The sequence below is a fragment of the Anabrus simplex genome, chromosome 3, assembly GCF_040414725.1.
Source record: "Anabrus simplex isolate iqAnaSimp1 chromosome 3, ASM4041472v1, whole genome shotgun sequence".
Taxonomy (NCBI): domain Eukaryota; kingdom Metazoa; phylum Arthropoda; class Insecta; order Orthoptera; family Tettigoniidae; genus Anabrus; species Anabrus simplex.
In genome coordinates this window covers 231,233,577-231,521,934 of record NC_090267.1, presented here as the reverse complement: position 1 = coordinate 231,521,934, position 288,358 = coordinate 231,233,577, and the positions used below count along the sequence as shown (strand labels likewise).

The 288,358-nt window shown below is 41.9% G+C and overlaps 1 protein-coding gene and 1 non-coding gene across 2 annotated transcripts; one reads left to right on the top strand and one right to left on the bottom strand.

Annotated features, from left to right (window-relative positions):
- Positions 1-66,954: 66,954 nt before the first annotated feature.
- Positions 66,955-224,171, top strand: LOC136866755 (homeobox protein rough). Its single transcript, XM_067143865.2, has 3 exons — positions 66,955-67,036; positions 69,870-70,104; positions 221,297-224,171. The coding sequence occupies exons 1-3, from the start codon at positions 66,955-66,957 to the stop codon at positions 221,478-221,480; spliced, it is 501 nt and encodes a 166-aa protein (XP_066999966.2). The 3' UTR covers positions 221,481-224,171.
- A 19,226-nt stretch (positions 224,172-243,397) lies between these two features.
- TRNAI-UAU (transfer RNA isoleucine (anticodon UAU)) lies at positions 243,398-243,487 on the bottom strand. Its single transcript is given in 2 exon segments — positions 243,398-243,433; positions 243,450-243,487. It is a non-coding gene; the product is annotated as a tRNA-Ile (tRNA).
- Positions 243,488-288,358: the final 44,871 nt, after the last annotated feature.

Genomic DNA, 288,358 nt, shown 5'->3' with positions numbered 1-288,358 from the left:
TTTCCTCCTCGGCACGGAAATATCGAATAGGGCTTAGAAGACAAGCGAGCGAGTTATAACATGTATCTAAGAGCTTACGTTCTTACAGCCACGTACAGGTGACGCTATAGACCTAGTAACCGCTATCACACGTTCGTTCTCCAAGCAATAAAATCTATTCCTCAGTATAAAATGCACGTTAATCTTTTTATTTATCTGGCAATTATCATTTTATGTATTTTATTTCTTGTCATTACACAACAAGAAATACAGCGAAATATTAGTCTTACGCGGCGACGATGGTAACGAGTACAAGGCTGGGAAGGAAGCAATCGTAGCCTCAACATTTGCCTGGTGTGAAAATGGTAAATCATGGGAAGCCACGTTCAGGGCTGCCGAGAGCTAGTTCGAACTCACCATCTCCCGAATGCAAGGTTACAGTTACGTGACGCAAACCACGTAGCCAACTCTCTCATTGGAAATTATAAAAGTGCATCATTTTCAAAATAAAATATCGTCTATGTCAGGGATGGCAAATCTTTACCGACTAGCGTGTCAGTTACGGTCTTGTTTACTACGTTATACGGTCCAGTGTGCCATCGGTTATTTTCCTTTAAAATAATCATGAAACCCCTCATTTGACTTCGTTTAGGTGTTAGATTGCATTACATATAAATCCATTCCATTGAATGTTTCATGATTTTAATTGGCAAACATTATTGAGCCGCCTCTGTGGTGTAGTGGTTAGTGTGATTAAGTGCCATCCCCGGAGGCCCGAGTTCGATTTAAAGCGCTCCCACGAAATTTTCAAAGAGGTACGAGGGCTGGAATAGGGTCCATTCAGCCTTGGGAGGTCAGCTGAGTAGAAGGGTTCCATTTCCCCCTCAGCCACCCTCGAGGTGGTTTTCCGTATTTTCCCACTTCTCCTCCAGGCAAATGCCGGTATAGTACCTAACTTAAGGCCACGGCCGCTTCTTTCCATTTTCCTCGTCTATCCCATCCAATCTTCCTACAAGGCCCCTGTTCAGGATGGCAGGTGAGGCCGCCTGAGCGACGCACTGTTCATCCTCCCCAGTTGTATCTCCCAGAATAAAAGTCTCACGCTCCAGAAAAAGAAAATAACATCACTGAAAATTACATTTTAAAAACAGGTTAATTTTAAGAATAAGGTATATTTTTTGCCTTAACCTAGTAATATTTGTGATAGAATTAATTGAGATATACATTTTTATTAAAGCGTAATGTTGAAATATGCTACGTTGCTAGGTTTTTTACTTATTTTTTTAAATATATTACATGTTAAAAACATTAAATGAAATGGCGTATGGGCTTTTAGTGCCGACAGTGTCCGAGGACAAGTTCGGCTCGCCAGATGGAGGTTTTTTATTTGACTCCCGTCGTGATGAGGATGAAATGACGATGAAGACGACACATACACTCAGCCATCGTGCCAGCGAAATTAACCAATTATGGTTAAAATTCCCGACCCTGCCGGGAATCGAACCCGGGACCCCTGTGACCAAAGGCCAGCACGCTAACCATTTAGCCATGGAGCCGGACGTTAAAAACATATATATATATTAGTATGTTGTCTGACGTGCCACATATTTTTTTTAAAATTTGCTTTACTTCGCACCGACACAGTTAAGTCTTATGGCGACGATGGGATAGGAAAGGGCTAGGAGTGGGAAGGAAGCGGCCGTCGCTTTGATTAAAGTACAGCTCTAGCATTTGCCTGGTGTGAAAATGGGAAACCACGGAAAACCATCTTCAGGGCTGCCGACAGTAGTGTTCGAACCCACTATCTCACGGATGCAAGCTCTCAGCTGCGCGCCCCTAACTGCTCGGCCAACTCTCCCGGTGCCACAGAAATCGTCTTCAAGTGTAACCTAATGGCACGCGTGTCACAGATTCGTCATCCCTGGTCTATGTAGTTTATATCTGCCAGAGTTAGCCTACATTTGCGCGAGGCGGGGAAATTGAAATATTACTGTTACGTGATTATGCGTGCTTAAGCCAGGACTGTGTTCAAGAAAATGGGAAAAAATTGTGGAAGTCATGAGTTAACATTAACGAGACTTTCGCTGCTATGTGTTTTCTGATCTCCAGTCGCTCAATAAAAAGTTAGAAGCCTTTGAGACATAGCTCTGCCGAAGGATACTAAGAATGTCATGGACAGATCATGTCAAAAATGCAGAGATCTTGGCACAGGCCAGAGCAAAGTGCAGCTTCCATCGAAGTCCCAGTCTGATCCATGGCTGTGACAATATGGAAGCTGCTGGGGTATGAGTGGTGCTGAGTAATGACATTTGGAGAACAAATAGTGTCTGAGTGTTATGAAAGGTGTTGCTCATAGGATCAGTCGTGCTGCGGTGGCACCTTCTGGTCCAGTGAGGAAAGCAATGGCAAACTACCTCACTCCTCATCTTGCCTAGTACGCCTCATTTGGGCTCTCTGCCATTGGTTTTTGTGGTTTAACTATAACTTCATAGCCTTTGGTGGTGCTATTTGAGGATCCAACCAGCCTCTGGGCTGATGACCTAACAGAGAGAATTCGAAGGATGAGAAGGGATAAGGAAGTACTGACCAGTGAGAAACCGAAGCAGATTCCATCTACAGCAACAAACTCTGCAAAGAAAGATAACCGTAGAGAGAGCTGTTGGTAAGAGACGAATCCACGAATCTCCTGGCTAAAATCGTCACAGACTGGACTCTTAAGATATCGGCAGAGTTATTCCAAGCAGCTCATAACAGAGAAAGCTCAGCCAAGATGATTGCCGACATATGGAACGGATAGGGACTAGAAGAGGAAGAAGAAGTAGAAGCTTAAGAGATTTTTTTGAATTTGCTTTACGTTGCACCGACACAGATAGGTATTATGTCGACGATGGGATAGGAAAGTGCTAGAAGTGGGAAGGAAGCGACCGTGATCTTAATTAAGGCACAGCCCCACTTACGCGAATGTCAGCCCTGCTGCAGCACTCTTCGATGTTTCGTGGAAGAGACGAGTGAGTCAGACCGGAGACCTCCCAGCCGGTATATGCACATGTGACGGCCTCTCCCATTGTGCTTATCGTCTGGCACCTCAGTAGATTTTCTGTAAGTAGAAACTAGAACTTTTTTTATTCTGGGTGTACCCCGACGATGCCAGAACTTCACCAGCAGGTATATAAAAGCAGGCTCGCCGCAAACAGAGTGTTGATAGTTGATAGTATGCCGTCGTGGTGGTCGTTGAGCAGCATTGGAGTGATGAGTGGTAGTAGTAGTTGAGTTGGAGCTGTGTTATTGTTTTGTCGAGTGATATGTTTTTTGTAGTTCAGTGTGTAGAGTGGCTACGTGAATTGACTCTTGTCTTGAGTCAAGCCAAGTGTACAGCACCTGTGCGTCGTGATAGTCAACGTTCGTGTGTTCGAACCTGTCTACACTGGAGCTGATGCGTGAAGAGACGAGTCCGTGCTAAGCGAAGTGAAAGGTGAGACCTGCCAGTCAAGATTACGGAAGGGTCGCCCGTTCCAGGTAAATACCAGCTAGCCGTGACCTGCTGTGAGGAGAAGGGACCATTAATTAGTGAAGTGCTGTCATTTTGTCAATTATTAATTGTATGTGTATTTTTATGCACTAACTGATCCATTCTACATTAAATTACATCAAAAAAATAGACAGTGTTTTATTCATAACATTACCGAGTTGGTCCCGCGATTAGGGTCGCATAGTTATGAGCTTGCATTTGGGAGATGGAGAGTTCGAATCCCACCGTCGGAAGTTCTGAAGATGTGTTTCCGTGGTTTCCAATTTTCACACCCGGCATACCTTGATTAAGGTCACGGTCACTACCTTTCCAACCCTAACACATTCCCTTCCTTGCGGCGCCGAAAACCTTCGATGTGTTAGTGAGGCGTTGAAACACTAGGGGAAAAAAACGTCACCACATTATCTTTGCCCTCCATGGTACACTACCTCAGTACTGTTCTATACCATGGTCTCCACTTCCAAGTGAAATAACTGGCGGTTGCTCTCCATGGTTAGCTTGGCTTACAGACAGGTGCTGGAATTAGTGTTACCAACTCATTCGCTACTACGTTCCTCCAGACCACTCAAATGTTCCTATATTCACCCCGGTGCATATAAATTATAAAATGAACACTCCTCTAAACGAATGTGGAACACGTAAAGCCTGGCGTTAAAGAAATTTAAGTCAAAAAGAAGTGCATCATTATTTCCTTTCTCTAAAAGTTTCCATATGGCACTTAAACTAACACTGCCGGGCTGAGTGGCTCAGACGGTTGAGGCGCTGGACCCCAACATGCAGTTTCGATCCTGGCTCAGTCCGGTGGTATTTGAAGGTGCTCAAATACCTCAGCCTCGTGTCGGTAGATTTATTGGCACGTTAAAGCACTCATTCGGGATTAAATTCCGGCACCTCGGCGTCTCTGAAAACCGTAAAAGTAGTTAGTGGGACGTAAAGCAAATAACATTATTATTATTATTATTATTATTATTATTATTATTATTATTATTATTATTATTATTATTGAACTAACACTCTACGCCTTACAAGGAGCATGACAGTTATTTTTAGAATCTGATTGTCAAATTACTTTACGTCGCACCGATACAGATAGTATTATGGCGACGATGGGATAGGAAAGTGGGTTCGAGTTCCACTGTCGGCAGCCTTGAAGATGGTTTTCCGAGGTTTCCCATTTTCACACCAGGCAAATGCTGGGGCTGTACCATAATTAAGGCCACGGCCGCTTCCTTCCAACTCCTAGGTCTTTCCTATCCCATCGTCGCCATAAGACCTATCTGTGTCAGTGCGACGTAAAGCAAATAGCAAGAAAATAGATAGGAAAGTGCTAGGAGTGGGAAAGAAGCGGACGTGGCCTCAGCATTTGCCTGGTGTGAAAATGGGAATACCATCTTCAGGGCTACCGACAGTGAGTTTGAACCCTCCCCGAATGCAAGCTCACAGCTGCGCGCCCCTAACCGCATGGCCAACTCGCTCGGTTCTGATATTTTTCACGATTCTTCTTCTTACCACGTTTCCATAAATTTATGCTTTCGTCTTTGCTTCGTAGTTTTCTCGGTTCCTTGCATAATTCTATATCGGCAGTGCGTTCTTCTTAAAAATATTTTTAAAATAAGTTGCTTTACGTCGCACCGACACAGATAGGTCATATGGCGACGATGGAACCCGAAAGGGAGTGGGAAGGAAGCGGCCGTGTCCATAACTAAGGCCGATTCCCAGCATTTCCCTGGTGTGAAAATGGGAAACTACAGAAAATCATCTTCAGGGCTGCCGGCAGTAGGGTTCAAGCCCACTATCTCCAAAATACTGGATACTGGCTTCAATTTCTTTAAACGTATATATAGACTGAAGTCCATCTCTGTGGTGTAGTGGTTAGTGTGATTAGCTTCCACCCCAAGAGGTCCGAGTTCGATTCCCGGCTCTGCCACGAAATTTTAAAATTTGTACAAGCACTGGAACGGGGTCCACTCAACCTCGGAGGTCAAATGAGTAGAGGGGGGGAAGGTTCGATTCCCACCTCAGACATCCTGGATGTGGTTTTCCGTGATTTCCCACTTCTCCTCCAGGCAAATGTCGGAATGGTACCTAACTTAAGACCACGGCCACTTCCTTCTCTCTTCCTTGTCTATCCCTTCCACCCCCCCCCCCCACAAAGCCCACGTTCATCACAGCAGTTGAGGCTGCCTGAGCGAGGTACTGGTCCTCCTGCCCAGTTATATACCCCGACCCAAAGTCTCACATTCCAGGACATTGCCCTCGAAACAGAAGAGGTCGGATCCCTCCCTGAGACCGAGGGGAAAGCCAACCCTAGAGTGTAAACGGATTAAGAAAGAATGAAAAATATAGAATAAAAACTACGCCTCATAACCTGTTTTTCACGATACGTATTAACATGGGTAGCTGAATGTGCCACTTGACTTCATGTCACGAGCGATTGCAGTCCAGAAAACAAGGGTATTCACCAAGCACACATTCCGTATATGTTGAGATTTTCCCCACCAAGTTACCCACACAAGCACAGAAGGCGTACAGTGAAATGCGTTAGTTTTTATTTCATATTTTTTGGTCTCATTTGTCAAAAAAATCCCTGCGCTATGAGATGTATTCGGAAATCCGTCCCTACGTTATCAGAAAAAGAGCCATATATCTCTACTGTTGAAAAGAGAAGAGGATAGCGTTACGCAATAAGCTTGAACACACAGTACAGCTTTCTGCAGGCAAGGTTATGGGGTCGGCTACTTTCGTCCAACTACCGCGCGACCTCCACTTGGAGAACTAAAAGGAACTTGTAAGTGAAGGTTAACCGGATGTTTATTGAGACTTGGCCGTTAAACGTAGCTGGCTCATCTGCAAGAAATACAGCGTCGTTTGCTCTTTCCAATCCCTACACACTGGATCTCTGCAGTAATGAAAAATACTTTGCAGAAGGGTATTTATAGCCATACATCCGTATCATTTCTCCCTCATTGGATCCTCTACCTACACAGACGATTGAGTAATAATGGTTTCTGAGTTCAGGTTGCTGGGTTCGATTGCGGCACAGTCAGGCAGTGTTTGTAGGTGCTCAAAATAACATGTTAACCTCGTATCAGTAGATTTGTACGTACAAGAACTTCTTCTTCTTCTTTATCTGTTTACCAACCAGGGTTGGTTTTTCCCTCGGACTCAGCGAGGGATCCCACCTCTACCGCCTCAAGGACAGTGTCCTGGAGTGTGAGACATTGGGTCGGGGGATACAACTGGGGATGATGACCAGTAACTCGCCCAGGCGACCTCACCTGCTATGCTGAACAAGGTCCTTGGTGGGGGATGGGAAGATTGGAAGGGATAGACAAGCAAGAGGGAAGGAAGCGGCCGTGGCCTTAAGTTAGGTACCATCCCAGCATTTGGCTGGAGGAGAAGTGGGAAACCATGGAAATCCACTTCCAGGATGGGAATCGAATCCACCTCTACTCAGTTAACCTCCCGAGGCTGAGTGGACCCCGTTCCAACCCTCGTACCACTTTTCAAATTTCGCGGCAGGGCCGGGAATCGAATCCGGGCCTCCGGGGGTGGCAGCTAAACAGATTAAGAAGAACTAATAATACCAAAATTAAACCACTTCTCTAAAGGTTATGAAGCCCTTTAGCGGAGCGGCAGGTACCTGCCACCAAGAGCTGTGGCCTTAAAAGGATGGTGCTATAACTTCTTTCTCAGCTATCACTCGCCACGGGTATTTCTTGTACTACTAATACGATGTTTTAAATCATAATATGACAAAGGGATGATATAATAGGGATTTTGATACATAAAAATGAAGAAACGCTATCAAAATTAGTTTCATAGAAATAATATATGGACTCAAGGTATATTGCACATTATTTTTAAAAAAAGCTGAATCTAATTGCACGATGATCACTGGGCTAATTGGGTACTGTTATCGTTCTGCAATGCGATTTTATTTGACGGAAATAAATATCACACGAGAACACGTTCATTTCCTTATATAAATTACTTCATTATCACTGTAAGACACAACACACAATTACATACAGTAACAAATGACACTACCACACTTAATAGCGGAGTACCCTGAAGTCGATTCTGACAAGAACAGATATCAACAACACTGACTCGCGCACTATAACATACACTCTCTTGAACTCACCGACTCCACCTCGGAGCCCAACAGTCACTCGCAGTCCATCACTTGCCTTCGAGTCCAACACTGACTTCGAGTCCAACACTGACTCCCAGTCCAATATTCCCTCCGAGTCCTATACAGACTCGCAGTCCAATATTCACTTCCAGTCCAACACTCACTCCCAGTCCAACATTCACTCGAGTCCGACACTGACTTTCTCACTGACTGACAGCTCGATATATTATACTGTTCGATCAACCATCTAGAATTATCGATTTCTGGAAGGGTTCTTACAACACTCTAATGGAACACACTCGAAAAATCGATCGACCAGCTAGTCGAATGTAGACTTCCAGTAATGGATCCAGCTCGAACTTTCGTTTACTGTTTACCAAAACACATAGAAATTTCTCCAACATTCTTAATGTCTCTGCATGTATCTGGATAATAAACCTTACAGTAAGTTTCCAGAACCCTTCATATATACCAAATTATAGTAGAATAAATCTAATATACGAACATTATAGAGTTTTCTACCACTTTCGACTGTATAGAGTTTGAGGTTAAACTTATACACAATGCGTATTTGAGGTTATACGCTGTATTTAACTCCAGTGCAATGGTTACCTGTCCTTTGCAACATCTCTCCCCCTCATATAAGGAGACAACAAGCACTTAATAGCTTATGGTGCAGAATAGTGAAGAATGAGGCCCTTCCTATACATCAGGATATAAAGCAGCACACTACAACTAGGCTGAAATCAAGAAAACCAGGGTGGAAGACAGCTTTGGACCTCTCATGTCTTCGGTTCAATCCCAGGAATGCCTGGAGAGTGGAGGATGTCATCACCCAGTGGCTTATGTGATCTCTCCGACCCCAGCATGAAACTGGCTGGCTTTAGTCCGCCGTGCTGTTTGGTCAACCCTGAACAGGATCCGATGTTGTGTCGGTATGACTGGCGCAGCCTTACATCTGTGGGGATGGGTAAATTCTCCCTGCTGTGACTGTGGTGCTCAAGTGCACTCTATCAAGCACATAGTTCAAGAGTGCCCCCTACGTGCATTTCCTGGCTCTGTGGAGGAATTTTTTGAAGTAACACCAGAAGTGATTACATGGATAAAAAATTTGGACATTAAAATATAAAAGTGAAGTCCTGATGCTGTCACCAACTTGTATATTTGTATATTTTGTATTATGTTTGTATATTTTGATTGTCATGTACACATCATACGCTAATAATAATAATAACAGGGGAACCATATATCTATATATATAAAATAAGAGTTTTGTCTGTACATTGCTCAGAATTTGAAAATAATGGTATTTCTGTATCGGTCATGTCCATAGTAACAAGAAAATGCACTTTTTACTTTTCCGTAATTTCTGTCTGTCTGTCTGTCTGTCTGTCTGTATGTATGTACACGCATCACGAGAAAACGGTTGAAGAGAATTTAATGAAAATCGGTATGTGAAGTCAGGGGATGAGCCTCTACAATCTAGGCTATAAATCATTTTACTCACGCTGAGTGAAATGGTAGTTTAGGGGAAGACCTAAAATTGAATTCTCAACTATTTATGTTATTAGTGGTTTAATGAAAATCGGTATGTGAAGTCGGAGGATGAGCCTCTACAATCTAGGCTATAAATCATTTTACTCACGCTGAGTGAAATGGTAGTTTAGGGGAAGGCCTAAAATTGAATTCTCAACTATTTATGTTATTAGTGGTCGTATTTTAAAGAAAATGGGTATGCAAAGTTACGGAATAAGTTGCTACAATCTAGGCTATCAATAATTGTATTCACGCTGAGAAAAATGGTAGTTTAGGGGAAGGTCTAAAATATAATTCTCAAATATTGTTGTTATTAGTAGTCCTATCTTGATGAAAATCTGTATGCAAAGTCAGGAAATAAGTCGCTATAGTCTAGGCTGTAAATTATTTTATTCACGCTGAGTGAAATGGTAGTTTAGGGAAGGCCTAAAATGTAATTCTCAAATATTTCTTATTAGAGGTGTAATCGATGAATGCTACATAACTAGGGTTATATAGTATTGAATTTCCTATTATTAATGTCTTGTACATTGTTACCGTACTGGCTATGATCACAAAGATATTCATGATTTTGGATTTTTGTTACTAAGTCTATATCAGCGCCGAGTAACCAGAAATGGGTAAAGAGTATTTAATGAAAATCGGTATGTAAAGTCGGAGAATAAGAAACTATGGTATAAAATATTTTACTAAACACAGAGTCGAAAGAAAACTAAATGTGAAACTAAATTGGAATGATAACAATATAGAAAGCTCATAACATTGATCAACAATAACATTACATTGACCATTGTTTGTCGTGATGTGCTTTGTGTCATCTGTTGCCCTTCATCTACGGTAGATAGGATTACTGCTGCGTACAGAGTATTTTTTATTTGATTTACGTCGCACCGACATAGATAGGTTTTATGGCGACGATGGGATAGGAAAGGGCTAGGAGTGCCTTAGGCCTTAATTAAGGTACAGGCCCAGCATTTGACTGATGTGAAAGTGGGAAACCACGGAATACCATCATCAGCGCTGCCGACAATGGGGTTCGAATCTACTATCTCTCGGATGCAAGCTCACAGCTGCGCACCGCTAACCACACGGTCAACTCGCCCAGTCGTACAGAGTGTAACAGCCTGCCTGAATATTGATGGGAAGTAGCTGGGGAGTTAGATAACTTTCTTCTTTAGCATGGCATTCCCCTGGTTTATAAATTTTCTGATACTACTGGTACGTAACACACTGGATCATCATAGCATTCGGGCTATTCAATCCCTACTCTGAGGCACTGATTGGAATGAACAGTGTGCATATTTAGCGGAATAATGGCAGATGAGTGTTCATGGCAATCTGCGGCCTGGTCATCCCAGCTCTGGAACTTTGGACTACTAGATTGGCACCGCAATCTAACCGCAGCACTGTTCGTTAAAAGTGATAAAACGTGCGGCTTTCCATTTGATCGAGTATTTTATATGATAGCATTGCTTTTAATCGCTACATTCATACGTTTTTGTAATGACCTATGTTGATTTCAGGTTAAGAAAACCACAAAGTCAGTCTTTCTGAGAATCCCGTAGCGAAGCACGGGTACATCAGCTAGTTAGTCATAATTTACATTTAATAAAAGATAGTTTAGCATTTAATAAAATATAATTACATTATATTAAACATAATAATTTAAGTTTTTACACCAGTTACGATGTCGTACCTACGACACTGTATATTAATAGTACATTATGTAACAAGTCTATAACGGCAATAATTAAGATAAGAGTATGTTTCCATACGAATGTCTTAATTACCATTATAGGCGAGTTGAATACGACTGTTCATGTTCGACGGTAATTATAACTCTATTTTTAAAATTATTCATAAATTTCTGTCGAGATGTCATTGACAGTTGAGTTTACTGAACAGAGCACACAGCGCATGCGCTGAGTTATTGATTTTCCGTGAGTGGATCGGAGACCTTGACAATGTCATATGTTTTCAAAGCTTTGATAGAAGGTTATCATAACCTAGCTTTATTTCAGATACAAATTGTTCATTGTACAGTTGGTGAAGTGAATTTGCGAGAATCTGTCGTGTGGTTGTGCATTATTGGAAGTAGAAGGTGCATTCATGTAAATATGTGTGTCCGACATGTGTGATTTTGGAAACAAATGCGATGATATCCATACCTAATTGGCCAAACAGGTGTATCATAATGAAAATCTGAACTCTGATTGGTGAAGAAGCTATATCATAATGGAAATCTGAACTCTGATTGGTGGAGAATCTGTAACAAAATGACACTTGAACTATAATGAGCCTTCTTAAGATTCAGTTTCTTGGCATATAATATTATATTTCGGCATCGTTGAGCATAAAAGTTATTATTTTATACTTGTTTGATTACGCGGAGTAGTTCATTATTTCTGAATATTACCAAAAATATTTCAAAAGATATGACAGTTCTTAGAGACAACAATCAGTGACGTACCTACTATCATGTAAACAAGACTCGTGCCTTCGTGTGGACGCACCAAAGCTGTGACGTCATCCCTGTAGAACTGTTAACAGTAGAAGGTCGGAACTAACCCATCGAGTTGGCCTTGACCGAGCATTCTCAAGATGTTTTTAACCAAGGCTTGTGCCTACGGAAGTGACTGGGTCCTACTTCCATTTGACAGATCAGGAATTCATTGAAAAATAAACCTTTTGAACGAAATGGAATTCGATGGAGTACAGTGTTTGTTACAAAAAGAGGACTGTACAGGTACATACTTTACTAACAGAGACTTGCAGACTCAACGCTTAGCAACATAACAATCTATAATTAATATTTATGTATGGATGTTACATTTTATGTATATATTTTTACAATATTGGCTTTACGTCGCACATGCACAGATAGGTCTTATAGCGACGATGGGAGAGGGAAGGCCTAGGAGTTGGAAAAAAGCGGCCGTGGCCTTAATTAAGGTACAGATCCAGCATTTGACTGGTGTGAAAACAGGAAACCACGTAAAATCATCTTCAGGGCTGTCTACTGTGGGGTTCGAACCCATTATCTCCCGGATGCAAGCTCACAGCTGCGCGCCCCTAAGCGCACGACCAATTCGCCCGGTATATATGTACTGGTCCGCCTCTGTGGTGTAGTGGTTAGCGTGATTAGCTGCCACCCCCGGAGGCCCGGGTTCGATTCCCGGCTCTGCCACGAAATTTGAAAAGTGGTATGAGGGCTGGAACGGGGTCCACTCAGCCTCGGGAGGTCAACTGAGTAGAGGTGGGTTCGATTCCCACCTCAGCCATCCTGGAAGTGGTTTTCCGTGGTTTCCCACTTCTCCTCCAGGCGAATGCCGGGATGGTACCTAACTTAAGGCCACGGCCGCTTCCTTCCCTCTTCCTTGCCTATCCCTTCCAATCTTCCCCATCCCTCCACAAGGCCCCTGTTCAGCATAGCAGGTGAGGCCGCCTGGGCGAGGTACTGGTCATTCTCCCCAGTTGTATCCCCGACCAAGAGTCTGAAGCTCCAGGACACTGCCCTTGAGGCGGTAGAGGTGGGATCCCTCGCTGTGTCCGAGGGAAAAGCCGACCCTGGAGGTTAAACAGATGATGATGATGATATATGTACTGTATGTATATATGACAGAAGACTACCCTTTTGCAAGCGAATCTGTGGGTTTCATATCTACATTAAGAGAAAGTGGGCTAGCGATTCTCATTTTACCATAAAGCATATCTAAAATGTACGACTGCAATGATGATGCTGACATACTTATCTAATGGCGGATGAACGGGGACAATGCTTAATTCTAGGGCTGACCTGATTTCTCTCTCTGCACACGCAAAGCATGTGGCAAACCCTCCCAGTTTCATAAATCATGACTTCTTTACTTTATTGATCCACCTAGTATCGTTCGGAAAAAAGAATGCATTGTGTTGTTGTGTTGGGTATTCAGCCCGAAGGCTGGTCTGATCCTCCACAATTCCACCAAAGGCTATCATAGACAGCCTAGGCGTCACTGAAGAGGCATACTAGGGAAATGAGGAGTGAGGTAGTTTCCCGTTGCTTTCCTCACCGAGCCAGAAGTTGCTATTGCATACCAGTCTGCCAAGCCCACTGAAATGCATGCACCAACCGACCCTATGGGCGATATTTTCACACCAATCATAACAGGGACTGGCTGCAATAATAATAATAATAATAATAATAATAATAATAATAATAATAATAATAATAATAATAATAATAATAATAGTCCGCCTCTGTGGTGTAGTGGTTAGCGTGATTAGCTGCCACCCCCGGAGGCCCGGGTTCGATTCCCGGCTCTGCCACGAAATTTGAAAAGTGGTACGAGGGCTGGAACGGGGTCCACTCAGCCTCGGGAGGTCAACTGAGTAGAGGTGGGTTCGATTCCCACCTCAGCCATCCTGGAAGTGGTTTTCCGTGGTTTCCCACTTCTCCTCCAGGCGAATGCCGGGATGGTACCTAAGTTAAGGCCACGGCCGCTTCCTTCCCTCTTCCTTGCCTATCCCTTCCAATCTTCCCATCCCTCCACAAGGCCCCTGCTCAGCATAGCAGGTGAGGCCGCCTGGGCGAAGTACTGGTCATACTCCCCAGTTGTATCCCCCGACCAAGAGTCTGAATCTCCAGGACACTGCCCTTGAGGCGGTAGAGGTGGGATCCCTCGCTAAGTCCGAGGGAAAAACCGAACCTGGAGGGTAAACAGATGATGATGATGATAATAATAATAATAATCTAGTTTAACGTCCGTTCAGTTCTCATTAATGTCTGGCTTTATAGCTGATTGGCCACAGTTTTAACCCTCGGGTCTCGGGATCCTGATTTCATACTCAGCCGTGTCATATTTCTTCATATTTCAATCAATATTGTTCATTTCCTTGGTTCAGAGACTGGGTGTTTGTGTGTTGTTCCCAACATTCCTGTTCATCACACACATCATCACACTAACTCGTAGTTTCGTATACATGGCATACGCCACCCAGACTCGTCGGAAGATTTACTTTACAAGGGCTACACTAGACTAGTAATAATCAAAGGAATTATTATTATTATTATTATTATTATTATTATTATTATTATTATTATTATTATTATTATTATTATTATTATTACCGAGTGAGTTAGCCGTACGGTCAGGGGCGCGCAGCTGTGAGCTTACATTCGGTAGATAGTGGGTTCGAACCCCACTGTCGGCAGCCCTGAAGATGGTTTGCCGTGGTTTCCCGTTTACATACAAGGCAAATGCTGGGACTGTACCTTATTCAAGGCCACGGCCGCTTCCTTCACACTCCTAGCACTTTCCTATCCTTTCGTCGCCATTAGACGTATCTGTACCGAGCTCGATAGCAGCAGTCGCTTAAGTGCGGCCAGTATCCAGTATTCGGGAGATAGTAGGTTCGAACCCCACTGTCGGCAGCCCTGAAAATGGTATTCCATGGCTTCCCATTTTCACACCAGGAAAATGCTGGGGCTGTACCTTAATTAAGACCACAGCCGCTTCCTTCCCACTCCTAGCCCTTCCCTGTCCCATCGTCGCCATAAGACCTATCTGTGCATGTGCGACGTAAAGCAACTTGTAAAAATATATTATTATTATTATTATTATTATTATTATTATTATTATTATTATTATTATTATTATTATTATTATTATTATCATCATCATCATTGATTCGTTATGCCCAACTAAGGAGTCCGTCTGAACTTATTTAGTACATGACTTATTTTCTTCCCAATATCTCTTCATTCATTCAATGAGTGCTTTTCTGAGATTTTCTGTCCAATTTAGGTTTCTGTGCAAATATATGTTTGCTTCAGGCGCGCCGACTTCGGGTAATTATTGGAAGTGGGGAGGGACATGATTAATAAGATCAATGGCATGTGGAATGATGAACAACTCTTAATGCAAACATTCCTATAGTATATTAACAACAAGGGAATTCACTTTTTAATTTTCCGTCATTTCTGTCTGTCTCTATGTACGCGCATCACGAGAAAATGTCTGAACAGAATTGAATGAAAATCGGAATGTAAAAACGGGAAATGAGCCTCTATAATTTAGGTTATAAATAATTTTATGCACACTGAGTGAAATGGTAGTTTAGGGGAAGGCCTAAAATTTTAATCTCAAATATCTATGTTATTAGTGGTCCTATGCCTTTGCTGGCGGGACCTAGTGTTTACAGTGCACTATGTGTTCTGGTATAGGCTAGAGCAATCTTGTTACTTTCATTGATCTGTCTCAGCTTTATCCTTGGCTTTCACAAAATGAAAGTGACTGAGGTATGAGTGATGCTAGTAATGCCATTCCTTCTGCAGCCAGTCCCTGCTAAGAATTGCTCATACAGTCGGTTGGTGCATGCATTTCAGTGGGCTTGGCAGACTGATATGTAATAGCAACTTCTGGCTCGGTGAGGAAAGCAACAGGATACTAACTCACTCCTCATTTCCCTAGTACGCCTCTTCAGTGATGCCTAGGCCATCTATGACAGCTGATGGCGGAGCTGTTGAGGATCCAACCAGCATTCGGGCTGAGGACTAAACAACATTAGTGCTCCTGTCGATAAATACACCTTATACATTTTACCGCACCGGCTATGATACGTAACTGAGAAATTCATGAATTTCGATTTTTGTTGCTATGTCCATATCAGCGCCGAGCCAGAGGAAAATGGGTGAACAGAATTTAATAAAAATCGGTATATTAGGTCGGGGAATAAGGCGCTACAGTCTAGGTTATAAATAATTTTATACAAGCTGCATGAAATGGTAGTTTAGGGGAAGAGGCCTACAATTTAATTTTTAAATACCTATGTTACTGGTCCTATCGAACAGTACCACACAAGAAAAGTTATAGAGAATACAATTTCCGATAATTTATGTCTTAATACAGTTATACCATACCGACTATGATAACAGAATTCATGACTTTAGACTTTTGTTGTTGAGTCCATATCAACGCCGGGCATTGCTGACATGGAAGTAATGTTCAGTCATGTTAACTGGCGATGGCTTTTGTTATGATTATCTTAAGGTGTAAACACGCGTGGTCATCGGTCCGTATCGACAAGGAAAATTGTGAAGATGGTTATAAAAATGAGAATAATATCGTAGTGAATGTTTGGTGTGGAATCTTGGGGGATCGCCTTATTGGACTTTATTTCTTTGAGGGCCATTGGACGGGCCCTCGCTACCTGCACTTCCTGCGTCAGGAACTCCCACTGCTGCTGCAGAATGTGCCCTTGCATGATCGTTTGACGATGTGGTTGCAACAGGATTAACCTCAACCACATTCGACTTTGTCCGTTCGTAACCATCTGAAAGAGGAACTGCCAGGGAAATGGATAGGACGAGGAGGCCCTGTTCCTTGGCCTGCCAGATCACCGGATTTAACGCCGTTAGACTTCTTCTTGTGGGGGAATTTGAAGAACGTCGTTTACACTCATGCGCCGAAAAACCCCGACCAGCTCCGGCAACTCATCACGGACGCCTGCCGAGCAATTACACCTCGAATTAGTGATGGGCTAGCGACGGAATCGAGTAGAATCGAGTAATGTGCTCTTAGAATCGGTATTACTCGACTCCAGACTCGAGTCCAAGCATACTGGTGTCGCTATCTGTGGACATGCCTTAGAACTAAAATCTACTGTACTGGAGTGCACGGCATTCAGGGTCACCCACAGAATATTTTTGTGGTGTGGAGTGCAATATGTTTGCTGCTGATGAGTGATGTTGTTCAGTCATCGGTCGTCAATAATTCGATTGTTATGATTATTATTATCATCATCATAGGCACTTAAGGTTGTGACTTACTAACAAACTGTCAGCTGTTTAGCTAGAACAGAATGACGTTCTGTCCGCTGATTTGCTGCGTGAACGTACGTCACATTCTGGACGCCTCATCTTAACACCCGACATTATATCTGCCGAAAGTAAGATGTACATATAAACTGCTGTAATTCACCTGTTCCCCCGGACGATTGTAGGCTTTGGCACGGTTAGCAATAGGCTATGGTTACAATAAATCTGCCGTACTACCGATCATATTAGCACATCTACGCCCGTGTATATGCATAATGGCTACATGAGATATAATTTACCAGTAGCGAAGCAATACAATGTGTGCAGAAATACCGTCTATAGTCTACAAATAGCACATGTTACCGGGCGAGTTGGCCGTGCGCGTAGAGGCGCGCGGCTGTGAGCTTGCATCCGGGAGATAGTAGGTTCGAATCCCACTATCGGCAGCCCTGAAGATGGTTTTCCGTGGTTTCCCATTTTTACACCAGGCAAATGCTGGGGCTGTACCTTAATTAAGGCCACGGCCGCTTCCTTCCAACTCCTAGGCCTTTCCTATCCCATCGTCGCCATAAGACCTATCTGCGACGTAAACCCCTAGAAAAAAAAAATAGCACATGTTTAAAATACACTAATTACAACATACATACCGTGACAGGGATTTGAAATAATAATAATAATAATAATAATGTTATAACTTTTACGTCCAAGTACGTACATTTGTATGGTTTTCGGGGATGCCGAGGTACCACATTTAGTCCCCCGGGAGATTTTTTACGTCCCAATAATTCTACCGACACTAGGTTGACGTATTTGAGCACCTTCAAATACTACCGGAATAAACCAGTATCGAACCGGCCAAGTTGGGCTATGAAGGCCAGATAAGCTATATTATCAATATTAGAATAGATGGCATATTCAGTGAAGTGTGTGCGAGACGCCGTAAACGGATATTTTCATATCTTATTATGCGTATTAAGTGGCATTATTATCGTTCTCAAGTAATTATCAAATTTAGGTTATTCCTTTTCCGCATTCATTCAGTTTTTTCATATCGTACCGCGCTGTCGCAATCCCATAAACCCTCAGCGACCCATTTGTACGCATGCTTCATCCATCTACGAGCCGGCGAGTGAGCGAACGTGTGACGTCATGCTATCATCGAGCCTTCGCAAGCGAAGCGAGTCCGAGCCTGGACTCGAAAGAATCGAGTACCGCGATTCCAGGCATCACTCGCGCACATCACTACCTCGAATGCTTCAGCGCGTAAGACGATCTGTTGGACACCGGATCTGAATGTGCATTATCCAAAACGGTCATCACATCGAGCTTTTGCTGCGATAAAACATTGTCAGGACAGTTGTGTTCCTATTATTTCCGGTCTGTATGTGTAAGGCCTGCTAACACAAACACATTCATTCACACACAATTTGCATGAAATAGGGTATTGAACGTACATTGCGTGCGGTACGTATTAAACAAGTATTTCAATACTTTGTAATCTTCACCCCGGACTCGAACCTCTCACCTGACATGCAAGCCCGCTCCCCCACGCCTTAACCAAATACACTACGGTTCCGCACGCCACACTGTGCAGCTTATAGCAAGTATTAGGTTTACTGCAGTCACAATATCAATTTATTGTTTCGCCGGCGTGTCAGGTTCATATGATTTAGAAGGCACACGCATGTCTTCCAGTGTTTAATACGAATATAACATTACGCCGTCCTGTCATGGTGAGGCGGTAAATACCAAGATATCCGGTTGTGTTGTCTGAGCATACCGACAGTGCAGATGTTTCCAGGACGGAATCAATATTGTGGGTTGCATAAAATTGTGGAACGGACGGCTGAATTACGCTGTATATACAGTAGATATTCACAATCAAACAAGTAAAATGGAACAATAATAGAAGTTGTTTCTCAAATACATTTCCTGAATGAATTTTATGAACAGAGTATTCAATAATATTCACAAATAAACAAAAAAAAAAGATTAATAAATACGTATTTTGATGGAATGTCTTTTGTACCGAGTTACCAAAACTAACCACAAGTAAACAGAAAAAGTATAACTTGCTTCACAAATACATTTTCTGAATAAATATCCTATTACTGTGTATTGTTCAATTCATGATACGAAATGTGTAAAGCTGCCCACGAGATGTACCGCCTGAACAGTCTCTTTTACAAGGAAATAATGTCCCCTTTCTAGTCTCATTTCTTGATATAAAACCATCTGCCACCTTGTACAGATCTAACGCCTTAGCAGCCTTCTTATGTACAGTATATGCAGAACTCCACGTTCCAATGAAAAGGGACTTAATATCAAGGAGATTTGGTGGTGGTGATGATGGTGGTGGTGGTGGTGGGGGATGACTCTCTGCTCCCCCACTAGATCATTTTCGGGAGTCAGGAAACACCTCACTGAAATTCGGCGGCACTGATTTGCTTACTTTCAAAATTTTGCACTATTTTGAATGGTTTCCTCGGCAACAAAGATTTATTGTAGATCTTGGTTTATTTCCTCTAATCAATTGTTGTGGTTTTACTGCGGTAGTGCTAGGTTTAGAAGTTTCTTTGTCAGCCCTTTGTAATCCCTTATTAGTCTTTTTAAAATTGTGTCTGCGATTTTTTTCTGTGACTTGATAAATTTTCATATTGTAGTCCTGGAATTTTTCTCAGAATGTCCCTCTCTTATTTTTCGGTGTTTTTTCCTTTCTTTTTTCCTTGCTAGTGGTTTAACGTCGGATTACGGCGACGCAATGAAGGAAAAAAGGCTAGAAGAGGGAAGGGAGCGGCCGTGGCCTTAATTTCAGGTACAGCCCTAGCATTTTCCTGGTGTGAAAATGGGAAACCACGTAAAACCATCTTCAGGGCTGCCGACAGTGAGGCTCGAACCCACTATCTTCCGAATACTGGATACTGGTCACACTTAAGCGACTGCAGCTATCGAGCTTGGTAAGGCCAGTTTAAAGCGAAATGGACTTATTTTGCGATAAGTGCGAAGCTGGAGCGAAATTCATGGAAAATAACGACCCTGAAATTGTATCCAATATCACGTGTGTGAAAGGAAACAGAAGATTTCACAGTTCGACAGAAGAATATCTTCGTATTGATATTCTGTAAAATCCCTTAATGCTATGGCCATATAGGGTGAAAGGGTAATTTATTATATAATTACGTAAGGAATAATGATTATCACAAGGCCCCTGTTCAGCATAGCAGGTGAGGCCGCCTGGGCGAGGTACTGGTCATACTCCCCAGTTGTATCCCCCGACCAAGAGTCTGAAGCTCCAGGACACTGCCCTTGAGGCGGTAGAGGTGGGACCCCTCGCTAAGTCCGAGGGAAAAGCGGAACCTGGAGGGTAAACAGATGATGATGATAATGATTATCAATATTGTTTCTCTTTATTTATCTATCTTTCTCATAAATACATTCATAAATCTCACGAATTAAAAGTTTTATGAATAATTTTAGGAAATTATTAGGCTCCTAAAGCAAAATAAAGCGACGGGGTCATCCCTATTTCGCGAAATAACGCGAACACTTGTTTCCTTTTCGCGAAATCGACCATAAATTAATGCGAAAGAATCATGCCTCTAGTCCTGCGCCTCTTTTAGACTGACTGTCGGGGTTCGGTACAGCTCGTCGTTGGTATTACACTATCAAATAAATTTGCCAAATATCTTTTGTAAAATACTTTTTGCAAGTTAAATTTTACAAAAGATTATAACATACAGCCATTGCACCACTACACGAAATATTTTATCATAGTTCAGCAAAAATGAATGAAGGACAGTTGTGTGCATGTTTGGCTAATATTAGTTTTTACTTATAAAGTAATGGCAAAAATTCTCATAATATGCATCGGTATTTTTTAAATTAAACCATCACAAGAAAGTGCACCACAAGTTCTACTACTGTCTGCTTGTTCATACCACAAATTTAAAATCCGCATGCATCCGGGAGATAGTGGGTTCGAAACCCACTGTCGGCAGCCCTGAAGATAGTTTTCCATGGTTTCCCATTTTCACACCTGGAAAATGCTAGGGATGTACCTTAATTAAGGCCACGGCCGCTTCCTTCCAACTCCTAGACCTTTCCTATCCCATCGTCGCCAAAACGCCTATCTGTGATTGTGCGACGTAAAGCCAATTATTAAATAAACGCATAGCTTTAGGTTATCTCACGTGGCTTATTAGAAATATAAAAGAAGTTACTTTCAGTAGTCAAAATTAAATGGATTGGAAGAAATATAATGTAATGATTATATTAAATTTTAGTTTTTCAGCCAAATACTAGCTACGTAATCTATTCAATTTCCCTTTCACATCCAAAATAGTGCATCCCTCCTGTATGAATTTATCGTCTCCACTATGCTTTCACACACTTGCTGTCTTAAATTTCTATGTTTATATTCCTTGTGTCGTGTGATGTACATTTCATACCCGAAAATAAGAAATTTTGTTGTAGCAACATTCGAACTGATCATACGATTCGCCATTTTGGATGTCACTAGTCAAATCTCTTGAAAAAGATAGAACATTGCTCATACCTTTTATCAAATACATTTTATAAAATGACATTTTATACAATATTCCTCCGTTAAATATATTTTATTAAAGATATTTGACAATGCATTTGATAGTGTTTTCTTTTTTTGCTAGGGGCTTTACGTCGCACCGACACAGATAGGTCTTATGGCGACGATGGGATAGGAAAGACCTAGGAGTTGGAAGGAAGCGGCCGTGGCCTTAATTAAGGTACAGCCCCAGCATTTGCCTGGTGTGAAAATGGGAAACCACGGAAAACCATTTTCAGGGCTGCCGATAGTGGGATTCGAACCTACTATCTCCCGGATGCAAGCTCACAGCCGCACGCCTCTACGCGCACGGCCAACTCGCCCGGTCATTTGATAGTGTAATGCCAGCCGTAGAATATTTCAGAACATCGAATTTCAAAATCACTATCAAGAAAACAAATGTAAAGGTTTGTAAAAAAAAAATTAAGGAAAACGAAGGGCGCTAGTGGTTAGAAGGTGTAGAATTAGAAGTTCTCAATAAATTAGAATATTTAGGAATTGTAATAACATCGAATGGGATGTGTAAGGATTAAATACAGTAAGACATGCTAAAATGAGAGGATTGGCCTCTTTATCAAGCAGAAGGTCTTTAGAGAGGAAGATGCCAAATATTGAATACAAGCTACACAAAAATATCTTAAATGCGCTTGTGATATCAAGAGCACTGTATGGAACGGACATATGGGGTATCGAAGTAGACAATAAAAAATTAGATGTAAGGTAAAGGTGTAGGGGCAAAAGATCTCTCTAGGTCAACGCCCCGACCAAAAAGCATTAAAAAAAAGTAAGTTAAGGGTGTATTATGCCCGAAGGCAGGTTCGAACTTCCTCAGAGTTGTGCCTGAGCCGGAGTTTACGTACGGTAGGGTGGCCAGTTCCTTTCTGCTCCTCCATTCCCTTACCCCCACCCCAAGCAACAGCTCGTGGCAACCCATCCAAATCTTGACCACGCCCAATATTGCTTAACTTCGGAGATCTCACGGGATCCGGTGTTTAATTAGATATAATAAGTAAGAAATTCTGTAAAATAATAATGGGTCTACCAGGATGTACAGCAAATAGTGGAGCTATAAGACTATGCGAAGATATCAGCATCCAAGCAGTCATAGCTAGAAAAGCAGTAAAATACTGGTTAAGATTAAGAAGGGGAGATGGGAGGGAATTATTGAACCTGGCATACCAACACCAGATGATGATTATTGGTTGACAAAAGCGGAAAGCATACTACACAGAATAGGAATGGGAGAATACTGGGATAAACAGATGCACAGTAAAGAGAAGAGATTCAACAAGAAAGTAACGATCAGAGTGAAGGAAATTGAGAAGCAGATGATTATGGCAGAATGTGAGACTAAAAAGAACATTATCAGAATTTTGTGAAATTATCCTAAGTATGTGAATAAGGAAAGAAAAGTTCCCAGATAGGGAACTAAGAGGTGCAGTGTGGTGTGGTGGCTAAGGGGGCTATATAAAAATACGGGTTTGAGAGAGAAACATAATGAAAATCATTGTTTATTCTGTGGAAAAATAATGGACGTGGTTCATCTGTTGACAGTATGTAGAGCAACTGATGCACTTAGAATTCAATATTTGGGTGGTGAACATAAATCAAAAATAGAAAGAGAGAAAGACTTCTATACAATTGTTAAACAAAGAACGGATCACAGCAGGACGAATAGCAAAGGTTCCTTTTTCGTATTTTTGTTTTAGTTTTTAAGAAGTATGTGGCAAAAGGAAATGAAAAACAACAGTACTAACTAAAAGTATGATACATGTTGTCCTAGACATTAACACACTGTTAAAATAGATACATTTTAAAAAACTACAATTTAGAGATTAGCTGGAGAAAGTAATTAGGTGTAAGTGTAATTTTTAAGGTAGGAGTAGAAAAATTTTAATGTAATAAGAAAAGCATACATGTATCAGAATAATATGAACTGCAATAACTGATTACTCTCTCCTCAGTTCCCGGCGATCCGGAACTAGGGGATGGGAGTATTCTATTCTATTCTAATACCAGCCTTAACCCAGGGCTGCCATAGGGCAACCCACTTGGAATGGCCTATTCTAATACGCGATCCCGTACAGCCAATTCTAAATTTCTAAATGTAATCAGCATTCCAGATGCAGCTGCTCAAGTGGTGCTTCCTCACTGTTTTAAGGGGAAGTAGGAATTACAATTTATTGCATGATTATGATGATACTAATGTTTCTGGTTTTGTGTCCCATTAATTACTTTATAATTTTTGGCGATGACAAAGTGTCAAACGTTCGCCGCACAAGAGTTCTTTTATGTGCCAGTAAATCTAATGCCATGCGGATGTCTTATCTGAGCACCTACACATACCACTCGACTGAGCCGGGATCGAACCGGTGAACTTGGGCTCAGAACGCCAGTGCTCTACCGCCTGAGCTACTCAGGCTGGCGCAACCAGACAATCATTCCCCCTTAACCCTAATCTCCGTGGATAACTGGTTAGCACGTTGGTCGTAGGTCCTAACTGTCCTGTGTTCGATTTCTGGCCGGGTCTCACGGTGAGATTCTAACTTTAGTTTGTTATTTCCTCTGGCTTGAAGATGGGTGTTTGTGTCGTCTTCAACATTATATTTATCCTATGTATAGCCCCATACTAACAGAAGCGCAGGCTGCCCATGGGAGTCAACTCGAATGACCTGCATTATTATTATTATTATTATTATTATTATTATTATTATTATTATTATTATTATTATTATTATTATTATTAGAAGAAGAAGAAGAAGAAGAAGATGTTGTGGTGGTGATTGTTTTGAAAGGAAGTACAACTGCGTAATCATTCACTCTCAAAAAAGGAAAAAGTCTGAACCTTCGAAGAATGAAGATATCAGCAAAAGAAGGAGAGTCAAGGATATGCAAATAAAGGATTCCCTGGGTCTCGTAAATCCACTGAGTTCGGATGAGGACAAGAATTCACCACGAAAATTCAGACAGAATATATAAAAGCGAGGAGCCAGCACAAATAACTGAAAACAATGCGTACTTAGCTACGGGTTCCCTGTTCAGCGACCAACGTTCCCAAACTGGGAGCCTCTGGGAAATGACCCCTGTTAGTAACCTCTTACGATAGGCAGGGAATACTGCGGATGTTTTCTATGTTCCCACCCAGAGACTTAGCTGGCCACATGCTGGAGAAACAGATTACACCATCCGTGAAATTGAAGAGCATCTTGAACGCGATATATTTAACTTGTGACGTGGAGATGGTGATGGCTTCAGCTCGTCTAATATTCTGGCATTAACCTTGTATAGGACAGGAGCTATTCTGGACAGAAAGGGCCACACGGCGAACTGAAAGAGAGATGAATGAGAAGAATACTTGCTGGAAAGAGCGAGGAAAAGATCGAGTTTGAACTGTAGTATTATCGGATTTACGTCCCAATTTTCTTCTTCTTCTTCTTCCGTTCCGGTTGTCGGCAACCATCGTGGCTGTGCTTTCTCGGTTGTGAGATGCTTGGAATAACTCTGCCGATGTTTCGAGAGTCCAGTCTCTTGAGGTTTTTTTTTTTTAAATATTTTTTGCCAGGAGATTCGTCTCCTACCAACAACTCTCAAATATTAAAACACCGAGCTCGATAGCTGCAGTCGCTTAAGTGCGGCCAGTATCCAGTATTCGGGAGATAGTAGGTTCGAACCCCACTGTCGGCAGCCCTGAAAATGGTTTTCCGTGGTTTCCCATTTTCACACCAGGCAAATGCTGGGGCTGTATCTTAACTAAGGCCACGGCCGCTTCCTTCCCACTCCTATCCCTTTCCTGTCCCATCGTCGCCATAAGACCTATCTGTGTCGGTGCGACGTAAAGCAAGTAGCAAATATTAAAACATTTCTTGCTCAGGGCCGCGCGCCTCTAACCGCATGGCCAACTCGCCCAGTGGGAAAAGACGTAAACGCATCACCATGTTTCGTGTTGTAAAACGAGTTTCCCCCAGAAGTGTTATGTAAAGTAGTGACAGTAGCTGCCTATAGGACTTATTGAAATGGCATTGCACTTCGTTTAGCTTACCTTATCTTGGGTGATGACACAACTTATCAAATGACAATTTGCTTGTCAACGCCGGTCGCATCCGGCACGGTTACAGATTATGCGGTCGCTAGTGGCACGGGTCGCATGCGGCACGGTCGCATCTGGCACGCCACCGAGGAAATAATCGTGGTGATGATGATGATGATGATGCTTGTTGTTTAAAGGGGCCTAACATCGAGGTCATCGGCCCCTAATGGTACGAAATGAAACGACAAAGTAAAAGTTCAAAATTATCCACTGACCAAAATAAAAAATGCCATAAAGAATGAATGAACGAACGAATGAATGAATGAATGAATGAATGAACATGAATTTAAAACAATCAGTGGATCCGACTCAAAAAACTATCATAGTTAATAGTATTACTGACCAAGGGACCACTTCCAAGGCAAATCGAGGATGCTTGGTGTCTAAACGGGTCCAAAATACAAGTCAAAGGCCCCTCAGAATGGTACTTATCGCTAGTAATGTAGAACCATGGTATCTGTACTGTTGCGGTACTAATCAATGGTAGCAGAGACTTGCTGTATTCCACATATTATTGTACTACTTAAAGCTTATGAAATTCGACATTAATACAGACCTATGTTTTTCTCACTCTGCGGCGCCATTCACAGGCAACGCAAACCTATGATGTTCATCACATAAGAGTACTAACCACAGGGACCTCTCCCTATCCCGTGGTGTTCCTCGTATAGTGGGTACTAATCACAGGTAAGGCAGGTCCATGGTAGCTATCATCCCATGGTCCCGCTCATATGGTGGTACTAATCACAGGTACTGCAAAAGCCGACCGCGCGGTGCTCCTGTGTGCTACTAATCACAAACCTATTTCGTACCTAATATAGTGGTACTACGCACAAGTAAAAGCGACCCTTGGTGTTCTCCGCGTGATGGTACTAATCACATGTAGTTGCATGGTTCGAATACAACCATCCCTTGGTCGCCCCTTTTAGTCGGCTCTCACGACAGGCAGGGGATACCGTGGGTGTATTATTCGTCTGCCTCCCCCACCCACAGGGGGTGTGTGTTTGGTCCGCGAGAGGTATTTTATTTCCCTCAAGTCCGCCGGCAAGCCGGTTAGGACCCCCCTATCCGCCACCTGGGACGCGCCACGTGGGAGTATCACCTCTCCCCCTGCTGCGCCTGCGTAGCAGGTTCGTGGGAGGAAATAATCAATCAAGGGTTAAACTCCCCGGCTGGGTCGAACCAGGACCCCTTGAACCCAACGGTAACCGGTCGATACTGACACGCATGCCTTCTAAACAATCAGGGTGGTGGAAAGAAACCAGTATGTCTATCTTTTAAAGATGTCTGTGTTTACGCTAAAGGAAGAAGAAGCCGCATCTCAGCACATTCCTGGCGAGTTCCATGCGTGACGTGTGAGCACGGATAATGCACTTCTGTTCTTGAGACTTTCTCTCTCGAGGTCGCGAGAGCTCAGCTGACTCATGGTTACGTTCTGACTACAACCCACGTGAACTGTGTGTCACTCAATTGATCCTTGAAACATGTACAATTTGTGTAACAATGCTACAAAATAAATGTTTATTCTTTTTTCGAATAGGAATGAAATTGCTTCAATCATCATTCATCATAGGTCTGCATTTAGGACAGTCACCCAGGTAGCAGATTGCTATCAGTTGTTTACCTAGTCTTTTCTTAAATATTTTCAAAGAAGCTGGAAATTTATCGAAAATCTCCTTTGGTAAATTATTCCAATCCCTCCCGCCGAGATGGCCATGCGGTTAGGGGCGCGCGACTGTGAGCTTGCATCCGGGAGATAGTGGGTTCGAATCCCACTATCGGAAGCCCTGAAGATGGTTTTCCGTGGTTTCCCATTTTCAGACCAGGTAAATGTACCTTAATTAAGACCACGGTCGCTTCCTTCCAACTCCTAGGCCTTTCCTATCCCATCGTCGCCATAAGACCTATCTGTGTCGGTGCGACGTAAAGCCATTAACTCATCTTCTTATAAACGAATATTTGCCCCATTTTGTCCTCTTGAATTCCAACTCTCATCTATATAACATTTGAAGAACCATATTGCAAAATTATTCCTGAGCCTTGTGGTGATTTTTCTACCTGGCACACTAGCAAAATCAACAGTAACTTAGAAGACAAAATACTGTGTAGTCGACACACTTTGTCCTTGTGGCAGCCTCCGCATGGGGGAAGTTGTAATAATAATATCTCCATATTGTGATTTTTCCTCCTTATAAAAACACCACTCAAACTTATTCGTCTACTAATGTCATTCCACGCCATCTCTCCACTGACAGCTCGGACAAAACGCTTAGTCGAGCAGCTCGCCTTCTTTCTCCAAAGTCTTTCCAGCCCAAAGTTTGCAGCATTTTCGGAACGCTACTCTTTTGTCGGAAATCACCCAAAAGAAAACAAGCTGTCTCCTTTGGAATTTTTTTCTCGAATCAAATAATCCTGGTGAGGGTCCCATAGACTGGAACCATGGGGGCGATGACATAGGTCAGGGATGGCCAAACATTTTTATAAAGGGCCAATATTAAATAGTTTACACTCTGTGGACCAAGAGGCGAATTCGAGGATTTATTTCGGTCGGTCAACTTAAAATAACAAGGAAAACAAGTTTTCACGCTGATAAAAATGTAAAGTAATACAAATACTAAGTAGACTGCATCATTGTTTGAAACACTGCTTTACCAACGCGTTGACTGAAACTGCTTTATTTATTTTTTTTTCCTTAATAACTTTTCAATGAAGCCTTCGTGGCTCAGGTGGCAACGCGCCGGCGTCTCACCGCTGCGTTCCGTGGCTCAAATCCCTATCACTCCATGTGAGATTTGTGCTGGAAAAAGTGGAGGCGGGACAGGTTTTTCTCCGGGTACTCCGGTTTTCCCTGTCAACTTTTATTCCAGCAACACTCTCCAATATCATTTCATTTCATCTGTCAGTCATTAATCATTGCCCCAGAGGATTGCGACAGGCTTCGGCAGCCAACACAATTCCTACCCTCGCCTCTAGATGGGGGCTTTAACATTCCATTCTTGACCTAGTCAAATGACTGGAAACAGGCTGTGGATTTTCAATAACATTTCACCAAATTGGGGATCAAAGTTACTATTCCCTATCATTGGTTGCTAATATTCATTTTCAAATGCTGAACTGTATTGATATTTTACATATTTCATCATTGGAAATGTCTTTTCACAAGTAGGTACTCTCAAATACAGAGATAAGCCATAAGCCGTAGTGTCAAGCACTGGAAATACTTAAGTTGTGTGTGAATTTGTATATAATAATGCTGGATTTAGAATGTTAAACTACTAGTATTTTTTGTAATACAGTATTTTTTTTGCACGTGATTGCTTGTTGTACTTGTTGTTGTTGTTGTTGAGTAATTGTGTTTTAACTTTACTTTGTTATTACAGCCCACGGCCGTAGCCGTGTTGAAACACCGGATCCCGTGAGATCTCCGAAGTTAAGCAACATTTGGATGGGTTGCCACGCGCTGTTGGTGGGGGGGTAAGGGAATGGAGGAGCGGAAAGGAACTGGCCACCCTACCGTACGTAAACTCCGGCTCAGGCACACCTTTGCGGAGGTTCAGACCTGCCTTCGGGTAGAATACACCCTTACCTTACCTTATTATTACACTACTGTAAGTGACCATTGCCACCGGGATATTTCCCAATTGCGATGTATTTGTTAATAATAATAATAATAATAATAATAATAATAATGATAATAATAATAAACTCCTGAGTAAATGATCTTAGTTTACCATATTCAACACGTGGCACTAGTAACGCTGCCAATTATAACTATGTGTCATCAGACCAGAGAACAGAGGATGGTTGCCCATTTGTACTTTCTCTTAAAACAATAATCATCACCACCACTACCACGCACAACAGAGGTTACGAAGAAACGTGCGAATGCAAAGACATAGGAGCGCCACACACGGTCTTTCTCTCAACTCTTCAACTCGAAGTCGGCCGTTGTAGAGTACAGAACCAACCTTATACAACGCATGGCGGAAAACATACGAATGTTCTATAGCACCATACGCGTAGGAATGTTCCAATACAGCTTCATATACGTTGAAATCTTAATTTCACATAATTTTCGAGTTTCATGGAATATTATCACACTTTTATATTTTTAAGTATTTGTAAGTGTAAAATCCTTTCTTAGCTCGCGGGCCGTATGAGAAGAATTGGCGGGGCAAATCTCGCCCGCGAGCCATAGTTTGCTGATCCCTGACCTAGATGTCATCATCAGAAAGAGGAAGATACTTTGCTGAATGACTGACTCAATGTTAACTATATGATCATTTAATTGTCAGTAACATGATACAAATTGATATCTGTCTAAACATCTTCCGAAAGTTTGGCCAATTCTTCCGAAATTTTCGAGCTCTATCTTCCGCAATTGTATTTTTAGACCTAGCAGCACTGCATATAACTGAACTATTTGTTTTTGTGAGCCTATCAGATTTCATTCTTTTCGCGTGTCCGTAAATGTTTAAACTGCGTTATTTTTATATTAATCTCGTTGAGCGCTGCATCCAAGTTGATGGGTTGGATCTCGGCACAGTTCTGTAGTATTTGAAGGTGTTCGCATACAGTACGTCAGCCTGAACTGACATAACCACGCTTCCGTGGTTCGGATTCACGGAAAATAACTCGTATGGGAGAAAATTCCAGCACATTGGCGTCTCCAAAATCGTAAAAGTAGTTAGTGTGACGTAAAAGCAATAAAATACTGGGGAGTTGGCCGTGCGGTTAGAGTCGCGTAGCTGTGACCTTGCATCCGGGAGATAGTGGGCTCGAATCCCACTGTCGGCAGCCCTGAAGATGGTTTTCCGTGGTTGCCCATTTTCACACCAGGCAAATGCCGGGGCTGTACCATAATTAAGGTCACGGCCACTTCCTTCCCACTCCTAGGCCTTCCCTATCCCATCGTCGCCATAAGACCTATCTGTGTCGGTGAGACGTAAAGCAAATAGCAAAAAATAAATAAATAAATAAAAAATAAACCGGATGGTTAGTAGGCTACACATGAACTTTAATCACCAGGAAATTATTATTATTGTAAATAAACAATAAATAAGAAAATTATCAAATAATGAGAAGAAAATCCATAGCCTATTTTCAGCATTCGACCGGGCCAGGAATGGAATGAATGAAGCCCCATCTAGCGGCGAGAACGGGAATTGTGCCGGCTGCCGAAGCTTGTCGCACTCCTCTGGGGCAAAGATTAATGAATGACAGATGAAATTAAATGATATTGAAGAGTCTTGCTGGAATGAAATATGACAGGAAAAACCGGAGTACCCGGAGAACAACATGTCCCGCCTCCGCTTTGCCCAGCACAAATTTCACATGGAATGACCGGGATTTGAACCACGGAACCCAGCGGCGAGACTCCGGCGCGCTGCCGCCTGAGCCACGGAGGCTCACTATAAAATTATTATTATTATTATTATTATTATTATTATTATTATTATATATTAGAATAATATAATATTTATTATTATTATTATTATTATTATTATTATTATTATTATTATTATTATTATTGACCTATGTCATGACTTTCGAATATTCACAACATGTGCGTCTGATCCAATATAATCTGCAGTGGTCCTGGTTCGAATACCGATGAATTTGAGTGAGTTTTTCAATAGGGACCTCGACCAAGGTAGAAAACAATTACAAGTACCACGATAGGGAACGAAGGTATTAATTCAAGTAGAAACATGTTATTTATTGTGGAACTTGATGCGGAATATAATCGTTTTGTGTGATGATGACATTCTTTCTAACGGATAACAACATACAATTTCCGCTAGAGCCTGGTAGTTGATCATATTTGTTACCCAGTCAGAATATGGTTTCAATGGGAAGTACCAATATATAACCATCCCCTCTTAACTCTAGTCAGAAGAGAAAAACGAAGAGGCCTGATCATTAAAGAAGGAATGAATGAATGAATGAATGAATGAATGAATGAATGAATGAATGAATGAATGAATGAATGTGCAAGAGGAGGGACGCAAGAAAAATATCCCACTTTGAAAGCAATTAAGAATAGACTTGGTAAACAATTGATAAAGAATCTGCCACCTGAGCGACAGCCCTAAATGCAGTTCGTGGTTTCCCATTTTCACACCAGGCAAATGCTGGGGCCTTAATTAAGGCCACGGCCGCTTCCTTCCAACTCTTAGGCCTTTCCTATCCCATCGTCGCCATAAGACCTATCTGAGTCGGTGCGACGTAAAGCCCCTAGCAAAAAAAAAAAAATGCAGTTCAACATTGCTTGCTTGCCTGCTTGATTGATTGATCGTTTGAAGCAAGCTTGTAGTTTTACGTAACCGTTGATACTGAAATCATGGCAAAGGACCACTAATTTTACATTAATCGGAACCAAAGAAACGTGAATTTTTACTTCAAACATCCCACATGCATTGGCCGGGATACGAACAGAGGCCGAAAGTGAAATGCACTTACCATTTGCAAAACTAATATCGCTGAAGTAGGAAGAGAACACGTGTTAATCAAGGGAAGATGCATGGACAATATGAAAGTAATGTTGCTTGTAACAGGCAAGTGAAAGCAATACAGAATCAGCTAAGAACGCGTTGGACGGCACTGATTTTGTCTGAATTAGTTAATAACAAATTTTAAAGTTGAGCTTACAGGGACGTATTATATCTTATTATTATTATTATTATTTTAGCTTATAAACAACTGACACACTTTAATTTGCTGCAGGCTATATCTTATCCACGATTACTACAGAACTAGTTACTTAATATATAAAAATAGGTCTTCGCCATCTGCTGCACCATCGATATTTCATTGTATGACTGCAGAAAGCACATGACCTAGGTGTTTCCCTAGCGACCGTGTACTAGATTACGTCTGGCGCGCTCACGGCATGTGTGTCAAGTGCACGTGGCCGTGATCCCAATAGCTATTCCTGTACAGGTGGCTTTGTACGACTCAGGATGAGCTGCAACTTGTTGAACGATCTCCCACTGAGAGAGCCACTGTCCATCCCATGTAAGTTACAGACGGCAGTAGCCGGAATTAATGCTGCGGGCATTTAGTAGCGGTGGCCATGATGTGATTGGTAGCCGCATGTGACTTTCGAACAGTCGGGCTGTAAATACATTTTTAAAAACTAAACGGTTTTCATGAAAACGTCATGTTCTTTATTATTTATTCAAATAGTTATTTCATTCCTGCCCGGTAAGAGGCAGGCGGGCCACCAGCTACACATGTAGCTCTTTGGCCGGTGAGAAAGTATATAAAAGTTGAATTTTGGAACCTATAAATAGAAGTATGTCTCGTACATACTGAAAACAAAACAAAGTCAAATACAGAGTGCGACAGAGAAAATGAAAAACATACACAAGTATATAACAAGGAAATATTATGTGATTTCTTCCATGTCAGTCTATTTTTCATTGATTTCGGTTGGCATACAAAATATAAACACACTACACATCGTATTGAGAGAGAAATGCCTTCGGTTCATCTTGACGTACGATACTAAAAACACTATGGTGGAATCAGAAGGAAATGATCGAACGCTAGTGAAACAATGAGGACGCGGAAAAAAACAGAATGTTGGAAAATGAACACGGATAGAGATGACACTGGTGGTGTCGTAAAGCACTTAGACAGATATTTGAGGCCGGTACCACTGCCGCGAGGAGCATCATAATATCCAGTAAAAGAAAAATTTAGAATAAAAAGGCAGTGGGACAGAGGGGGAAGTTACGTGATAGGGGTGGGGAAAAGGTAAGAGATAGTAGGAGAGCGGTCATTATTAAGGACAGCGGTGACAAGAGGAGAAAGGTTGAGGGCTTCTTTAATCGCAGAATGATTGATGGCAAGGGCAGACTGTAAGTATTTGAGACGATGATCACGGACATGAGTAAGGATGGTGGGGGAAGAATAAAGAGGTAGGAAGTCAGCAGAAGGGGTGTCAAAGGGGAGATGGTATGCAATACGCATAGCATGTCTGTCAAGTTTAAGCAGGATCACGTATTGTTGTCTGTCAGCTGTGAGCCAGGTCAATGAACTGTATGTTACGACAGGTCGGATAAAAGATTTTTAAACTGTGAGGATTTGGGAAGGACGGAGGCCCTAGTAGGAATACGTAGGGCTCGGAATCGTTGAAGGGCACGTTTATAGACTTGTGTTAAATGATGTTTCCAATGAAGGTTGTTTTGGAATTGAATACCAAGGTAGATTAGGGTATTCGTTTCTGTTAGTGGAGTATTATACAACGTTAAAAGAACTCGGTGATGGGGTCTAGAGAGGCGGGATTTTTTCCGAAACACAATAAATTGGGTCTTGGTGGGATTAACAGCAATATGCCAGGCGTCGAACCAGGATTCAAGGAGGGAGAGGTAGGTCTGTAAATAACGGGGTAAGAGTAACAGTAGTAGGTGTAAGTGCAAGGATAGACAGAACATCGGCATATTGATAGAGTCTTAAACGGGGATCGGGATGTGGGATATGATAAGGATATAAAATATATAAAAGTGGGGAAATGGGGGAACCTTGGGCTACGCCCGCAGTTATACGAAAGGAATAGGAGCGGGTACCACGGATGAGGATCTGTGCTGATGAATGTTGAAGAGAGTTGGGAAATAAAGCGAATGATAGTGATAGGAATGGGAAGATGGCGTAACTTAAAAAGCAATCCAGCATGCCAGACTGAATCAAAAGCCTTATTCACATCGAGGCAAACTAAGGCGGCAGTTTTACGGGGGCGAAGATAGGCATCGAGAGAAGAGGAGATGTGAAAGAGGTGATCTTGAGTGGAATGATGGGAACGAAAACCATCTTGAGAAGATGGAATAAGACCTAGAGAGTTGAGATAGGAGGAAAGTCTCCTACTCAGAATCCCTTCTAGAATCTTGCTGAGGACTGGGAGTAAGGAGATTGGGCGATAAGACCGAATGTCAGATGGGAGTTTATGGGGTTTTAGGAATAAGAGAAGGTTGACGTTACCCCAATGAGCGGGGTACGCGCCAGTATAGAGAATGTAGGTGTAAATAATGCTAAGAACATGAAAAAGAATACGAGGGGCTTCTTGAATATGACGATATGAGATGGTATCTGAGCCAGGGAAGGTGGAAAACGTCATGCGTGGAATAATACTTTTTTAACTCAGACTTTCGTTCCTCGACAACGAGTACATGAAAAGAAAAATTTTAAAACGCTTTTAATGTTTGTGTAGAACGCATATATCCCGAGAATATTTAACTTGCGATAATACTTAATGTCTCAATTGACTGATAAAAAGGAGGCTACCTATTGCAAGAAAAGAAATGAAAATCTCAAACGCAGTTTTCATGAAATAGCGCTTCAAAGAAACGAGAAATGTGTCCTAAATTTGTGACGTCACACGCATACTCAGTTATAAGACGGCGCTGTGTTGACTCGCGCTAGAGGTGAGACAAACGGTTATTTTTGTGTAACTGCTACATCTGTCACTGCTACAATAAAGTAAGGGTGAAAAGCAACAGTTAAAAATAACATCCAACGTAACTCACCTTTTATTGGTCGCAGCCTGGTCACGGCTTCAAGCGTGTCTCCTTACAGCTGTGTTGTGAAGTCCTATTCATTCACTCGCACATGCGCGCACGCATCACTACACTGTTGAAAGTCGGTGCAGCAAAAGACGCATTCCTGTTTGCTATGAAGTAAAGAAGAGGCAGACAACGGATGAAATGAGAAGACAACATAGCGTCTTTTCTGAAATCTAGAAGAGTGAGTTTGACAATGCCCCGATCGAGGATAGAACACAAGAAAACATGATGATCTGTCTGGCAAACCTCGACACAAACCGGTACAAGAGGATCGATTGAGTAAAATGAAGTAATGTTATGTTATCTATAATATCAATACGGAAAATTAGCATACTAATTTATTTATAATACAAGAAAAATTATACGGGTAAACTTATAATATTATAATGTAGGTATCACTGCGCAAAGTCTGAGTCAGCGATTACCCCTGAGCAGTTGAGTATGGCATAACAGTTTACACTTTAGTTACCAGATTACAGCATCAAGTTAAACAAATACACTATAGAGTATATTATACACTATAGTGTATTTGACTTAAAGCAATCTCCTACGAAAGCGCTCTCACTTGGAAAACATGCGTACTATCTGAACTCTGAAGGTCACATTCTGTGTCTGTAACCTGCTACTAGTGACAGTTCCCGCTTCCCAGTTACTGTTTTCACTAGTACGTTATTCTGTTGTAATTACTCGGTAACCTGTTATTTTTTGTCCTAGTTACATTTGTAACAGTGACAGACATGTAACTGTGACAAAGTAACTACTACGTTATTTTTCAGCCATCTCTAACTCGCGCGCTCAGTTGGAGGTTAACTGTTGTTGTGAATACATCGTGGTCAGTTGTACAGAATAACATATTTAATAATGGAAAAGAAAGATTTGATTAGGATTCGGCAAAATGCGAAAAAAAGACCTGAAACGATAAAAGAGAATGATGAAGGAATAAAAGAAATGAGACGAAAAGAGCATAATAGGGGTTACTATGAGAAAATGAAACAGCGAAAACAATTTACTAAGTAACCACAATACTACAATAAGTAACAAGAAAAGAGAACCAGTGGATTTGAAAATTCCACAAATAGATGTGATTGAAGAAACTGCTCGCAAGAATGACTTCAAATTTAATCATGGACGAGACACTGGCGCTTCAGCCATTAAAGAAATTAACGATGAATACTGTAGAAGGGCTCGATCGACATGGCTTGAAAACTTTAGTTCACAAAGCTAGGCAATTTATATCTGCTGAACACGACAAAACATTGATTATTACAAATATGAACGCTCAGAGTTTGGCAGCATATCGACACGACATTGCTACCGACGAAATTATGAAGCAATCCGATTTCCTTGAATTATCTGAAACTTGGATGTATGAAGATGACATTCTAGAAATGGAAGGATTTGAACTCAAAGCTTAGATGAATAGTACATTGAAATCCACACAAAATGTTAAAAGAAAAGCGGCTGGTGTAGCACTATACAGAAATCTCAATAGTGCTGCAAATTGTGAACCATTTAATTTCACTGTTAGTACGAAACTACACTTGGAAGAAACTGGTGCTGGTGACATTTGTATGGTAGACGTAACTTTTAACAGACGTTCTGGATTTATTTTAGTCGGCGTATATGTTCATCCTTCTATAAATTTTGACGATTTGAAAATGCTTCTTTTTAGTGTACTCATGAGTTATTCTGAATCAAGTTTAATGATTGATGACGAGTTTGATATTGATGTTGATGCGCCAATCATCATGATGGCCGTTTGTAATATAGACATCCAAAGAAATGAATAGGCATTTGATTTTCTCAAACATCACTTTAATTTTAACTATTTTAGAACACTGGGCAATTCACTTATTGATCTTATTTTTACTCGTAATATTACTGCCGAAATCTTAAATTACGTTTCTTATTTCTCATATCACAGACCCATACTACGCCTAGTTATTACCCACATTCCAAGTGTACCACGTTCTATGCATAAAGCTGTTTATCCACAAAATACTGTATTTGTCTTTTATTTCTAATAAGTCTACAAAACCCTCAAAACCCGGGGGTACGAGATGGACGTGCGGTTAGGGGCGCGCGGCTGTGAGCTTGCATCCGGGAGATACTGGGTTCGAGCCCCACTGTCGACAGCCCTGAAGATGGTGGTTTCTCATTTTCAACCAGGCAAATGCTGGGGATGTACCTTAATTAAGGCCACGGCCGATTCCTTCCAACTTCTAGGCCTTTCCTATCCCACCGTCGCCATAAGACCTATCTGTGTCGGTGCGATGTAAAGGAACTTGCAAGTTGTAAAAAAAAAAGAACCCCTGCGGCCGTTACATTAGTGACAGCCTACCGCCATTTCGTTTTCTGCTAGTGGTTTAACTAACATATCGAAGGTATTTTCGGTGACTCAAGAATGGGAAAGGGCTAGGATTGGGAGGGTAGCGGCCGTAGCCTTGATTAAGGCTAAGTAGTCTCGTAAGAAGGTACCATGAAAGACTTTTGTTTTGAGGCGCCGGAATCTGAGAAAGCGTTTCTGAACTACTTCTTCTTTTTCTGCATATGCGAGGGCTTGCAGAAGGCAGAAGTATTCAGTCAGCAGGATGTAAAGGTAGTTCAACATAATGTGCTGATAGAGGAGGTGACTAACAGTGGCGAAATACAGAAATATACCAATGATAATAAAGACATTTATAAAAAGATACGAAACGCACCTCGGATTGATAAGATTTCTGGAGATGTATTAAAGACTATGGTTTGGGATATAGTTAGAGCACTGCGCGGATATATCTCAACATACACAAAAGCACTACTCTTTCTCCTAAAAAGCCCTCGTATCCCAACTCTGAATAACACTAAAATGAAACTAGAGTATAGCATGAATTTAACCCCAAACAATAACAAAAATGAAAACAAACCAATGCCACTCTGGCTTACATTACAATTATTATTTACAATTAACGAAAGGGCCACATATGAATCAGATCATCACATATCATGCTTTAAAAAACAGTTCAACTCATCTTTATTTCCTTCTCTGCCATCCGCGGTGTCCTTGGGACCGCTCGATTTGTCTGAGTTAGCACATGGCAGCGGTTCTGTCTACAGGTCTAGAAGTCTGCAGGTTCGATCCTCTTCAGTCCATAGTTTGATGTCTTCGTTCTCGTACTGCTGTTGGGTGCTTGCAACCTGGCAACTGTGGTCACTCCCAATCCTCTTCACCGTTTTGTTTGTGCTTTAATACACTGGCGTAACCTTGGTAAGGATACAATTTACAATATCCTCTATCGGACATTAGTCCAGTCAACGATAGTAACCAAATTAATGGATATTTTCCCGGTTGCGATCTAGTCTCTAACAGCGGTAAGTCGTCATTAGCCGTACTCAAATATTTACACCGCGCGAACTCGTACTTAACATTTATAAAGTAAGAAAATGTTGCTCTGGTGAGCTTAAACAAATAGTTATTAAGTCTGCCCTATCACTGGTACAATGCTGTATGCTTTTTTTGATCACGTCTCGAATATCACTTAGCTACCGGAATGAGTCTAAGAAAGTAAGCGAATGAGTTAGTCAGGGAATGAATGAGTGAGTAACTGAGAGCTTAACCTGACGCCATCGGCCTTTTATAGTCGGAGGGTAGGGCCGCTCCTTCTAGTACTTCTCCGAGATACACTAACCTTCCTTTTGTGATCGGTCAGCTACTTCATAACGGATCTTTCAAAGAAGTCACAAATAATCAAAACAGGCAGAGTAACATAACTTTAATGGCTCACGGTTCTTCGAAAATATAACAAAGAATTGTCCTTATCTTGGATCTATGGGATATGACTCTATGGCTAAGACACGGGATTGAATTCAAATGATTCCGGACCTGGATATTTCGTGTTAGATGGCAACCTGATGTTGTTCAGTAGCTCCCCACTTTCAAATGTACTTGCTCTGTTTGTAGCATACTGTGTGCTGACTCTCTCTTCTTTTCGCGTACCCACGCCATCGACGGGGTTCACACCAGTAAAATCACGGCATCCTGCCTGAGGTCTTCTGAGGGAAAAGCGCCGCAACTTGCTTGCTACGGGTTCGACACGTATAACCACACGGTCACCCAGCGTTCCTAAGCTCGTTCCTCAGCGGTAATTACAAAATGTTCCACAGTGTTAAATTATTATTATTTCTTTTTTTTTTTTTTTTTGCTAGTTGCTTTACGTCGCACCGACACAGATAGGTCTTATGGCGACGATGGGACAGGGAAGGGCTGGGAGTGGAAACGAAACGACAGTGGCCTTAATTAAAGTATAGCCCCAGCATTTGTCTGGTGTGAAAATGGGAAACCACGGAAAACCATCTTCAGGGCTGCCGATAGTGGGGTTCGAACCTACTATCTCCCGAATACTGGATACTGGCCGCACTTAGTTAAATTAACTGAATTGGACCGTGATCTGATACGGTTCAATATAATGAATCATATTAACGAGGTTATTAGGAAAGGTTACAGATCTCTTCACAAGGTTGTGAGGGTATTTATGGGTTGTAGTAAGGATGCAAAGCTGAGGGCGCGTATAAGTCTCTGGTAAGGCCGCAGTTAGAGTATGTCTCCAGTGTATGGGACCCTCATCAGGAGTGCTTCCTACTAGAACTGGAAAACAAATTCAAAGGAAAGCAGCACGATTTGTTCTGGGCGATATTTCGACACAGGGGTAGTGTTACGAAAATGTTGCAATATTTGGACTGGGAAGACTTGGAAGTAAGGAGACGAGAGGCTCGACTATGGGGTATGTTTCGAGCTGTCAATGGTGAGTTGGCGTGGAATGACATAAGTAGAACAAGCTTGAGTGGAGCTTTCAAAAGTAGGATAGATCGTAATATGAAGTTAAAGTTGGAATTCAAGAGAGCATATTAGGGTAAATATTCATCTATAGGACGAGGAGTAAGGGACTGAAATAAATTATCAAGGGAAACGTTCGATAAATTTCCAAGTTCGTTGAAATGATTTAAGTAAAAGCTAGGTAGATAATTGATAGGTAATATGCAACAGCCCTAAATGCAGATCATTGATTGATTGATTGATTGATTGATTGATTATTTGATTGATTGATTGATTGATTGATTGATTGATTGATTGATTGATTGATTGATTGATTGATTGATTGATTGATTGATTGATTGATTGATTGAACACCTTTACCACATCATGGTAGATTCGCGGGTGCGAACTGGGTCGTACATGTGGGCTTGGCCCTGTTTACGACCGGATGCCCTTCCTGACGCCAACCGTATGTGGAGGTTTGTATTCGCCGTAGCGTGTTTCTGTGATGTAGTATGTTGTGTGTATCTGAAGAGGAGTTTATTGAGTCAAACACGATACCCACTCCCCGGGTATGAGAAAATTAACCGGACACGGTTAAAATCTTCTACCCGGCTGGGAAACGAACCTGAAACCTACAAGACTGGGGCCACGACAGTGACTACTGTACTCAGCCAAGGAGCCTGGCGACGTGTTAACTCGGCGAAGAGCCCAATATATTATTTTAACTCTAACCAGGTAACCATGAAAAAATATTTTTTAAATAAGAAGAATTTGTGAGTCGGTTAGTTCTAAAACGCAACATGTCCAAAAAACATTTTAAAATGAGATATTGTATTTTTCATCGTCTTTGGGACTCTGTTTAATGCGTGACAATATTTTGTTCCATACCTCTTCTTATTGCTTAGAAATTAAACTTTAAAGTCTCAGTTCTGTTCCAAGAGTGAGTATGTCCAAAGTGACCAGGTAACAGAAGGAAGCTTCGTGTTGTAAGAAATGTTTGCTGTTAATAATGCGTAGTTCAGTGTATCTACAGTGACTTCTTTCATTCTAGAGAAGGCAGTGTGCACAGTCATGTAGCTTTTATCTTCTTCTTAATCTGCTTACCCTCCAGGATCGGTTTCTCCCTCGGACTCAGCGAGCGATCCCACCTCTACCGCCTCAAGGGCAGTGTCTTGAAGCTTTCAGACTTTGAGTCGGGGGATACAACTGGGGAGGAGGACCAGTAATTCGCCCAGGCGGCCTCACCTGCTATACTGAACAGGGGTCTTGGTGGGGGATGGGGAGATTGGAATGGATAGGCAAGGAAGAGGGAAGGAAGCAGCCGTGGCCTTAAGTTAGGTACCATCCCGGCATTTGCCTGGAGGAAAAGTGGGAAACCACGGAAAACCACTTCCAGAATGGCTGAGGTGGGAATCTAGCCCACCTCTAATCATTTGACCTCCCGAGGCTGAGTGGACCCCGTTCCAGCCCTCGTACCACTTTTAAAATTTCGTGACAGAGCCGGGAATCGAACCCGGGCCTCCGCGGGTGGCAGCTAATCACACTAACCACTACACCACAGAGGCGGACTTGTAGCTTTTATAACTAGTGAAATGGATGAACAAGCGATTAGAATATGTGAAAACAGTATTATAGCTGCTGAGCCACGATGTAATAGGGAAAGATCAAGAGATGTGGGTACATGAAAAAAGTAGAGAAATCAGTCAGTCAAGTTTTAAAACCACCTGATAACTGGCATTTCAAATTTGCTCTCGCGAAATGATTTATCAAAGGAAAAATTCACAGTAACCACTCAAGGCGAATCTACTCAAAAATAATTATGGTAGTGAATGGGAATCAAATCTAGATCTCAGCTTCTACAAGGAACTGGCAAATTCTAGACAATTGAACTTCCAAGAGCAGCAATAACAATGGGAAGAGGAAGATGAGCCAATGATTCATAGCGATGTTATTTGAAAGTGTTCTCCAGAAAGACAATATTAATTTACTCTTAATGTTTAAGTTACTGAAAATGAAAAAAATTCTCATTTTTCTCATTGCAAAGTATATAGCATTGTCATTAAATAAGAGCTATCTTGAAATTAACCTGAAAATAAGAACGCCTACAATTTCCCTCAGAATTCATTTCAAACCACAATCGTGTCCATTGTTGTTTGTTTCAAAACTCAACATGTCCAAGAAACTTTCATTATTATTTAACTATAGTGAAATCCTACATTATTGTCATTGTCGTTATTTAAATCATAACAATTGCCTTGATCATAATAAATATTCTCATCGGTTTAATTCTGATCTTAACACCGATAAAAGTTTTTTCACATTTTCTGGAATTAACTGACTCATGTCTTCAACACAAAACTTAAATTCAATATAGGTTCGAAGGTATTTTCTTCCACGGCGTGATAGCCAAGTTACATCAATAATTACTTTTCAATTACACGGTCGCGGTCTAAACCCTGTAGTTCGGATTCCAAGTAAAACTAGAGGCCCTGTGACTATGATCACACCGACAGTCGCATGAAACTGCCAACTTGATTTTTTTAAAATCTCAGGCAAATCGCACCGTGCCTGAACTACCTATATTATTACACACACTTTCCACCAAGAATATCTTCTCGTTTGTTTAATTTGTTTAAATAATTAATGTGGTGCTAACGAAAGTTCGGATGAAAAATTATCACAATTACCTGTCTGCCACGGATTCACAGTAAGGCTGATTTTAGTTTTATTGATAATTTAATTTTCCTCCAAAGGCGTTAAATTTATCAAAACTGTAGCTAAAATTTTGCAGACCTCATCAACAGCCGCTTCCCACAATCTTAATTCGAAAATAGTGTCCGCTCCGTAGCATAACGGTTAGCACGATTAGCTGCCGTCCTCGGAGGCTCGGGTTCCATTCCCTGTTACTGCCAGAGATTTAAGAATGACAGAAAATGGTACATGCAGCTCACCTCCATTGGAGAGGGGGGAGGGGCGAAGGTGGATTGGTGCCTAAAAAGAGCAGCACCATCACCTTGGGATGAGGACTCGAATTTACTGTATAATGGCAAGTTCTACATTGCTTAAAGGGTTGCTTCACCATCCCCCGGCAGGAGCACCGATGTTGCTTATCAGGCTAATCTAGGGTGCTGTCCTAGTCCTTGGCTGAATTGTCAACATAGTGTTCTTCCGTTCAGAGGGACGCAAGTTCGATTCCCGGGCAGGTGGGAGAGTTTAACCTTAAATGGTTAATTCTCATGATTCGGGGACTGGGTATTTGTACTGTCCCCCAAATCCCTGCAACTCACACATCGCACACAACACTCTATCCTCCACCCCAATAACACGCAGTTTCCTATACACGGCAGATGCCGCCCGCCTTCATCGGAGGGTCTGCCTTTCAAGGCTGCATCCGGCTAGAAATAGCTACACGAAATGATATAGGCCCTACTGTATTACATCGACAAAGGTAAGGTACATTAGGTATTTTAAAAAAGACTGCATTAATCATCTTGAAATTATCAGATTAGATGTATAGGTTGTCGTGCATTTATCCGATGAATAATAATAATAATAATAATAATAATAATAATAATAATAATAATAATAATAATAATGGTTTTACGTCTCACTAACTACGTTTACGGTTTTCGGAGACGCCGAGGTACCGCAATTTAGTCCCGCAGGAGTTCTTTTACGTGCCAGTAGATCTACCGACACGAGGCTGACGTATGACGTATTTGAGCACCTTCAAATACCACCGGACTAAGCCAGGATCGAACCTGCTAAGTTGGGGTCAGAAGGCGAACGCCTCAACCACCTTTGCCACTCAATCCGGCCTTACATGAGAACAATTGAGGAGATATATGACAGTAAAATAGCGGCCCCAGTCTACAAAGCCTGCTGAGAGACAATTCGTAGCGTTAACCAGGCGTCCCCGAGTAATCTGCAGGCCTTCGAGCCGAGTAGCGGTCTCTCGGTAGACCAAGGCCCATCAGTGTTGTAGCGCCATTGGTGGGGGAAGTTTGTGCCATCTTAAAGGAAACCTGCCTTCAAAACTAATGTACCTTGTAAACTGAGAAGTGCTTTGTAATATGTTCCGGAAATGAGACCTGTGTTCGACCCCATTAGAGCCACATGAACACAATGTTATTTCCCTATATAACAATATTCGTGCATACGAATGGCCTCGTTTTCCAGCCATCGACCAATTGCTGAATCCATACTTGGTGGTGAGGTCACACGCCAAAGTCTATAGCTTACTCGGTAGGACTGATTTCACGTGCGAGATGACGAACATGCAAGGTTACATCCATCCCACTGACCTTCCTCATATTGATGTGATGATGACTATATAGAAAGCACAGCGCAAGGTCACTTGACCTAGGTGCAGTGTCTAACAGTAAGTTCATAATTATAATCTGTTGTGGTTTCGATCATCAGTCCATTGATTGGATTGATGCAGCTCTCAGCCCTGTGCTGACCTCTTATCTAGGCTAACTCTTGCATTCTACGTCTACCCCCGTCCTCTTTATCACTTTCATGTCTTGACCTACCACTTTCGGTTCTCACCTCCTACACTTCACTCCACTCCAAGAATCACTCTATCTCTTCTTCTATTCATATTTCACCTAATCGTTATACTAATTACTTTTATTTTCTCTGTGAGCTAATCTACTTACCTCACCTTTAACATTCTTCTGAAACACCCCATTTCCAAGGTTTCTACTCTTTTTCTGCATCAGTTTTTGTCCAAGTCTCAAAATCAAATCCGTGGCGATGGCTTGTCAAGACGACTGATGGTCTACGGATACTAGGTGATGGTCAGTGTGACGGCATCTTCAGACGTATTGCTTCGCTTTGTTACCCTGTAACACACAACTCCTCAACCTGCGCGGGGGGGGGGGGGGGCGGGCGGGGAGAGACCTAACTTAACAAAGGAAAGAGGGCCAATATTAATTCATTCTTCTTCTTCTTCATCCGTTACCCTCCAGGGTTGGCTTTTCCCTCGGAATCAGCGAGGGATCCCACTGCTACCACCTCATGGGCAGTGTCCTGGAGTGTGAGGCTCTGGACCGGGGGATACAACTGGGGAGGAGGATCAGTACCTCGTCCAGGCGTCCTCACCTGCTATGCTGAACTGAAACCTTATGGGGAGGATGGGAAGATTGGAAGGGATAGACAAGGAAGAGGCCATGGCCTTAAGTTAGGTACCATCCGGGCATTTGCCTGGAGGAGAAGTGGGGAAACCATGGAAAACCACTTCGAGGATGGCTGAGGAGGGAATCGAACTCCCTCTACTCAGTTGACCTCACGAGATTGAGTAGACCCCGTTCCAGCCCTCGAACCACTTTTCAAATTTCGTGGCAGAGCCGAAAATCGAACCCGGACCTCTGGGGGTGGCAGCTAATCACACTAACCGCTACACCACAGAGGCGGACCAATATTCATTCGATTGTTAAATGTGCTACAAATGTTGTTGACAAATGCTACACATATCCCGGTATTGGCAACCAGAAGCAACTCCAATAATGTCAACATTCTAACTATAACATTTTAAAATAAATCGTTCAAAATTTCCCACCTTTTAAACAATAAATCACTGTTTCCCTTATAAATTCCAAGTTTATAAGAATTTTCGTAGTTATTCCATCCACCTATAAAATGAACCTCAATCACTAACGAACACTGTGATTTAGATATTTTTATCGAGTTTTTATTCTGAGCAGCTGAAAAAGTTAGTTTTTGTAAATAAATATATTATATGAAATCTAATATAAATCCTATTGACCTGAATGAGGTACAGATTGTAGTACAACACTATGGGAGGAAACCCTGAAAAAATCATCATCCGTGGAATAGTAAGAGACTTATGAAGGAAACAGTGATATATTGTTAAAAAGGCGAGAAATTTTGAACATTTTTTAAATGTTATAATTAGAATATTGTCTGCCTCTGTGGTGAAGTGGTTAGGGTGATTAGCTGCCACCCCTGGAGGCCCGGGTTCCATTCCCAGCTCTGCCACGAAATTTAGAGCTGGAACAAGGTCCACTCAGCCTCGGGAGGCTGGGTTCGATTCCCACCTCAGCCATCCTGGAAATGGTTTTCCGTGGTTTACCACTTCTCCTCCAGGCAAATGCCGGGATGGTACCTAACTGAAGGCCACGGCCGTTTCCTTCCCTCTTCCTTGTCTATCCCTTGTCTATCCCTTCCAATCTTCCCATCCCCCAGCAAGGCCCTGTACAGCATAGCAGGTGAGGCCGCCTGGGCGAGGTACTGGTCATCCTCCCCAGTTGTATCCCCCGACGCGGAGTCTGAAGCTTGAGGACGCTACCCTTGAGGCGGTAGAGGTGGGATCCCTCGCTGAGACCGAGGGGAAAACCGACCCTGGAAGGTAAACAGATAAGAATTTTGACATTATTGAAGTTGCATCTGGTTGCCAGTACTGGAATATGAGGAGCATTTGTCAAAAACATTTGTAGCATATTTAACAATCGAATGAATATTGGCCTCTTTTCCCTTTGTTAAGCTGGATCTCCCCCCTCAGCAGGTCTCATGGGGCTGAGTGAACCAAGTTATAGCCCTCAGTCTAGAATTAAAATCCCTGCACTGGCCGGAGTTGGAACGTGGGGTCTCCAGTTAAACGGCTAACCATTGTCCAAGTTTCACTTTCACTGGTAAGGTTAGGGGGAAGCACAACTGGGCAATCATTCCCTCTTAACATCAGAGGAAGAAATGGGACTTTTACGACCATTTCAAGAATTAAGGTCTCGGCAAAAGGAAAGGAAGGACCACGAACGGTGTGAAAGTGAAAGATTCACAGAATTGAAATCATCGGGGTCGTAAGTGAATTGGAGTTGACCAGGGAGGGTGGGGTAGGGAAGATGAAAGTCATAAGTCATAAGTGGAAGCAAAGCAATTGGTGGCCTACGGTCGCCAACCTTATACTGCACACAGTATATTATTTTGTTGAAGACACATTTTATTTATTCGAAATTACACCAATTTCTTTCACTTTTAGCGGCAAAGAACATGGTCAACGGTTTCCAACACAGTTCAGTGTTAGCTGAGTGAATTTTCTTTTTCACCGCGACAAAATCACTGATAAAAGTCACACATATATTTGTACATCACAGTCACAGCATATACATACAATTATCAAACTGTGGAATAAATTGGAAAGATGTATATATTTAATTTATGGTAGGTCATTTTAAATTATTATGCTTATATGCAGCAAGATTCAGCCACCCTTTCCAATGTACTTTTATGCAACCCACAATATTCATTCCGTCATAAAAACATCTGCCCTCCCGGTATGCTCATACAACACAACCGGATATCTTAGTATTTACCGCCTCACCATGATAGGACGCCGTAATGTTATATTCGTATTAAACACTGGAAGACATGCATGTGCCTCCTAGATCATACGAACCTGGCACGGCGCCGAAATATTAAATTGATATTGTGACGGCAGTAAACCTAATACTCGCTATAAGCTGCCCATTGTGGCGTACGGAACCGTAGTGTAGTTGATAAAGGCATGGTGGAACGGGCGTGCATATCAGGTGGGAGGTGGGAGTACGGAGCAAAAATTACACATTTTTGAAATATTTGTTTAATACGCACCGCACGCAATGCACGTTCAATACCCTCTTCCATGCACATTGTGTGTGAATGAATGTATTTGTGGCCCCAATAAGGGCCGATTAGTTAGCAGGCCGGACACATACAGACCGGAAATAATAGGAAAACAACTGCCCTGCCAAAGTTTTATCGCAGCAAATGTTCGATGTGATGACCGTTTTGGTTTATGCACATTCGGGCCCGGTGTCCAATAGATCGTCTTGCGTGCTGAAGCATTCGAGGTGTAATTGTTCGGCAAGCGTTCGTGATGAGTTGACGGAGCTGGTCGGGGTTTTCCGGCGCTTGAGTGTAAACGACGTTCTTCAAATTCCCCCACAAGAAAAAGTCTAACGGCGTTAAATCCGGTGATCTGGCGGGCCAATTTCCCTGGCAGTTCCTCGTTCAGATGGTTACGAACGGGCAAAGTCGAATGTGGCAGAGCTCCATCCTGTTGCAACCACATCGTCAAACGATCGTGCAAGGCACATCGTCCAGCAGCAGTGGAGTTCCTGACGCAGAAGGTGCAGTTAGCCTGGGCTCGTCCAATGTGCCTTAAAGAAATGAAGTCCAATCAGGCGATCCCCCAAGATTCCACACCTAACAGTCAATTCCCATCGTACTTGATGGGCCGCCTGTCGCACCCAGTCCAGACTCCAATAGGGCATGTTGTGGCGATTGACGTTCCCATTATTGTGCAAGCGCGATTCGTCCGAGAACAATATATGCGATACGAATGCTGCATCATTGTCCAGCCTGCCTTATGGCCACCGACAGAACTCCATTCGAGCTTCGAAATCCCGCCCATGGAGCTCTTAGTGTAGCTCAAGGTGGTATGTGTGAAATTTATGTTCACGCAGTATTCACCAGACGGACGGCTGGCTGGCATTCACCTGTCGTGCAATCGCCCTTGTACTGGTGTGTGGATTATTACGAACTGCCTCCAGAATGGCCTATTCTGTTTTACCTGATGTAACGGGCTTATGGCGTACTGGTGGCCGGTGGAAAATCACGCCTGTTGTCCTCAGGCGTCTTTCAACACGGCGGAATGTCGTAGCAGCCGGGTCTCGACTGTCACGATACCGTTCCTGGTACAGACGCAGTGCCTCGCACGCGTTTTGTATTGCTTCCCTGTAAATGAGGAGAATGTCAACGTATTCCTCTGTGGAAAACATGCAGAATAACAGCAGAAATTACAGTACATTCAGACCCTAACCAGCGGAGTATGCGCAGGGCACAAGATGAATAACAGCGTGAATGTGGCAAACGTGGGCCTGTGTTTACGTATTCAAACATCATACCGATGCAAACATATTTGAATGTTGCAGGATTCGAACCGCCTCTGGTACATTCCATCGATGGCTAGGCGAACGTCTAACCATATCCACTACGCTACACAGCTGGAAACGTGCTGGTACGTACGACGAGAGCAGAGTACATACGCCATCCGGTTCGGTATTTAAGACATTAATTACTGCACTGTTACCTAGTTTTATGCATTGATTCCCCTCTTCGTTACACCCGGTCATGAGGCACGACACATTAGCATAGTTACATGTTAAAAGGACTTTGCTACATGATTTCAAGGCTTCAAACTTAGTGAATGGATTATATAACATTTTGGCAGGGTTCAGAATCGCGTGCAAAATGTGTTCTCTGAACATTAGTACCATACAGTACTCCTCAGGGGAATAGCACCCCTATAACCATGTGCACGTTATTTGGGCTGCAGCAAACGATATTGGAAGGGGTTGCTGAATCGCACAGTATAGGAGTTTTAGTCATATATTTCACATTATCATCCCATTTTTTGTATCACACCAATAACGAAATGTGAGCGAGTTAAGTCTTGAGTAAAGTATTTCAACATCACCCGTATGAATAGCTTGCAGTAAATTTCCAGTAGCCCGAAGTCAGTCGACCAGACACGCCATGCTAATTTTATCCCTTTACCACGAAAAGGAGTCATCAAGATTTCAGAATTACCCTGCCCCTCCACTTTTCGAGCGAGGCAGTTAGAATTGTTCAACTCCTACCTCTTGAAGCTGGCTACCTGACCCTTACGAAGACCGCGAACTTTCAACCTATGTGGATGAACGATACGAAACAATATGATGGATATACAGCGATGGAAATAAGAAGGGATAGAACATCAGATCTGATTGGATCATGTGATATGGGAGATGGAGGGATATTTTGAGCTGATATACTTCAATGACAAGAGCTCGGGAGGGTCTTAAGTACTTAATATGAGAACGCCTTAACATCTTAACATATGAGGTCTTAACATATTTGCGTCTGAGGGCCTTAGCATCTGAATGTCTTAGCGTCTGATGGTCATGATGATAGAGGAAGGTCTTTCTCGTCGATCTTATAATACGAGAGAACACAGGGCAAATAACAAGATGAGGTTCTCCGTATAGTTTACAAGTTCACTTCACATTTGAGAAGAGCACTACTCAAAGTTACTCTCATTGAGAACTGGCTATCTCAGTGACGAGAGATAAAGTTACCGAGAGACCGGTTTTGACTTGTCTAGAACAGGAGGTGTCTTTGTTATATCTTTAGTTACGCTACATTTCTGTAATACGGAATAATACAAGTGTATTCTCTCCATCAATGTAACCCAAGGTGGTTTTGATATTGAAATTATAGATCATTACCACATTATGTAATGAGTATTATTGGAAATGTTAAGGTCAGGAAAGTCGTTGTCCAATTAGTGGGCAATGCACGCGGCGGTAATAGGACTGGTACTTTCTACGAGTGATGACAACGGCAGTACGAGAGGACCAACAACAACAGTTCCTACAACGAACGTGTCCAGATACCAGAATCTACAAATGGTGAACCAATGGCGTAAATTACTGTAAGCCTCCGCATATTAGTTCATTTGGTTAAATTTTATTTCATACAATCTTTCTTTTGTTTCCGTTGAGTTCAGTTTTCGTAAATACGCCGTCAAGTTTATCATCCTAATAAATCGTTATTTTAATTGGTACTTTCATAAATTCTTATTAATGATCCTTAGTTTCCTAGTTTGAGTGTACTTAATGGTCAGTGTTGTGTCGCCCCACCTCTGGGAGTAGTATCTAGAGTCTCATTACTTATTAATGATCACTATTGTCTTCAAGCCATAAGTTTGAAGGCTGGCACCCAAGAGCTATTGTTCATGGAGAGGGAAATGAGCGAGTATTTATTTATATTAAAACAAAGGTGACCCGGCACGTCACAAGTTGTCACAGGAACTCGAAGATATCGTTTAACACCTCAATAGCCATTTGGCGATTCTTCTTTGCTCCATAAATTTGGAAGCAATCCTTGTGTTATATAAACGTTCAACCCCTCTCTTGTCTTTAGGCATGTTGAAAGTACCGATTTATTTCTATTGCTATCCAGAACTTATGCACTTCTGTGTATGAAGTTCTTATTGAAATGTGTCAAACATCTTGGTTGTGGTATTTTACATGTAGGAAGAACACAGGTTCTTCAAGATTTCATAACCTCCGTAATTTCACAAATGCTGTAAATTATCTATTATTATTATTCCCTAACTTTTGTCCCTACCTAATGTGGGGTGATATATTCATTATTTCGTGTTTCTGTGGTGGTTAGTAATGTCATATGTTGCATGTAGGTGTAAATGTGTATTAAGCTCACAAACACCCGGCGCCTGAGCTAGGGGAATTAACCAAACGTGGGCAAAATCACCAGTCCAGCCGGTAGTTGAGCCTCGACCCTCTGAACAGAAGGCCAATACACTGACCACTCATCCAAGGAGCCGGAATGTAAGAAATCTGGACTAAATGAATAAAATATCATTATTTCTGTAAAATTCAAACTTTATCCTCAAATTTCATTTTTTCTCGGATTAGGTACCGAATATAAAAGTCGAAAGACTGTTCAATTCAATGTCTGTCTGTCTGTCTGTCTGTCTGTCTGTCTGTCTGTCTGTCTGTCTGTCTGTCTGTCTGTCTGTCTGTCTGTCTGTCTGTCTGTCTGTCTGTCTGTGTTCCGGAAAGACCTCATGACTAAACCTGTGGACAGAATTCCATTAAAATTTGCACAAATATTTTGATAGGGTACTGTCACATGTTTTAGGTTCCATTCGTCGTCCGTCCATCTGTCTGTCTCTTACGATTTTACGGAAAGATGGTTCAACGTTCTAAAAGCTCGTTGTTTATGTTCAGGTATAGCTAGATTGTGTATTGGACTATGTATTACTTAATTCGTAGACAGTGGCGTCGCAATATTCAAATATTCAAGGAATAAAAACATATAACATCAAATTTCTCTTTTGATATGATCTGTATCGAAAAGTTGTACATAACAAATGTTTTGCGTTTCAAACGTTTTTGCCACGTGAGGAACAATTATGGAAATATTTGGGATTACTATATTCGATTACCTATGGAAATACTAACTTCTCTCTAAAAAGTGTACATTACACTGGGCTCTGCTGGTCAGTAACTACATTACCCCGACTACTGTTAGGGTGTGCTCTGTCTCTCCTTGTGTTACTCGTCACCGATAGATGACGGTAATGCTACACTTGTACAAAATCTAAGCCGTCAACTACACGTGCAACAACAGCTATTATTATTATTATTATTATTATTATTATTATTATTATTATTATTATTATTATTATTATTATTATTATTATTATTATTATTATTATTACTAGAAGACCCGTGCTGCTCCGTAACATGCGTTATAAGTACGTCAAATTACGTGTCTTGATATAAAATTGCTCCATACGCTGCCTGAATACTTTGTGAACGTTTACTTTTTGGATTTGTATTATTGTCTGTGAACTGTATTTTTGTAGATGTATTTATTGTGATGAATGATATTTTACGAACGTATTTTTGTTTTATGTCGTACCGACACAGATAGATCTATGGCGACGAGGGGATAGAAAACTTTAGAAGTTGGAAGGAAGCGACCGTGGACTTAATTAAGGTACAGCCCCCAGCATTGCCAGGTGTGAAAATAGGACGGAAAGCCACGTTCAGAGCTGCCGACAGTGGGGCTCGAAACCGCTTTCTCCCGAATGCAAAACGACAGCTACGTGACCCAAACCATGCAGCCACTCGCTCGGGGTTTACTAAATATTTTGTAGCTTTAGAGTTAGTGTTGTGGGTTTAATTTGAGATTATTTTGTGTCACGTGGAACTTTGTCCTTTTGGCAGTCCAGATGATCTGGAAAGTAGTTGATCCTTTCAAATAATAACAGTAACTGATAACTGTATGTATTTACAAGTCTCGCTATAGATATGATGTATACGATTCCAGCTACCGTTGGAACTGTTACCAATCAGCTAAGCGAACCCGAAAACTGTACGTGAAATACTCTCGACCAACCACGAGTCCACGACTGACCGCTCAGTTATGTAGACCACAGCAAAGACGGCTAATGAGTGTGCGCCCTTTAGAATGGCCAGCAGTGGAGCAGTAGGTGGTCTTGAAGTACCGGCGACCGCCTTGGCCAATCAGAATGTTACATTTTTCTTTAATAATTTAAAAGTATACGATAAAAAATGTTTGTTCTTTTAAAGACACTCTGTAAATCTACAGGCCAGGAACTATCGTCAGGATGTTTTACGATGTCAATCGGTTCAGCCATTCTCTCAAACTCGGGATAACAAAAATCAGCCTTGTGTTTTAAATATATAGATTATAATAATTATTATTAAATAGACAATAATCTGTAATTCCAGGTTATTATTTTCTTTCAGGTAGTCTAAGATTATATAACAGCATTTTGTTTTGAAAGCTGCTTCTATGGGGGATATATTAAGGTTGATCTCCATTTGGGGCTCATGATAGATTATAGTTATTAAGAGATTGCACTAGATGTTATTTTTTTCCTGTTACTAGATGCCATAAGGGATATAGGAAACAGTTTAAATTACAAGAAAACATTGCCACGCAAAATACACTAGGGAAAATGGAAATTGCAACACCTTTAAGAAATCGGTCATTTATGTTGATACTGAAGACACGTAGAAACGTAAGCGATACCGGTTTCCGAGCAATCGATTGTTTATCCTCACCCGGTTGGTCACGAACGAACCACTTCCTTAATGCGAACCACAGCAGAGCTTAGTTTACGTGCAGTCTGTGAGGTTCACTGACGTGAAGTATTCACTTGATAAACTTGGCTCGCGGACGACTGCGAGCAACAACTGTCACCGGGTGAGAAGGCTCGTATAATAACTGGTCTCCGTGACAGTGAGTTATCCGTGCGGGCTGTCGCTGCATGCGTTGGCAAAAATGCATCTACTGTACAACGTGTACGGCAGCAGTGGGCAAATGAAGGGGCACATTCTCAGAGATCTGTAACAAGACCAACTCAGCGGGCAACAGCACGCGAGTAACAGCAGAGGTAATTCGAGCTGCTGTGGCAACATACGTTACGCGACGAACAACTGGTAGTCGCTTGCGTGAAGCCTGCTTATGATCCCATGCTCCTGTAGGAAGTGTTCCTCTAATCCCACAGCATCGATGTGTGAGGCTGTCTTGTTGTAGGGAGCAGTCTCGCTGGGCCGACGAATGGCATAATGCCGTCGTGAGTGATGAATCGCACTGTTGTCGTGCCCGCAATGATAGTTACAATCTTGTCCAACGGCGTACCGGGGAGGGGGGCCGAGTAGATCTTACTGTCGGGAGACACGCCGGTTAAATCCCAAGCATTACTGTCTACTCGCGATTACAGTACGTTGACAGGGTTGTCAGTATAGTGGTTGTCACTCTGGTGGTGACCGTTGCAAATAGGATGTGTTTCAGCAGGACAATGCACGCACTCACACTGCAGGTATCTCCACGGAAGCTCTCCAAGATATTATGCTTTTACAGAGGACCCCCCAGGTCTCCGGACTTAAGAACTATTGAGCATGTGTGGGACTTGCTAGGTAGAAGCCTGCATAACTCCCCTCAGCCACAGCGAATTTTGCACGCACTGACCCTCGCAATTCCGCAGGATGTAATCCAGATATTTATTGACTCCATACGGCGCAGAATACAGCACGGAGTCTACACATCCTGTACTGATCTGTGTCCATATGTGCGACAGGCATATCTAAACGTGTTATCATCGCATCACTGCTTCACGCCCGTCCACCATGCAAACTTGGAACGCTATTGACACCCTTTCAAGGTGTTGCAATTTTCGTTTTGCATAGGGTGTATACGACCTACTTGAAGTTGTTTTCCCTGTTACTATATCGTTTAAGGAATCTAAGAAACGTTCACAGGTGAAGGAAAGAGGCACTTAATGCTTCAATGTACTCTCAACTTGCAAAACTAATTCATTTTTAGAGAGATAAACTGTCGATACTTGGCAGCTACTGCTATTTACACTTAGACCCACGAGTGACCCTACGCGGTATTTGACCATCCCACCATGTGCATTATTTGGATATGCATACTCCACCCATCTGGCTACGTCTCAAACTTCTCGTATTGATAGATCGGCTCATTGGTGCCAAGAAGCTGCAAGCTCCAAGGATAGTTCACCAAGATCATGATCAAATAATAGCAAATCGAAGTGCAAATCAACAACTTCCCGAATGTGAAATAATATCTTTTAGGATAACGATTTATTATAAATAAATAAATAAATAAATAAATAAATAAATAAATAAATAAATAAATAAATAAATAAATAAATAAATAAATAAATAAATCAATCAATAAATAAATCAATCAATCAATCAATCAACCTGAGTTACTTGATGGAATGGACTACAAGAATCATGCATGGCCTCGAATCGTTTAATAATAATAATAATAATAATAATAATAATAATAATAATAATAATAATAATAATAATCCCTTTGAAATCAGAACGGGAGTAAGATAAGGAGATGGACTGTCGCTCTTACTCTTCAACTGCGTCCTTGAGAAGTGATACAAGAATGGCGCAAACAGAAAATGGTCCTCAAAATTCACTAACCAATCACTTTAGACAGAGGAAAACGAGCGATAGATTGCTTAGCATTTGCGGGTGACCTCGCAATACTAACCCGAGACATTTAAACAGCCCAAAATCAGATTGAACTCCTGAAAGAAATTGCGGAAAAAGTCGGCCTTCAGATATCTTTTGAAAAAGACAGAATACATGACCTGCAACAAAGATGGACCAAAATTCATGAAAGCAAAGAAATGGCAAAATTAAACGAGTATCACAATTTAAGTACCTTGGTGAAACAATTAAGGAAAATGGACTTGATACAAAAGCAAATGAAATTAGATGCCAAACTGCACATCAACTAACCCAAGATATCTATAACAAAAAATGTATCTCTAAGCATACAAAAATGAGACATTTCAATACAGTCATTAAACCAGAATGCCTTTATGGATCAGAGGCGCTAATTTTGAACAGGAAAGCAGACATTGAAAACATTGAGGAAAAGGAGCGCCAAATCATAAGAAAAATTCTAGGCCCGAAACTCACTAACGGATAATACCAACTTAGAGGCTGACAAGAAATTAAACAATACACAAATATTCACAGTGATATTAGAAAACGCAGGCTAAGATTCTATGGACATATTAAAACAATATATCCAGACAGACTTACCAAACAAATAATAGAATTCTATGAAAACAGGAGTAAGGCTAAAACAGACACAATGAAATGGATTGGCGAAATTAAAACCGATTTGAAAGAGGCAGGAATTAAACCAGAAGATGTCCAAAACAGGGCAATCTTCAGATCCAAAATTCATAAATGGCAAGTTCACTAAGAGGAAAGACATTAGAAGAAGACTGGAACAACCTGGTCTGAAGACAGAAAGGAAGCCCACAGTAAAAGAATGAAAGAAATATGGCAAATGCACGCCTCTACCCTTTGCGTAGTCTTTTATTTTTTTATTTTACAATTTGTTTTACGTCCCACCAACACAGATAGGTCTTATGACGACGATGGGATAGGAAAAGCCTAGGAATGGGAAGGAAGCGGCCGTGGCCTAACTCAAGGTACAGCCCTAGCATTTGCCTGGTATGAAAATGGGAAACCGACAGTTCTAGAAGACGCCGTGATGCCGAAATTTGGCCCCACCACAAGAACATTTTACGTGCCGATAAATCTGCCGGTACGGGGCTGGTGCAGGGTATTCGAGCACTTCAAATACCACCAGACTGAGCCGAGATCGAATCCGCCAACTTGAGCAGACTATTATCACTTTATTCACTTCTGAGCCACTCATCGCGGTTGGAATCTTATAAGTGAGTAACTTATAGAAGAATTATTTAATAGGAAGACATTGAAAAAACTACTCTTGTGATTGAAACTGTGGTAGGAGTGGGTGTGGAGGTCGGTGTGATAGCCGAGTGGCATTTTGAAATGAAAGAGCACGCCCTTCTCATTAGGATTCCACTTAAAACTCGAGGATCTGCAGCTTCATTCATACAGCACAGGCTTCGCCTTGTTGCAGCCAATCTTCTGCTTCCCGGCGCTCATTTTACTCTTCATATCCTGTGAACCCCATTACGCTCTTCAACTTGTCCGTGTATTTCCTTCTCGGCCGTGCTCTAGGCAACTGTCTAAATACCGGTATTGAAAATGAAAACCTACAACCTGTTTTCCAGTCTTTGACCGGGTCAGGGATGTAATGAATAAACCACATATAGGCTGTTAGTACGATGGGGTCGCCACTCCCAAAGTGATATATATTAATGACTGATAGATGCTACGAAATGAGAATGGAGAGTGTTGCTGGAATGAAATGTGACAGGGAAAACCGGAGTACCCGGGGAAAAACCTGTCCCGCCTCCGCTTTGTCCAGCACAAATCTCACATGGAGTGACCGGGATTTGAACCACGGTATCCAGAGGTAAGAAAATACCGGTATTATTAAACTTAATTTTTTAAACCATTACAGTTTTAATTCATCATTGACAATTTAGGTCATTGTGATATCTACTTTATGCTGTTTGTTGTTAACATTTCCTCAGAAACTTTCTGTTAAATAGCTCAGATTGCTTGCGCTTCTAGTTAGCAAAGAATGAGTTCCAAAACTCATAAACTTAAATGACATACTTCAAGAACAAGTTCCTTAACAGGTTTACTAATTTAATCAAGAAATTCTAGACGTAACATTCCTGTTCGTTAATTCCAACAGCCTGGAGACTGACTGAATTATGAAATAGCACATCAAAGATTAGGCAGTTTATAAACGGTGTATCGAGATTCAACACTCAAACTTCCAGGGATGACAGAAGAGAGAAAAACAGACATTTTTATAACCATACATCGGAAATCAATAGGCACCTTCGCTGAATGGTCAACGTGCTGGTCTTCGGTTCAGAAGTCCCCGGGTTCGATTCCCGGCCGGGCCGGTGATTTTAACTGAGTCTTTCTAATTCTTCTGGTTTGGAGAGTGGACGTTTATGTTCGCATTAATACACATTACACCGCCACAGAAAGACGCAATAGGGAATAGATCCCTCCACATAGGGTTAGGGTCAGGAAGGGAATCCGGCCCTAATAAGTGCCGATCCCAAATACGTGGGAAAAGACTAAGAATTAGGTCGAACACTCTAATGTGGTTGAGAATAACACTTATTATATGTTCATTTAATTGTAATATTTTACAAAAACTGTTGAAAAGTGCGTCCTCCAGCTTCAATAGACGCTCTGCAAGGACGTTCCATTGCCTGTTGTACATGTTCAAAAACCCTAGGCATGTGCTGTAGAAAGTACGCATCTGCAAACATCTGAGCGGCGAGCTCTTCCTCGTATTCAGATGGAGTCTCGTACTCTCTCGCTCTGCTCTAAACGAACGAAAGCGTACTGTGAGTTGTCAAAAGCACAGACATTGCATTCTGACGTCATAGGATGTGTAATATAATAAATATCGATGGTTTTGAAGGATACGAGCCATACTTAATGTATACCCCCACACTAGAGTTTCTGAATTTGTCAGTCAATAATGTATAGAATGCTTTCGTTTGTTTAGAGCAGAGTGAGAGATTGTATGAGACTTCAGCTGAATCCGAGGAAGAACTCGTCGCTCCGATATTTGCGGGCATTCTAAGCTGGAATGGAGAGTAATGAGGATTAATTAAGATAAGTTCCAAAATTTAAGTTTTAAGCATTTAAATGTCCGCCTCTGTGGTGTAGTGGTTAGTGTGATTAGCTGCCACCCCTGGAGGCCCGGGTTCGATTCCCGGCTCTGCCACGAAATTTGAAAAGTGGTACGAGGGCTGGAACGGGGTCCACTCAGCCTCGGGAGGTCAAGTGAGTAGAGGTGGGTTCGACTCCCACTTCAGCCATCCCGGAAGTGGTTTTCCGTGGTTTCCCTATTCTCCTCCAGGCAAATGGCGGGATGGTGCCTAACTTAAGGCCACGGCCGCTTCCTTCCCTCTTCCTTGCCTATACCTTCCAAACTTCCCATCCTCCCACTAGGCTCCTGTTCAGCATAGCAGGTGAGGCTGCCTGGCCGAGGTACTGGTCATCCTCCCCAGTTGTATCCCCGACCCAGAGTCTGAAGCTCCAGGACACTGCCCTTGAGGCGGTAGAGGTGTGATCCCTCGCTGAGTCCGAGGGAAAAAGCAACGCTGGATTGTAAACAGATTAAGAAGAAGCATTTAAAAAGAAATAAACTTAAATGTTTATACATTTCTAAATATATTTGAGTGTTGTGATGTTCCTTCAAGAACGAAATATTTTCATTCTATTTTAATTGTTTCTTTTTCTGGTATAATTCTGTTACCATGTTTTTGTTCTTTTCCAGATAGTTCAGAAATGTCTTTCTTTCTTTCTTTCTTTCTTTCTTAATCCATTTACTCTCCAGGGTCGGTTTTTTCCCTCGGACTCAGCGAGGGATCCCACCTCTACCGCCTCAAGGGCAGTGTCCTGGAGCTTCAGACTCTGGGTCAGGGATACAACTGGGGAGGAGGACCAGAACCTCGCCCAGGCGGCCTCATCTGGTATGCTGAACAGGGGCCTTGTGAGGGGATGGGGAAGACTGGAAGGGATAGACAAGGAAGGGGGAAGAAAGCGGCCGTGGCCTTAAGTTAGGTACCGTCCCGGCATTTCCGGGAGAAGTGGGAAACCACGGAAAACCACTTCGAGGATGGCTGAGGTGGGAATCGAAACCCTCCTCTATTCAGTTGACCTCCCTAGGCTGAGTGGACCCCGTTCCAGCCCTCGTACCACTTTTCAAATTTCTTGGCAGAGCCGGGAATCGAACCCGGCCCCCGGGGGTGGCAGCAAATCATACTAACCACTACACCACAGAGGCGGACGTTCATAAATGAATTTATTCAAAGTTATTTTCAGCAGACTGAAGAACATAATAAAGTAGCTATAAATTAACTGAGTCGAAGTCCGACTTCATGGCTAAATGGTTAGTATGCTGGACTTTAGTCAGAGGGATCTCGTGTTCAATTCAATTCCCGCTGGCCCGGGGGTCGGGTATATGTGTCGTCTTCATAATCATTTCATCCTCATTACGACGCGCAGGTCGCCTACGGTAGTCAAATAAAAAGACCTGTACTTGGCGAGCCGAACATGTCCTCGGACACTCCCGGCACTAAAAGTCATGCGCCATTTCATTTTCAACTGAGTTGAATCTGGAAGGAGATGGCTTCAGATATCACCAAAAATGTCAATAATATTATTTCAGATCCGTGGTTATTGACCACAAAATGTTTGTTTCGATCTCTTTCATTATCCCTGAAAGCTGAAGTATTGAATTTTGATACAGCCTGTATAAAAGCCGAGAACAAAGTAATTTCGGCTCTATAATGAGGCGTAATGGGCAAAATAAGGAGTGATGTGCTTTGGCACTACTTTCGTCACCTCCTAGGTTCCAATAACTCCTAAATTATTTTGTGGCATATAATTCTACACAAATAGGTCTTATGGCGACGATGGGACAGGAAAGGGCTACGAGTGGGAAGGAAACCATCTTCAGGGATGCCGACAGTGGGGTTCGAACCCACTATCTTCCGAATACTGGATACTGGCCGCACTTAAGCGACTGCAGCTATCGAGCTCGGTTCTAATTTTTTAAATTAACGTCAACTGGCAGAAGTCACTTACACTTAAGCCGATCAACAGGATCACTACTGCATCCCTTAACCTCGAGTTCAGATGGTAAGCGCCTACCTAAATGGACTTCTCAAGCGGTCAACACATAAATCAAACGTCAGTGAATGAAATGATGTTTCGGACCCGGTTAGTAGTCAGATCGAGAGAGGCAAGTGATCTTGACATATTTATATATTTTTCGGTGATTGCATGGAACTTAACAGCTGAGGCAGTTTCCTGCCAGCTCTTGGACCTAATTAGGAGAGCGCAGGTAGAAGTACAGTGCATGCGCAAGTATTATTACGAAAGTAGTACAAATGTAAAGGGGCGCCCACCAGGTCCAAAATACTTCGTCTGGAAATAATTGCGTTGACGACATACTTCATCTGCGACGTTGCGCTGTTGCGTTCTATACGACATTTTGTCTTGTCAGCACCACTTCGCCTCATAGCTGCTGCTACTGCGCCGTTCACACTGAACAAAGTGAAGAATTAAGTTGAGCCACGCAGAGTGGTTCGAACGGTACAACATTGGCCTTTTGATACCACGTTAGCAGGATCGACCCCCATTTAAATCCAGTGATATTTAAAGGTGATCAAATACGTTGCCCTGCAGTTGGGGATTATTCACCGGCACGTAATAGAAATCCTGCAGGGCAAATTAGCGTTTCCGGAAAAGTAGTTAGTAAATAATATTATTAGTTTTCATTTTCCCAGTTAGTTTGGGATCGACACTATACGTGGTTTGGCCCAGTTTTTCGTCCGGATGGTCTTTCTGATGTTTATCACATATGAAGGAACCAGAAAATGCTCAGTAATTCTAAAATAATTCAGTTAACAAAAGCCCTACATCAAAACGGGCAAGGTAATGGCACTTTATGTTCTAAGATACCAGCGTATCTCCATCGGCCACTCGATGTTTCTAGGGTTACATGATTAGTGCAGGATTCAGATCAATCTGAGTACACTTCCCGTATTGAAAACGCCGGATTGAGTCCCAAGGTCGATACGGTAAAATCTTGGATCGTATCGTACTCGGTTCGAATTGAGTTCCATGTAAACACGGATCGTACTGAGATCGTATTGAAAACGACTGCGCACACACTAAATGTTTGTTCTGACGAAATCATCATCATCATCATCAAAGTTCTGTCGAAATAACAAATATAGTAAGCCAGTAAATATATTTACCTGTATAAATGATCAGCAACTGCAATCATATTATAAGACGACCAGCCTTTGCGGTTAACAAAATCACGATAACCTTTTGTTGGGGCTAAAATTGGAATGTGCATTCCACCTATTGCACCAGTTAGCCTACATTTGGAACACCACACATACTTTCAAAACTGAAAGTTATCTCCAGGGCTTCTACTACATTTGGCGTTTTTAAATTCTAAGAGGTGATATCGATTTTACTACAATTCTCCATCGGTCGTGTACGTCGATGTTGCCTGGCGGATTCAATACGATACTCGAATGGCCTACTACATGTAAACGGGGATGGTATTCAATACGGTAAGTGTGTTCAAATCGATTTCAATCCACATGTAAACGTACTAGATGTTTACGATGTGGTAGCCTACGTTATGGCCACCCCAGCGGCCAGTCTTAGGCTAGGTTTACATTAGCAAGTAACTTGTGCAAGTTATTGCTGCAAATTCTCGCAAGGCACTTGCTGCTGGGTTTACACTTCATGCAAGAAAACTAAGCAAGTTACTTGCACGAGTTTTTCACAAGTAACTTGCAGCAATAACTTGCAGAAACAGTTTATATGTGCTTGCAGTGCTAGTCAAACAAAATGGCGACATACAGGCAGATGAGATGTGTTGCAGCTCTCTTAATTCTTATGAATAAAGAACAAGAATCATATGAATAAATAATTGTGGTATTTGTGATGAAAACGTTGCCCGACTGCGCAAATTACGCCAGCAAAATTTACAGTCCACTGATGATAAATACGGAACATTTCTTTAAATATGTGATTGTGCTATGAATGAGGGCGTAAAGCTAACCACTCTATCCCATCACATGCCGCTGTTAACAATAGTGGAAGCCTTTACCTTCCACTCCTCCAAAGGCCTTCATGGCCTGTACGGAGGTGACTTTGTCTTTTGCTATGAATGTGGTGGTAGTATTAAACGTGCATATTTTCATTCGATTAAGAATTCCTGGAATGTTAAAATGTGAAAAATCATGAAATTTAGACTGGCGAATGGTGTATCTCTCTCCTTAATGATGTTTAACGCATAATAGATCAGAACGAAGTAGAAATGTGATACCTGACAAAGGTTCTCTACGATTTTCTTCCAGATCTCAAACTTACAAGAAAACGGTCCCGCCCAGTCCGTACCCGTGGTAAACGAGAAAGAGCTACAAATCTGTTTGATAATAATACACTGCTAGAAAATATTATTTCATATTCTAACTCAACTATTTAAATTTCTACGTTTTGGCAACTTTACATTCGTTGCATGTGGGCTAATACTAATTCTCTCTAGGCCATAACGTTCCAGCGGCCGGTACCCAGCAGTTTCCTCGTCCAAAAAGTTAGCTGTTGCTTCGGTCAAAGGGCTTATGAAAAGTCCCGTCGACATGCCGCCGCGTTACGCGATAGTTAAAACATTAACGTAATTAGGTACCTGTCCCAACAAAACTCACTTCATCTCCTAAATAAGACAGGCGTAAACTTTCATGAAATCACAACCCAGACTCCAATGAACAGTATTTAGACAACTCAGCAAGCAACTAATAAATATTCTGTAACAGGGAATAAAGGATCCACAACCTCGTTCTCAGATGCAAAAAAAGAAGAATAAGAAATGAAAAACAAATAGGCTTGCCTTTGTTAAGGAACATACTCTATCCGAAGTCACGTCTACACTACTCTCTACGAATTTCATCGCTGAGAAATACGGCTACCGAGACTCGGCCGGCATCTCTGGGGAGCCACTTTTTTAATTTTGCAAGTTTCTTCACTTCCTGGGAAAACTTGTGTTTTCAAGCTGTGCCATTTTCACGGTATTTCCTTCGGTGATGTGTTAAAGTCCTCCAGCCGAGTCTGCGTCGCCGTAGTTTTCAGCTATGAAATTCACAGATAATAACATAGCAACGATTTCGGACAAAGCACGTTCCTTAACAAAGATAACATAATAATAATAATAATAATAATAATAATAATAATAATAATAATAATAATAATAATATAGGTAGCTTGGTGAACAGAAATCCAACGATTAACTGACTGCACCGATCCGAGATCGCCAGCAGTCTAAATCGTGCGACCAATATCTCTTGGCCATCGTTGAAATCATCATTATTATCATCATCATCGCTCAAGGCCATTATCGCCTGCTGCTAGAGTGAACAGAGACAAACTTATAAATAAACAGGTCTGGACAGACTCATGAATACTTGGTCAAAGTGGGCGATATTTAAACAATAAGGTATATGTGTCACCCTAAACTCGGAACTCGATAATAGGCTCGGTATGCCAGTCCACTCAAGTAACTATCATATTTTTTGAATCCTTTCTTGCCACCCAGAATGGCTAAAATCTGTCTCTCTTGCAGTTTGTTTCCTTAACTCCATCCATCCACTTTTTATTCTTCCTAAAAGGGAGTTGATATGTTCTATTTAAAATGTCTTTCCGACTTAATTAGAATCCCCTCGAGGTCCTTCTTGATCTCCTTGAACCCCTCGTATAAAACTTTATGTCTATTTGTTTAACATTTTTAACATTTGTCTTTTTAATCGATCTTCATCCATTTCGAAAAGGTGTGCGTATAATTTAAGTTTTCTTTTCCACGTCGATTCTATCAGTTCTCTTCCTCGTAACATTAATTGTCCGTTCTCAATCTTTTGGACCATTATTGTGCGAAGAAATTATTATTATTATTATTATTATTATTATTATTATTATTATTATTATTATTATTATTATTATTATTATTATTATTATTATTGCGAGGGCGAATCAAAAAGTAAGTTACACTAGCTCACCGCGAGAGCACACTGTGTGTCGTGACCACTGATCTCTATACATGGATGGCTGGTAGCTTGGGTAGCAGTAAGCCGAATAGAAGATGACTGGCGTAGTAAGATGGCAGCGAGCGCACGGTGCAGTAGACCACGAGGAGCGCGCTTGCTTTGTTTATGCTTAGTTCAGGGACGCCAGGCCTCTTTATTGTAGCTCCACGGGTGTTCTGTGCTGTGTTATTGCAAAGGAAATAGTGTACTTTACGAATTTAGATTCGTTACCTTGGAGTATGCCTGTAAATTACAAGATTCAATTTCAATGTGTATGTCTTTATGTGAAATCTGAATGAAGAGTACGGGGTATTCAGCTTATGGATGTACAAACAGAACCGAACAGCAGAAGGTGCGTTTTATCTTTTTCTTCTTTATCTGTTTGCCCTCCAGGGTCGGTTTTTCCCTCGGACTCAGCGAGGGATCCCACCTCTACCGCCTCAAGGGCAGTGTCCTGGAGCTTCAGGCTCTGGGTCGAGGGATACAACTGGGGAGGATGACCAGTACCTCGCCCAGGCGACCTCACCTGCTATGCTGAACAGGGACCTTGCGGGGGTTGGGAACATTGGAAGGGATAGACAAGGAAGAGGGAAGGAAGCGGCCGTGGCCTTCAGTTAGGTACCATCCCGGTATTTGCCTGGAAAAGTGGCAAACCACGGAAAACCACTTCCAGGATGGCTGAGGTGGGAATCGAACCTACCTCTACTGAGTTGACCTCCCGAGGCTGAGTGGACCCCGTTACAGCCCTCGTACCACTCTTCAAATTTCATGGCAGAGCCGAACCCGGGCCTCCGGGCGTGGCAGCTAATCACACTAACCACTATACCACGGAGGCGGACGGTGACTTTTATACTGTATATAATAATCTCCCTAGGGTAGTGTTTTGAGTTTTAGGTTTAGCCTATTGTATCTCATTTCGCATATTCTGGGAGCAAAATGGCAATTAATTTTTGTGGGTTTCCTTTCTCGAGACCCGAACTTCTAAGATCATCTGTTCTAGACCTTATTTACATCAGTAATAATTATGGGTTTCAGACACTGGAGTGGTGGGAGAAGGGAAAGTGTGGCGGGTGTTTTAGGCTGTCCCATTATAATATTTGTGGTATTTAGGGCTCTTTGAAGGGGTATTACATATTTATGATGACGACCATCAATATTGCTTTGCTAGCTGAATTTAATTAAAGAGGTCTATGATAGTTATTTAGGGTAACAACTTATAAGCTGGAAGGAAGTCATAAAACCATAACCTTAATTTACTCTATTCAGTGTCATAGGCTTGCAAGTGGCGAGGGTGTTTTGATCACATTTCCCCACCCTTTCATTGTTACACCCCCAGTTTCACGTCATTTTCAGGCAATAGTAATTATTTTCGGCCGTTATTATACACTCATTTTAGTGCAATCCCGGAAATTTACTGACCTCGGAATGACGTGTCAGTGATCCCAATGTCCTTGTGCTTTGAGTGAACATATCTCTATATTTTTAATTATTCCAATGCACCATTAATTGCGATTTAAAATTGACTATATTATCATTGCTTCCCCATAAGGAGAGCTCCAGGATGGGTACGCCAACATGGTGGACCGCGCGCTCAACTTTGCGTACTTTCTCCTGCAGCGGAGAGCTGCCATCAGCGATCCATGTAATAGAGATCAGTGGTCGTGACCGTGGCCAATGCGGAGTAAGCTACAGTAACTGCTGACACGTCCGAAAGGAAGGTTGGTGTGGCATCCCGTCTTGTTGTGTGTGCAGAGTGGGCTAGGGCTCAATGGTGTCAACTGCATGTTCACTCCAAATTGTAGGTGCGCGCAACGATCAGATTTCTATGGGCTAAACGGTTCAGTTGCACGGACATCCATCGTGAAATCGCTGCTGCATATGGTGAGCGTGCAATTTCTCGCCCAGGTATTGTAAAGTGGTGTAAGCAATTTGAATGCGGACGCACGGATCTCACGGCTGAATATCGCGAAGACAGGCCAGCAACGTCCAGTACCGTTGCAAATGTTGACCGTGTGGATGGGGTCATTAGAGAGAATCGGCGCATAACCCTGCAGGAAATTGCCAGCATGCTGAACATTTCGTATGTCAGTGTGTTCTCCATTGTTCACCAGCACCTTGGAATTCCCAAACTGTGTTAAAGATGGGTCCCACGTCTGCTCATCGATGTTCACAAGAGACAACGTTTCCAATCGTCACTGGCAATTTTGCAACGGTATTCTGTGAAGGTCAATGAGTTTCTGCGGCGAAACTCACAGGGGATGAAACATGTGTCCACCACTTCACCTCCGAAACAAAGAGAACATCGATGGAATGGGTGCACACCACATCACCACCTTCAACAGTAAAGGTAATGGCGACAGTGTTCTTTGACATGGAGGGTGTGATGCACTTGGAATTTATACCAAAAGGCACGACAGTCAACTCGGCTTCGTATTGTCAAACGTTGAACCGGTTGCGTGATGCAATTAAAGAAAAGCGGCGGGGAAGATTGAGTGCCGATGTGATTTTGTTGCACGATAACGCAACACCTCACACGGCCCGCCAAACGTCCCAACTGCTCTGCGATTCAAGTGGGAGATATGTGAACATCCACCATACAGTCCGGATTTAGCGTCATGCGATTATCATTATTCGGCAAGCTTAAAAAGGATCTCGGTGGACGACGATTCCGAAACGATGAGAAGGTGGAAGCAGCTCTCTCCAGGTGGTTACATAGCGCTGGAGATAATTTCTTCGAATCCGGAATAGAAAAATTGGTTGACCGTTCCGAGAAATGTGCAGTCTCTTGGGGACTATGCGGAAAAGTGAACTTACTATGTATGTTGCCATGTGTACGTGGTTTCATGAATGGCCATAACTTGGAAGTGCAACGTACTTTTTGATTCGCCCTCGTTATTATTATTAATATCATTATCGTAGATCTAGAAAAGGCATTCGAAAATGTTAATTAGATCAAGCTATTTGAGATTCTGAAGGTGATACCGAGAAAGAAGGATTGTCTACAATCTGTACAAAGTGCAGTGTACAGTGATAAGAATCGAGGGCTAATGAAAAGAAGCAGTAATCCAGAAAGGAGTGAGACAAGGCTGAAGTTTGTTCCCTCTCCTTTTTGGTGAAAGAGATCTTGAGATAAATCTTAAGAATATTAGTTCCAATAAAATGTTGCCCACTTCTAGAAAAGAGAAAGGTCTGAAGAAGACTCAGCACGAGGGAGAACTTGGTAAGGTTGCACCTTACACCCATCAAGGACAGTTCAGTCAGTCCAGGAATCGAGTGAAGCATAAATTATTAAGCTGGTTTCTCGACACATATTGTGGAGACACAGTCTCTGACAGAGTATCTGTGAAAATGAAATGTCGCATGGCTTTTAGTGCCGGGATATCCCAGGACGGGTTCGACTCGCCAGATGCAGGTCTTTCTATTTGACTCCCGTAGGCGACCTGCGCGTCGTGACGAGGATGCAATGATGATGAAGACAACACATACACCCAGCCCCCGTCCCATTGGAATTAACCAATTAAGGTTAAAATCACCAACCCGGCCGGGAATCGAACCCGGGAGCCTCTGAACCGAAGGCCAGTACTCTGATCGCTCAGCCAACGAGTCGAACAGAGTATCTGTAAAACCTGCAAAATAATATGTTCATGAAGAATGGGTGGGAATAGCAGAAATGACAAAATTCCAAATTTCATGTATCTGTCGAGTGATAAGTGAATTATTGACTGGTGTTACAATACAATTTGGTTTTAGTCGCACCGATACAGATAGATCTTATGGCGACGATGGAGCAGGAAAGAGCTAGGAAAGAGAAGTAAGCGGCCGTGGCCTTAATTAAGGTACAGTATATAGGTATATAGAACAGGCGGTGACAGAAATTAATAATGCTAATTGCTTTTCGTCCCACTAACTACTTTTACGGTTTTCGGAGACGCCGAGGTGCCGGAATTTTGTCCCGCAGGAGTTCTTTTACGTGCCAGTAAATCTCATAGATGGCCTAGGCATCACTGAAGAGGCGTACTAGGGAAATGAGGAGTGAGGTAGTTTCCCGTTGCTTTCTTCACCGAGCTAGACGAGGCTGACATATTTGAGCACCTTCAAATATCTCCGGACTGAGCCAAGTTGGGGTCAGAAGGCCAGCGCCTCAACCGTCTGAGCTACTCAGCCCGGTGACAGAAATTAAAGAGGAATTTGGATTATAATCACAATTGAAGGAGACTAAATCAAAACTCTGTAATTTGCCGATGATATTGTTAATTTTATGCCTTTGCTGGCAGGACCTAGTGTTTACATTGCACTATGTCTGCTGGTATGGGCTAGAGCAATTTTGTTACTTTCATTGATTTTCTTACAATTGACCTTAAGTCGCACCGACACAGATAGGTCTTATGGCGACGATAGGATTGAAAAGGGCAAGGAAATGGAAGGAAGTGGCCGTGGCCTTAATTAAGGCACAGCCTCAGCATTTCCCTTGTGTGAAAACGGGAAACAATGGAAAACCATCTTCAGGGCTGCCGACAGTGGAGTTCAAATCCACTGTCTCCCGAATGCAAGCTCACTGCTGTTCGTCCCTAACCGCACGGTTCATAAAGAAAGTACTGTAGATGAATATTTTTACTTATGAAATAACTAAGATGGCAGAAGTAAGAAGGACATAAAATACTGACAAGCACAAGCAAGGAAGGCCATTCTTAAGAAAAGAAATTTGCTCACTTCAAACATTGATATAGGAATTAGATGTTCGTCTGGAATGTGGCATTCTATGGAAGTAAAACACAGACAATAACTAGTTTAGAAAGAAAGAGAATATACATTTTTGAAATGTGGTGTTACAGAAGAATGGTGAAGGAAAGATGGGCAGGCTGAATGGCGAATGAATAGACACTGAATCGAACTGGTGAGAGGAGCACGATTAGGCCAGAAGAGAATGATAGAGCACCAGGACTTGTTCAGTTGGTTTTTGAGGGAGGTGTACTGTAGGTGGTAAGAACGGGAGAAGAAGACCAAGCCATGAACATGGAGTAGATGTAAGATGTAGTACTTACGTAGAAATAAAAGGCTAGCATGGGGTAGGGTGTCAAGGAGAGATGCATCAAACCAGTCTATGGACTAATGACACAAACAACATTATTACGTTTGTATTAATGATATGATGATTATGAAGTTGATCTATCCTGTTACAGTGGCTCGCCGCCGTCGGAAAGAAGGCCGTCCACGTCGACAACGCACCACCTTCAGCAACGAGCAGACGTTCCGTCTAGAACTGGAGTACCAACGGAGTGAATACATCTCCCGCAGCCGGAGGTTCGAGCTGGCGGAGGCGCTGGTTTTGACCGAGACGCAGATCAAGATCTGGTTCCAGAACAGACGAGCCAAGGACAAGCGCATCGAAAAGGCGCACATGGATCAGCAGTACAGGTGACTACATTCAATAATTTGTATTTTATACGCCCAAAATCTGTGTATGTCTTGAGGGATGTGGTGTGCCCTGATTAAATTCCGTCACCAATCCTCCTGCTCAGTTAGTATGGTCAGAGGACGAGCCTGCTGCAAGAATGATCAGAGAGAGAGAGAGAGAGAGAGAGAGATTCATATATGAACGAGTCTGGACAGACTCGAACCAGACTCACTGCTGCTCGGTCAACTTGAGCGATATTTGAACAGTGAGCTGGGTGTCAGCTTAAACTCAAAACCCGATAACAGGCTCAGTCTACTCAGTAGTTCAGTCACTCAGTGGATGAACAAATTGCAGGTTGTTGCCTTGTTTCTGCTTCACGCATTTGCATTACTGGTGTTGTATGCAGCAAAGAAACATGCGGTACAATGAAGGTATGCCGATAACCAATTCATGTGGTAGCAGTGTACCATTCAGTACCAGAGAGAAAGAGTCTCTTGAACTTTTCAGTTTCCGAGCTGCTCTTTCTGCCCAGACTCGTTACTGTTTGCTGTGATCAGGCAGCGTGGACAGTTGGGCAGATTAATTTGTTCAGCGAAGCTGAGCGTCTTGTCTAGACTGGTCCTTTCAAACACTCATTGACCAGAGAGCTCGAGCAGGGAGTTTGAACGAGTCTAGACTTGAGTGAGACCGAGACCTATCTCTCATAAATGAGTTTAAACGAGTCTGCACGTAGTTTTGCACAACTCTAGACCTGATGTAAGACAATACCGTCAAGCTTCGCTCAAACCAAACCAAACCCCATGGCGCAACAGCCCCGAAGGGCCATGGCCTACCAAGCGACCGCTGCTCAGTCCAAAGACCTACAGATTATGAGGTGTCGTGTGGTCAGCACAACGAATCCGATTGTTGCTTGTTGTTTTAAGGGGCCTAACATCGAAGGTCATCGGCCCACGACGAATCCTCTGCGCCGTTATTCTTAGCTTTTAAGACCGGAACCGTCATCAGATAGCTCCTCATTGTGATCACGTGGGCTGAGTGGACCTCGAACCAGCCCTCAGATGCAGGTAACCTGGCCGGGAATCGAACCCAGGGACAAGCTTCGATCTCCATCTCGAATATTAACCCGTGCTGTCGTTGACGAAAGTGGGTGTTCACATTAAGCAGCGAGGAGGCTATGTGGTGGAGACAGTATAGGCTTGTCTCTCCCTCAGATTAGTGTAGAGCGGGGATAATATTAATAATAATAATAATAATAATAATAATAATAATAATAATAATAATAATAATAATAATAATAATAATCGTATGGCCTCAGCTACCGTGTGCAGACATTTCAATTTGACGCCATCTGGCTGTCTGCTCGTCAATTTCGACGTTCCGTTTTACTCTAGGCCCACTAGATGGTAGATCGAATAAACCGAAACTCTCTTGGGCGTCTATGGCTGAGATTTAATGAATTTTGTCGGGTAAACACCAAATGTGTTACCAGAGATCTTTTACATGCCGACATCGTACGAGGAGTGTCTAATGGACTTTTTTCCGCCCTTCAAAAATCCGACTACCTCTGCCGGGTAGTGTGATGCCAACAGTTCGAAAACGGTTGGTTTTAGGACCTTAAAATGTGGTTTTCGGAGTCCCACCGGGACTTTTCGAATTTTTTCCTCGCACCGTGAGGATTAAAATAAGATTTAACTCGTCCTTGTGCAACAAATTCGATATTTCGCCCGTACTAATTTATGCTAATGTGTCAAAGGTCCTACATCTTGGGAATGCAAAGGGCTGTACAAATCTCTTGTAGCCAGGGTTACCCGCTCGGTCCTATAAGATAAGTAGTCTACACAAAATTTGCTTCAGATTGGTGAACCGGTATAAGGACTGACAGACAAACATCTTGCTTTGTATATAGGCTACTGCAGATTGATTGATTGATTGATTGATTGATTGATTGATTGATTGATTGATTGATTGATTGATTGATTGATTGATTGATTGATTGATTGATTGACTCTCATGCATTAAAGATTCATCATATATACAAGATTCAAAATATCACTTACCGAGCCCGATAGCTGCAGTCGCTTAAGTGCGGCCAGTATCCAGTATTCGGGAGATAGTAGGTTCGAACCCCACTGTCGGCAGCCCTGAAAATGGTTTTCCGTGGTTTCCCATTTTCACACCAGGCAAATGCTGGGGCTGAACCTTAACTAAGGCCACGGCCGCTTCCTTCCAACTCCTAGCCCTCCCCTGGCCCATCGTCGCCATAAGACCTATCTGTGTCGGTGCGACGTAGAGCAACTAGCAAAAAAAAAAAAAAAAAGATTTTCTGTCATATGTGTTATGCACACCTTAACTAATATTTCAGAAGATAGATGAAAGTTTGCGAAATATTTAATTACAGTATTAACAATATCTTGGCAACATTGCAATTGAGAGTTCCAGGCTTCGATCTTGCACCCTTGTTCTTATCAAGAGAGCACCTAAGCAATTTACAATACACAGCTGACAAGGGTGTACTCTATTTTGTTGAACATATGTTGATATTTTTTCCATTTCCAGGTAAAGATCTCACTGTGAGATATACGGCTATTAATCTTTGTTATCTGCGACCAGGAGGACTGAATTGGTCATAAAACGGGCCGGCAGTTGTGGTGAGATGGCAGGACGAGGGGCTTATCGCATGCACCCGCTGAATAGTTTATAAGGGCAGTGAAACAGCACCGAGCCAGACGTGTATCTCCCTGTCAACAAGTCGGTGTAATCCCTTCCAGCTGGGATCAGGTTACCAATAGAGTATTGAAACGATGAAGTTGTAAGGCGGCCAGTAATCGCGGCGTAATTGGCCTTATCTGCGATCTCAGAGGGAGGGTTAGGGGACACCAAACACATAACAACTCTATCGGACAAGTGTTCCTGGGGCGACAGCCTTTCAGCGCATCGTTAGTACAAGGGGGTAAGAACGTTTTATTGCAGTGCCAAAATGATCGCACGCACGATGTTACAATTTGTTAACAACTGAATCATGTCTGTTTTTAGTGCTGCAGTTTTGGCCAGTGATAAGAAGGGAACGAAGCCTGGACAGCAAAACATTGCCGACGGCTGCTGCAGGATCGAGGAACGCTGGCTGAAAGATACGTCAGTTGTTTACTTTACTGATATTCTGTACCTTCAGGTTCACATGCAAAATGAAAGACGTCGCGTGGAGGTTAATATTCGGCAATTTGTGAATGTACATAGTTGTATAGTCGCTCAAAATAAAATGAGCACTTGGTATTGTATGTTCTTAGCGTTTAATATTTTATCAGACTTAATTATTATTATTATGAAAATATAATTCGCCTCCCATGTAGATACAAACCCTGCGGATATTTACGACGAATATTTTATGTATATGTCGTCGGTAGACGTAGAGTGGGTCTCTGCCCAGAAGTGGCCACGGCTAGTCCGTGGTCTAACAGTTCTGCACTCTGACCGGCCAACCCAGCAGAGGAGGGGTGGCCCTCTACCCTCTACCTCTGCATTCGGGAGACGGGACAGGGCTGGACATCACGGCTGGCCCCAACCGTCGGCTGTCCTGTGAATGGATTTCCGTGGTTTTCCATTCTCCTTCACTAAGGCGAATGCCGGGACAGTTCCTAGTATAGTTCACGGCCACCAACCCTCTTCACTTCTCCTTCACCGTAACAAATCTCCCGGCCTGAGAGACGGCGTTACCGTCTAAGAGGCCCGCCCCCCCCCCCCCCACCTTCAGGGGAGAAACGAAAACATTTTAGTAGTAGAATGTAGCCTATAGGTTCAATTGTTTCTGAGATAAGTGTACCTGTGAGGAACTTCAAAAAATAATTGCAATTTACTTTACGTCGCACCAGAGCGTCCATTTGTTTCACAATTTGATTTACGTCGCGTCGACAGAGGCAGGACTTACGGCGACGATGGGATAAGAAAGGACTAGGAGTGGGAAGGAAGCGACCGTGACCGCGTGACAATGTGAAACCACGGAAAACCATCTTCAGGACTGCGATGGTGGGGTTCGAACTCACTATCTCCCGAATGCAAGTTGATAGCTACGTGACCCAAACCGCGCGGCTACTTGCTTGGTTGTGAGGAACTTACACAATACCATGCGCTCATTTTATTAAAGCGAGTGTACATTGCAACAAAGTATATGGCACTTAACGCACCATACCAAACAGCCCCGAACGCCCATGGCCTATCAAGTGACCGATGCTCAGCCCGAAGACTTGCAGATTACAATGCGTCATGTGGTCGGTATGACGAATCCTCTTGGCTTTGTAGACGTGGGGCCACTATCTCACCGTCCTCAATTGTAATCACGTAGGCTGAGTGGACCTCGAACCAGCTCCCATATTCAGGTGTAAGTCCCTGACCTGGCCAGGAATCTAATCCGAGGCCTCCGGGTAAGAGGTAACCATACTACCCCTGCACCACGGGGCTGGCTCACACATGAAGTACACCATTCGTTTCTATTTATCACAAGCACAACGCACCTGTCATTGATGGGCCGATAGTTTGCTACGTCACTAGTTTTTGTTATCTCTGGAATTAACACATGAAAGCCTTATTTCGCAGAGAGCCATGATTACAAAGAAAATACTTAATTTTAAGTACTGTACACCTTCTTCTTCTTCTTCTTCTTCTTCTTCTTCTTCTTAATCTGCTTACCCTCCAGGGTTGGTTTTTCCCTCGGACTCAGCGAGGGATCCAACCTCTACCACCTCAAGGGCAGTGTCCTGGAGTGTGAGACATTGGGTCGGGGGATACAACTCCGGAGAATGACCAGTACCTCGCCCAGGCGGTCTCACCTGCTATGCTGAACAGGGGCCTTGCGAGGGGGATGGGAAGATTGGAAGGGATAGACAAGGAAGAGGGAAGGAAGCGGCCGTGGCCTTAAGTTAGGTACCATCGCGGCATTTTCCTGGAGGAGAAGTGGGAAACCACGAAAAACCACTTCTAGGATGGCTGAGGTGGGAATCGAACCCACCTCTACTCAGTTGACCTCCCGAGGCTTGAGTGGACCCCGTTCCAGCCCTCGTACCACTTTTCAAATTTCGTGGCAGAGCCGGGAATCGAACCCGGGCCTCCGGGGGTGGCAGTAATCACACTAACCACTACACCACAGAGGTGGACACTGTACACCTGCTGGGCTTTATTTAATTTTTTATTTTTGTGTGATAAGCCTAACCATTTTCCCATTTTTTGTGTTTAGTGGATAAAACATGTGGATGATCAATAAATACCTACATACATTAATGACCGCCATTTTGAATTACAATTTATTTTACGTCGCACCGACACAGACGAGGATTCTGGCGACGATAGGATATGAAAGGGCTGGCAATGGGAAGGAAGTGACCGTGGCCTTAATTAAGATACAGCCGCAGCATTTGCCTGGTGCAGAAATAGGAATCAACGGGAAAATATCTTCAAGGCTACTGACAGTGGGGTTCGAACTTAATATCTCCCGAATACAAGCTGACAGCAACGTGACGCAAACCTTGCTTGGGCCATTAAAAAAAAAATATATATATATATGCCTGTGTTTGAACGTAATTTCGGAGACATATTCATATCAAACTTCAGCTCAATTGGTCCTGCAGTTCTGGCGTGATTGAACAAGAAATAAACACACACATCTCATTTCAAGTTGTTACGCGGTTCTCTTTTTAAACAATGTCGCAAATATTGTATTTCCAGATCAATATTTTATCTTAAGAGAGTTTTCTTGCAATTGGCTTTACATCGCACCGACACAGATTGGTGTTATGGCGACGATGGGATAGAAAAAGGCTAGGAATGAGAACGAGGCGGCCATGGCCTTAATTAAGGTACACTCGCCTGGTGTGAAAATGGGAAACCACAGAAAACAATCTTCAGGGCTGCCGACAGTGGGGTTCGGACGTACTATCTCGCAAATACAAGCTTACAGCTGCGCCCCTAACCGCACGGCCAATTCGCTGGGTAAGTAAAAGTCATGCGACAGTTCGCTCTGAGAATGTTTGTGCAAAATGTTATGAAATTCCGCCCAGCAATTCAGTCGTTATGGTTTGGAAGAAAGACATACAGTCCGCCTCTGTGGTGTAGTGGTTAGCGTGATTAGCTGCCACCCCCAGAGGACCGGGTTCGATTCCCGGCTTTGCCACGAAAATTTGAAAAGTGGTACGAGGGCTGGAACGGGGTCCACTCAAGCCTCGGGAGGTCAACTGAGTAGAGGTGGGTTCGATTCCCACCTCAGTCATCCTCGAAGTGGTTTTCCGTGGTTTCCCACTTCTCCTCCAGGCGAATGCCGGGATGGTACCTAACTTAAGGCCACGGCCGCTTCCTTCCCTCTTCCTTGTCTATCCCTTCCAATCTTCCCATCCCTCCACAAGGCCCCTGTTCAGCATAGCAGGTGAAGCCGCCTGGGCGAGGTACTAGTCATTCTCCCCAGTTGTATCCCCCGACCAAGAGTCTGAAGCTCCAGGACACTGCCCTTGAGGTGGTAGAGGTGGGATCCCTCGCTGAGTCCGAGGGAAAAACCGAACCTGGAGGGTAAACAGATGATGATGATGATGATGATGATGAGAAAGACATACAGACACGCACACATAATTTCATTTTTGTACATAGATATTGTCATTAACCTCAGTAGCTGATACACCTATGCTTTGTCCCTTACCAACAATCACAGTCATTGTATTCGCTCAAATAACTGTTCTGGCTACTGCATTTTCAAATGAGACCCTGCATTGACTCGTTGAACCATAGATGTTATCACACTTCCTCTTCCGTAGTACTGCAAACTCCAGATAAAACCATTTCAGTAGTGTTTATTAATTTGGCTGCGTAATCTGAACATTGCAATCGGCCGCCGCGCCGAGACATTAACTCAGCAAGCCAGCAATGAATTTAAGCTTGTTTCTTACTTGTTTATTGCCCGAAGTGACAAAGCTAGTACTAGCTCTGCACGTCACTGATGAAATTTATGGCTGGAATACGAGACTGAAATTGATGATGTACTTTACTTTAGTGTGGGTATTTAATTGTTCCCATCTGACACCTTTCTTTCTTATCAATGTGTACCAACTGTCCAGTTCCCAGAGCCCATTACCACAGCACCCTCCACAAGATCAACGCTCTGTTAAATCTGACCGTCAGACAACAGGATATTGGGGGATGCTAATGAATACACACTTCCTCACAGCTATCATGGAAAGAGATAAAATGCTCGGACTCATGCGTGGTACGCACGTTTAAATGTAAAGCATATCCGCACACAAGATCGTACGAATGTTGTTACAAACGAGATTCAATAGTAATCGACCTTCGAGCTCAGTTAACTGCCATTATGTAAGAAACTAATTATATTTGTCACCCTAATTATATATGATTTTATTCATTAACGATTAGATATCAACATTAACTAATTAATAATAGTAATAATGTTATTCTTTTTTTTACGTCCCACTAACTGCTTTTTTGGTTTTGGGAGACGTCGAGGTGCCGAAATTTTGTCCCGCAGGAGTCCTTTAACGTGCCAGTAAAATCTACCGACACGAGACTGACATATTTGACCACCTCCAAATACCACCAGACTGAGCTAGGATCGAACCTGCCAGTCTGGGGTCAAAAGACCAGCGCCTCAATCATCTGAGCCAGTCAACCCGGCATAAGCTAATTATGGTTTTGCTATTAAAAAATAGTTGCTTTGCGTCGCACCGACTCAGATAGGTCTTATGGCGACGTTGGGAGAGGGAAGGGCTAGGAGTGGGAAGGAAGCGGCCGTGGCCTTAATTAAGGTACAGCCCCAGCATTTGCCTGGTGTGAAAATGGGAAACCACGGAAAACCACTTTCAGGGCTGCCGACAGTGGGGTTCGAACCTACTATCTCCCGAATACTGGATACTGGCCGCACTTAAGCTAATTATGGATTGAGGTGAACAACGTACAAGTTGACTTCAACATGCTTAGAGTATCATAGATTATTTGGGTACTCACAGGTCAAGCTTCAACATACAGTAAAACCCTGCCAAGACGCTTTTTTACTATGCTATCCGTTTCTCCGCTAGTTCCTGGACATTTCCTGTAGGAAGTCATTATAAAATGTTCCGTTATATCGCGCCTCGATCCAGTTTAAAATACTATTTTTCGAAGGAATTTTCTCTCCGGTAAAGTTCAGAGGAAATGGAAAATTGTACGCCATCGTCGCAAGTGTACCTACAAAGATAAAGAAAACTGTAAACTTTACCTGAAGCTAAAGGATCAACTTATCATAACCCTTCGAAGCACGCATTGTGGATTGTCTGTCTGTCTGTCAGGTCATCAGCCCAGGGGCTGGTTGGCTCAAATAACATCACCAATGGCTATGGAGTTATAGGAAAAGCACAAAAACCAATGACAGCGCCAAAATGAGGCGTGCTAGGCAAAATGAGGAGTGAGGTAGTTTGCCATTGCTTTCCTCCACGACTGATCCTATGAGCAACACCTTTCATGACACTCAGACGCACTGGTTGTACTCCGAACGTCATTACTCACCATCAGCATCTTATGTAGTGGAAAGTTAATTTTGGATCCAAGTCCTGAACATGTTCACTACAGCTTCTTAGTCGATGAGAAACAGTGATTAAAGGTAAACTATCCAGACATTCTTGAAATATCTCTCCCCATAATGCTTCTAGTACACTAGAGGTTTAACGTCGCACTAACACATCGAAGGTTTTCGGCGACACAAGGATAGGAAAGGGCTAGGATTCGGAGGGTAGCGGCCGTGGCCTTAATTAAAGTACAACCCCAACATTTGCCTGGTATGAAAATGAAACCACGAAAAACCATCTTCTGGGCTGCCGACGGTGGAATTCGAACCCACCATCTCCCGAATGCAAACTCACAGCTATGCGACCCTAACCACACGGCTAACTCACTCGGTCTGGGTAACAGTGTTTGTCTAAATATACATCTTCATTTACACACAACTTATCACCTACAAAACAACCACAGAAGCACTCAATAGTGAATAGCATTTCTCCACATAGGATTTGTGTCAGGAGAGACAAGCAGCCGTAAAAATGGAGTCAAATTTCCCTATGGGAAAAACAAATGATTGTAATTATGTCTTAATATGCCTCTCGGTCACGGTCATCCATCAACGGCTGCTAGTTTCAGATAACACCAGCCACAAGACATAGCCTGGCAGTTGCTAGGTAACATTGTCTGGCCATCCATCACGTCCTGCACGGTTGCTCGGTTACACATTTTGTTATATACATTATTTCGTTACACAAATTTTCGAATGAATCACAGCTCTAACACATATTTATGTCAAAACTGGGCTTAATCCAGAGATAGTACCGAGACCACGTGATTGAGAAACAGGCCAAGGAGAAAATGATGCTCGTGAAACTGAAAATATTTAATGTTCATAATGTTCTGTTTTGCTACTGTTATATACTTTTCAAGTACATGATTAATACAGCGAACTTCTATTTTATTCTATTTCACTCCGCACATATTCTCATGAACTTCAGATAAAAATTGTTTTTATTGACGTTCCTCCGTAGTATAACCGTGCTAGCCCTATGGTCTAGGGGTAGCTTGTCTCCCTCTCACCAGGAGGTCGCGGGTTCTATTCCCGGTCAGTGAATTTTACCTGGATGTAAGGGTTGGTTCGAGGTCCACTCAGCCTACGTGATGACAACTGAGGAGCTATCTGACGGTGATATAGCAGCCCCGGTCTAGAAAGCCAAGAATAATGGCCGAGAGGATTCGTCGTGCTGACCAGGCGACTTCACAATCCGCAGGCTTCCGGGATGAGCAACGGTCGAAGCGCCATATTTTTTTTTTCGTAGTATGTTTTCAAGTTTGTTGTGACATATATTAATTTAAGCTTCTGGAATCATCATCCAGAATATTAAAATCTATAAATGTAAAAATGGGGCTGTGTCAGGGTGTCAACAACAAGTTTTGGCGTACCGTGTGATAGGCATTGTCGATATGAAGTTTATTTATTTATTTATTTATTTATTTATTTATTTATTTATTTATTTATTTATTTATTTATTTATTTATTTATTTATTTAAGGCCATCAACACCGAATTACAAAGATCCGTATTGTGTATAATCGTTATTAATCTAAAATGAAAAACATACAAACATTTACAAAGGACACAACTATAGCCTACACAACAAAATTTGTACAGTTCTATATTTTAGATATTTACATAATTTTATTGTTGACAATTTGTTTCTTATTGCTAACCATCCTACACATCTGCAAGACGAAGTCCTTGAGTTCAGTCATTTTTCCGCCAATGTGTTCGGCTGGAGCTCCAGTAACGCGGAAATCGCGTCACGACATTCGGCCGCCTAAACTTGGAGACGCCGAGCTGAGTGGTTCAGATAGTTGAGGCGCTGGGCTTCTGACTTCAACTTGGCAGGTTCGATCCTGGCTCAGTCCGGTGGTATTTGAGGGTGCTCAAATACGTCAAGCTCGTGTCAGTAGATTTACGGCCACGTAAAAGAACTGCTGAGGGACTAAATTCCGGCACCTCTGCGTTTCCGAAAACCGTAAAAGTAGTTAGTGGAACGTAAGCCAATAATTTTATTATAAACTTGGAGACGCTGGGCATTGGAGAATTTCTTCTCCTTTGGATTCTGACAAGCCACTTTATCCTGTTGAGTGAGTTTTCGATCATTTTGAAGCCATTTATTGCACTATGTTGCGTTATTTTGCGAAAGAAAGACATTTTTTTCACTCCTTCAACTCACGAATTTCTGAAATGTTCATTATTTTATATTGTTTTCATACTATACTGGTAGAACTCATTGTGACGAATCAACTGATACCTCACACTATGTGCCGCACTACCGGAGTCCAGAACTATCCTAATTACTAGTAGCGCGGCACGGTGATTTTAGTACTTCAAGATGGCGTCGCAATTGCATCACCGATGACGTCATACCGAGTTCAGAATACTGTTCCAAGGTACATCGGCCCATCCTCTTTAGAATGAGATACTGAACACTCCCGTTGCACGAGTAATCTAGAAATCATAATAATAATATTGGCTTTACGTCCCACGTTGCCATTAATGCTTTCACGGTCCGTACTTATAGACATGATACCGTATAGGCTTTTGGGCTTATGCTGTGTCAAGAAAATAAGGTGAAATTCTTTACGTTTCGCAGAGAACTGTGCTCTGCGCCGTCAGAAGAAGCCTTTCTCGTGGACAGTCGAGATGTCTTCTGAGGACGCAGAACACAGTTCTCTGCGAAACGCAAAACATTTCACCTTATTTTCTTGACATGGCATAAACCCAAAAGCCTATACAGTATCATGTCTACTTTTTAACGGTTTTCGGAGACGCCGAGGTGCCGGAATTTAGTTCCGCAGGAGTTCTTTTACGTGCCAATAAATCCACCGACACGAGGCTGACTTTTTTTTTTTGTTATTTGCTTTACGTCGCACCGACACAGATAGGTCTTACGCCGACGATGGGGTAGGAAAGGCCTAGGAATTGGAAGGAAGCGGCCGTGGCCTTAATTAAGGTACAGCCCCGGCATTTGCCTGGTGTGAAAATGGGAAACCACGGAAAACCATCTTCAGGGCTGCCGACAGTGGGGCTCGAACCCACGATCTCCCGATTACACTGGATACTGACCGCACTTAAGCGACTGCAGCTATCGAGCTCGGTGCTGACGTATTTGAGCACCTTGAAAATACCACCGGACTGAGCCAGGATCGAACTTGCGAAGTTGCGGTCAGAAGGCCAGCGCCCCAACCGTCTGAGCCATTCAGCCCGGCATCTAGGAATAATTTAGTTTTTAAAACTTTCATGTTTTTGTAACGCTCACCGACCCAAATACGGTTTAGAAAATTCAGGTTATAGAAAATCTTTGTTTCGTAAATTAAAGACACATTAGATGGTACAAATGCCAGTATTCCGAACATATGAACCACAGGTCTGCGGTGTAATTTTACGAAACAAAGTTTTCCTGCAAACTGTGTAAGCATATTCTACGTGTTTTTATGTCTAGGCACTTGAATATCAGTCCTTTGGCCGTGATGATGGGCGGTTTGCGATCTTCATTTGTTTGTGCACAACATCTTTGGTCGAACCGTTAGGTATCGGTAGTCCTTGTCTCGGTGACAAAGGTCATTACTCGAGTATATGTGTTTCTAACAGTATGTTATACGTTGTGTAGTGTTGAATAACACCATGAAGACATTTTTGACATGCTCTATTGGTGAAAATTCCCTCCATGGGAATTTAGAATTTTCCATTCGGAATTGCTAGGCGGGCAATAATTCCATTCTGGAGATTTATCTCCCGTATGCAGTTATCAGACAGTGCCTCTTATAAGGGCTTCTGATAAGTTCACCTGCATACACCCCAGCGTCAGTGGGTAGGGTCTGACACATCCTACTCTGATGAGTCTAGTGTCAGACCTAAGACGAAACGCTGGTTAACCAAGAAGTTTGTTCATGGCTTAACGTCATCATACGACGGACGAATCACCGTCAACAGCGTCATATGCCCTCACTCCATATAAGCACTGCGGAGAGTTTTGGACCTGAACCCATGCTATTTTCACGAGATCTAGTTACTAGGAACTGTATGACATTATCTCTCCTACCTTGCCGGCCAATATCCCTTCCGCACTTTTTCCATCAGCGAGACTCTTAACTGGCTGACCACGATGTCAGACCATTGACTCCTTAACAATAATAGTCACCAGGAGAAGTGTCTTTGAAATACAGGTACCACGAAAAGTCGCAAAATAAACAAAGGAACGAAATTCATAATTTTACATCGAGGTGCCGAGAAACGGAAGGCAACCAGTAGGTAAATCTTGCCACTTGTACTGTTTATGCGGTGAAATGTGCTCTCTTGCTTGAAACAGGTATCTTGGGTAACACACTTAGGTTAAAAGTCTATCGCTTGATTCGATGTACAGGCTATACATTCTGGGTAACGTAGATTAGATCCGTTTACCTAGCGCTATCATGTCAGAATTAAATTGAATCATGCTATTGTAGTATGTTTTTCCCTGTTATTCAGCACGTTGTTAGTACCCCTCAGCCATTTATACACTTCGTTCCACATGAGTGAATGGACGAGAGAGGGAACAGCTGTTGTGGTCGTAAGTAACTTAACAATGGGCTGCTTAACGCGGTGATTGAGAGGGCCTTGGCTGTTTAGCGTGACGGGTCCACACCCCCCTGCATGCCTTGTGTGTAGTGTGAGTACTCTTCCGTTATATAATGTGCTATTCATGACACTAATCAACTATACTGTAATAAGTACTTCTAAATAGACTATTTGCAAATCATCCGGGAAAAGCAAATGCGCTTGTCGAAGGTGTTCTTCGGAACGGGCTTTACGGTATAAGCCTCTCGAAAACTTCTGCAGGAATGACATCAGAGAATAAAGATGAAGTGTTCTATTTGGCTTTTATAATGTGCTCAGGTCATAAAACTTGGTGTAGCGCGATTAAACCTTTTAGTAATTCATGCGATACATATTTCTTCAAGAAAACGTCGTCCGAGATCTATAGTATGACTTGTACCCTTCCTGACACAAAAGTGATTTGTTGAAAACTAAGTTCCTGAGTTCAAACACGACCGAAAGGAAGGTCGCTTTTTCATCGAGGTTTCTTGGCTAGTTAAAGACGGAGGTTTATCAAAACTTTGTCAGCCTCCTGGGCTGAATGGTCAGCGTCGAGGCTTTTGGTTCAGAAGGTCCCGTTTTCGATTCCACGGGATTTGTCTGGGACGCTGTGTATTTTCCAATATACTCTTCATTTAGGTCTCCTGGTTTGGCAACCGGTCGTAAAACAGAGAGTAGTGATTCGTTTATGAGGATGTTTAGGGGTTGTAGTAAGGATATAAAGAAGAGGGTGTGTATCTGGTAAGACCACAATTAAAGTATGGTTCCAGTTTTTCGGGACGATCACCAGGATTACTTGATTAAAGAACTAGACAAAATCCAAAGAAAAGCAGCAAGATCTATTCGAAGTTATTTCCGACAAAAGAGTAGTGTTACGAAAATGTTGCAAACTCTCGGCTGGAAAGACGTAGGAGAAAAGAGAAGAGCTGCTCGACTAAGCGGTATATTCTAAGCTGTCAGTGTAGAGATTGATGTGGAATGATATTAGTAAAGGAGTAAGTCTGAGTGGTGTATTTAAAAGTAGGAAAGATCACACTATGGAGATAAAGCTGAAATTCAAGAGGTTAAATTGGAATAAATATTCCTTTAAAGGAAGAGGAGTTTGAAATAATTTACCAAGGGATATGCTCGATAGGTTTACAAATTCTTTGAAATTATTTCAGAAAAGATTAGGTAAACAACTGATAGCGAATCTGCACACTGGACGATTGTCCTAAATTGAGATCAGTGGTGACTGATTGTAATTCACATATTGGACACAGTTCGCACCCGCGACCCCACCAGGATGTGGAAAGGCGGCGGAATAAGATTAAGAAGTTTTCCTTCACTTTGTGCCAATAAAAGAGCTTATTCCTAAGCTTTTAGAACGAGTTAAAATGATGGCATTCGCTACAAATGGCCCTAAACGCTGTTTCCTTAATATAATAGAAGTAAAGCAAAACCACCACCTCACGGCCATGTGCTCCTCCAGAATTGAAAATCTCATTTCTGAATTTTTCAACCTCCTGGTGGGGGAATCGAACCCACAGCCTTCCGAAAGAAACGAGTACGCCTTTTGCCGCCTGGGTTGCATAGCCGCGGGAGGATAAACAGATAACGCTCGTATGGTCAGTAGAGCGGCTGTTGACGAAGTGATATAGTAATTTATAAAAGCAATCACCACCACTATCGTCAGTTAAGTTTTTACCATGACGAATTAATATATTTCCATTTCACTGATAATCGCTGTGATGGATTCAAAAAATAAAAATCTAAATTTGTGAAAAACTCCCTTATCATAGCTCGTACTACAGAACATTGAAAACTGCGTGTTACCGAGCAAGTGGTCACGCGGTTTGGGACACGTAGCTAGCAGCTTGCATTCGGGAGATAGTGAGTTCGAACCCCACTGTCGGCAGCCCTGGTTTGCCATTTTCCCACCAGGCAATTGCTGGGACTCTACTTTAATTAAGGACACGGTCGCTTTCTTCCCACTCCTAGCCCCTTCCTATCCCATCGTTGCCATAAAACCTAACTGTGCTGGTGTGACGTAACACAAATTGTAAAAATAAACTGTAGTTTATTACAACTTTTGTTACGTACAGTTTTTAGATAGAACTTTTTTTTTTTTTGCTAGGGCTTTACGTCGCACCGACACAGGTAGTCTTATGGCGACGATGGGATAGGAAAGGCCTAGGAGTTGGAAGGAAGCGGCCATGGCCTTAATTAAGGTACAGCCCCAGCATTTGCCTGGTGTGAAAATGGGAAACCACGGAAAACCATTTTCAGGGCTGCCGATAGTGGGATTCGAACCTACTATCTCCCGGATGCAAGCTCACAGCCGCGCGCCTCTACGCGCACGGTCAACTCGCCCGGTTTAGATGGAACTAATATTTCCGGAGTTATTTAAAAAGTTTGCGAAAATCTTCTTCTTCTTCTTCTTCTTCTTCTTCTTATTCATCTGTTTATACTCCAGGGTTGGTTTTTCCCCGGACTCAGCGAGGGATTCCACCTCTACCGCCTCAAGGGCAGTGTCCTGGAGCTTCAGACTCTAGGTCGGGTGATACAACAGGGGAGGAGGATCAGTACCTCGCCCAGGCAGCCTCACCTGCTATGCTGAACAGGGGCCTTGCGGGGGATGGGAAGATTGGAAGGATAGACAAGGAAGAGGGAAGGAAGCGACCGTGGCCTTAAGTTAGGTACCATCGCGGCATTTGCCTGGAGGAGAAGTGAGAAACCACGGAAATACACTTCTAGTTTGGCTGAGGTGGGAATCGAACCCACCTTTACTCAGTTGACCTCCCGAGGCTGAGTGGATCCCATTCCAGCCCTCGTACAACTTTTCAAATTTCGTGGCAGAGCCGGGAATCGAACCCGGGACTCCGGGAGTAGCAGCTATCACACTAACCACTACACTACAGAGGCGGACTTGCGAAAATGTAATAACCACAAATATCTTTGTTATTATTTCTCAAACTATTAAGACATACCAGTCATAAAAGGCCGAAAATTATACTTTGCACCATATTTTTTTTTTGGTACAGGTGTTCGATACAATTAATATTGTTGGAAACATTTATATTTTGTATTTTGGACTCTTTAATATTTCTATACTGTCGTATACCAATTGTCCTGCTCCTTGGCTGAATTCTCAGAGTTGTGGCCTTCGGTTCACAGGGCCCGGGGTTCGATTCTCAGCCGAGCTGAGGATTTTAACCTCGTCTGGTTAATTCCTCTAGCTCGGGGTCCGGGTGTTTGTGTTCATCTTAATACTCATTTACGTACAACACACCACACTACAAGCCACCATGGAAACACACAACAGTGAATACATCCCTTTATATAGGGTTGGCATCAGGTCGGGCATCCGGCTGTAAAACTGGGCCAAATCCATGCAGAGTAACTAGGGAAAAGCCATGTATAAGACTGTATAATAATTTATAGTCTAGTGCAGGCAGAAATGGCCGCGGAAAAATATTAAGTTTCTTCGATGCCTGACCCCTAATTTATTAAATTATTGCTTAATAGGTTGTAAGAACCAAATATAAACGAATCAATAGAATACGTTTTATTTGCACGTATTTGTAATTACCACAGAAGAACGCTCGGTTTATGTGATTGAAGGAAATGATCTATGTGATTCTCCATTCTACCGTCAGTGTAGGATGCTCGCTCCTAGCTCTGAGCAAGCAGCACGTAGTTCACCCCAACATACTTCGAATGATCAGTAGCACATCTCTTTGCAAAGCGTTCTTCTCCTTCTTAAAGTTGAATAAATCGAAATTACGAAATTACCTTCAATGTGAACATTGAACAAGTATTAGGAGAGTTGTATTTAGCCCAGACATCACACAAGATTTTTATTTATTACGTTAAAGCACATGAACGTGAATAAAATGTTTCAGTTTTCACTTCTCTTTGCTATACAAGGACTTGGTTCCTTTCGGACAGCTTGTGAAGTGGTACCGTTCACAACGACTATCGCTGAGTTTACATACGCATTCTGAACAAGGCTCACATCTTATGATGAAATCCATGAATTGCTTGCCAAGCTAGAGCACTCCGTATGTTGTTCTTCAGTTCGGCCCAATTACGCTTGTCATTAGAGTAAAATTCTAAGGAAATGGCTGACTTCTTTTCCTGTCTCTGGCTGAGGATTTCCATTTCACTATGGGGTGGATGACAGGTGACTGTTCACTCCGAGATCTTCTATTAGGAATGTTTCTATTGTCAGCTCGATAGCAAGTGGTATGACACTCGAAAGACCTTTCTCAAGGCTCTTGCTTTGATACATTCTGTAACTACCCTTTTTTGAATACTAATAAATAAAATCATGAATAAAAATATATAAATAAAATTACTCAAAAACTTAATAAAATTAATAAGCATAATTAACCAAAATGTCCGTAGTATGGGCGCCAGAGTTCACCAGAATTGATCCCTCGAATTTAGATAAGAGCATGATAAACTGTATATCCCAGGGCGTGTACATAATGCTGCGTACTGGTACATCCGCTGCAGGCCTTACCTAACCTCCTGAAAACGACTAATTAGGTAGGAACTGCACCTAGGTTCATCAATAACACTGATTCTAAAATAGCTAACTATATTCTTAACAAATTCCGTGCATGAGCACCTCATCAACATACAACATTATACATATAATACACACATAAAATATTGCTGGAAGACTCCATATTTACAACAACAACAATAATAATAATGAAAACAGTGGGAAAACGAAAGCGAGAACTAAGCTACCATTTGTAGATAGTCCGATGAATAATGTACATGTATGAAGATAAATACCCTTCACTGTCTCTATATCAATTCGACTTACCGATTCTCATAATCGGCAGTTATCACATCACACAGATACTGTACCTTGTACTACTGTGTTCACATATTTTAACACTTGTTGTAAAGATATATACACACGTCTATCGATCCTCAACATAAATTTATGGAAAGTCTGAGATAGCTTTCACCAACATATAATGCTAAGCCGCCACAAGTGCTACAATACTTAATGCGCAAGCACTCTCCACAATCGGCCACTTTCCACGAACATAACTAGACTATGCTCCACGAACGTTTGAAGTCCAGTCCATTGCAGCCGTGTCACTCCAGTACCGTGTATCAGCACCACTTCCTTCCCGTACAGTCTCAGTTGTCGTTCCTTCATACAGTGTCACTGGTTGTAGTTATCTTCCTTCTCGTTCCTTTACAATCACCTCTACAATCACCCTTACAATGTCCCCTTTACAATCACCCTTACAATGTTTCTTACAATGTCTTGGTTGCCGCCGTATGATCAACCTTTATAGACATCAACATCCCCCTCCTCTCAGATGATACGTCTGGATTGGTGCTTGCCAGCCAATCATGAGTGAACCTCTTCTTTCTCCCAAGTTATAAACAAACACTCGGGAGTTTTACACGAATCATCAAATTTCCCTGGTACAACAACAAGCTCATCTCATCAGGCTGGGATATATACATGACTAATGGAATTTCCTGACACAAGTACATCAACAAACATTGGGGTAGCCAGATGACTCATTCAAATTACCAGAGTTATTAAAGCAATGTTTTCCCACTCGTGCAAAACAAATTACTCATACCTACATATGTGGATATCTTCCAGCTTACCAATATAAATGGCAAAATATATAAATGAAATGCTAATAATAATAATAATAATAATAATATAATAATAATAATAATAATAATAATAATAATAATAATAATAATAATAATAATAATAATAATAATAAATCGAATACTGACAATAATATCTCTAACTTCTACATATAATTCGGGGGTGTGATATATGTACTATCACAATTCTAAAGATTTGAGTTCCGATACTGCTAGATGTACCCAGATTTACTTCTATATCATATGCAAGCAGTGGTTCAACTTTTGCTCGGAAAACTATCCTGGCTCTTTCGAGGGCAAGTTTAGCGAGGTTTTTGATTTCAAACGTCCTATTTCTGTTGTGGATTCTAAATGATGATCCGGTGCGTTGAGGAGTTATTCCCAGGTATCCGAACGAGTTTACGATCATTATTTCTTCGTTGTTGAATGTAATCCTGTCCTCAACTGAGATTCTCACATCTCGCCTGAATATCATCATAAGAGTTCTCTTTATATTAAGAAATGATATTTAGCCGTTTTCCCTTCGTGCCGTAAACAAACTATAATAATAAAATAAAATTGCAGCCTGTGACCATCTTCGATAATTTCTGCATAAGCAAATCACTCAGTTATTTTCCTTGCTATATTCCACTAGTGACATGCTTCAATTTATTCCACATACATTGTTACATAGTTCACACATACAATTTTCATCTGGGTCATGAAACACTTTTAGGAAGGAGATCTTACGGTATATAATTTCGTGTGACTATTTCTACTCGAGTGCAGCCCTTGTAAGGCAGACCCTCCGATGAGGGTAGGCGGCATCTGCCATGTGTAGGTAACTGTGTGTTGTTGTGGTGGAGGATAGTGTTATGTGTGGTGTGTGAGTTGCAGGGATATTGGGGACAGCACCAGCCCTCGGGCCACTGGAATTAACCAATGAAGGTTAAAATCCCCGACCCGGCCGGGAATCGATCCCGGGACTCTCTGAACCGAAGGCCAATACGCTGACCATTCAGCCAGTGAGTCGGATGATCTTACGGTGAAAACCATGAACTGGAAGTCTGCTCAAGACTTGTCACATTTCACAGAGTAGCTGTGTCCATCTTCTACCTGGCACCGCATTTTTTGTATAAGATTCCATCGGTATGTCTGACTTTATTCTGTAGATCTTGGAGCAGCTTGTTGTAGCTTTCCGTAGTCGGTAGTAGTAGAAGAGTTATCCTTAGCTCTTCTATTAGGAACGTTTCTCTTGCAAGCTCGTCTAATACCAGTCTGGATTTGGTTGTCTTCGATACTCCGAGGGCTGTTTTGAGAAATCTGGTTTTTATCGTTTCTATCTCTTCCAACTGCCTGCAATTAAGAAATTCCCATATTATTATATATGTCAGAACGGGCAGTACCCTCGCTTGGAAAGGCGCCATTGCTGTTTCAAGCGATGTCGGATTTATATGACATATGCCCCATGTCGTTTATAGCGTTTATTGCGGAAGCTTTGATCTTATGTGCAGTCTAAAGCTTCTTCCTGTAACCTGTAGGGTAATGCCTAGGTATTTAAAACTGTTAACTATTTTCAGTTCCTTGCCGTTGCATATCATTTGGTCTGAACCTACTGGCTTACCACCGTCTCGAAAAATTATAATTTCCGTCTTGTCCTCATTGATTGTAACAAACTAAAAACTATCAACTTAAGAAACAAGTACAGTACATAGTCAGAGAGACGAAAATTGAACTGAAGCTATTTCTGACTTCAGTATATCTAATCCCAGCGAAATACGTAGTTTGAGGCAAACATTTCAAGTGTACAGACAAAATTATAATTGTATTTATGTAGACAAACGCACTTCATGATCTGTTATGTCCCCATACCATATAGATACACAAAACCAGGAAAGTGATAAGCACATCGTAAGTACACAGGCCCGCGAGAGAAATACCAGTCGTATAGAACATCAGTAACGAACGACTAACTGCGTTGGTCGTTGCATGCCATATCTCAATTGGGTCACAAGATCATGCCACGGAAGTGAGAATCATGTAGCAGTGATATGTCATATCCTGAGCCAGGATAATCCAATTATTGAACACTTCCTCCTTTGTCAGTCTGCTCAACTTTATGAGAAACAAAAGAAAGGGACCGTCAGCCTACTATCCGGTCTAGAAAGCCAAGAATAACGGCCGAGAGGATTCGTTGCTGACCACACGACACCTCGTAATCTGCAGGCCTTCGGAATGAGCACCGGTCGCTTGGTAGGTCAAGGCCCTTCAAGGGCTGTAGGGCCATGGGGTTTGGTTTGGTATGGTTTGGTCAGCCTACTATAATTATAGAAAAAATATATAGTTATACTAAATTCTACGACACATGTCCCCACTCAACCCTCCGAAAAAAGGCCTACCTTTCCAGATGGCTTGCACATCATCCAGTGTGACAAAATTAGTACAGCATACATATACTATTATACATTACTTGTAACTTTACGTAGCTGTTGATACAGTGATCATAGTCACGACACGTCCACTTTCACGTTGAATCAGAAACACAGGAGTATGAAATTTATTTCCAAAATGCCGCACACATTGGTGGGGATTCGAACCGTGGTCTGCTAGGTAAGAAGCCAGTGACGCCATTCGGCTATCGCACCCCAAAAGATAAGAGATTCAGCTTCCATACACACATTCTATTGTTGCTAAAAATATGTTCCCTACTGCTAACAGGCCTATAGTTATTTTATTGATCTGGGCCGGGCTGAGTGGCTCAGACGGTTAAAACGCTGGCCTTCTGACCCCAACTTGGCAGGTTCGATCCTGGCTCAGTCCGGTGATATTTGAAGGTGCTCAAATATGTCAGCCTCGGGTCGGTAGATTTACTGGCACGTAAAACAACTCCTGCGGGACAAAATTCCGGCACCTCGGCGTCTCCGAAAACCGTAAAAGTAGTTAGTGGGACGTAAAGCAAGTAGCATTATTATTATTATTATTATTATTATTATTATTATTATTATTATTATTATTATTATTATATTGATCAAAATATCTGAACCAAACAGCAATTTTCCCCCTGTGGGTGGAGGCGATGAAAGAACACTCACGATACCCCTGTCCGTCGTAAGATGCGGCTAAAAGGAGCCCCAGAGACTCTTAATTTGTGAACGTTGGTTGGCGATCACGGGGCAGTTATCCAAGTTGTGGCTTTGCTTTCAGTTACTTGTGCCAGGCTCCTCACGTTCATCTATCCTGTTCGACCTCCCTTGGTCAATTCCTGTTGACTTTTTTTTTTGTTAGGGGCTTTACGTCGCACCGACACAGATAGGTCTTATGGCGACGATGGGATAGGAAAGGCCTAGGAGTTGGAAGGAAGCGGCCGTAGCCTTAATTAAGGTACAGCCCCAGCATTTACCTGGTGTGAAAATGGGAAACCACGGAAAACCATCTTCAGGGCTGCCGATAGTAGGATTCGAACCTACTATCTCCCGGATGCAAGCTCACAGCCGCGCGCCTCTACGCTCACGGCCAACTCGCCCGGTCGTGTTGACTTATTACGGAGGGGGTGACTAGATGCGAAACTGAAGTACATTTTCTGGTTTGTGTGGGTAGATTATCTCCATCAAATATCCACACAGCCGCCTCTGTGGTGTAGTGGTTAGCGTGATTAGCTGCCACCCCCGGAGGTCCGGGTTCGATTCCCGGCTCTGCCACGAAATTTGAAAAGTGGTACGAGGGCTGGAACGGGGTCCACTCAGCCTCGGGAGGTCAACTGAGTAGAGGTGGGTTCGATTCCCACCTCAGCCATCCTGGAAGTGGTTTTCCGTGGTTTCCCACTTCTCCTCCAGGCGAATGCCGGGATGGTACCTAACTTAAGGCCACGGCCGCTTCCTTCCCTCTTCCTTGCCTATCCCTTCCAATCTTCCCATTGCTCCACAAGGCCCCTGTTCAGCATAGCAGGTGAGGCCGCCTGGGCGAGGTACTGGTCATACTCACCAGTTGTATCCCCCGACCAAAAGTCTGAAACTCCAGGACACTGCCCTTGAGGCGGTAGAGGTGGGATCCCTCGCTAAGTCCGAGGGAAAAACCGAACCTGGAGGGTAAACAGATGATGATGATGATGAAATATCCACACAGGAAGAAGTTGCAGGGATTAAGATCGGAGCGATGTGGTGGCCAGATTGAACCGAACTGAAAACATTCGAGATATCGATGAAAAATCACACGGGGTCCGGATATTCATGCAGGAAGTCCAGAATAACACTTGCTGTGTGCGGACGAGCTCCATATTGCATGAACTTCGTGTCTCTATTGGTACTCGTGTTGTAAACAGTTGTGGAAGGAAGGTGTTTTGCAACATGTCCATGTAACGTACACTGTTGATTGTATCATTGAAAATGATTGGTCCAATGCCCGGCTCTATGGCTATATGGTAAGCATGCTGGCCTTTGGTCACAAGGGTCCCGGGTTCGACTCCCGACAGGGTGGGGAATTTTAGCCAAAAATGGTTAATTCCCCTGGCAAGGGGACTGGGTGTATGTGTCTTCTTCATCATCATTTCATCCTCATCCCGACGCGCAGGTCGCCTACGGGTGTCAAATCAAAATATCTGCACCTGGCGAGCCGAAGTCCTCGGACACATCCCGGCACTAGAAGCCAGACGCCATTTCATTTTCATTGGTCCAATGATTCCATGACGGGAAACTTCAGCCCACACACACAACAGTTTCATACCACGACTTCCAACTTCATGCACGATATCAGGCCGTTCTTTTGCCCAAAACTGGGCGTTCTGCTTGTTCACAGCACCGTTGAGATAATCGTACGCCTCGTCACTTAATCATGTGTTGTGCAGTACAAGATCACCTTCTGCAATGGCTAAATGGTTAGCGAGCTGGCCTTTGGTCACATGGGTCGCCGGTTCGATTCCCGGCAGGTTCGGGAATTTTAACCATAATTAGTTGATTCCGTTGGCACGGGAGCTGGTTGTCTGTGTCGTTCATCATCACTTCTTCCACATCACGACACGCCGGTCACCTACGAGTGTCAAATCAAAAGACCTGCATTTGGGAAACCGAACTTGTCCTCGGACACTCCCGGTACTAAGAAAAGCCATACGCCATTTCATTTTACCGTCTGCAATAGTCCACTCAGCAACATGTACACGCCGTTGCTTGTCATGCGCCGTTAGTTTATGAGATCTTGTCATTTTGTAAGGGAAAAGGTCAGCTCGGGCTGCAGTATTCTCTGAATTGACCGACGACAGATGCCCAGCTGAACATAGGCAGTTTTGGTGGATTTGGAGGGGTTCCGAGCCACAGCCGCTCTTCTCCGGTGAGCGGACCGGCTTGAGACAGGGCCATCTTCTCTCCATGATATTACCTCTGGTTTGAAATTCGCTGGCCAGTCTATATACCGTCTTCCATCTGGAAGCTCACAGGGTACTGAAATGAACACGAAACCTTTCCTGAGTCCGAGCTACACTCATTGTTTCCGCATTAAACATCACTGCTTTCACCTTCTGCTCACGCGTCAACCTCCCTTTGTCCACCAGGTGTAGAACTGGAAGCCGGTATGCATGCGTAACGTGTGCTACCGTCTGTCGAATCACTCGTTAAATAAGGTATCCGTTCACAAAAGGACATGTCTCTGACCCCAGATGTGCATATTTTATAAACCATTTTTGATGTAAGACATTTCGTGCTCCATCCTGTATATTAATTTCAGGCAAAGACATCTGTACAAATCTCTGGACTACCAGTACCGGCTTACACTCCCTCTCTCATTGGTCAGAGTAGAGCCATGTACACAACTGAAGAGCGAAGATAAATACACTGGCAGAAAAAGTATCCAAACACCAAGAAGAGGTTGTGCTAAATTAACTAACGTTGGCAGGCGTGTTTATACATCAGATGTAAATACGGGCTGAACTGTGCGAGAGCGTTAGTTACCTGTGAGATTCGACGAAGTGACTGTGAGTGGGTCACAAATACCTTTACGACGATGAAGAGGCCAGTATCAACAGCTCACTTTAGTTCAACGAAGCCGTATAATAGGGCTACGTGAAAGTGGATTTTCCTTCCACGCTACTGCAGAACGTTTTGGCGTGAACTGCGTCTCCAGCAGCAATTCGAGCGGGAGTTGGCACCACAGTGACGCAACGAACTGTTCGAAATCGGTTACTTGAAGGACAGCTCCGAGCCAGACACCCTGCGGCTTGCATTCCACTTACTCCAAACCACCGCAGGCTGCGATTTCAGTGATGTCAAGCGAGAAATCATTGGAGGATAGAGTGGAGGTCCGTTGTGTTTTCCGTTGAAATCCGATTCCGCCTTGGTGCCAGCGATGGCCGTGTGTTGGATAGGAGGAGGCCAGGTGAGCGCCTGCATTCCTGTATGCAGCGTCGGCACACTGGACCTACACCGGGAGTTCTAGTCTAGGGAGCAATTTCCTATGACAGCAGGAGCATTCTCGTGGTTATCCCCCGCACTCTGGCTGGAGAAATGTACGTCCGTCTGGTGATTAGACTTCTTGTGCCACCATTCATGAACAGCATTCCCGGGGGTGTTTTACTACAGGATAATGCACGCTCCCATGTCGCTGTTGTAACCCAACGTGCTCTGCAGAGTGTCGACAAGTTGCCTAGGCCTGCTCGATCCCCCTATCTGTCCCTAATCGAGCACGTATGAGATGTCATTGGACGACCACTCCAGCGTCATCCATAACCGGCATTAACCGTCCCTGTATTGACCGATCAAGGGCAACAGGCATGGAACTCCATTCTGCAAGTTGACATACGGCACGTGTGCAATACAATCCATGTATGTGTGCATGCCTGCATTCAGCAGTCAGGCGATTACACCGGTTATTAATGGACCAGCAGGGCACATTTGCGATGGCTTTTCTCGCCATCTCTGTAGTCTTGTACCTTTAACCAATTAAATATGTTACCTCGACAAATATATTGCCAAAATGTCCGTATTCTGCATTCCTTATTTCATGGTGTTTGGAAATTTTTCCGCCAGTGTATGTCAACTCATTGAGGGTCAAATTCCCCCTTGTCTATGTAATCCGTGTAGACCATATTAGAGGACAGTCCTGTAATACAGCCACAAGTAAAACTGTTGCTTATGACTACGTTTCACACAGTATGTGGATTGTCGATCATGTAGTTATCCCTCAGATGGCGACCGGTTCAAATAGGATGCTCCATCAGGACAATGCCCACCCTCACACTACAGGCTCCTCCTGGAAAGTTATCGTAGCCCTCTAGGTCACTGGATCTAAGCCCTATTGAGCATATGTGGGATGGATGGACACCTGCACAACCACCCTCAGCCACCCTGAAATGTGGACTAATAGATCCCAGTGGTGCAGGAAGTATGGATCACAACTCGTACTCCAGGGCGTTATCGACTCCATCCCGCGCAGGATTCAGGCAATGTATTGTAGTTCTGGGTGGGCACACTCTGTGCTGATCTGTATCCACATGTGCACACATGGTGTTGCTATTTCTATTTTTGCAGTGTATTTTAATTTATAAAACTTATACAGGTTTAACGTTCCATCAATTGCTATATACGCGCATGTTCATAAAAACACACCACCTTGAAAAACTAGAGATAGGACGTTCATATCACAGGATATGTTCACCAGTATGTTCTGCAGAAACGATTAGCATTTCGGTCACCTATGTTCAGCATGTGTCCTGTTGCCTAGCTAGCACTTGGTCCTCCATGGGCACTAATAACTTGTTCCATGCGTGATGGCATGGACGATTATAAGGCGCGACTGGCGTCCTGGAGGTATAGACATACATGCTGCATTCACCTGGTCCCATAGTTCAACTTCTGTGGTTGTCAATGGGTCACAGCCCCGCACCCGTCGTTTCACTATATCGCTCACATATTCGAATGGCGACAAGTCCGGTGATCTGGCAGGCCAGGACAACAGACTTGACATCCTGTGAGAACAAGAAGGCTCGTGTTCGTGCAGCAACATGTGGTCGCGCATTGTCCTGCTGAAATATGGCGTCTGGGGTCTCGTGCAGAAAGGGTATGGTTACGGGTCGCAGGATGTCATTCCCGTAGGTCAAACTGGCCACAGTGCCCTGGAAGCGCACCAACTGAGATTTGTGGTTATACCCAATAGCACCCCACACCAAAAGTCCTCGAGTTGGCCCTGTATGTCTTGTGGGAATGGAGTCAATGTGATGCCTCTACTCCTGTCTGCGGCGAAGCAAAATGCGGCCATTATTTTCAAACAAACAGAACCTGGATTCGTCCGAAAACACCATCTGCTGCCATTCCTTCCCCAGTGACGTCGTTCCATACACCATTGCAGTCTAGCATGTTTATGAATATTAGTCAAAAGTTGGCGGAGAAGTGGCGACGCGCCGGTAACCCGGACCGTAATAAACGGCGGCGGACTGTCACTCCTGATAGTGTATGATGTGTTACACTGTTCCACTGTTGCGCCGGAAACGAGGAGGACACAGATCTGTCCTGTAATGCCATTCGGATGAGGTATCGTTCTTCTCGGGGGGTGGTCTGTGTAGTACGACCACACCCATCACGTCGTTTTCTAAGGCCTTCTGTGAACCATTCTGTACACATCCGTTGCACTGCCGACACACTTCGTCCCACACGAACAGCAATTTCCCGGATGGATGCATCACGTTCTCTCATGCCAATAATGCGCCCTCTTTCAAACTCACTCATTTGACGGTACGGTACTCACATACGTCTGCGAGACATCCTGTCCGTCTGCTCGAGTCACACGGATCCATTACCTTCGGTTTATAGTGACAACGAGAGCCGCAGGCACATTTACCAGTTGGTGGTGGTGTGCCGAGATATCGATGTGGACTTTGAACCTGAGGGCGACATGCTAATCATTTCTTCAGAACATACTAATGCACATGTTCTGTGAATATGAACTTCCTCTCTCTAATCTTTCAAGGTGTTGTGGTTTTTATGAACATGAGTATTTTATGACGCACCGATGTATCGCACTTTTGTCTCGCAGGAGCTTTTCAATGGGCCGAAAACTTATGACATCGCATGTAAACTACTTCAAATGCGAGTGATAAGGCGCTGCTATCTTGAGAGCAGAAGGCCAACAACCTACAAACTGCCGGACTAAGGTCGGCACCATCTACTGTAGCCTAATTTTAAAGGGATCTCACTTTTCGGGAAAGGGCAGAGGGAGTGGCAATAAAAGCGGTACACCAAAGTCGCACAGAAGTGTTACTGATCGCTAGATCTCTTATCTTCAAAGCTAGAGCCGTGACATCATATTGATGTAAACCTACAGTGTGTATAATGCGGTGCACAGTCTACGAGCGTCAAATTTTACACCATGAAAAGAGAGCTTCAGCTATTTTGTATGAAGTGCTTCATTCAGATCTCTTTTTTCACCCCGTTATCTGATAACTTTAAATCTGTACAAGAGTGTTGCGATGCATAAAGGCAGGCATGTACATGAAAACAGACATGAATTAATGACGAACTTCAACGATATCAACAGCACTGTGATTTCTCGACCTCGAAAATAATAATATCGTGTGGCTATTACTTTTTTTTTTTTTGCTAGGGGCTTTACGTCGCACCGACACAGATAGGTCTTATGGCGACGATGGGATAGGAAAGGCCTAGGAGTTGGAAGGAAGCGGCCGTGGCCTTAATTAAGGTACAGCCCCAGCATTTGCCTGGTGTGAAAATGGGAAACCACGGAAAACCATTTTCAGGGCTGCCGATAGTGGGATTCGAACCTACTATCTCCCGGATGCAAGCTCACAGCCGCGCGCCTCTACGCGCACGGCCAACTCGCCCGGTTGGCTATTACTAGCCTGGTGCAGCCCTTGTAAGGAAGACCCTCCGACGAGGGTGGGCGGCATGTGCCGTGTGTAGAGAACTGCGTTTAATTGTAGTGGAGGACAGAGTAATGTGTCGTGTGTGAGTTGCAGCGATGTTGGGGATTATAAAAAGACCCAGCACTCAAGCCAGGGGAATTAACCATTTACTGTTAATAGTAAGTAAGTAAGTAAGTAATAGTAAGTAATATGTTTTATTTATTCTGGCAAAGTTAGGGATGTACTCCCTTTCTTACACTTAACCAGTCTTAACCTAGAACACTTAATAATAACTACTGATGACAATAATATGATAATATGGACAATAGTAACAGTAATACCATTAACAAAAGTAACCACACTTAAAAAAAAAGATCATATCATCTATATAATATAAATCGTATGTAAAGTGCAGAATATAATTATGAATAATGAGTACTAAGATTATAATTATGAATAATGAGTACTAAGAATATAACTATGAATAATGAGTACTAAGAATATCATTATGAATAATGAGTACCATAACAACTACTTAAGAAAAAGTTTAGAAAATATATTATACATTTCTACAGTACACCGAAATATCGCCTTCAGTTGAGAGGTGAAGAGAAGGATTAGTAAGATATGTCTTACGACGACGATGGGAGAGGAAAGGCCCAGGAATTGGAATGAAGCGGCCGTGGCCTTAATTAAGGTACAGCCCCGGCATTTGCCTTGGTGTGAAAATGGGAAACCACGAAAAACCATCTTCAGGGCTGCCGACAGTGGGGCTCGAACCCACTATCTGCCGATTACTGGATACTGGCCGCACTTAAGCGACTGCAGCTATCGAACTCAGTAGATTAGAAAAATGATAATGATGAGGAAAATTATTATGAATTTAAAATAAGCAGTGGATCTAATTCGCAATGCACTGATATTGAAGTAAAATAATATATTTAATTCCAATTAAAAATACACAAAGGTAAACACATAGGTTTTTTTGCTATTTGTTTTACGTCGCGCCGACACAGATAGGTCTTATGGCGACGATGGGATAGAAGAGGCCTCTGAATAGGAAGGAAGCAGTCGTGGTCTTAATTAAGGTACAACCCCAGCATTTTCCTGGTGTGAAAATGGGAAACCACGGAAAACCATCTTCAGGGCCGCCGACAGTGGGGTTCGAACCCACTGTCTCCAGGATGCAAGCTCACAGCTGCACGCCCCTAATCGCACGGCCAACTAGCCCGGTAGGGTAAAAGAGTAGTTAACAATAAACCAATTAAAACACAAATAGTTACTTTACTTTTAAACACGATAAAACAAGCCACTCTCTCTCATAAAACGTAGGAAAAGGTCTACTGGCCGCTCGTCATCTCGTCACTCCCTATATCTCATATGAAACTCCTGTGATGATCCGCATGCCGCTGGCTCCAAATTGCATTGCGTTCGAAGACAGGTTCAGATAGCAAGTGAGCAAGTGATCACCGAACGTGTGTATAGAGTGCGAAGAGAGGAAGAGTGGGAGAGCGGGTGACCTTGAAAGAACCAATCACAGTCCAAGTTACAGGATTGCCAGCGATGGGCCAGGCTCGAAAATCAAACGTGTTTGAGACCATGGATGTGGCAAGGATAGCAGCCAGCAGCGCAGCTATGAGCCGGGCTCCAGGGTAAATGCACTGATTGAGATTCATTGGTTTGTTTCATCATCGCCTAACATCGAGCAGCGAGGCTTAGCGATGTGCCAGCAGCCAGGCTGTAGCATAAACGTACCCTTAGAAACACTGTTACTGCAAAGTGGTACAGTGAGACTTGTCTGCCTCAGGTCATCCAGGCTCTCAAGCAGCTCCGTCCACGGTCACGGCTCAACACTTGGCTCTTGCATCACGACATCGTGCTAATGTAACAATGGATTTTCTTGCCAGATCAGGGTTGACTGTGCTTGATCACTCTCCATACAGTCCTGATCTTGCCCCATGTGACTTCGCACTCTTCCCAGAAGAGAAGATGACGCTGAAAGGGTGGCGTTTTTCATTCGTCGAGGAGCCTCTGGCAGCATGGGATCAAGAGTGTGAAAATGTAACCGAAGAAAAGTGGCAGAGTTGGTTCAGTGACTGGTTTCGATGTATGGAGAAGTGTATTGAGTGTGGTGGAAATTATTTTGAAAAAGTCTAAAGCGTTCACTCACATAGCAAAACTTTCCTAGTGCCTTTTGTAAAGGATGTCATTTTCACTTGCCAAGATGCTCATTTGTCCCAAATACGTAAAAACACACATACAATATTAGCAGAAAATGCACCAAAGCAAATGGTATCAAACAGATCTCACACACGGATGTGATGACCATGATGCATGAAGTCCTTAAAATAATGAAGTGACGAGTGAGTGAGCAGGTGTCCTCTATGTCCGGTGAAGAGATCCCTATTTTATTCCAATTCCGACCGGATGGTGGTCGCTGCGAACTTCCGCTTGGGTCAGTTTAATATGAAAATACGTAAATTAGACTCAGTAGAGTTACATCAACTCGATCACGCTGTCGGGTTCATTGAATGGCAAAGCGAATGACTACCTCAAAGGAAATATAACTATAGGAAACTGGTATTTCTTTCCTGATTCTCCCGCTTTCTTCTCTTTTATTGGACATGTGCCTTCGTCACTGGTGTTCAGGTTGGGTCCTCGCGTACACATTTGTCTCCACAGGGCTACATTCTCGTAGGTGCCGAGGACAACTTGGCGCTTCATAATAAACTTTAGACCGGACGAGTTGGCCGTGAGGTAATGGGCGCGCAGCTGAGAACTTGCATCCGGGAGATAGTGAGTTCGAGCCCCATTGTCGGCAACCCTGAAGATGGTTTTCCGTGGTTTCCCATTTTTGCTATTTGCTTTACGTCGCACCGACACAGATAGGTCTTATGGCGACGATGGGATAGGAAAGGCCTAGGAAGTGGAAGGAAGCGGTCGTGGCCTTCATTAAGGTACAGCCCCGGCATTTGCCTGGTGTGAAAATGGGTTTTCCGTGGTTTCCGGGAAGCGAGCCCGGGGCCGCCGGGTGACAGGCGGACACGTTGCTGCCTACACCGCGCGGCCGGACTCACTGATGAATACAACGCCAGAAACTTTGGAATTCTGCACCTTCTGGAACGAAATCTCACCTTTGCTTGCCAACTTTTGGTTTCAGAAAGGTTCTTCAACCCTGGACTTTAACATTTCTGCACTCAGCAGGAAAATGGCAAGTAGTATTTAACACATTAAAATCGCTGGAATCTTTTTCTGTGGTCGTGGAGGTGTAGAGGGTGCGGCATATAAAAATGATAGACTATAGTTTCGAGCCCATAGTTTTCGAAGTCACTGAGATAAACAGTGACACTTCGGATGTCGTTTAAGTCCAAGTTCAGCCCCATGAAAAAAGTCCAAAATGGCCGAGATTATGGATGTATGTGCGTATGTTGCAGCATAGTTCTCAACCAAATTTTAATACACTATGACTTATTGTATGAAAAAAAAAAATACTGTGGTGGGCTGGTGGGGGAGGGGGGGAGAGGGTGAAACACCACTAGCACTAGGTGGAGGGGGAGGGAGAGAAAAGGGGGGTGAATTATAAAAATAATAGTAAACGATCCATATTAATGTAGAATCCATAGTTTTTGGGGTCGTTGAAATGAATAGTGACACTCTGGATGTCGTTTAAGTCCAAGTTCAGTGCTCATCGTAATGGGGGAGTGGGAATGGGTGAAGAAGAAAATGCCCAAAATGACCGATATTATGGATGTATATGTGTAAGTTTCAGCATAGCTCTCAAGCAAACTTGGTACACATATGACTTACTATCCGGAAAAAATACTGTGGTGGTAGGACACCCCTAATACACCTACAGGGGGGGGGGATAAAGTGTAAAAATAATCTAAAACGACCGATATTAAAGTCAAATCCTTAGTTTTCTGGATCTTTGAGATGAATTGTGACACTCTGGAAGCCGTTTAAGTCCAATTTCAGCCACCATCGGCATGGGGTTCAGACGGGGTGAAAACGAAAATGCCCAAAATGATCGAGAGGATGTTGATTCCATATTGTTGGGTTCCTTAGGCTGATTAGTGACGGTCCCAGTGAAAGTTGGAATCGTCTACATCATATCTATAGCGTGACGCGTAAATACATACAATTATAATTGAGTTTTTTATTACTTGTTTGAAAGGATGAGCTACTTCCCAGACAATCTGGGGTGGCACAAGAAAATAATTTAAACGCAAAACTAAATAATTTCGAATCAAAACTTAAAATTATACACATAACTATATTTCTATATCTACAAAAGAGTTCGTATACTATCAGTCAACGTCACAACAAAGACATCTACAAAAATTCACTTCAAACAGGGAATACAAATTTTAAAAATAAACATTCAGGCGAAGTACCCGAGCAGTCAGTTTACGTTAGACCTGATTCTAAGTTTCGCTGCGTTCAGAGAAGTTCGAGTAAATTGCCACGGGTCAGGGCCAGGTCGAAGTAATCGGGCTCACGCAAGCTCCTGCCACGTGAGGTCTCAGCCCCTTGTGGTTGACGAGAGCCACAGGTCGGAGAGGAATGTTGCGCAGTTATACAAAGACGATCAGAACAACGTAACAAAAGTCAACACTGCTACCCCAAAACTAACATCTGAAATTCTAAATTATATTGTTAAAGCAGTCATGTGTTAACAATAACCAATCGAGCCAAGGATACATCGCTAATGCCCTTGTGCAGGTGCTACTGGATATAATAATAATAATAATAATAATAATAATAATAATAATAATAATAATAATAATAATAATAATAATAATTGTACCAAGGGCCCTTCCCCGGCTATCTAAACTGTGTAAACAAACTTGAACTCTTGAACCACAAGAAACTTTGGTCTTCAACTGTTAGATGTTTCTACCATTGGTTTTTGCTCCCTGTAATGAGCTAGCTCTAATTATTTCATAAAGAAACGTGTATTTTTGATGTTTAGAAACCTGGTTCTTCTTCTTCTTAATCTGTTTACCCTCCAGGGTTGGTTTTTCCCTCTGACTCAGCGAGGGATCCCACCTCTACCGCCTCAGGGGCAGTGTCCTGGAGCTTCAGACTCTGGGTTTGGGATACAACTGGGAAAAATGACCAGTACCTCGCCCAGGCGGCCTCACCTGCTATGCTGAACAGGGGCCTTGTGGGGGATGGGAATATGGGATGGGATAGGCAAGGAAGAGGGAAGGAAGCGGCCGTGGCCTGAAGTTAGGTACCATCCCGGCATTTGCCTGGAGGAGAAGTGGGAAACCACGGAAAACCATTTCCAGGATGGCTGAGGTGGGAATCGAACCTACCTCTACTTAGTTGACCTCCCGAGGCTGAGTGGACCCCGTTCCAGCGTTCGTACCACTTTTCAAATTTCGTGGCAGAGCCGGGAATCGAACTCGGGTCTCCGGGGGTGGCAGCTAATCACACTAACCACTACACCACAGAGGTGGACACCTGGTTCTGAGGATTGTTTTTTAATTTTCCGAAGTTGTCAACACTTCAGTTGGTTTCTCCGCAACTGTAATCAACCTATCAAAAAATTGTAAATATTTTCTCTAGCCAGTTAAAACTCGGGGTGTGTATAGGAATCCAACCTATCAGTAAAGACGTCTGGAATCTTCCTCTTGTGGTACTGTAAAGGCAGGGCACATTAGGAATTGTCCCAGTATTTGGAAATTATACTCCCACGCACACTCCTCAATAGTCACAGTGTGCTATAATTTCTTGAAATTAAATCACACCGCTGCTACATGCACGGAAGCTAACCGCTGCAATAGGTGTGGTGGTAATCACCGCCACACAGATTGTAAGGTACCAAAGGACCAGGCGAAGTGTGCCAACTGCCAAGGCAGTCATGCCGCTTCGTTCCCTGGCTGCCCATTTTTCAAGAAGGCAATTAGAGCACACTATAAACATGCCCAACATTTACACAACAACAATAAACCTTCCTCGCTTCTAACTCAAATCCCCACCACCCCTCCGCCACGCCAAGACAATGACTCTGACCAATGAAGACTTAATATCCGCTACACTAGCCATCAAACATCAACGCCATGCCACAGAAGATGAGAAGATCTCCATTAAGAAAAAGCACTCAAGGCCCGAAAGGGGTCGAAGGGCTAAATTCCTCACGGTGCTAGGCCCCGCCTGCGCCAGTGAGAAAGGCTGCTGTTCCCAGTACTTAGGAGGGGGGCAGGCAGGAGCGAGGTCGGCGTGAGGCAGATCCAGCGGCAGAATTTACTTAGATATGTGAGAGATCCTGCGGACAGTTTAAGGGGAAGGTTTCCATATCTTTCTTTTAATGTAATCTTGTAAAACTGGTGGTTTAAATGTAGAATTTTCGTCAAGCCTGTGGACTCTGTTCTATTTCTTGAACGAAGAGTGGTGACCCTCTACCGTTTCCCATTCAACCTCGCAATGGTTTTTTTTTAAACTTCTACATTTCTTAAGCCTTGTTTGACATTTTATGTTTCTCATTTAGTCACCCCGGTGTAGTATAGCATTAGCTTCTGTATTTTTGGGGCCATAAGCCCACTTAGGTTTTTAACAATTTCTAGAAGGAGTGGAGCTGTTTCGCCTCCTTGCAATTTGTTTATGGCCGGTCATGTTCAACTTTTCTTCTACCATTAAGGCCACTTCAGGGGCTGCCTGGCCGAGGTGGTAAATGCGTTCTCGGTTCACCCGGAAGGACGTGGGTTCGATTCCCAGTCAGGAAGTCGAAAAATTTAAGAAACGAGATTTCCACTTTCGGAAGTGCATATGGCCCTGAGGTTCACTCAGCGTACACCAAAATGAGTACCAGGTTAATTCCTCGGGGGGGGGGGGCACCGGGTGAGTTGGCCGTGCGCGTAGAGGCGCGCGGCTGTGAGCTTGCATCCGGGAGATAGAGGGTTCGAATCCCACTGTCGGCAGCCCTGAAGATGGTTTTCCGTGGTTTCCCATTTTCACACCAGGCAAATGCTGGGGCTGTACCTTAATTAAGACCACGGCCGCTTCCTTCCAACTCCTAGGCTATTCCTATCCCATCGTCGCCATAAGACATATTGGTGTTGGTGCGACGTAAAGCCCCTAGCAAAAAAAAAAATTTCTGGGGGCAAAGGTGGGCGGGCGTAGAGCTAACCACTCTACCCCACCAAGTGCCGAGGTTACGGATAGTGGAAGCCTTTACCTTCCAACCCTCCAAGGGTCTCCATGGCCTGTACGGAGATGACTTTGCTTTAAGGCCACTTCGTATGGGCAATTATACCCCTTTTATTCGGTAACTGTTTCTGCGTTGGGGTTCCCTTTAGGAACAGTGATTAGTGTCATTGTAGTTGTGGAGTAATTGATGAACACTGAAGTGAGTTCACCTGATGGGTTTCCTAGTGTAATTTTTGTCTGTTTAGCAAAGGAAACTGATTGCCTCTGTGAGGCTGGACTATGGAATAGTTGGAGTGAAGATTCCTTCAAAGTGTGCCTTCCTGGAGCATTTCTTGTACCAGGCAAGTGCAATTCGGCTCTTTTCTATGACATTAACAAATGGATAATTATCTCAATTTTTGTACCTGATGTTCGGACTTCTAAGTCCTCTATATTGTTAGAGCTGACGAGCTCATTAATTTGGTTCAGGTTTTCTATTTCTCAATTGTTAAATACACAAAGAAAGGAAAGAAACACAATTTTGAAATTTGTAATATTAAAAGTTGCTCTAAGTAATACCTTGTCCAGCCATTCAACGCACACGCTTCGTGTCCTTCTGTGAACCACGGAATCGCCGTAACAACAACAACAATAATAATAATAATAATAATAATAATAATAATAATAATAATAATAATAATAATATGAACACTGAGCTAGTTGGCCGTGCGGTTAGTGGCTGGCAGCCGTGAGCTTGCATTCTAGATATTGGGTTCGATCCCCCCCTGTCGGCAGCTCTGAAGATGGTTTTCTTTGGTTTTCCATTTTCACACCAGGCAAACTCTGCGGCTGTTCCTCAGTTAAGGCCTCGGGCGCTTACTTTTCACTCCTAGGCTTTTCCCATCCTTACGCCGCCATAAGACCTATCGATGTCGGTGCGACGTAAAGCAAATTGTTTTAAAAAATAAAACAATATTTATTTATTTATTTATTTAATTATTTATTTATTTATTTATTTATGTATTTATTTATTTATTTATTTATTTATTTATTTATTTATTTATTTATTTATTTATTTTATTTATTTATTTATTTATTTATTTATTTGGCGAACCAAAACAGCGAGATGCTGAATTACACAGTTACGCAGTAAATATTTACAATGGAGTAGCACAATGCAAACTTAAAAAATGATACAGCAGGGAAGAAAAAATCAATTAATAACAAAAGTAGCGGACGAAAATTAAAAACCAACATTATAAATGTAGGGAAACAACCATGACAATAAACATAATTACAAATTAGAAGAATGGGGACATTTATTGAAAGTAAAGTGAAGAGAAGAACTTATAGCACTGTAAGAAAAATACTATATGGCACATATGTAACGGTGCAATGCAGTAAAACCAAAAACGGATTATGTACAACAGATCGGACAATAGTGAGAAGAGAAAAGAAAGGGAAAATGAAGGAAAGGATCTAGGTTAAATTAAGGAAGATTTGATTAAAGGAGACATAAAGAAAAAACGTCCAAGTTCCTGTCAGAGGATAAAGAATTAAGGAGCGCTGGAATGCGAATAAATAAAGTTATTTGAACAAGAGGCAGGCGGGAATACGAAACATGAAGGATGTGGGTTTATCATGGTTTTGCAATTTGGGACATGTAGGATGAGGTTCGGGAGAACGAAATAATCAGTTAACTGCGTTATATAGGAATTTAAGGTCGTCTATTTTCCTGGGAGTGGATAGCGGGCGAAGGTTTAACTTTTCCAGTATCCGATTGCTGCTCAAGTCCAGAGGCCAACACGCTACCACTGATCCGAAACGGGAAATATTTAGGCCCTATATTGTTTTCTAGCAGCCGTGCCGTCATTGACGGGTTATGTTTGTGAGAATAGATCATTTCCGTTATGTTAATGATTTTTGTTGAGCTGAATACGCCTCGATAAGCCGAATACGCCTCAATAACTTCTTTTACATTATTCGGAGACTCCAATGTGCCGGAATTTTGTCCCACAAGAGTTCTTTTACATCCCTATAAATCTGTCAACACGAGACTGGCGTGTTTGAACACCTGAAATACCACCAGACTGAGCTGGGATTGAACCCACGAATTTGGGCTCAGAAGACCAGCGGTTCTACCGTCAGAGCCTCTCATCCCGGCGTAATAGAATCTTGAGGTAATAATAATAATGATACTGTAATGCTTTAAAAAGCAATCAATAATCTGTGGTCTGTAAAAAGGTTCTAATCATTGTTCTAATGCCCAGAAAATATTGATTCCACTAGCAGCGACCGCGAAAGCTCACACTATTTCCATCACCAATTATCTGCTTCTTGTGTGGTTTATTCGACTGGAATGCGTTTTGAAGATAAGACTGAGAAGGAAATAGCTACGAGGGTCGAGTCATAAGTCATGGCAGCTATTTTCTTCTCACGAACAGGAGACAACACGGAAAATCTAAGGTATGCATTTGGAAATATTGAGCATGTACTTATTCATACTGCCTGAAGACAAATTCTGACTTCAGGAGAATCTCGTAGGAAAGTGACAGAACACAGGCCATTGGTAAAAATTGCTTTATTATGGTACAGACAGCAAATACACCAAGACTACGTACAAAGGACAGGTCTCCACTGGTTACAGACCTTCGAAATAATCACCCAAGCTTTCCACTGTGCGTTGCCAGCGGTACATCTTTGTCCATGGACACTGGACGGCCTGGGAGAGGCAAATCGGCAGTTGATACTCTACCCCGTTTGAACGTCTCCACCCACCTCGCCACTGTTTTGGGCATGGTATGCACACCTAATGCTTCCCGCAGCTCTGCATGGCATTAGCGTGCATTTCTGCCGCGGAGAACTGCTTATTTTAATATAAGATCGTTGCTCCTGCTTGTTGACTTCCATTTTGTGGCGCTCTCACCAAATACTTTAATATGACAATACCGGACAGCTTGCCGTTTTCAGCGAGAAAATCGATAGTGCTGCTATCTACATGGCTTGGTGTGACCAACTCTTCAATGACATTGCTGTCTGTATGATTCTTGACGCACTGCCGTGTTGTTTATAATGTATCAGTGTTTGTCATTAAATAGACTTACATTGCAGTTATATTTCAAGAAAAGTGTTATACGCTGAACAAATTACCCAGCAAGATAATGGGCATGTGAACTGATAAGGACCGCAAATATTAAAAGTAATGACCTCGCATCTGTGTTGAGGTTACATTCTACGCCACTTATATTAAGAAAATCAATCAAATACTCTACTGAAATGTTAGTGGGACTTAAAACCAATAATATTAACAAATATGGAACTCTAGTATACTCAAATTTGAGGGTCCAAATTGTTAAACAGTACCATAAATTTCACAATCGAAAACTTGTGGGCCTGTAGCGTAATGGTTATCACGGTAGTCTTGAAATTGAAAATTGAAGACCATGAATCCAGTCACCTTTTTACTGTAAGAATTTTATTTTCTATTTGTTTTACGTCGCAACGACACAGATAGGTCTTATGGCGACGATGGGATAGGAAAGGCCTAGGAATGGGAAGGAAGCGGCCGTGGCCTTAATTAAGGTACAGACCCACCATTTTCCTGGTGTGAAAGGAAACCATCTTCAGGGCTGCCGACAGTGGGGTTCGAACCCACTATCTCCCGGATGCATGCCCACAGCTGCGCGCGCCTAACCGCACGGCCAACTCGCCCGGTAATAATAATAATAACAATAATAATAATAATAATAATAATAATAATAATAAATTTATTTACGTCCCACTAACTACTTTACGGTTTTCGGAGACGCCGAGGTGCCGGAATATAGTCCCGCAGAAATTTTCATGTCAGTAAATCTACGAGTACTTACACAAGGCTGACGTATTTGAGCACCTTCAAATACCACCGGAATGAGCCAGGATTGAACCTGCCAAGCTTGGATCAGAAGGCCACCGCATCAAACGTCTGAGTCACTCAGCACGGCGCAAGAAGATTATTTCAGTGTATTATTGGCATAGGCTTGAGCACCAGTCCAACTAATTTAATACATGAGTATGGTAATTCTTCATGCATAAATCTGTGAAAGAGACTTTAGGAAATTCTGAACACTTCTTCCTTGTCAGGAACATCGTAGTTCACTCACGTAACACCAATATGTGTTATATAGACTATATTATGTATTTCTGTCTTCAGAGGTAAAACAGAAAATTGAAGTACAGCAAAAGCGAGATAGCAGCGTGAGGTGAGTTCCCCTGTAGAGTTCGGGAAGATCGACCGTACCAAAGAAGTCAAAATAATGGACCAGAATTCCTGTTCCTTAATTACAGCTTCTCTTTCCCAAAATCTTAATAAATCGTGGATGTTGTTAAGTTATCTGCCTCCTCTGGTGCTTTGGCTGAAAGGTTAGCGCTTCGTGCCCCCCCCCCCCTCCTCACCTTTTTATGATACCTTAATTCTTCGGAGACGGAGCTCGATAGCTGCAGTCGCTTAAGTGCGGTCAGTATCCGGTATTCGGGAGATATTGGGTTCGAGCCCCACTGTCGGCAGGCCTGAAGATGGTTTTCTGTGGTTTCCCATTTTCACATCAGGCAAATGCTGGGGCTGTACCTTAATTAAGGCCACGGCCGCTCTCTTCCCATTCCTAGGCCTTTCCTATCCCATCGTCGCCATAAGACCTATCTGTGTCGGTGCGACTTAAACAAATAGCGAAAAAAAAAAAAAATCTTCGGAGTGTTGGACCTCTTTCATTTCCCTTCTGATTAGTGATTTTAATTGCGTCTGTTAATTCCTGTAGATCGAGGGCTACGGTTTTGTGTTCTTATTCATACGCGTCTTCTAGTATATATAACACATCATACGAAAAACAACTACAGAAACACGCAGTAGTGAGTACGGTATATATCCCTCCACATATGATTGCTGTTAGGAAAGGCATCCGGCCGGAAAACTAGGCTAAGTCCGTACAAAATCCTGCACTAGGTAATTGAGAAAAGGCTAGAAAGAAGATGATGAGTAGTTGTTAAATATTTCCCCCAGAGGCTGGGTGGAGCCTCAAAGAAAATCTGCTTTATAACTTTTAAGACAGCGCAAGGCACGGCTAACATAATGCTCCTTTAGAGGTTTGTAAAGGAGGCATTTCATATTTCAAAATTTCATTCTTAATTATTATGATTATTCAATCATTTTAACAAAACTATTTCCAAGGAGTGTAGTGCATTCCTCTCAACTGTAGCATAGACAAGTATGCAGTTCACACCAACACGCTAGATGTCACCACCGTCGCTGTTCGCACTCCACTCAATGCTGTTGAGATAGAGCTGTCCGGTATTGGTGTATTAAAGTATTTGCTCTCACGCACACACTGAACTTGGGGGCATGCTTAGACCCACACTGCTGTTTGCATACACCATCTAGTGGCATCATACGCAAGTACATACCGTACGTTTCCAAATGCGCATCTTAGATTTTCCGTGTTGTCTCCTGTTCGCGGGGGAAAAAAATAGTTGCCATGACTTATGACTCGACCTAGCAGAAGTAGAAGTTCCAGGTATTGGAATTAGATTTTTCACACCGATAGAGCACGTCAAAAATTTAGATGTAAGGCTTTTCAGGCGTTTGCTCTATAAAAGCAGTGTTTCATCTTTGGCCTGGGGTGTATGCAGCTGAACTAACTAACTACTAAAGTTTTCGTTCCGTGTCCTGAAGGGGAACGGCGGGCCTCTTAGAGGGTGAAGCCCTCTCGCAGGCCAGAAGATTCGTTACGTTGAAGGTGATGAGGAGAAGAAAAAGGGGAAAGTGGCCGTGGACTATAGAAGGTATTCGCCTTAGTGCTGGAGAATGCAAAACCACGGAAAACCATTCTCAGGACAGCCAACGCTGGGGACCAGCCCCTCGGGGAAGGGGAGGGCCTCGGATTACACTGATGTCACTACTGCGCTTCTCAGCCAGTCTTGTTTATGTGTGTGTTTATCGGTGGTATAATTTTGGTTGCTGATTAACTGAATTTAATTAGCGGGGGAAATGTCTCCGCAAGCCACACATGTCAAGTACAGTATATCAAACTTAAACAAGCAATGGGACAAATGTATGTTCATAAGTACAATAGCTATTAGTGGAACGGGTATATGTATTAGCCACTGAGCAGTAAATTAAGTAGCATTATGTTAAATCAATTAGTTATAATTTTAATTGTAAGTAAAATTTTAATGCAGATGAACGTATGGTAGGAGAGAACACCAGGCTTCGTACCCTGAGTCCCGCCAGGCAAAAGAAGGAATTTTATTAATATATAAATTAGAAGGTTGAACACAAATAAACTGGAAGGGAAGCTACTAAAAGATTGAACATTGCTTTAGTGGATGAGCTACTCAGTCCGGCACTAGAAGATGAAACATCGGTATGTTATAGAAAGCTACAGCAAGACTGAACATAGATATATTGGAAGGGATGTTACAAGAAGATTGAGCACGGAGAAGTGGAATGGAAGCTACTACAAAACTCAACATTCTCATAATGGATGGGAAGCTACTTGAACACTGAACACGGATATACTGGAATGGGAGGTACTAAAAGACTGAACATTGCTAAAATTGACGGGAAGGTACTAAAAGACTGAACACTGCTATAATAGACAAGAAGCCACTAGAAGACGGAACACTGCTATAATAGACGGGAAGCTAATATAAGACTGAACACTGCTATAATGGACGGGAAGCCACTAGAAGACTGAACACATATAAGTACCGGATGGAGAGCTACTAGAAGACTGAACACTGCTACAATGGACGGGAAGCCACTAGAATACTAAACACTGTTATAACGTACGGGAAGCTACTAGAAGACTGAACACTGCTATAAGCCTCTAGAAGACGGAACACTGCTATAATGGACGGGAAGCTACTAGAAGACTGAACACTGCTATAAGCCTCTAGAAGACGGAACACTGCTATAATGGACGGGAAGCCACTAGAATACTGAACACTGTTATAATGGACGAGAAGCCACTAGAAGACTGAACACTGCTATAATGGACAAGAAGTTACTATAAGACTGAACGCGGCTATAATAGGCGGGAAGCCACTAGAAGACTGAACACTGCTATAATGGACGGGAAGCTACTATAAGACTGAACACTGCTATAATGGACAGAAGCTACTATAAGACTGAACACTGCTGTAATGGACGGGTAGCTAATATTTTTATTGCAAGTTGATTTACGTCGCACCGACACAGGTAGGTCTTATGGCGACGATGGGGCAGGAAAGGGCTAGGAGTGGGAAGGAAGTGGCCGTGGCCTTAATTAAGGTCCAGCCCCAGCATTGGCCTGGTTTGAAAATGGGATATAATGGAAAACCCTCTTCGGGGCTGCCGACAGTGGGGTTCGAACGCACTATCTCCCAAATACTGGATACTGGTCGCACTTCAGCGACTGCAGCTATCGATCTCGGTGGAAGCTAATATATGACTGAACACTGCTATAATGGACGAGAAGTTACTATAAGACTGAACACTGCTATAATGGACGGGAAGCCTCTAGAAGACGGAACACTGCTATAATGGACGGGAAGCCATTAGAAGACTGAACACTGCTATAATGGACGGGAAGTTACTATAAGACTGAACACTGCTATAATGGAAGGGAAGTTACTATAAGACTGAACACTGCTGTAATAGGCGGGAAGCCACTGGAAAGATGAACACTGCTATAATGGACGGGAAGCTACTATAAGACTGAACCATGCTATAATGGACGGAAGCTACTATAAGACTGAACACTGCTATAATGGACGGGAAGCCTCTAGAAGACGGAACACTGCTATAATGGACGGGAAGCCATTAGAAGACTGGACACTGATATAATGGACAGGTAGCTACTAGAAGGCTAAACACTGCTATAATGGACGGGAAGCCACGAGAAGACTGAACACCGCTATAATGGACGGGGAGTTACTAGAAGACTGAACACTGCTATAATGGACGGGAAGCTAATATAAGACTGAACACTGCTATAATGGATGGGAAGCCACTAGAAGACTGAACACTGCTATAACGGACGGGAAGCCACTAGAAGACTGAACACTGCTATAATGGTTGGAAAGCCACTAGAAGACTGAACGCTGCTATAATGGACAGGCCCCACTGTTGGCAGCCCTGAAGGTGGTTTTCCGTGGTTTCCCATTTTCACACTAGGCAAATGCTGGGACTGTACCTTAATCAAGGCCACGGCCACATTCTTCCCACTCCTAGTATTGTCCTATCCCATCGTCGCCGTAAGACCTATCTGTAACGATGCGACGTAAAAAAAATGCAATTGTATAGTGGACACGCAGATATAATAGAATGGAAGCTACGGGAATATTGAAGAAAGATATAGTGGAAGGGAAGCTATTAGATGATTTAACGCTGATGTACTGGAAGAGAAGCAATTAGACCTCGGTGACAACACTCCGCAGATATCTTGATTGAGATTATATCCCTCAGAAAATAGCTTTGGCCGTGATTCTAAAACAATACTCGTATATTCTCTTGATTAACGGAGGCTTTGAATTCTTTTCCGCTTAGCCTGCCTACTCCTTTTTTTCGTCTTATTCTCCTTGACGACTTGAGTATTCATTTCATATTTCCTATCAAGGTCGAACTACTTGACTCCCAATCCAGTAATGGTGAAACCCAATTAGCAGCTGTTAAGAGACTTCGAACAAGACCAGTAACCTTGTTAGCAGAGCGCCTCGCCTCTTCGCACTCTAATTTACAGTCATATTATGTAATTTGCCTCCAGTGTTTATTTGGGATTGGGCTTGAAATCTCTAGTCTGAGTGCCGATAATATACTAACAGGTGGCTCCGAACGGGTGATTGAGTTGGAGGATAACCAAGAAGGAGAAATCTGTATGAAACTAGTGACTTGAACAGGAAATGCAGTAGAATATTTTGGCTTCGAGAAACCTGATCTAGTTGTTGCCGTATAAACTCTGATACCCGGTTTCTGGAATGGGGTGGGTGGGTTAAAGTTTATATTTCATACCCGGGCAGCCTCCTAGACGGTAACGCTGTCTCTCAGGCCAGTGAAATTTGTTTTAATGATGTGATTTACGGAGAAGGTGAGGTGAGGGAACTGTCCCGGCATTCGCCTTAGCGCAAATGGAAAACCACGGAATATTATTCTCAGGACAGCCGTCGGTAGGTACCAGCCTCTCCACCTCCCGAATGTAGAGGGGGCAATGCTAGTAAAACTAGCCGCTGTTAAGCCGAAGCGTACTCTACTCGGAGAGATATCTAGTAAAACTAGCCGCTGTTAAGCCGAAGCCTACTCTACTCGGAGAGATATCTAGTAAAACTAGCCGCTGTTAAGCCGAAGCCTACTCTACTCGGAGAGATATCTAGTAAAACTAGCCGCTGTTAAGCCGAAGCCTACTCTACTCGGAGAGATATCTAGTAAAACTAGTCGCTGTTAAGACGAAGCCTACTCTACTCGAAGAGGTATCTAGTAAAACTAGCCGCTGTTAAGCCGAAGCCTACTCTACTCGGAGAGGTATCTAGTAAAACTAGTCGCTGTTAAGCCGAAGCCTACTCTACTCGGAGAGGTATCTAGTAAAACTAGCCGCTGTTAAGCCGAAGCCTACTCTACTCGGAGAGGTATCTAGTAAAACTAGCCGCTGTTAAGCCGAAGCCTACTCTACTCGGAGAGATATCTAGTAAAACTAGTCGCTGTTAAGACGAAGCCTACTCTACTCGGAGAGGTATCTAGTAAAACTAGCCGCTGTTAAGCCGAAGCCTACTCTACTCGGAGAGGTATCTAGTAAAACTAGTCGCTGTTAAGCCGAAGCCTACTCTACTCGGAGAGGTATCTAGTAAAACTAGCCGCTGTTAAGCCGAAGCCTACTCTACTCGGAGAGGTATCTAGTAAAACTAGCCGCTGTTAAGCCGAAGCCTACTATACTCGGAGAGATATCGATCCTATAACAGCATCGAATGGTTAACTTGTGTTTTTTGTGTTGCACGAACGTAAGATCGATAAACCACCCGCTAACTTAGAGGGCTTTGAACAAGTGATATCTATTCGTTAACTTGTCGAGTGTATGCCAGTACGATACTGTACACTTTTTTTATTTACAAGTTTTTTACGTCACACCGACACAGATAAGTATTACGACGAAATTGGAACAGGAAAGGGATAGGAGTGGGAAGGAAATGGCCATGTCCAGCATTTGCCTGATGTGAAAATGGGAAACCACGGAAAACCATCTTCATAGCTGCCGACAGTGAGGTTCGAACCCACTTTCTCCCGAATACTGGATAATGGCCGCTGTTAAGCTACTGCAGCTGTCGAGCGCGGTATGTAATTTATTACCGGCAGATATATACTGTTTTTGTACATTATCATCATCTGTCGATGAAGAAGTTCTGGACATGGCTGACATTCTAGAACGACAATGATTGTTATTATCGTCGACCAAATGTTCTAGTGAAGTATAGTGAAGATGAATTCAAAGACGCCGTCTATATAAATTTACTGTCGTGAGTTTAGGTGAGGTTGTAGGCAGCAATTTGCATCCTGTGGCAATTAGTAGTTTTCCATTGCCCGCTATTAATGAATTAATAATTACGATGTGCTTTTATGCTGTTCGATTTGTAATTGGTGACTGTATTCATGTCCATAAAAGCGCCGATGCCAGTAACTGACGATAACAGATAAGTTCTGTTCTATCGTAGTACTGTAGAACTCCTTACATTGACTTTGTGCATGTACTTTTATCATCGCATTGTATTCAATTAATTAAATTACAAGAAATTAACAGGTTACGGTATTTATCGCTGTACTTCTGCCAAGCAATCTTGATATTTTGGCAATAGCAGAGAATGCATACGGTATACAAGGTGTCCCAGAAAAACACCGACAACGCTTAGTATGTTATGCGGGAAGGCAAACCGATCGGTTTTCGAGCAGGAACCCGTACCCAGAAACGCACGGCTTGGACGCTGTAGCGCATCGAAGTGTGAGATGGGTGTGCGTTCCACATGTCGTCAATAAACCCAACATGACTTACACATCGGGCTCAATACAAACGGGGTTCGAGCTGTGTACCTCCTACGTCATTGCAGATCCTACATCGGAGGTGCTAAGCCTCACCCACCTGACGCAATACGTGGGGTTGTCTTTGAAGAATTTAAATCGCTCCTTGGATCGAACAATAAAGTCCTCCGCTGACGTTACAGGAGTATCATACACCATACTCTTCGTACTACCCCACAGCAAGTAGATGAGAGGTGTCAAATCTGGCGACCGTGCTGGCCATGGAAGCGGTCCATCTCTACCAGTCCATCGATTCGGATATACGGCGTTGAGGTGATTCCGCACATTTACATCAAAGTGTGCTGGATCTCCGTCACATCACCTGCCGAACATTTAGTGGCGCTTCATTCAGTAGGGTAGGAAAAACATCTCTAATAAATGTGAGATAGATCTGTCCCGTCAGTCTGTTTGGCACTATATATGGCCCAATGATATGGTCACCAATTATCCCAGCCCAGATATTAATACCGAACCTGTGCTGGTGATTTCGAATCACCTGTGCACGAGGAGTTTCGTCCGCCCAAACTTGCATGTTGTGCAAGCTTAATACGCCGTCTGTAGTAAAAGCGCATTCATCCCTGAATAGCACCGAGCTCGGGAATTGTGGCTGGAATATGAATTGTTGTAAATACCACTGCGCAAACTGTACTCGTCGTGGGTAGTTCTCCTCCCGTAATGGCGTATGGCTTTTAGTGCCGGGAGGGTGCGAGGACATGTTCGGTTTGCCACGTGCAGGTCTTTTGATTTGACCTCCTTAGGTGACCTGCACGTCGTGATGAGGATGAAATTATGACAAAGAAGACGCATACACCCAGTCCCCGTACTGGCGAAGTTAACCAATTATGGTTAAAATTCCCGACCCTGCCGGGAAGCGAATCCGGGGCCCCTGTGACCAAAGGTCAGCACGCTAACCATTTAGCCATGGAGCCGGACCCTCCCGTAGTAATGCCCGGACTTTCTGCTGATGGTATGGATGGAGCTGCTATTCGTGGAAAACACGCCACTTTTACCTGTGTACAACGCCTGTGCCACTTGCCGAGTGCTGGCGGATGGGTCTTCTTCGAACATAGTCAGCACGTCCTCCTCAAACTGTAGTTTTCGAACTGAGCGTGGACACCCGCATCACGTTTTGGCACCTAACAGAGGACAAACGGTAGAATGGAGTAGCAAACACAAAGTCCTACTATTTTACTATACAATGGATACATTTGAGGCAGAAAGTATCTACGTGGAACTGTCCGGCTTCTCCTAGTCTTCTCTCGATAGTCACGAACGTGGGATGATGTGGGGTTCGTCTGTTTGGTAAACGTTCCGCATACAATGTTGCAGCAGCTCTACCATTGCAATCCGCCTTGTCGTATGCAAGCATCATGTCGGCCATTTCCGCAGCTGCGTACTGGTACATGGCACACTGCTGTTAACAACGTTACTGCACTGGCAGACTACAGTGCACAAGTACCGCAGTAGGATGCGCAGCAAGGACTGTGTGGAGGAATGTAGCGCATGCGCAGGAATGTTATAAGGCCGAGGTTGTCCATCCGCAGTATACAGATGGCTGAAGGGTTGCATACCTTCCGTATTAAGACACCAAATCGGACCAAACTGTCACAACCGTTCTCAGACTTCGGCACACTCCAGCCCCCAAAACGTGCATTTCCGGTCAGGCGCTCCTTCTTGAAAACCGATCAGTCCGCCATCCCGCACAGCATACTAAGCCTTGTCGGTGTTTCTTGTGGACACCCTGTGTTTATAAGGCTCGGTGCATATTGGATCAACTGTGACAGACGCTGCTAATGCGCAAGTCTCATTAGAAATACGCAAATAATCCCTCAAATTATTCTAGACTGCTCAAGCACTGAGATCCACGCCTGCAAGAACACCTAACTACAGCTCAGAAGATATAGGTTCGGGCGCTTCCCGCCGCTGCACTGTAATACAAAATGAAGAAGTGTATTAAGCCGATCACAAACACGCAGCTTCCGAGCTGAAGAATTTAACCAAACTGGTTAAAATCCCCGACCCGGCCAGGAATCGAATCTGGGGTGCTCTGAACCGAAGGCCACTACCCTGGCCATTCAGCCAATGAGCCAACAAAATAACAAACAATGTAAGTGAAAAGTGGATTGCTGTACATTTTCTTTGGATACCTAGTCATAAAGGTATCAAACACAACGAGTATGTTGACCGGCTCGCTAGAGCAGCAACGCATTTGGGCGAACGGCTAGATTCACCAGTGTCTATTCGAGACTACGTGCCACGTATCAAGCAGCGTTCCTGGACGCAAATTGAAGAAGAATGGTATATTACAAAAGGGCAACGAGGAAAACAATACGCTGCAGTCCAACCATACCCTCCTCACTCACCTTGGTTCTCCAAATGGAATGCTTGTCGCCGATACATCACTTCTCTTATTCGCATGAGGTTCAACCACGGCAGTTTTGCAAATCATCTCTATCGGATAGGAGTCCTAAACTCGCCCTACTGTTCCTGTGACCGCCAAGCAATCGCTGACCTCAACCACATCTTCTTCTCGTGCCATCTTTATAATGTACAGCAGGAAAAATTTATAACAACTTTACTTTCATTGAACTTCCAACTACCACTCAACATCCAGTGCATTTTATCATCCCAACAACCAGAAGCGTATAATGCAATCGCCATATTCTTAAAAGACACCGATTTAAGATTATAAAGTTTCATGTGATACTACTTCAGAAAAACTACGTAAACATACTACAGTTGCAGTGTCCCAATTTGTTATTTTTTTTCTCTTCGTATGTGTGTGCGTGCATTCTGTACGGGCTCGGAACGTAATACCATTATAATACTATGGAAGATTCATAGGTGTATTTGTATTCTAAGTGTATATTTAATGTATATGCTTTGTTATCTAATGTATATCTAGCTGGCTGTTTGGTCTGGCACCTAAAGCCAATAAATTAATTTAAAAAGAAACATTTTTATTATGTTACTGTTATTTGTTTAAAGTCCCACTAACTAGTTTGATGGTTTTCGAAAACACCAAGATGCCAAAAATGTTATCCCGCAAGACGTTTTTTATGTGCTGGTAAATCTACTCACCTAAGGTTGGCGTATTTGAGCATCTTCAAACCCACCAACTACAGTATTATCTAAATCATTCTCTTCACATGAACTTTCTATTTCGGAGAGTGGGTTGGCAATCACTGGGCCCCTAGCTGAGTCCTGTATTGCTTTCACTTACTTGCGCCGGGCTACTCTCTTTCACTTTTCCTATACGACCTACCTTGGGCAGACTTTATTCTCTTCGGAATTAGGTTCACCAGGCCTTTCATTTTCTTGCTTTTCGTGCCCCTTCTATTTCTTTTGCCATCACCTTCATTTTTCGAAGTGTCGGACCCCTTCCAAATTAATTTCTGATTAGTGTTAACCGAGGATGGTTGCCCACTTAGGGTAATCGCCCACCGCAGGGAACCACGCCGCGCCGCGCGGAACAAGCTTGTGGAACATTTCACGGGCCATTTTCCGAGACTTCGCCCATACAGCACACCTCACCGCGCCGCCTCTCTCCAGTTGGGGAAATGCAGCTCACACAGAAATATGAGTTCCAGTTCCGAGGAGGACTTATTATTTGCGGTTGCGATATTTGCAAATGAGGAAGAAGAAAAACGCGAAAGAAAAGTTTGGGTCCTCAACATTTATGAGAAAAGGGAAACGTACGGAGAGTTTCACCATTTATTTCCTAATCTACTCAAGGACCGAAGTAAATTTTCCCACTGCTTTCGTATGTCCCAAGAAAACTTCTATGAACTATTGAACCTAGTTAAGCCGTGTGTACCGAGTTCGATAGCTGCAGTCGCTTAAGTGCGGCCAGTATCTAGTGTTCGGGAGATAGTAGGTTGGAACCCCACTGTCGGCAGCCCTGAAAATGGTTTTCCGTGGTTTCCCATTTTCACACCAGGCAAATGCTGGGGCTGTACCTTAATTAAGGCCACGGCCGCTTCCTTTCCTGTCTCATCGTCGCCATAAGACCTATCTGTGTCGGTGCGACGTGAAGCAACTAGCAAATAAAAAAGCCGTGTGTAGAGCGAGAAAATAATATCACCTTTCGCCGAGAAAGGCGTACAGTGCACAATACCACTAACCGCGTGAAGGTACGAGCGTGCTGGCACTAGTCGAGGACTCACGAAGACTGCCGAAACGCCACGAAACCACATTCTTTCCGTTATTCCTTCCTTCTATCCTCGCCCACACAAGCGCGCCGAAAGGAAATAGTTCCGTTCCAGAAACCTCTGGGCTTCTGGTGCGGAAATTCCACAAGCTTGTTCCGCGCGGCGCGACGCGGCTCCCTGCAGTGGGCGTTAAGCCATTTCATTTAACAAGAAGCAGACCACGGAAATTTCTTCTCGGCTGCGCTGCACTGCGCGGCGCGGTGTAGTGGGCGATTGCCTTTATACTCTTAATGTAGTGACCACCACTAAGAAATAGTCTCACAAAGTTTAAAATTTCTCATTTGTAGCCTATAGCTAAATTTCACTAGAAATTAGATTATATTAAAGACTAAACTCGTCCGGCCCCGCGGTGTAGGGGCAACACGTACGCCTGTCACCCGGCGGCCCCGGATTCGATTCCCGGCCGGGTCAGGGTTTTTAAATTGTAAATGCCTGGGGACAGGGTGTTTGTGTCGTCCTTAACGTTCCTTTCCTAACATTCAACACTTTACACTTCCGGCATTTACTAAATACACGCAGGTTCCTCACATATGGTGCAAGTAGGAGCAAAAGATCTTTCTAGGTCGACGTCCCATACAAATAGCATTTAAAAAACCGGGCGTGTTGGCCGTGCGGTTAGGGTCGAGCAGCTGTGAGCTTGCATCCTGGAGATAGTGGGTTCGAACCCCACTGTCGACAGTCCTGAAGATGGTTTTCCGTGGTTTCGCATTTTCACACCAGGCAAATGCTGGAGCTGTACCTTAATTAAGGCCACGGCAGCTTCCTTCCCACTACTAGGCCTTTCCTGCCCCATCGTCGCCATAAGACCTATCTGTGTCGGTGCGACGTAAAGCAAATAGAAAAAAAAAATGACTAAACTCATGGCCCCAATTACCAATCCCCCAAAAGCAATATTAGGAATTTCAACCACTGAACAGCTGCCTATTGACTCAGAATTATCGGTTTTGCATTATCACTTTCGTATTATCGCACCTACCTTTATCAGAAACGTTCATAGCTTCTTTCCCTAATATCGTACTTATCGAGCGAGTTGGCTGTGCGGTTTGGGTCACGTAACTGTGAGCTTGCATTCGGAAGATGGTGGGTTTGAATCCCACTCTTGGCAGCCCTGAATATGTTTTTCCGTGGTTTCCCGTTTTTACATCAGGCAAATGTTGGGTCTGTACCTTCCTGATCTTTGCCTTGTTCTATTCCTTCATCACCGTAAGATCTCTATGTCTCAGAGGGACGTAAAACAGATAGCACTTGAGTTTCAGTCATCTTCAGTAACATTTACGTACCTGTGTCATACTGGTGGAACAGAATGTTTCACTACAGTGTGGAGCTCTCGTTATATTACTGCGGTGTTCTGTCTTTCCGCCCGATGGCGTTAGTCTACTGGTGAAGGAATGGTAACAATTCGTCTTCTGCTATTGTACAAAAGTTTAACTCGTCAACGACAAATACTTGTACAACAGCTACTTTGTATTAAGTCTGTGGTCCAATAAACATGTATGTATAAATAAACCGTCTAAAATATCTACTCCCTCTTCGTCTGGGCGTTAATGGGTCAAAAGGGACTGTTCATGACGTTGGTTTGCCTCTTAAATAAATAAACTCCCACCACTTCCTTCAGCTGTTTCAAATCTCTGCCAGCGATTGGACACTGATCAATGCCAGCCGGAAGAAAGCTAGTTCACTAGAAGCAAATGTCTTGGAATACCTACGTTTTCTGCATCCTTGCATCCTGTCTCTTTCACACGATCTTGTTCTTTAGATAGTCGTTCTTATACGTCAGACCAGTGCACTCGAACTTATTTGTATGACAGGCCAAATAGAAAAATCAGCTACAGGGCACGAGCCACAAGAACTGTTATACTTTTAAATTATTATTATTATTATTATTATTATTATTATTATTATTATTATTATTATTATTATTATTATATCGCTTTATTCCACGCCTGTAAGATAGCTGGTGCGAACTGTTTCACACACACACACACACACACACACGCGCGCGCGCATGTATGTGTGTATGTATTTATGTATGTACGTATGCATGTAGGTAGATTTTCCCCTGTTTTACGGTCGGATGCCCGTCCTTACGCCAACCCTATGTGAAGGGATGTAAATACTACTGCGTGTTTCTATTGTGGTTGGAAGTGTGGTGTGTTGTCTGAATATGAAGAAGGTGAGTTTTGGGATAAATACAAACACTCAGTTCCCAAACCAGAATAATTAATCAAACGTGGTTAAAATCCCCGATCCAGCCGGGAATCAACCCGGGACCCTCCGAACCGAAGACCTCAAAGCTGACCATACAAACAAAGAGTCGGACTTTATTATTTATTTATTTATGCGCGCGCGCATGTATATGTATGTGTGTGTGTATGTATGTATGTATGTAGGTAGATTTGCCTCTGTTTTACGGTTGGATACTCTTCCTTACGCTAACCTTATGTGAAGGGGTGTAAATACTACTGCGTGTTTCTATTTTGGTTGGTGGTGTGTTGTCTGAATATGAAGAAGCCGAGTTTTGGGACAAATAAAAGCACTCAGTTTCCGAGCCAGAAGAATTAATCATACACGGTTAAAATCCCCTACCCAGCCGGGATTCAAACCCTCTGAACCGAAGACCCCAAAGCTGACCCTTCAAACAAAGTGTAGGTCTTTATTTATTTATTTATTTATTTATTTATTTATTTATTTATTTAATTAATTAATTAATTTATTTATTTATTTAATGTATTTATTTGTCCAGCTTATTGGCTGAATGGTTCAGCGTAACCGCCGTTGACTCAGAGAGAGGGCCCCGTTCTCCTGTGGGTGGGGGCGGTAGAATAAGACCCGCGCTATCCCCTGCCTGTCGTAAGAGGAGACTAAAAGGGGCCCCAAGGGCTCTGAACTTGAAAGCGTGGGTTGGCGACCACGAGGCCCTTAGCTAGGTCCTGACATTGCTTGACATTGGATGTGCCAGGCTGTTCACTTCCATCTATCCTCTGCAACCGCCCTCGGTCAACTCTTGTTCATTTCCGACCCCGACGGTATTAGAGCACTCGAGGCACCCATTGACATCGTCGAGCTGCGTTCTGTGTTCGATGTAATGATGAGGCCATCTTCTCCAAACGCAGCAGACATGCCAGGAGGTTTGTAATAGAATTTTTGCATTTACAGTGTAACACTCCGCAACGAGACTTACTTCACGCAGAGAGGAATTAGGCTACATTTTATTGCGCTTTACCTTGGCTAGACTTTCCTAGACTTCATCGAGAGGCAGCCAAAGCGTTGTCCATATTTGGGTCCTCTTATGTATGTGAACGGTTTTTACAGTGATCAGCCCAGCTGCATTCTCTGCGGACACCCGGATAAGAATGCCAAGCAACACAGCTGAGGATGTCGTCACGATGCTTACACGACATTTTAATACTTGTAACCCATCTGAGTGAGCAGTAGTTGTCATGGAAGGACAATGTCTAAATCGGTGGTTAGTGCCACAGAATTGTTGTTTGTACGTCTGACGTGCAAGGCGAATATATAAACATCTACTGTACGCTACATCCAGTCATTGAGAAATAAGTTGGATCCTTTTAACAAGTGACCTGTTTGGGATGGATTAGACAGATTTCCAATGAAATTTGATTGAATAATCAATTAAATATCGTAAATTTAATGGTTTGATACGTTTTATTTACAAAATAATGGATAGACAAGTTGAATCTGAGTTGGCAGAAGATCAGTTTGGCTTCAGGATAAAGATGGGAACATGTGAAGCAATTCTGAAAGTTAGAGATAAACCATCGTAAATGCAAAAACTACGATGATAAGGTTTGTGAATTGTTTTGGTTGTGTCTTATTATGGGTATGTATCTATATATCGCAGGAATGAAGGTAAGCTATATGATACTATCGCATGTCCAAGGAGAACCAAGCGATAAACAATGGTAAGTGGTCATACAACACTTCAGAACCTTATGCCGTCCGCCGCACTCCTTATCGCATTGGCTCTTGCGATAGTTTACCATGGTCAGAACTGTCTATTCGACATATCTTAAATGTAGCCTCAGCAGCTTCTTTCTGCTCTTCTGTAAAGTTCGTGAAATGTAACGTACGATAGTTTGCCTCTGACGTCCAGAATTCTTACTTTACGTCTTATCTTAGAAGATCGATTGAAAGAGGACAAGCCCACGTACATGGCATTCGAAAATCTAGAAAAGGCATTCGATAGTGTCGATTGGAGCAAGCTGTTTGAGATCCTGAATGTGATCGGGATCAGAAACCGAGAAAGAGGGATTTTCTACAAACTGTACAAAAATCAGTCTGCAGCTATACGAATCAATGGCTATGAAAAAAGAAGCAGCAATCCCCAGAACGGAGAAAGATAAGGATGCAATTTTTCACTCTCTACTTTTCATAGTTTATATAGAGCAGGCGATAAAGGAAATCTAAGAAAAATTTGGAAAGGGAATCACAATCCAAGGAGAGGAAATCAAAACTCTGAGATTTACCGATGATATTGTTATTGTATCTGAGTGCGCAGAAGATCTGGAGAAACTGCTGAATGGTATGGACGAAGTCTTGGTGAAAGAGTACAGGATGAAAATAAATAAGTCCAAAATAAAAGCAATGGATTGCAGTCGAACGAAGTCAGGCGATGCAAGATGTATTAGATTAGGAAATGAAGTCTTAAAGGAAGTAGATGAATATTTTTACTTGGGTAATACAATAACTAACGATGGCAGAAGTAAGGAGGACATAAACTGCAGACTAGCACAAGCAAGGAAGGCCTTTCTTAAGAAAAGACATTTGCTCATTTCGAACATTGATGTAGGAATTAGAAAGATATTCTAGAAAACTTTCGTCTGGAGCGTGGAACATGGACGATAACTAGCTCAGAAAGAAAGAGAGTAGAAGCTTTTGAAATGTGGTGTTACAGAAGAATGCTGAAGGTGAAATGGGTAGATCGAATCACGAATGAAGAGTTACTGAATCGAATTGGCGAGAGGAGATTGATTTGGCTAAATTTGATGAAAATAAGAGATAGAATGATAGGGCACATCTTCAGACACCCTCAGAACTTGTTCAGTTGGTTTTTGAGGGAAGTGTGGGCGGTAAGAACAACAGCGATAGGTCAAAGTACAACAAACAGATAAGAGCAGATGTAGGATTTGGTAGTTACGTAGGAAAAATGTTAACAAAGGATAGGGTGCCATGTAGAGCTGCATCACACCAATTTATGGATTGGTGATCCAAACAAGGACAAATTTAAGTCTAATAATCACTTTGCCGTAAAGTCAACGGTAGTATTATAATTAATTGCTGAAAAGTAGCTGATTAGCTCAGAGCAGCTGTTGAGTGTCTGGCCCACACTGTACCAATATGCTGAAGCTCTATTTTTAAGTTACTTAAAACACTTTATATCGAATGAGATTTTGAATAACGCCAACAGATTTCCATGTTCTACAAACCTATAATATTTTACTAACACGCATAGTAGGCGTAAATGAATATATCAAAATTATAGGGTTTTTATACTTCTGCATAATTTATTACGGAAACTAAAATGTCATATAGTACGAAATCTTGGTCATCTACAGTATAATAATAATAATAATAATAATAATAATAATAATAATAATAATAATAATAATAATAATAATAATAATCGTATGGCCTCAGCTACCGTGTGCAGACATTTCAATTTGACGCCATCTGGCTGTCTGCTCGTCAATTTCGACGTTCCGTTTTACTCTAGGCCCACTAGATGGCAGACCGAGTAAACCGAAACTCTCTTGGGCGTCTGTGGCTGAGAATTTTAATGAATTTTGTCGGGTAAACACCAAATGTATCACCAGAGATCTTTTACATGCCGACATCGTACGACATGGAGTGTCTAATGGACTTTTTTTCCGCCCTTCAAAAATCCTACTACCTCTGCCGGGTTTGACCCGCTATCTTGGGATCTGGAGGCCGACACTCTACCAACTGATCCACAGGATGTATCAAAATAATTGTAACAAACGTCAGTGGGTGATTTCGGGGATCAAAACAAGAACTGTATATACTGTATATCCTCAAAGCGTTGGTACTGAGGTACAGACGTTGCACATGGCCACTACCATACTGGCGTTTTTGTCGTCCGTCGTCCGTTTGGTCACCAACGAGGCGACAATGAAATGGTGTATGGCTTTTGGTGCCGGGAGTGTTCGAGGACAAATTCGGCTCGCCAGTTGCAGGTCTTTTGATTTGACGTCCGTAGGTGACCTGCGTGTCGTGATGAGGATGAAATGATGATGAAGACGACACATACACCCAGCCCCCGTGCCAGCGAAATTAACCAATGATGGTTAAAATTCTCGACCCTGCCGGGAATCGAACCCAGGACCTCTGTGACCAAAGGCCAGCACGCTAACCATTTAGCCACAGAGCCGGACAGCGAGGCCACATTTGTAAGAGATTGCATCATAAACGTGCCTAACACACACACGTGGTCAGTTTACAATCCCCATGTTACGGTTGTCGCTAATCTTCAACAGTGCTGCGGACTTAATGTGTGGTGTGGTATTGTCTTAGCCTATACACGCTATCCCGACGACTAAATGAACCGGCGTGTCCGAACTTCTTGAGGGACACGTTGCCTGTGCCTCGAGCAGTTCGCTGTGCCATGCAGTTCATGCATGATGGGGCTCCAGCGCACTTCAGTTTCCATGTACACTATTTTCTTGACACCACCTTCCAACAACGATGGATCAGATGTCGACGTCCATTGCATTAGTCTGCCTGGTCTCCTGAACTTAATCCATTGGACTTTTTATATGGAGACCTACGAAATTTGTGGTGTACACTACTCAAGTTAAAAATATCAACGACCTGGAATAGCATATCAATAGTGCCTGTGCAGCTGTTGGGCAGGGTCCAGGTATCTTAGAGCGGCTTCGCCGCTGCATGTTGTGGCTGATAATGGCGGATACTTTCAGCATCTCTTGTGATATGCCTATGTAAGTCTGTCGCATGTAACACGGTATCAAAACGTATTATAGGACATATGTCATAGGGACATTTTATTCTTGTTTTTTTAATCCCGGGAATAACCCTTCCTTTCCAACGTTTGTTACGAATGTTTATATACACCCCGTATACAGAATGTAACAAGGCACGATCAAACTTTCAGGACCCATTCCTCACACATAGAAGAAGAAAATATGTTATATGGACATGGGTCTGAAAACACTTTCCTCAAAACCCATTTTCTTTAACTCTATATGGCAGATTAATCATAAGAAACGCAGAGGAACAAAACGTACCAGCATTTCGTATGAAACTGTTTCTTGGATGAAATGTTCAAAATTCCCTCTGTTAGCACTGATACATGCAGCAGGGATTCGTCAGCGCATCCAAGATTCGATGCGGCGGCGGGTTGGGTTGATGCGTGTTTTAGGCCATATTCACAACGATGTGAAAAATATACGTATTCCTTGCTGTATTTAATTCACAAATCATAAAAAAATCGATCCACTAAACTCGCTGTTGGTTTTAATTGAAATGTTCTCCCTTCTATGCGCCCCCTAACCTTGTGCGCCTCTGGGCATCTGTCCAGTTAAAAATCTACACTGTTTACCTCGTTAGGAGGTTGTGCGCAGGACTCAAGTTTAATAATCGGATCGAAAATGAAGCGCTTCTAGTCACCATATTTAAACACAATTGTCACTTCATCTCATTCCACCGCCAGTTACAAGACCGTCACCTTCTTCGTGCATTGTGCACCCCTGTTCCCCGTAACGTGCCAACCATACACTATGGGATGTTGTAGTGTCTCGAGTTCCTTAAGCAGGTATTACACTACCAATAATTTTTTCGAAGATCTTTTGTAAAATATATTTTATATAATATTCACTGTGAATCAGAATGAAGGTGACAACGCTTAGTATGTTGTGCGGGACGGTAGAATAATCATATTTCAAGGGGGAATGCACTGATATGACGATAGGCGTACGTACCGTATTTTGACAAGAAACCTCCACCAGAGTCTCACAAGGTGCATCACAAGGTTCAAATATCGACCTCCAACACTACATTACACAGCCCTTACTCAAAACAAGAACATCACAGATGCAATGAAAAACCAAACCAAACCAAACCCCACGGCACTTAACGCCCTTGAAGGGCCTTGGCCTGCCCAGCGACCGCTGCTCAGCCCGAAGGCCTGCAAATTACGAGGGGTCGTGTGGTCAGCACGACGCACCCTCTCGGCCGTTTCCATGGTTAAATGGTTAGCGTGCTGGCCTTTGGTCATAGGGGTCCCAGGTTCGATTCCCGGCAGGGTCAGGGATTTTAACCATAATTAGTTAATTTCGCTGGCACAGGGGCTGGGTGAATGTGACGTCTTCATCATCATTTCATTCTCATCACGACGCGCAGGTCGCCTACGGGGGTCAAATCAAAAGACCTGCATTTGGCGAGCCGAACTTTTCCTCGGACACTCCCGGCACTAAAAGCCATACTGAACCCATAATTCTACGGAGAGAAAAAATACTTTTTTTCTCAATATTTATTTGTATCAAGAAACTACTTTTATGTTTGAGGGCAGCCATGTTGCGCTCCTAAGAGCCCCGATGTCGTGTGGGAAGGATCTCATTCACGGCAAGCTCGTGAAATACCGGGACACCTCGGCGGAACTCGAGTGCCCGACAATTCTTTAAATTCATGGAATTCTATACAACGAGGGATTTTGGCAACACAGTAAATAAAGAAATAAATAAGTTAAATTATTCGTACACCCTACGTGAAGACAGAGCCCCCAGGGAAAAACATAAATGCAGTTAAGCCTAAGTACATGTTAGCGTCAGATCAGTGAACCAGCTACACGTGCCAAGGTCAGGGGATGAAGAAAACGCGCGAAACGCACGGGCAGAAATAATTTATTTCCCCTGTTGTGAGTGTGGTAAAATTATAAGATTAACATCTAAAATAAGTGCAAGCCTGTCCGGAAGTCTGGGACAAGTCTCATCAAAATCGGTCTATTGGACGCAAAATTGGCAGATTACACAATCAAGCTTAATAGTGAGGATAGCGTCCCTTCTGAGATTATAAAAGAAACCCCCCACCGTATATTTTTCAGTGTCGACCTGGAACTTGAAGCCGCGGGAGCTAGTGCCCGTCGTCATTGGAAATTCGCGCCAGATTGATCGACAAATAATTAAATACATGTCCGTGGCTAAGGTCCACATACTCGGTTAAGAAGAGAAGGTGATTGGAAAAGTTCTGAAAGTGTACCGACGAACTAGGAAAGTGTAGGCGTTGGTTAAATTATACGCAGCAGATTTTATTTATATCATCTCATGTACGTTTGAAAGTGAAGAGGGTTGGGGAAGCTATTCAGAGTAGTTCTGCTCCCTTTACCTGTTGAACACCTGTTTTATTGGAGTAACAGAGAGAGACAACGTCGGGACCGGGCCAGACAGTCGCAGAGGACTGCAGAACGAGGGAAGTTCGTGGTGCCAATTACAGAGAAAAGTGCGTAATTTATGTGGTAATTTTAATATCGTGTGTGAGAAGGGTAGTGTTTGTAAGAGTGACATGTTGGAAATGATAATGTTCTTTGTGAAAATGTACGGCTAAGGAGCGAGGTCAGCTGGTGATGATGTAACCAGAATGCTGCGAATGTCACCATTGTGCAGGTCTGTCTATTTTTATATTATGTTGTAGTTAGTTTTATTTGTTCTGTTCCAACAAATTTTTCAAGATGATTGTCGGGTTGATATTCGTAATTATCAGGCGAAAGGTGTTGTAATTTTCGGTCAGCGTGTGAAACTTTCAGTGTGTAAATTTCATGTCAAGAAACGGTAAAATGCGACGCTTAAAATTTGGTGTTAATGTTCGATGAGATATTGTCCAAAGCGTGGAATTTTGGGAAGTTATAAGTTATAAATTAGTCGTGGCGAATATATAAATTTCAAATATCAGTTGAATTCGGAAATGTTTGTCAATAATAATAATAATAATAATAATAATAATAATAATAATAATAATAATAATAATAATAATAATAATAATAATAATAATAATAATAATAATAATAATAATAATGTCTACCGCGGGATAAAGAAATTTTTCTATGTTAAAAGTGCATTTAACCATTATATTTTTACAAGGATCGCAGGCATATTTAGGTAATTTCAGTGAAATTTGATAGAGTTACAGTTATTCATGGGAAGTAAAATTTTGAGACATCGTGTATATCAATGATACGAAAAGTCGCGGTGTGCTCTTGGATTCTCGAGGTTTGAAAGTAGTAATAACAGTAAAGTAAGAGATGTGTTTTACAGTGGTTGTTGTTTTCACCAGGGGATTGAATTATGAAAAAAGGGTCTTGGAAATATAAGAAAAAGGGATTGAGAGCGACGAATTTATATGTATGTGGAGATGAGAGAGATGGATGAAATGAAGCCTGGATTTTAAGTGATACCGCTGGAATAAAGCGAGGAGAGAGTTTGAGACAGGCTATATTTTTGCAGAGGAAGTATTTAGGAAACAGGCTGTATTGAGGCAGGCTGTATTGTTTTCCGCTACCAATCCGAAATTTGAGACGACTACTGAGTGAAGCACCGTAGATTTCTCGTAAAATCCCAAGTGAAACGACTCTAGTAAAGGGTTAAAATCTGTTACTTAAAGCCCGTATGAATAGTAAGATAATGCGACCTCAAGGATAAAAGAGCATTTCGGACCCATGGTTGGGGTGTATTGAATTTGTTCACTGGATATGTCATTGATATAAATAGTTGGAATTGACGATAGGCTATTTGAGAATTTCGAATGCGGTAGTGATGATTATTATTTTGAAGGCATCCACTATGGTAAACGTGCGTTGGGAATTGTCATTGCTTCCCTAAACTTCAGTGCGCAGGCTGAGATTGTGTTTGAGGTGGAGATTTGTTCGTCACGCATATTTATTTTTGAGTTCACGTATTGTAACGAGGTAGAGACTTACTGTATTTTTGACTTGCATTCGTTTGATAGTAAGAGAAGTGGTTCCGTCGTGCGTTATTTGTCTGACCAGGCTTAGTATTGAATGTCGGAGTTGTTTGAAATTGCTAGTTCGCCTGATATGTTAAGGGAGGCGTAGTACGACCCACTTTGACGCCCGACGATAGATTTAGGACGTCACATGTTATCCTTGGAGCCACTGATGATGAGACGTCCTAGTTCACGCCCGACGATAGAATTTGGAAGGTATCATGTACGTAGTGATTAGTGTTAGGATGTACAGATTTCAAGTGAGCCCGACGATAGGTCTGGGATGGCAGCTGTACACACTCAAGTCTCAGATTAGATGTTTCTTTTGTTTTTTTTGTTGAAGTGGCCTGGACGAAGGTAGCATCTACAGTAAATATGATTTATGAAGAGGGTCAATGCGTAGCTCTCCTTGAGATAACGGGACCGCTAGTGAGTGAGGGTTGCCCAAATGTTGGACATCGACCTGATCTAGATTAACTATCTTTACTGTAATTCTCCGTGCGTGTTGAGCTTTAATGACTTCGATATGTTAATTTATTTTACGGACTTAATTGTTTTATCGTTTTGACGTCCGTTTCGTTTGATAGTGTGCATATTGACACTCAGTGTATTAGTGTGAGACTTGAGTTGCGAATGCGGTTTCGATTCGCCAGCCAGTAACAATATTTTATTTTCAATCTTGTCGTACTTTCGTTTTATTCATAGTTGAAAGTAATTAAGTAATCACTTTATAAGTAGTGTGTTGGGACAGACAGTAAATAGATAGATCTGTACTGGTAGCATTGTTTTTCAAGGGAAAGAATTCCTTAAAGTTGTAGTAATTTTTAACGTGGACTGGTAATTTTATTTAGCGTAACAAAACCATTTCTAACCTGAAAATCGGTTCGATAATAATATTTTTCAAGTGACTTTCCACTTTTTAATTAACTTCAGTGGTGTTTGGCATTTCTTCTAAATGCATGATGAATAAGTGTTTCCTGCATTTCGCAGTTTTGTTCCTTTAGAACGACATAACGTAGGATCCTCACGGATCATGTTGCTGTTGGTTCCTTCCAAACAGCTGTTTGGGTGATGCACATTTAGCATAGGGATTACCTTTTCACTTAAGGGTGTCATGAATGACAAATACATGGTGGAATTTTATTTCAATTGTGAATGATGCTGTTAACTCGTAGTGAACACCATGCTTTCCCATAATATTTCGCAACCTATCCAAAGCAACTGATAGTCAGTTTGGTTCGATTAAGGGTCCATTCGGTGGGTGTTCCGTATCCGTAAACGGTATTCGACTGGTGGATAACCTTAATTGAGAGAAAATCAGGCGTTCTACTTGTTGAAAGTCAGATTTTCCACGGATCGTGTGGATTAACTCTCAGTTCTCGTTTGGAATAATAGGTGCCCGGTTTTCAGGTCTTCCCTTTTTCAGTTTTTCAGTTTCGCTGTCCACTAATATATTAACTTCTCCGAAGCAACTCTTCGATATTGTAAGAAACAAATCAACGTTATGTAATGTGACTGTGTTTGAAACATTCAAAAATCAATAATTTATAATTTTTCTTATTTCAAGAATGCATATTAGATTAATAATGTTATCGTGCTATTTTCAATTTAATAAAAGTTAGTAAGCACATTTTGCTCCTCATTTCAAGTAGTTAGGCTCTCTTCTGAACCCCATCGTTTGGTTAAGATTGTGACCGAATTTATTCCCGCAACGACCCATGATTTAAGAGTTCTAGATTGTTCTACTGTAGCAGCCGTGGCCGACCAACGATGGAATGGTAAGTTCAAGGGTTCAATACACCATTTAATTTCTGGGCTTTCGAGACCAGGGCCACCATCTTACCGTCAGATAGCTCCTCAGTTCTAATCACGTAGGCTGAGTAGGACCTCGAAACGCCCTCAGGTGGAGATAAAAATCCCCGACCTGGCCGGTAATCGAGCCCGGGGCCTCCGGGTGAGAGTCAGGCACGCTACCCCTACACCAGCGGGGCCTACGCAGGTGCAATGACTGTGATAACTATGATAATATGATATGATATGATAATGCTGAACTATGATAAAATATTTTTTCTAGTATGACACTGCAATGACTGCATGCTATAATATTACATAAAAGTTACCTTTAATAAACTACAAGACCTTCGTCGCATTCATTCTGACTTACTTTGTATAGGACAGTAAATTAGAGGAATATTTTGTAAAAAGTTGTTTGTATCCGTAATTTCTTTGATCATCTCTTATAAAGTATTTGACTAGTTTGAATGGCGGTTCGTACGTCCAGCTGGAATGCTGCTACAACGAAATTCCTTATTTCAGGCTAATAATGTAAGACTATTTAAGAAAGAGAAAGAGGAACATAGTCTTAACTTAATAGTCTTAATACATATTACATTTATCTCTAGATTAATACTAGAGGGATTGGATTGAGGAATTCTGGCATTGTATTGTAGACTATAGAAACACTCCCTCCATTTGACAGAAGCCGTGATGTAAATATAAGGCGATCTCCACCATTTATACAATTTCTCGGAGAGGATTTTGTTCAGCGTTAAATGGTGACACTTTTGATGGAAAGAAATTATACAATGAAATGAAATGTCGTATGGCTTTCAGTGCCGGGATATCCGAGGAAGGGTTCGGCTCGCCAGGTGCAGGTCTCTCAATTTGACTCCCGTAGGCGACCTGCGCGTCGTGATGAGGATGAAATGATGATGAAGACAACACATACACCCAGCCCCCGTGCCATTAGAATTAACCAATTAAGGTTAAAATCTCCGACCCGGCCGGGAATCGAACCCGGGACCTTCTGAACCGAAGGCCAGCACGCTGACCGTTCAGCTAACGAGTCGGACAATTTATACAACGAATGACGATTACGCTAAGTAACATTCCACGTCCTCGTACTGCATTTCTTTTAATTCAAGTTTCGATGGATGCCTTGCTTGTACTGTGTTGCAATCCATGGTTTAACCCATAGGCGTTTCCTTTCTGTTCTTGTTTTGATAGTAACCACTGAACTGATATTAGCAGAGAACTGTCCGTCATCCATTTCCGCTGAACTATGATAACATCTTTTGTGTAGTTGTGCAATAACTGCATGTTATAATATTCTATAAAAGTTAATTTCATAAAATAATTTGACAGTGCAATATCAGCCTTAGCCATTCTCTGTAATGTCAGGATCCTAAGACGTGTGTAATGTTTCGAACTCATTCCATAAAAAGTTATCATATCATTAGTGAAGTCCGCCTCTGTGGTGTAGTGGTTAGCGTGATTAGCTGCCACCCCCGGAGGCCCGGGTTCGATTCCCGGCTCTGCCACGAAATTTGAAAAGTGGTACGAGGGCTGGAACGGGGTCCACTCAGCCTCGGGAGGTCAACTGAGTAGAGATGGGTTCGATTCCCACCTCAGCCATCCTGGAAGTGGTTTTCCGTGGTTTCCCACTTCTCCTCCAGGCGAATGCCGGGATGGTACCTAACTTAAGGCCACGGCCGCTTCCTTCCCTCTTCCTTGTCTATCCCTTCCAATCGTCCCATCCCTCCACAAGGCCCCTGTTCAGCATAGCAGGTGAGGCCGCCTGGGCGAGGTACTGGTCATACTCCCCAGTTGTATCCCCGACCAAGAGTCTGAAGCTCCAGGACACTGCCTTTGAGGCGCTAGAGGTGGGATCCCTCGCTAAGTCCGAGGGAAAAACCGAACCTGGAGGGTAAACAGATGATGATGATGATGATCATTAGTGAAAATATCACTACAATAATTATCCAATTTTATAACGGAATTTGAAGTTTACATTTCACTGTAGAGTATCGTCATACAAAATCTATATATATAAAATAACTTGTCCTGACTGACTGACTGACTGATTCATCATCGCCGAGCCAAAACTACTGGACATAATGAGATGACATTTTGGGGATATATTCATATTAAGACGTAGGTGCTCGCTAAGAGAGGGTTTTTGGATATTCCTTCGCTAAGGGGGTGAAAACGGGGTTGAAATTTTAAAATGAGTTGCTCTATATCTCAAAACTTTAAAAGTTTACAGATGTAAAAATTGGTATTTAGAATCTTCTTTAAAAATAAGGAAACACGTATTTTTTTGTTTTCAGAAAATCCCAATAGGAGGGGTGAAAAAGGGTGAAAATGGGGAAAAATGAGTTGAATGCCTTTAATCAGGATACCGGTACCTATATCTCAGAAACTGAAGATATTACAGACCTGAAAATTGGTACTTTTGATCTCTTTTAAAAATAAAGAAACACGTAATTTTTTGTTTTTGGAAAATCCAATTAATGGGAGGATGAAAAGGGGGTGAATTTTTAAAATGAGTGAATCTATATCTCCAAACTTTTAAAGTATGCAGATGTAAAAATTGGTATTTAGAATCTTCATTAAAAATAAAGGAACACGTATTTTTTTGTTTTCGGAAAATCGCAATAGGAGGAGTGAAAAGGGGCTAAAAAGAGGTTGAATGCCTTTAATGAGGCTACTTATACACTGACTGACAGAGCAAATGCAACACCAAGAAGGAGTGGTTCGAAAGGGATGAAAGTTGGGGAAAAAACAGAGACGGCACGGACGAATAATTGATGTTTATTTCAAACCGATATGCAGGTTACACAATGCGCACGGCATCGACTCAGTAGGATGTAGGACCACGGCGAGCGGCGATGCACACAGAAACACGTCGAGGTACAGAGTCAATAAGAGTACGGATGGTGTCCTGAGGGATGGTTCTCCATTCTCTGTTAACCATTTGCCACAGTTGGTCGTCCGTACGAGGCTGGGGCAGAGTTTGCAAACGGCGTCCAATGAGATCCCACACGTGTTCGATTGGTGAGAGATCCGGAGAGTACGCTGGCCACGGAAGCATCTGTACACCTCGTAGAGCCTGTTGGGAGATGCGAGCAGTGTGTGGGCGGGCATTATCCTGCTGAAACAGAGCATTGGGCAGCCCCTGAAGATACGGGAGTGCCACCGACCGCAGCACATGCTGCACGTAGCGGTGGGCATTTAACGTGCATTGAATACGCACTAGAGGTGACGTGAAATCATACGCAATAGCGCCCCAAACCATGATGCCGCGTTGTCTAGCGGTAGGGCGCTCCACAGTTACTGCCGGATTTGACCTTTCTCCACGCCGACGCCACACTCGTCTGCGGTGACTATCACTGACAGAACAGAAGCGTGACTCATCGGAGAACACGACGTTCCGCCATTCCCTCATCCAAGTCGCTCTAGTCCGGCACCATGCCAGGCGTGCACGTCTATGCTGTGGAGTCAATGGTAGTCTTCTGAGCGGACGCCGGGAGTGCAGGCCTCCTTCAACCAATCGACGGGAAATTGTTCTGGTCGATATTGGAACAGCCAGGGTGTCTTGCACATGCTGAAGAATGGCGGTTGACGTGGCGTGCGGGGCTGCCACCGCTTGGCGGCGGATGCGCCGATCCTCGCGTGCTGACGTCACTCGGGCTGCGCCTGGACCCCTCGCACGTGCCACATGTCCCTGTGCCAACCATCTTTGCCACAGGCACTGCACCGTGGACACATCCCTATGGGTATCGGCTGCGATTTGATGAAGCGACCAACCTGCCCTTCTCAGCCCGACCACCATACCCCTCGTAAAGTCGTCTGTCTGCTGGAAATGCCTCCGTTGACGGCGGCCTGGCATTCTTAGCTGTACACGTGTCCTGTGGCACACGACAACACGTTCTACAATGACTGTCGGCTGAGAAATCACGGTACGAAGTGGGCCATTCGCCAACGCCGTGTCCCATTTATCGTTCGCTACGTGCGCAACACAGCGGCGCATTTCACATCATGAGCATACCTCAGTGACGTCAGTCTACCCTGCAGTTGGCATAAAGTTCTGACCACTCCTTCTTGGTGTTGCATTTGCTCTGTCAGTCAGTGTATATCAGAAACTGAAGATATTACAGACCTGAAAATTGGTGTTTGGGATCTCCGTTAAAAATAAAGAAACACGTATTTTTTTGTTTCTGGAAAATCCAATTTAGGGGGGGGGGGGGGTGAAAAGGGAGTAATATTTTAAAATGAGTGTATCTATCTCTAAAATTTTAAAGGTTATATATTTGAAAATTGGCATTTAGAATCTCCTTTAAAAATAAATAAACACGCGTATTTTTTCGTTTTTGGAAAATCCAAATATTGGGGGGGGGGGGGTAAAAAGGGGGGGAGGGTAAATTTTTTAAAATGAGTGTGTATACATCTTAAAACTTTAAAATTTACAGATGTAAAAATTGGTAGTTAGAATCTCCTCTAAAAATAAAGGAAAACGTATTTTTTGTTTCCTGTAAATCCCAATAGGAGGGGTGTAAAAGGGTGAAAAATGGGTTGAATGCCTTTAATGAGGATACATATATCTCAGAAACGAAAGATATTACAGAACTGAAAATTTGTATATGGGATCTCCTTTAAAAATAAAGAAACACGTATTTTTTAGTTTTGGAAAATCGAATTAATGGCGGTTAAACAGGAGTGACAAATTGGGTGAATTTTTGAAAGACTATATCTACAGAATATCTTGGAAACGTAAAATGTTACAGACGTAAAAAGTGGGTGTTTGTAATCTCCTGTAAATCTAAAGAAACATAGGTGATTTGTGTTTCTAAACTCCACTTAAGGGGAACTCAAAAGGGGTGAAATTTTAAAATGAGAATTTTTACAGTTTATCTCAAAAAACTTAACATGTTACAGAAGTGAAAAATGGTATTTTTTATCTCTATTAAACATAAAGAAACGTGTATTTTTAGCTTTCGGAAATACCACTTGGGTGGAGGGGGGTCGGTAAAAGTGACTGAAAATGGTGTTGAATTCTTTTAATTAGGCTACTGATATCTCGTATTCTCGGAAAATCCAATGAAGCTGGGGGGGGGGGGGTGAAATAATTGAAAAATTAATTGAATTAATTGAATGAGAATACATACATCTAATAAAAACTAAAGTTGTTACAGACGTGAAAATTCGTATTTGGATCTCCTTTAAAAACAAAGAGCCGGCCCCGTGGTGTAGGGGTAGCGTGCCTGCCTCTTATCCGGAGGCCCCGGGTTCGATTCCCGGCCAGGTCAGGGATTTTTACCTGGACCTGAGGGCTGGTTCGAGGTCCACTCAGCCTACGTGATTAGAATTGAGGAGCTATCTGACGGTGAGATGGCGGCCCCGGTCTAGAAAGCCAAGAATAACGGCCGAGAGGATTCGTCGTGCTGACCACACGACACCTCGTAATCTGCAGGCCTTCGGGCTGAGCAGCGGTCGCTTGGTCGGCCAAGGCCCTTCAAGGGCTGTAGTGCCATGGGGTTTGGTTTGGTTTTAAAAACAAAGAAAAACGCGTTTTGGGGGGAAACCATCTTGGAGGGCGGGAGTGTAAAAGAGTTAAATTCCTTTCATGAGGACACATAAATCAAAAACTGAAGAGAGTCGTGATAATTGGTATTTAGAAGATCCTTTACTATTAAAGAAACAAGTATTTTTTGCGGGAAAATTCACTTGGGGGGGGGGGGGGAGTAGTGTGAAATGAAGTGAAAAAAGTAAATTATTTTTATGGGGATACTTATATCTCAAAACTGAAGGTAATAGACGTGAACATTGGTGTTTGAAATCTTCTTTAAACATAAGAAACAAGCCTTCTTTTAATTTTTCTTTTTGGGGGGGGGGGGTGCCGGTAAATAAACTTAACGGCGGTGGGGTGTAGAAGGAGGTGAGACCAATTGATTTTACTGTTCTTAATGTACTTATAAGGATCCTCGGCAGCGCGCCGGCCTCTCACAGCTGGGTTCCGTGGTTCAAATCCCGTTCACTCCATGTGACATTCGTGCTGGACAAAACGGAGGCGGGACAGGTTTTTCTCCGGATACTCCGGTTTTCCTGTCATCATCCATTCCAGAAACACATAATAATAATAATAATAATAATAATAATAATAATAATAATAATAATAATAATAATAATAATAATAATAATGTTCCGGACCGTCGTCAAATGTGCGGACCGCGCTGGAAACGGCTCCTGGACGGGTAATGACTAAGAATGCAGTCCGGCCGCGGGTTCAGTGCCTTCTAGGCACCCAATATGACACCACGCCGGATCTCCTGAAGGATTTTATCCATATTCAAATTGATTATAGGAAATGATGGCAAAGATTTACGGACCCAACTGACCGGGAGGAATACCTGAGCCTAGCCCGGGAAGTACGAAATCGATTGCTGGAAAAGAAGATTGAAAAATGGGAGGAAACATGCCGTAATCTAATAGAAAACGAGTCAGATCGGGAATTTTGGTGGGTTCTCGCAGAAAACGAGTCAGACCGCGAATTTCGGCGGATTATATATCTAAAACAATAAGCATTCAATTATAAATTTCAGTATAATACCGTAGCGAAGCACGGGTATCTTGCTAGTACAGTATATAAGTAACAGAAGGATGAAACAACATTAGACCTTTCTTCAAAATCAAGACATGACTCAATCCCCTTTAGTCAATGGAAGTTCCTAGCAGTTGTGTAAGTTGTTTGTAGTCTAACTATATCTTGACGGTAATAGCAGGCGAGTGATGGTCATTAGCAACCATTGTATTAATACACGGCAAAACAGACCTTGGCGGACAAACGATAAACAATTGTTACGTGGGTCTGTTCTCATGGTGTAATTCCTTTACAAAGAAGTGCCCTTCGAAGGTTCAGACGAACCATCTATTCTCCAGAATGATATAGAATTACGGTTTTAATATTCAAGATCCGTAGGCATAACAACACAAGTAATATTTAATATGGACGAGTAGGATTACAGTTCACAATTAAAGAGAAGTGTCATCATCTCTGACCTTGCATTGCCTGTTCCTGTCCCAAGTTGTTAGCAGTTAGAAACACTAATTTCTCTTCCTTGGTTAATAACTAGTGCTGAGGATGTACACAGGTACGCACAATCCGCAGCACGATTTGTTCTGGCCGATTTCCGGTGAATGAGTAGTGTTACGAAAATGTTGCAGCTTTGAACATGGAGTAACGAGTCGAACAACTCGACTAAGCGGAATATTCCGCGCTGTCAGGGGAGAAACGTCTTGGAATGACATAAGTACACGAACAAGCTTGAGCGGACCTTTTAAAACTAAGAAAGATCACAATATGAAGATAAAGTTGACATTCAAGAGGACAAGTTGGAGAAATACCCGTAGGAAGAAGAGTTATGGATTGGAATAATTTACTAAGAGACGTTTGATAAATTTTCAACTTCTTTGAATATCATGTAAGAAAAAGTAGGTAAAAAACGATAAGGAATCTGCCATGTGGACGACCGACCTAAATACTTTTTTTTTTTTTTTTTTTTTTTTTTTTTTTTTTTTTTTTTTTTTTTTTGCTATTTGCTTTACGTCGCACCGATACAGACAGGTCTTATGGCGACGATGGGGCAGGGAAGGGCTAGGAGTGGGAAGGAAGTGGCCGTGGCCTTAATTAAGGTACAGCCCCAGCATTTGCCTGGTGTGAACATGGGAAACCATGGAGAACCATCTTCAGGGCTGCCGATAGTGGGGTTCGAACCTACTATCTCCCGAGTACTGGATACTGGCCGCACTTAAGCGACTGCAGCTATCGAGCTCGGTAGACATAAGTACAGATCAGTATTGATTGATTGATTGATTGATTGATTGATTGATTGATTGATTGATTGATTGATTGATTGATTGATTGATTGATTGATTGATTGATTGATTGATTGATTGATTGATTGATTGATTGATTGATTGATTGATTGATTGATTGATTGATTGATTGATTGATTGATTGTGTATCCGAAGAGGAGAGTATACGTTGTTCAAAAGTGTGTACAACGCTGAAGACGTAAATACAAACCACAAACGACTATTCGCTTTGAACTCACATGTAGGCGCTTACGAACGTATATACGCGGTAAATGCGAGCCTAGAGGTGCCGCCTCTGCTTCTCAGTTGGGTGATTGTGGTTCGATTCCCGCTGACAGGAATTACCTTCCTAGCATAAAAATACACATTTTCGAGCAATCTGGAATTTTCTCGAATTTGCTCCAATGGCTGTGGCCAAATTCGTAGTGTAAGACTAGAATTTCTTCCCCATCCTCAGAATCCCGGGTTCGATTCCCGACCAGTTCAGGGATTTTAATTCTGGGCTGGAACGCGATTCGCTCAACCTCGTGAGACCAACATATAAACTGGCTGATACGAGAGGCGTTGGACTCTGTCAATAAATCCATGCAATACTCTCGAGGATGTTATCACGTTGACCACTTGGAACTTCAGTATCTGCAGGCCATCTGACAGGGCAACAACGGACTTGGCAGGGCAAGCCCCTAATGGGCTATTTCGCCACGTTTTTTTGTTTGTTAGATATACTTATATCCGTACATAACAAGTGTAGCCTCTGTGAGGTTAGTTACCGGGTAGAGTTGATCGTGCGGTTAAGGGCGCGTAGCTGTGAGCGTGTATCCGGGAGGTAGCGGGTTCGGACCCCACTGTCGACAGCCCTGAAGGTGATTTTTCATTTTCAAACCAGGCAAATGCCAGGGATGTACATTAATTAAGGCCATGGCCGCTCCAATCCTATTCCTAGGCCTTTCCTATTCCATCGTCACCATAAAACCTATGTGTCAGTGCGACGTAAAAGAATGTGTGGATATTTATCAGTGTATCTCGTAAAGCTTAATCTTTCTCATCTACAATACTTGTCATTTTATAAATACTTAGAAACGACACAATTACTTTCGTCATTGAAGTTATACAATTTTCAAATTCATTGGATAATGAACCCGTTTTGAGTATTTCCTGGTGTTGGACTCCGTAAAACAATAAACGTACGATATCTCTCTTACAGTTTTAACAAAATCATTCTATGTTCACGTACACGGAATATTCACCGTGATTTTGTTGTGCTTTATAAACGTAACGATTGCCATTATATTACACTTATATAGTAAAATACTACTAGTTCAACCACTTTGTAGTAGATATCATAATTCAAGAATGTACAACGCTTGTCAATGGGTATAGAGGCAAAATTGCAGCGTGGTTCTAGGTTCCTATGGGGGATTAAACATCATTTGTTATATTTAATAATTTAATTATTCATTAAAAATTCTGTCCGCCTCTGTGGCGTAGTGGTTAGTATAATTAGCTGCCACCCCCGAAGGCCCGGGTTCGATTCTCGGCTCTGCCACGAAATTTGAAAAGTGGTACGAGGTCTGGAACGGGGTCCACTCAGCTTCAGGAAGTCAACTGACTAAAGGGGGCTTTGATTCCCTCCTCAGCCATCCCCGAAGTGGTTTTCCGTGGTTTCCCACTTCTCCTCCAGGAAAATGCTGGGATGGTACCTAACTTAAGCACACGGTTGCTCCCTTCCCTCTTCCTTGTATATCCCTTCCAATCTTCCCATCGCCCACAATGGGGAAGGGCCCTGTTCAGTATAGCAGGTGAGCCCGTCTGGGAGAGGTACTGATCCTCCTCCCCAGTTTCATTCCCCTGACCCAAAGTCACACGCTCCAGGACACTGCCTTTGAGGCGGTAGCGGTGGGATCCCTCGCTGAATCCGAGGGAAAAACCAACCCTGGAGGGTAAGCAGATATGAAAGAAAGAAAGAAAATACGCGCACGCACCTAATGATCATATATTGAGTTGACATATTATGAAACTATAGATAGCTCAATTTGTTTTATTTGCTGTGACAATCCCGCTAAACTAATCTGTTATTTCCTCTACGTGACCAAAGGTAAAAAAAACCCTCTTTTAACTGAACTTTTTTAGCAACTACAAATAGAGTATTAGATACTTTAGAAGCGTTGTAGGTTGTAACGTAAATCAGCAACGGCATGGAGAATTTTTCACCGCCCTTTAAAAATCGACCAACTCGAGCCCACAACTTGGGATACTGAATCGGAAATGTTTTCAATGATCCAACGAGGCTGCTAAAAGTACCCACTGACAAGTGGCATCGCTGAGGCACTTGACTAACTTCAAATGAGAGAACGATGACTTTTCACGGCGTATCATCATGTAACTCAGATCAATAGGAAGACCACCGAACCGATGGCATAAAGACCTTCGGAAAATCGTTGGAGTTCACTTTCAGAGGACTGCCCAAAACCGTTTCATCTGGAAAGAGCTTATAAATATCTACTTGGACTTTAATGGTCCATATAATTTTGCTACGTTTTGTATTACTATTCTTTCTTTCTTTCTTTCTTTCTTTCTTTCTTTCTTTCTTTCTTTCTTTCTTTAATCCGTTTACCATCCAGGGTTGGTTTTCCCCTCGGAATCAGCGAGGGATCCCACCTCTACCGCCTCAAGGGCAATGTCCTAGAGCGTGAGACATTGGGTCGGGGGATGAAACTGGGGTGCATGACCAGTACCTCACCCAGGCGGCCTCACCTGCTATGCTGAACAGGGACTTTGTGGGGGGATGGGAAGATTGGAAGGGATAGGCAAGGAAGAGGGAATGAAGTGGCCGCGGCCTTAAGTTAGGTACCATCCCAGCATTTGCCTGGAGGAGAGGTGTGAAACCACGGAAAACCACTTCGAGGATGGCTGAGGTGAGAATCGAAGCCCCCTCTACTCACTTGACCTCCCAAGGTTGAGTGGATCCCGTTCCAGCCCTCGTACCACTTTTCAAATTTCGTAGAAGAGCCGGGAATCTAACCCGGGCCTCTGCGGATGGCAGCTAATCATGCTAACCACTACACCACAAAGGCGGACTTTATATTAACTGACTTTGAATAAAAGTGAAAGTCTTGATTATTTGCGTTTACTGAAGACCACTTATTTATTGTTAATGTCTTTTTTTTTTGCTAGTTGCTTTACGTCGCACCGATACAGATAGGTCTTATGGCGACGATGTGACAAGAAGGGCCTACGAATGGGAAGGAAGCGGCCGTGGCCTTAATTTAGGTACAGCCCCAGCATTTGCCTGGTGTGAAAATGGGAAACCACGGAAAACCATCTTCAGGGCTGCCGACAGTGGGGTTCGAACCCACTATCTCCCGGATGCAAGCTCACAGCTACGCGTGCCTAACCGCACGGCCAACTCGCCCGGTTATTGTTGATTTCTTATGATCAGAAACATTACAATGCGTAAAATGCTTTCTTGTCAATGTACGTGAAACAAAATATTTGTGTTACTGAATTGTAATAAATATAATTCGAGTTATATATATTGTACCTGTCCAAGGCTTCAGTACATAAACAAGTTACCGTTGTTCATAAGTATGATATTAAAATGGAGCACCTCCGATGAGCTTCGAACTCAGCCCGGTTGTCGAAGTCTCGCCCTCCTCTACTAGAATGATTTGTTAGCTGAGTCGGTATCGCATTTCGGGTCTGACAGGTACGTCCGATGGGGCCATAATTTTCTAATAATCTCTATAGTAGGGGAATATTAATTATGAGAGGAACACTAGTTCATTACTAATGAGAAGAGAAACAATATCTTGTATAACAACTTTACTATACTAGTGAAACACATATTATTCATATGGATATGCCATTCAAACACTTTACTTATGATATTGAAGGTGATCTTCACGTTAAATGTTCGGTAGTCTTTCTCTACACTTCATTCTACGTTCAATTATTCAAACTTAAGAGGTGTTCCCTCTTGAACTATTTACACTATCTCAGACTTAGAGAAGCGTTTCCTCTCTAATTATTTTCACTCTACACTTACACTTATAACTTTACGCACATATTTAATCAGTATGGGCATACCCTGCTATAATTCTGTTTACCTGTCGAGATTTACTATATTAAAATTATATCAAGTTATGATATAGGCCTACTAACATCGAATGAACTGAAATATACGTATGTTACTTATGTGTACACTCACAAGGCTTTGAAAGTCGTATCACAACACTTCCCTAAGTTAATCATTGCTGAATAGGCAATGTAATAAACACGATCGTTTCATTAGGATTTCTATCAATGCACATATCAGGACATTATTTACTCAACGTTGCTACCTGTAGACAAGCATAGAGAGACTCGAATGCCAGACATCATAGACAGAGTATCATAGCACTTCCTGTAAGAGATGGGCAAGAACAAATGCACTTCAAACATACACAATGAGTCACAGATGGCCCAAGTCATCTGCTACTGGTGACAGTAAATATAAGCTTTCACTGTAAATAATTAAGGAAATAAATTGGAGGGATCCTTCTTTTAACCCTTTATAGGGCAAAAGACTGGGGGTACTAAAAAAATATTTTATGGTTAATTTGTACATCAAATATATGTATGACTAGGGATGTACAACTATTTTATGGATTTACACCTTATTTCATAAAATATGGGGTGGGAAATTATTATCCCATTGACCGTTCCAGATAGGTAATGTTTGTGTGTGGGCATTGGGATAATAATTTCCCACTTAAAATTAATTACTTTATTGACATCAATATAATACAGTAACATGACATGCTATGGATTAGAAATGATAATGAAATCACTCGAACCTAATTTACTTTGGTTGTAGAAAAATTTGAAAATACTGTCTATGATTTGTGAAATGGTTCAAAGCATGATTTACATAACGCAACATTACATTTCATGTTACTGCGTTTCTCCTTCTGCTCGATACAAGACTATGCAAAGTGACGGTAATTTTTAATTAGCTCAGGTAGATGGCTGCCGATGTCTGATAATCTCTCCGTATTTTCGATCGTTGCTTGTCCATCAGACCTGTTTCTCTTCCTTCCACGCCCATTCGCTGGGGAATAACCAGGGCGTTTCTTGCTCGAAAATGACTGTATCAGTTCATTTACTAGTTGTGACCTAAACTTCAGGTGTGACATACCATTTATCTTCTCTTTCATTTCCGCTTTGTACACTATGTATGAATTGACAATCATACTGTCCAGGAAGTAATAAAAATCTTGTCCCACCATCTTCTTGACCTGCCGATAAAAGATAACATGAACCTATAAGATACTATGTATAGGACTTCCAAACATAACAGGTTGTGTGGGTTGAACATTGTTTTTTCTTACCAGAGTACTGGACATGATCTTCAGCATCAGAGTCTCCACCTTCCTCCGAGTCCACAGCTTTTTCTTCCGATATTTCATCCAGCCAGACTTCAATCTTTGCTTCCATATTCAGAGCAGTAGTAATCAGCTTACAATTAGTTCCAATATAATACTTTATTTAAATTATTATTATTATTATTATTATTATTATTATTATTATTATTACAAAGCTACTATAAGAGGAAACATGCTTTACCTATATTTATGATTTGAAACCACTTATTAGAAGAACTAAAGAGCACAAATGCAGTCCAACCAAAATAAGGCTTAGATCTTACATAAAACCCTTCTGACTAAGTGCAAATGACTGTAACATCTTTGTCTGTCGTCATAAGGGGAAACTTAAAACAGTTTTAAAATAACGAATTGTAGTAATTTTAAAAAATATGTAAATAATTTTGAAATAGCATCTTACTAAGTTGCAGAGAAACTATGAAATTATGATTGACTCTGTTATTAGTATTCTGAATGACACAACGGATGCATCATTATTATATTCGTGGCACAAATAGATTTGCTCCTTGAATAAAACATGATAAACTGCATCTCTAAAGTATATACTAACCTTTAGAAATCTTCTGTCTTGAGTATTCCACACCTTCTTCCTACAAACACCATTTCACTGCAGCTGAACACAAAGTGACTGCCACTGTACGCGCGCTAGGAACCACTGGGATATATACTTCCCACCTAGTGGTCTAGGTCCCAGTAGCGATCAGGTTATTAAGTTTGAAATGAAACCGTGCAACCCTCGTATACTAGCAAGTGGAACTGCAAGCTCTGAAACAGATGAGAAGTTAATCTCCCTAAAACCGTTATGTATGTACGAGGTGAGAAGATAATATCCCAAAGACCTATAAAGAGTTAATACACATTGGAATCTATGCGACGTTGGTAACATTTAAATTGACGCACGTAATCGTTGTGCCGAGGGGAATGAACCAGCTACTTGTATTCTGTTCCCTCTCAATGGAGCAAACACTTTCCTTCGTCCCTTTCACGGGCTCGTAAATCTCCCAGCTGTGAGCCGCCCAAGACCCACTTCCAACAGCGGGCCACGGGGTCCTTTCATACGCTTGCTTCACGGCAAATAATCTCATTCTTTCTTTCCTGGCCACATTAAATATCGGCTCCATATCCGGCCGTAATCATCATCTTCCTAGCGCGGTATTCACTTCGCACATATTAATAACAGATTCCAGGGGGAACCTTACATTTTTACTGCACAATATATCTTAGGGCTACAGCCTTCCTAGCCATCACGTTCCACCTCTCGGTACCTCGACTACAATGCTATTTAATGATGAACCCCTGCCACACGGGTCCAAATTACCTCGCGCATTCACGAGCTAAATAATTTAACAATATATATATCCCAATGTCTCCATCCGTTGTTTCACAGCAGCCTTCATTACTAATTAGGAGGACTCTTTACCAGGTGTGAAATGCACAAAAAAAGGTAAATTACTGAAAGGTCTTTGAAGACTCATTTTTGCTATATAGAAGATGATAACTGGAGTCATTTTTACAGAATATTTAAGCCCTCTTTACTTGACAGCGCTTCACACTTAATTAATCTAAGGTCCTTAGAATTACGCCATGCATTACGAAACCCTTATATAAAAAATGGAAGTAAAATAGGGTCGTTATAAACCATGATGAAGGTATTCCATAAAAGACCCAAAATAAAATGGAATTATTATTATTACCCCTTTGAAATAGCATATTGGCGATCTACGTTACATCTACATGCAAATTTACTCTATATTTACAATAGGAAACGACTTTCAAAGCTACTAATAGTTGGAAATGTACTCAGCCTTCAGGATACCACGAACACATCTTTACAGGAGGGCACACCCATGAATTTATTCGGACTGCATGATGTCTTCAGCGATGTGAAGTTCTTTGGTGACCAACTGGCAAGTCACGAACATGATGTCTTGATCTCGTGCGACGTTCCAGACGTTCTCTGCTACACCAGGCGAAATTCCGGCAGACAGCTAGATGTCTCGTTCACTCCGACGTTTTTGTAGACTCCTTATGTAAATGAGGGGAAGTTATCTCATGTAAATGCGTTAGTTTATGTTACACATCACAAATTAAATATATGGTTGGATCTGCTCAATGGCACAAGCATCCCAACCCAATGTCGGTAATGTCCCTGAAGCCCGACATTATTCCCTTCTCATCTACCTATCGTTTTTATAGACAGCAGACAGCTACTCTGGGCCCTGAAATTCCATTGGTTCACTTAGAAACGTCACTGGTTAGGCCACTACTGGGTTAGCGCTCTCGTATTTCACGACAATAATTCAGGCGTACTCTATTGCACTTAGTCATGAGTCGAGCTCTCTACTGCGTTAGGGATTGATCTAACGTGGCACTGCCCTTAATCATGCCGACAATGAGCCGTTCATTCACCTTCCTTATACATTTTTCATTTATATCGAGTACACTCGCTCCACGCACTTAGTGAAATACGTGCCTATTTATGTTAATTGAGCCGTCTTAGTTTAGACATATATGAGGCTCGATGCACGACCTCTTCGACACACAGATAGCGGTCATTACGGTTTCGTACCGTTCCCACTACATTAGTTAGCGGCACACTGTACGCGCAAACAGCTTACTCAGATTGTGGTTATTTCCACGTACATTCACAGACTTTAATAAATCACTGCATTACACTGCTCAAATCACAGGATGATTTCTTCATAAACGACTCACACAAAAATCACGACGAACTAGTAACGAACTGATGTTGAAGTGAAAATGAACTGGTGGTGTCTGCTCTTCAGCTCCTTACTATATAGGCGAGATGCCCTGAGACCTAGAGTGGGGGGAAAACTCAACCCCTTCTCAAAATGTGCTCCGGTAATATGCAACGTAGAGTGACGAACAGGATATCAAATTGTAGCTCCTGTATTCCCATTTTCACTGAGTGAATATTATTAAAATAGCTTCGTAGATTCTCCAGCAATCTTAAAAGCGTCCTTTGTCTCTGTCGGTGAATAATGACGAGCGCCAGGGGAATCCTCGAGCTGGCTGCCACGGTTGGGACTCAACATCTGTTAACCATTAAGACGCGCCCTTGTTACGGCGTAGCTACCGTTCTTTCAATTCAGTAGAGCACTTCTTGGTCTCATAATTATGCGTAAAATTCCCTGATTCGAATGGATGTTTGCATGTGACTCTCCGTCGAGTATCTTGCGATTTATAAAAATTATCAGGGGAAAAACAATTGAACTCGATGAGTTGGCAGTGGTGAATGAGCGAGGGAAATAGGGTATAATGTTAGTTCTCACGTTGGATGTACTCCCTGAGCCCTGCTAGTGACCTAGATTCTCTGTCACATGATAACGCGTCTCTTTCTGTCTTGCTCGAGGTTGGAGTGAGAAAATCTCGAGTACCAGCGCTCCTGCAATGCCTCGCTACTAATTACCGACAACGAGAGTTGGGTCGCGCGATCTGGCATACTGCAAATCGCATCCCGGAGCGGGTGGATAAATCCTAACTTGGACAGTTTTTACCGCAGAATGACGCGGAAAACGGCATATTTAATCTCCTGGGCATCATGACATAATATATATGACGTTGTGGACGGTCACAATATATAATATGTCCGACTCCTTGGCTGAATGGTTAGCAGTGAGGCCTTCGGTTCAGAAGGTCCCGGATTCGATTCCTGGCCGGGTCGAGGGTTTAAGTCGCGTTTGATTAATTTTTCTGGCTCGGCGACTGGGTGTTTGTGTTTGCCTCAACATTTTCCTCTTCATATCCATACAGCACACACAAACTACCAACCACCACAGGAACACGCAATAATGGTTGCATCCCTTCACATAGTGTTGGGGTCGGGAAGGGCATCCGGCCGTAAAACAGGGCCAATCGCACATGTGCAACACTGTTCGCACTCGCGACGGCACAGGTGTAGGAAGAGCTGTAGAGGAAAATGTATATCTTGATACCTAAATTCTGCTGTTCCTATTTCTCTATCCACCAGAATATGAATAATTACCAATTATTTATACACATTCGTTATTATTTTCAGAAGGAAATTATTTACACAAATAGGGATGTTTATTGTTACAGTTTCTCGGTGATGATATATGAAGTCTATTTAAATGTGAAGGAAGATGCTGTTTATTGTTGTTTTGCATACAATATGAGTTGAATGTAAGAACGTTTATCATGTAGGTGTCGGCGTGCTTTTCCGAGATGGTAGGTTCGAACCCCAGTGTTGGCAGCCCTGAGGATGATTTTCCCCGGTTTCCCCATTTTCACACCAGGAGAATGCTGGAGCTGTACCTTAATTAAGGCTCCGGTCGCTTTCTTCCCACCCCCAACACTTTCCTGTACCTTTGTCGCCGTAAACCTTTCTGTGTCGGCGCGACGTAAGAATAAATAACAGAACGTTCCTTTGTAAGTATCCGAAGGTTATAGTGTTCTTTTTATATGCCGAGCTAGTTGACCGTGTGGTTAGGGGCGTGCAGCTGTGAGCTTGCATTCGGGAGAGAAGATTCGAATACCACTATCGGCAGCTCTGAAGATGGTTTTTCCGTGTTTCCCCATTTTCACACTAGGCAAATGCTGTGGCTGTACCTTGATTAAGGCCACAGCCACTTTCTTCCCACTCCTAGACTTTTCCTGCCCCATCGTCGCCATAAGAACTGCCTGTGTCGGTGCGACGTAACGCCAATTGTAAAATATATATACATTTTATATATATATATATATATATGTGTGTGTGTGTGTGTGTTTATACTGTAGAGTCTGTGCGTGGGGTACACTGACATAGGGCAGTCGTTTGCCATGTTTGCCGCACTATCCGCAACCTTCTTGTAGTGGCACAGCGCTCTTGGCAGGCATGTCGCAAATAACAACATGCAAATTTGACTATATTATGATCAAGAAATTGTTCTAGGAATGACACTAACAGAAATTTTTAATTTGATCTTCACATGTTTAATAATGGTAGTGATAGTATAAATAATAATGTACCGTCAAGTTGTCAAGTTTCCTGATATGGGGTCGAGGGTGAGGTGATATGAAAATGGTATGGTATGGTATGGTATGGTATGGTATGGTATGGTATGGTATGGTATGATTTTTACGGTCGGATGCCCATCCTGTCGCCAACCTGTTAACGAGCTAATAAGGGTAAAATGAATGATGGTGAACGAAACTGTGTAAGAAGGTGGAATGAAATGACTGTGATCTATGAATAGGAACTGTTCCGGCATTTGTCTGGAAGTGAAATTGGGAAACTACAGAAAACCAGTCTCAGGTGGGGTTCGAACCCTTTCGCCTCCCAAACGCAGAGCTTGGCTCCATGGTCGTAGCGCATTAACACGTACGGCCACTTTGCTTCCTACTTCAGTGATATCTAGTTCGATGAATTTCGAAATTATCTCAATTTGTTTATTTAATTGACCTTTGTTGTAACAACATTTGGCCATCCTCCATGTACAAGGAACACTCACAACACAATACAAAAATATGAATTGTCAGCGCGAAGTACTCATAAGAAATAAACATCAAATCGTCCACATTCATGAAGTACATAAAACCACACTGAGTCTCTTTTCCGAGAGGAGAGGAGGAGAACAAGCAAAACACTGGCAACAATTCGATGAGCAAAAAAAGTCAAATTATTATATCCGCGGTTCTCAAAAAGTCCATTGCTTTCACCCCGCAAAACCAATGTAGCTCTGGACGGGAACGGCACTTGTAGACAACATAGTTCAGATAGAAAGCAGCGTAGAGAAGCATCATAAAGGCGACACATATACAAAATGTGGCTGCGACCGCCATCCTCCGCATATTGACATCGACAGCGTGGTGAATCCAAAACTCCTATGCGATGTAGATATGAAGGGGAGGGATGTTTGATTGTACGAGAGCATAAGCTCTACCTTTTTGAATTTGAGATGTTTCCCATCCCGTAGACCACTTGTGACGAATTTGTTGTCCAATAGTGGGAATGGGAGTTGTAGCTGTGTAAGTAGATCGCTGTAAGTGCACCATGTTTGGCTAGTACGTCAGCCTTTTCATTGCCAAAATTCCACTATGTCCTTTGACCTCGACGCAAAGAAATGCTACGGAGCAACCTGAAGAGTAGACGTTAAAAGCACGATCCGCGATACCATAAAGTAACCATGCGTTTGTGGATTCCACAGGAGATTTTGTAATTTCTGTCGTGACCCTAAGGGATGTACAACAGGCTGAGGACTTGGGTTCGGAGTTCTGGGAGCGTATAGTCAGATTGGCAAAGTTTAAACACTAATTATATTCTACACCCAGGATATTCACACATCAATATATACAATAATACATACAATATAAAATCTCTGACACCATTTACTCTCAATCCCTTCTCAACTTCAGATCTATGAGAATGTCTTTAAGTCTTGTTCCTAGTACACACAAGAGTAATTATAATGCATATATTTACTGTTGAATACTTAACTACGGAGTATAGCTGATTCTTGTACAGCTGACGTCTTCACTCTTCTCTTCTTGTCTTCTCCTCTTTTGCGTAGGTATCCCTGGAACTCGTTAATCTTCGCGGCGACGTGAATTATCCCAATTACAATTGAGCTGCTAGTCTATAAGCTGATATTCCAACACCTACTTTGAAAATCGGTGTGGAGAATCTTTGTGATTGTTCAGCAACAAGTCACACTCAGTTCAAGAGCCTGATACCCTTCTATCTTACTATCACTTTACTGCGTCTGCGACTGAATGCTAAGTCTACCAGTACTCCAACAGTTCTCCCTGATTAACTATTCACTCTTCTGCGCGATACTGTCTACCGTCGAAAAGTCTTCTTCGCGTGTCGTGAGTCAAAAGCCTTCTTCGAGTGTCGTGAGTCAAAAAGCCCTCTTCGAGGGATGAAAGTCAAAAAGCCCCGTTGTTGACAAGTTACCAAGTCTTATAGTTTCTTCTATTCTTTCTCGAATAATCCTACTGATTCATATACCACCACCACAAGTCACTAGTTCACGTCACAACTGCACTGTTCTCCGATTGGTTGTTGCGCACGGAACCACCCTGTCACGTTGCATTACACACATTGTTCTAGAACATTTGGAAGCTGTTTCTACGTCTCTTACACGTGACTCTGTATATTTCTAACCCACAAGAAGTGCGTATTTTAACTTACACAATGTTTCACAATATTAAGACACAAAGCTCTTGGCTTACGAGCTCCCAAAGCAACATCGAATATTCTAAATCCTTCTTTGAAATATTCTGTTATTTCTCTTATTATTATTACTGTCATTTATGAATTATGAGTTATGAATATACACAATTTATGAATTATGAGTTATGAATATACACAAACTCTCCTATCATTTCCCTTCATATATACATGCGTTCATATGCCTGCTACTTTTAAATCACAGGCTTTCTACCCTGGAGTTCGCGGACTCGAATCCCATTCGAACCCGTTCGCTCTCTCGTTAATACGCGGAAGGCGCGTCGTGAGCCGCCGTTCACGACACCTCCCCCGCCTGGGAAGAAGTGCTTTGCGTCCTCTTGACGCAAACACTTCTGTCAGACACTCGTGTTTGCTTACAATTTCCCTGGATGTGGAATGTCTCCCCTGTGTGGCATTATTATCTTTAAACTCTACCTTTCTCTTTATATCTCAAGTTACTGGGTGTTTGTACTGTTGCTGTGTCTTCAATTGCAACTACACTGACTTCTGAATCATGTATACTGGCGCGACTACTCGCTAACCTTGGTCTCTCAAAATGGACCACTAAGTCATCATCTGATGACCTTTCTTTAACCCTATTCTCATTAATGATTTTCTGCTCAAAGCAAATTCGAGTACAGCAAGCAGTAGCATGATCCCAGTGCTTTTTCTTAAAAATTCCCGAAAAGCAAGGACAACACTTGCAACATGTTAACAAAAGTACTAGAGCCACAATAGCCATTATCGTCCACACTATGATTTTATACACATTGATATCAGCATGCAATTGCTTTGTATACAACTCTTTTTTCCTTTTCCAATATTAAATTTTCCACATCTTCAATTTTTACTCCTGATTTTTTAACATCGTCTATATGTGTTAGTAGACTGTGTAGTGGTACCTCTTTTAACTCTGGTAAGTCATTTAGTTTTATATCACTATTAAGATATTCACAACATTCATATTCTAATAAAATGTCAGGAATTATATCCTTCGTATAAGTTGTGTTAACACTACCTGTGGACCGTATCTTACTATCTGGTCCGTAAATTGTACAAGGTTGATACATTGTAATTATACCCACACTTACTAAATTCACATTATGTGTTTCCTCACAAACTACTGTTATCCTTGTAAGTGATGGAGTCAAATATAAGTATTTATTGTCACTTACAGGTAACCATACAAGCTGACTAACTTTGATTATGTTTTTATTACACTCACTTGGCATTATTGTTGTCCCTTTCAATAAAGTTAAAATGCAGTCTTTCTGTCCATGTACCAATTTTAACACAATACTAGATGTACACACTCTGTGAATGCCATCTACTTGTTTGCAGTCTTTCACTTGTTCTTTACTTAAATATGCATATAACTGCTGCTCTGAATCAATAATAACAAAGTCTTTTTCTACCCTGATATTAACATATTCTTTTACAATATTTACATTATCATGATTTGCATTATCATCACTGTCTTTCATTAGCGTAGGGAAAGGAATTATCTTATATAATTGAAAGTTTTTCTTGTCACTTAGAGGCATTTCAATTACATACACCAACATATTCTTATTTATGAATGCATTTACAGTTGCAATCCTGTAAATTAAATAATCTCGAGCCATACCCAACTCTAAAGGGAGGGTCATCCCTTGTGGAAACTGATCTTGGGATTTCCTATAAGCTTTTAAAATCTCAGAAGGGCTCAAAATTTGCATATTAATAATCCCTAATTGTGCATACACTATCCCATCTGATATCACCTTATATTGATCATACACTTGTGAAATGAGATCCTCTATCTCTATCAAATGTCGGTTAATGGCAATCTCAATATCTAATTGAGTGAACTCGCGTTTTAATAGACTTGTTTCATTTCCCAAAAACTCTTTTATCTGTTCTAAATTCATGTTTAATTTTAGCTCATTAGCTGTTACATCATATAAAGTATTGTTCAATGATTGTAATGTAGATCGTGTGACCGTAAGTTGTTCTTTCGCAAGTTTAAGTGTTGAAAGCTGTTCTTTCTCTAATTCTGAAATTTTATTCTGGTACATCTCAGCATCATCGCTATCAAGCGTCCCGAACAATGTTTTCGATAATGTGCCTATAAAATTAAATAAACCTCTCTTTTCACGTTTCACTGTATTCTTAGTAAATTGTTTCAAAGTGTCCCTTAATTCCTGTACTCTCTGTAAACGATTAATCTCCATCTGCACTTCGTGTTGGCAGGTAAAATTCAATTCACTCTGTAATTGATAACATAACACTTGTGTTTTCTGTATGTTCTTCCTAATTACTGTGTATGCCTCTGCTAATTTACTTAAATTGACATAAGTGATCAATCTCCATTGTGTAGTAGACAATTGTACGTTTCCCTCATCTTTAAAATATATCCCTGGGGTTTTCTCATACGGAGTTATCTGAAAATCTATCCCATTTCCAACTACTTTTCCCTGAAAGTATACTACAAGCACTACATAAATTATCCAATACATCTTGAATATAGTGTGTGTCTTCTTGTTTCCTTACGGGTGACCTGCAAAGAAAAGTCTCTGTTGTACCGTACTGTAGGAGTACTATATTTATGCAAAAAATTGCAATTACATATGTTTCAACCACTGTTATAATAATTCATAGTAACTCATTTCTAATGCAAGTTATGTTCATCATGTCATGTGGTATGCACATGGTATCACCAGAACGAATGTTTCCCGTGTTAGTGTTCGTATCCCGTATGTGGTTTTGTTAAGTGTAGCCACCACCATATTTCGTATAGCTCTCCCAATTTGTGTACCCCTGTTTAGTTATTAGATCATTTTTACTTCCGTATATGCAACTACTGAAGGACACTTTCGCTCAAGGTTCATTAGACTCACTTTTCTGTTATCTGTAGCGGCCTGGCTGCCGTGTTTCTAACAGTGTCCCTTGCTAAGTGCTTTGTTATCTGATGAGTGCCGTGAAGTAAGCTTGAGCTGGTCAAGTCCAAACATCCCTTCGCTCTACTCAACACTGTATTCTGTTATTATTATTATTATTATTATTATTATTATTATTATTATTATTATTATTATTATTATTATTATACTTTTCACTTTTAGTTAAACTGGATCTCTCTGTTCACGTTGTCGCATGCACATATTATATCAATATATCTCCTCGTTTATCTTTAACGTCACTCTATAAGATCGGACTCTCGGTTCGAATCCCGATGTGTGAGATGACAACTAGGTTAGGCTCTCACGGACCATAACCTTTCTGAAGGGTTTCACGATAACACACAATGTGTTCCGCTCCACCAATTATTTCTTAGCCCCTGGGTAATCTAGGTTTGAATCTCTAAAGAACTTCTCATGAAATTTAGGACGTGATTTGGCAGGATATTTCAAACTAATTCTACCAGCAATCATCGATACTTCCAAAGCGCCGTCGGAGTAAGGAGAAGTGTCATCTTACCGCGGCCTAAATCGGGGCGATCGTCCATTCTGTGGTCTGTGCTTCGACCCTCTACACATAAAGTTTTAGGCGGTTTTTGTGTATTTTGATTAGCTTACCTTTCTTGTTGATTTTCAACAAGCAGTTTACACCATCAATTCGCTCTATTTCGTAAGGTCCTCTGTATGGTGGTTCAAATTTTGATGACCTCCCTCGTCTCAAGGTTTCATCTCTTAATAATACTTTATCGCCTACCTGAAAATCTATTTCCCGTTGTTTTCTGTCATAATTTTGTTTCTCCCGCTCCTTGCTCTGAATCAGAGTTTTGCGTGCGATCTCATGGTTTTCCTGTAATCTACGGGTTAGGCCTTCGATTACATTCTGATACTCATCATAAGTAGGCTCTGGTTTTCTCTGCAAAATTCCCGGTATATTAGCCTTTCGCCCGAATATCAATTCATATGGTGTGAACCCTGTGTTACTGTGTTTAGAAGTGTTATACACAAAAGTAGCTGTTGGTAGATAATCATCCCAGTCATTCTGCTCTTTACATACGTAATGACGCAAATATTCTATGATCACGCGGTGTGATCGCTCAATACTCCCATTTGATTGCGGCCTGAATGCCGTTGTATGGATCTTTTCGATTCTCAAAATTTTACATAATCTCTTAAAAGTTTGACTCATGAAATTACTTCCCATGTCTGTCAGAATTTTACTTGGAATCCCGAATATGGCAATTACATTCATTACTAGTGTTTTTGCTACCGTCTCAGCTTCTTGATTGACCATTGGACTGGCAATTAAATATTTTGACAGCTGGTCTTGACAGGTAAGTATATATTTGTGTTGTCTCTCTGTAACCGGCAGGGGTCCTACGACGTCGATTGCTACCTTCTCAAATACTTGACTCGGTGTGTCTGTTAAAATCATGGGCATTCTAACCTCTGGACCCGTAATTTTGTTTTTCTGACACGAAGGACAAGAGCGTACAAATGTTTCTACATCTTTCTTCATATTTGGCCACCGTATAACATCTTTAATACGTGCTAGTGTTCTTGTGATCCCTTGGTGTCCGCCTACAAGGGACGTATGGGCATCACGCAATATTGCTAACTTTTCCTCTTCAGTTAAGTCTTTTCGCTCTTTAACAGGCGTTTCGCCTTCAACTTCGGACTCACTCTCCTCTGCTATTGCGTCCTCGGAGTCGGAGTCTTCGATCCGTACCTCTTTTCCTGACCTCTCTGCTTTCGCGTCCGCGAGACCATTCCGTTCAATATCTACTCTTTCGGTTTCACCTGTTTCACTTATCCCTTGGGGAGTAGTTCCCTCTGAACTCACCACTTGTACCGTTCTTTCAGGCACAGCGGGAATTCTACTCAATGCATCAGCATTCTTATTTGTTTTGCCCGTCTTGTACACTATCGTGAAATCATATTCGGCTAACTTTAATCTGAATTTTATTAACCTGGATGATGGGTCTTGCACATTAAATACCCACTTCAGTGGCTTGTGATCTGTTACTACTGTGAAGTGTTTCCCGAATAAGTATGGCCTGAAATACTTTACACCCCATACAATTGCAAGTAATTCTTTCTCTGTGACTGAGTAGTTTCTCTCCGCTTTATTCAGAGTTCTGCTTGCATATGCCACTGGTAAATCTTTCCCTAATTCTCCCTGTGATAATATAGCGCCTAAGGCTTCGCCACTTGCATCCGTAGTGAGAATGAATGGCTTCTCAAAATCTGGGTACTGTAATATGGGTTTCTCCGTTAACTTCTGCTTCAAAATATTGAAAGCTGCCTCCTGCTTGTCTGTCCATACATAAGGGACATTATTCTTCAGGAGTTCATACAAAGGTTTTGCGATTTTACTGTATTCAGGAATAAATCTCCGATAATACCCGCTTAAGCCTAGAAATCCCTTCAATTGTTTTGTGGTTTGAGGCCTAGGAAAATTCTTTACCGCCTCAATCTTTCGCTCATCTGGTTGCACTCCATGCTCGGTAATGATATGACCTAGGAATGCTACCTCTGTTCGCAAAAATTCGCACTTATCTGGCTGTAATTTTAGCCTGTGTTCCCTGAGTCTTTGAAATACTTCTCGTAGTCTCTGATTATGGTCTTCTATGGAACTAGCATAGACCAAAATGTCGTCCATATAAATGAGACATTTAACACCATTTAGGCCCGACATGGCGGTTGTCATGAGCCTCATAAAAGTACTCGGCGAGTCCTTCAATCCCATGGGCAAACGTAAATACTCGTAATGTTTCCCTAAAGCTGAGAATGCCGTCTTCTCACGGTCCTCTGGCCTTATTAGCACCTGATGATACCCTGACGCCAAATCCATGGTAGAAAAATACCGTGCTTTCCCTAAAGCATCTAAGAGCTCTGATATGAGAGGTATTGGGAATACTGTCCCTATTGTCACCTTGTTTAAAGCACGAAAATCAATGCACACCCTGTATTTCTGTTTCCCTGAAGCGTCCAATTTCTTGGGGACGAGAAGTAATGGCGCTGACCATGCACTTTTACTAGGTACGATTATTTCATTCGCCAACATGTCGTCAATTTGCCTTTGAATTTCCTCCTTTTGAGCCTCAGGTAACCTGTAAGGTCTCACGTTAATTGGAGGTTGGTCTTCCCTGACTCTAATCTCGTGTTGTAACAGATCGGTGTACGTTAGTTTATCCCCTTCTAAATGAAAAATATCATTATATGCTGCACAGATAGCATACAACTCTTCTCGGTCTTTAGGTGCCAAATGGTCGACCCTTAATTGTTCTATCACTCTCTGTTCTCGAGATTTCGTGTTTCCTTGTTCTACTTGTGTTACCTGGTTCACTCTCTTTCGTTCGATACATTCTGAGATTGTCATAGGTTCAAGCTCTTGTATAGGGAGTATGGGGCTTTCGAAGTTTACTTCGGTTTCCCTCGTATTAAGCACACTCACTATTGCTTTGTGATTGCGTGCCTTTGTTAAGCAACTCGCTATGTATACTCCTGGCAAAATTTCCTTTTTGTCAATCACACCTTCTGCTACTTTTTTGTCCGTTCTCACTTCAATAATCGTCTCTGTTCTAGGCTTGAGACAGATTGTGTGGAGCTGAGCAGTTTTCATCGTTATGTGATGTTGCTCACCCTTTAATATGACATAACCTTCTCTGAAATTTATTATACTATCTTTGAGTATGTTTCTGCCTATAATCCCGTCATACTTGAGTTGTATGTCATCATCCACTATATGAAAATCTGCGTTTGACTCCCCTATTGGAAGTCGTACGGTGCCCTTGGTTCGGATTCTCTCTGAATCTACGTCCTTTAATTCAACGGCAGGCTCCCTAGCGATCATGGCTTCCCTTGGCACTACCTGTCTCTTTATAAGGGATACTTCACTCCCAGTATCTAATAAGAATCGAAGCAGGTTCCCCTGACCTCGTATTCCAATTTCGACTGTGCCTTCTAATGCACTCAAATTATCCCGGTTGGTGACACTTATTTGGCATATTTCATGTACACTTAAACCCATTGGGTACCTTCGATCGAAAATTTCTACATATCCATCCCTGTAATTAATTATACTCTGTTGTAAAAGGTCTCTCCCTATGAGGCCATCTGACGAAAGTCGAAATTCATCTCCGACAACATGAAATTCAGGGGAAGAATCCCCTATGTGCAGTATAACACATCCCCGAGTGCGTGAAGTCTTCCCAGTTACGCCTGAGAGCTCTACTACCGGTTTACGATAGTGAATCTCTTTCTTTGGTATACTCTTTTCCCGGATTAGGCTAATGTCAGCCCCTGTATCTATCAAAAATTTGAAAGGTCTATCCCGTTCTTTAGCGTGCACGAGTATCGAACCTGATCTATCATGTTCCCTTCGTGATTGATCCCTTTCTGTAGTGGACTGGTTTCTACTAGTCTGTCGCGGGGAATTGCGCGACTTATCTGCGCATTTCTGAGTTGCGCTCCTACATGGGCCTTTGCTTTGCTGGGACTCATCCTTAGGCCCGTTGTGGTGGTCCCTGTTTAGTTTAAATCTTTATTATGAAGACTTTTTCCTTTCGCATACTGTTTCGGCCCGTCTACATACTGTTTATCCCTTTCATGTCCCCTTCTCGCGTACTCACGAGGTTTGGATTTTGCACTATTCTCTTTTTGGTCTTTGAACCAACAGACTCTTTGTAAATGACCCTTTCGTCTGCAAATGAAACATTTTCTTTCCCTGAGTTGCTTTGGCCTTTCGCGGCAATGGGACTGTTTGTGTCCCGTCCTGCCACAATTATAACATCGGATTATTGCACAAATGTGTATTTCTCGTGACTTATCCTCATCTTTTTCCCTAGTTTTCTTTCTACAGTCTTTTTCTATATGGCCTACCTTCTGACAATATTGGCAGGTAGGTGGACCTTTCTTGGTGGCTTTCTGTTTTCTACAGTCCCTAGCTATATGCCCCTCACAATTACAATTATAGCATATCACTCTAATGTTCGCCCTCTTATTTGTTAATTTACGGGGTGTTTGCCCGGTCATTCGCGGTGACTGTCTGTCTGAGTACGTGTATGATTTCACTCTCATTTCGGCGGGTTTCCTTATCTGACCCATGAGCTGTTGCTTAGCCTGAGCGGAAACTATCGCTGTTTCCTCTTCTGTGGCAATGTTGACCGCCTGTTCTAATGTTTGTGCGTCCCGGCTCTTAATGAGAGATTGTATTCTCTCGTCTCTAATACCCTGTACAAAGCTAGCCTTTACTAACTTACGTACCGCCCGAACTTGGTATTCTCTGGCAACTAATGGTTCACCCTGGACCATTGCGTTCCGGAGTTCGGTTCCCATGCGGTCAACTCGATGTGCCCACTCTGCGATACTCTCGTTCTTACCCTGTCTAGCGGCAAACAACTGACATGCATAGAAGTCTACAGTTCGTCTCTCGGAATAGTATTCGTGTAAAGCTCCCTTTATATCGTTCCACGTTTCAATATCGGCCCTCACCAGTAGTTTGCTACGCGCATCTTTCGTGATTTTAGTGAGTATTAATTTGTCAAATAATTCGCGCTCTTCTGGCTTAACTAACCCTATTGCCATTTCAACATTTTCACAAAATTCTTGCAATCTTTCTTTGTGTAAGCCATCAAATTCAGCCCCTATGAGTTTTAAAGCCGCTGTTACTGTTAAAAAGCGGCCATGCAGCACTCCGCTTGCATCATGCATTACTTCTGCATTACTAGGGGTAGGACTAGCATTTCTATCTGAACCCTCCATTATGAGTTGGCTTTTGACTCACCCTCTCTGGTTAATCACTTGACTCCGAGCTGGATTGACTGTTCCCGAATAACTGCTACTGTCTGCTTTCTGCCTCCAAGCGACTCGAACAACTTGAATTCCTTTCCCGTTGCCTTCTTCTTAATGTATCTGAAACAGTGATCAAATACAATTAGAAACTTATTCACCTTTATTCCCGATCACTAAGCAGCGCTTAAAGTGATCGTAATTATACTTATATATATTCACTGCAAATTAACACCCGAATTTTCTATTAATTTCCCGTAAATTAATTGTTACCCCACATCTGACACCAAATATTTTAAGTCCACCTGTCGTGACCCTAAGGGATGTACAACAGGCTGAGGACTTGGGTTCGGAGTTCTGGGAGCGTATAGTCAGATTGGCAAAGTTTAAACACTAATTATATTCTACACCCAGGATATTCACACATCAATATATACAATAATACATACAATATAAAATCTCTGACACCATTTACTCTCAATCCCTTCTCAACTTCAGATCTATGAGAATGTCTTTAAGTCTTGTTCCTAGTACACACAAGAGTAATTATAATGCATATATTTACTGTTGAATACTTAACTACGGAGTATAGCTGATTCTTGTACAGCTGACGTCTTCACTCTTCTCTTCTTGTCTTCTCCTCTTTTGCGTAGGTATCCCTGGAACTCGTTAATCTTCGCGGCGACGTGAATTATCCCAATTACAATTGAGCTGCTAGTCTATAAGCTGATATTCCAACACCTACTTTGAAAATCGGTGTGGAGAATCTTTGTGATTGTTCAGCAACAAGTCACACTCAGTTCAAGAGCCTGATACCCTTCTATCTTACTATCACTTTACTGCGTCTGCGACTGAATGCTAAGTCTACCAGTACTCCAACAGTTCTCCCTGATTAACTATTCACTCTTCTGCGCGATACTGTCTACCGTCGAAAAGTCTTCTTCGCGTGTCGTGAGTCAAAAGCCTTCTTCGAGTGTCGTGAGTCAAAAAGCCCTCTTCGAGGGATGAAAGTCAAAAAGCCCCGTTGTTGACAAGTTACCAAGTCTTATAGTTTCTTCTATTCTTTCTCGAATAATCCTACTGATTCATATACCACCACCACAAGTCACTAGTTCACGTCACAACTGCACTGTTCTCCGATTGGTTGTTGCGCACGGAACCACCCTGTCACGTTGCATTACACACATTGTTCTAGAACATTTGGAAGCTGTTTCTACGTCTCTTACACGTGACTCTGTATATTTCTAACCCACAAGAAGTGCGTATTTTAACTTACACAATGTTTCACAATATTAAGACACAAAGCTCTTGGCTTACGAGCTCCCAAAGCAACATCGAATATTCTAAATCCTTCTTTGAAATATTCTGTTATTTCTCTTATTATTATTACTGTCATTTATGAATTATGAGTTATGAATATACACAATTTATGAATTATGAGTTATGAATATACACAAACTCTCCTATCATTTCCCTTCATATATACATGCGTTCATATGCCTGCTACTTTTAAATCACAGGCTTTCTACCCTGGAGTTCGCGGACTCGAATCCCATTCGAACCCGTTCGCTCTCTCGTTAATACGCGGAAGGCGCGTCGTGAGCCGCCGTTCACGACATTTCTTTATAACACTTTAGGAGCCCGTAATGATGAGAACGGAATCGAATCGCTTGTTTTGATCAAAACGAAGTGCAGCACTTACAGCTAAAATTGTCGTTGCATAAATAGAGGTTTCGGGCTGTAGTTTGATCTCAAAATATTTTGCACTATAGTTAGTAGCCGTCGGAAAGGCTCTTTGCGTAATAATTTTGATTTTATCAACCTGGAAGTGGTAGAATGCATACACGGAAGGGCATCCGACCGCAAAAACATTTCATCTCACCTAATCCCTGACCCCATACCAGTAAACGGGACCAAGGCATAGACATACATATCACTGAAGTTGTGTAACATGAAAAATAGTAAAGGTAAAATTAAAGCGTTGAAGTTGTTAACTTCAATAATTTCATAGCATACAAGCCTACTGAGAGCCTTAGCCTGCCAAGATCACTACTGGTCTGCAGATTTTGCAGTGATTAGTGTGTTGCGTTTATATGAAGAGACGTATATTGAGACTAACACAAACTCCCTGAGCCACGGTAATAAAACAAACGCCTAAAATTTTCGACCCAGTCGGAAATCGAACTCGCGACTCTATGAAGTCAGCCAAGAAGTCGGACTTTCGTTCCAACTCACAGTCTAGGATTAAACGAGTAGAGACTCGAACCCAGAGTATCCAGATGAGAGTCATCTATGCTTCCCCTACACCACGGAGCTGGTTGTCATAAATATCCCTACTATAAATATTTAATTTTGACGACCACATTTTACTAGAAATATATTTTCAACGTATTAGGTCGCGTTCAGTACATACAAGTAGGTACTGAAGAGATGTTAAGTACACAACAAAAATGGCCATCCGAACACCAGTAATGAAACGTTTTTTTTTTTTTTTTACAGTTGGCTTTACGTCGCACCGACAAAGTATGGCGACGATGGGGCAGGAAAGAGCTAGGAGTCGAACGGAATCAGCCGTGGCTTTAATTAAGGTACAGCCCCAGCATGGGAAACCACGGAAAACCATCTTCAGGGCTGCCGACAATGGAGTTCGAACCCGCTATCTCCCTAATGCAAACTCGCACCTGCGTGCCTAACCACACGGCCAACTCGTTCGGTAATGAAACTGTTAAACACTTGTTGTTTAATTGCAAAATAATTCCATTTATTTCCTATCCGGAAGAGGTGATTTTTGTTACGTGAACTGTTCGAGAAGTTCTGTGAATTGACCTGCGCAGTTATGGAGTGCGTCATCTTCAAAACTAAAAGCGAAGATTCGATGAGACAGAGACAGTGGCTAAGGACAGGCGATGTCCTCTTTAATGAAGAGAGGTCACGTCAGGCACAATATCGTGCACCACTTATCCTGACGGACAACCATTTCCGTTCGTGATCAGCATAATAATGAGGGCTCCTTCGCAGGGGCGATGATCTATAGATGAGGCGACATCTCAACGTTTCAAGTTAGAGATATGGCAATTACAATTCTACTATCCACGGATGTGGGACATAAAGTGAAGAGTCACGTCCTTGAGGTTCGTACTCCACCTAAAACAAGAGATCTCGTGGTCACGATCATATCAAAAGTCACAAAAATTTACAAGCTTGCAGGCGCGCCGACTACTGGTAATTATTGGGTGGGGGCATGATTACCATAAACACAGGCATGTGAAATGAGGGGCAACTATTAATGCAAACATTCCTATATAATAACAATATTCACAAACAGAAAGAACAGAACAATAATAGAGCCTATTTTAAATATTTTAAAGGAATGTTTTATGTACGAAGCTGACAAAAATAATCACAAGTAAAAAATTAGGACTTGCTTAATAAATACATTTTCTTAATAAATGCCCTATCACTGTATATTTTGCATTTCATGATATGAAATGTGAAAAGCTCTACCAACAGATGTACGGCCTGAACAGTCTCCATTGGGAAATGTAGTTCTCTGAGGAATGTCCGCTTTCTAAACTAATTTCTTGATAGGCCTATAAAGCCATCTATCACCTTCTCCAGATTTAAAGACTTAACAGTGTCCGAAGGCTACCAACTCCACATTTTAAGGGGACTTAACATCTAGGAGGAGAACTTGGGGAAGGGGGGGAGGATGGCACTCTGCACACATAACATCATTGGGGGGGGGGGGGGGTGGCGGCAGAAAATGCTTTGCTCCCACAAAGTCGGCGCCACTGCAGCTTGCTTTACCCAGTCTCTTTATTCCAGTATTATCAAGATGAGTGCGCCACTTTAGAAGCCGACTCGGTGGATCCGTGGTTGAGTGCCCGACTCATTATCCCAAGTTCACGGCTTCGATTCCCGGCTAAATTTCGATTTTTGAAGGACAGACAGAAATCTTGACCCACATGTCATTGTTGATGGCATGTTAAAGACTCATCGTCGCTTCACAAAATTCCATAGCGCTTTCAGACGCAAGGATACAGTTTGACATAGATATGTATTAGAGCGGGGGTCATCTGAAAATTTGTGTAACGAAATCGTGTCGTAAAACAATGTGTGTGACGTGATGTTACCTAGCAACAGTGCCGGGAGAGTTGTACAGGCGGTGGATCTCTCTGTCATGGCCATCCATCAATACTTCACATCACATCCTGCACGCTTGATAGGTAACATCGCATCACACATTTTTATTGAAAGACATATTTAAAATTATTTGACTTTCTAAAGGGAAATGTAATAGAGTACTTATTTTACAACACATATGACGTATTTATTTCATACTTGAAGAGAAGGCGACATTACGAGAATATAAAGAATTAACACAATTTTTTTTTACACACAATTACGATCTACGCAATGCAGGGTTTTGGAAAGTAATTAAAAGAAATCGAATTACTTGTAACTAATACTTTTTGTAGTAATTTTTACTTATGACCGTTATATTCAGTCAGTCATTATTGAACTGCATTTAAGGCTGTCGCGAAGGTGGCAGATTCGCTATCAGTTGTTTACGTAGTCTTTTCTTAAATAATTACAAATAATTTGGAAATTTATCAAACACTTCACTTCATAAATGATTCCAATCCCTAATTTCTCTTCCTATAAATGAATATTCACAAAATGTTATATGTTACAAAATGTTATTTTTATTCGTTAGTTACGTCTTAAAGTAAAATTGTAATCATTACAATTCTAATAATCGATATTCATCGTACTGAAGTAGAAACGGGAAGTAATCGTGCTGAAGAAGATGTCCTTTTCAGTTCTACTACAGCAGAACGAATAGCTCCACCAATGCTGGATGAGTTGCTTTCTTACCTCTCCTGTATTTTCAAAGACATCAAACATCCTACAATATCCATCACTGCTTGGGATGTTCTTAACATTAAATACACGTATTCCTTCAAGTTACCCTGTAGAACGTCTTTTCAGCAAATGCAATTTTTAGAACAGATTATATTTAAAGTAAATAGCACATTATTTGAAATGCTAAACTAAAATTAAGGGGAAAATAATTTGGAAGTTCCAAAGTATCAGGCTTAATCTCACCCAGTGATGAGAGTCATTAAACTTACTTTTACGTGTCCGTAAATCTACCGACATGGGGCTAACGTGCCAACTTGGGCTCAGAAAGCCAGCGCCTTAACCATATGAGCCACCCAGCCCGGCCTAGTGATTATAAATGGCATAATACCACTTCTCCTGCCCTGCCGACCAGCATTTTTTCCATCAACCGGACGCGAACGGGCTAACCACGGTGTCAGGTTGTATAGACTTGGCGCCTTAACGATCATGGCCACCAGGCGGGCATTTCAGTCGGTGAAGCAAACTTACGTAACCTTACCTGCCCAATACTATGAGTCACAGAAAAAACGATTTCTTTTTGGCTAGTTGCTTTACGTCGCACCGACACAGATAGGTCTTATGGCGACGATGGGATAGGAAAGGCCTAGGAGTTGGAAGATATAGCCCCAGCATTTACCTGGTGTGAAAATGGGAAACCACGGAAAACCATCTTCAGGGCTGCCGACAGTGGGATTTGAACCCACTGTTTCCCGGATGCAAGCTCACAGCCGCGTATTTAAAATATTAGAAAGACGATATAGTCCGCCTCTGTGGTGTAGTAGTTAGCGGATTAGCTGCCACCCCCAGAGGCCCGGGTTCGATTCCCGGCTCTGCCACGAAATTTGAAAAGTGGTACGAGGGCTGGAACGGGGTCCTGCCAGCCTCTGGAGGTCAGCTGAGTAAAGGTGGATTCGATTCCCACCTCAGCCATCTTCGAAGTGGTTTTTGCGTGGTTTCCCACTTCTCCTCCAGGCAAATGCCGGGATTGTACCTAACTTAAGGCCACGACCACTTTCTTCACTCTTCCTTTCCTGTCCCTTCCAATCTTCCCATTCCCCCACAAGGCCCCTGTTAAGCATAGCAGGTGAGGCCGCCTGTCACACGCTCCAGGACTGCCCTTTAGGCGGTAGAGGTGGGAACCCTCGCTGCGCCTGAGGGGAAAAACCAACCCTGGAGGGAAAACAAATTAAGAAAGAAAGAAAGAAAGACAGAAAGAAAGAAAGAAAGAAAGAAAGAAAGAAAGAGGATATATAGCGAAAGAAGTAAAAAAATTAAATTTTGTTTGATTTTACAAAAGAAATATAACATATTCTTTTCTTTTGCTTCTCTGGTGACATAAAGACTAACTTGTCTCAATAATTATTAACATAATCAATGACTTCGCTGAGCTTTCATCCGGGAGATAGTGGGCTTGAACCCCACTGGTTTTCCGTGGATTCCCATTTTCACACCAGACAAATGCTGGGCTGTATCCTAATTAAGTCCATGACCCCTTCCTTTCCACTCCTATCCCATGCTGCAAACATTACTTACATATAAGAACGTAATCTATAGCACATGTCTAAGATAATTTACTTTCTTCATGTAAATATTAACCGTACGAACTAGACAATAATCTTCTCCATTTCGTCCATAAGTCTATAATGTTAGTATGTTGTAGAATTTAACACAAATTAAACAATGTATTATGGTTGAGCATAATAACAGGATCTATAGCCTGAGCCACGCCATACAAAGCAAGACGATAAGAAATTAAAAAATAAATAAATACGACCTATCTGTGTCGGTGCGAAGTAAAGCAAATTACAGATAATAATAATAATAATAATAATAATAATAATAATAATAATAATAATAATAATAATAATAATAATAATAATAATAATAATTTAGCTTATATCCTGGTGAGGAAAGCAACGGGAAACTACCTTACTCCTCATTTCCCTAGTATGCCTCTTCAGTGACGTCTAGGCTATCTGTATGACAGCTGTTGGCGGAACTGTGGAGGATCAAACCAGCCTTCGGGCTGTATACCCAACAACAACATATCCTGGTCTTTGGCTCAACGGTACTTAGGGTCGTGGGTCCGATTTCCGGCCGGATTCGGGATTTTAACTGTGTATCGTTAATTCCTATGGTTCGGGAATTGGGTATGTTCGTCTCTATCCATAACTTCAACTAGACAAAACACCTAACACTACTAACCTCCGTGGAAACACGTAGTAGTGATTACATTCTTTCAAATAGGGTTGTGTCGGGAAGTGTATCCGGCAGTGAAACTTCATGGGCCAAGTCCACAAACTTGTTAATAACCTCGAGAAATTGGGGGGGAAAAAGCGATGAAGAAAAATTACTTTGTGTTTTTTTTTGTGCTAGGGGCTTTACGTCGCACCGACACAGATAGGTCTTATGGCGACGATGGGATAGGAAAGGCCTAGGAGTTGGAAGTAAGCGGCCGTGGCCTTAATTAAGGTACAGCCCCAGCATTTGCCTGGTGTGAAAATGGGAAACCACGGAAAACCATTTTCAGGGCTGCCGATAGTGGGATTCGAACCTACTATCTCCCGGATGCAAGCTCACAGCCACGCGCCTCTACGATTACTTTGTTTGTGTTTAAGGAACATTCTAAACATATTTTACAAAAATAATATTTACTTCAAATGTAATGTTTTGGTTCTTAAAGAAATAAGACATTTGCTCTCATTCATTTGTGGAATAGCAACAATTTGTATTTTTTTAAATTACTTTGTCTCTCCTGAAAAGTTTTATGTGATTGATTGATTGATTGATTGATTGATTGATTGATTGATTGATTGATTGATTGATTGATTGATTGATTGATGCCGTGGTGGTGGTGGTAGTGACAATGATAAAGATGATGATGAGGAGGAGGTGGTGGTGGTAGGGAGAGGTTGAAACCCAGTTTCGGTCAATACCTACTTCTATGAAATAACACAGAGGTGTGCTCAAGGCTATTCATATCCGACGGACGAATCACCATCAACAGCGCCGTATGCCTTCACTTTTTATGAATACTGTGGAGAGATTTAGCATTGAACCCAGGCTTTTGTACATCATCACATTTCCTACCCTGCCGCCGAAAATTCTGATGGTGATTATTTTTCCACCAACGGGATTCGAACCAGCTAACCACAGTCAGACCTTAAAGGCTTAACGCCTTAACGATCATGGTTGCCAGACGGGTGCTGCTTAGTTCCCTTAAATTCATATTAAACCCTCAAAAAGCGACAAAAATGAATGTTTGACTCAAGTAATGCAAACAATGGCAGACTTGTGGGGTCACGGGATTGCCACATCGTTCAAATTCCTGGGAGGAGGATGTGGACCTTGTAAGACAAGGCTGAAGCATGAATACGTGTACAGTATGGGACTGAATACAGATTTCAAATTGTTCGTGTCAATGCTTTACACAGACACAATGGAAGTAGAACAGTATCTGCTATGTCTGAGAAGTACTAATGAATGACTGTTGTGAGAACCTGCATTGCAGTGGCCTTTCCGTCGAGACTCGGCCACATCAAACACAACCTACGTTACTTGCGCCGCTAACTTCACTGATTGGCTCAATGAGCAGCTAATAGAGGCGTCACGAACACGTGGGCTGCATACCACTGAGCACTTTGGTCACCATAGGCCTTCGTGACTTGGTGAAAAGAAGAGACTACTTTACAAAACAGAAGTCTGCTTATCTAAAAGCACTGGGATCGACTTTTGGCTGGCTAAAGAACTGAATCCTAGTCTACAAGCTCCAGTGTTGGTTACTCAGCCTCTCGAGTTCTAAACAGGAGGAACAGGTTGATATGAAGAGTAGCGAACTGGATCGTGAATACCAAACAACACGCATGAAAAAGTTGTCATGTTGATCAAGTGACACTCATATGTTTCCTCAAATTGGCTAGGTAACAGTCGTCTTTGCAAATATTATTTCCGAAGCATATACTTCGAAATTTCCGCTTTTGCACAAAGTGCGGTAATAAAAAGTTAATTTCTATCTATCTTAATATGTTTACACTCCAGGGTTGGTTTTTTCCTCGGACTCAGCATGGGATCCCACCTCCACCACCCCAAGGGCAGTGTCCTGGAGTGTGAGACTTTGGGTCTGGGGATAAAACTGGGGAAGAGGACCAGTACCTTGCCCAGGCGGCCTACCTGCTATGCTGAACAGGCGTCTTGTGGAGGGATGGGGCGATTGAAACAGATACACAAGGAAGAGGGGGGGAAGTGGCCGTGGCCTTAAGTTAAGTACCGTACCATTCCGGCATTTGCCTGGAGGAGAAGTGGAAACCACGGAAAACCACTTCGAGGATGGCTGAGGTGGGAATCAAAATCCCCTCTGCTCAGTTGACCTCCCTAGGCTGAGTGGATCTCGTTCCAGCCCTCGTATCACTTCTCAAATTTCGTGCAGAGGCGGGAATCGAACTCGGGCTTCCGGGAATGGCAGCTAATCACGCTAACAGCTACACCACAGAGGTGGATGTTAATTTCTATTTTCTATCTTATCATAATTTACACAGTTTCGTCTCAAAATACCACCACTTCAAGAATTACTCCAGAAAGATAATAATAATAATAATAATAATAATAATAATAATAATAATAATAATAATAATAATAATAATAATTGTACCGGGTGGTACACCCCGACCCCGCAAATTTAAATTGTGCGCCTAAAAGGTATCCCCTACAGGAGAAACTCTGAACTTTAAAATCTGTATTAAATCTGATTTCTTGGAAGATGTCACTACTGTAAATTTTGAAGTGTTCTGATCTGTGTCTATTTCGATTTGTGTTTGTTTGCTCTGTAGCAAGAAGTGTGGACATTCTCTTCTAGATGTCACTACATAAAAACTATAACTGTGCACCCTGGTGCGAAGTGAACGAACTGTTTTTGAAGAAATTTTGTATCCATAAGTTTAGTCTTTGTTAAATTTCTTTCTTTCATGTTTTGGGTTGGCAATATTGATCTCTGTTTGCGCCAGTTTTGAATTCAGCCAATCCTGAATTTTCTAAATTAATTTTCCACCAATCCTAGATTTCTTCTTCAGTTTTGACATGTAATCTTTAGCCGACCAATAAAAGGTAGTGGGCGGGACTGTTTTATTCACGAAAGGTCTCGAACTTTCCCCGAGCGTATAAAACTGCTGAGATTCATGACTCGTCGCCACTTCATCGACAACTTGCTTAGTATGTAATTATGCAGCAGGGGGCGGGAAGCGCTTCTTTCTTCGGGCAGCAGTTCATCAACAAGGTAATGGCCGTTTAAGAACTTTATTTCTTGCTAGCTCAGCAGTTTTAACCCGCGGGGAAGGTTCGAATCCTTTAAATGTAAACCTTACTATATTAACCGCAATTTGGGATAGAGAGTGCTTAACCCTCTCGAGCTCCCACTCATGTTGTTTTGAGGTGACTGCGTTTTCATAACCGATTTTCTTCTCTTCTTAATGTACACTGACTGACAGAGCAAATGCAACACCAAGGAGGAGTGGTTCGAAAGGGATGAAAGTTGGGGAAAAAACACAGACGGCACGGACGAATAATTGATGTTTATTTCAAACCGATATGCAGGTTACACAATGCGCACGGCATCGACTCAGTAGGATGTAGGACCACCGCGAGCGGCGATGCACGCAGAAACACGTCGAGGTACAGAGTCAATAAGAGTGCGGATGGTGTCCTGAGGGATGGTTCTCCATTCTCTGTCAACCATTTGCCACAGTTGGTCGTCCGTACGAGGCTGGGGCAGAGTTTGCAAACGGCGTCCAATGAGATCCCACACGTGTTCGATTGGTGAGAGATCCGGAGAGTACGCTGGCCACGGAAGCATCTGTACACCTCGTAGAGCCTGTTGGGAGATGCGAGCAGTGTGTGGGCGGGCATTATCCTGCTGAAACAGAGCATTGGGCAGCCCCTGAATGTACGGGAGTGCCACCGGCCGCAGCACATGCTGCACTTAGCGGTGGGCATTTAACGTGCCTTGAATACGCACTAGAGGTGACGTGGAATCATACGCAATAGCGCCCCAAACCATGATGGCGCGTTGTCTAGCGGTAGGGCGCTCCACAGTTAATGCCGGATTTGACCTTTCTCCACGCCGACGCCACACTCGTCTGCGGTGACTATCACTGACAGAACAGAAGCGTGACTCATCGGAGAACACGACGTTCCGCCATTCCCTCATCCAAGTCGCTCTAGCCCGGCACCATGCCAGGCGTGCACGTCTATGCTGTGGAGTCAATGGTAGTCTTCTGAGCGGACGCCGGGAGTGCAGGCCTCCTTCAACCAATCGACGGGAAATTGTTCTGGTCGATATTGGAACAGCCAGGGTGTCTTGCACATGCTGAAGAATGGCGGTTGACGTGGCGTGCGGGGCTGCCACCGCTTGGCGGCGGATGCGCCGATCCTCGCGTGCTGACGTCACTCGGGCTGCGCCTGGACCCCTCGCACGTGCCACATGTCCCTGCGCCAACCATCTTCGCCACAGGCGCTGCACCGTGGATACATCCCTATGGGTATCGACTGCGATTTGACGAAGCGACCAACCTGCCCTTCTCAGCCCGATCACCATACCCCTCGTAAAGTCGTCTGTCTGCTGGAAATGCCTCCGTTGACGGCGGCCTGGCATTCTTAGCTATACACGTGTCCTGTGGTACACGACAACACGTTCTACAATGACTGTCGGCTGAGAAATCACGGTACGAAGTGGGCCATTCGCCAACGCCGTGTCCCATTTATCGTTCGCTACGTGCGCAGCACAGCGGCGCATTTCACATCATGAGCATACCTCAGTGACGTCAGTCTACCCTGCAATTGGCATAAAGTTCTGACCACTCCTTCTTGGTGTTGCATTTGCTCTGTCAGTCAGTGTAATAAATTATTCTTCTACGAGTCACCTCCCTAGTATGGGATTAGCCCCTGTATAACTGGCCGAGTGCCACCTAGGTTTTAAGAAGTTTCATGTAGTGTAAGCTACGCCTCCAGTCAATTTGGTTTTTTGGGCCATTTAATTAACCCAAAGTTTTGTTTTCTTCATGTGAAGGCCCTGTAGGTTGGGTACAAGATACTCCTGTTTCACTGTATGTGTGCCTTGGGGGCAGTTAGGAGTGAAGTTTGTTGTGGCCTTTGATAGGCTTGTAAAATTGAGAGCGGGACTGCTCTTTCCAAATTTGATCTCTGCGTGCCTCTAGGAGGCTTGACATTCTAATTAGGGGCAAGTGCTCCTTGGTATGAAGGGGTTTTCTGCTCTTTGGTAATTTGTGGTTGTGAGCTGAGGGCTCAGGAATGTAAAACGGGGCTCGAAGCCCAAATCCTGTAACGAACTGTAATTTGTAATTTCTTAATTTGTTGTTCTGCTACTTGGTACCTGTTATACTTTATTATTGAGTGATTTTGGAAAAGAAAATATAACCTTTGTTAAAGTTTTAAATTAACTTTAATTTCGTAGTTGAGACCTATTCCAGCCCGCACCTTCTTTCACCTCTGCTTTCCACGGATAAATCCGTAATAATAATAATAATAATAATAATAATAATAATAATAATAATAATAATAATAATAATAATAATAATAATAATAATAATAATATGCCAGAGTATTTTGTAGAAAGCAAAGCAGTACTGCACAAGAAAGGAAATTCAACAGAATGTTCCAATTACAGAATACTAAGCCTTGTTTCACATGCAGCAAAAATATTCACATGCATATTAAAAAGCAGAATCAAATTGAAAATTGAGCAGAATCTAGATGATGATCAGTTTGGGTTCAGGAAAGGAGTAGGAACGAGAGAAGCTATTATAGCACTTACAACCATTTTGGAGAGACGACTAGAGCTGAACAGAAATACATATATAGCTTTAGTAGACCTGGAAAAAGTTTTTGACAATGTTCAGTGGAAAAGACTGTTTAGAATTATGAAGGATATTCATTTGGACTGGAAAGACAGAAAAGCAATACTAAACCTCTACACCAATTAAATAATAAACATTGAAAGTAATGAAACAGTATGCAAGGTGAGGATTAGGAAAAGAGTAAGACAGAGGTGTTCCTTATCACCATTTCTATTTAATCTGTACATTGAAGGGGTCATGAAAATTTTAAAATCAAAAACACCTGGCATTGAAATAAATAGAACAACTGTACACTGTATTACATTTGCTTTGTTGGGATCCCCGTGGTAATATTAGCTCATCAAGTATTCCTGCATATTTACAGATTAGGGCAATGTATCTCTAAGATTCGTTAGGTGTGCAGTGAAACTTCCAAGTATTCGTGATATTGCTGGTAAGAGTACTTAAAATTATTTCAATCAATATTTATTTTGAAAACAGAAACAGGAGAAAAATATTAAACAGCTCAAACATTTCTTTTACAGTCTGCTTTACGTCACACCGAGACAGATAGGTCTTACGGTGACGATGGGATAGGAAAGGACTAAGAGTAGGGAGAAGGTACAGCCTCAGTATATGCCTGGTGTGAAAATGGGAAACCACGGAAAATCATTTCAGGGCTGTCGACACTGGGGTTCGAACCCACTATCTCCCGAATGTAAGTTGATAGCTACATGATCCAAACCGCACAGCCACTTGCTTGCTCAAACATATTTATTTTACAGGGGATTAGTTAGCTTACGTTTAACAATCAAATAACTTATATCAGTTATTATTAAAGAGAACGAGCTTGTCGTTTCTTGCCCAAAAGTTCAGTTCTTCAGTACAAACACACAAGCATTTCCAGTTCACCTGAAAATTTCCCGCGTCTCTTGTCCCTCTTGTTTCTCTGTACTATTTTCACGACACTCTTTCATCCTAACTTCCTTAGATTCTATCGGGCCAAGCCCATCGCTAAATGGTTAGTGCGCTGGCCTTTGGTTCTAGCACCCCCCTCCCCTCCCCCGGGTTCGATTCCCGGCCGGGTCGTAGATTTTAACCTCATTGGTTAATTCCACTCGCTCGGCAGATGTGTGTGTGTATGTTGTCCTTAACATTATAACTGTGTCTGTTTCAATATAAGTTTTTGTGGTGGTAGTGGTTATTGTTTCAAGAAGAAGTACTACTGGACAACCATCCTCCATTCACACTAATCAGACGAAAAAAAATGGAAGGGGTGCGACACTTTTAAAAATGAGAATATCGACCAAAGGAAAAAAGGGCCGGAAAGGGCATGAAATGAAAAATTCCCTAGCTCATTGGTCGCACTTTATTGGCCCGTTAGACACAAAGGCAAACTGCTGCTCTTCATTCCCCTACACTCCCCAAGCATGGCTTCTAAATTGACTGGTGAGTATTCTCCTATGATTGTAACTGTGTTAAAGAGAGCCTTTAAGCCGTCCCTTGGGATCGTGCACATTTAGTGAGAAAAGTAATATTTCGAATCCAACTCCTAAATTAAAAGACTTAAAGACTAAATCCCACGGACATTCCGAAAGACATTTTAATGTATCATTGTGTACAGAATCACTGTGGCTAAGCGGTAGTGAAAAATTATCAAGAATATTTTACTGGCCGTGTTTAATGTTTCAAATGAAAACAAACCTCCTAGACCAAACATGGTCTCAAGAATATGGGCAGTTTCCGTATCCTATGCGCGTCATGAAAGTTCTAAAAATCATGTTACAGCCATGGTTTCTCTAGCGCGTTTTGGTAAAACGATAATATACTTCTCATCAATAGAAAAATACAATACAGCTGTGAAAAGAAAGAGGTCGTCGAACTGCTTTCGTATTCTGTACATAGGATACTGTATATGTAAAAGAGCTTTTTCTTCCTAAAACGTTAGTAGAACGCTCCAATGAACTTCGTCCTCTCCTCGACTGCATGTTTCGAACCGACAACACCCAGGAAATTCCCACGCGACGCGACGCGACGTCACGCCACGCCACGGATTATTATTTAATTTGTCTTTTTTAACGGAGGCACACACATGGGCCAACACATTATTTCAAATGTTTGTAATCTTAAGCCTACACATGACATTGGAAATACGAAATTATTGTTATAATGCAACGATTAAATTGTGACAAAAAGTGTTGTGTACAATTTTCGTTACGTGTTTTACGCAAAATTAAAGTGAAATTCTGTATTTTCTACTTGTCGGTAATTTGCTTGGTCCATTTGGGTCCACACATTGACATAACAGCTAACTGAACTGTTATTAAGTGTAACACAATAGGCCAATAGTCTCATTGTAGTTGAGTGACTGCTTTAGATCCGCTCCACGAAGTCCACATGAGGTACGTCAAGAAAGAAAGCTATAATGTACTTATCATGGCGATAAACTAGATCCGGAAATGGCTCGTTAAACCCAAAGGCCATGTGGCATTGTGGGCGGCTTTATAACTCCCCTAGATACAGTCTTACCTTGCTTGTGTGGTTTTCGGCATTCAAACTGGGTTCATTCTTCTCACATTACCCTCTGTATGCTTACGTTTAAATAGAATTAAGATTAAATTAATTGTAACACATTGTGTTTAAAGTTACGTCCGAATAGCTGATTTTAAGCATCAGGATATCGTTAACTTTCAGCAATGGTAAACTAGAAGAAGTAGGCGGGTTTTTTTATTCTGCTCGTGTATTAACGTCGCACCGAGAGAGGTTTGTCGGTAAAGATGGGATAGGAAAGGACTAGGACAGGGAAAGAAGCAGTCGGTAAGATTCAGCTCCGGCATCTACCTGGTGTGAAAACTATCTTCATGTCTGCCGAATGCAAACTATCAGCTACACGGCTCAAATCGCACACACACACGCCGGGCTGAGTGGCTCAAACGGTTAAGGCGCTGGCCTTCTAACCCCAACTTGGCAGATTCGATCCTGGCTCAGTCCGATGGTATTTGAAGGCGCTCAAATACGACAGCCTCGTGTTGGTAGATTTACTGGCATGTAAAAGAACTCCTGCGGGGCTAAATTCCGACACCTCGGCGTCTCCGAAGACCGTAAGAGTAGTTAGTGGGACGTAAAGCAAATAACATTATTATTATTATTATTATTATTATTATTATTATTATTATTTCAAATCGCACACCTTGCTCGCTTGGTAAAGGTAGTGGTCTGATCATTCCAAGATGAAAAGCAGGCGCCACGAAAAGTGTTAAAATTAAAGACTTCCTAAGTTTGGCAACCTAATACTAAGGATTCACTAGAGAACAAGTCTTGATCAATGGAGAAACAGAAAAGATGTAAGTGAGTGGAACCAATGCCAGACTTAGCTTGGAGTCTGTGGTCCACAACTCACGCTCCCAACTTTAGAACTCCGAGAAGGCCTCAAGTAACCTATTGTGACAGGCAAGGGATACCGCACAGCTATTTACTATTCCCCACCTGTGGTTAGCCAGTTCGAGTCCCGTCGGTCGAAAATAATTAGCCAAAAGTTCCTAAGGTGTCGGGCAAAGACACGGAAGGGCCACGAACGGCGTGGAAATGAAAGTTTTCCTAAGACCTCGTAAACTTAATAACGTCGAGGCGGAAGAGAAGAAGAGTTGACAAAGGGAGATCAAATTCGACAAATAAAAGTGAGGAGCTAGGCAGAAATAAATGGAAGCAATGCCACGGAATCTTCAACGGAGAAGATGGACTTCGGAACAGTGGAGATTATGGAAGAGGGAGCCCTGTACTTGGGGATTAATACAACTACAACCTGCTCCCTTGCAGGTTGATAGGGGACTATCAAAGGCTAGGGGAGAAAACCCCTACAAAATTATCCTCTCTCGCCTTAATTGGCTCTTAAAGGGCACTCTTTTGTCCTCGAGTTGGGAAACTGGCTTTGAAGGTAGACGAACCACAAAGATGGCCAACGGCATAAGGATGTAGAACGCAGTGGACAACGACTACATTAAAGGCCTGACGGCAAGTCCTAGTATTCATTATGGCTATGCTCATGACGAAATTATCATCATCCGGAGTAAGTTCCTCAGTCGGATCTCCGGGAGGAACAGTTGTGAGTACAGGCATGAAGAAAATCAAGTGGCAACCTGGAATGTGAGAACAATGAGTCAAGGAGGAAAAGTTCAAACAGTCATCAACCAGATGAAGAACGGAAAGGCAGTTGGACAAGATAAAGTAGAAACAGAGTTCATAAAACTGATGGATGAAAATCATGTAAAATGGTTGACCAAAATTTTCAACCAAATTTATGTATCCGGGTATATTCCGTCAGAATGGCTCAAATCAGAGTTCATCACCTTGCCAAAAAAAGCAGGTACTGTTTCAGAGATGTAGAGATGTAAATAAGAATGTAATTGCTTGTTTAATAGAATACCGGAAGGCCTTTGACCGTGTAAAACATGAAAAATTGATGGAGATTTTGAGAAATATTGGAAAGAAGGAAAGAGATCTCCGAATCATTACGACGGTGTACTGGAATCAAACAGCGGTGTTGCGTATTAAATGAGAACACACCGAAGCAGTCAAAATCGTCAGAGGAGTGAGGCAGGGATGTATCTTGTCACCTATACTATTTAATTTGTATTCAGAATACATATTTAGAGAAGCCTTGGAAGATACAAAAGAAAGAATTTTGATAAACGGAGTGAGATTAAGCAGCATCCGGTATGCTGATGATACGATTGTATTTGCTGATACTATCCAAGGGCTACAATCACTAATGGATAGAATTGTAAGAATCAGCACCGCAAAGACAAAACTCATGGTTGTAAGTAAGGTAAATATTGCTGGATTAAACTTGGTTATAAATCAAAAGAGTATAGAAAGGGTAAAACAATATTCATACCTTGGAACCATAATAAATGAAGACTGGGATAACTCACAAGAAGTCAAGGTACACATTGGAAAAGCAAGAAGTGTGTTCCAGAAAATGAGTAATGTGTTTAAAAGCATCAATGTAATATTAGGAATTAAAATCAGACTTTTGCACTGCGTAATGTATGTTCTTTTATATGGTGTAGGGACATGGACCTTAAATAAAAACACAGAGAAGAAACTGGAGGCCTTTGAAACATGGCTTTGTAGGCGGATCCTGAGAATATCTTGGACAAAGAGAATGACAAACTGGAAGTAATGATAAGAATGAACAGAAAACCTCAGTTGATCAAGATAGTGAAATGCCGAAAGCTGCAGTATTGGGACGTATCATGCGCAATACAGATAGATACGACATACTCCAAAAAATACTTCAGATGAAAATCAACAGAAAAGAGGTCCTGAAAGAAGACGAATATCTTGGCTTGACAATCTTAGAGGCTGGTGCAATATGTCATCAGCTGAACTGTTCCGCGCTGCCACAAACAAGACAAAAATAGCCATCATGATTGCCAAGATCCGAAACGGATAGGCACTGAGAGAAGAAGACCACGATGTAATCTAACAACGTGCTAGCGGAATTCATTTTACTTCAAACATCTCTTGCTTTCCTCCTGGGAGCTGTGTACTTGAAAAGGCGAAGTAAACAACGGCGCGGAAGGTGGGTTCATCCCTTGAATCAAAGAAGGTTATCTCAGGGCGATTTCGGTAATCTACTGCAAGAAATGACCCTCATCAGTTCGTTTAGTACATGCGGATGAAACCTGAACTGTTTGACAGTATCTTACGATTTTTGTCCCCATTTTCAATAAAAATAAGTGTACGGTCTACTTTGCTGACATTTATGCGCCCAGCTATCACACCCGGATGAGATATTTTTGTATGATATCGCTATCGTAAACTAGTAATCTATCACAATGTTAAGAAATATACAGGAACATTGTTTTATCTATGACGGGGATTGTCACTCGTCTTGTCGCCAGCGCTGCAAGCTTGTCTCCCGTCATTTACAGACAGATTTCATTGCTACAGCAATTATCTCCACTATTCTCTTTCGACACAGCTTTGTAATTCTTTTTTCCTTTTATAATGCATACAAACAACGATTGTTTTGAAAGAGAATTACAAGTGTTCCGTCGAAAGACGTCATTATATCGCTCACAAAATACAGTGTTTAAATCTGCTTTGATTGGCAGGTCCTTAAACTTAACATAAAATTAACCGCAAGAGCTTGGAGTTTGCAATCCCTTAATTTGACGGACTCGCAGTTAAGTTTACGTTGGCGCGCTGTGAATGCTCCCATCAGATAACATGGCTGTAAACTTCGAAGTCAAGGTTAATTTTTAGTTTACGTTACGTTACGTTTTCGTTTGCGTTGTGAATGGGTCTTAACCTCACACTACAATAAACAGTAACCAGGTGTTTACTTCCCGCTTATCACTTGAGTTTGGTTCAGCCTGGCCAACACAAAACTGCATGGGAAGCCAACAAGCACGAAAAGAAAATCCGCTTAATTTCTTTATCGTAAATGAAAAGGAATGTTTCAATGTCGCTAGAAAAAGTTGAAATAACCACTACATCTCTACATGAACACTACATTTTCTTATAAAACTTCCCCTGCTAGAAACATCTCGAGTCCGCTGTCTAGTGGAAAAATTGCTACATTGGCACCATTTAATCGGTTCACTCTAAAACAATGAAAGCAAATATTGTACGGAAATGTATCTTTCCGGTTTATGTTTTTTCCTCACATTATTTGTGTTTCTTGTTTCATAGTTTCTATCATGAGAAAGCTTTTCTTCATTGGAGAAAGGAGGTTGACACTTTCTACAGGGTGTCTCATATAAACTCAGACCGAGCGCCCGGTGTTTGTATTCTGTGCTGCGGCAGCTGCAGTGTGGGAGGCGCGCGCATAGTTCTTGACCTTGCAAGCAGCCCGCACGTGTTCGACCTGGCAAGCATCAGTCGCCAGTCTGAATCTCAGCTGTTAACACGGTGAGACAGTTATCATTGCAACACCGTATTTTCGTATGTAGAAGTTCTGGTTTCATCTTAATGGTCGTGTGAAGAGTCATAACTCTCGCTATTGGTGTGCAGAAAATCCTAATGGTGTTTATGAAGTCCCTCATTATGATAGGAAGATTGGTGTTTGGTGTGCTGTTAATGCAGGACGAATAATTGGGATATTTTTTTCGAGACGACTGTAAATGAAGAGGTGCCGAGGTGACATTTTGACGCCGTTCTTCCGTCAGTTAACGGAAGAAGAAAAAACCGCGCGGGTGGCTTCAACAACAGAAGATTCCCTTCTTACAATCTCGGAACTGTTTGCAGACAGAGTGATCAGTGCTGGTCTGTTTACCACTCGTTCTCCATATCTAACAGTGTGTGATTTTTATTTGTGGGGTGAACTGAAAAAAAAAAGTGTATCGAACAAATACTCACACTTTGTAAGAACTGGAAGAAAACATTACGAATGAAATCAGAAACATTACAGTGGCAGAACTCACTTGCATCAGCCAGACTACTACTACTACTACTAAACGTTTTCATTCCTCCCCTGAAGGGGGAGGCGGGCCTCTTATACGGTGACGCCGTCTCTCAGGCCGGGAGATTTGTTACGGTGAAGGAGATGTGTGGAGAAGGTGAGGGGGTTGGCGGCCGTGGCCTATACTACGAACTGTCCCGCCTTAGTGCAGGAGAATGGAAAACCACGGAAAATCATTCTCAGGACAGCCGACGGGTGGGACCAGGCGTGAAGTCCGGCACTGTGTCCCAGGCCGGTCTCCCGAATGCAGAGGCGTAGAGCCACGGTAGAGCCGTGGCCAACTTCCCTCTGCTCGGTTGGCCGGTCAGAGTACAGAGCATATGGGACAACAACCCACTCTGCATCTAGCGACGATCAGCCAGAGTGTGGTTACCAGATAAAATGCCTGTGCAACCCACGAAGCACGACACTTCCAACATCTTTTATAAGGTAAAGTTTCACATAAGATTGTATACTCGCTTAAAGCAGGGCGGCCGCGCGCGACATAAGTTCGGCTGAGGCTGCTGCCGTAGCGCAGAGAACAAACACCTTGCGTTCGGTCTGAGTTTTATATGAGATACCCTGTAGAAGGCTCTAAAGAAAATTAACAAAACTGTTCCTGTCTCCATCTAGTGTACAGATCACAAACTATGCGGCAGATATAATTATTACAGCGTCCAGGTGTCCGGTCTCAAAGTCTTTGTGACCTTTGTCTGTAGATTTCGCTGTAAACCCTCGCTTCACTTCCTTCTCTGGGAGCTGTAAGTCACACCTTCTTTGAGTGCGGGTATGGTGTTGACGAATGAGAAAGGAAGCGCACAACTAGAATGTGACCATTGCTATGTTGCCAAGCTTCTTCTAACATTTAGGAAGGGCGTAATGCATAAAAGCTGCGAAAAGCATATTTTAAAGAAAAAAGTCCAAAACAAAAGTAATGGAGTGCAGTCGAACGAAGGCAGGTGATGCAGGAAATATTAGATTAGGAAATGAAGTCTTAAAGGAAGTAGATGAATATTGTTACTTGGGTAGTAAAATAACTAATGATGGCAGAAGTAAGGACATAAAATGCAGATTAGCACAAGCAAGGAAAAGCTTTCTTGAGAAAAGAAATTCGCTCACTTCAAACATTGATATAGGAATTAGAAAGATGTTTCTGAAGACTTTCATCTGGAGCGTGGCATTGTGTGGAAGTGAAACATGGACGAAGAAGAATGCTGAAGGTGAGATGGATAGATCGAATCGCGAATGAAGAGATACTGAATCGAATTGGTGAGAGGAGACCGATTTGGCTAAATTTGACAAGAAGAAGAGATAGAATGATAGGACACATCTTAAGACACCCAGGACTTGTGCAGTAGATTTTTGAAGGAAGTGTAGGTGGTAAGAACGGTAGGGGTAGACCAAGGTATGAATATGACAAGCAGATTGTCCGACTCGTGGGCTGAATGGTCAGCGTACTGGCCTTAGGTTCAGAGGGTCCCGGGTTCGATTCCCGGCCGGGTCGGGGATTTTAACCTTCATTAGTTAATTCCAATGGCCCGGGGACTGGGTGTTTGTGCTGTCCCCAACATCCCTGCAACTCACACACCACACATAACACTATCCTCCACCACAATAACACGCAGTTACCTACGCATGGCAGATGCCGCCCACCCTCATCGGAGGGTCTGCCTTATAAGGGCTGCACTCGGCTAGAAATAGCCACACGAAATTAATTATTAACAAGCAGATTAGAGCAGATGTAGGATGCAGTAGTTACGTAGAAATGAAAAGGATAACACAGGATAGGGTGGGATGGAGAGCTGCATCAAACCAGTCTATGGACTGATGACTCAAACAACAACAACAATGTCGTAAATATGTATTATTTAATAGCCTTATGGACGGAAGGGCACGTGACCGTGTGACCCACGGGTAGAACTGCGCCTGGATAGGTGGCCATAATCCTGTGACCACACAGTGTATAAAACGCGCTAAACGATTTGAGGAAGGAATCCACCTGTGACTACTGCAGTGACCTCACATCCGGCTGGAACTACTGCCAGCATGTGAAGCACGCGTGTCGCAATGTGAGATCAAGATTACTCATGGCAGAGCCTATTTTGTTTCCAAATGATCGTGATCTGCGTAATATCCGCGTTTACAGTACACCAGCAAGCCAGTACTAAAAATTGTACCACAACCGATCAGCTGAGATGTGTGTTCACATGAAAAGCATCTAATCCTTTAATCAGCATGTCTACACTTAACATGAAACACCGTCTCACGAGACATTTACTTGGCTTTTACATAACTGAGGCCAAGAAAGAATGAATTATATAATGTGTTTTTTGCAATAGGTTTTACGTCATGCCGACACAGGCAGGTCTTACGGCGACGACGGGATAGAACAAGCTAGGACTGAGAAGGAAGCGACTGTGACCTTACTCAAGTTACAACCCCAACATTTAGCGAAACTACGAAAAACCATCTTCAGGGCTGCCGACACGTTTCGAACCCATCATCTTCCGTTTACAACCTCACAGTTACGTGAAGCATAGCCAACTCTCTCGACAGTTATATAACTAGGTGTACGTACTTATGGGCAGTGTTGTCAATATTCTGTATCTTTCCTATATTTAAAAATATTAGAAAATATGACATCAGGAAGAAGTCCTAGGCCTTTCCTGTCCCATCGTCGCCACAAGACCTATCTGTGTCGGTGCGACGTAAAGCAACTTGCAAAGAAAAAACATTATCCACGGTATAATATAATTTCTTGTGGCTATTTCTAGCCGAGTGCAGCCCTTGTAAGGCAGACCCTCCGATGAGGGTGGGCGGCATCTGCCATTTGTAGGTAACGGCGTGTTTTTGTGGTAGAGGATAGTGTTATGTGTAGTGTGTGAGTTGCTGGGATGTTGGGAACAGCACAAACACCCAGCTCCCTGGCCATTGGAATTAACCGGTTAAGGTTAAAATCCCCGACCCGGCCGGGAATCGAACCAGGGACCCTCTGAACCGAAGGCCACTACGCTGACCATTCAGCCAACGAGTCGGACATAAAAAAGTTGAAATGTTTACATCGTTTAATTTACTCATTTAAATTCTCATTTAAATTTTCATTTACACGATTTTTATCAATTATCAAAGTTCTATTGAGCAATCTCTGCCACAAAAATATTCTTCATACATTTTCTGTACATCGTCCGGCTTTTTGGCTGAATTATCAGCGCTGAGCTGTTGATTCAGAGGGTCCGAGGTTCGGTTCCCGGTCAGGTCGGGGATTTTAATCGTGTGTAGTTAATTGCTCTTACAAATTAATTACAAAACGAACCACTAAAGAAACACGCTATAGTGAATACAGCCTTCCACGTAGCGTAGTGTTGGCGCTAGGAAGGGAATCCGGCCGTAAAACAGGGCCAAGGAAAATGGAAGAGGTCCGACACTTCAAATAAGAAAGAGAAAGGTCACAAAGGGCGTAAAAATGAGACAATTCCTTGGTCTCGCAAACCTAATACCGTCGGGCTCGGAAGATAACAAGACCAAGGGAGGTCGGATAGGGAAGATGAAGGCGAAGAGCCTTATATAAATAAGAGAGCCGTAGTCACCAACCTAAGCTCTCTAGATGAAAGTCCTAGGGACTCCCGGGGATGTATTCTACCATCCTACCACATGCGATGGCCAAGTCCACATCCGCAACCTCACCAAGGTATTGAAAAACCTGAAGACAACGAAGAAGAAGAAGAAGAAGAAGAAGAAGAAGAAGAAGAAGAAGATGTATTATAAGAAGAAGAAGAAGAAGAAGAAGAAGAAGAAGAAGAAGAAGAAGATTTTCTTTAAATCATCGAGCATATCTTGCGATCGTGCGGGCCAGGATATTATATTTTTTGCAGGGGCACACAAGACTTCCTTACCATGGTAGATACGAAACTAGAACGGGCTGAGTGGCTCAGATGGTTGAGGCGCTGGTCTTCTGAACCCATAGTGGTGGTTCGATCCTGGCTCAAAAAGTATTTAGTGAGACGTTAAAACAATAACATTATTATTAGAGCTTGTGAATGCACAGTACGTCTCTGAGAACAATGGTGCCAGCAATCAAGTGGTCATAAAATGCTATATACCACCGGGCGAACGGCCAAGTAGGGTAAATTAATTGTTACGGCACAGATTTAGAGTCAAGATAGAATGCCAACGAGGCAAGCGGATATCATCAAAGGCCCACAACGTCAGCATGAAGACAGACAATAAGGCCCGAGAGAACAGCAGATGTAGACCTATAATAGATTATATTCTGTCCACTTCCCTCCAGAGACTTATACTCGGTGTCACCTAACATAAGAGAAAAATCTTACCCCCCCCCCCGCATTAGGGACTACTACTGCAGCTAGTGATTATTCTTATTTTCTTACCCCCCCCCCCGCATTAGGGACTACTACTGCAGCTAGTGATTATTCTTATTTTCTTACCCCCCCCCGCATTAGGGATTACTACTGCAGCTAGTGATTATTCTTATTTTCTTACCCCCCCCCGCATTAGGGACTACTACTGCAGCTAGTGATTATTCTTATTTTCTTACCCCCCCCGCATTAGGGACTACTACTGCAGCTAGTGATTATTCTTATTTTCTTACCCCCCCCCCCCGCCGCATTAGGGACTACTATTGCAGCTAGTGACTATTCTTATTTTCTAATAATTGTTAGCTTGGATTCTGCGTTGCATCTCATACAGTGAAGAAACCCTCCTTGCTGATACTATATCTTGTAATTATCTTTTAACTCGATTCTTCTTCTTCTTGTAAAGACTCGGGGTCGGTAATACATTTGGATGGCGCCCAGTGTCCTGACGCCAACTCTACGCGGATGTACATTCAACCATACAAAAACTGACCTTTAGACAAGATGAATTTCTTTCAAAATCCTCTGGTTTGAAATACTCTAGGATGAACATATTATTTTGCAGGTGGTAGGATTCCAAAAGTCCTCGCGTTTCAGACTGTATAAAATTGAAAATTTAATAATCATGTTATTGTTTTTACATCCCATTAACTAATTTTCACGATTTTCGGATTCGCCGAGGTGCCGAAATTTTGTCCCGCAGGAGTTCTTTTACGTACCAGTCAGCAATATGTAAAGGAAATTGTATTGTATGGACTGTATCGGTATTGACCTATCGAAAGCTTTTGATGGGGTAGAAAATGGGGGATTACTGACGAAAATCAGGGCGACTGGACTAGACAAAAGAGTGGTCGAATGGGTGCCTATATTTCTAGAAAATAGAGCTCAGAGAACTGGAGTAGGTGAAGCGTTATCTGATCATGTAATGACTAAGAGGGCAGTATTATTGTATCTTTATGTTTTTTATGTACATAAATGATATGAGTAAAGATCTGGAATCACAGGTATTTGCGGATGATATTTTACTGTACAAAGTAGTAAGTGAGTTGCAGGATTGTGAGCGAATGCAAGGGGACTTAAATAAAGTAATGAGATGCACAGCAGACAATGGTATGAATGTCAAGTTGTAAGTGTGTTGAGGGGTGATAGTAGCTCATGTGGAACAATGTAAGTACCTAGGTGTTAATATAAGGAATGATCTTCACCGGGGTAATCATATTAACGAAGTAGTTAAGAAAGGTTACAGATATATTCACATGGTTATGAGAGTATTTAGGGCTTGTAGTAAGGATGTAAAGGAGAGGGCGTGTAAGTATCTAGTAAGACCGCAATTAGAGTATGGCTCCAGTGTATGGGCCTCTCACCAGGACCACTCAATACGAGAACTGGAAAAAAGTTCTAAAAATTCAAAGGAAAGAGCACGATTTCCGACAAAGGAGTAGTGTTACTAAAATGTTGCAAACTTTGGGCTGGGAAGACTTGGGAGTAAGGAGACGAGATGCTGAATTACGCGGTATGTTTCGAGCTGTCAGTGGCGTGAAAATAACATACATAAAAGAATGAGATTGAATGGAAGATAAAGTTGGAATTCAAGAGGACAAATTGGGGCAAATATTCATTTATAGTACAAGGAGTAAGGGATTGGAATAAATTATTAAGCGAAATGTTCGATAAATTTCCAAGTTCGATGAAAATATTTAAGAAAAACTAGCTAATCAATTGATAGGGGATCTGCCACCTGGGCGACCGCCCTAAATGCAGATCATTGATTGATTGATCTACCGACACGAGGCTGACGTATTTGACCCCCTTCAAAGATTATCGTGCTGAGTCAGAATCAAACCTGCCATGGTGGGTTCAAAAGTGAGCCACTCAGCCTCACCGATTCAATATTTCTATCGTCGCCATAAGACCTATCTGTGTCGGTGCGACGTAATGCCACTAGCAAGAAGAAATATTTCTATGCCGGCCAATTTTTGTGCGGTTGAGTGTACTTAGTGTTGCCAGGGGCGTAACGTCAGAGCCTGCAATGCATGCGGGTCCCGCAGTCTCTTCGTAAAAATAATGATACATATCTACTGTAATGCCACTCTGCACGGAAATGATTAGGGCGATTTTGTAGAATCAGTCGAAATAGTTCGTCCTTTTGTACAATTTGTACGCAGAGGAATTGTCACTTGATTGCATCTAGCAGCAGTTTATTGTGTTGAGTATAAGACGGCACAGCTATGCTTGCCTTGCAATCTCTCGCAATACCGCATCAAATTATTTTAAAAGGATTAAAGCAATGAAAATTGATGTCAAAGTACCATATTTTAATTACAAAATGATACTTCCTTGCTGTGTACTGCACCTGAGGTCGTATTATGCACAAATTTCGCAGATTTTTAAATGTTGTCACACATTTATTCGACAACAGTTCGACAACCAATTAGAAGTTGGTGTAGTAACAATCAGTCAACTCAGTTTCGAACGGGCTCTCTTTGCGTGAAGTTAATAATACGTTTATCAGTTGTGCTGTTTGATATTTTTCAAACTTTATTTGAACAGTTTTTGATTTAATTTTGTTCGTAAGTTATATTTTTTCTGTTTTTTAATCGAATAAATTATTATAACCGAGACTTCGGTAAAGGTTACAGGGTACAGTTGTGTAGTTACTGAGAAATGAAACCAATTGAACTTAACTACGAATAGGTTCATGGTCATCACTTCACAAGCTTAACCGTTAAACCACTTTGGTAGTCGATTGAAACCTATCAAACATTATGTAATAAAAATCCTACAATAACGAATAATAGATTTGTTCATATAACTTGGCAATAGGCCCATATTGTTTTATTTCTACGAACTGTAATTAAATTTAGATTCAGTTATTCATACGTTTTACATTTTATTTGAGGGGGCCCGAATTTGTATTTTGGCAGGCGGGCGCGTATCACATTCGTTGCACTCCTGATTGTTTCGTGTTTCTGTGGTGTGCATGAAGATGTCGGCATCGGCGCCATGTTAAACTAACTAATGTGAACTACCTACTGGTTAGGAGAGCAAGAACAAAGTTTCATTGTTATGTTATAAATCTGCACTTCTCTGCAGTGTCTTCTGTTACATTAACTTCGATTCCCCATAGATAAATTTTAAGTGATCGACGTAGCTTTGGTTTAACTCTGTCTGTTTTGATGGGGTTGGCTGGTTGTTTACAGTTTAGAAGGTCTTTAAAATACTTAGCTAATATTTCGCAGTTTTCTTCATTTGATGTTGCAAGGCTTCCATCTTCCCTTAGAAAACAAAAGGGAGGTGCCTTGTATCCTTGTACCTTATTTTTAAAATTCCTGAAGTATTCACGGGTTTCACCTCTATGAAAGTCTTGTTAAATATTTTCATACTTGCGTTTCTCACTGCGTATTATTTTTGCTGTTTGTACTTGTTGTGTTTTGTACATCTTCCAATCTTCTTCTCTTTTCGAGGTGTAATACATTTTCCAGACATTCAGACGATCCCCTAAGGTCTTCTCGCAGTTATCGTTCCAGCACTGTGCTTCTTCCTCTTCTTGATTTCAGCCACTCCTTTTGCAGCTTGTATCATCTGCTTTCTCGTGCTGTTGAAGTCTTTTCCTTTGATTGGGCAAGTCCTTTGAATTTTCTGAGATTTTATGTATCAAAGCGAATTATGGTAGGTTCGTTTTTCTTTTTGCTGAGAGGGATTGGCCGAAACTTTATTACTGATACGTAGTGATCTGAGTCTATGGTTATTCCCTTTCTACGGCAACGTTCATGATTTCTGGACTGTGTCTTCGAGATATAGTAACATGGTCTATTTGGAATTCTTCCATTGTTTTGTTTGGGCATCTCCATGTCGTCTGTTTTCTATGTAAGTGACGAAAATGTGTTGACATCAGTTGGAGGTTATGGTTATCGCATAGTTCATTGAGGCGTTCTCCATTCTTGTTGGTTCTTTTGTGTGTTGGGTAGTGCTAAACAACTTTCCTGTGTTTCCGTTCACATCCTACCTCTGCATTAAAATCGCCCATTAGGATCTTGACGTGGTGTTTCGGGATTTTCGCTAATCTGGCATCCGGGAGGTTCCAGAATCTATGTGTGCCTTCCAGGTCTTTTTTGTTTTGTTCATTATTTGGAGCATGTGCATTGACTAGCGTATATGTTTTGTTTGCACAACGCAGGGCTAGTAGGCATAACCTATCATTAACAGCTTCAATCTCAGATTATTATGAGGAAAATCACCTCAAGCCAAACCCACCGAAAACTAATGTGTGCGCCTTTCATTTAAAGAACAAAGAAGCCCCGCGGAATCTGCGTGTGAATTGGAAAGGAAATGGAGCTGGAACATAGCAATACTCCAGTTTACCTTGGTGTTACCCTAGATCGTTCGCTGACCTTCACCACACACTGCACCAAACTCAAGGCAAAGTTTCATCACGAAACTACCTACTGCGTAAGGTAACTGGTTCTGGATGGGGTGCCCATCCCCAGACAGTAAGAACAACTGTCCTAGCACTCCGCTACTCTGCTGCTGAATATGCTAGTCCCGTGTGGTACAAATCAGCTCACGCAAAGAAAGTCGACATTGCCTTGAATGAAACCTGCAGGCTAATCACAGGCTGTTTAAAACCAACACTCACACAGAAGTTGTATTCACTTGCAGGTATAGCCCCACCTGATATTAGATGTGAGGTGGCCGCTAATATGGAGAGACAAAAGGTTTGCAGCATCTCAACCCGTCCCCTTCATGAACATCAGCCACCACCAGTTCGACTGAAGTCCAGGAAGAGTTTTCTACAGTCTTCTGCTCCACTTGATTCTGACCCAAAAAAAAGGCCGGGGTTAAGCTATGGAAACAAAGGTACCCAGGTCATCCGGAACGTGTTGAAATTGAAGAAAAGTTCCCACCTGGTCACGAAGAGGGATGGTGCATTGCAAGATCTAATGAAAATCTTATGAAATGGGGCATCGAGCATGGTGGGGACTCATTGTGCGAATACCGAGCTCGATAGCTGCAGTCGCCTTAAGTGCGGCCAGTATCCAGTATTCGGGAGATAGTGGGTTCGAACCCCACTGTCGGCAGCCCTGAAGAAGGTTTTCCGTGCTTTCCCATTTTCACACCAGGCAAATGCTGAGGCTGTGCCTTAGTTAAGGCCACGGACGCTTCCTTCCCACTCATAGCCCTTTCCTGTCCCACCGTCGCCATAAGACATATCTGTGTCGGTGCGACGTAAAGCAACTTGCAAAAAAAATTGCATTGTGCGAATGTTGAGAGGAATAGACCTCTAGGCATCTCTTGCACTGTTGTCAACGCCCAGATTCATGTACAGGGTTGGAATTGGCACTAGCTGTAAATAATGCCATTATTGTAGCCAAATACTGGTTACAACTTCTGCAAATAATGTATATATAGTGTAGTTATTTTCATGTAATACTTGATTTCTCCTTTTTGATTTTTATGTATGTTCTTCAATTTGTTATAGTCCATATGCAAATTTTTCAAGTGCTGTATGTATAACTATATACGATTAATTTGTTCATGTACATTTTTCATATTCAGTGCATATATTCAATATCGCTTTCTTGTATATCGTCGTTGCCGGGACAAAACCTCCTATGTGATAATATTTTTGGAGGTACACTGACCCTCAGCACATATATTATGAAGAGCGAGTATGCCTTGACAATATTCACAGAATATTGCACCTTAGATGACAGAACCTTACCGGAAAAAGTTATAAGCGAAAATATTTCACATAGGAGGTTTTGTTCCGGCAGCGATGATATATTGGTACCTCTGATACGAATAAATAAATACAGCTTAAAAATTTGAGACTGACCTAAGGATTCTGGTGTTGACAGTAAAACCTGTACCGAAGATAGGGGCGTTTTTCATTACTCACTTATGGGATTTGCTCTTGAAGAACCGATACCCTACTGACTCAAACTATCTTCGTCAGTGAAGTGAGTTCTTTGCAGAGCCATTACTGCGATTTTATTTTCATGAAACGCATTGGTTAGCTGTTTCATCTTTCCAAGACTGTTTTTGTTGAACGTTGCCAAAAAAGTCTTAGATATGGGTTTCAGCTTTCGTGACTGTTCAGTATCTCCAAGACGCTCCGACTCGTCTTTAGCATGATGTTGCATCCTCCCCAGAATCCAAACGGGACGCATGCGTCGCTTGTCCGCGATGGTGGATTTATTTGAAAAGTTGCCACCTGGGGAATAATTAAGTGATTTCACCAATATGATAACTCCCTTTTATTTTTAGGATTAGCTTTAATTACTCTAACTATAATTCAATGATGACGTGATAAAGATTAGAAACAATTTTGAAATTACCTGAAATTTAAAATTTTTTAAATAAAGGCCATATTTAAGATTAATTGTAGAATAGTTGATAATTTTTAGTTTAGTTAATTTTTAATGTTTAGACTTCATGTCTTTGTTTTACCATCATGCTTGAGAAGCTTTACCTTAGCTTGGAGCAAACTGCTCATTCTGATACAACCAAAGTTGTTACCCCTGGAGGGCCTCAGGGTGTTCTCCGGCTGCAGGCAGGCATTTCCTCCTAACCCGAAGAGTTATGTTTTTCCCGCCAATGCTCGGCTGGCTGATTGCAGTGGTTTCCCACTGGGCGATGGGTTCGCCACATCCCTACGCCAAATTATTATTATTATTATTATTATTATTATTATTATTATTATTATTATTATTATTATTATTATTATTAAATACCTTTAAACTTCTGATAGTGTTGATAAGAAATGGTAGGAGGAGAGGCGGGACGGGGTGGGGGAGGAAGCAGTGCTCAGAATTTCCCCCAAATTGGGAAGTCTAGTTGATTCGGTTCTCTCTTCTTGAATGTCAGCTGATTGTGTGGCGCGTGGAGTACAAGGAGAGAGCATCTAACAGACTGCGCTACTTAGCTTGCCACAATACACGTAAGAACGACTTATAAGCAAAATGATATTTTACGTAAGTTGCTTGAATGTTGACCGCTACCATCGTGAGTGGAAGGTAACCAAATAGCAATGCGATGTTGCTATAAGCTTGCATTTTTTCCCATGGTGGGTTCAAACCCTACCATCAGAAGCTATGCATATAGTTTTCCGAGGTATCATATTTTCTCTCCATGAAAATGCCGGGGCTGGACTTGAATTAATGCCATGAGCACTACCTATCCAGGACTTCACCTCTCACATCCCCACACCCAACCATAAAGGTACTGAAAGTATCAATAGATTGCATCAATAATTTACCAGAGATCTTCACCTGTGGGTGGGGTTGTGAATACGTCCTCGGTATCCCTCCATGACGTGAGAGACGGCTTAATGGGATACCCAGGGGCTCCCAACTAGGGAGTATGGGACGATGACTACGGTTCCCTAGCTAAGTCTGGAATTGTTTCCACTTACTTTTGCAGACTCCTCACTTTCGTCTCTCCTATCTGACCTACCCGTGTAAACCTGACGATGTTAGGATCGGGAGGCATGGGGGAGCTTTCCTTTTCAAGGCCTTTGTGACTTCCTTTTCTCTTGCTGATACCGTCTTTCATTGAGGGATTGGATCTTTTCCATTTTACTCTCTGATTAGTGTTAGGAGAGGCCGGTTGCCTATTTTTACTTCCTCTTAAAAGAGTGATCACCACCAATCATTAGATTGCAAAGGAAAGCACTAACTGTTCTGGTCCATTCAGATAATATGAAGAAAGCAATAATCCGTTCCGTTTAGCAGTACTCGTATTGTGTACGCATTAGTGTTTAGTTGGCATTGGAGCTAGGACGGAGAGACTTAAGTCAAGCTCATTAGTTTTTAACAAGTATTACCACTTTTCATAGATTTTACATCCATTACCATGAATGATTCAAGGCTGATACTTAAAGAAATAAAATATTCAATTTACTGACTAATGTTCCTTGTTCCTTTCTCCTCCGCAATCGATAAACTGCTGCTATTGGTTTCGAGGCAGTCTGGGATACCTACTCCTTGCATTGCTTTCAGCTCAACCACCATACGGATAGCTTAAATATCTTACGCCATATTTCTATCCGATTTCTTTCCAATCGGTCATCATCATCATCAGTGTTCTGCCATATGGCAGGTCTTCGCATGGCAGCTCTCCTCGCAATCCTATCTCTTGCCACCCTCTTTGTTTCCTCATACTTGTTTTCTATCCTGATACTGTCCAGCATCTGACATCTTCTCCGTCCTCTTTGTCTCTCCTCATCAAATGACCAATCCAATTGTGCTTTCACTTCTTGATTACTTTTAATATTTCTCTCTTTTCCAACTCTTCTCAAGACTTCTTCATTCTTTACTTTTTCTATCCATTATATACTTTCCATTCTCCTCCAAATCCACATCTCAAATGCTTCCAGTCTTCTTTCGTCTTCTTTTCTCAATGTCCATGTCTCAGCTCCATACAGTGCCACACTCCATACAAAGCACTTCACGAATCGCTTCCTCAAGTCTCTATCCATGCTCCCACAAAAAGTCTACTCTTCTTATTAAATGCTTCCTTCGCGATCGCAATACGACTCATGTTCTCTTTTATTAAACTTCCCAATCGGTGAAAAGGAAATAACTTCTGTGATAACATGTCAGGTTAACATGAATGATGTGGAATAAGTCTCATTCCCTGTTGCTAGAAATTCCACTTCGTAGTCTGCATTGTCGTGCAATGTGAGCCATTGTCCAGTTGCCCAGAAGTCACGCAAGCCAGTCATGCCCAGCTTCATGGCTAAATGGGTAGCTTATTTGCGTTTGGTTCAAGGGCACGGGTTCGATTCCCGGCCGGGTCGAGGATTTTAAACTCCATTGGTTGATTCCGATGGCTTAAATGCTTGGTGTTTGCGCTGTCTAAAGCATTAGAATTCATTATAGGTAGGGCCCCATCATCACAGACGCGCAGGTCGCCTATAAGTCAACTCGGAAGATGTACAAGAGGCCTCTTCGGAGGCCACACGCCATTATTATTACTGAATACTCTCTATGGGAACATTGTAACGTAACTGCTTCCCAAGTATAGATTCACTTCTGGAACTAAAATATTATGAAGATGGATACTTACAGTTATCCAGCAAAAGAGTGAGTAATGAAAGCAGATCGAGAATAAAAACGGATTTTTAAATGTATAAATGTAACTCTTCAAACACCCCCGAACGATTGCCAATGCCTAAACTGTAGTTCATGATGATTTGGTGTCTTACCTTAAAGCAAGCGTGTCTGAAGTTTGAATAGGTTGAAACTGTATAATATCGCCGGTGCTCGAATAAAAATAATAGATACTAGCATAAAATACTTGGCATCTTGGTTATGTTGAAAATGTTCTTTATATCTGATAGTGTTTATCGTTTTAAGTGTAAATAAAACCAGACAATAATCCGTTCACAACTATAACTACAGCAGGAGAGAGAGGTTGGACCCTTCGAAGAATCAGTAAACGAAAGGGAAGCTCCTTGAAAGATGTGAAGAAGAAGAAGAAGAAGAAGAAGAAGAAAGACTCCCTAGGCCTCTCAAGCATTATAGCGTTAGGTTCGGAAGAGAATAAAAATTGACCAATGCAGTTCGAAAAGAAAAGATGGAGTTAGAAATAAACGTTGAAATAATGCCATCAGCTAGGAATTCCGTAGTTACCAGTCTTTAGGGGTTGTAGTAAGGATGTAAAGGAGAGGGCATATAAGTCCCTGGTAAGACCGCAGTTATAGAATGGACCTAGTGTATGGGACCCTCACCAGGACTACTTGATACGAGAACCGGAAACTATCAAAGGAAAGCAGCACGATTTGTTCCGGGAGATTTCCAACAAAAGAGTAATGTTACTAAACAGTGATAGTTCGTGACATTTTACTCTGACAGAGCTGTACGCCATCTCTTTTCCGTCTCCAATCGGTCCAGGTTTCACTGACCAGCACTACGATACTTAGATAAATAATAATAATAATAATAATAATAATAATAATAATAATAATTGTACCGGGCGGTACACCTCCACACCGTTTATTTAAAAGTTGCGCCAGTTGAAACTCCTCTTCTGGAGGAAGTCTGAACTTTATCTACGGTCTTAATTTCCAAATTTCTCAGAAGATGTCACTACCTGGAAAATTTTGAGTTTGTGAACTGTGTCATTTTCGACGTACTTTTGTCTTGCTTGTATTAAGAAGTGTGAACTTTCTCTTCGAGAGGACACTACTGAAGATCAACAATAGTGCACCCTAGTGCAGAGTCAAAGAACTATTTTGGTGGAGAAAATTTAATTTCAGGAGTTTGTTCTTTGTTAAATTTCTTTCTGTCATTGTTTAAGTTGGCAATATTTACCCCTTTCTTCCCCTTGTTTTGAATGTATCCAATCACGAATTTTTTCAATTAATTTCTGACCAATCTGGTGTATCTTTCCCCAACTTGAATCTGTTGCGGGGTCCTACCCAATAAAATCTTTGTGGGAGGGTGTTTTCTTTCCCCTAACGCCTAGAACTTTCTGCGAGAGTATTTAAACTGCTGATTTTAGGGTCTCCGAGCCACTTCTGTTCCATCTTTCAGTGTATTAAGTACATAGCAGGAGGCGGGAAGCGCCTCTTTCCTCGGCAGCGGTCAACAATAAGGTAATGGCCGATTAATAATTTTTTTCTTTGCCAGCTCAGCAGTTTAACTTTCGGGGCAGGTTCTAAGCGTTCCCCTATGTAACCTTTTCCTAAAATGTAACTTCTGTTTTCTTCTGTTCTCTTGTAAAGCGACATACTGGGATAGAGAGTGTTAACCCTCTCGAGCTCCCACTCACATTGTTTGAGGTGAACTTATTTTTCGCAACCTATTCTTCAGTAATGTAAGTTAGTTGTTTCTTAAGTCACCTCTGTAGTATGGGATTAGCCCTTGCATCAGTGGCCTTAGAGCCAAAATAGGTCTTAAAGACAAAGTGTATTAGGAGTGCAAGTTCGCCTCCTCTCAAATTGTGATTTTAGAGGTCATATATTAACTTTCTTGTCATTTAACAGACCTCAGTAGATTGGGTATTTTGCTCCTGTGTATATGTCCTTTGAGGACGGCTTAAAGGTGGAGTTCGGAGTGGCCTATGATAGGCTTGTATTTTAAGGGGAAGTTGCCCTTTTTGAAAATTGTGTTTCTGCCTCAAGGAGGCTTTTGGATGTAATTGGAAGCCGGTGTTTCTGGCATGTTTGGGGGTTTTCGGCCCCTTTGTTGTATGGTGTTCATTGTAAGGTTGGGCTCATGGCTCAAGAATTATGTTTCTGACCTTTTGAAGCCCCAAATGGGGTACCTATGTAAATGTAATTGTCAATCGTGTTTCGGCTACTAAGTACCTGTTCTATTTGTTGTTACCTAATTTTGAAAAGAAAATATAACCTTGCTAAATTTTAAAATTAATTTGACTTTAGTAGCTTGAGACCCCTTCACCACCCAGCACCTTGTTTCATGCACAACTACCACCAAAACACGGTAACAATAATAATAATAATAATAATAATGTCCGCCTCTGTGGTGTAGTGGTTAGTGTGATTAGCTTCCACCCCCGGAGGCCCGGGTTCGATTCCCGGCTCTGCCACGAAATTTGAAAAGTGGTACGAGGGCTGGAACGGGGTCCACTCAGCCTCGGGAGGTCAAATGAATAGAGATAGGTGCGATTCTCACCTCAGTCATCCTGGAAGTCATTTTCCGTGGTTTTCCACTTCTTCTCCAGGCAAATGCCGAGATAGAACCTAACTTTTTTTTGCTATTTGCTTTACGTCGCACCGACACAGATAGGTCTTTGGCGACGATGGGATAGGAAAGGCCTAGGAATGGAAAGGAAGCGGCCATGGCCTTAATTCAGGTACAACCCCAGCATTTGCCTAGTGTGAAAATGGGAAACCACGGAAAACCGTCTTCAGGGCTGCCGGCAGTGGGATTCGAAACCACTATCACCCGGGTGCGAGCTCGCAGCAGCGCGGCCCTAACTCCACGGCTAGCTCAGCCGGTACAGTTAAATAGAAGTACGGCATGCAATTGAAAGTTATTTAGTATTTTAATGCACACTAAGGAACTAACAGACACTGAAGAGGCTGCCAGACTGACGAATGCGTGCGTCATACGGGTGAATTATAACTCAGTGTCCACGACCTAGGCAAAAACATTATACCCCTACTACCCTTCCCCACAGCACATGCAAAGTCTCCACTACTTGCCGTAGCGCTATACAAATCGGTTAGCCGCGACGAACGGCATTTGGTGCTTATTTCCGCCAAACATTATGTTAATAAAATTAAAGATAAAGGAAAGAATTAGCAGATAAGACACAAAGGCTTGTACAGATAACGTTTCTTTTAAAACTAATTGGCTGTGAGCTTGCATCCGGGAGATCGCGGGTTCGAATCCCACTGTGGGCAGCCCTGAAGATGGTTTTCCGTGGTTTCCCATTTTCACACCAGGCAAATGCTGGTGCTGTACCTTAATTAAGGCCACGGCCGTTTCCTTCCAACTCCTAGGCCTTTCCTATCCCATTGTCGCCATAAGTCCTATCTGTGTCGGTGCGACGTAAACAATTAGCAAAAAAAAAAATTCCTAGTTCCTGGTGGCTAAAGTGAATATGTAATGTTTACTCCACGAAGTGGCGAGGGGCGGGGGCGACGTTCCCTTCTTTCCCCATCCCCTAATCGCCGCAACTGTTTGGTAACACGCCAAAGATGCAGAAAAGGAAATTTAATAACGTGTTAATTTATACACGTGTAGACATTCCACGCGATAAAAGAGTTGCTTGTATGAAACAAACACGGTACTGTTCGGTGAAATACTTGTGTAGACGGCATATGTCTGTTTGGAGCTTCGGTTGCATTCCGACCTGGCAGTCCAGTTAAAAGTAATGTGTGTGTATTCATCGCTGCTGAACACACTAGCCATTGTCGATAAGCAGACAGTAAATATAGTGCGGCTGTACCATACACCAGCCTAGAAGTATGCGGTCGAAAACGATGTTTACTAATGTAAGGGGTGCATTCGACCGGGAACGCTGAGTAACATGCTGCGAGTGTGACTCTGTTTCTTATCTCTTCATATTCTGACGTAACCTGCCCGCTGGCAGTAGTTCCCTGCAAAAATTAGGTGGTAGACACCCCACACACCACTTATGCATGCGGGACATTTATAAGTAGAAAGTACGGCGTCCGGGAGCCACCTGATATAGGGTTGACGTCAGGACGTCCGGCCGTAAAAGTGGGTTAAACTATGATTAGTGCTGAACCCAGATAATTGGGACAGAGACGAGGAAAAGAAGGAAGACTGAAGTTCACTAACAAGTTTCGGGATTGCAACGTCGTGTTTCCTCGTCTTCTTACATAATCTACCTGTACGCCTTCAGTGAAGAAAATACGCAAGAGAAGAAGTTGGCAGGGATAATGTATGTCTGTGAGATGAAAGCTTTAAAAAAGCACGCACCTGAGGCGACTAAGCAGTCACGAGTTGGAAACGAGGATAAATTGCACACGGGGGTATAGAGACGTGAGGTGGTCTGATAGACGATACTACAGGGGTACTGCTACAGAAGTAAGTTGAGAGTATTGGAGTCTATACAGTACATGAACTAGATAAAATATGCAGGAGATACATTTTGATGTTAAATTTAAAAGGAAAAGTAGTTTGACACATCACTGCCTGGTGAACGTGCAGGGATTGAGACCTCTTATCAGCCGAAATCTTAATCCCTCTCTATTGTACCAGGAAGGCATTTGGCCTGGCACATCATTTTTCTAAGTCATTATTTATTAAAGAAGTGCTCAGCTTGAAAAAGCTGTATGAACGAAAGTTCTGGACTCCGCTGCTTGCTGCAGGAGTGAGAGAGACACCGCGAGAGGGGAACAGGCCGAGTGACGTAATAGTCGTATGTTATCGACTTCCCCTATGGAATGATCTGGAAATGTTGTCGTAACTTTTGAATGGCTTAAGATACAGAAATGAAAGATACACCAACGTGTAGCCCACATTTTGAAAGTATAATAGCCGAAATTTGGGGTTAATTCATCCAGTAACTTTGATGATATTAAAGGTAGAAGTTTGTCGTACGAAACCACTTTTCTGTCGCTTGGCGCAGTGAACCAGCCCACAGCGGGGTGTATAATGTCAACGGCTTGTACACAGCGCTTCAACTGCCTCAAATTGAACCATTCTGCGGCCTCGTGCACAGAAGATACCCGCTGCAACAGATGCGGTGGTCACCACCGCCACACTGTCTGCAAGGTTCCGAGGGACCAGGCGAGGTGCGCGAACTGCGAAGGCAGTCGCGCTGCCTCCTTCCCTGGCTGCCCCTTTTTAAAGAAGGCAATAAGGGCACACTACAGACATTCACACCACTTGAACACTCACACCAATCCTCCCCCTCTGCCCAAGCACCAAGTAACCCCCCCTCGAACCCAGTACGACCACCTACCCAGCATACTGCCCCGCCAAGCTTTGACAGCTCCACCCTGTTAAACCTGCTCCTTATCCAGTTACTTTCGACCCTAAACCCGCCTTCACTACCAAGCAGACAGCTAATCATTAGCTAATCCCCCGTGTTCGAATCCCGCCCTGCACCAAGACGATTTAACTCCTCATCAAGCCCTCACCAGAACCCCCACCACAGCGCCAGCACCTACCTTGACACCCTTATCACTCCTCCCTCACTTGTTATGAGCACACTTAACAAAATGAATAGCTAAGACTAAGCAACATCGGGCGTGGTCACCTAATGGATGGGTGACCCTCCACCCGATAACGCTTCACTGCCCCCCCCCCCACCGTTGGCCTCTGGTAACAGAGAACCAACGTCCCCCCACCCAACATTTGCTCCGCAAGGGGCACCACCTGACCCGCAAGGGGCGCAGGCCATATTCTGGTCAGTTCGATCCCCTAAAATTATCCACAAACTACCTATACCCATTCTGTTACTAATATCATGAATTCATGAAATAGCACTCAAGGCCTGAAAGAGGTCGATGGGCTAGAAGTCCTCACTAGTCCGCCGGGACCTATGAGAATTATGGTCTCGGCATACTCAGTTGAAATCCGTAACTCAATCATGGGAGAAGATTATGCTGCTGCATAGCGTTATGCGAAGTTAAAGTGAATCGTGCCGTAATACTTAGAATTTCGTCGTGCGAGACCACGATACTTAGAAATTTCAACCTCGTCCTGAACGTGTGAAATATTTTAAAACACTTCAAAATTGAACTTTGTGTTATAACACTTAAGAATTTTCCTACCAAGTCGTGAATTTGTGATTTTGAAGGTGTAGTCAGGTTGAATTTAATACAAGTGCTAGACTTGTCAATTTAGAGCGCATAGTGGACTTAACTATTTTCAATGTGTGTTTGAACTCCCACTATCACGTACTGTGATAAGAACATTGGAAGGACTGTGCGCGATTATTTAAACTTATGACTGTTGACAAATTCGTGAGTTTCGAGACGTTTCGACGTGTGTTTCGTCTGTAAATATGATTTTGAACTGTTCAAGGTGTTATGCTATTCAGATACTCGGTGATTAGTAAGATTAAATGTGGTCAATTTTCACGTAATTCGTGAATGTTTGAACCGTGTCATTAGAAAAGAAACTGAACCTTAAGGACATTTTATGTCAGTAATAGGAAATATGGACTCTTGTTAGGCTAATTTACACAGAAAATCTACTTAAGAAGTGAATCCTAGAATTTTAAAGACTGTCGCATACATCGTGTGAACTGAATTTAGGCATGATTTTCCATTGACTGTGTCCTTAATATTCATTCTGAACTTACTACGTGTTTTTGAATATTCTAAACTGTGTCCAGTGTTCATTTCCATGCTATACGAACTGTGCATTTAAAAACTGTGCATTTAACTTCGTAACTTAAGAAGTGATTTCATTTTTATCGTAAATATTTTCCACAGAGACCTGACTTGTGTTTCAGACTGTGCTAAAAGACTGTGTTATTTTGAGTAACATGTTAACTGCTGCGTTATAAAGTGCAAGGATGAACTATGCTTTCAATCTTACATAAGTGTAAAGTGCAACACTAATCACTCTTCATTAACAGTGCTACGTCTTGTATTATAGTGCCAATTGGACTTTCCCGTGTGTCCATTCTCTCTGACAAACACCGAAAATCTTGGCAAAGCATCGAAACCTCGTATTACTTTAAACATCGAATCCAACGTGGGACAAGCTACATCGGTGGAGACACGTGGTAACATCGAGGGGTGATACGTGGTAACATCGAGGGATGAAACGTGGTGCGCCTCTGTTGGTGCTGAGTTCGAGCTCAGGCTGATCACCGTGGGAGTTCCAGCCGCCGATCTGCGGAGCCGCATTTCAATCATTCCTGTTGCTGAATTCAGGTGATATAAGTGCATTTTATAATCTTTTTGGGTGAATAATCTCATCATATTACACTAAAACATTAAGTGACTTATTACCAAGGCACTCTATCAACCACAATACTCTAGTGCTACGTTAGTCACGTGCAAGTGCATAGTCCATGAAAATATTTTGGTCGTGTGAATTTCAATTCTACTACCTATTGAAATTGTAGGAAGTAAATTAACAGAACTGTAGGTCTATTTATAACGATCTAAGTCAAAGTTCAGTCCCCATCGGCATGGGGGTGAGGAAGGCTGAAAAAAGTCCAAAATGGCCCAGTTTATGGATTTATGTGTGTCCACCCCTCTGAGTGGGAGTGGAAATGGGATGAAGTAAGAATAATATAAAACGACCAATATTAAAAGTAGAATCCATAGTTTTCGGCGTCGCTGAGATGACTATTGACACTCCAGATGTCGTTTAAGTTCGCCCGCATCGGCACGGGGGTGAGAAGGGATGAAAAAGAAAATACCCAAAATAACCAGGATTAAGGGTGAATGCATGTTCCAGCATAGCTTTCTAAAAAAATGACTGCGGGGGCAGGACTTCTCCAACGCCGTGACACTTTGGATGCCGTTTAAGTCATAGTTCAGGCCCAGTCGGAATTTAGGTTGAGGAGGGTTGAAAAAAAGGAATGTTCAAAATGACTGAGACTATGGTTGTATGTGTTATATTCCAGCAAATCTCTCAACTAAAATTGGTGCACACATGACTTACTGTACTATCTGGAAAGAAATGGAAAGAACTTACGTGGGGTAAGACACCCCTAGCATCTCTGGCGGAGGGAGAGATACTAAAAATTAATCGAAAACGACGAATATTACTGCGGAATCCATAGTTTTCGGGGCCACTTAGATAAATACTGACATTCCGGATGCCCCTAAGTTGAAGGTCAAACACCATCACAGCTCTCAACCAAACTCTGTACCGATAGGTATTACTATCTAGATAAAAGACCATAGGGGTAGAACACCGCTGGGGGAGGGGATGGCATGTAAAATAATAAAAACAGCCGATATTAGTGTCGAATCCATAGTTTCTGGGGTCACTGAGATGAATAGTGGCATTCCGGATGTCGTTTAAGTCCAAGTTCAGCACCCATCGGTCTGGTGACTCAGAAGGGGTGATAAAGAAAATGTCCAAGTTCTTTTACACAGTTTTCGGTGTCGCTCGGCTGATTGGTGGCAGTCCCAGTGACAGCTGGAATCGTGTACATTATATCTATAATGCGACTCGTAAATACATTTCGTAATCACTTATTTTTATTATTTGTTTGAAAGGATCAACTACTTCGCAGACTATTTGAGTTGCTACAAGGAAATACTTTAAAGCAAAACAAAATAATCTTAAGCAAGAACGTACAGTTATACACATAACAATATTTATAAATTTGCAAATTTGCAAACGAGTTCATAAACAATCAATCAATGTCACAATTAAGAAAACTTAAAAAACACTTGAAACAGGTAATACAAATCCTAAAAGTAAAATATGTGAAAGGGGAAATTACCAAAATTGTAGATGCACGTGTGTATAATACCTTACAGAATAGTTCTCAATCAAACTCCGTACAAATACGAATTACTATCTCGAAAAGATACTGGAGGAGTAAAACACCTTATAGCATATCTAGGCGAGGGAATGACGTACAAGAATAATCGAAAACGACCAATATTAGCGTCAAATCCGTAGTCTCCGCGGTCGCTGAGTTGTGTTGTGGCACTCTGGATGCAGTTTAAGTACCAGTTCAGCTGCGTAGGCATGGCGATTATTGGTGATGAAGAAAATCTCCAAACTTACCGAGATTGGTTTAATCAACGAGAAACAAAATAATCTACGAGACTTGAAATTAAACACAACAATAACTTCTACACTACAAAACAGTTCTTAAACCGTCAACGTCACAATAACGAAATCTACAAAAATCATCTTCACACATAGTTAACAAGTAATAAAATACCTAAAAGTAAGCAATCAATAAAATGCCCGGGCAGCGCCGGGTGGCAAATTAAAGATGGACGAGCCTGTAACGGGTCACTTAGGTGGGCTTCTCACAAATTAAAACAGAAAAATAATTGTATTAAATTAGTTGTAAGTCTTGAAATGTCTCAATATACCACTCTATATATTAAGAAAATGCAAAATCAGAAGGGCAAGAAAGCTGTACACCACAGCTATAGCAAAATATTATAATTATTTTGTTGTGTTACCGTATCTCAAGGGTTGATCAGTTATTTAAAATAGCTTTTTCAGTTGCAGTTGGTTTCTATATCTATATCTAAACTTTAATTAGGAAGGCTTCTCAAGGAATTAGGTTTAAATTTAGACGTTATAATACAAGTGGAAGCGATACGTTCATTCGTTACCAGATGGCTCACCGGACGCGGTACAATGCCAGCGTTCGAAGCGGAAGCTGACGGAACCATCAAAATCACTCTGAGGGGGAGTCACATATGAATGTATGACATCGATACGAGCCTGGAATGAAACATCTGGCGATGAGGAACGTACGAATTTGGAAAATACCGAAACGAAATAACAATAGTGAAGGTACAGGGAAGGGAACTACCTAAATCTCAATGGCTGGCAACCACGTATTACTTGATTGATAGCCAGTGTCTCTGTTGAAATCGTTAGGATTTCTACGTATTTCCACAGCTTCCCGTATAATCCTGGAACTATAGTGTCGGTAAGAGTTCGAGCATCTTGGAACACGACATCATGAGCCGACGATAGAGCGTGCTCAACTATTGCTAATTTGTCTAGCTGGTTGAGACGAATATTTCGTTCATGTTCCTTGATACGCGTACCAATATACCGACATGTTTGGCCAATGTATACCTTGCCGCAATTAAAGGGAATTTCCTAAAAGTGGGGACAATTTGTCCTTGGTTTTACTCAGACTGCGAGCAAATTTTTGACGGTGCCAAACCCGAGTTTTATGTTGTATTTGTGGAGGACCTTGGCAATTCGATCTATGGTGTTATGAATGTAAGGCAGGTAGGTAGTTCCCTTCACTTCTTCTTTCTGTGAGCTTTGCTTGGTCGTTTCTTTGGGACGCAGGGCTCTATGAATCTGCAAATCGCTGTAGCCATTACCCTTGAACGTGATTTTGAGTGTGTCCGTGTCCACCTGGATATTTGATGACATGCAAATTCGTCTCTCCCTCTTAGTGAGTGTTTGAGAAGGCCTTGTTTTTGTGCTGGATGGTGGTGATAATATTCATGAAGATAGCGATTTGTGTGGGCAGGCTTACGATAGACGGTGGGTATGTCCTAAGCAGCCGTCCGGTTTCTTTCTTACTAGAACATCCGTCCGACTCCATCTCCATAGTGAATTTAATTGAAAGATGTTGCTGATTTACGTGATTTGAAATTAGATGAAGTTTCTCAGGACCTTTTTTCCAGACCACAAATGTATCATCAACATACCTCCACCAAATCATAGGTTTGACGGGTGCCGAAGCAATAGCCTTCTTTTCAAAATGCCCCATAAAGAAATTGGCCACTACGGGCGAAAGTGGACTTTCCATAGCCACTCCGTCCGTCTGTACGTAAAATTTCCTGCCCCACAAGGAATACCTGGAAGTCATGCATGTTAAAATAGCTTAGTAATGTCCTCAGGGAATATATGAATATTGACAGACATGACTGAATTAATCGGCACTTTAAAGAACAAGGACTCCACATCGAAACTCACCAAAAGTGGATTACGTTGAAGGGTTATGGTTGACAACTTGTTGACGAAATACCGAAAGTCCCTAACGTGTGATTCAGTACATCATATGTGTGGCTGAAGCAATTTTCTTACGTATTTAGCCAGAGCATGCGTAGGTGAACCTATCACACTAACAATAGGTCTGGATCTTAGGCAGTCCATATAATCTAGGTGGCACTGCATCCCCCAGGGTCAGATGTTTAACCTCCTCCTTTGGAACTGAAGATTGCCTTAAGAGCTTCACGGTGGCGTTGGGCACACGAGAGGTAGAGTCACGTGAGCTCATTCTGTAAACAGGCTCTGACAATATAGCCGAGATCTTATTCTTATACTCGTCAGTGTCCATAACCATTGTCGCATCACCCTTATCAGCTGAGAGAATGGTCAGTTCAGAATCATCTCTAAGTTCCTTCAGAGCTCTCCTCTCGCGTCTTGCCAAATTGGGAGCGGGTAAAACAGCAGACCTTATGAGTCTCACACATTTCTGTCTTAACTCCTCAGCCTCATCCGTAGGTAGTTTGTGGATGGCTGCCTCAACGGAAGTAGTTAACTCCTCAGTGGAAATTTTAGAGGGAGCGACAGCGAAATTAAGACCCCTAGCGAGAACTGCCGTTTGGTTCTCGTCCAAGGATTTCTTGGAAAGATTGACGACAGTTTTACTAGCAACCGGGTTCGTGCGAGAGACCGTCTGTTTCTGAGCTAGTCGGAGGAACTTAGATTTCTCTCTGAATGACACCTGGTTGAATTTGCGTTCAGGCTGTATAGGAGTAATGCGATCGAAAGACAACCACAATTTCTGGGAGAGAGCGTTGTTTAGCAGCAGGTGTAAAGGAAACAACTCTCGGGAGACTGAGTCCAGTTCCTTACGGGTGTAATGCACTCACTCGCACAAGAGCCTTGCTAGCGCGTTGATATATTCTCCTGGCCTTCGGAGTATTTAACGTGTGCTTCAGATTCACACAGTTGGGAATGATATTATGGTCCCGGCATCTCAGTAGAAAGCATAAAGAAGAAAGAATAGATTTCTTTCGCCTTAATTTGCTATATTTTGAAGCCTTCTTAAAAGTATCCTCCCCATAGGGGTTTTTAATGTTGCCATTGATGCTTTCACGATCCGTACTTATAGACATGGTATAGGTTTTTGGGCTTTTCCGTGTCAAGAAAATTAGGTGAAATTCTTTAAGTTTCGCAGAGCACTTTGCTCTGCGTCATCAAAAAAATCTTGACTGTTTACGAGAAAGAATTTCACCTTACTTTCTTGACACGGCATAAGCCCAAAAGCCTATATCATGTCTATTTTATGTAGTCTTGTAAGGACGTATGTATTCAGATTTTAAGGGACATGCATGTGGACTCGCGGGTCAATGAAAGCCCCGATACGGCCAGTATATCATGAAGGAAGTGCCCTGAATATCTGGAAATAATATTATGGTTCAGTTTTTGGAAGCTTGACATGTCGGACATGTTTCTAAGGAAACGTATACATTAATTATTGCCACAAAAACGTATTAATTTATGAGAAAATGGCAGCTTGTAATACATGCCATACATAGTAATCACCGATGATTGGGCGTGATGCACCATCTCCAGGAGTGAGGTAGAAACACCACTACAGTATTTGATATCCTTAATGGAATATGTGTCCAGAACACAATGCGAGGGCAAGAGTTTCACAGCCCAATTCAACAATTCTCGGCAGGAAACAATATAATATACGAGAGAAACTCGATTCTTTTTCTTACGACCTTAATTCTTAATTTTAATCTTAATCATAATTTTAAGATCTGGTAGGAAATGATGGGATTGGGAGAAGCCTTCATTCTGCTCTATAGTCGCAACACATTCGGTGCACAGTCAACAATACGACACGACAGAAACATACTATTGTTGAACAAGTCGGTTACTGTGCAGTCCGCATTCAGTTAATATAAGAAGGGTAAGAATTGTTTTCGCTATTCCCCGTTCACCCAGCACGCGTCCGTAAGGATTCCGGGGGCAATCAAGCGTGCTGACTCTCTGGATGGTTGCCACGGGTGATGGCGGGGAGGGGCCATCACTACGGGGAAGCCTACTGCGATCGCAGCTGGTATTCCCCCGCTGTATTTGTTAACATCGTCGGGGTGACAGTCGAACTCGACACGAGGTCACTGCTCCTCAGAACAGGGGTTTTCTCTGTTTGGGGATTCAGTCCCGAGTGTCGGACACGACTGAAACTTCGGGGATATTAACAAAAACGCGGGATGAGGTGCGCGTCCGAAAGGATTCCGGGGGCGACAAAGCGCATCGACTTCTGGTTGGTCGCCACGGGTGATGGCGGGGAGGGGCCATCACCTCTACAAAAGCTTCCTGCGTTAGGTCAAGGAGGCAAGACACCCTCATCGTATTTGGAGATAAGGACTTCTACTCACTATTCGACAAGAAAGAAGAAACGTGCGGTGAATCGACAAAATGACGCATGTTAAGTTGATGTGAAGAATTCAATTGTAAAATGTTGGTATCAATGGATGGTAATAAAATCTATGTATGGATAATTTTGTATATCCCTATGATATTCGCTAAATAAAATTCAACATCACTGTTCTTAACTGCAGTATTCTTAAATATTCAGTCAAATAAAGAAGGCTAAATATAATGTATGTACACTGATGGGTTATTGTAAAGCTCACAACCATAGTGTTAACGAGAGATTTAAGATAATGCCCATCTCCCATAATTACCCGAGAGAGGGTACTGATTATTTTAATCTTCATTTTCGATACATGCAGTTTACAGAACTGAATATAGTATAATTGAAAAACATGCACTAAAATCACAAATAAAGAATAACGTGTCCGGAAAATATCATGCATCAAATTTTAATATTTGTAAGTAATTTAGAAATTGAACAGAGAAATAAAGGCCTGAAAAGTGTATTAGAAATATTATTGTAAGTAATGAAACTTCTCGGACATGCTATCGAGGAAACATGAAACCCGCCCCAAAAGGGTCATCACAGTAGTTATCCTCAGTCGCTCCATATGTCCGACTCCTGAAATGATTATGAATACTGATTATCGAAAGAAAAACAAAAAACGTGCAGACTAATAGAACAACGACGATAAACTAATTATATACTATATCTATAATCTACGTACCTAACTGTTCTACTCTTTAAAGGAATTATATTTTCTAGTTGCCTTAGGTACAATTCCGTTAGTAACAAGTATGTATAACTTGTTTTTCTTCCACCAATTTACTACTCCACATTCCCCTAATAATGATGAAAAAAATTTCAGTTCTTTCCGGAAGCATTCACTCTCTGTTCAATAACTTTATAATCGTATACAGCTGAAATCGATACCAATTTTTCTCATATCCTCCTCATTACTTCCCTTGTCTCTAAACAATCTTTTATAAGGTGTGCCCATCCCATTTCTTCAGAACATAGTAAACATTTCTCTTCATCTCTGTTTTGTCTGTATAACCCCATTAACCACCATATTATGCCCCTCATTTCCTTATTTGTTATATTATCTATCCTCATTATCCCAATTACATTACAAAATTCCCCTAGTGACCTCTTATTTCTACACTGTGAAGCAATTTGTTGCTCTAAATATCATTAAATCTTAGAACTATTCTATTACATATTCTTAGCCGCTCTATACAATCAATTTCTCAGTAGTATCCAATTCCTATCGTTTTCAAATGTTCCGTACCCCATCCACCCAGTGTCCTTGTTTCTGATATTTAATTTAGTGTCGGTAGGCCTTCTGTAACAATTCACCACCCGATCCCAACTTAAGTCTTAGCCAATATTTGATTATCTTTTTAACAATATCCCAGAGGGACCGTGCTGCATCCCAGCATTCGTTATAAATAGGTCAGATAACACGTCTTGATGCGCTTGTCATATTCGTATTGTTTTGCCTGCCCTTTTCAATGGTTTTATCAATATTTATTAAAAAGCTCGGTATGGTATGCCACAGTTCGTAGTCAGAATTGATCTCTTCTGACGTCATTATGCCGTCTGTTTGGTAAAAGTCTATCCATATATTCGCTTTTTTTATCCTGCAGTTCTAGATGTAAATCTTGGTATTGTGTCGTAGAAGGGAATGCTAGTTTTAATCGGACTTCTATGTAGAACGGTTGTCTTGTGAGCTCATAGGATAGTCTAGAAGGAGCAATTTTTGCCAGACAGAGAACTTTTTAAGATACAGGGCACTCACTCTTTCTAGTGCAGCTAGGTTATCCTTCGATACGTGTTCCCAGATAATGTCTAAGGCGTATTTCATGGCGGGGTCTGTTTGTACGAAGAATTGTTTCCTCTTAGCAGCAGTAAGTTATAAGGAACGCTCTGCCATCTTTTCAATATACTTAAAAGCTGGGAAAGGTTAGAGAATTAAATATTATCTAGCAGCGAACAGTAATCTTCCTTGATCAGAGGAAGACGTGGGTACTCTCTGGCTTCACATGCTGTAATCAAACATGGCTCCATTCAATGACATTACTAAGGATGAAAATCACATATCAGAATATTAATGACAGACAGTGTTAGTCTCTTAGCAACCTCTAAGTACAGAATGTATTGCGGGTTAGGGTAAGCCTTCGCCTGCAGTTATTGGAATGATCATTGAATGATTTTCTGATTACTCAAAGTTGGCTGAACGTGGAGACCTATCAATATCTCACGATTCACCGGCAGATAATTTTGGAGTGAATAAAACAAAAGTGAAGCAAATCGGTCCAGTAGAACGGACGGACGGATTTGCCAAAGCTGTTTTAATAAACTCTTTTAACATATAAATATCTGCAGATTTACGTCATTGCACATCCATCTCACTCCACAGTTAGCTGTACAACTAGGTAGTCCCATAACTATTTTAGCAAATCTACTCGTAATTTCATGAAGTGTATAAAAGTTCACTTTAACTCACTAGATATCTGCTCCGTACAACACCTTACATTTAACTAATGCAGTAAAATCATTTTAATACATTCTGTAATCAGTGTTGGACATTTTTTATCCGAAATGTTAATAGCTGTCAGTGAACTCATGCTCTTTAGTTTAGCTCCTTTTATTTGTTCTGGCCACTTTCCATTTCCACTTAATTCATTAATTTCCGTGTCCCATCAGCATAAGTAAAAAACTGCAGCTACGGTGGCCTTGTTGTTTCCTCTATAAACATCTTGCTATGTGCATGGGTTGTCCAGGAGGGGACAGATAAATAGATGGCTTGGGTCTTGTTAAGCACCACATTCACAGGAGGTGTCTGCGTTTGCTGGAAGGATCCCCCATTCTTCAGGTTGGTCTTCCATGAGGGGGGTTTGAGTGACCTCAATACAGGGTAAGGTAGGTCGTCGCCAGGAGCTAGTTCTTCCTCTGATATATCTGTGAGCAGTGAGCTCGTCCATTTGTTAAGACGAGTTATCTCTTGTGTTCCCTCCAGTAGCGAGTCCTAGCAAGGAAGATCTTGCGGGATCTGAGGTGAGACCTTGCAGCTTGGTGACGATGGTTATTCTCCTGCTTTGTTCTCTCGGCGTCTGCAGCAGTGGCCCTCCGGATGTTGGGTGGGGCTGTTCCAACAATCGGGTACAGTTTCTGCACTGGTGTTGGTTGTAGGCATCCCGAGATTATCCCTGACCGCGGTATCAACCTGATTAGTGTTCCACACAGGAGCGGCATACTCAGCGGCTGACACACATAGCGCAAGTGTAGAAGTCCTCAGGTTGTTCGGGCTAGCTCTGTCTACACCCCCCCCCCCCCCCGCGGGCTTCCTTTATAAATTCCCGATTATGTTTCATAATATATGTCATTTATTTATTCATTTACAGATTCATTTATTTATTTATTATACATATATCTGGTAAATGCCTTTGCTGGCAAGATGTAGTGTTTACAGTGCACTATGTCTTCTGGTATGGGCTATATAAAATTTGTTACTTTCATTGACCTGTCTCAGTCTCATCCTTGGCTTTGGCAAAATGAAAGTGACTGAGGTATGAGTGATGCTAGTAATACCATTGCTTATGCAGCCAGTCCCTGTTATGAATGGTGTGAAGATATCTCTCATAGGGTTGGTTGGTGCATGCATTTCAGTGGGCTTGGCAGACTGATGTGTAATAGCAACGGCTGGCTCGGTGAGGAAAGCAACGGGAAACTACCTCACTCCTCATTTCCCTAGTACGCCTCTTCAGTGACGCCTAGGCTATTTATGACAGCTGTTGGTGGAGCTGCAGAGGATCAAACCAGCCTTTGGGCTGATTACCCAACATACATACACATATCTGGTAAATACATTTGATTGCATGTTCCGTGGGGCTGTGCCTCAATTATGGCCACGGCGGTTTCCTTCCCACTTGTACGCCAATCCAATTTTCGCCGCAAGATCTATCTATGTCGGTGCGACGTAAAACAAATTGTAAAAAAAAAAAAATAGTTATTAGATACAAAAGTCAAAAGTACTAATATTGCGAATGGACTTAACTTCCTCCATTAGCTTCATTATCATTCCATGTTGTAGTTTGTATGCTCAACAATTAAACTAATTTCTCCCTCATCACATTTCCATAACGAAATGGAAAATTTAAAAAACATGAAACTTTTTTTGTAAGGTCACATTCTGGCTTCATCAAAACATACTGCATACATGTGGGAGTTATCCAAATTAGCTTTCAACTGCTCCGAAACTTCTTCACTCATTTTTAATATTCTGTCCTTGACAGCAGTTCAGCTGGCTGGCATTCCTTTAATTCTGTTAATTATTAGTTGTTTGTTAGGGAAGTTTTCAAATAATGTGTCGGACGTCAATAAGAAGCTTTGTTTCAACAACTCACCGTCAGAAATCGGTTTCCCATGCATGCAGTACTATGCAGTGAAACAGATGGAAACAGCCGCACTGATATTATTCCTTGGCCGAAAAGATGATACAAAAAATTAGTTTGTTTTGTGTAATGTTCGATATTTTGTTAAACGAACTCTCTTCTTTCTTCATTTGAAATGGAACAAATATTCGAATGATCAGTCTCGAAGTTGCGCTTTACATTAAATGTGGGGGGATACAATTGTTTTCGAACACAGGCAACATCTTTTTATCAGTCCGAATTCCCTTGGCCAGAGTTCTTGAAAAATACGGTCACCACCTTTGTTAAGTTTCTGCTCTTTTCGGCACCAAAAACATGTTTGCGATGTCCGTATACAAAACCACCAGAAAACGACACTATCTCACTTGACTTTCGGACCTATCAGTGTAGCAGTGTTGCCATATTGCACGTCCGGATGGAACTAGTAATTAGATTTTCTATATTTATTTCTTACACGTGAAACTTTATATGTATTGTCTGCAGTGCAAGCCGTATATATAAAATATTATTATGTTCATGTGGTGTGCCACCGAAATCGTGTTCGCGTATCACAAGGTGGCATAGGTTCGCCATCCCTGCACTAGGCTATCTCCGGAATGCAAGCTGACAGCTCCGCAGTCACTCGATCGGCCCAAGGGAAGTTAAATAAGTGGAAGAAATGCCAGACTCAGCTAGGATCGTATGGTCGCCAGCCCACACTTCCAAGTCGAAAGCCCCCTGGGGTCCCCTTTTACTCGCATTTTACAACAGACAGGGTATACTATGGGAGTATCCTACTGCCTCCATCCACAGGGTGAGAATCGGGCTTCGACTTCACAGACAATCCTGTATTACATTACATAATTCCGCCTTCTTTTGTAAATAAAGCAGGGATGAAGGAAACCTTTGTGGAGCAATCTACCTCCATAGAATATCTTGACGAAACAGTCCTAAATTTTGATGTCATGGACTCATGGATGGAGAATGATGATTACTAATTAGGCCTACTTCGTCTACAGGTTCCCCAAACATTGCTCAAACTGGGAGTAATATTCTTACATGATACGCTCATGTTCATAAAAACCAGAACACCTTGAAAGACTAGAGATAGGAAGTTCATATTCACAGGACACGTTCAATATTATGCTTTGCAGAAACGATTAGCACTTCAGTCACCTAGGTCCGACATGTGTCCTGTTGCCTAGGCTCTGGGTCATCCATGGGCACGGATAACTTGTTCCATGCGTGATGGCATCGACGCGTATAAGGCGCGAAAAGCGTCCTGGGGTCTAGCCACCCCATCCATGCTGCATTGACCTGGTTCCACAGTTCATCTTTTGTGGTTGGCACTGGGTCACAGCGCCGCACTCGTCGTTTCACCATATCCCACACATTTTCGATTGACGACAATTCTGGTGATCGGGCGGACCGGTACAGTCCGACATCCTGTGACAACAAGAAGCCATGTGTTCGTGCAGCAACATGTCGTCGCGCGTTGTCCTGCTGAAATATGGTGTCTGTGGTGTCGTGCAAAAAAGATATGGCTACGAGTCGCTGGATGTCATTCACGTAGGTCGAACTGGTCACAGCACCTTGGACACGCACCAGCTGTGATTTATGGTTGTTCCCAATAACACCCCACACCGTAAAGCCTCGAGTTGGCGCTGTATGTCTTGTGCGAATGCAGTCAATGTGATGCCTCTCCTCCTGTCTGCGGCGAACCAACCACCATTTTCAAACAAACAGAACCTCCATTCGTCTGAAAACACTATCTGCTGCCATTCCTATCCCCAGTGACGTCGTTCCATACTCCATTGCAGTCTAGCATGTTTATGCACATTAGTCATAGGTAGGCAGAGAAGTGGAAGACGCGCCAGTAACCCAGACCGTAATTAACGCCGGCGGACTGTCACTCCTGAAAGTGTACGATGTGTTACACTGTTCCACTGTTGCGCCAGAGCCGGGGAGGACGCAGATCTCTCCTGCAATGCTATTTGGATGAGGTGTGTAACTTCTCGGCGGGTGGTCTGAGTGGTGTGACCAGACCCATCTCGTCGTGTTCTACGGCCTTCTGTGAACCATTCTGTACACACCCGTTGTACTTCCGACACACTTTGTCCCACACGAGCAGTAATTTCACGAATGGATGCATCACGTTCTCTCATGCCAATAATGCGCCCTCTTTCAAACTCACTCATTTAACGGTACGGTTCTCTCATATGTCTGCGAGATATGCTGCACGTCTGCTCAAGTCACATTGATCAATTACCTTCGGTTTATAGCGACAACGAGAGCCGCAGGCACATTTTACCCTTTGGTGGTGCGCCGAGATATCGATGTGGACCTTGAACCTGAGGGCCGACATGGTTCAAATGCTAATAGTTTCTTCAGAACATACTAATGCACATGTCCTGTGAATATGAACTTCCTATCTCTAGTCTTTCAAGGTGTTTTGGTTGTCATGAACATGAGTATACAATGCTGATGTGTGGATTTTCAAACATTATCAGTGTACAGTCGTATAATAGGCACTGAAAAAATATATTTAAGATAGGTCCGTGCAAAAATAAATATTAACACATTACAATTCTCTGATCACTTATGTGTACTCAGCATTTCAAAAGAAACATCTGTCTTTGAAAAATGGAACCCTGTTTCATGTCGTTTGCTAGATACTTCTGGTAAATAATCGTTAGTTCCTTTCTAATTTGTAGCAAATAATTTCCTAGGCAAGGTACGTAAAATATTATTATACTAAACAAATAAGATGTATGATGCATATAGGATAAATTCATATTTTGTATAACAGTAGTCTACTATGCTTTTCTACGGAAAATAATACAATATGTTTTTCTTCTTTCATAGCTTTTCTGCCTTTTTTTTATTTTTTTTTATTTTTAGAGTGAAATTTAGCTTGTATAATTTTTAGAGCTCGGCAACATTGATCAGCAGCCATTAACTTGCCTGCAGATTTCGTTATGGTAGAATTTATTTGTGGGGATTTTCCCCTATGTAATCCCCACTTCCGGCCTCGCGATATAGGGTTAGCGTGCCTGCCTCCTACGCGGAGGCCCCGGTTTCTTTTCCCGGCCTGATCAGGGATCTGAGGGCTGGTTCGAGGTCAACTAAGCCTACGTGATTACAATCTAGGAGCTATCTGAAGGTGAGATAGCGGCTCCGGTCTAGAAAGCCAAGAAGAACGGCCGAGAGTATTCGTTGTGCTGACCAAAGGACACCTCGTTATCTGCAAGGTTTCGGGCTGAGTAGCGGTCGCTTCGTAGGCCATGGCCCTTCGGGGCTGTTGCGCCATGGGGTTTGGTTTGGTTTGGTTTGGTTTGGTTTGGTTTGGTTTGGTTTGGTTTGGTTTAATCCCTCTTTGGCTTATATAATAATATGTAAATATTTATTTGTTTTTTCTTAGGCTGACTACGAAATTAGATTTTACGATTTAGTAATTCATATCAGGAAGGTCAAAGGATATTACTTTTTAAGCTAAGAAGTTCTCGCCTCACAATCTTTAGGTTAAATAAAAATGAAATTCTGCATCATGCAGTAGTCGCTACTACGGTATATTCTTATTTTAACCAACTATTTGACTTGTTATTGCTACTAACTAGGCAAGAAAATCATAATAAATTAATCAGATGTAGGTTTTGAAAGTTACATGATTAGTTACTTCGTGGTTTCCCATTTTCACACTAGGCAAATGCTGGGGCTGTACCTTAATTAAGGCCACGGGCGCTTCCTTCCAATTCATAGGTCTTTCCTATGCCATCGTCGCCATAAGACCTATCTGTGTCGGTGCGACGTAAAACAAATAGCAAAAAAAAAAAAAAAAAAAAGATTATTTACTTGCTTCGCATTTAAATTGTATGTCTTGACATTTTATTAACTTCTTAATGTTATTGTCGCGCTTTATTGCTTGGTGTAAATTGTTATTTCATTATATTTTATTTTTATATCTGTAGCTGGAATGACATTTAATTCGGCTTGAGGGTTATATTGTGTCTGGGTGTTCTATTAATTTGAACGTATACTATTACGCTTTAGTGTCCTCAAGTATTTAAAATATTACTATTCTGTCAAACATAAAAATAATTTAATTTATTACATTTGAAACATTTTAGAAATATTTATTTATTTATTTATTTATTTATTTATTTATTTATTTATTTATTTATTTATTTATTTATTTATTTATTTATTTTATTCGGGCTTGTTTCCAGTTATGTTATTTACATTAGTCTTAACATTTCTGATTGCATTAGTAATTAATTTATAGGGATTACCAGGTGTAAAGACCAGGACTTAACGCGCATTCTACAAATTGTTCCTTGTGAAGTAATACTGTTGGCAAAGGTATTATGTTAATGAGCAGTTCTAGACTATCTTGACACTCAATAATTAGTTAGGGCAGGGCCTCTCAGGGTGCATGCGCGTGGTGCATGCACTGTGCACGGTGCAAAGATGACTTCGCTTGGTTGACCAGAGTGCAGACCCCTCCACTCCTCTCTCCCCACACCTGTCTCACCCGTTCGGCCTGTCTCCGCGTTCCTCACCTTCACTGCTGTTTCTCCCCCACTGCGAAATGTTTACGTGTGGTGAGCGGAGACGCTCAGTTGTATGGGACAAGGTTACCAGTGTTATTAAAAAAAATAAAAAAGTGAATTAGAAATACACATACATGTTTGAGAGGAATGTAAACATAATTTTAAAAAATGCAGAACCCGTAACCACAATGAAAATGCTACAGTACTGGAACAAACCTCATTTGTGGATATAGAATGCTCTTCTTCAAGATGTTTCAACTTCCTTAATTCTTTCTCTCTGACGTTTCCTATGATTTCACAATAATTTTCCGAATGTAGTCTGTTGTAGTGTCTTTCAGCAGACGATTTTCTTACGCACGTAATTATCGTCCCTATCGTCCCACAGATTAAGCATTTGGCGTTATCGTGAGGACAGACAAAAAAAAAAAAAAAAAAAACGAAAGTTCCCAGTTCGATTGAAATGGACTTTCGGAAGTCTTTGCTTTCTTCGAAACAGGTTGCTCCATTATTATGTTGTTGTGCGCTTATCTATTTCACTGATAAACACGTCGTCTACCACCAAACGCTTCGTCGCTCTCAGCACACTACACCATCCGAGTCAAGCCGAGTTGAGGCGAAGCGTACCGATGCACAGTGCACAGAGCCTATGCACCTCGCTCTGCACGCGTGAGAGTTTGGGCGTTTGAGAGGCCCTGAGTTAGGGTGTAGCATTTCATTCTTTGAGAAATGGGATTTCTTTCTCCTACGGTCATGGTTGGTGGTGGTGATTATTGTTTCAAAAGGGAAAGGCAACTAAATGCATTATTCTCTCTTTAATCAGAAATTTAAAAAAGGAAGAGGTTAGACCAGAGATTTCCAATATATTTTTCACGGCGGCACCTTAACGAAGTCTACAATTCTGTGAAAGTGCCCCACAGTTTAATAGTCTGCTTATGCACCCTTCATAATATGACCCACACTGGGAGAGTTGGCCGTGTGGTTAGGGGTGCGCAGCTGTGATCTTGCAACCGAGAGATAGTGGGTTCGAACCCCACTGTCGGCAGCCCTGAAGATGATTTACCATGGCTTCCCCATTTTCTCATTAGGCTGTAACTAAATTAAGGCTACGGTCGCTTCTTTCCCACTTCTTGGTCTTTCCTATCCCATCGTCGTCATAAGATCCATCTGCGCCGGTGCGACGTAAAGCAACTTGTAAACAATGAAAAATAAAAGAACTCTCAACTTAAAAACGTAGAGTGGTGATTACAAGGTCCTAGCTGAGTCACAACGATACTCATTTCATCGAGGCTCTTTTGTCTTTTCTATCCAACCTCCCTTGGTCAGCTCTTGTATCCTTCCAACCAATATCAAAACAGTCAAACATGACACTTTAAAAAAACTGAAGAAATGTCAATGAATTTACCCCATAGTCATCCAAACATAAAATACATTAATTTGTAAGACTCAGCAAACAAATGTGAACCACTAAACGACAAAGGGTGAAAATACTGGTGTTTGTTCCCCTCCTCTTAGAATATGTATATTTATTTTTCTATAATATAAAATATCAGTAATAATGGAAATATATGTGTTTGTGTCATCTTAGTTGTTACTATTTCATAGTTGTTGTTGTGTGAAGGCTCATCCAATAGCACAATAATCATCACTATCACCACCACCACCACTACTCTTCAATATTGTCGTCATGAAGCGCGAGGTGACAAAAACATCCTCCCAACTTACCCAAAGTAACTTGAATAAGTTGGGCTTAATTCTTATATATCTCCGTCTGCTTGCCACTGTCTCCTGTTCTGAGCGACAAGGGCTGTCTCGGTTCATGATTTCCCCATCTTATTTCCTTCTGCTCACTTCTTTTCCACCCGGCCTTTTGTTTTCCACTATGTCTGCTATATTCGTGTTGTGGACCTGCAATTGCCCTAAGATCAACTTATTTGAATTGGCAATGCAGTCAGCTGTACTGCTCTCATGCTATATCTGTCACGTTCTTTCTTACGAAATTCGCACTATAGTATATAGGATATGAAGCAGTTGCAAATGTTTCGCGGAAAAATGACCAGCAGATTTTGCTTACATTTTCAGGTTCATTATACCTATGAATATTACATAACTTATTTTCAGACAACATGTTTATATTTCGAAGCTATGACCTTAATCCTATTATGTCTTTTGTTTCAGGATGGCTCTGGCTAACACATTGGCTCATCTGCCGCCCTCTTATCCTGCCAGCAGTTTCTGTGGGTTGTGCTTCTACAAGGATCTTCCAACGACCGTGGACAATCCTTCAACAATAACGGCACATCGCCATAGCAGTAGTAATCATAGTAACAGTAGTAGCAGTTCGGGCCACCAAGGGTGCTAGTAAGTCAAGACGACTGTGAATTTTATTCCATTTGAAACTTGGTAACAGTTATAGTAGATCGAGCCACCGAAGAAGCTAATAAGCCAAGGACTGCAACTACACATGAAAATAGTGACTGCAGTAATATTATCCGAGGTAATAAAAATGAACTGTGAGGACTTACTGTTACAGAAGCAACAATGAAGGTCACTTTGTTGTAATTGTATCTTGGACCACTTAAGATGCAAGTAAACATTTTCGTGAATCAGTAATCCGGAATCATCACCATCGTCGCCAACCTGGCGATGAAAATTCATTTTGCAACGGAGATTATTGAACAGTCGTTATTTCAATAAAACTGAAATAGTATTGACATCATCAGTTCAAGTGGGATGCCCTGCGTTATAAATTCATATACCAGACTATGGTATGTCTGTCTACTTACAGCCAGGGACGTTACTTAACTTCAATGGCATTTAATCTGTGTTGCATCAACGGCTGATGTTATTCCCCACGTGAAAAATGGTGCATACCACTCTCTGGCCAGGACTCTTGGCTAAGCAATGTATCTCTGTAATTATTCCTAGTGAATACTAGGGAATACGAGACTACTAAAAAGAATGAATCATCTCAAAGACTCAAAATAAAATCCTCTTGGTTGTGTAGATGCCATGTCGCTAGGAAGGCCACCGCTATGGAGTAGCGCCCTACCAGCTGCATCTGCAGTGCTCTGCCAGACGAAACCTACTGTGTAATTAGCTATGGTGGTGTGTGCTCTGTCTGTTGTGTTCGAAACTCGACGACATGTACTTGGACGACAATGAGTTAGAAACGTAGACGCCACGGAAGTGACATCTGAAAAAAGCTATCAGAAATCTCTCTTTTTCGTGTGTCATATTTTAAGATGTAGCTTGAAGGAGGGTGAGATGGTAATCAAAATACAGTGAAAATACCAGTCTGTTCGAAATATGTCGCCTTTCATGACCAAAATTGAGGACAATTTTATTTTTCCTTTTAGAACATACATAACAAAGCGCTAGAAGGAATTAACCTAAATAGGTCCTTTTCAAATTGTTGAATAGAAATATATTTATCAACCATACAATGTTTTTCTAAGAATGTAACTCATATACCAGAGTATGGTATGTCTGTCTACTTACAACCAGTAGCGTTACTTAACTTCAGAGACATTTGATATGTATTGCTTTTCAGATACAAGAAATGAAGAGGACTTCAAAAACGAATGATGTAAAATATTGTACACTATCCTATCAAATAATAAATGAGCATCTTTCTTTAATTGCTGTTTGAGAATACATCAATATTTCTGTTATTATACATAAGTGATTTACCTTTCTTCCTGAACTCGCTTAGAGGAGAGTCAAAACATACTACACAAACATTTTGAGCATCGTGGGAATAACAGTTTTAAAGAAACGAAGTATTGTTAATATTAATTAACCGAATTTATTAATTTGTTTTAGTACATTCAGTTATGAATTTCTCGCCATTTCTGGTATACTTAAAGAGACGAAATTTAAGTATGTTATAAAGGAAGAAGAATAAATGTCCTTCTAAACTTCATCACAAAGGATTCGACTTTGCTCGCATAATGGTCTAACATATTACGACTTTATTACAAGTTGGTGAAATAAAATATGGCCTATTGTACAAAAAACATAGTCATATTCGAAGAACGTTAGTGAAACTTCAATGTCAGTTCCGAAGTTCATCTTAAAAGCTAGGTAATGAACTGTTGACAAACGGACTCTGCTCTGTCAGTATATACCATTTCCGCATTTATTCGTGCGTCACGAATAGCTCATACTGTATTAGAAATGTGTTCTCTGCTGATTTGCATTGAGATTGTTCGGGAACACAGTGAAACAAAGTGTCGACGCTAACCCATTGCTATACTGAGCCTTCCATCTGTCGCTGATTGCATGCATATTTCAGTTGTGAAGAGTTTTTATGCACTGCGCTAGATGACATTTGATGTAGACAAATACGGATTTCGTTTAAAGTTACTTTGTAAACTCGTGTTTGTGAATTTTGTGTTTATTTTGGTCTTTGAGCACGCATCGAATGGAAAAGAAACAATAAAAATGAAGCCCAGTTAAGCTTTTTATTAATAACAATCTGAATGGACTTTCTCTCCAGTCCCACGATATAAAAATTCACTGAATAGAACGCAACTACCACCAATGCAAAGCTATAAATAATAAATAAACGGAGATATAGGCAAAGAACTGTGGGCCTGCACTAGAATTCTGTTTCCACCGTTTACAATTATTTCGGTGTTTATAACATCTTTGTTCACCAGTTCTACGTAGGTACTGGTGAATGTAGAAATAGTCTGAAAATGGGCATCCTTGTGAAGTTTGCAGTCGTGTGTATTACAGTAATTGCCTGATATGCAGTACCTTTAACATTTCAAAATATTTTCCTGTAGAGGTTTTCGTACAGTAAGTACGAGATGCATAGGGCAAACTCAACAAATGAATGTTTTGAAGAAAATAAAGTTGAAACTATTTCATTCGGGCGAACTCAACATAAGAGGTGAAGATATTTATTTTAAAAAAGAATAATTTTCCATTCTCAATATTGAACCTTTAAAAAATATTTCCAGGGACTGAATCTCTCTAATGAAAACATGAGGAAAACTACAATCCACAAGTTTTCTCCAAAAAATATTGTTCTATAATAAAAATCAAATTAAGTTATACCACTTATTCGTAGTAAGTAATGCCATCAGTATTGTCCTTCTCTTGTTTCTGTGTTACCTAAGTTTGGGCGTCGATGATGTCAACAAAAAGCTTGCTCTATTGTAAAGCAACATACGGTAATTTTTTTTTTTTTGCTATGGGCTTTACGTCGCACCGACACAGATAGGTCTTATGGCGACGATGGGATAGGAAAGACCTAGGAGTTGGAAGGAAGCTGCCGTGGCCTTAATTAAGGTACAGCCCCAGCATTTGCCTGGTGTGAAAATGGGAAACCACGGAAAACCATTTTCAGGGCTGCCGATAGTGGAGTTCGAACCTACTATCTCCCGGATGCAATCTCACAGCCGCGCGCCTCTACGCGCACGGCCAACTCGCCCGGTACGGTAATAATTAACAGACCCGTATGTCCTTTAGTTTTGCAGGAGGTATGGTGATTTGTCAGCCACACAGTATTTTAGAATTTTTTAGGACGTAATTTTGTATCTCTCCTTTTACATTTACGTAAACAAGGAGAAGGGCTGTTGAATTCGCCCTTCGTACTCCTAGACACATGGCTCAAAATCTTTGATCAGTATTCTTAAATGCTTATTATCAGAAGAAAAGTCAGACTCGTTGGCTGAACGGTCAGCGTACTGGCCTTCGGTTCAGAGGGTCCCGGGTTCTATTCCCGGCCGGGTCGGGGATTTTAACCTTCATTGGTTAATTCCAGTGGCCCGGGGGCTGGGTGTTTGTGCTGTCCCCAACATCCCTACAACTCACACATCACACATAACACTATCCTCCACCACAATAACACGCAGTTACCTACACATGGCAGATGCCACCCATCCTCATCAGAGGGTCTGCTCTGCCTTACAAGGGCTGCACTCGGCTAGAAATAGCCACACGAAATTAAAAAATCAGAAGAAAAAAGTATGAATTCACTAAAATTGACTCATTACTGCTTTTTATGGTTCGTCATATTTTAAAGCAGTCCCATGGCGAATTCGACCTTAACTTTCACAGCGCCTCCTAAATACTTGTGTACTGTATGATACATGTTAATTTTTCAATGACATTATTAAACATCTAACTTTTCAATGCGTGAAGTGAAAGATAAACATAATCAAACTAAAAAAATGTCAATCATACATAAAGAAGATGCATTCTTAGAGGGGAAATATTTTTAATATTACTCCTATCCTTGAGCGTGATTTAAATGGAAGAGTGCTTGGTGGATAAGAAATCCACAGCAACTCTGTGTGGCTTATCCTTAGTAATCAGTTTATGATTTAAGTACTAAGCTACAGAAATCGATCTTGTTTAAAAAATATATATTATTAGTATACTCTGACATAGAACAATATGAATAAAAAGTTTTCAAATTAACTGAGGGGCTTCATTTTTTTCTGGTGAATTTTCCTCTTGATAAGAAAAATGTTGCACGAATTGTGTTCAAATATTTATTGCACTTTCTGTAAAAAAGAACATATATGTTTTTTTTAAATATACAGATGAATTAACTATTATAAATACTGTTGACTCCTTTCTTATTTCTTCACCTTAATGCCCTTAGATCAACAGCCCAGATCAAGTCACGATGATAACAAGAGGTAAGTATCGAAATATATGAAAGAAAAACATAAGATTACCTAAATTATCTAAAATGAATCACTAAACGTATCATTTAATCTAAGATGGTGGTGTTTGATTCTTTTGTAGGAATAGACTGGAAGGCCATAAGCCCTTGAGGAGTAGGAAATAAGATACTTGAAGAAAGTTATCAAACAACAACAACAACAATAATAATAATAATAATAATAATAATAATAATAATAATAATAATAATAATAATAATAATAATAATAATAATAATAATGGCGTGTGGTCTCCAGAGAGGTCTGGTGCAGGACTTTCGAGTTGACGCCATATAGGCGACCTGTAAGTCTGTGAGGATGGGACCCCACCTGTGATGAATTCTAATGCTGAAGACACCGAGTCATCGGAATTAATCAATGAAGGTTAAAATCTCCGACCCGGCCGGGAATCAAACCCGGGGCCCTCAAGCCTTGAGCAAACCCCTTGATGCTATTTGACAGGAGTTGAACTTTATTGAACTTCCTGCATGATTTTTTCCCATAATTATTATATTAGTTGGTGACTTCTGGATTTCAAATCATTTGTCATTTACTTTGTAAAATAGTTAGCTCGTACAATTATTATCGCTAAACCAAAGTACTTCATTGCATTTGCTGAAAATACTCTCTACAGGGGGACTTGAAAGAATAACTGTGTTTAGCTTTGAGAACATCCCCAGCAGTGAGGGATATTGCAGCATAAGTTTGGTGTTTTGGGAAGTACTGGAGAGGTAAGAAAGCAGAGCTGGACCCTACCTTTTCCAGTCACCATTTTACATTTCGTACGAAAATACAGAACATGCCCAAAACATAAAAACGCAAATAGTTTCACCGTTTTGGAAAAATGGACGAGGCTGAAGGTTTGAACTGACTCCGGGAAGGGTGACAACTATCCAATGCTTACAGTATACAGCAACGAAATGCTGAAGCCATTTAATTACGGTGGTGCTTACGAACTGGTTGCTGCTACTGAACTGTACCATTATGTCTTTGAAATGTACAGATACAGAGAGAAAAACTACAGTTTTCGACCAATATATAGGCCTGTAGGCAGGCCTCGGTTCATCGGGAACCAGCTCGGAAATAGTCACCTTGATTTATACGTTGCATTAACCACCACTCCTGTCACACCAGATGTCCATTTTACCCAATACCTCATATTCTGATAGGCGACTTGAACAAGCAATGATCACACCCCACGCCTGGGGGACAGCTCGAGAGAACTCGCCAGCCCAAACAGGTACAGGATTCATTGCCCATGTGATGAATTGAACCGACGTTCATGCAACAAGAAATGCCCTAGGCTCCTCATCAAACACACGCGGACAACGGCTATCCTAAATACAGACGGCAATCTCCCAGTGACGGTGGTTCCATACAGTCCCGTACTTCTGCGTATGATCAATGCCCCTATTAATGTCGAATACTGTAATTCAATTAAGTCACTGAAATACTTGAGTAAACAAAGACAGTGACTGGGCCATGTTTTCCGTAGACGACAGACAAGATGTCCACAACTTTCAAACGGGCAGATATCAGCAGCTGCTCGGAAGCAATATGAAAACTAATTTGTTTTTCAATTCGTTAATGATTGTCACCAGTAATGCGCCTTTCAGTTCACTTGGAAAATGGTCAGTATATATACTTTACAACAGATAATGGAGCAAGTTACCTACCCTAAAAATACAACATTCATAGCCTTCTTTGAACTATGTCGAACAGATAACTTTCTTAACATCATTGTATACAATGAGCTGCCTGCCTGCTATTTATGGAAGGACAATGCCTTTCTTAGAAGAAGCCCGCCTGATTGCCATAATCATTAAGGCGCAAGTTTATATGATCTGACACCGTGGTTAGCCGGTTACCGTTGGTGCATATACTTTTCACCGTCAGAATGTTGGACGGCAGGATTTGAGAGATGGTGGTATACAATTTGTAATCACTAGATGACGTGCCAAAAGCTTGGGTTCAATTCCAAACCTCTCTCCAGTGTTCAGGTGGAGTGAGGACATATGACGCTGTTGATGGCCGCATGGCGATATAAAGCCTTGAGCAGACCCCCTGGTGCTATTCGATAGGAGTAGGCTATGTGCCGGCGCCGGGTTTCACCCTTCCCCATCCTAACATAATATATCACGTCATTCATTCCATTTCATTAACTCCTCTGATAAGAATGACGTCAGGAAAGGCATCCGGTTACATGCCCTAACATGTGCATCTTCACTTCCGACGTCCATGCGGAGGTCCACCTTTGTAACCTAGACGCCATGCACGCCCAACAACATGCTGGATGGACCCGTCAGAATTGGCATCAAGTTCTCTTCACGGATGAGTGTCGCTTATGCCTTCAACCAGACAATCTGGCTACGGAGATTCATCTCACTTCATTCCCGACCGGGTAGAGAAACGGGACAAGGATTGGATACACACAAGGACGTTTATTAGAAGAAAGCAAGGAACTCCAGCCATGAACCATGCAGGTTTAAAAGAAGATGGGGTGATTGGCAGAATGTTCACCGTGCCCAACAACTCAGAAAGCTACCACCTCCAATCACTTCTAAACCATGTCCGAGGTCCTGCTTTGCTGAGCTGGAAACAGTAAATGGTGTATTTCAGCCAACATAGTTTGCCTGTAAAGCGCTCGGATCGTTAGAAGATGACATTCACTGGAATAAAACGTTCGAAGAGGCAGCTGTGTCAAATTCACCTCCTAAGCTATGAGAGCTTTTAGACATGATGTTACAGTTTTGCTAGGAGAGTAATGCAGCAGTTCTGTGGAGAAAACAAAGTTAACTTCCATCAAGACGTCATACAACAAGTTTTGAGAACATATTTTATGAGAGAAATCACTAACGTGCAAAGAAAATAAATTTTAAACAGAGCCTTGATGCCGTAGGAAGACACAATTCTTGGGATGGGAAGAGAAACTCTCGACAAGTAGGTTGTACGAGCCGAGGCTTCGCAGCGTGGTAGAATAAAAAACGCGAGTATATGTGCGAGTTCAGCTATGATGTTGGTAGGCTGAACGATTTTGTAGTCGCCATGAACTGTGTTTGACAGCAGATCCGAGGAGCCTTTATACAGATGTACTTGAAAGCATAGTATCGTCTTCAGGAAAACAGTTTTTCTTGGATGCTCTTAGGGGGTACGGACAGACTTTCCTCATCAATCTATTGCTAACCAATGGGCAGTACTGCTACAGCTGTTGCTTCTTCAGGTACCTTGGAGGGAGGCAACACAGCTCACGCAGCATTCAAACTACCTCTTAACCTAAACGAAGTTGATTCTTCTTTCTGCAATATCTATAAGCAAAGAAACATCGCCCAAGTGTTGAAAGACTGTCAGCTTATTGTTTGATACGAATGCACCATGATTCATAAGGCGGGCATTGAAGCTCATGATCTCAGTCTCAGATATTTGGGACAATGACAGTCTTATGGAAGAAGTCACTGTATTGTTCGCAAGTGACTTCAATTAAACACTCCCTGTTGTTCCGAGAAACACAAGATCTGACGAAGTTCATTCTTACTTTAAACATTCGTCATTATGGCCACATATCGAAAAACTTTAATTAACAATTAATACGAGAGTCCACCTTAAAAGATATTAAAGGGAAGGCGAATCCACAAATATATTGCATGAATTAGTAAGGGTAGATTGAATGATGAGAGCAACGTGATGCACATTCCGGCTGGACTGTGCATTTTGATAGACACTATTGGCAGTCGTATAGACCACATCTACCCGAACATTCAACACACTGGTAAAAAATAATGTTGTTGGCTTTGCAAAAGACCGTCACTGACCCCTACAAATGCGCCATCTTCAGGACTCAATGGCCTCCTGTTTCAAAGAATTGAGGGCTGGCCATTTTTGTTTAGTACTTAACAACTCTTCTATATGTATTGAACATGTCTAAATACGTTGAAAGTCTACTCAGAGGTCAATGCGGTGATGAAAATTCAATATTTATCTTTATATTTCTTAATTACCCTATACGATTGGCTTGGGATCAAATACTTCGCGTAGTGCACAGTAGTGTTGCGATGTATAAACAAAATTCCTCATATACTTTCAAAAAATAGCCGATAATATATTATCACGTGCGAAGGACAAGCAAGTCTGCATCAACATTGTAAATAATACTAGTCGAAAGTATAAATATTGTACAAAAATACTCATGTTAAGAAGCCTGTCTTCCAATTGTTTGCCTGCTTCTTCGTCTCGTTCCCTGATACGGGGTCGGCGATGAGGTGAGATGAAATTATATGGCCGGATGCCCTTACTGACACCAACCTCAGTTGAGGAGCTAATGAAGATGAAGTGAATGATGGTGAATAAAATTGCAGTAGATGTAAGCAATCGGCTGTAAATTATGAACAGAAACTGCCCTGACATTTTTCTGGAAGTAAATCTGGAAAACCACGGAAAACCATTCTCAGGACATCCGACGAGGAGGACCAGCTCCTCTCCGTCTCCCGAATGCAGAAGCGTAGAGCCAGGGCAGAGCCGCGGTCACCCCTCCTCTTCTCGGTTGGTCGGTCGGAGTGCAGAGCTGTCGTACCAGCCGAAGCCCACTCTGCAACCGCCGACCGTCGATAGTTATAAATTATAATGGACCACCTCTCAATGCTACTATTGTCACGTAGTGGTTACGAGTTTGACTAGTTTCCATGAGGTCGAACGTTAGAACACAACCCAATGCTTGCTATGTTTTTAAGAAGGAGAAAATATAAATGCTCCTCTCTTTTCCATAGCTGTTTTACGAATTAATACCAGGTTCGTGAATTTATTATGACATGACTATAATTATTTACTATGGCATTTTAACTTCAAATAGAATGAAACAATTTATTCTCAACAAAAATATATTTTGCGGCATAAACAAAAAACTTAGTGGCGTCTGCCTTAGAGAATTCATACAATTAAGAAAATACCACGATTCGATATTTAGTCCATCTTCCTCCCAACTCGATCAGATATTGCAGTCGAGTAGGCATGGAGTCGATTAGTCTTTTCAATTAAACGACTGTTCTCAGCTGCGACATCTCAGGATCCTGGGCGAGCTTCCACAATCCATCAGAAAATCTTGGAGGGAGATTGGCCAAAATTTCTGCATATGTTTCTTTACTTGTGCCCACATATCCTCGATTTCGTTCAAATTCGGAGAGCGACGAGGCCATTCTATCGGTTCGATAACCTGTCTGCCCACAAACCAGTCTCGAATAAATTGAGGTATATGGACTGGATGAATATCCTGATGAAACTGAAGACTTCCATCAGGATACAACAACCTTCTACAAAGAAGTATACACTGAAGAAAATGGAAATTGCAACGCCCAGAAGGAGTGGTGCTACATTGCTGCGATTGAACATGCAGGACGAGTGTTCGGTTGTGATTCGATGTTTACACTTTCAGGTCCCTCTGACCGCAAGTTTGGACAACAGTCAATACAGGATGTGCCCACCACGAGCTGTAATCCATTGATGAATTCGTCGAGGCATGGAGTTAATAAGGCCCTGGATCGCTTCCTGAGGAATTGTGGCCCATGGTTGCTGCACTATACATGTCAGTTGTTCCAGAGTTGTGGGTGGCTGAGGACGGTTGGTCAGTTGTCGACCCATCATGTCCCACACATGGTCAATAGGAATGAGGTCCGGGGATCTGGCGGGCAATTCTAAGGTTGTGATGTCGTGGAGAGCTTCTCTGGAGATGCGTGCAGTGTGAACCCGGGCATTGTCCTGCTGAAACATCCCATTAGCAATGTTCGCCATCATAGGGACAATCACTGGAGCGAGTACCCTATCAACGTACTGCCGAGCAGTCATAGTGCCCTCAACAAGCACTAATTGTGATTTCACATTAAAGCCAATAGCTCTCCAGACCATAATGCTTGGTGTTGGCCCTGTGTGCCTCTAGACAATAAGAACTGGGTGGCCCCTCTCCCCGGTACGTCGGCGCACATGATTCCGGCGATCACTGCGGGTAAGACAGAAGCGCGATTCATCACTAAAGACGACCCTATGCCATTCGTCGACCCACATCGATCTTTCTCGACACCAGACCAACCTTACACGTCGCTGTTTTGGGGTCAATGGAACACCTTCTGCAGGGACACGGGCTCAGTACTCCGGAGTAGAGTAAACTAGACTTAGAGCTGAGCAGCGTAAGTCAGCTGCACGCAGGCGATTACCAACTGTTTATTGTGTAACGTGGGGTGCCACAGCTGCTCGAATTTGCGCTGCTGTTGCATGGGGTTCCATCCGGACCGGTCTCTCTCCCAGTCACGGATAACCACCAACTGAGGAGAGAGCTATTATTAATGAATGAATGAATGAATGGATGCATAAATGAGCAGTGTCCTGGACTGAGAGACATTCGGGAATACAACTGGGGAGAATGGCCCGTACCTCGCCCAGACGGTCTCACCTGCTATGATGAACAGGGGCCTTGTAGGGGGGGGGGGTAAGATTGGAAAGGACAGGTAAGGAAGAGGGAAGGATTCAGTCGTGGCCTTAAGTTAAGTATCATCCCGGCATTTGCCTGGAGGAGAAGTGAGAAACCACTTCCAGGATGGCTGAGGCGGAAATCGAACCCACCTCTACTCATTTGACCTCCCGAGGCTGAGTGGACCACGTTCCAGCCCTCGTACCACTTTTCAAATTTCGTTGCTGAGCCAGGAATCGAACCCGGGCCTCTGGGGGTGGCAGCTAATCACATTAACCACTACACCACAGAGGCGGACAACTGTATAGTTGCAGAACTAAAGTGTTATTATTTATACTGCTAAAGAACGATAACAAAGTAAAAAATAATAACTTCAAGAAGGCTCGAATTCGCGACCTTCAGATCATTAGGCGTAAGGGAGCGCTTTACCGCTGTTCCACGAGAAGCTAGTATCTAATGACTCCTCCTTGAACACTATATTTCAGCATAGTTCACAGTGTCCGCCTCTGTGGTGTAGTAGTTAGTGTGATTAGCTACCACCCCCGGAGGCCCGGGTTCGATTCACGGCTCTGCCACAAAGTTTGAAAAGTGGTACGAGGGCTGGAACAGGATCCACTCAGCCTCGGGAGGTCAAATGAGTAAAGGTGTGTTCGATTCCCACCTCAGCTATCCTGAAAGTTGTTTTCGGTGGTTTCCCACTTCTCCACGCAAATGCCGGAATGGTACCCAACTTAAGGCCACGGCTACTTCCTTGTCTATCCCTTCCAATCTTCCCATCCCCCACAAAGCCCCTATTTAGCATAGCAGGTGAAGCTACCTGGACGAGGTACTGATCATTCTCCCCAGTTGTATCCCCGGTCCAATGTCTCACGCTCCAGGACACTGCCCTTGAGGCGGTAGAGGTTGGATCCCTCACTGAGTCCGAGGGAAAAACTAACCCTAGAGGGTAAACAGATTAAGTAAGTATAGTTCACAGTGCTTCTACTGCGTATCTACAAGCGCATGCATAATTTAGTTTCATTACAGAATAGTCTAATGTAATAATACACGATTATTTATTTATTTATCGTATAGCATATACATGAACAGTGCAATAAATTACAGGTTTATATCTACATTATTTACATAGGTAATCGGATGTGGCGTCGCCGGGGAAAATTCACTCGTTTCTCCATTGAAAAGTCTCAGTGGTCATTCTTGTGTGATGTGCTTCACAGTTTGACTCTCAGCACCACAGTCGCAGCAGGATGATGACCTTTTCCTCCATTTACACAGCAGATCTGCACACACACCATGGTTAGTCCAGATCCGGTTTAACGTGGACCATACTTCCCGAGGTTGTTCAAAGCCAGGTACCTTCGGTGTAATGTATGACATATCTCAGGATTCTGCTGAAGCAAATTGTCTCCATTCATTAGACCAGCTCTCAGTCAGATTGAAATGACTGGCTATAAGGTTCTCCGTCGTACAGATGGGTGGACGCCTTGACTTAAGTCTGTCTATATGTAGGTGGGGGATATCCTCATGAATGGGCAATCTTTGATTATTCTGGATCTTATTGTATTCATTCATCAGAGCAGTGCATCTACGGAGGTGGGGTGGAGGAATATGGCTTAGTACGGGCAGCCATTGACTTGGAGTTGATCTGATCGTGCCCGTGATCATTCTCGTTGTGTCATTTAACCTAACATCTATTCTCCTCGCATGATGACTGTTCATCCAGACGGGGGCACAGTATTTCGCAGTAGAGTAAACTAGACTTAGAGCTGAGCAGCGTAGAGTAGTTGCACTTGCACCCCAAGAAGAACTACACAGTTTTCGAATTATTTTGTTACGTGTCTGAATCTTGGCAGCGCGCTTTCTCAGATGTTGGAATGAAAGTGTTCTGTCGAGTGTAACACCTAGATATCTGGGGTGTCTATTGTGGCGGAGGAGAGTGTTATCGAAGTATACTTCGAGGTCCCTTGAAGCCATTCGGTTGTTCAGATGAAAACAAGAAACTTCTGTTTTATTCATACTTGGTTGGAGTCTCCATTTTCGAAAGTATTTTCCTAAAACAGATCTTTTGTCAGTGTTTCTTCTGTCTGATCAAAGCATAGGTCTTTAGTGGCAGGAGCCCAGTCATCTGCATACCCAAATTTCCTGGATCTTGTGGATGGTATATCTGAGATATATAAACTGAACAAGAGTGGGGCAAGCACTGAACCTTGCGGGAGTCCATTATTTAGTTTGCTGGGTTTACTGATTTCATCCCCCATGACTACACGAAATGTTCTGTCACTCAGCATGTTATTTATAAGATGAGCCAGACTCCTATATGGAACCACTTTAAGGAGTTTGCTGATTACACCTCTCTTCCATTCATTAGACCATCTCCAAACTGTGTAGTAAGCTGCCTTTAAGTCAATAAATGCTACTGAAGTCTTTAGTCCTTGCTAGAATCCTGCTTCAATGAAGGTAGTTAGTGACAAGACTTGGTCAGCACAGTTTCTTTGTGGCCTGAATCCTACTTGTTCAATAGGGATCGCTTCCAACACTTTTGTAGCAATTCTATTCAAGATTAGCCTTTCAAGTAATTTATAGCATACACTAAGCAATGCTATTGGTCTATAGCTCTCTGGTGCATCATTAGGGTTTCCTGGCTTTAGGATTGCAATTATCTTACTCATTTTAAATAAGCGAGGTACATTACCTGTTCTAAGAATGTAGGTTAGAAACCTAGATAACCATAATTTCGTATTCGCTCCACAATTAATTAGAAACTCACGATGAATCCCATCAAATCCCGGTGCTTTACCAGTTTTTATGTCTTTTAAAGCTGCCTCAATATCTTGCACACTAAATGGTCTAGTTCCGAATCATGGGGGGGGGGGGGGGGGGCTTGTGGACTTAAGACTGGTTAATTGTTTTTTGATGTTCCTTGTATGATTTCTGTCTCTCGGTGATCTAGACATATCAACTATATGAGCTGCAATTTTGTTTGGAGTGACTGCAAAACTTTTACGAAAGATGGGAGTGGCCCCACCAAGCTTCCGTAACAATGACCATGCCTTTCTGCTCGATTCTCTGAAATTCATAGATGTTACAGTTTCAATCCATCTTTCTCTTCGAGTTACTCATGTTCGTAGGTTTTAACCTAATCTTACCCTACACATGCTCCCTGGGTGGTGCTAAGCGAGCAACAGCGATCAGGCTGCCAGACTATCCTAGTGATCTCCTCGCTATTTTACATGAAAACGAAATAATATACGAAGAAGAAACCAGCACTAATATTGTGCAGCTGTATTGCTCCAGACTTAACATTTACATTATATACAGGGTGAATCAGCGGCCCCTTCGAATGTAGTTTTATGCAACCCACAATATTCATTCCGTACTGAAAACATCTGGCCTGCCGGTATGCTCAGACAACACAATTGATATCTTGGTATTTACCGCCTCACCATGATAGGACGGTGTTATGTTTCACTCGTATTAAACACTGGAGGACATGCGTGCACCTTCTAGATCATATGAACCTGACATGCCGGCGAAACACTAAATCGATATTGTGACTGCAGTGAACCTAATACTTGCTATAAGCTGCACAGTGTGGCGTGCGGAACCGTAGTGCAGGTGGTACAGGTGTGTGGTAGCGGGCTTGTATGTCACGTGGGAGGTTCGAGTCCGGGGCGAAGATTACAAATTTTTGAAATATTTGTTTAATACGTACTACACGCAATAAAAGTTCAATACCTGCTTTCATGCAAATTGTGTGTGATTGAATGTGTTTGTGGCTCTAAGAAGGGCGGAAGACCGGAAATAATAGGAACCCAACAGCCCTGACAATGTTTTATCGCAGCAAATGCTCGATGTGATTATCGTTTTGGTTTATGCACATTCGGGCTCGGGGTCCAATAGATTGTCTTGCGCGCTGAAGCATTCTACGTGTAACTGCTCGGCAGGCGTCCATGATGAATTGCCGAAGCTGGTCGGAATCTTCCGGCGCTTGAATATAAACGACGACGTTCCGCAAATGTCCCCACAAGAAGAAGTCTAACGGCGTTAAATCCGGTGATCTGGTGGGCCAAGAAACAGGGCCTCCTCATCCTATCCATTTCTCTGGCAGTTCCTCGTTCAGATGGTTACGAAAGGGCAAAGTCGAATGTGGTGGAGCTCCATCCTGTTGCAACCACATCGTCAAACGATCGTGCAAGGGCACATCCTCCAGCAGCAGTAGGATTTCCTGACGCAGAAAGTGCAGGTAGCGAGGGCCCGTCCAATGGCCCTCAAAGAAATAAGGTCCAATCAGGCGATCCCCCAAGATTCCACACCAAACATTCACTCCCCATCGTACTTGATGGGCCGCCTGTCGCACCCAGTGTCCGGACTCCAATTATGCATGTTGTGGCGATTGACGTTCCCATTATTGTGGAAGCGCGATTCGTCCGAGAACAAGATATGCGATACGAATGCTGCATTATTGTCCAGCCTGCCTAACAGCCACTGACAGAACTCCACTCGAAATTCGAAATCCCGCCCATAGAGCTCTTGGTGTAGCTCAAGATGGTATGGGTGACATTTTTGTTCATGACGAAATGACGAAAACGTGGCCAAAAGTCTAAATCTAGGTAAAATTGGATATAAATGGGTACTATAAGGTTTTTGATACCGCCGATTACGAATCTGATGTTAAAATTGAAAAATTAAAAATGGCGGATCCAATATGGTGGACCAAAATTCGTAAAAGTTGGTTTAATTGGGCAGAAATGAGTATTATATGGTTTTTGATACTGCTGATTACGAATTTGATGTTAAAAGTGAAAAATTCAAAATGGCAGATCCAATGTATCGAACAAAAATTTTAACACATAATATTAATAGGCAAAAATATAGTTAATTAATTATTGAAAAACTAGTTATTGTTTTTGAATTTAAGATTTTTCAATTATTATCAATAAATATAATTTGTGAATATTAATACATTTTATTAGAATTGAACAAAAGAAACATTACAATATAAGTTTACATCTTTATCCTTATCCTATTGGCTTTGATGTTCGTCAACAGTTGCTTCTGATTCATCTTCGAAATCGCTAATCTGTCCGCCCGAATCATAATCTTCGAAGGAATCACTGTCCCCACAAAAATCATCGTCGTCTGAACCTTCATCACTGTTAGAAGCAACTGGAGGTAACACTAAGAGAGCTTTCGCTTCTGGTAATAAATATTTATTTAACAAAATTAACGTTCATAAACATTTATTTGCTATTAAAAATACTTATAAAACATGTACGAAAAGTATATCAGATGAAAAAAAGATAGGACAGAATATAATAGCATCGTTTGTCCTTTTCTAAGGTATGCGTCAGATCCTTCAAAAGAAGGGTGCATGTTTCCATCTCCTTTCATCACATTCTTTCCTTTACTGTGCTACAAGTATAAATAATAGCATAATTCACAGAAATATTGCTATAACTGAACTTTTACATAACGTTTTACAAAATGCATAAATATCGGCTAATAACAACGTTCACTTCAAATGTGGTTCATTACCGGAGTAGTGGCTAGTAGTGCGTTTTTCCAAGAGATTTTGAAAGTAAGTTAATTATACTTCATCATAGTATGCGAGATTTAGCCGAATGCTGTCGTATACATAACCTTTACCTATCATTTATTACTATATTTCAGTATTATTTTACGTTATGTAGCATAAAAATTAATTATAAATAAACAGTCGTTAATATGTTGTTTAACACGTAATAAGGTTTGAATAATAAAATACATACCTGGAGAAACATTATCCATTTTGTCGATACTTTTATAAACGTCTGAGGTCACTTTTATCAATATCTTAACATGTGATACGTTGCTCGCTCAGCTTGCCTCGTGCGTGACTAACAGAAACGCTACGCATTTGCCCTGCTGTGCAACTTCACAATGAACCGGCCGGCTGTTTCTAGGGCCGGAATTCAATAGTCCTAACGTTCCTATTACGAACTTATGACTCGAAAATCCCCAATAGTAAACTTTTTTTTCGGACTTTTGGCCACGTTTTCGTCATTTCGTCCCACTGTGGGACGGCTGGCTGGTGAACACCTGTCGTGCAGTCGCCCTTGTACTGATATGTGCATTACTACGAGCTGCCTCTAGAACGGCCTCTTCTGTTTCACTCGATGTAACAGGCCTATCGCGGACTTGTGGTTGGTTGGAAATCAACCTGTTGTCCTTAGGCGTCTTTCAACACGACGGAATGTCGTAGCAGCCGAGTGTTGCCCGTCGCGATAACGTACCTGGTACACACGTAGTGCCTCGCAGGCGTTTTGTCCTGCTTCCCCAATGAGGAACATGGCAACGTATTCATCTTCTTCTACCGCTTTTCCCACACCTCTTGGGTCGCGGGTGCGAACTGTATTGCACATGTGGATTTGGCCCTGTTTTACGGCCGGATTTCCTTCCTGATGCCAACCTTATATGGAAGGATGTAATCACTATTGGGTGTTCCTGCGGTGGTTGGTAGTGTACGGTGTTGTTTGAATATGAAGAAGAAAGTGTTGGAACAAACACAAACACCCAGTCCCCGAGTCAGAAGAATTAATCAAATACGATTAAAATCACCGACCCGGCCTGGAATCGAACCCGGGACCCTCTAAACCAAAAGCCTCACCGCTGACCATTCATCCAGTGAGTTGGACAGCCTGTCAACGTATTCCTCTGCGGAAAACATGCCGAATTACAGCAGAGATTACAGTACAGTCAGGCCCTAACCAGCGGAGTATGCGCAGGGCACAAGCTGAATAACAGTGTCATTCTACTGTTTGAATGTGGCAAACGTGGGCCTATGTTTACGTATTGAAACGACATACCAATGCAAAAATACTTAAACGACGCGGGATTCGGACCGCCGCTGACTCATTGCGTCGATTACTAGGCGAACGCCTAACCACATCCGCTACGCCACACTCCTCGCAACACGCTGGTAGTACGACGAGAGCAGAGTACATACGCCATCCGGCTCGGTGTTTGAGACGTTAATTACTGCACTGTTACCTAGTTTTATGCATTGATTCCCCTCTCGTCCGCCTCTGTGGTGTAGTGGTTAGTGTGATTAGCTGCAACCCCGGAGGCCCGGGTTCGATTCCAGGCTCTGCCACGAAATTTGAAAAGTGGTACGAGGACTGGAGCGGGGTCTACTCAGCATCGGGAGGTCAAATGAGTAGAGGTGGGTTTGAATCCCACCTCAGCCATCCTCGAAGTGGTTTTCCATGGTTTCCCCACTTTTCCTCTAGACAAATGCTGGGATGGTACCTAACTTAAGACCACGGCCGCTTCCTTCCATCTTCCTTGGCTACCCCTTCCCATCTTCCCACCCCCGCCACAAGGTCCCTGTTCAGCATAACAGGCGAGGCCGCCTCCTTGTCCTCCTCCTCAGTTGTATCCCCGACCCGATGTCTGACGCTCCACGGGTCACGAGGCACGACACATTAACATAGTTACTTCTTAATCTGTTTACCCTCGAGGGTCTTATTCCCTCGGACTCAGCGAGGTATCCCACCTCTACTTCCTCAAGGGCAGTGTCCTGGAGCTTCAGACTCTGGGTCGGGGGATACAACTGGAGAGGATGACCAGTACCTATCCCGGGCGGCCTCATCTGCTATGCTGAACAGGGGCCTTGCGGAGGGATGGGAAGATTGGAAGGCCTTAATTTAGGTACCATCCCGACATTTGCGTGGAGAAGAAGTGGGAAACCACGGAAACCACTTCCAGGATGGCTGAGGTGGGAATCGAACCCACCACTATTCAGTTGACCTCCCCAGGCTGAGCGGACCCCGTTCCAGCCCTCGTACGACTTTTCAAATTTCGTGGCAGAGCCTGGAATCGAAAGCGGGCCTCCGGGGGTGGTAGCTAATCACACTAACCACTACACCACAGAGGCGGACATTAACATAGTTACATGGTAATAGGATGTTGCTACATGACTTCAAGGGGTCATGTTTTGCGAACGGATCATATAGCATTTCGCTAGGGTTCAGAATAGTGTGAAAATGTGCTCACTGAACATTAGTAGCATACAGTACACCTGCAGGGAAATAGCACCCCTATAACATGTGCACGTTAGTTGGGTTGCAGCAAACGATACTGGAAGGGACTGCTGAATCACATTGTATATGACGCTGAGTAACAAGAACACAATGAAAATGATGACTTGAATCTAGCCCGAACTCGCAATCTTCGCATCATTGTGCGAGCACTTTTGTGCCACGAAAAGCAAGTATCTAACAACTCCTCCTTGAACACTATAGTTCAGCATAGTTCAAAGCGCTTCTACTACGCATGTATCGTGTAAGGATCTGAAATGCAACTACAAACATATTCATTGTTCAAGTGCAGTCACTTTATTTATTTATTTATTTATTTATTTATTTATTTATTTATTTATTTATTTATTTATTTATTTATTTATTTAATAATTTATTTATTTATTTATTTATTTATTTATTTATTTATTTATTTATTTATTTATTTATTTATTTATTTGCATTTGTACAATATTTCCGACCAGCACAAGTTAGGCAGAATTATATATAGTTTATAATGACATCGAAGAAAAAAATTTCTAATGATGAAGCAACCACTTGAGATCAATTTAAAGGTTTTCGAGATTTCCCTCCAATCAACAAGATTTTTGTGACTGTTCTAGATTTTTGTGACAGTTCTACCTATGTATGGCTATTTTATTTCTTCCTTTCCTCTTTCCTAATACGTTTACCCTCCAGGACTGGCTTTTCCCTCGGACTCGGCGAGGGATCCCACCTCTACCACCTCAAGCTTGACTCAAGGTCCTGGAGCGTGAGACTTTGGATCGAAGGGACACAACTGAGAAGTGGAAAACCAGGTAAAACCACTTCGAGGATGGTTGAGTTGCGAAACGAATCTCCCTCTACTCAGTTGACCTCTCGAGTCTGAGTGGATCAAGTTCCAGCCCTCATACCACTTTTAAAATTTCGTGGCAGAGCGGGGAATGGAACCCGGGGCCCCTGGGATGGCAGCTAATCGCACTAACCACTACACCACAGAGGATTGATTTTTATGTTTTATATTTTCAAATTTTCTTTCCCAGCGCTTACACCGAACGTCCAATAAAACAAATATAAGTTCTATCAAGCCTAGGCGACCCGAGAGAATCCCACTTCAATAGAAGAGGCATGGTAGAACCGTCGCGGAACAAGAAAGAAATTTGTATAATCTTTCTTCTTTCGTTTACCCTCCAGGGTTGGTTTTTCCCTCGGACTCAGCGAGGGATCCAACCTCTACCGCCTCAAGGGCCGTGTCCTGGAGTGTGAGACTTTGGGTCGGGGGATACAACTAGGGCAGAATGACCAGAACCTCGCCCAGGTGGCCTCACCTACTATGCTGAACAGGGGCCTTGTCGGGGATGGGGAGATTGTAAGGGATAGACAAGAAACAGGGAAGGAAGCGGCCGTGGCCTTAAGTTAGGTACCTGGAGGAAAAGTGGAGAAACCACGGAAAACCACGTCGAGGATGGCTGAGGATGGAATCGAACTCCCCTCTACTCAGTTGAACTCTCGAGACTCAGTGGCCCCGTTCCAGCCCTCGTACCACTTTCAAAATTTCGTGGCAGAGCTGGGAATACAACCCGGGCCTCCGGGGGTGGCAGCTAATCACATTAACCAGTACACCATAGAGGCGGACTGTATAGTCTTACTTTTTGAAAAAACTGAACAACAATTGAAAAGTACGAGGTGAGATTACATACTAGGACTTCTTCGTGAAAGTCACTGGAATACAACCGAAAATAGAAACCACGTAAATCTGTTTACTTTTAAAGCCATAGCGGCATTTACATTATTCCAAATGGTTTGCTGTTATTTTCTTTGTTCTTCTGTTTTTACATTTTTTGCAGTTCCACCTAATGTTTATGTACGTGCAAATACTTTAAGTGCATATGCACCGAATTTTACTACAACCTGTTAAATCTGCCGTTTTAAATACTTCTGCAATAAGAATTCTAAAAATAAACAAGAACTGCCCATTACAACGAAAAAAGGCTCGTCTGGTCCGTCATTTGAAACTGTCATTATCCCCTAGATAGAATATATTAGTATTTGTAAATCAAAACTTATCTTACCCATCCATTCGCATTTTAAGATAGCGTAAAAGCTTTTGTTTCACCGAAAAGGAACCAAAAAGATGTCCATAAGAAATATTATAAAATGTTCTTTCTTTTTTTCGCTCCGCGACTCTTCTGCCGTGCTTTGTCTGGTATCGTGGGACTTCTATTGTCTTCTACGCCGGTAGTTCGGAGCAAAACTTGGGTAAAAAAAAACGGGGAAGAAAAAATAAAAGCATAACAAAGTCAAAACCGCAAAACAAACCATCATACCATTTTATATTCCCTCATTTTAAGGCAAAAGGAACCAGTCACTTTTAGGGACAACTAAGTCACAATAAAAAAAAAGAAAAATATTGCCCAGTATTATCGGGATAGTCCGCCTCTGTGGTGTAGTGGTTAGTGTGATTAGCTGCCACCCCCGGAGGCCCGGGTTCCATTCCCAGCTCTGCCACGAAATTTGAAAAGTGGTACGAGGGCTGGAACGGGATCCACTCAGCCTCGGGAGGTCAACTGAGTAGAGTTGGGTTCGATTCCCACCTCAGCCATCCTGGAAGTGGTTTTCCGTTGTTTCCCACTTCTCCTCCAGGCGAATGCCGGGATGGTACCCAACTTAAGGCCACGGCTGCTTCCTTCTCTCTTCATTGTCTATCGCTTCCAATCTTCCTATCCCCCACCAAGGCCCCCGTTCAGCATAGCAGGTGAGGCCACCTGGGCGCGGCACTGGTCATCCTCCCCAGTTGTATCCCCGGACCCATTGTCTCACGCTCCAGGACACTGCCCTTGAGGCGATAGAGGTGGGATCCCTCGTTGAGTCCGACGGAAAAACCAACCCTGGATTAAGAAAGAAAGATTATCGGGATATTTTCTTGAAGCATGTAACGTTAATGGTTAACGGTTCTGAGACTGCTGCTACCGGGAAACGAAATGTGTTGCTGCCAGTATATGAAGAACTAACTACAATAAACCATGAACCCAGTATCATTCAATTATATAGAGCATTTCAAGGGAATGAATGGAGTATCTAAAACAGTTTCCCCAGGTGAGGCTCGAACTCACAACCCCGGCATTTCTCGGCTACTGTCTTATAAGTACCGTGCGCTAACCAATTGCGCCACTGGGGAACTTGTACTGCTTGACTCATCTTACGGAATATTAACTTGTGAACCTTGATGTAGTCACTCGCGGTGGGTGGATAGTGAAAGCTGGGGAATCAATACATAACTAGAGGGATGGCACGGGTCTGACCACAGATCTGGTTATTGTAGTCCAAGAAAGAAGAAAAGAAAGAAATTCCCATATTATTATTATTATTATTATTATTATTATTATTATTATTATTATCATCATCATCATCATCATCATCATCATCATCATCTGTTTACCCTCCAGGTTCGGTTTTTCCCTCGGACTTAGCGAGGGATCCCACCTCTACCGCCTCAAGGGCAGTGTCCTGGAGCTTCAGACTCTTGGTCGGGGGATACAACTGGGAAGTATGACCAGTACCTCGCCCAGGCGGCCTCACCTGCTATGCTGAACAGGGGCCTTTGTGGAGGGATGGGAAGATTGGAAGGGATAGGCAAGGAAGAGGGAAGGAAGCGGCCGTGGCCTTAAGTTAGGTACCATCCCGGCATTCGCCTGGAGGAGAAGTGGGAAACAACGGAAAACCACTTCCAGGATGGCTGAGGTGGGAATCGAACCCACCTCTACTCAGTTGACCTCCCGAGGCTGAGTGGACCCCGTTCCAGCCCTCGTACCACTTTTCAAATTTCGTGGCAGAGCCGGGAATCGAACCCGGGCCTCCGGGGGTGGCAGCTAATCACGCTAACCACTACACCACAGAGGCGGACTTAATGTTAATACTACTAGAACAAAAATTACATTTGAGACTGTTTTGAAAATTGTATCTGTTTTATGTATCTCACGTCAACACTAATCTCTTGTTCGCAATCTGGACAGGGTATATTTCGTTGTTCGGCATCTGGACTGTTCGCAATCAAGACACAACCATTCAAATGGACTTGCCGCGGCGGTGTTGCTAAATCTGTTCGTCCCACTATCGGAAGCCCTGAAAATGGTTTTCCGTGGTTTCCCATTTTCACACCAGGCAAATGCTGGGGCTGTACCTTAATTAAGGCCACGGCCGCTTCCTTCCCACTCCTAGGCCTTTCCTGTCTCATCGTCGCCATAAGACCTATCTGTGTCGGTGCGACGTAAAGCAACTAGGCACTAGCAAAAAAAAAAAAATCTGTTCGTGACTTAAGACTGGCTTGAGAACCATACTGACAAATCAGCATCAAACACACACACACACACCGTGAGTTTCAGCTAGTGTCACCGTAGTGCGAACCTGTCAGCTCGGAGGTCTGTATTCAAATGTTTCCCCTGGTGGAGTTTTATTCTTCGACTAAGGCTCCCATGCGGGTCCTCTGAGCTAAAGACCAATACGCTGACCGTTTAGGCAAGGAGCCGAACAATCCTTGCAACACACCAAGCGAGTTGGCCGTGCGATTAGGGTCGCGCACCTGTGAGCTTGCATTCCGGAGATGGTAGGGTCGAAGTACACCGTCGACAGTCCAGGAGATAGTTTTCCGTGGCTTCTAATTTTCACACCAGGAAAATACCGGGGCTCTATCTTAAGTAAGATCACGGCTTCTACCTTCCCAATCGCTCTCTCCCATCCTGGCGTCGCCGAAACCCTTCGATGTGTTAGTGCGACGTTACACTACTAGCAACAACAAAAAAAACACGCGCATCGCAATGAAATATAAATATTTGACTGAATGACCTGACCACTTCTGTGGTGTAGTGGTTAGTGTAATTAGCTGCCACCCCCGGAGGCCCGGGTTCGATTCCCGGCTCTGCCACGAAATTTGAAAAGTGGTACGAGGGCTGGAACGGGGTCCAGTCAGCCTCGGGAGGTCAACAGGCAGAGGTGGGTTGGATTCCCACCTCAGCCATCCTGGAAGTGGTTTTCCGTGGTTTCCCACTTCTCCTCCAGGCAAATGCCGGGATGGTACCTAACTTAAGGCTTAAGAAAGAAAGAAGGACTGCATGACATTCGATATGTCCATAACATTACATCTATATAAATACAATTATAATTTTGTCCCTGCATTTCAAATTTTAGCTTCATACCTGGTTGCTGGCGAGACATAATGTTTTCAGTGCATGTCTTCTGGTATGGGATAGATCAAATTTGATTTTCTTTCATTGACCTGTTTCAGTCTCATCCTCGGCTTTGTAAATGCGAAAATGGCTGAAGTATGAACATTGCAAATAATGGCATTCGTTATGCAGCCGGTTCCTATTAAGAATGGTATGAAAATGCCACTCGTAGGGTCGTTTGGTAAGTGTATTTCAGTGGACTTGGCAGATTAATACGTAATAGCAACTTCTAGCTCGATGAGGAAACCAACGGGAGCTATCTCACTCCTATCTCCTATCTTTTCAGTGACGATTAGGCCATCTTATGACTGCTGATGACGGAGATGATGGGAATCCGACCAGCCTTCGGCTGAATACTCAACATACGTACCTAGTATTTTCACAGATCAGGTACACAAAAGTCGAAAATAGGTTCTGTTCAATTTGTGTATGTCCGTCTGATGTCTGGATGTTTGTCTGAATATCACGGATAAACAGTTCGTCAGATTCCTTGAAAGTCGGTATATAACTTCAGAGATTTCCGGAGACTGCCATTTTCTATACATTATTTAGTTAATAAATAGCGTAGCTACAGTATATCAAGGGGAGCACAATAGGAAATGTAAAATTTCTCCTTCGACTGGTCTGATCAACACTATCTACATCTCGCCTTTATTACTAAAGATCGATGCTCACACCAATATGATGGCTAGCAGGAAATGTTTTAACGGACTTCCCGCACAGTCAACACCGTCCAGTCCTTGTTGAAACAGACACTAGCATCTCTGTAATAAGCTCATTCCCACGTCCTGAATGGAACTTGGAAAAAGCTGATTGGGCTACTTTCGCCGACGACCTGGACAATTGCGTACGATGAATCCCTCTCGTAAAGTCACACTATTTCAGTTTTGTAAGAACCACAATAAGCACGACAAAGAAATGTACGCCCAGTGAATATATACCTGGCTGGACAAAAATGTATGAAAACCTGTACAAGGAATTATGCGATAGCAAATAATACAAAATAGCTGATGAACTGTTACACAATCTCGATGCAGCAAGACATGACAAGTGGACTGAGACAGTTGAATCATTGGACTTACGTAGATCAAGTAGAAAAACCTGGTTCTTTTTGCGGAAACTTGGTGATGGTAAGCTATCTGGTTAAAATGGAGTTAAAGGCAATCAAAACATCCTGTAATACTGAAACTGAATATTATAAATTTCAGCATCGAAGAGGTCACGGTAGCCCTTAAAGAAATGTAAACAGTGAAAGCCTCTGGACTAGATGAACTCCACACAAGAGTTTTCATTATGGTAAAAAAAACGTGGTTCGCTGAATTCTTAACGATAGCCACCAAACTGGCAATATTCCACGAGAGTTTAAAAACTGCAGCCCTACTGAAGCCAGGTAAACCAAATGACATACTTCAAAGCTATCGACCTATTGCTTTCCTTAGTACGATTTGGAAGATTCTTAGAAGAAAAATGACAGAATTAGCCAAAAGATCTTAGAAAAATATACCAGTTGAACAGGTCGGTTTTCATCCAACCGCAGCTGCAGCTTATTTCTCTGACGGTCTTTATAGAAGGTGGTTTCCAAAATCAGCAGAAAAATTCCACAGTATTCATAGACCTAATGGCAGCCTGTGACACTGTTCGGGGGCAAGGTGTAATATTCAAACCTCTACGAATTACCCATGCCTCAAAATAGCAGGTAATATCATTAATGGACGGTGCATAGTCTTACTGTACGTTACTGTTGCGCCAGAAATAGGCATTGTAAGTTGTTATTGTGATTGGGTTGTAGGAACTTATCTACGCAGTGCGCTGGCGGAGAACAAATGGGTGGACTTGATCTGACAGCAGGTTCTTGTATCATTCGTCGGTGTCAGATTTACCAGAGGTTCCATTTCATCCTACGTGCCCGTACGGTCTGAAACCTACCCTGCTGACAAGACAAATCCATCTCCTCGAATGCTTGGAGACGCACTCGTACCCTGTCGTCGGCGTGTACAAACTGGGACGACGATTCATTTGTCCAGGTGATCTTTCTCTATGCTTTGATAGTTCAGTGGTAGTGTTCCTGTGCCAATATCAATCTTTGTGCCTTGTGACGCGCAGTGGGCTGTGGTGCCCAAGTGGGATGTTGCCTTCTGTACCTCTTTGCGAGGAGATAGTCTTGGTTGGTATGGCTACTCACACTTCGTTGATATCCAGCATTGCATTCGCGAGTAATCTGTTGCACTCTAACCCGTCTATCCACTCTTATCATTCAGGTCAGTGACCTACGGTGGCCCACTAAAAGCCCATTGCCAGCACGACATCGGACATGGAATAGCCCATACGTTCGGCAGCGATCAAACGCGCCGAGTTTTTATTTAATTGCCCCTCCCCCCTTTTTTGCTTGTCTTTATTTCCGTAAGACGCTTTCTATCGTACTTATGATAATTATCCTGGGACAATTTTTGAGTTTGTATTTAAGTTTTTTCCGAAGTTTGTTATCCTAGCACACAGCTGTTACTTCAATTTTTGTACTATCCTTTGTTTAGCTATATGGGAATGCTTGGAAAGTACATTCTTGATAGGCCTTGGATATTACTCTCCAATTCTTAGCCTTCACTATGACTTGGACCATCGGCTGATGCTCACTTCCTCGTTGAATGTCGAAACAAAATGTTCGGAAGATCTAATGCTTTGCTATTTGGGGCAGTCGAGATATATGACCTAGCAAGTGGCCACGTAGTTCGGGTCATGTACCTTTCATTAGTGAGATTATGGGTTCGAACCCCAACGTCGGTAGCCCTGAAGATGGTTTTCTCTGAGGTTTCGTATTTTAACACCAGGCTGTACTTAATTTTGGCCACAGACGCTTCCTTCCAGCTCCTAATACTTTCCTATCTCATCATCAACATAAGACCTATGTGTGTCGGTGTGACGTGAAGCAAATTATACAAAGAGATCTATGATCTTTCGTTCGGTCCGAAGGTGAAATGATGTTGGATAAGTCAACAAAACATTTTTTTTAAAGTTTGTTTTACATCGTACGTACGCAGACAGGTCTTATGGCGGCAATGGGATAGGAAAGGTGTGAAAATGGGAAAACCATCTACAGGGCTGTGGAGAGTGGGCTTCGATCCTACCATCTGTCGAAAAAAGCTACAGGTACGGGACCCAAACTGCGTTGCAAGTTCGCTCGGTCCAACAAAATTAAACAGAATGCAAGTCGGATGGCGTTATGACCGATTAATAAAGGCATTTTTTCCGTTACTTTACATACGATTTCGCAAGCAAGAAACCATTTTTGCATTACAGTATTTCACAAAATAGTTCACCGTCTTTCGCTTGAATTTCGCTTTCATAATATCTAAACTTTTGGTCGGTCGGTCTGTCGGTCAGTTGGTTGGTTGGTCTGTCTGTCGGTCGGTCGGTCGGTCGGTCGGTCGGTCGGTCGGTCGGTCGGTCGGTCGGTCGGTCGGTCGGTCGGTCCATTCATAGAGTTCGTGTAACTTAGACTGCTAACAGTTCCAAAGTCCTCGAAGAACGCAGCATTCGGATTTTTTTTTTGTTTTTTTTGTTTTTGTTTGTTTCTCATCCTTAACATTAGAGATTTGCATTCTCATAAGAAATTTAAGATGGATTGTCGAAATCACTTGCCGAGTGCATCCAGCTGACTTTTATGAGTGAAGTGTGAATGACGACCGAATGAGCATATTTATTTAAAATGAGGGGGTAATTTTCCCGTTACAAGTTTATCCTACGGTTTCTTGTTTTATTGTTAGTCTTGTTATTTTTAAAAATATTATTTTAATATATATATTGCCATGCTGTACATTCTATACGGAGTGGTTTATCACCATTTCTATTAGTACTATCTCTATTTTTTGCTATATTACCTCCATTTTCTCACGGTTTGTTATTATTTTCATTATTACTATTATACAATTATTGTATAATCGTACATGCCTAACTTCGCCACGAATAAATACGTTATCTATCTATCTATCTACCTATATATCTATCTATCTATTTGCTTTTCTCTCGAAGTGGACGGATAGCAACTGAAAGCAGATTGTCGTCATTTACTAGAATACGATCGTTAGTTCCCCTACCCAGTGAACAAAACACACACAGTTGATAGCGTGTTGTGTTCGCTATTGTCTTCTCGGTGTTGCATGACAAAGCGCCGTGGACTTGAATGTTCTTTCTCTTTTGTTACGAGTTAAGATTAGTGAAGAAGCTCTATTAAGTTCTATATTTCTGCTAATGGATCATAAACACGGCAGATGGTAATCCTATACTGGGCTTAAACGTTTCTACAAAACATTACAGCAAGACCACATAAATATCTCGAGAAGAGCGGTTAACGCCCCCTTAACTGAAACTTCTGACACGAGAAGTGATTTTAATTAATGAAACGAGTTTTAATTGTAATTTAACCCATTGTTTAGGTGGTTTAACAGCCTCTTATTTAATTTACAGGCTAGCTAATATTAAGTCTAATTTTTCTGCTAGTAAAGCAAAACTTTGAAAATACACTTGCACTTTTAGGTCACTTTTCACTTTAATATCGAGGGAATATCTACAGTAATTCGATGTGTTCTCGTCTTTCACAATCACGTTGAATGGGCACGTATTTTTGTCGCGAAGGACTGAAAATTATCGTCTTCTCCACACCAACGTTTAAACGGTTCTTCGTCCCTCTGTGGCAATTTCTGTTCACGCTCTTCAGGGTACTTTCTTCCTCGAGGTAAAATGAATGTTGTTATGCGGAAGGTGATTTTCGAGAATGTCTGGATAGGTTTCACGTTACTAATTAAGATATTTCCTAGAGATGCAGGTTGGTTTACTATTCTCAACAGTAAATACATATTTGCAGACAATAAACTTAGAGTCAAAATGATTGATGCACACGACAGTTTTATTATTTACAGTAATAATCTCGAATCAATCCATTTCTCTCGAATTATCCTTCGGTAAAGGCAGAAATACCCGAAGAATTGCCGTAATTTAACTTGCAGAGAGGTACACAACACGATCGATCCATGTTAACCTAATATTAATACATGTACAGTACATTCTAAAATACCACAAATAATAAAACCGTTCGTACGCAATGATAAACAAACACTTAACCTGTTTGATACCACGTCCAAGGACGAATTAAATAACTTGGTATTTTAAGACTCCACGAAAAAGCAACTAGCTACTCAAATACTTCTTTTTCAGTTACTGAAAATCACGAAGTACGATCACAAACAGACTCGGAATACTTATCTCATAATTATTACTAAACTCATACCCACGATCACATTGAATCTATGCATGGCCCGCGTCCAAGGTCATATTGCCACTGATCGAAACCTGCCTTGAGGTATGAGTATTGTAGTTGATCTTGTACGACCTAACATCCCAAAAAATATATATTATAATGTCATTTAGTGGTCGTGAAAGTCTAGTATTAAGATTCAGGAGATTATTTATCAACATTTTTGAAAAATGATATTAGGCCTTTTCTATCATTATTTTACTTTTAAAATCTAAGTTCACGTTAATAATAATAATAATAATAATAATAATAATAATAATAATAATAATACCCTGAAACCGCATAAACTTTGGTGGTGCTGTTTGACTATCCAGCCAGCCTTCGGGCTAATAACCTAGCAGACCGACATGAAGTCAAATCAGATTTAAAATATATAAATTATTTTACTGGAATTAAACTTTCGAAGTAAAATTTGTCTATGTGAGTACGTTAAAGAATTCCAAACCTGCTTTTTAAAACCCAGCTTACCCACACCATGCTGTCACGCTACGCCACTGCAAATGACCGCCATGAAAAAGAAGATACTTTCTTGAAAACAGAGGGCATTTCTATTGACAAAACTTAAATTATATCTACTAGCCAAAATATGATTTAAAATCACGGTCTACGTCAATATTATATTTCTTTTAGAAAGCTACTTTAAAAAAAAGGAACAACGCTTTCATGATAATTATGGTCATGTTCCAGTGTTTTAGGAGTCAGTGTTGAAATCAGTCCCCATCAGCAGAACACTTCACCACCATCATTTTCGAACTTCTTACTGAATAATGCATCTTCCAAAAGGAGCATTATTATAATGTGTAATAAGAGTTTATTTTGCCCGACTCATTGGCTGAATGGTCAGCGTTGAGGCCTTCGGTTCAGAAGGTTCCTCGTTTGATTCCCGACCGGGTCGGGGATTTTAATCGCCTCTGATTAATTCTTCAGTCCCGGGGACTGGGTGTTTGTGTTTTTCCCGCAATAGTGATTACAGCCCTCCATATAGCGTTGGTGTCAGGAAGGGCATCTGGCCATAAAACAGGGCCAACTCCACATGTGCCACACAGTTCGCACCCGCGAAACCCACAGGTGTGGAAAATAGGTATAATAATAATAATAATAATAATAATAATAATAATAATAATAATAATAATAATAATAAGGGTTTATTTTGTAACAGAAGCTAGTAAAAATGAACGCAGTTGATGTGTTTTATATTGTACTGCAAACACACATTACACCATTCATATTTTCAATCGTGAACTTCTTTGACTCGTTAGTCTACTGTGCATTTATCGAAGAGGACACGTTCAGAATTATTTTCATTTTTTACAAGTTGCTTTACGTCACCCCGACACAGATAGGTATTGTGGTGACCACTCGTGTGCCCAACGCCACCGTGAAGCTCTTAAGGCAATCTTCAGTTCTAAAAGAGGAGGCTAAACATCTGTCCCGGGGGGATGCAGTGCCACCTAGATTATATGGATGCCCTAAGATCCATAAAGAAGATGTTCCCCTCAGACTTACTGTTAGTGTGATAGGTTCTCCTACGAATTATCTGGCTTAATACCTAAGCAAATTGCTTCAGCCACACATAGGACGTACTGAATCATACGTCAGGGACTCTCGGTATTTCGTTAACAAGCTGTCAAAACCCTTCAACCTAACGCACTTTTGGCGAGTTTCGATGTGGAGTCCTTGTTCACTAAAGTGCCGATTGACTCGGTCATGTCTCTCATTGAATACCTGTTCCCTGAGTACATTACTAAGCTATTTTACTACTGCATGACTTCCAGCTGTTTCTTGTGGGGTGGGAATGTTTACGAACAGACGGACGGGGTGGCTATGTGAAGTCAACTTTCGCCCGTAGTGGCTAATTTCTTTATAGAGCACTTTGAGGAGGAGGCGATTGCTTCGGTGCCCGTCAAACCTATGATATGATGGAGGTATGTTGATGATACATTTATGGTCTGGACAGAAGGTCCTGAGAAAATTCATCTATTTCTAAACCACCTAAATCAGCAACATCTTTCAATTAAATTCACTATGGAATGGAGTCGGACGGATGCCTTCCTTTCTTGGATATTCTAATAAGAAAGAAACCGGACGGCTCCTTAGGACATACCTCTATCGTAAGCCTACCCATACAAATCGCTATCTTCATGCAGATTCTCACCACCATCCAGCACAAAAACAAGGCATTCTCACACCCACCAAGAGGGCGAGACGAATTTGTGAGCCATCAAATCCAGATGGAGACGGACACGCTCAAAGTCACGTTCAAAGGTAATGGTTGCAGCGATTTGCAGATTCATAGAGCCCTGCATCCCAGAGAAACGACCAAGCAAAGTTCACAGAAGGAAGAAGTGAAGGGAACTGCCTACTTGCCCTACATTCACAACACCACAGATCGACTTGCCAAGGTCCACAATATAAAAACCGTGTTTGGCACCACCACTAAAATTGCTCACAGTCTGAGTAAAACCAAGGACAAATTGTTCCCACTTTTACATCCTGGGGTATACGAAATTCCCTGTAGTTGCGGTAAGGTATACATCGGCCAAACATGTCGGTCCATTGGTACCCGTATCAAGGAACATGAACATAATATTCGTCTCAAACAGCCAGAAATATCGGCGATAGCTGAGCAAGCTCTGTTGTCGGGTCATGATGTCATGTTCCAAGATGCTCAAGCTCTTGCCTACACTACAGCTCTAGGATTATACGGAAACTGTGGAAATGAGTAGACATCCTAACAATTTCAACAGGGACACTGATTATCAATTAATACCTGGTTGCCAGCCTTTAAGGATTTACGTAGGTAGTTCCCTTCCCTGCCCCTCCACTATTGTTATTTCGCCTCGTATTTTTCCAAATTCGTACGTTCCTCATCGCTAGATGTTTCATTCCAGGCTTGTGTCAATGTCATATGTTACGTACACATGTTACGTGACCCTCTTAGACTGATTCTGATGGTTCCGTCAGCTTCCGCTTCAAACGCTAACGCTGTACTGCGTCCGGAGAGGCATCTGGTGACGAATGAACGCACCATTCCCACTTCTATTATAACGTCTAAATTCAAAGCTCATTGTTTAAGAAGCCTTTCGCGTGGACAGTCGAGATTTTCTTCTGATGACGCAGAGCAAAGTTCTCTGCGAAACGTAAAGAATTTCACCTTATTTTCTTGACACGGCATAAGCCCAAAAGCCTATATACGTATCATGTCTGTAAGCACGGGCCGTGAAAGCATCAAAGGTAAAAAAATTATTGTAAACTGTTCAAATAAAGTTTGAAAAATATCAAACTGCACAATTGATAAGCCTAATTTATTATTAACTTCGTGCAGAGAGAGCTCGTTCGAAACTGAGTTGGCTGATTGTTACTATACCACACCACTTATTCGCATTAGACATTGTTGTCCAATAAATATTTGACAAAATTTAAATGTTCAGCAAGATCTGTGCATAATACGATCTCAGATGCACTACGGATCCACACAATATCATTTTCTAACTGAAATATGATATTTTAGTATTAATTCTCATGGCTATAATTATGTTTCAATAATTTGGTGCAAGGGTTTTTTTTTTTTTTTTTTTTTTTTTTAAGTAGCGTGTCACGGTGTTGCTAGAGATGGCAAGGCCAAGCATTGTATACAGATGTTGCACCGTTTGAGCCACTCAACCCAGCGTTGTTATTATTATTATTATTATTATTATTATTATTATTATTATTTTTCAATTGGCTTTACGTAGCACCGACACAGATAGATCTTATGGCGACGATAGGATAGGAAAGGCCTAGGAATGGGAAGGAAGCGGCCATATCCTTAATTAAGGTACAGCCCCAGCATTTGCCTGGTGTGAAAATGGAATACCACGGAAAATCATCTTTAGGGCTGCCGACAGTAGGGCTCGAACCCATCATTTCCCGGATGCAAGCTCACAGCCGCGCGCCCCTAACCGCATGACCAACTCGCCCTGTATTATTATTATTATTGTTGTTGTTGTTACGGTGATACCCGTGGAGCAGAGAGAGGTTAAAGAAGGTGCCGCGGTGAATGGGTCTAACTACAATGTCAAGAATATAATTTAAAACTTAAACTGAAGGTTATATTTTCAGAACTTAAAACTTAACAATTTTTTTCATGACAGTATTACAGGTACAAGTAGCAATCATTAAACAATATTGGGAAACAGTCCAAGATTCAGAACCTTAATACTTTGGGCTTTAAGTCCCTAGTTTTACAATTTTAACAAAAGGAGATGTATTATCTAATGAGGGGCAGAAACTTCCTAATTCAAGAGCACTTGCTCCCAAAATACAATATCTAGCCTTCCAGAGGCACTCGTTACAATCACAGAATTTGAAAAAGAGCTGAGCGGCTCTCAGTTTCTTACTGCCTACTTAAGGCAACATCAACTTACAACACTGGCCTCTCAAGGCACAACTTGCGATATGAAAACTGATTTATACAGGAGTATTTAATATCCAACGTACGGGGGCCTTCATAGAAAAGGAACACGTTAAATAACTGGCCCAAACACAAAATGAATGGAGGCGTACCCTGCACTCCAAGATAATAAACACTAAAATCCTAAAGGGCTCTAGGCCGATGAAACAGGGGCTATTCCCAAACTACTGAGATGACTCGTATAAAATTTACATTACCACATTACAGAATGAAAAACAGTTATGAAACGTAGTCATCTCAAACCAAGATGAAGGGGAGCTCGAGAGGGTACATCACACTCTATCCCCGATTTACAGTTAAAGATTTATGACATTTTTACATTAGTAGGCAGAAAGTTACATTTTTAGAAAAGAAGGTTACCTAGTTAACGATTCGGACCTTTCCCTCGGATTAAACTGCGGAGGTAGCAAGAAATAATGAAGTTATGTGGCCATTACCTGGTAGATGTACTGCTGACCGATGAAAGAGGCCGCCCGCCTCCTGCTTTAACACACACACACTCAAAAGATGACGATCAATTGGCCAAGAAACGTGAAAATCCACAGTTTATAAACCCTCAGGGAAGGTTCTAGACCATTCAAGACTAAACTAGCCACACCCTCTCAAGTTTATTGGTTAATTTCAAAGTTACACTTAGAATTGAAGAAGAAGTCGGTGATAGGTGGAAAATTAATTACAGAAATTAGGGATTGTCTAGATTCAAAAGTGGCGGAAATAAAAAGAAAATATTGCCAACCCAAAAATAAATGAACATCATTCAGTTACATCAACCTATAAATACAAAACTTCTTTAAATTATGACTTCTTACACTTTGCACCAGGGTGCGTGATCATATGTTTTTAGTAGTGTCTTCTATGGGAGAATGTCCAAACTTCTTGATGAATAGGAAACAAAACAAGTAGAAATTCACTCAGGTAGGATACAGCACAATAACAAAATTACTCAATATTTTAGCGGTGACTTCTTCTGATTAAAGGTGTAGTTTTCAGTTTCACTGTTTTACCAATAGAGGAGTTCATTTGAGCGCTAGTTTTGAATGCGCGGCGTTGAGGTGTACCCCCCGGTACAATTGTTATTCATATCATTTTTGTCCTTATGGACAGTGTTTGAACTCGAATATCTCATGATGACACAATTTTCACTTCTTTCCCTTCTTCTTCTCTTCCCAAAATATCTTCATCCTTTGGCTGTGCTCCTGTTTCCTTTGTTCTGTCCACAATGTTCCTGTCTTCTTCTTCTTCTCATTTACTATAAATTTTGTATTCCTAATTTTGTTTCTGAATTATTTTCCGTCTCCTATCGTTTGCCTGTTGATCCCCACCTGCCTTATGTCTTCCTCTATTTCATGATACCTATTTGTTTTCTTGCTTGAACTGTTCACTACATCAAAGATTTTCTTTGTAAGTCTGTTGTTGTCCATTCTCCGTATGTGCCCATAGAAAGTTAGTCTGCGTTTCCTGATCATGTCTGTGAGTCTGTCAGTGTGCTGGTACAGCTCTTCGGTAGGTCGTTTCATCCATATGCCATGTCTGTATATTGGTCCAAATATTTTTCTGAGAATTTTACGTTCTATTTCTCTTTCTCTATGATGCCTGATGCTCCAATTGTGGTCGTTTCTGATGCATACAATGCTTTTGGTAATACGACTGTGTTGTAGTGTCTAAGTTTGGCCTGTCTTGATATGCTTTTCTTATTATAATGTGACCATGTGAGTTTGTATGCTTTCTGGAGTTTTTCCGTTCGTTCTATGTTAGACGGCTTATTTGATCCTCCTATTTGTATGCATTCCCCTAAATATTTAAATTTTCGACTCGTTTTCTGGATCCATATACAGTATGTATGGTGTTCACATTGTTGTTCTGTCGTTCCATGTATTGGGTCTTCTCGTAAGATATCTGTAGACCTGTTTTGGCAGCTATTTCATGCAAGCGTTCCAGTGCTTCCTTTGCCTCCTGTGTATTATTGCTGAGTATGGCTATGCCACCTGCAAATGCCAGACATTTTATGACGGTTTTCGTTTCACGTGTTCTTCCCAGCTGTATTCTTTTAACTTGTTCCTCCCACTGCTTGATAATTTTGTCTAACACCATGTTGAACAAGATTGGTGAGAGCCCGTCTCCTTGTCGAACACCTCTGTGTATCTAGAAGGGTTCCGAAATTTCTTCCATGAATTTGATCTTGGAGGTGGTGTCTGTAAGCGTCTGTTGTATAAGCGCTCTGGTTTTTCTGTCAATTCTTAATCTTCCAGGACGTCAAAGAGCGTCTGTCTGTCTGTCTGTCTGTCTGTCTGTCTGTCTGTCTGTCTGTCTGTCTGTCTGTCTGTCTGTCTGTCTGTCTGTCTGTCTGTCTGTCTGTCTGTCTGTCTGTCTGTCTGTCTGTCTGTCTGTCTATAGAGTCGTGCGCTTTTTTTTAAGTCCACAAAGGTAACGACAGTGGTTTTCTTTTTTTTTTTTTTTTGGGTCTGACTTTCAAAAGTGTTCTCAAGTTCCAGATCTGTTCGATGCATAGTCTCCCTTTTCTGAAGCCTGCCTGGTATTCCCCTATCTGCGGATCTGCTTGTGGTTCTAGCCTGTTTAATAGCACCTTAGAGAACATTTTGTACGTAAGTGGTACTAGCGAAATACCTCTGTAGTTATTTGGATCTGACTTATCACCCTTTTTATGTAATGGATGGATTAATGCACATTTCCATTCCTCTGGCCTGTGACCCAAATTTCTGTGATAATCTTATGGAATTTTTTGGTGATGTTTTTATATTGGAGCTTCCAGATCTCGGCAATAATACCATCCTCTCCTGTTGCTCTATTATTTTTCATTTGTTTTATGATGTCCTCTATCTCTTCTATTGTGGGTGGATTAGAATCGGGGTTGGATGTAGTTCTTTGGAATGTTAGTTTTTCTGAGGGTTTCTTGCACTTTTATCAAAGTAATGTTTGAGAATTTTACAGTTTTCTTTCGTGTTTGTTTCTAGGGATCCATCTGTTCTTCGGAAGCAGAGGCTAGGAGGTTGATAGCCCTTAATATTTTCTTTGAAAGTCCTGTAAAAATTTATTGTGTTATTTCTCTTGAAATCTTTCTCAATTTCTTTTAGCCTGTTATTGTCGTATTCTCGTTTTACTCCCCTGATTTCCTTCGATGATTGTTTCTGAACTAAGTGAAATTCCTTCCATGCTTCTGATGTTCTGTTACTGTTGAACTTCTCCCATGCTTGTGTCCTTCTCTCGATGGCTTGATCTCAAATTACGTTCCACCATCTATATTTCTGTTTTCTAGGAGTTGTCCCCAGCGCATTGCCTTCTGAACCGCCTTCGCAAGATCTGTCTAATTGTCGGTTGAATGCCCATGAATTTCTTCAACGATTTTATCCCTGTTTATCTTCAAGTATTCCGGATCAGGTTTGACTATTTTGTTTTGCGCTGTCTTTTTCTGTCCTGGGATTGGCCTAATCTTAACTTGTATTAAATAATGATCAGACTCAAAGAATCCTTTACGCGTTCTGACATTTAAAATTTCCCGCGTATTTTTCTTGGAAATGGCCACATGGTCAATCTGGAATTCTCCCCACACTGTGTTGGGTGCTTTCCATGCTGTAAGTTTTCGTCTCGGCTTTTGAAATTGCGTTGACATAAGTTTGAGGTTAAAATTTTGACATTTTATGAGGTGTTCCCCATTTTTATTTGTGCGAATGTGTGTCGAGTACGGGCCTGTTATTTGTCTGTATTTTCTCTCCGTACCTAATTGCGCATTGAAGTTTCCCATTAAAATTTTCACATATCTTTCTGGTACGTTGTTGGTTACTTCCTCCATGTCTTCCCAGAAGTCTTCAATTTCTTGTGGCTTCTTTCTGTTATGGTCATTTGTAGGTGCATGTGCATTGATAATTGTGTATGTTTTATTACCTGACTTGAAGGAGAGTGTGAAGATACGTTCTGATATGGAATTGAAGTCTATGGTGTTATCCACGACTGATTTGTGTACTGCAAATCTTGTACCAAACAATAATGGTGTGCCTCTTCTGACAGCAGGTTTACCTTTGTAAATCCTGTAATTTTCTGTGTTGAAATGGTTTTCATCTATGAAGCGTGCCTCTTGAATGGCAAGAATTTTGATGTGAAATTTTTCAAGCATGTCTGTAAGTTGTTTTAGTTTTCCAAGTATGGAGAGAGTGTTTGTATTGAGAGTGCCAATGTAGTGTTTGGGAAGAGATTTTGAGAAGTTCCGACTCTTCTCCTCATGATGTTCCTGGTCCCCCAGAATCTGATGACCAGGAAAGTCCAGTGCGTTGACAGGGGCCTGGGGCAGTGGACTTCTTTCCTTTTGTTCCATCATGACTACTTCAAGTTGAAGTTGGTTGTGGTGATCTTTAATAAATATCACGGTAATTACAGACTTGATTGTTGAGATCAAGCCATATTTTACTGCCGCACCAACTAGGTGAATAGACGCAGACCACTAGTTGCTAGATTACCAGAACAGACACTAGTGGATTTCTTGATGTTGTTGTTGTTGTTGTTGTTGTTGTGTGTTTGGTCCGCGAGAGCTATTTTATTTCGCTTAAGTGCGCCGGCAAGCCGGTGAGGACCCCCTATCCGCCACATGGGACGCGCCGCGTCGGAATATCACCTCCCCGCCTGCTACGACACCGTAGTAAGTTCGTGGATTATTATTATTATTATTATTATTATTATTATTATTATTATTATTATTATTATTATTATATGAATTATATCTCCGTGTTGAAATATTCAAGGTTTTCTGTCCTATATTTTCATTCTCTGTAAGTAGAGCTAAATTTTTTTAATGACAATGTATTGTGATACCTCGTAGGCAACGGTTACACTCAGTACAATAAACTGCTGCTAAATGCAACTAAGCGGCAATTGAACTTGTGAGTTCAATAACGCCCCAACTCCACTTTTTAACGAAATTCACTTTATGGTATGAATGGATAGCTGAACTTCGAACACATGTTTGTAGATATCTGAACAGTTTACCGTCAAATGTCACTGGTGTTACGTTGTTTACATACGTGACAAAATGGAGTCAACTGGTGGTCCAGAAATGAATGGTAATGAAGATTTTCCTTTTTTTCGAGTGGCTATTTCTAGCCGAGTGCATCCCTTGTAAGGCAGACCCTCCGATGAGGGTGGGCGGCATCTGCCATGTGTAGGTAACTACGTGTTATTGTGGTGGAGGATAGTGTTATATGTGGTGTGTGAGTTGCAGGGATGTTGGGGACAGCACAAACACCTAGCCCCCGGGCCACTGGAATTAACCAATGAAGGTTAAAGTCCCCGACCCGGCCGAGAATCGAACCCGGGACCCTCTGAACCGAAGGCCAGTACGCTGACCATTCAGCCAACGAGTCGGACAAGGTTTTCCTAAAATTCTAGGCAAAAAAGGGAAGAAACGAAAGTAACTGAGATAAAAATATATATAAAAAAAGAAAGCGCGAGCATCAGGCGAAGCATATGTAAATACCGTGGGGAAACATACTTCTAGGGAGGATTCGTCGTCTCTCTGACCATTGGGCTACAGGTGTGACACCCCGTGATGGTCGGGGTGTCCGGCTCCATGGCTAAATGGTTATCGTGCTGGCCTTTGGTTACAGGGGTCCCGGGTTCGATTCCCGGCAGGCTCGGGAATTTTAACCATCATTGGTTAATTTCGCTGGCACGGGGGCTGGGTGTGTGTGTCGTCTTAATCATCATTTCATCCTCATCACGACGCGTAGGTCGCCTACGGGCGTCAAATCAAAAGACCTGCACCTGGCGAGCCGAACTTGTCCTCGGACACTCTCGGCACTAAAAGCCATACGCCATTTAATTTTATGGTCGGGGTACTCACAAAATACGCCTTCGACAGAAGGCAGAAGAATTCACCCAGAAGATTGATAAGACAGATGATTTCTTTATATGTTTCTCAATACAAAAGAAACCATGTAAACGCAAGTTTTCATCAAGTTACCTGAATGTTCTAAAAATGAACAGATTATCCAGATGCCTTTCTTTATCTGAAATCTCGGGGTGCTGTACATAAGTGTGAGGTCATTTATGCATTTTATCTTGATTACTTTCGTACTCACTTTAACTACGGTTTTGGAGTACCAAAACAGATGTTTGTGGCATATGTGCTCTTCTGAAATACAAAATTAACCATGAGAAAAATTCTACCGTTAGGGGGAAGCTGGCTACAGATTTAACGAGTCCATAAATGTAGGGAAAATACCTTTTACAAAGAACTCGAGAAAGCCGAGCAAGAATTACAGGCTCATGCCAGTACAGAATTTTGAGATCATTTATGTGTAGTGACTTTAGGCTACATATCTTCTGTATAAATAAAATAGGAACTACCGTGTGTCTGTACATTGAGTATTTTGGCGAAATTTCCGTACAGTTATCCGTTTTAGGTGTAATAATGACCATCTGAATATTTTTTTTAGCCTTGGTGTCTGTTTGTTTGTCTGTCCTTCTATAACTTGAAAACTACTGGATATATTTCCACCAAACTTCATATTTAGAATCCACCTGTCGTTGGGTAGGTTTTAGGGCAAAAATTGTTACTAAATCCCTAAACTGTCTGGGGGTTTATACGAAACTGAAACCGTGATTTTCACTCCCTGAAAATATACACAACCAAACTTAGTGGAAATCTATGAGTGATGCTAGTGATACCATTGCTTATGCAGCTAGTCCCTGCTATGAAAGGTGTGAAATTGTCGCTCATAGGGTCGGTTGATGCACGCATTTCAGTGGGCTTGGCAGACTGATATTCAATAGCAACTTCTGGCTCAGTGAGGAAGCAACGCGAAACTACCTCAGTCATCATTTCCCCTGTACGCCTCTTCAGTGACACCTAGGCCATCTATGACAGCTAATGGTGGACCTGATGAAGATACAACCAGCCTTCGGGCTGAATACCCAATACACACACACATACATCGTTTCTAAATCCCTGAACTGACTGGGGGGTTTATACGAAATCGAAACCATGATTTTGCACTCCCTCAAAATATACACAACTAAACTTAATGAAAATCTACCTGCCTTCATGGAAATTAATTTTTAAACATTTTTCTCATGTGCATCACCGATACCAGGATTAAAAAGGGAGATATCATTGACGGACCGTTTTTCGGTACAAGTCCCACCGGATTTAACGCAAGAGCGGTTGCGTGTAAAGCGTAGTTTTACAACTTGAAAACTACTGAAGATATTTTGAACCAAACTTTATATTTAGCAACCACCTGTCCAAGGGTGGGTTTTAAGGTCAATACCATTTTAAATTCCCGGAATGGACTGGGGTTTTATAGGGAGCCGAAATGGTGAATTGATTCACCCGCAATATATAAAATACAAGACCAGCCTGACTGGAAATCGACCAAACTGGATGGAAATCCAATTCTAAACGTTTTTCCCCATGTGCATTTTTTCAACAGGAGGATTAATAAGGAAGATATCATGAAAGGTCGGTTTCTCAGGCTAAGTCCAGCGGACATAGCCCAAAAGGTGTTATACGTGGAGCAGATTCCTTATCTATCTATATAAATCAAATCATAACGACCGTGTGACTGTGCATTGATTATTTTGGCAAAATTTTCGTACAGCTTTCCGTTTAAGGGATAATAATGATCATCTGCATATTTTTAGCTATAATTTCCTGAATGTCCTAAATTTTATCCCCCTCGCCCAAAATCAAGATTACCTCACAATCTGCCACACGAGCTGGAAAATTGAAATTAAGCAAAATCATACGTTTTAGCCGATAACCTACGGAAAACTTCCAAGATCTTTAAATTTTCACTCTTTATGTCGAAGAATATCGAAATATGGAGGCAATTTAATGACGGTGCAGACCTTCGTTTCGAGGTATTTCGCGGCTGAACGGTAAGTCCTATCACAAAACGAATGGCACGATCTCCGTTCAATTTGGACCTGTGACATTTTGTCGTCTCTCTCTCTCTCTCTCTCTCTCTCTCCCTTATAGGGTAGATTTGGCTGTATATTTCGACTGTTCGTAAATTTTGTGCTTTTTACACGTATGTTACTTAATTTGACACACTTATAGGAAATATAGAGTCATTGAATTTGGCACACACATTGAACGACCAATGGCTATATGCGAACCAAATTTCATGATTCTAGCTTCCACATAAGTTCGTGAAAAATAATGTAAAATGTTAAAAATGTACCCAAATTTCACCCCATTCAAATATCGTACCGAGCTCGATAGCTGCAGTCGCTTAAGTGCGGCCAGTATCCAGTATTCGGGAGATAGTAGGTTCGAACCCCACTGTCGGCAGCCCTGAAAATGGTTTTCCGTGGTTTCCCATTTTCACACCAGGCAAATGCTGGGGCTGTACCTTAATTAAGGCCACGGCCGCTTCCTTCCCACTCCTAGCCCTTCCCTGTCCCATCGTCGCCATAAGACCTATCTGTGTCGGTGCGACGTAAAGCAACTAGCAAAAGCAAATATCGTAACTCAATCGAACCCATAAATGGGAGATACGAGTAAATGTTTTAATAACAAACATGTAGAGCGATAAAAGGGACGTCTGAGGGTGCAAACCGTTTGTTGGTATGATGTACCGTTTAGGAGCAGTAAACCTCGAAGTGAAGGTTTGCACTTACAAACGTTCCCATGCTTATCTGTCACCTATATAAATATAATCCTAACGACCGTGTGTTGTACATTGACTATTTTGGCGGAATTTCCGTACAGTTATCCGTTTCAGGTGTAATAATGACCATCTGCATATTTCTTAGCTTTGGTGTCTGTCTGTTTGTCTGTTTGATTTATGAGTTCTTATAACTTGAGAACTACTGAATATATTTCTACCAAACTTGATATTTACAATCCACCCACCTGTCCTTGAGTAGAGTTTAGGACCAATATTATTTATGAATACCTAAATTTACTGGGGGTTTATCCGAAACCGAAACCATGATTTTGCACTCCCTTAAAATATACACATCGGAAATTAATGGAAATCTACAATCCTCAACGGAAATCCATTTCTAAACTTTTTTTCTCATGTGATTTTTTCGACAGGAGGATTAGTAAGTGAGATATCATGAACGGTCGGTTTTGCAGGTTACGTCCAGCGGACATAGCCCAAAAGGTGTTGTACGTGGAGCAGATTCCTTATCTATCTACATAAATGAAATCGTAATGATTGTGTGTGCCTGTACATTGATTATTTTGGTGTAATTTTCGTACAGCTACCCGTTTGAGGGGACAATAATGACCATCTGCATATTGTTGGTGTAGTTTCCTGAAAGTCCAAATTTTTACCCCACACCCAAAATCCAAAATGTGGCATAATCTGCCAGACGAGCAAGAAAATTGGAATTTGGTAAAATTATACGTTTTATCCTGTAACGGACGGAAAACTTCCAAGATCTTTAAATTTTTCACTATTTATCCCCGAAGAATATCGAAGTATGGAGGCAATTTTAATGATGGTGCAGACCTTTGTTTCGAGATATTCCGTGGGATAAACAGGAAGTCCAATCACATAACGAATGGCACAACCTCCGTTCAATTTGGAGTTATCTTCAACCTTGGACTTAATGACTTTTTGTCCTATCTGTATCTCTTATACCTTAGATTTGTCTCTATTTCTTGATTTTAAGTAAATTTGGACTTTTTACATGCATAATTCATACTTTCAATCACTTACAGGAAAGAGAGAATCATCAGACTCTACACGAACATTGGCCCACTCAGTACCCATATGTGAGCCAAATGCTATGTCACATAATTATCTGAAAAATAATGCAATGTAAGATAATCTTACATAAATTTCAACCTATTCAACGTTTCTAACTCAATATGATCCATGAATAGATGAGATACGAGAAAATATCATTCGACTAGCCATTTAGGCCGCTAAATACTGCGTCTTATGGTACAATCCTTTGTCGATATGACGTACCGTTTGGCAGCAGTTAATCTGTAAAAGAAGGTCTGCAATATTGTAAACATGCATATACTTTCGTATGTCTATCTATATATATTCATTGATGTCGATTTGTAACAATCGAGAAAGGGTGTGTCTGCTATTGTAATCAGTACTCCCCACATCGACTTTGATTGGCGGTAGGATTGGCGTCCTTCTCCAACTCCTGTGTAACTGACATTAGTAAGGAGGGCCTACCACTGTAGTGAATAATTCACTTCTCGATTTGACTTGCAGAAGGCAAGGGAGCAAGAAATTTTGTTCAAAACTCCCCTACCCGATTGTGTTTGGCTGTAGGCCAGGGTGCCCGCCATTATAAACAAATGTACCCATTTAAAATGTGATTAACATTAGGCATAGTGGCCGGCTATTTTATTGGAAACTCACCAACTCTGTGTGACTGGCAGTAAGCTGGCTGGCAGACGGAAAAAGGGCCTGGCATTATAATGATAACTGCACAACTCAATTTTGACTTGTAGTAGGGAAAGTGCCTGCCATTATAATTAAAACTCCTCAACTGAAATCTGTCGGGAAGTAGGAAAGGGGGCCTGCCATTGTAACGAAAACTCCCCAAATCGATTGTGACCGCGCAGTAGGTAATGGGGCCTGCAATTATAATGTAAACTTCCCAACTCGATTGTGAATGGCAGTAGGCAAGTGAGCCTGCCGTTATCATCACAACTCCGCAACCCACACTGTACATTGGAAACAACGTATGGGGACCTCCCCATGCTATTTCTCGGATGACGCTAAGACACATGCAATTTTAAAACAATCTTATTTACTGCGCGTACAGTATTTACTTCGATATCTGTATACAATGTAGAATACCGTAGCGAAGCACAGGTACATTTGCTTGTATAATATTATTTTTATTAATTTGCGACGAGTCTGCGAGGCCCCTTAAAGGCCCTACCTTTACGGCCCTGCTGTATATCCTCGTCTTCCTGGACATGGCCTCTTTTACTGAATATGGCCTCTTTTTTATTCCGGATAAAATGTCCTTTTGTAACTGAATCATTGAATCAACAATCGATCACTAAACCACTTGGAGAAAGCAAATGGCTTGGGGAGATGCAGGAGAAACCATAAAGTAAAAGAGATGAAAACATTGATGAGGTAAAGTACTCTGCTTTGGTCAGTTTTATAATCTAACAAAGTTTTCGAAAATGATGAAAGGAAACACGGTGAATTAACTAGTCAAAGATGGTGTAAATACTTCAGTGAAACGCGATTTTTTTAAATACAGCAGTTCAATTTTTCTCTGATCCTAGCCACAGTGCAAACTCTGAACGTGTCACCTTTGGTAAATGCACAGTAGACTAACGAGAGAAAGAAGTTCACGATTGAAAATATGAATGGTGAAATGTGTGTGTGTTTGCAGTACAATATAAAACACATCAACTGCGTTCATTTTTACGAGCATCTGTTAGAAAACAAACCCTTATGAAATCTTATGAAAATAATATTTATTCTGGAAAATTCATTGTTCAGTAAGAAGACCGAAAATGATGATGGTGAAGTGTTCTGAAGGGGACTGATTACCTAGCAGACCGACATAGATAAATTACACAGATCGAGATGTTACTGCTCCCTAGTTAAATTCACCAAACCTTTGTGCTGTAATCTGAATTGCTGATATTTTCTTACATTTTAATCCCAAATGCAGTGTATTATTTTTAATACTGTATCATTTGCAGAATTTTCTTTCCGAAAATGATTAAAGATATCTAGACTAAAGATATCAATGTGATCAAATACAATCCGACTGGTAAGTATCTTAACTAGTTAAAACGGCTTTTAATAAGACACTCTCTTTGGCTCCAGAAGAACACCAAATATTGTGATTTTTTAGGGCACATTACCCTAAACAGATGTTCTAGACTGCGGTTGTTTTGATGGTAAAACGTACATCATACCATAAAGCAAGTCAGTCAGGCCTGATCTAAAATATAAGAAACAATAAAATATTTCTGTTAATCAGAAGTTCATCATTTTCCCCAGCGGTCACTTTTGACTTCAATATAGAGCGTTAAACCAAGGCCCCAAACACAAAAATAAAATAAAAAAGACTTGCAAGAAAAAATCTCTCAATAAAAACTGATGTATATGTTTTACATAGCATCCCCTCGTGTGATAACTTGAATGGGATACACAATAAAACCCGAACGGTTAGACCTCACGTTGTTTAAGAGTCAGAAACCTGCTACCGTTTGATGTGTTCAGCATTAACATTCTCTTTTTAAAAACCCTAATAGAGATTGTTATCTCTATAGCGTGCACGTTACCTTACTCTTTCAGCGAAATGTATAACTACAGCCATACGAATACAGACTTAATTAATATCTAAAAAAAAGAAGCATTCTCCCTTTTTCTTCTTTAGAAATGTAATGAAGAATATACCAATGGCAATTCATAAACATTTCTATTAGATGGATTTTTCATGAAATATTATATTCAGTGGTTCTTTTGGTAGATTTAGATAACTGCAAGTTCGAGGGGATGGCGGGAAAAAGTGCACATGTTTCCCTCCACAGCCGGCTCGTCTGACGTCATTGTTGAGTTCGCCTAGCATTTCATTGTAAGACTCGGTGGGTGTTTACATGTTTCCAGACATTACCATAAGAGCGTATCCGGCTGGTATGGGATCGCTTCCCCGCTCTGCAACAAAATCATGCAGTGATGGTGGTGATTATTGTTTTGAAAAGTACAAATGGAGAACTATCTTCTCTTTACACTTAGACCTGTAAGAAATGAAAAAGGCAAAGGTTCGATTCTTCGAAGAATGAAGGCATCATTAAAAAGAAAGTAAAAGGTAACGTAGGGCGCGAAAATGAAAGATTCCCTACGCTTCGCAAATCGAATACCATCGGAGTCGGAGGAAAACAAGAGTTGACCAAGGGAGGTCATATAGGAAAGATGTAAGCGAGGAGGTTGGAACAAGTAAGTGGAAGCAATTCCAGTCTCAACTAGGGTCACCTTGGTCGCCAACCCACGCTTCCTATTTGAGAGCCCATAGGGTCTCATTTCAGTCGCCTTCTATTCTACCGCCCCCAGCCACAGGGGGAAGTGTTAGGATGCAATGCGGTCAAAATCCTAAGAAACATGAGTGATGATGGTGGTGATGATTCTTTTAAGAAGAAGTACAACTAGTTAACCATTCCCTCTTAACACTAATCAGGAGTGAAAGGGGAAGAGTTCTGGGTCAAGAAGGACATGAAAATGAACGATTCCCCCGGTCTCGCGAAACTAAGACCGTAGGGATTGGAAGAAAACAAGAATTGACCGAGAGAGGCACTTGTTCCTCTTATTACTTCCCCTAGAAACAATAAGTACCAAGTGGGTTAGCTATGGGGATGAATCGTATAGCTGTGACCTGGTATTCGGGAGGTGGTGGGTTCGAACCATATCGTCGGCAGCCCTAAATATGGATTTCCATAGTTTCCTATTTTCACACAAGAAAAATTTTAATGGTGAACCTTAATTTAGGCCATGGCCGCTACCTTTCCATCCTAGTATTTTCTCATCCTATCGTCGCAAAGACGCAAAATCCTTAACATATTATACATATCCCACAATCATTCTATTACCAATCCCAAAGCCCCTTTCAGGGGAAGGAAAATGAGTTCCAGTTTCTCGAAGGATGATATTATTGGCTACAGAAAGAGAAAGATTACAGGAAACCGCATGATTTTCTGCAGCCATTTTGAAGGTGAAATGTTAGACAGACTTGGCTTCGTAATACTAATTCTGTCGATGCTGAAAGGTGATAAGAGCTAACCAAAATTATTTATTTATTTATTTATTTATTTATTTATTTATTTATTTATTTATTTATTTATTTATTTATTTATTTATTTGATGCGTGATAGCCGAGTAATATAGCCACTGGCTTCTCACCAAGGTGGCCGTGATTGGAATGTCGGACAATCCATGGGTTTTTAATTGAAAGGTCACGTCCCAATGGTTCGGATTCCACATTAAACGGGATGTCTCGTAGCTATGAACACAGTATAAAAATTCATGTACGACTAGATGCCTGATTGTCTTTTCTTTCTTTCATTCTTTGTTTGTTTGTTTGTTTGTTTGTTTGTTTCTTTCTTTCTTTCTTTCTTTCTTTCTTTACTCATATCAAAAATGTTACAGGAAATAGCTGTATTATTAATAACTTGACAATACACCAGTAATGTCAACGTAAAACTATTTAAGAAGAGGGAAAGTTCGCCTTTGTGGTGTAGTGGTCAGTGTGATTATTTGCCACCCCCGGAGCCCCTGGTTCGATTCCTGGCTCTGTCACGAAATTTGAAAAGTGGTACGAGGGCTGGAACCGGCTCCACTCAGTCTCGGGAGGTCAACTGATTAGAGGGAGGTTCGATTCCCTCCTCAGTTATCCTCGAAGTGGTTTTCCGTAATTTCCCATTACTCCTCCAGGAAAATGCTGGAATGGTACCTAACAACCCTTTCCGGCCCTTAGCGCCCGAAAGCGCCCGACTGTTCATTTAGCCTTCCGGTCCTTAGCGCCCGAAAACGCCCGGCTGCATTATCTGCATTCGTCTGCGATCTGTGCGATAGTTTTTTTTATTTTTCTCATCCGTGAAGTGTGTATAAGGCATTTATGAACACGCAGTGCAATCTACAAGTCTTTTGGAATAAAGGAAGAGAGATAATCTGTCTTGACGTTGCCTAGGCAACGGTCTTGAACTTCCGCGAGCGCGGGTCAGCTGTTTCGTTCGTAAACATGGCGGGATTGAATATCGCGTATATTGAAACTGAGCTGAATTTGGGCGAAAAAAGAGACACAGAATCCTTGAGTAGGGGTGCAGGTGAATTTTTAATGAGTGAATAATGTATCAACGAAGATAATTTTAGTGATAACAGTGATATGAATGAAAACTAATATCGATAAATCGGACCTGATGGCGATGCCACGGCAATTCAGGTAACACAAATATTACGTTTCGTTACTCCGAATCATTAAATTGATGATGTTGAACCTGCGCATAATTCGGAAAGAGTATTAAGGGAAAGAGATTGTTTTTTACGTATGTTAGGAGGAGAAAAATTATTCAGTGACATAGCCTATTGCCCATATAACATTGCAGCCTTCAAACAGTCGCATTCCGGTAAGATAAAAACAGATTGGGAAGACCGTTGCCCAGGTGAAATAATATCTTATATACATGGGCATCATTCCACTTCCAAAATCACGTGATTATTGGTTTTGAGGGATTCAGACAACATGGGAATGTGACAAATGCAGACTGTCTCTGTGTCGAGTATCACGAGGACGGGGGGGGGGGGGGGGTGAAAAACACATTATGACTCAATCAACAGAGAAATGGATGTGATGGTATATTTTCTGATGTTATTGAAAATTTGAATTCATTGTGATCAATAGTTTTTACTGTATTTGACTTTTTGTGAAACAATACGGTCTGTTTCAGTTTTTGCTAAATAATAGGTTGAAACCTGGGGATAAGCGGAGTGAAAATGCGGGCGGGAAAGAGTTAAGCACACGGCCACTTCCTTCCCTCTTCCTTGTGTATCTCTTCCAATCTTCCCATCCCCCAACAAGGCCCCTGTTCAGCACAGCAGGTGTGGCCGCCTGACGAGGTACTGGTCCTCCTTCACAGTTTTAATCCCGACATAAAAGGCTCACGCTTCAGGACACTGCCCTGGAGGCGGCATAGGTGGGATCCCTCGTTGTGTCTGAGGAAAAGAACCAACTCTCGAGGGTAAACGGATTAAGGAAAAAGAAAGGAAACCTTAAAACAACAGAAATGTGATCAGAGAGGTGAAAGAGCAAGTCTATTTGTATCTGAAGCTCCGTGGTCGTCACGCCACAAGTTGTGAGGCGCTGAGAGATATTATAGATATATTTGACGCACATTAAGTACACAACACCGTTGACCATAATGTTCCCACTCCCTTACATGAAGCAGCAATGACAACAGCCACTAGATTATGCGAATCCGTAAAGTGAGAGAATTCGAGTTGAAACCAGGGATAGTTTATCTAATATTAACGCTTTTTCATACTAAATGAGGCAGGCCCTTAGGCTTGTAACTTCTCTGTGTTTTATACGTGGGGGAGAATGTTGTCGTGATGTCTGCACAGCGTTTCCTTGGTACCGCATTTGTTTTTTGTTTTTTCGCTAAGTCACGTAACAGTGATTCATAACAATCAATATTCACTTTAGTGACAGTCTAGCTGTTATGTACTTAGCACGTTTAGCGGTAGCACTCTTCCCTTTATGTCATATCCGAGAATATGCATGCTCACCGACAGTGGCTTGCGAATTCCAAGTCTGGAAAAATTGTGAGGTGGTTGCTATTGCTTATTGCTTCACTTCTCCACTCCCTTGGCGACCAGTAAAATAGCTACATTGAGTGACTTTCATGTGTGTCGAGTCTTCAGCCTGGTTTGAACCCCACATTATCACTCCATCAGGTGTTTATGAAGTTGGGGTTACTAGAGCATTTAAAAAGAAAATTGTTAGTGGTTTTTAAGTCGCACAAACTTGGCAACGATGGGATTGGAAAGAGCTAGGACTCGGAAGAAAGCGACCGTAGTCTTAATTTAAGTACAATCTCAGCATGGTGTGAATATGGAAAACCATACAAAACCATCTTCACGGCTGCTGATATTGGGATTCGAACCCACCATCTCCTTAATGCAAGCCAACAACTTCATGACCCGAAAAGCACAGCCTACCTAACTGCTACTAGGGAAAAAAGGTAGTTTCCTCTTGCTGCTGCTGCTGTTGGTAGTGCTGGTTTTGGTGGTGGTGTTGATGAGAACACTTTAAAGGGAAAAAAGGAAGAGGTCCAATCCTTAAAAGGATGTGGGCTCTATGAAAGCCTTTGGGTTCCCCTTTTAGTCACCTCTTATGACAGGCAGGACATACCATGGATGTATTCTACTGCCCCCCGCCTACAGGGGAATCTTGCTTTGTTTACTGAAAGTGCTGTATTAATCTGTGAAGTCTACTGAAGTTTATACACCAGAAGCCAGACCCGTGAAATAGTGGTAGCTGATTACATTCCACCCGAAGGCCCCGGTTCGATTCCCAGCCACACTAGATACTTTATTTCTGGCCTGGAGGCTGTACGGGGTTCATTTAGCCTCGTGAGACCAGCTTTGGAGCTGGCTTATACGAGATGCTGTGGACATGGTCAAGAAAGACAAACAATACAGCCGATCGACTGGCACTCCTGTGCTTTCCAGGTCATCTGAGTAGCAATATCCTTGGCAGGTTAAGGATCGTAACAGGTTGTTGTGCTACGGATTTGTTTTTAACGAAACCTACGCGCCATTCTTTCACACTATTCATCATTGGGACTGGCTTTGTAAGGACGAGAATTGCATCTAGGCTAGAGTGACCATTACGAATTGTATTGCCTTTCCTGACATCAAACCTGTTACGTGTTTCTGTGGTGGTTAGTAATATGGCATGTTCTGAGTAAATGATGACCTGTATTAAGACGGTTGCAAACACCTGGCTCCCAAGCTAGCGGAAATAACTACACGTGGTTTAAATCCCGGCTCGACCGGGAATCGAACACGCCACCCTCTAAACTGAAGACTTCAACGCTAACCATTTAGCCAAGGGGCAACACAAGATGATAATAATAATAATAATAATAATAATAATAATAATAATAGTAATAATAATTGTTCCGGGGGATTTGTGGACCAGAGAGATGTAAGAAGGTGCTGGTGTGAATGGGTGGACAGAGCATAAATTTTGAAATGTTATTTCTTTCCTTTTTTATTTCTGAATTTAAAATTTGATAGATCATCGGAATAAGCAACAACAATAATAGTAAATAAAGTTCGTCAGCTCGGATAACAAGGGTGAACTATAAGTCCAAAAATCAGGTACAATAGGGAAGATTTTCGATACAATAGTTTACAAAGGAATGAGCATTGTAGCTCTAAAGGTACATTATTTCAAAGAGCATATTAATATAATCCAGCCTCTTCGAGGCACCACCAGTTTCTTACCCAAATTTGCACTAGATAAACTTCAAAAATTGTGTTTACTGTCAGTTCTGCTCAACAGTCTGTTCCACACTCGTCTATAACTAATAACACATGATCAGGGGCAGTGAGTGTCCATTCTAAATGGTCTTAATGTACAAAAGAAAAGGTTTAAGGCGATCAGCCATGAAGAAAAGTCTAGGAGGCGAAGCACTTGCACTCCATTAGAAAAACTCCTAAAATCCGAAATGGGTTTCTGGCTCAAAGTTGCAGAAGCTAAGCCTATACTACAGAGGGGTAACTGGATACGAAATATTACGTTCCAAAATAGTGTTAAGAATTTAGAGTTTAAGAAACTCATAGTCACCCCCCCCCCCCATATCTACTTGAATGGAATTAATAGAGGGTGAACACTCTTTATTCCCTAAGTTACATATTTCCCAGTAGAGATTTGAATAAAGTCTTAAGATTTGCCTGAAAATTTACATCTAAAACGTGATAGTAATTTAGAATTTTACATTAAGAAATACATTTTAAACCTTCCTCTCAAGTTAACTGTCTGGAGCTATCACATGTTATGTTAAAAGATGTCTGCCATTACCTTAAGTTGTTGGGCCTTCCGACGACGACGGCAAGGCTGCCCCTGCCTCCTATTACGCCGTACACATACTTAGACCGGAGCGATAAAAATGACAGTACGGACCTAAAGCGCTCAGCTTTTATAGCAACTCAGAGGGCAAAGTTCTAGAACTCTCTTGACCTAGGCAGAATGCCGGTACACGCCCCCAATTTTAATTGGCTAGAAAAATATACACAAAAATTCTTGATTGGTTAATAACTTAAGGAAGAAGGAAATCGTAGAAGTGCTGGTAACTTTAGTATATAAAAAGACAAGCTAAAAACATTTAAGGCTTGCAAACCTTGAAAATAGAACATTCCCTTAAAAATTAATTGTCCGTCCACCCGCCAGAGGGGGCACATAGGTCGACAGTAGAGCCATCTAATGATTAAAAGTCCAAGTAACTTCAGATACATAGTTTAGGATTCACAACATGGATGGCCTTCCAGAAGGCACGCAATTCAAATGGACCTCCGGTATAATAATAATAATAATAATAATAATAATAATAATAATAATAATAATAATAATAATAATAATAATATGTACAAATAAGGATAGAAAGGTAGATTGTCCTCTCTACTACGTCCTGTGGTGTATGAAATTCCTTGTACTGTACTGTACTGTACTGTACTGTACTGTACTGTACTTGCGACAAGGTGTACATTTGCCAAACATGCTGATCCATTAGGATTTATATAAAGGAAAGTGAAATAAATATATTTCTCAACCAGATAGAAAAATTGACAATAGCTGAGTTACCCCTAACTTCAGGTCATAATGTCGTGATTTAAAATGTTTCAACTCTCACAATATATAGGTATAGGATCATATGGGAAGTGGCGGTAATACACAAAATTTACAATAATTTTAACATGGACATTGAGTATCAGTTCTGTTGCATTCGGGTAAAAGTGGAAAAATTATTTTTTTATTTTTATTTTTACGTTAATAGGGCAAGTACCAGAGACAAAGGCACTGCTACACATGACTGAAGAATAATTGGAGCCACAAATTGGTGAGTACCAAGGAGGTTTAACTTTTAGATAGGGCAGGTTATGTGCAGATCAGATCCTGAACCTAAAATTAATCATTGCATACTACAAAAAGAGAAACAAAGAATTCGTGCTCGCATTTGTGGATTTCAAAAAGCCCTACGATTCCGTAAAAAAGGGAAACAATGATTCATATCCTAGAAGAAATTGGTCTAGATAGGAAGACAAGAGAACTCATTGTACAGACAGTGACTGGCACAACATTACCTGATTACCTGATTCAAGAACTGGAAAAAATCCAAAGAAAAGCAGCTCTATTTGTTCTGAGTGATTTCCGACAAAAGAGTAGCGTTACACAAATGTTGCAATATTTGGGTTGGGAAGAATTGAGAGAAAGAAGAAGAGCTGCTCGACTTAGTGGTATGTTCCGAGCTGTCAGCGGAGAGATGGCGTGGAATGACATTAGTAGACGAATAAGTTTGAATGGCGTTTATAAAAGTAGGAAAGATCACAATATGAAGATAAAGTTGGAATTCAAGAGGACAAACTGGGGCAAATATTCATTTATAGGAAGGGGAGTTAGGGATTGGAATAACTTACCAAGGGAGATGTTCAATAAATTTCCAATTTCTTTGAAATCATTTCGGAAAAGGCTAGGAAAGCAACAGATAGGGAATCTGCCACCTGGGCGACTGCCCTAAATGCAGATCAGTATTGATTGATTGAACATCCAAAGTGAAGTTCAGCGGGATCCTATCGGAATTTTCTGGGATTCAAGTAGGGCTCAGACAGGGAGATGGACTATCTCACGTTCTATTCAACTGTGTTTTTGACAAAGTGATTAGGGAGTGGCGTCGCAAAATGCGAGGAATAGGCGGTATACGAATGGGATGCAAGAATAAAGGAATTAGAGTTGACTGTTTAGTCTTTGCAGATGGCACTGTGGTTCTGTCAGAGCCAATGGAGGAGGCACACCGAGCTCGATAGCTGCAGTCGCTTAAGTGCGGCCAGTATCCAGTATTCGGGAGATAGTAGGTTCGAACCCCACTGTCGGCAGCCCTGAAAATGTTTTTCCGTGGTTTCCCATGTTCACACCAGGCAAATGCTGGGGCTGTACCTTAATTAAGGCCACGGCCGCTTCCTTCCCACTCCTAGCCCTTTCCTGTCCTGTCGTCGCCATAAGACCTATCTGTGTCGGTGCGACGTAAAGCAAATAGCAAAAAAAAAAAAAAAAAAGTGGAGGCACAGAACCAAATTGCCCAACTCCAGGAAAAAGCAAGTAAGGCAGGCTTACGAATCTCCTTCGAGAAGACACAATACATGACCAACATCTAAACAGCACCCAGATGGATGACAGTTGAGAGAGAAAGGATTCCGAAAGTGGAGAAATTCAAATATTTGGGGGAGTGGATAGACAATAACCTGTCAGAAAGAGAGGCACTGTTATTGAGAATCGACAAGGTGAACTTTTTTTTTTTTTTTTTTTTTTTTTTTGGCATTTGGTCCGTAAGACCATGCTGCCAGCTCTGTACATTTAGAAAACAGGAAAGTCAAAGAGCAACATCTTTACAACATGGGACCGTTAATGGCATTGTGACTAATTGGTGATGGAAAGCCACGGTACAGGAACTTTGGTTGGATGAGAACAGTTTAACTACAGACTACAGAACAAACGTATCACAATGTTAAATTGGCTTCACTTAAAAATTTGGCTATTGCTTGATATATACGGATGTCATAGCTGCTGAACAACGACGAAACGGAAGTGGGAAGTGGAACTTTCAGTTGTATAAGCGTTTGATATAAATTGGTCACTTGTGGTTTGTATCTAGTGCATCCTAAAATTGTATGGTTGAGGTCTGCTTCTTGATTGGGGTCAGAGGGACAATTTGGGGAGTCTATGACTTTGAGTCTGAACAGATGACTGGGGTAAGATGCATGTCCAAGTCGCATTCTGATAATTGATGTCATATGGCGGCGAGTTAGAGATAGTAGACTGAACCATGGTCTCTGTGGGATGTGTCTCTGGATAGCGGCGTAATGCTTGCCTTTGATGCGTTGAGTTGTTGCCCAGTAATTTGACCATTCTTTGTAAGCCTGTTCCTTGATGTGGCTTTGGAAGTCCGTGTATGGTAGGCGTAGTGCTTGGAACTGGCCTTCTGTAATGCTCTGCTTTGCCAGTTGGTCTACGGTTTCATTGTGTATAATTCCAGTGTGACCTTTGATCCACATAAGATGAACTTCTTTTCCGTTTTCCTTAGCTTGGTATATGCAACTTAGGATGTCCATGATGTATTTATTCGAACGCGTGTTCCTGCATGGGTGTTCTAGTTTTTGAAGTGCACTCTTGGAGTCCGTGAGAATTAATATACTGCTGAAGTGCTGGACGCCGTACGTGATGTCTGATTTAATGGCAAGTATTTCAGCTGTGAATATTGAAGCTTCGTGGGGAAGGGAGAACATTTTGCTAGTGTTGAGTGCAGGGCAGTAGTACGCATATCCGACTCCTTCATTGGTCTTAGACCCATCTGTGTATATTTGAGTATAACTGCCCCAATATGCATTGATAAAATTTGTTACTTTTTCGTTGATATTGGTATTGCAGATTATAAAATCTGGAAGATGAAATGTGGATGGTTGAAATACTGAAAGTTCATACCTCTGCCGAAATACTGGAAGCGCTGTATCTTGAAGAGTAAGGGGTATGATGTGCTGCAATTTCTTGATACTTTTGACCAATAGAGGTATCCGTAGTCTTCTGTTTGTTCTTCTGTCACACAGTGGAAGGAGGCGGCGCAGTTTAGATGTTATAGGGTGGCTAGTTATGGACGAGCGTTGCAGAAGAAAGTTGTTGGCAAGCAGATCTCGTCTTATCTGAAGGGGCATTTCTTTAGCCTCTACCAGTAGTGCGTTAGTAGGACTTGAGTTCATGGCTCCGAGACATATTCTGAGTGCGCGGAACTGCAGGACATCTAGTTTTAGAAGGACATACTGCGGTGCGTTGCCGAAAAAGATGCAGCCATAGTCTAGTACAGATCGGATTAACTATCTATATAATAGTAATAGGACAGATGGGTCAGCTCCCCACCATACTCGACATAATGCTCTGATTATGTTTAACGTTCGGCCCACTTTAGTTGCCAGGTACTCGACGTGGGTTCTCCATGTAAGTTTACTATCGAGGTATAAGCCTAATAGCTTGGCTGAAGTTCGTAAAGGGAAGGAGTATGGCCCAAGATGTACAGATGGTGATATTGAGTGGAATTGCTTTCGAGTGAAGACAATAATAGAGGATTTTGTTGGGGATAAATTAAGACCTGTTTGAAATGTCCAGGCGTGGAGTTTCCTTGCAGCGTCGTCTAGCCATAAGCATGTTAACCAAAGAGACTGCGATGATGCGTAGATACATACGTTGTCTGCATACTGAAGAACTTTGACTGTTTGTTTAAACATGTGATCGAGATCTGCAGTGTAGATGGCATACAGTAAAGGACTCAGTATAGCACCCTGAGGGAGTCCTTTTGTTACTAGTCTGGGCCCATACAGGGTGTTATCTTGGGTTCGAATATAGATTGTCCGCCGGAAAAATAAGTTATATATACCTCGCACGTATATTTCGGGAAGACCAAGGTCATGTAGCTTTTCAGAAAGTACTTGTATACTAACGCTGTCATATGCCCCAGATATATCGAGAAATATGGCGGTAAGGTAACCATGGTTTAGAAATGTATGTTCAATGTCCGTAGTCAGAATGCTAAGATGGTCGTAAGTAGAACGACTTTTCCGGAACCCATATTGAGATCGAGGCAATAAATTATGAAACTCTAACCACCACTCCAGTCTTAGTTTCAACAGACGTTCAAAAGTTTTAGCTATGCATGAAGATAGAGCGATGGGTCTGTAAGAAGCAGCTTCGTTAGGATCCTTACCTTGTTTTAAAATTGGGACAATAATCTGCGTCGTCCAGTCGTCGGGAAAATTGGTTTCATTCCAAATATATGTGAAAAGTAAGAGCAATATTTCCTTGGCATTGCGAGATAAGTTAGAAAGCATGCAGTAATGTATATGGTCATATCCAGGCGCAGAGTTAGCAGTAGTTTTTAAAACTTGTTCTAATTCATGTAGCGTGAAAGGTGATGTTAGAATATCTTGCGTAGGACGGAAAAGTTCGAACGGTGGACGTTGTTTTGGAGGAAATGAGGTCGTAGGTGGAGCAATAATATCTGAAAACTCTTCTGCCCAACATTTAAGTGCTTTAGGGGTTGGCGTTTTGTTCTTCATTTTGTTAACCATCGACCATATTTGCGATAGGGGTGTATCCTTGGTCAGTTTTTCACAATAAGATCGCCAGCTATTCTTCTTTACCCTTTTCAGAAAGCGTTTGACTGCTGCATCTATATTCTTGTAATTGAGGAAATTTTCCATTGTAGTTGCTCGCTTTAACTTGCTGAGGGCCTGATTTCTCTTAGCTATCTGTCGACTGCATTCGGAATTCCACCATGGAGCAGGGAATCTTTTGGAGATGTTGGTTTGTTTTCGTTCAGGAATGGATATGGCGGCAGCGAAATTAATGGTGTGTACGAAGGCGTTGTATTTATCAAGCGTGGTTTTTTGATGTAACACAGAGTGTATATTTGCGTCTATCACCCTTCTGTATTTGACCCAGTCAGCGTTTTGAACATTCCATTTAATAGTGGGTTTGATCGGTGAAGGACGAAATGGTAAAACAGGCGAAATGATGATAGCATAATGATTAGAACCCATTGGATACGGCAAGGTTTTCCAATGAAAATCAGATGAGATATTAGAAGAACAAATGGTTAGGTCGACAGCGGAGAGACGTTGTCCCGGTACTGGTAACAGGGTAGCCGATCCATCGTTTAACACAAATAAATTGAACTCATCCACTATTTGTAAGACAGCATCACCATATGTGTCATTTATCTCGCAACCCCATGTTGTGCTATGTGCGTTATAATCACCACAAAAGAGAAAAGGTGGCTCTATCTGTTGCGTAAGCCGATACCATTCTTGAAGTTGAATTTTTGTTCGTGGTGGGCTATATAATGAGACCAATGAAATATCTTGGTTGTTAATGTGAACTCTTGCGGCAACGGCCTGAAAACTTGCAATCTGCGAGTGATCAATAACTGCTTCTACGTATGGAATTGTATTCTTTATTAATATTGCTACCCCTCCATATCCGTCTTCTCGGTCCTGTCGGATGGACAAGGTGAACTTGGAGTATAAACTAACTAACACTTACAACAAGAAGAATATCGCGATCAACGCAAAACTCAGACACTACCAGACAGTCATCCGCCCGGAGGCTTTATATGCAGCTGAAAGTTTGAACCTGATGAAAATAGGATTGGTCAAGAAGTTGGAACTAGTGGAGAGAAAGATTCTGAGGAAGATACTGGGACCCCAAAGAACAGAGGATGGATCGTAGAGAAGGGAAGGAAACCAAGAACTATACCTCAAGATGGAAAAGATCTCAGATACCATCCGGAAGAGGAGAGCCATGTTCTGAACCCGGGAAGACTGACCAATCAGATAATAAGATTTTTTGAGACAAGGAAAACTACAGTGCGCTGGTACCAGGAGGTGAAGAAGGACCCGGAAGAAATGGAAATACAAGGAACGGAAATCAGCAACACGGATACTTACAAGTCGAGGATCAAGACCACGAAGGGGTTTTAAGAAAAAGTTAGATCCCGTACCCAAGCGCCATGGACAGAAGAAAGGTGGAAATTGCACAATGAAAGGATGAAGGAGTACTGGACGAGGATTAAAGTCCAGAACTAGATGAAGATGAATTCGAATTAACATGGGCCATAGTCGGCCAACATGAAAGAAGAAGAAGGGCAAGTAATAGTATTTCTTTTGCTCCACCACTGAGTGAAAATTCGTAATTCTTAGCACAATTATTTTAGAAGATAATACCGGGTCAAAAGTGCGCAAATTGTAGGCCCTATAAATGCATCATTTTGATTGAGTAAAAGAACACATGTCCATTCATGCTACTTGCTGAGGTCAACATTCATACCCATTTATTCATGGGTTAGTAAATAACGTTACGTATATATTTTTCCGCGGCGCCTAGAACTTAATATTTAGAAGATTTTGCTATGATTAATATTTTGCTTTAACGAACGCATTAATGAAGCTGAAAAACGACTTATGCACTTTATTATTTTACCTCTTCTAATATTTTGAACAATAGTACCTCTCCAAGATGGTAATAAAATATTCCATCGTATGTCATTGTTGAATATCCATTGCTATTAACACATTGGCATCATCTTCACTTTCCCAGTCCCTGATTCATTGGAAGTATTTGAATGTTTAATGCACTCTTTTCAAAAAATACGTTTTGAGATATCCATTTTACCTTACGTCCACATATTTAAGCAATTCTTGGCTGTCAGCCGTTAAGTATCTCTTCCCCGTCCTTCATTGAAACTATTTCGTATTTTTAAATTCGACAGCCTCGTGTTGGTATATTCTCTGGCACGTAAAAGAACTCCTGCGGGGCAAAATTCTGGCACCTTGGCATCTCCAAAAATTATCAAAATGTAGTTAGTGGGACGTGAAAACAATAAATAACATTATTATTATTTAATAATTAATAATTATGACACGTCGCCGTGCAAATCATCCATATTTGACTCATGCAGTGTGTGTGTGCTTTTTTACGTATATGAAACAGTGAACATCCCATAATTATGAGTGTCTCAGAGGGGGTGTGTTCCCTCTTTGTAGGTCTATAAGAGCAGAAATGACAGTAAACGCAGTTTTTGAAGTTTATCTAGAGTAAATTTGAGCAAGAAACTGGTGCCTCGAAGAGGCTGGATTATATTAATATGCTCTTTGAAATAATGTACCTTTAGAGCTACAATACTCATTCCTTTGTAAACTATTGTATCGAAAATCTTCTCTATCGTACCTTATTTTTGGACTTATTGTTGTTGTTGCTTATTCAGATGATCCATCAAATTTTAAACTCAGAAAGAAAAAGGAAAGATATAACATTTCACATTTCGATCTTTCTCTGTCCACCCATTCACACCAGCACCTTACATCTCTCTGGTCCACAAATTCCCCGGAACATACTATTACAGTATTATTATCTGGTGTTGCTCCTTGACTGAATGGTTAGAGTTGAAGTCTTCGGGTTAGAGGGCGTCAGTCAGAGTAATGTTATTGTTGAGGAGTTTTAGGGATTTAGGACGTTGTAGCTCATCACATTTTGTTTTCTTCTGGATATTACGGCTTTCAAACCTCCTTCTCCATAATTGCTTTTTCCTCTAATTCTTTAAGTGATCGATCCTTCCTGTTTATCTTCTCATTTCGATAGTCTTCTTCACTCTCTTCCCGCAAAAGCAATCACGACAACAACTACCATCACCAGTTAGTTCGTTACCATGATCACTGAACAATATTTCCACGTCATCAATGTTCAACGTTGATGGACTAAGCAATGGAAACCTAAACTCTTCAATATCTCTATTAATATAGCTCTTATGGTATAAATGTATCAGACATAACTGTTTCTCTGCAATTTTCTATAGAACTGATATTTCCAGAGATATTGTTTTAAATACAGGTTACAGATCTCTTCACATGGTTATGATGGTATTTAGTGGTTGTACTAGGAATGTAAAGGAGAGAGCGTATAAGTCACTGGTAAGTCCCTAATTAGAGTATGGCCCCACCAGCCTCACTTAATTTGAGAACTGGAAAAGATCAAAAGGAAGGCAGCACGATTTGTTCTGGGTGATTTCCTTCAAAAGAGAACTGTTATGAAAATGTTTTAAATTTTGGGCTGAGGAAAGAGTAACGGGACGAGCTGTTTGACTAAGTGGTATGTTCTGAGCTATCAATGGAGATATGGCGTGGAATGGCGTTAATAGACGAATAAGCTTGTAAGCTTGAGTGAAATTTTTAAAAGTAGGAAAGAACACGTTATGAAAAAAAAGTTATAATTCAGGAGGACAGATTGGGGGGAAATATTCGTTTGTAGGAAAAAGAATTAGGATTGAAATAATTCACCAAGGGAGATGTTCAATAAAGTTTCTCTAACTCCTTTGAGATAATTTAAGAAAATACTAGATAATTTTCCCTTTGATTAGTGTTATATAGAAGATGGATGCCTACTTGAACTTCCTCTTAAAACAATAATCACCACCACCACCACCACTCTGCCACATAAACGACAGCCTTAAATGCAGATCATTGGTGATTGATTGATTGATTGATTGATTGATTGATTGATTGATTGATTGATTGATTGATTGATTGATTGATTGATTGATTGATTGATTGATTGATTGATTGATTGATTGATTGATTGATTGATTGATTGATTGATTGATTGATTGATTGATTGATTGATTGATTGATTGATTGATTGATTGATTGATTGATTGATTGATTGATTGAACATAAATATCCGAAATTACATTTTAAATAACGTTTATTATTTAGTTTTCCGATGCACCTAACATTTTCCTCTTTGGTCCCCTCAAAATTACTACGCCACTGTGCTGCAATCAAACATAGCCAAGTCCACAACATGGCTATGCCAGAACTTCAATAACGAGTCTCGAGAAATTCATTTTAGCCACCTTTCCCTGGTGCCGTCACAAACAAACAAACAAACAAACAAACAAACAAACAAACAAACAAACAAAAATACAAAGAGACAGATAAAAATTGAACTGAACCTGTTTTCCATTTCCATTTTTTACTTGTTGTACCTAATCCGAGACAACTACTAAGTCTGTCTGTTAGGTCATCCGCCCAGGGTCTGGTTGGATCCTCAAAGGCAGTTATAGGGAAACAGCAGCAATCGCAGGCGGAGGCAAAATGAGAAATACTAGGGAAGATAAGGAGTGAGGTAGTTTTCTGTTTCTTTCCTCACTGGATCAGAAAGTGCTATTGCAGCGCAATTGACCCTACGAGTAACACCTTTCATAAAACTCAGACGCGCTAGTCATGCTCCGTATGTCGTTGTCATTAGTCAGTTGTCCGCATCACCCTTACCTCAGCCGCTTCTATACCGTCACAGCCATGGATGAGACTGGGACTTTGGAAGAAGCTACATTTTACTCTGGCCTGTGCCAAGAGATAGATTCAAAAGAGGCAGAAAATTTAAAATGTACGGTACAGACAAACTCAACATTTTATTTATGTAGATAAGCAGTAGGCTATTTCGGTTCCACGTTAGGTAATTTTTTGCCGAGGTTTTTATTACGATAAATTAGAGAGCTCCCCCTCCTGTTGAAAATGTCAGAAAACTAACAATAGCAGCGAGAGGCGAACAACGGGCTGTGTTATTTCGCGTTTAATAAAGGCTTTGCTCATTTTCTTGGCCTTCCTTACCTTCTCGGCATCAATGAAATGTTCGCTTGAGCAGCGCTTTACAGCAATGGGCAGTGGAGCTGAATGGCTAACTCCAAGAAGAGCATCTTCATTAGGTAGTCTTCACGATTCCTTGACCGCTTCTCCATTACGGCTCTGCTAACATGAAAAGCAATTTGCAGGAAAATGAAAATCCTTTCCTTCCCGAGTTTAGATTGAACAAATACAAGCAGAGAATATTTCAACGGAGGTTTTTGACTTGCATGCAGCACGTCTTATTCCTCGAGAGATGTATTCTCCTCAGTTGCAGATAGATGAACCCTTTCTACATGATCGATTGGGACAGAAAAATGGCATATGTTTGTCGTCTATAGTTATTATAACTATGCGGAACATTTTATTTTTCAACACGCATAATTGTTACCATTGCCGTTCACGTGAAGGTTCTCAATTTTTCGTAAACAATTGAATCTGCTTCACATTAATTTTCAATATCATAAAATAAAATATAGGGTTTTGTAGAATTATTATTATTATTATTATTATTATTATTATTATTATTATTATTATTATTATTATTATTATTATTATTATTATTATTATTACTGTACCGGCGGGTACACCTCAACGCCGCGCATTCAAATAAGCGCCTTAATGAACCCCTCTATCGATCAAAAAGTGAAACTGATAACACAATAAGTTGGAACTTTGATCAGAAGATGTCTCCACTGAAATATTAAGTAATTTTGTTATTGTGCAGTTTCCTAAACAGACTGAATTTCTCCTCGTTTTGTTGGCTATACATCAAGAATTTTGAACAGTTTTCTACAGATGACACTACTAAAAACTATGATCATGCATCCTTGTGCAAGGTGAACAAACTTATAATTTAAAGAAGTTTTGTATTTCTAGGTTGTCCATAACTGATCTATGTTCATTTATCTTTGGGTTGGCAATACTTTTTAATTAATGTAATTAATTTTCAACCAATCCCACATTTCCTGTTCACTTTGAATCGGCCAATAAAAATTAATAGGGTGTGTCCTGATTAGTCTTGAATGATCTCGAACCCTCCCTGAGGGTTTATAAACTGCGGCTTTTCACGTTTCCTCGCCAATTTATCGTCGTCTTTCTGAGGGTGTGTATTTAAGCAGGAGGCGGGCGGCCTCTTTCTTCGTTCAGCAGAACATCTATAAAGTAATGACCACATAACTTCATTCTTTCTTGCTACCTCCACAAACTATTCCGAGGGGAAGTTCCGAATCTTTAGTTATGTAACAAACTTTTCTAAAATGTAAATCTTCTTTCGGCATGTAAAAATTTCATAAAGCTTTAACTGTAAATCTGGGATAGAGAGTGAGTTACTCTCTCGAGCTCCCCTTCATCTCGGTTTGAGGTGACTACGTTTTGGTAACTGTTTTTCTTCCTTTCCATAATGCATTAATTTAACCTTTATTCGTGTCACCTCAGTAGCTTGGGATTAGCCCCTGTATCTCTGGGCCAAGAGCCCCGTTAGGATTTTATTCTTCATTATCTAGGAGTGCAAGTGTACGCCTCCATTCATTTTGTGTTTGGGCCAGTTATCTAACCTGTTCTTTTTCCATGGAGGCCCAGTAGGTTGGGTAATAAATACCCTTGTAAAGGTAATTTCAATGGTAAATTGTGCCTAGAGAGGTCAAAGAGTGTAAGAGTTGTGTGTAATGTTACCTTAAGCGGGAGGTTAAAATTGGATGAATGTTGGAGAGCCTGTAAGCTCTTTTCTATTTTTGGTGTAATTTTGAGGAGTGCCTCTGGAAGGCTGTAAATTTATTGGAGCAAAGTGCTCTTGAATTGGAGGATTTCTGTCCTTGCCAAGATTATACCTCTTTGAAATTATAAATTTGTAAACTAGAGGCTTGACGCCCAGAATCTGTAAAATTCACTAATCTTGAATTTTCCTAGTCTTGTTTCAAGATTGCTATTTGTACCTGTCATGTTGTTTCGGAAAAAAAATATAACCTTTTAAAGTTTTAATTAAATTTTGATGTCGTAGTTAGACACATTCAAGCCCACACCTTCCTTTCATCTCTTTCTGCTCCACGGGTAAACCCGGAACAATTATTATTATTATTATTATTATTATTATTATTATTATTATTATTATTATTACTATTATTGGCGTATACAAACGACTTAGATACATTATATGCAAACCAAACCCCACGGCACTCAACGCCGCTGCTCAGCCCAAAGGCCTGCAGATTACGAGGGGTCTTGTGGTCAGCACGACGCATCCTCTCGGCGTTATTCTGGGCTTTCGAGACCGGGGCCGCCATTTCACCGTCAGATAGCTCCTCAATTCTAATCACGTAGGATGAGTGGACCTCGAACCAGCCCTCAGGTCGAGAGAAAATTCGCTGACCTGGCCGAGAATCGAACCCGGGGCCTCCGGGTGAGAGGCAGGCACGCTACCCCTACACTAAGGGGCCGGCTACATATATACAAGTATACAATATTTACAATATACAGACAAGGAACATTTTTCTTGGGAGCAAGATTAGTTATAGTAGAATGCCTTGTTGGGTGATCCACTGTATGGCTTCCTCTGTTGGTTCCCAAAAGTCACTCGGGCTACCTGTGGAGGAACGTCGTACACATTCACTTACAATATGGGGGATCGTCTGCCGAGAGGCACCACAGTCGCACTCTGGTGATGAAATGTATTTCCCATTATAAAGCGCATCCCTGCATCGTCCACGATTTGATCTCACCCGATTCAAAGTGGTCCAAAGCTTACGCGGTGGATGATGTCCACCAGGAAGATGTTCGCCAGAAAAAAAAAAAATGTTGTTTAGGGAACGGTCTGTGGCAACTTTCCAACGACTTCTCCATTCTTGAAAAAGGTGAAAATTGCCATCAGCCAATGTGACAGCATCACGCAAAGATGGATGACGTGACTTGAGCCTCGTTATCTTGAGAGCGGGAATATCATCCAAAACAGACAGTTGAGGGTTCATTTCAATCTTCTTGTACTCTCGAATGAGAGCATTTGAAAATCAGGTGGCATTATACTTGACAGAATTGGGAGCCAATAAAGGGGTGTGGACTGGATAGTACCAGATAATAACCGCATGCTAGCATTCAGTTGAGTATCAGTGAGTCTTGTATACGGGCTATTCAGCCAAACTGGTGCACAGTACTCAGCACAGGAGAAAACCAGTCCCAAAGCAGAAGAGTTTAAAGTCTTTGCTGAGGAACCCTAACGTGAGCCACACAATTTCTGAAGGATATTTTGTTGAATATTTTATTGCAATGCAAATTGAAATGGAAACATGAGAGAAACCAAGAATGCCCAGCATGCTAAATTTAATTTTCTCCACTTGTAACTTGAAAACATTTAGCTCTTTAGGCCTTGTCAATCGTGAAATTAACAGCGTTTTGTCCCAGTGTAGCAGTGGGCTCGTCAGTTGGATTTCTACAAAAATCAAAAGTGTACTTTCTCTGTAACAATCTGTAACTTGTTCGAGCAAAGGGCCATGTGATACGAGACAATAAAAGATTCATAGGCCTCGTAAATCAATTATCATAAAAGTCGGGAAGGAATGTCTTGCCCAAGGGAGGTCTGACAGAAGTAAGGCAGAAGGATTCTGTTACAAGAATATCAAAATCAAGCAATATGAGATTTAGCTGGTACCCTTCGTTTGTCTAACACGTGTAAGCCCCATAGGAAGTGCAACAAAATCCAATGTCTGATACCCCATTGATTACAACCAATTTGCAATACCATTAACCAACATTTCACAAATTACCCTGAGTGTCTTTCAGTACACGAATTCGATTTCAACGAAATTTATCACGAGGAAGGTCTTGTAAAATTGTAAAATAATGTAATGACCCGATGTACCACTTCTGTCATTAACATGTACCCTAGATATTATTAATTCATAGCATGTAATCACTAATGTGTATAATTTGTATGCTGACTAGATCCTCAAAGAGCATGACCAAAGGTTATGCTGTCAATGAGAAACCGCAAAAAGAGATGGTGGTGCTAAAATGAGGCGTACAAACCATGATGAGGAGTGAGATAGTTTGCTATTGCTTTCCTCACTGGGCCAGAAAGTGCTATTGAAGCACAACTTCCCCTATGAACAGGACATCA

Bases quoted from the DNA above. Each gene is read 5' to 3' on its own strand.
- LOC136866755 (XM_067143865.2), top strand. From the start codon at position 66,955: ATGTGTCCACCACTTCACCTCCGAAACAAAGAGAACATCGATGGAATG. The intron at 67,037-69,869 runs GTAATGGCGACA...ATCCTGTTACAG, and splicing joins CACCACCTTCAACAGTAAAG to TGGCTCGCCGCCGTCGGAAA. The intron at 70,105-221,296 runs GTGACTACATTC...CTTTTGTTTCAG, and splicing joins CACATGGATCAGCAGTACAG to GATGGCTCTGGCTAACACAT.